The 288,358-nt window shown below is 40.7% G+C and overlaps 8 protein-coding genes and 2 long non-coding RNA genes across 16 annotated transcripts; 6 read left to right on the top strand and 4 right to left on the bottom strand.

The window, feature by feature from the left end:
• The first annotated feature begins 72,222 nt into the window (after positions 1-72,222).
• On the top strand, positions 72,223-102,893 carry LOC125893043 (retinoic acid receptor beta-like). Of its 3 annotated transcripts, XM_049583492.1 has the most exons (9): positions 72,223-72,786; positions 80,326-80,480; positions 82,206-82,347; positions 93,485-93,651; positions 96,908-97,084; positions 98,473-98,677; positions 98,794-98,952; positions 99,082-99,240; positions 99,275-102,893. In XM_049583492.1, the coding sequence occupies exons 1-9, from the start codon at positions 72,621-72,623 to the stop codon at positions 99,355-99,357; spliced, it is 1,413 nt and encodes a 470-aa protein (XP_049439449.1). In that variant the 5' UTR covers positions 72,223-72,620; the 3' UTR covers positions 99,358-102,893. The 3 variants fall into 3 exon arrangements, with proteins under 3 accessions (XP_049439449.1, XP_049439448.1, XP_049439447.1); XM_049583491.1 differs by having other exon boundaries at positions 80,329-80,480; positions 99,082-102,893; XM_049583490.1 differs by having other exon boundaries at positions 99,082-102,893.
• Positions 102,894-109,366: 6,473 nt separating this feature from the next.
• nek10 (NIMA-related kinase 10) lies at positions 109,367-131,406 on the bottom strand. Its single transcript, XM_049583472.1, has 36 exons — positions 131,231-131,406; positions 129,089-129,191; positions 128,923-128,983; positions 128,661-128,797; positions 126,927-127,022; positions 126,762-126,846; positions 126,635-126,676; positions 126,448-126,526; positions 126,288-126,355; positions 125,450-125,529; positions 125,289-125,375; positions 124,818-125,042; positions 122,981-123,120; positions 122,392-122,453; positions 122,186-122,257; positions 122,036-122,100; positions 121,789-121,891; positions 121,506-121,634; positions 119,630-119,767; positions 119,490-119,535; positions 119,276-119,397; positions 118,387-118,489; positions 118,230-118,305; positions 117,520-117,649; positions 117,342-117,412; positions 116,869-117,076; positions 116,624-116,711; positions 116,461-116,535; positions 116,154-116,199; positions 114,441-114,478; positions 114,213-114,313; positions 113,829-113,939; positions 111,656-111,752; positions 111,394-111,437; positions 110,942-110,997; positions 109,367-110,565 (listed from the first exon to the last, which is right to left on the bottom strand). Exons 2-36 carry the CDS (start codon positions 129,157-129,159, stop codon positions 110,529-110,531), a joined length of 3,189 nt encoding a protein of 1,062 aa, XP_049439429.1. The 5' UTR covers positions 129,160-129,191; positions 131,231-131,406; the 3' UTR covers positions 109,367-110,528.
• Positions 131,407-135,172: 3,766 nt separating this feature from the next.
• Positions 135,173-158,714, top strand: septin7b (septin 7b). 2 transcript variants are annotated; one of them, XM_049583495.1, is made up of 13 exons: positions 135,173-135,278; positions 137,010-137,116; positions 139,300-139,400; positions 139,559-139,693; positions 145,590-145,707; positions 147,195-147,287; positions 147,395-147,491; positions 147,673-147,724; positions 147,862-147,990; positions 150,360-150,380; positions 153,812-153,947; positions 155,509-155,651; positions 157,421-158,714. In XM_049583495.1, the coding sequence occupies exons 1-13, from the start codon at positions 135,269-135,271 to the stop codon at positions 157,458-157,460; spliced, it is 1,182 nt and encodes a 393-aa protein (XP_049439452.1). In that variant the 5' UTR covers positions 135,173-135,268; the 3' UTR covers positions 157,461-158,714. The 2 variants fall into 2 exon arrangements, with proteins under 2 accessions (XP_049439452.1, XP_049439453.1); XM_049583496.1 differs by lacking the exon at positions 150,360-150,380.
• A 154-nt stretch (positions 158,715-158,868) lies between these two features.
• Positions 158,869-161,498, bottom strand: LOC125893051 (uncharacterized). Its single transcript, XR_007449831.1, has 5 exons — positions 160,932-161,498; positions 160,548-160,650; positions 160,440-160,463; positions 160,283-160,339; positions 158,869-159,024 (listed from the first exon to the last, which is right to left on the bottom strand). It is a non-coding gene; the product is annotated as an uncharacterized LOC125893051 (long non-coding RNA).
• Positions 161,499-163,226: 1,728 nt separating this feature from the next.
• On the top strand, positions 163,227-180,370 carry si:dkey-256h2.1 (uncharacterized protein LOC337520 homolog). The gene is made up of 12 exons (XM_049583485.1): positions 163,227-163,843; positions 166,494-166,633; positions 168,589-168,764; positions 168,979-169,139; positions 169,439-169,579; positions 170,780-170,901; positions 171,435-171,603; positions 173,324-173,469; positions 176,876-177,000; positions 177,081-177,207; positions 178,009-178,142; positions 180,142-180,370. Exons 1-12 carry the CDS (start codon positions 163,398-163,400, stop codon positions 180,265-180,267), a joined length of 2,013 nt encoding a protein of 670 aa, XP_049439442.1. The 5' UTR covers positions 163,227-163,397; the 3' UTR covers positions 180,268-180,370.
• Positions 180,371-181,015: 645 nt separating this feature from the next.
• Positions 181,016-209,673, bottom strand: col28a1b (collagen, type XXVIII, alpha 1b). 2 transcript variants are annotated; one of them, XM_049583470.1, is made up of 34 exons: positions 209,173-209,673; positions 208,513-208,655; positions 206,577-207,142; positions 204,325-204,345; positions 204,177-204,236; positions 203,994-204,047; positions 203,860-203,904; positions 203,755-203,781; positions 203,607-203,651; positions 203,484-203,528; positions 200,735-200,788; positions 198,320-198,388; positions 197,986-198,054; positions 195,990-196,058; positions 194,816-194,884; positions 194,590-194,658; positions 193,913-193,981; positions 193,531-193,599; positions 192,854-192,925; positions 192,686-192,754; positions 192,519-192,590; positions 191,672-191,740; positions 191,516-191,584; positions 191,297-191,434; positions 191,003-191,071; positions 190,845-190,913; positions 189,843-189,911; positions 189,201-189,281; positions 189,069-189,104; positions 188,261-188,297; positions 187,455-188,009; positions 184,784-184,968; positions 183,998-184,280; positions 181,016-181,693 (listed from the first exon to the last, which is right to left on the bottom strand). In XM_049583470.1, exons 2-34 carry the CDS (start codon positions 208,652-208,654, stop codon positions 181,521-181,523), a joined length of 3,588 nt encoding a protein of 1,195 aa, XP_049439427.1. In that variant the 5' UTR covers position 208,655; positions 209,173-209,673; the 3' UTR covers positions 181,016-181,520. The 2 variants fall into 2 exon arrangements, with proteins under 2 accessions (XP_049439427.1, XP_049439428.1); XM_049583471.1 differs by lacking the exon at positions 191,297-191,434.
• LOC125893052 (uncharacterized) lies at positions 192,741-198,283 on the top strand. The gene is made up of 4 exons (XR_007449832.1): positions 192,741-192,793; positions 194,605-194,715; positions 197,672-197,731; positions 198,247-198,283. It is a non-coding gene; the product is annotated as an uncharacterized LOC125893052 (long non-coding RNA).
• A 425-nt stretch (positions 209,674-210,098) lies between the features above and the next one.
• On the top strand, positions 210,099-233,522 carry mios (missing oocyte, meiosis regulator, homolog (Drosophila)). Its single transcript, XM_049582554.1, has 12 exons — positions 210,099-210,232; positions 212,914-213,780; positions 214,065-214,558; positions 216,537-216,631; positions 216,773-217,027; positions 220,948-221,117; positions 221,758-221,823; positions 221,952-222,110; positions 225,611-225,763; positions 228,690-228,894; positions 229,163-229,292; positions 231,069-233,522. Exons 2-12 carry the CDS (start codon positions 212,962-212,964, stop codon positions 231,157-231,159), a joined length of 2,637 nt encoding a protein of 878 aa, XP_049438511.1. The 5' UTR covers positions 210,099-210,232; positions 212,914-212,961; the 3' UTR covers positions 231,160-233,522.
• A 1,326-nt stretch (positions 233,523-234,848) lies between these two features.
• On the top strand, positions 234,849-263,585 carry LOC125892557 (glucocorticoid-induced transcript 1 protein). 3 transcript variants are annotated; one of them, XM_049582557.1, is made up of 9 exons: positions 234,849-235,010; positions 235,181-235,551; positions 241,003-241,148; positions 250,346-250,435; positions 254,509-254,634; positions 255,601-255,738; positions 258,376-258,562; positions 260,854-260,974; positions 261,303-263,585. In XM_049582557.1, exons 2-9 carry the CDS (start codon positions 235,245-235,247, stop codon positions 261,652-261,654), a joined length of 1,467 nt encoding a protein of 488 aa, XP_049438514.1. In that variant the 5' UTR covers positions 234,849-235,010; positions 235,181-235,244; the 3' UTR covers positions 261,655-263,585. The 3 variants fall into 3 exon arrangements, with proteins under 3 accessions (XP_049438514.1, XP_049438512.1, XP_049438513.1); XM_049582555.1 differs by having other exon boundaries at positions 234,850-235,010; positions 241,000-241,148; positions 261,303-263,581; XM_049582556.1 differs by having other exon boundaries at positions 234,851-235,010; positions 241,000-241,148; positions 254,512-254,634; positions 261,303-263,580.
• A 208-nt stretch (positions 263,586-263,793) lies between these two features.
• Positions 263,794-287,965, bottom strand: ica1 (islet cell autoantigen 1). The gene is made up of 13 exons (XM_049582558.1): positions 287,853-287,965; positions 285,224-285,253; positions 284,957-285,128; positions 284,293-284,365; positions 278,868-278,991; positions 276,673-276,871; positions 274,096-274,221; positions 273,813-273,911; positions 273,609-273,709; positions 273,370-273,416; positions 270,612-270,842; positions 267,173-267,262; positions 263,794-266,933 (listed from the first exon to the last, which is right to left on the bottom strand). The coding sequence occupies exons 2-13, from the start codon at positions 285,238-285,240 to the stop codon at positions 266,812-266,814; spliced, it is 1,401 nt and encodes a 466-aa protein (XP_049438515.1). The 5' UTR covers positions 285,241-285,253; positions 287,853-287,965; the 3' UTR covers positions 263,794-266,811.
• Between the last annotated feature and the right edge of the window lie 393 nt (positions 287,966-288,358).

The following is a 288,358-nucleotide window of genomic DNA, read 5'->3' as shown; positions in this document are numbered from 1 at the left end:
CGATGGTAACATTAGTTATTGCATAAGACCCAATATGCTGACTTTTCTAATAAGATTATCATTTCTTATTCCTACAACGGGGAAGTTTGTGAGGTTACAGCAGCAAGATGTAGTGAATATGTAAACAGTAAAATTAAGACCTCCGCTGCCTTCCTCTCTCTCTCTCGGTATACTCCGTCACAAATAAATATGGTGGCAATAGAATTCAAAGGCCTGAGCCACACTGGCAAAATCAGGTAAATGATCATCCATGATACTGAAAATCTTTTAGACAACACTAAAATACATTTTCTGTAAATTACTCTGGATATTATATTCGTAAGTGCTATATCATTGGCAACTGGACTTGCGTTTCTTGAAGACGTTTCACCTCTCATCCAAGAAGCTTCTTCAGTTCTAAATGACTGGTACGAATTTGTAAGGCTTTAAACCCTGTGTGGGTGTGAACCCCTGCAGAGTCGTAGGGATCAAGTGAGCTCTTAAGCCTGATTTATGGTCCTGCGGCGTACCTACGACGTACCTACGTCGTTGCCGTGACGCCGTCGTGAACCCTTCGAATTTCTCCGTCACTCCATTTCGTTGCGGTGCCAGAGCAGTAGGGGCTGCGTTCCTTTCCTGAATGGTTATTATCGTCTCTAGTTGATTCTTTGTTTAGTCTCTGGCTTTTCCGGTCACAGTGAACAATGGCGACCGAGAGAGAGAGAATCTTGCTGGAGTTGGTGTTGTTGGATGTCGAAAAAAGTATGTTAATACTGCAACATCTACATCGCAACAGAAGATGTTTAAAGATGGTGGGGATGGCGCAATCTGGAAATACGGAGCTGGAAATGTGTTGCTATCAAGCAAACCAATCACAGCCCTCTCAGTCTGCGTCACCTCGACGTGTAGTTACTTTTTTTGGGAGGTGCACGTCAGGCTACCCCGGGGGCTATGGCGAGCCTCCTGCTTAGCCACGTACCCTACGACGTAGGTACGTCGTTGATTTAACGCAGGACCATAAATCAGGCTTTAGTTTCAGAGTCGTTAAGGTCACAATGTGACTCTGCAAGGATTCCCACCCACACAGGGTTTATAGCCTGCAACTTCGTACCAGTCATTTAGAATTTAAGAAGCTTCTTGGATGAGAGGCGAAACATCTTGAAGAAACGCAAGCAAGTCCAGTTGCCTACAATACAGTACTTACAATTGACCTGGATGACTGAGAATCTTCACCAACAAACTCCGGTTATTATTCTCTCCCCAAATCTCACACAGTTCCACTGTTGTCTGACTGCAACAAGTGACATCTCGCGATATTTCATAATTCAGATTAGATCAAGTGAAAGGTAAAGAGACACTTCAGATACTTAAAATAACAATCTGAGGTGTTCTGTGGCAAAAATAACCTGTTGCGCAGGTTCCGGTCGTTCAGTACTGGAACAATTTCAAAAATTGTTGTTCACATCAGCCTCTTTGAACAATTTACATGGAAATGCTTAAGTTATCCTTTAAAACTGCGAGTTAACACAGTTCCTGATTCATAGAAGCTTAAGATTTTCAATAAATAAATAAATAGGCTCTTGGCAGAAATTAATGCCTGTCCCCAGACTGAGGGGGAACCACTGGAGTGTGCCACAACATGTAAAAAAAAAAAAAAAAAAAAAAGTATTATAGCAATGTAAACTAACTACAAAACTCTTAAATTATTAGCCAAAAAAAAAGACACCATATTAATGGTGTGTGGTCTCTCCTACTTTTTACTCCACCAGATGATGAGTATGAAGGTACTCAACACATGCTGACATGGAGTGAAGCCAAAGCCAAATGTGAAGAAAAAAGTTACACTTTGGCCAATATCCCTGGTGACAGAGTAAATACTGCAGTCCACACATATGTGTCAGATGTTGGAGAATCAGCATGGATTGGCCTCCACATGCCGAAAGACTGGTTTTGGTCAGAACCTGGAGAAGGCAGCATGTTCACAAACTGGAATAAAGGACAACCTGACAACCTGAAAGAAACTGACAACTGTGCAGCTGTAGCCTTGACAGATGGCACCTGGACTGATGAGCTGTGCAACGCGACACTTCCTTTCTTCTGCTTCGGAAGTATGAATCACTTTAACATTTCCCTTTCATTAAAGGTCGAGTTAGACGCCAGAAGTGACGTGTGCAGAACTGCTTTATTACACACAGCATGGAACATGTATCAATCCAGCTGAATGTTGAATCAACTTCAGGCCACATCCACACCAATATGTTTTCATTTTAAAATTAAACTGATCTTGGCACGCATGAGTATTTTAGCATTGTTTATATCTATTTCAACACGCCTGAAAATGGACATCACATGTGTGGACACTCACACATTCATGTACACTGGATACGTGTGTGCTGATTTAAAAAGGAAGCAAATTGACCACTCTGTGGTTGAAAATACTATGGAGAAGGTAAAAAGTAAGATATTTCTTAAACCGACAATGAAGTAGAACTGTTACTAAAAAGTAACACATGTTTAAGGTGGTCAAAGCAGCTGAAAATACAGCAATATATCCCACTAACAGCATTATCCATCGCCGAAGGAAGCCATGGTGATGGGAAAAGATTACCCATTGAAGAAGGGTGACATCACAAAAATAGGTAGACCTAGCTATAATGTTTTGACTTGAGTCACTGTAATTGATGAAACCCAGCTGGGTAGCAAACATGGATGTCTGCATCATTTTTAAAAGTCTCCACCTGTTTTGACTAAAAGGCAACCCTTGAGTTTTCAAACGAAAAACGGCATCAGCAGTCTTTGCAAAAGTCTCTGTTTGAGGTGTCCAAAAACACTGTGGTCGTGTGGACACTAGGTGTAAATGCAACAACAGTTATGCATTTTAAAATAAAAACATAAGTGTGGATGTAGTACAAGCTCCAAGGAAGTGCACTGGGCTTTGAAGCCAATTTTCGTAGCGGCCAAACAGTGAAATTACAGCTTCTCAGCCTGAGACTTGACGCCACTGGGCCTAAAAAGACTTTTCCCAAAGACTGTGAAAGAGATATCTGTAATCAGTGGATACATTTTGCGGAATGACTCACTTTACTATTGGGATATGATCCCTATTGGTTCAATAACATTTGGAAAGTCAAGAAGAGTGGCATGATTGAATCATTTTATACTCATTCAAGTTAGCGGAGGGCTTAACAGGAAGTAGCAGCGTCTCTATGGGCCCACTGATGATGAAGTAGCACTGATTACTCAGGTAATTTGTTATGTGGCAGTTCAACCTGGTCTCATTCCAAAGTCGTCGAGCTCCGGCACTTGGGCACTGACTTCCAGTGTCAGACACAGACGAAAAAACCCGTCCTTTGACATCGACATGATTCGTGGCCTGTCACCTTTAGTTTAACAGCGGCCAGCAGCATCAGGGAGAAACACAGTGGCACAAGAACGAAAGTAAAGGCGCCATAAGTCCGAGTAGGGTGGGAGGGAGTAATGGTGGATGGGTGCAACTTACACCGACTTTCACTCAGTGTTTGCGTTCTGTAAGATTATAAAGCCAAACCCTGTTCTTCTTTTCCTAAACCCAATCCCAACTTTTGTTGCTCAAGGAAAAAGTCAATTTGTGGTGTTGTACCAGCATAGTGCCTTTATTTTGAAAGAGACTGTATGTAAACAGTAAATTTCCTGTGAAAACAGAGGTGTATTTTGAAAGAAGAATTGCATGTAACAAGTGGAACCTAACATGGCATCCCAGAACGTCAACAACCAACGCACCCAGGGTACCTTGTACGTCGTATCTGAACAAGGAAAGTCCACGACCAAATGGGCATGCGATGAGGTCGAAGTGAGAATGTGTTGGGCAGTTCAACGTTTTTGCCGCAGAGCAACTTTCATAGGAAAGAACGGGGCCCCATCTCCAGAGCTGTATCCACGTCTCTTTATACATCCATGATTGAGGGTGTAAGTTTGGTGCTAGGTGCCTGTAGCTGTTTCTGCACCTGTCAGTCAGACAGTACAGGCAGTCCCATGTGGGAATATTAAAGGTGGAAACTCTTGGTGGAAATTAATGGGGAAAAATATGTAAAGATTTAGGTTATTTGCTGGGGCTGAGTTTGCTCTGTCACTTTTTACCATATCATTAATCAATAATAATTATTGCAAACCCTTTAATAACAATGAAAATGAGCTTAACTTACTTTCATTGGATAACAGCAAAAATAAAATCTATATAATTTCTGGAAATTTACAGACCCTTTCCAGCTCTAGTCCTGTGAGATCATACATTTAGGATTTTTTTTAGGATAGTGTTTTCTTTTTTTTCTGTTAAAGTAAGGTGGCTCCTGCTGCTCATGCTAACTGGTCCTGAAACAAACTGATACTGCTGCTGGAGGAAACTGGTACTGCAGCTAAAAATGATCACCTGATTATTTTCGAATAATCATTTGGTCTATAAAATGACAGAAAACATTTTCCTGGTATCTTATGACGACCAAACATTTGTAATTTTTGTCAAGGTAGCTGTTTGAAAACACAGATCTCTTGTATGTGTGTATTTTTTTCTGAAACATCTGTTTGTTGTTTGTGATGCTGTGCAGTTTACAAATCACAGAAAACAGTGGTGAAGGTTAAGATCCAGTCCAGCGCAAACATGGAGGATCCAGCCTGCAGTGCCGACCTGCTGCAGCAGGTATGGTGTGTGTGTGTCTGTGTGTATATGTGTGAGCAGCAAAGAAAGAAAACAGATACAACAACTTGAGTGTCATCTCTCTCCTTCAGTTGCGTACAACACTTGCTAATCAGGGAGTGACTGACTTCAAACTGACCTGGAAGAAACTGCCAGTGAAGCAGAAACAACAGAGCAGTGAGACTGAAGGTAAACACACCGATACGTACACCATCACACACACTCACATTCTTGTTCTTCTATCTTTGTGAGGACCCTGTTCACATAATGCATTCCGAGGCCCCTTACCCTAACCTAGACCATCACAACTAAATGCCAACATCTTAACTCTAACCCTTACCCCAAACCCTACCCTCAACCTAATTCTAACCTGAACCCTAAAACCAAGTCTTTACCCTCGAACAGGCCTTTGATAAAGTGAGGGCCAGCCAAAATGTCCTCACTTTACAAAATGTCCTTCCTCTATTGCTGAAGTACGTTTTTGGTTCTTTCTGTGTAGCAAGTATAAACACACACACACACACAAACGCACACACACCCAAATCTTATCTAAACACCAAAAATACTTTTTGTCTTTTGGGCTAGATACGTGTTGACGCTGTGGGAGCAGCTCCCAGAAAGATGCACCACAGCATCGCGCATACAGAGAAGGATGTAGTTCAGTAAGTTCAGTAAGTCACTCAGTAACATTAATATATTAATGTTTGTTCCCTTTTAAGTTCCAGACTGGAATCAGGGAAGCTCAGCCTCATCATGCAGATGTTTTACTTTGTGTGTGCAGTTAGTTTTAACACTGTATCAGTCAGTGTATAGATGCAACTTTTCTGATATCAGCTCTGAATTTAGATGACAGCATGTTTTATACATCATGTGTGATTTAGATGTAATGCTGAGTGATATCCTCCTGAGACCCTGTGTCCTCATATGAGGACATCACATTTTGGGTTTACTTGACCTTACACATTCTACTTAACTCAGACCTGTTGTCCTCGTTCATGGACATTTGTTTTGTGCCATCTAGTGGTAGTAAGAGCACAGGACACTAATCCATGTAAAAACAAGATGGCAACCATCTCTGCCAAGTCAGTCTGACGTAGTGACTTAGAAACAAAATATAAACTCAGAAATATTTATTATGTTCCATTTAATGTCTCCTCTAATACTGAATGTTGTTGTTTTCTGTACTTGCTCTACTCTTATTGTACATCCTCATAATCCCCACATGTAATAATATTCTATTATTAATGTTATATTATTATTAATATATAATATTTTTTCTAAACAGAAGATATTGTACAATATCTGCAGAATCACAGATTATGATCTCTTTTTAGCTATCCTTGATTATTTCTACAAATGTATAAATGGAAACTACACTGGCACTAAACAGTGGCATCTGACACAGTTTAACTGTGTCCTGCAGAATCATCCAGTTTTAACTTAACGTGCAGGATAACTGATGTATTGATAGTGCATTTCTATTTACAAGTTGGTTTAACAGACATTGGTTGTCATGCTGCATGACCCAAAAACAGAAGAAAAACAAATTGCTACCATTTGGATGTTTCATATACAAAAGTTAAGCCAATTTAAGTTAAGTCAATTTGGTTGGATAAAGGTGTTTATTTTTGTTTTCATTGTGTACTGAAATATCAGTCAATGAAGTGCTTTATTTACAAGACCTCTTAGGTTTTCTATATATCTCCTGTGAATTTATTCTATTCTGACTTGTAGTGTTTTTGGTTGTTTATTAAATAAATAAACTGGTTTACTGTGTTCCAGTGGTCATGGTTTCCAACACATTAAAAAGGTAACAGAGAACACTTTTTAACGTTGTGAGTGAAGCAAATTGACAGCAGGGTAATTAACAGTGATAACAGATCATTACTTTGTTCATTTTGATAGGTTAGATTGTGGTCTTTACTGTGCATCAGAGAACTTCAAAGAACTTTTTTTTCAGTACATCCCAGCTGTGTATTACTACAACCCCAATTCAAAAAAAAGGAATTTTAAATCATTGCATTCTGTTGTATATTTGGAATTAGGGTTGTGCTTAAAAGTAACATGACCTGGACCTGGATAAGCAGTATAAAATGGATGGGTGGATTAATCAATTGATAATTATTTATTGATTTAAGTGTAGGATTTTGCTAAAATTAACTTTTGCCCATTGTAATACAGTGAGCTTCCTAGCTACTGCACAGAGCAGCAGTGTTGTTTAAAAAGCGCTGCAGATATCTTATATGTCACACTAAAGGCCGATGCTATCGTGTTATATGTTGGGCTCGTCACGCCTCCTTTGATTCCTTGATGCCGGATAAATAAAATCACAAATTGGAGCGGCATGATGCTGCCATTGTTTGAGTCTGTCTAAAAAATGCAAAGATGGCATGAAGACCGTACTTTGAAGCAGCCCTATAACACAATCTCTGTTTAAAAAGGGCTTCGTTTTTGGATTTGGGAGAGAGCTGTTCATGTTCACTGACATTTTTGGACTGAATTGGACCATAAGAGTAACACGTATTGAATTCTGAAAACGGGCATAGTTCCTCTTTAAGACTTTTGTAAATTAAATGTAAGATTTCTAAATACTTTCTATGGCTCTTTTTTAAAAAGATACGCCCTGCAGATGCCCGGCAATTGCAGTTCAAGGGTTGACACATAAAATCTGTTAAATTAAATTAGATTTCAAAATGACAAAATGCTAATTGTGGTTTGCACACACACACACACACACACACACACACACACACACACACACACACACACACACACACTCTTAATGACCTTAACTTGGTACAACAAAGGCAAATGCAGCACCAGCAGCAGAGACACTGCAGATCCATTTACATTTAATTTTATTATCTTAAACTATCACCAATTATATTTTGGTACACAAATCGATTCATTCAAATGCTCCTTTCCACATTTGTTTTTGTTGACACTAGTGTTCTTCGGAAGAACACTTCTTCCAGTTTTGTGGTTGGAAGTGTTAAGAGGAGACCCTTTCCTGTTTCAAGCCATCAGCAACCACTGGGGCTGAAAAACTGAAGCCAACACCAAAGTGCCAAAAACTGCAGTTCCTTTATTGGCCACTTGAGGCTGGCTTCAAGAGCAAGTCGATCCTCATAGACCCACATGTTAAGATGGCACACTTTACAGCAGAAATAAACATGGTTGCAACCTGGTACTAAAAACGTTTTTGTCTCTGTAGCTAATTTACCCATTCACGACAACTGTACAGGGGTGAAATTGAATATGAACCACAAACCACAATGGCTGTCCATTATTTTTATACAGTCTATGCTTTCAACGTGATGGTGCCTCCGTGCACAAATCCAAAGAAACAGTCTCTCCAGTATGGCCTGCGCAGAGCCCTGACCTCCACCCAATCCAACACCTGTAGGATGAACCTTATGTGTAAAGTGTGTCTTGTTATTATATCACCTTGTGTTTCTTTTCTCAATGTGTGTTATACAAAGCACTTAAAACGCCCTTCATGTTTAAAGGTGCTGTACAAATAAAATTGCCATACTTGCCCCTAAGTTGTCAAAAAAAAAATATAAATCTGTTGATACATCTTTAAAGGAGCAATAAGCAAAATTCATCATTTCTAGATTGAAGGAATTAAAAAATTGCTATGTGAAGAACTAGAGGTGTAATTTCATCTGGAGTATAGCATGACCTCACACAACCTCTCTCTGTGTTGATCTCCAGCCCCTTGAAGAGACTTTTCCCAGTAAAAACCTTCTGAGCAATAAACACTGAAGGAATTCTAACCTGGAGAAGTTTCAGCTAGTTGCAATCCTCACCTGCCAATAAATCTTATTCAATCTTACGAACTGTTCCTTTAACTTCGACAAATAAAACAAAACAAGGAAAAAACTTTTTTCCATCGACAAAGCTACATGAATGGTGTGCTAAGAGTTGGAAATGTATGATGCAATTAACCTTCAAATGAGGACACTGAACCAAGGGTATGTTTTGCATATTAAAATACTGTTAAGCTCTTTAGCAGGTTATAGCCAGCAATGTCGGTCTCTGCATTTTTGGATGGCAAGGAGTTCAGATCTCTCTTTTTAAATTGCACTTTTACAACAATCAACTGCAGGGGAATAATTATCCAACTGTTTGTTTAAGACCAGGAAGCAGGTGAGTTTTAAAATCAGTATTTAAAAGTTGCTTATGCTCTTTCACATTTGTAAATATTGAAACTAAATAGTTATAATCTGAAACATTTTTATTCAGAAAATCTGAAGGACTGTTTTGATGATTTGCAGGTCAAAAGTGCTAAAACATACAATAACTTTTGCGTTATTCAAACAACTTGTTAACATATGAACGTTTCACTTCAAGGACTTTATTTTGATGGGAATCAGGTCCCAGTTACACATCAAAGTGGTGGTGAAAACTTAACTCGAGACTTCATTGGACCTGCAAATCACCAAATCATAAGTACTGAGTAAATATAGTAAAATGATCCCAGGAACACAAAGTACACCACCAGTATATCTTTGTATTTACTTTGTCATGTTTTAAGATGCCTCTTTACACAACCTATAAAAGGTGTTTTCACTTATTGTCTCATTTGACCTTGTCTCCCTCTTTCTCCTGTTAATCTTGCAACATCGGGACTCGTCTTTATCATACCAATTGATTCCTTAAGTTTGGTGACCTCACATGATTTCCAGTAAAAACCAGTGCAGAGGTCCCAGTCAGCCAGAGCAGGGGCATCATTTCAGCAAAAGCTAAGGTATGGCAATATGACATGACGTCACAGAGCTACTGATGATGGAGTTTCAAAAATATGAACTTATATAAAACTTCACTTTGGTCTTTGACCTGTCAGAAGTACATACTATGCTATTGAAAACTGTTTCAAAGGACATGAAGCTGTTTCTCACATTCATAATACCTCATGTCTGCATGTCATGCACGACGTGGTGAGAGCAGTGAAAACATCGGACCTATTTCGGCGCATATTTCAGCACCACGGACAGCGAACGGACGTTTAATTATCATTAGTCATGTGTTTAACTTCACAGAAAATAAAGAAAATAAATTAATTACAACCTCATTTCTAGAAGATAACCAAGGGGTCCGGTGTATGAAACACAGTAAAACAAAGGCCAATTTGGTACAATACTGTATAGGCGAATTTATTGGAGTGTCTCCAGAGAAAATACAAGCTTAACATGCCGACATGAAGAAAGAAACCCCACATACAATCAGACAGGCTTCAAGGCATCATTTAGACAGGCTGTCTACAGCAGCAGAGCAAAATGCTTTCACAACACACAGATAACTCACATAACTCATAACTCGCGGAGGAGCGAAGTGGCGAAGTGGCGAACAATTTGATTCAATAACACTCGTATTCACTAACACTCGTATTCACTGATGAGCATATTATTGACCTATTTAAGTGCAATACAATGAAAACAACCAGCCAGTGCACCTTGGACTATCTAACATATCACATCTGATCACTTGCAACAAATATGAAAGACACTCACAAGTAAGATGACTACAGATGACTCTTTCTTTTTTTTCTCCTCCCGATTCCAAGGTATGGCAGCTGCCATACCTTGCTATACCTAAATGATGCCTATGAGCCAGAGTAAGGAGACACCTGTGTGATCATGCAGAGCTTTCAAAGTTCAGTGTTACATTTTATTATTGACTTATTTTCCTCTTGTTTGCAGTAAAAACAACAGAAATGGATTGTTACGTGACTCTGATTCTCCTCTTCTCTGGTAAGGTCAAGTCAGTTACATAATTGTTCCAATGAATTGTGTGTTTTGGTTAAGGTCAAGCGCATCACGCCACAGTGTTGTAAGCTTGTTGAGTCAGGGAGCACAAAAGTGGTGAAAACTGAGATGTATGCACTGATAAAAGATCAACAGAAGGATTTATTATAATCATTACTGGCCAAAAAAAACATTTATTGTTAGGAGTCATTTTCTTTCCTCATCACAAACAGGACTTGTTTCACTTAGTGAAGACTCGAGGGACTTTGTAGGAGGAGTGGAGTTTTTAAAACAACTAAAAATGCAAATTCTGAAATTGCCTACGTGGATATACGTGTTGTACACAGGAGTCTGTTACAGAGTTGTGAGCAGGAGAAGTGCTTTATAATGGTAACTGGTTGGTTCATTGGAAAGTGACCCAGTAAACCAAATTTAACTGAATGTTTTAATTAAACAGGACTGACGCCATAAGTTGTGACACAGAGTTTCCTCTGATGTAAATACTTTTGAAATTGGTGCTACTGACCAGACATTCACAAGACACAGAAAACCTACAACTAACAGAATGCACTGCACCACACCAATGGGTGGCATAATGCGAGTTTGGCAGTTTTGACAAAGGACACAATATGGCAATATGTGATAACAATCTGGTCTCACTCCAAAGTCATTGAAATCTGGCGTCAGACACTGATGAATGAAGTCGTCCTTTAACGTTGGCACGATACGCAGCAGGTCACCATTATAGTTTAACGGTGACCTGCTGCGTCAGGGGGAAACATGGCAGGCCATTCACCTGCAACCACTGACTTTCACCCAGGAGGTTGGTGTTTGCTTCCCGTATGATTGAAAAGCCAAACCCTGTTCTTTTCTAAACCTAACCATGTGCGTTAGTTGTTGAAGGCAAAAAAACATCAATTTTTGGTGTTGTACCAACGTAGTGCATTTATTTTGAAAGAGACTGTATGTAAACGGTAAATTTCCTGTGAAAACAGAAGTGTATTTTGAAAGAAGACAATGCATGTAACAGGCAGAACATCAACATCAACATTAACATCCAGGGTACCTCCATGACCATACGTCAATATGTGACGAGGTCGGAGTGAGAATGTGTTGCTGTTAACATTGTAGGTGAGAAATGAGCAACCCAGTAACAACATCTTGTTTTATATTTGAGCAGCACTGCCTAGTTTTACGTTTGATCTGAGTTTGATCTGAGTTTGAGAGAGAAAAAGAAAGAGGGGGCAGGTCTTTCTCGATCTGCTTCCATACTCTATATGTCATCATGGATGTATTAAAAGACCTGGATACAGCATCGGAGGCAGAGCCCTGTTCATTCCTATGAAAGTTGCTCAGTGGCGCATGAAGCCAAAAAAGCTTTATTTCCACAGGATGAAATTACTTGCATCCTCCACATTGTGAAGCCCATAGAGTGAGTGCACTAGAGACTGCTAACTTCCAGGTTAGCCCTCCATCAAATTATTTAATCATATAACGATAGATACATTTGTACCAAGCACTATCACAAACACATTTTCATGCTTCAGCGTTAGCGATAGACGTGGCCTCATTCTTGTGAATGCTATATCTCAAGAACGACTAGAGGAGATTTCCTCAAATTTGCCACATACGTCCACTTGGACTTAACGATGAACTAATTAGATATTGGTAGTCAAAGATCAAGGTCACGGTGACTTTGCATCCATCTCATTCTCGTGAACGTGATATCTCAAGAACACCTTGAGAGAATTTCCTCAGATTGGGCACAATCATCTATTTGGACTTAACGATGAGCTGATTAAAATTTGGTGGTTGAAGGTCGAAGGTTAAGGTCACTGTGACCCCACAAAACATATTTTTGGCCATAACTCATCATTAATACATTAATTATGACAAAATTTCACACAAACAGGATAAAATGATGAAGTGATGACATTTTATATCTAAATAGTTGAAGGTCCGCTTCAGTGTGACGTCATAATGTTCTGCAAAAACACTTTTCTGGCCATTACTCAACATCATAACTCAGAAATAGAAGGGGAGACATTTGGTCAGATACTTGACCCCTCGCTAAGCCTCTCCCTAATCACTGTCCAATCCTATGTTAGCAACCGTGTGTAGCAACCAAGAGGTCCGTCAAGCTTTCAGCAGAAGCTAATATGCCGAAGCGGTGTGCATACGGTAGCAAGTCCGACACCTAATACCCAAAAAGTGTCAAAGGTGGTGTTGAATTTTCCTCTTCCCCAAGCCCAAGACCCAAGGAGAGAGATGCCAGATATGGCTAAAACAGTGTGGAAGACCACACGAACAGCTGAATCCAGCAAAGATCAATAAAAACACCTACGTTTGTTCCAAGTTAAGATGCTAACTAATGTTAGCGAACGATAGCTTTGTGTGCTAGCTGCTCTCCCTTTGTCTGCCCAAAGGAGGGAACATAACTCAACATTAACTTAAATTTAAACCATATATTGACTTACCCTGCTGTACAAGAACCTTCTTTCTTCCTGTATTTGTCCTTCACGTGAAGTGTCAACACGTGAGGTGCCTGATGCTTGCATTGTGACTGGTGAGCTTTCCCCTCTATTTTAATGTTCTTGCGATTTATATTCTGCCAGCAGATGATATTGTGAATGTAGCTCTCATATGCACATTGAAAACCTTTCTGTCGGCTTCTCTCTGATATCTCCAAACTGTTTTGCCAGAAATTTGATGTTATTGCCTTTGGAATATCTCTCACTGAAAACTCCTTATTTCTTATGCTAGGAGCGAAAGCTTGACGGACGTGGCAACAGTAACTAAGGGGGGCCGGGCTTAGTGAAGGGTCAATTGGTGACACTAATCTTGGGTATCCACGTTGAAATTGTGCTGATTAAAGATCCTTTGTTTTCACAGACATGGATATAAACTGTGAGTGAAACCTGACTGGCTCACGGAGGCAAATAACTGCAAAGCAGTAATTGTAGCTTAGAATTAGAATTTATTTTTTTAGGTCTTCCCAGTTCGTTTTTTGAAAATTAAAAGCCCAAATTATTTGGTGTCTTAACCCATTTATAACATTGTTTCAGTAATACAGGCCAGCTTTGGCTGTCATCATTCAGGTGGACACTCAACACTGTGTAGCCTAAGGTTAAAGGTCTTCAGGTCATGCAAAATCGGCATTAGTTGATTTGATTTAATGTGACTATTTAAAGGTCTTTGATGGGAATTTGTACATATATTTTCAGATTTTTTTTCCTCTTTCAAACCCTTAATTTTAAAAAAAAATAAAATAAAATCAAGGGATTCACTAAATATGAAACATACCTTTTCTCAACAACCCTCAGGATTCAGCCTCAGCTTCTGCTCCCACTTCCCCCTGCGGGAGTACCACTATGTTGACGTGCCAATGACCTGGGCTGACGCTCAACAATACTGCAGAACAAAACACACCGACCTGGCAACTATTACAAGCATGGATGATATAAACAGGCTACAACCTACTATCTCCTATTCATGGGCGTGGATTGGACTGAGAGATGATCCTATATCCTGGAAGGGAACCATGGGCAATGACACCAACTCCTGGAGATGGTCAGCAACTGGTGAAACGAGCAAAACTGGTTACCAGAACTGGTATACAAACGAACCAACCAATTATCCTGGAAATGAATACTGTGTAGGGATGAATATTTATGGAAGATGGTTTGACGCGAATTGTGATACACAGAGGACTTTTGTTTGTTACACAGGTAAGAAAAGATTTGAGTTAATGGATTTCACTTCCTGCCTGCTTTTGTTCATCGATGAATTTAATGTGAAATGTCACAGTTGCGCGACTGATGATTTGCAGGTGCATCTCAGCTCTTCTCATGAACTTGTCTGTCATTCACTAAGTTTCATTAATGCTTGTTCTATCCAACCCACCGTCCAAAACTCAAAGACTTTCAATTACATATCAACTAGCAAAAGTTGCACTGAATAATAAGCAATTAGCAATCACGAGATAGCTTTTATGGTTAGCTGTCCAGGTATCGCCAGTTGTTGAGAGATAGTCAGTATCTTAAATGTTAATCTTTTTGAGCTCAGCTTCCATCAAAGAATATTTGCTGTTTAGATAGCTTGCAAATGATTTTTTACCTGGCGGCCTTCTGTTGCCCGTGACTGGTATTTTCCCAACAGTCTGTCTGAGGGACAGAGAGTCAACCGTGTATATAGGCAACATTTTATCTACTATGTAGCCAAAAGCCTCATAAGCTCTTGGTCGCTTGTAGCCTGCTGCTGTCCATGATTCAAATCCAGTTTTGGTTGTTTAGCCAGTGTAGGATGGCAGCTATTGTCTGCAACCGCAGAGGACTCACCTTTGGTGGGGTGTATTTCCTGGAGCTGCACATTGCTATGCTGTCATGGCAGGTGCTTCAGGAAGTTTGACGTCATGTTTTTCCCAGTGGAAAGACTCTTGCCTCTGCCTGCACACATTACACCTTTCAATTATGTTCTTGTCATCCTTCTCCCCGATTAAGTCAAAATAATAGGAAAATCTCCACCCGCACAATGTAAACATTTCTTAATAATTTGAATTATTAATTAATTTCACTTCACCCAGCTGTAACTATGAGTAGCTGTGATGCAGCAACAGAAATAATGTATTGTTATACTGATTTCCCCTCTGTCTATTGCAGAAATAAACCAAACTGAGAAAACATATGTGTTCATCTCAGCCCAAAGAACATGGGCTGATGCCCGCGACTACTGCAGAGAACACCACACAGATTTACCTATGATGGAGAGCAATGAAGAAAACAACAAGGTCTATTCCACAATACCAGCCGGGACTCAAGCCTGGATTGGTCTATACCGAGGGCCGTGGACTTGGTCCGACAAGACCCAAAGCTCCTTCAGATCCTGGCGAAGTGGCAGCCCAAATAACATTGGCGGTAGCCAGTTCTGTGTCTGTGAAAATACTAACCATGAATGGGATGACGACCACTGTTTGACAAAGTACCCTTTCATCTGCCATCAAGGTGACTGTTCACTACAACACAAAGACATTATTTGGGGTTTTATCAATCAAAATTAACAGTGTCTCTTTGTTTCATGGCTGCATGTTTTTGTTGTGCTGTTCAGTTCTAAAACTGAAGACCACAGTGAAGCTGACGTTCAAGACTGACGCTGACATAACTGACCCGGCTGCTAACGCCCAGATCCTGCAGCAGGTACTCATTCTCTGTTTTGTTTTGTGTTTTGTTTCTTTGTTTGGTTTAAAGATGTTAGAGGATGAAGAAATTGATGGGAAACTACAGAGTCTACTGGTACAGAAAGATAAAAAAAAAAAAAAGTCTATATATATATTTTGTTTCTCCTCAGCTGGGTGCGATGCTAACAAGTCAGGGATGGACTGACTTCAAGATGGGATGGAAGATGGAGCCCAAAAAACAAGAGAAAGAAAAACTAAACTAACCTCAACGCTTTTTAAAATTATAATATATTTTTATCTGGAAACATTATCAATGATTTGATCATTTTGTTGTGTTGTTAATAAAGTAATCTGTGTATGTAATTTCACGTCAGTGTATGGGACGTGAGAATATAAGAATTAGAGATAAATAGCCTTTTGTTGTGTGCAACATATTAACTTGGTGATATGGTTACCATAAAACGTCAATGAAAAAATAGTCCCCTTTACTAGCCCAGTGTGGCTGGACATTTTGACATATAGATGCCTGTCTCAATGAGAGGCCTGGTCTGGTTGCTACAAAGTTGTTTCTTTTTTTTTTTTCATAGAAGTTCTTTGGATGTATAAAACCTCAAACTATGTGTCCTCGATTGCCCTGTAAGTTATTCATATTCCTTTAGTCCGTAAGATGCCTCAGATCAAAAGAATCAAACGTGATTTTCATAAAAATTAAACAAAGTTATGAATATTGTTTAACAGGATAAAGAGGTGTTGTGTGCGTATGCTGGGTGCCATAATCCTCCGTGCCATAACTCTCTGATGAGCTGTCTGTCGGAGCTAGATCAGAGGAATGATTCGTAATTGATATATCATCTGAAGCCTAATTTTAATACAAGTAATATTCATACTGGTTTACATTAACACTTTGATTGTGTTTCCCATCTTTGCTGAGCAACAGTTTTGTGTGAAAGGATTAAAGGCCTGTCCAAATAATGGCCTGTTGTCTGGGGTATTAATTGAAGTTTTACAGTAACTATGTGAGCAATAGATGGACAAAAGATGTACAAAATGTAGAGCTTAAATGATGAGTGAATTTATCTACAACTACTTTATTAATCTATTATTTATTTTATTCAAAAACAAACATTATGTAGTTTCAGCTTCTTTAATGTTAAGATTAGCTGATTTTCATTGTCAGGTGTGTCAGGAAACTAAAGAATCATTACAAATTTCTGCAAATCAAAAATATGTTACGTTTACATGTTTTTATACATATCATATTATACATACATATACATACATTTCTAAAGTGACATAAGAAGAATATAGGTGATCCCCCTTCATCAAATCTGTCAGATTTTACATCAGCCAGATTTCTTAGATGTTTTTAACGGTGTTAGTCCTGTCATTTTATCTATTGTAAATAGCTCTCTATCCACTGGCTGTGTTTCCTCTTGCCTTAAGCGTGTAGTACACCTACTTCTCAAGAAACCAAGCCTGATTTTTTTTTTTTAAAATGCAGATCCATTTCTAAATAACCAATTTTAGAGAAGACTGTTTATTTCAACTTGACTTCTTGTATTGATACTCATGACATTTCTGACAAATTTCAATCTGGTTTCTGTGCAAATCACAGGGCTGAATCTGCTCTTATTAATAACCTTTTACTAACAGTTGATGCTGGTGATTATTCCATTGTAATTCTTCTGGATTTGAGCTCTGCTTTTGACGCTGTTGATCACTGGATACGATTGGATAGCCTTGAAAAGTGGATTGGCATCAAGGACACTACCCTTAAATGGTTTAAATCATATTTTTCAAACAGGTCTTCATCAGTTGCCATAGGTAATGCCTCCTTCTCAGTGGCCCCTTTGACCTGTGGTGTGCCCCAAGGCTCCATCCTTGGCCCCTTGTTATTCTACATAAACATTCTATCACTTGGACATAAATATTTGGTTCATAAACAAACACAAAATCCAATATAAATCGATTAAGAAACCCTACATGCTGTGTTTTTTCTATGTACCAATAACAGCTGATGTACCAATAACAGCCTAATGAAAAATTAATTCATATGTTTTTTGATTGCTGTGTTGATTTTACTGTGTCTTAATTGATGAGAATTATGTTGTTGCTGGATTGCTCGCTGTGTATTTTGGACCTTGTGCTTAAACAAATTCCTTGTACATGATACTTGGTGAATAAAGTTTCTTAGGGGCTGTCCTGACTTTATTACTGTCATCAACAGCTCTGTTAAAATAGTTTTTTAGTTAGACATGTTTTTAGAGGAGGAAACCACTTATAGTTATCACATCTGTCTGGATCACAGCGGATGATTAATATAACCTTTTTTTTCTTTATTTCTCATGCAGATTACCATCTAATTCACATCTGTTTTTATTACATGAATATAAAGTTATGAAATAAACAACTTTATGATTTACTGATTTTTATTGACGGTTTGAAATGCTTTTCAAATTGCTGTACAAATCAAATGACTATGCTGTGTATGATTAACATACACAATAATACAGTACTCTATATAAACTATAGCTCACTGAAGTTCAATTTTCCATCACCAAGGGACTGCTCAGGGGGCATTACATAATCTGGTATTATCAATCCACTTGACGAGGCCAGCCTCACACACAGGTGCGTCCCCCGTATACATTTGTCTTCTGTCTCCATCACCAGCAGCCATGACTGTTTGTTGTTGTGTGAGTCGACTACACAAGGTAGCCTGAAAAACATCAATGCCCCATTTCTACCAAGCAGTCAGGTTCAGTTTAGTTCAGATCAGTACACATTTTTTGTATCCACTGTGAAAGGTTGTGGATGGTACCAATAGTACCATTCCTTATAGTCCCCATTTTTTGTCACCCCTCTGTTGGGGTACCTATTACACAGCTCAAGTACTAAAAGGTGGAGCTGTGAACACTGCAGTCCATTTATTTGTCAATAGAGAACCGTCACTCATGCCCGCGGGTTAGTTGTAGCTGGTTTTAAAGCTTATATAACCACTATTCATATGGTGACAAGTTTAACATACATTAGTGAACTGTGATTATAAATTAAAGGATGTTTTGCTGCCTCCAGCAGCAGCTGTAGACTGAGAAAAAAAAAATCACTGGGCTGACTGCCGGCAACTTTAAGACAGAACAATTACTTGTAATGTTACCCAGTGCATGAGTTGACGATGTAAATCCATCAGTACACCTTAAATTTCAGTGTGACAACTTTGACCAATATATTTGGTTTTATTGTCTCTCTTGGATGACATACACATTTAGTAATGAGTGGATCTTCAAGTGTTTAAAAATATATGTTAATTTCAACCGGATGATGTGAACTGTGATATTCTGTCAAATTTATGCTCATGTGTTTATGTCCACTTCCTGTTTTATTTTGAAATGTGTTTTCATTGTGTTTCTTTTACTTCCTGAGTTTTCCCTCCTTTGTTAATTACCTCATGTGTTTCACCTGTGTCTTGTTCCACTCACTTGTGTGTAGTTAGTAATCAACCCTTGTATATTTAAAGCCCAGTGTTTCCCCCATTCAGTTGCCAGATTGTCTTTGTTGCCCTAGCATGTTCATACTTGATTTGATTTCTTGGTTTTTGACTCTGCTTGGATTTATGGACTTTGCTTTTTGTGTGATTTTCCCGAATGGACTTTTCTGCCTTTGCGGACTGTCGTCACGTGTTTGACCCCTGACCTCTAAGTAAAGATGTTGATTTGATAAACTGTTCTTGGTGTTTCATGTTTTTTGTACGAGATCATTACAGAACTCCATATTTCCTAATCCTCACTTGGAGAAAAAAGGGGCGGCGCGTCGTTCCTGTGCACTCCGGCAACACTAAACACCTGCTCTTGCCTGAGAAGGACTCAAATCACAGACCCGTTATTTTTAAATATCCCATCGACAAAGACTCTCGCTCCAGCCTGTTGGTGTGCAGCCTCATTCTGTGGACAATAAACAAGGTGCAGACTTTTTACCACCAGTGAAGAGGGAATACAGTGAGAGCTGGATGGAGCTGTGAGTAACAACAACCCCACCTACATTTAATAATCTGCAGTGGAAACACTAAACCGATACACGGTCTAGGTACATGTCTGTAGGGGTTACTTTTGGTTCAAAGTCAAGAATCCTCCCAAGGAAGGATCCTACAGAGGCAAGGCAAGGGACCATCTTAGCTTTTGGTGAACACACACTGGAACAGGCTAACAAGTGTCCCCAGGTGTGTGAAATTAACCCTCAGCAGACTGAGGGGGTTTCAGGGTACTGTGATAATTTTGGTACTCTCTAATGTTGCTGTACAATTTTAAACAAACAAACAAACAGCAGCTGAAAAAAGTTCTAAATTATCAGTATGAACACAGACTCACACACTTTCTGTATGTTAGCACACACTCTGCTACATTAATAAGAACTAGTCCATACCCACTGGTAGCTTTGTCACCTTCTATGCCAATTCACATTGGTCCACAGGGGGAGCCACAGTGATCGGTCGCATTTTAGCCATTTTTAAGCATTTTTCTGTTGTTATAGCGCCACCCAGTTGCCAATTAGAGTTAAATTTCTCCAGTCACCTTGAGGCGTCCTGTTCTACATATCTACCAAGTTTAGTAAAAATCCATATGGCGGTTAGGCCTAGATAAGAAATTAGCTCTCTAGCGCCCCCATTTTGTTTGATGGGGTCAATAATGGAGGGGTCCCCTCAGATTATGTGTGGTCATATGCCTACAAAGTTGCGTGGTGATGGGTGAAACCCTTGAGATGTTATACACCTTTGTGTGATGAGCCACGCCCTCCGCAATATTCATTGCCTTATAGAGCTCAGTTTTAGTAAGTTTTCCAACTTTTGCCAAGAGGGAACTTTAGATATTGGTCCCTAGATTATGTTCACCCAGTTTCATGCAGATCGCTCAAACTTCCTAGGAAGAGATCCATTTGAAGTGTTTTTCAAAAAAATTCAAAATGGTGGAAAATCTATATAAGCGGAAGTTATGGGTTCTTGAGGCAAATGTGTTCCTCATGAGGAGAGGCATCTCTGTGCAAAGTTTCATGCCCCGTTTCATGACATACGGGGCATGAGATATGCCCATTCAAAGTTTGCAATTTCAATTGGTTGCTATAGCACCCCCCTTTGGCCAACTGATGTAATATTGCTTCATTTGCATCCTCCCATGACCCTCTACCACTGTGCCAAATTTCACATGGATTGACCAAGTCAGTGAGGAGAAAAACGTGAAACAGACACACAGACAGAGTTTTCGTTATTATATAGTAAGAAGATAGCGGATCTGCAGGATGTTCCAGTGACTTTTCTGTAGCTGTTCTCACCGTGATTCCCCTGAAAAATATACCAACTGAAGCTGACAGAATTAAAGCAGTTATCATGTGAACAGTGGGGGGAGCAGGGGAGGAGGACACTTAGCACTCCATCTCTGCTGTAAATGATTTATTTAAAACTTTTATGTTCTCTCTAAATCACGTTATTAAAAAAAAAATCTCATTACGTGGCAGTGAGCACATTAGAAAGTGTAAAATATGAGGTTTCTGTCAATATTATTTTCATGCTTGTATGATAAAAGCTCTTGGAGACATTAATCCAAATAAATGACATATTTATCTAAATCCTGCCGAGCTCCGCTGGCGCAGATTTCATTGAAGGGGCCCCGCCTTCACTTCAGCAAATGTGCAAAGCATTGTGGGGATTTTATACCCGCTGGGGATCCACACATGCATCTTTTGAATTTCTCTGAAAGAAGGGCTCAGTCCTCGGTAAAACTCGGAAGGATCCTTGACATTGGAACAGTCATTCGGTGGGGGTCTATGACGTAGCATTCTTGAAATTCGGCCGTTTGAGGACCCTTCCTTGACTTTGAGAAACACCCTCAGTGTGAGTGAGAGGTGTTCAGAGTCCTTATTGCAGTGTGGAGAAAGCTGTGTTTGAAACAGTGAGATTTAGTGGGCAGGGACTTATAGCGCTTCCGAGAGGACATCAGTTGGAAGAGGTAGTGCGCGGGGTGAGAGGGGTCAGACATTTTTGTTGCTCTTTTGATTGTGTGTTTGTGATATAATGATTCAATGATGGCAGGGCAAACACACTGTTATGTTCAGAGGTATGAAAACAAAGGTCATGGTCATTACACATGGATCAGACTGTTTTTAGATAAAGGTTCTAGAAATACCCGATGGCACAGAGCACCAGCCCCTCTCCTACTAGGACATGCTTAGTTAGATAATATCTGACTGTATGTTCATTATTGAGTAACTCTGTCGGTCTCAGTCACGGTATATGATATTTATAATAGTACTACTATTTTTGAGCTGTATCAAATGTTTACTGACTTTAGATATAGTGTGGATACTCGTAATTGTCTTGTTGTCAATGTTCTAGTCTAGTCATTAGTAGTTCTATGGTTGATTTATTTTGTGTATTATAATTTTTCATTTTGTTTTTTGGTCCCTTTGCCTTAGGTGTTTAATTATGTATTTGTTTTACACTATGATGTAATGTTTACTTAGAACATGGCACTCTTAAATACTTGATTCTGATTGGTCAATCAACAAAATTCTGCAGTGTTTATTTCTTGAGGTTTCACCGCTGCTCTGCTGCTCTGTTGCTAGGAACACCATAGCAACAGCCTTAGACTGAGGAGCATCAAAATCAGTTAACGTTAGTCCACACAGCTCTCCCAAGCTGGCCTGGAGAGCAGGGAGATCATGTCGGTCACTGGCCATAAATGTGAGGGCAGCCTTTGCAGCTACTGGGCACCCAGCATCTCCGACCGGGAGAAGTGGAGTAAAATCCTCTCCTCCGCTCCTGTTTGTCTGGTGAACGCCTCTCCTCTGTCAATACACTCTGTCAGCAGTTTAACAATATTGATGCCAGTTGTAACATTTGAATGTTTTAGTAGTAAGCCATGTTATAAGCGGGATAATGTATAGTGAGCAGTTTAAAAGTAACTCCCTTCAGGGGAATGTAACCCCAACACGCAGCTATAAAGAACATTCAAATTATACATTTAGATGTTTATTTTATTGTATTATGTTATGTAAATCTTTGAATGCCAAAACTCAAAATGAGTTTTTGGTCATACTCCCAAGTTGAACATCTCAGCCTCTGTTGCACCTATGTACACCAAACTTTCCAGTTATACACCTATCTATATTCTGAAGATATTTCCGGAAGGATTTGTTAATAAATCATTCCTAGCCTGATTTATGTGACATTTTATTCCCAAAAATATGGCGAAAATCTATTTTTTTTTTTTTTTTATTAGGCTATGGGCAGTATATTTTGATTGTCAAGGTAATAAAAGCAGATATCCTTAAATCCCTCTGTAATTTTTTTTTTCATCTTATATGTTAACAAATTGAAAAGAATTTTGCACCTGGCTTTATCAGATGTTCAGATTTATCTTCCTAAAAGATATGCAAATTAGCATATATTTAATGAGATAATGCATAATTTGCATAATTAAACATTAAAATTTTAAAACTTGTAATACATATTTTTTTTCCATACCATTGTAAGTAATCAACTGAGTAAGTTTCATGATGATAGCTATCATTTTAAAATGTTACCCTATTCACCTGCAGTGTCTCACCTTAACTTGGTAAAACAAAGGCAACTGCAGCTTCACCAGCAGAGACTCTGCAGAGCCATTTACATTTCATTTTACTAAACTAGAGGTCACCTCTGAAAGGTTTGCTTCTTAATCTCCTTCGTTCGTCAGCTGCAAATCGTTGCACGTGATGTTTTGATAGACAAACTGATTCATTCAGATGCCCCTGACCACATATGTTTTGTTGATACAAGTGTTCTTCCAACTTTGTGGTTGGTAAAGACACTTTCCTCTTCCAAGCGAGCGGTGACCTCCAGGACTGAAAAATAAAGCCAGAAACCGCAGTTCTTTTAATGGCCACTTGAGGCTGTCTCCCAAGAGTGAGCCAATCTTCATAGACCCTTATGTTAAGGTGCCCAACTTTACAGCAAAAATAAACACGTTTACAGCCTGGTACATAAGGTTTTGTCTCTAAAGCTAATGTCCCTATTCATGAAAACTCTACAGGGGTGCATTTTAATGTAACAAATGGTAAAGGACACTAACCCTAACCCTAACCCTAACCCTGATGAGCTTAACCTCAACAAACCCAGCAAAATATAGAAATTCCACAGTGGTAATGAAATGGTCTGCCAGGAGTATGATATGTATGATGCAACCAACCTCCAAAGGAGAAATGTGCTTTGCATATTTAAAATACTGCCAAGCACTATAAAATACTCAAGCCAGTGTTTTCCATCTCTACATTTTCGTGGGCAAAGAGTTCAGATCTCAACTTTACAACAACATTCAAAAGCTGGATTTTAAACTTGCGAGTATATTTTTTTTATTTTTCCATTGCACTTTTACAACAATCAACTGCAGGAGAGTACTTATCCAACTGCTTATTTAAGACCAGGAAGCAGGTGAGTTTCAAAATCAGCATTTAAAGGTTGCTCACGTTCATTCGCATTTGTAAAAATTGAAACAAAGTAGTTGTATTACGGAGTTGTTTATTTGTGACCTCGAGACTTATTTGGACCTGCAAATCACCAAATCATGAGTACTGAGTAAATACAGTTAAATGATCCCAGGAACACAAAGTACACCACTGATACATCTTTGTATTTACTTTGTCGTGTTTTAAGATGCCTCTTTACACAACCTATGAAAGGTGTTTTCACATATTGACTCATCTGACCTTTTCTGCCTCTTTCTCCTGGTAATGTTGCAGCTGTGAGGACTTTTCTTTATCATACCAGTTGATTCCTTAAGTTTGGTGACCTCAGGTCCCAGTCAGCCAGAGTAAATGGTTCAGTGTTAAATTTTATTATTGACTTATTTTCCTCTTGTTTGCAGTAAAAACAACAGAAATGGATTGTTACGTGACTCTGATTCTCCTCTTCTCTGGTAAGGTCAAGTCATTTACATAATCACACGCATGAATTGTGTGTTTTGGTCAAGGTCAAGCGCATCACGCCACAGTGTTGTAAGATTGTTGAGTCATGGAGCACGAAAGAGGCCTAAAGGTGAAAACAGAGAGAATAAATTGTCAGGCAGCAGAGATTTATGCACAATACTTTTTTCATATTTTTCTTTCTCTTTGAAACCCTGAGAACTGTTTTCAATTCATTCCAAAATTCACCTAATACTAAATGTGCTTTCCCTCAGGATTCAGCATCAGCTCCTGCTCTCACTTCCCCCTTCGGCAGTACCACTATATTGATTTGACAATGACCTGGAACGACGCTCAGCACTACTGCAGAATGAAATACACCAACCTGGCGACTTTTGAGAGTATGGATGATATAAACAGGCTACAACCCCCTTACACTTATTCATGGGCGTGGATCGGACTGCATGATGACCCAAAATCCTGGAAGGGAACCATGGGCAATGATGCAAACTCCTGGAGATGGTCAGCAACCGGTGAAACGAGCAAAACTGGTTATCAGAACTGGGACAGTAACCAGCCACAAAGTTATAATGGAAATGAAAACTGTGTGGCAATGTTCTCCTCTGGAGAATGGTATGATGCACCCTGTGAAGAAAAATGGAGATTTGTTTGTTACACTGGTAAGATAAGATTTGATGTTACTTCCTGATTACTTTTTTTCAACTGATGAATTTCAAACGAAATGCCACAGCTGCAGGACTGGAGCTTTGCAGGTGCATCTTAGTTCTCCTTGTGAATGTGTCTGGTGCAATTCAAGGCCGTCGTCGTGTTTGTTCCATGAAGCCCAACCTAGAGTTTAGTTTTAAAATCATTTTAAAAAACAATTTAAAAAATGTTTGTTGTTCTGAGAGGGCGTTCATATTATGGTATTTACATGTTGTATGCATGCACTACAAGATAGCCTGATCTAACAAGCACCGAAGACGAGCAGAGATACCCGAAGTGACCACGGTCACTAGACTGCAGTATGCATTTAGTACAACTAATCATCACTTTACAGGACTGCCATGACTCTAGATAGCTAATGTAGCCAACTATCATCTACATTAATTTCAGGCTGGAAAAAAAACTTTTGTGCAAATTTAAAAACATTTCATGATGTAGACATTTTATACATAGTGCAAAAACAATAATTCAAATTAGTCAAATTAATTCAACCTCACCCAGGCCGAAATTATGAGTAGCTGTGATGCAGAAACCTCAATAAATTATTCTTATACTGATTTCCCTTCTGTCTATTGCAGAGATAAACAAACACAAGAAAACCTACACATTTGTTTCAACTGGGAAATCGTGGGCTGATGCCCGCAACTACTGCAGAGAATACCACACAGACTTAGCCATGATCGAGAACAGTGAGGAAAACCATGAGATACGCTCTGCTGCACCATTGGATTATAACCCTTGGATTGGTCTGTACCGAGTGGCGTGGACTTGGTCTGACAAGAGCCAAAGCTCCTTCAGATCCTGGCAAAGTGGCAGCCCAAATAACATCAGACAAGATCACTCTGATGGTGACGAGTTCTGTGCCGTTGAGAATCCTAGCCATGAATGGGATGACCACAGCTGTTGGAAAAAGTACCCTTTCATCTGCCAGCAAGGTGATTTTTCACTGCAGCACAAAGAAAACCAATTTGAGTTTTATCAATCAAAATTGACAGTGTCTCTTTGTTTTGTGGCTGCATGTTTGCTGTGCTGTTCAGTTCTAAAACGGAAGACCACGGTGAGGATGACGTTCAAGACTGATGCTGACATAACTGATCCGGCTGCTAATGCCCAGATCCTGCAGCAGGTACTACTCTTTATCCCTGTTTTTTTTTAAAGCTGTAAAATGACAGATAAAAAAGAAGATGGTAAACTACAGAGTCTACTGGTTCAGAAAAATAAAGAAAACGTCTGGATATTTCTTTTTTTTCTCCTCAGCTCAGTGCAGTGCTTACGGGTCAAGGATGGACTGACTTCAAGCTGCAATGGAAGATTGAGCCCAGAAAACAACAGAAACCTTACTGCATTTTTCATTTTTAATATATTTTTATTTTTAAACCTACTAAATGATATGATTGCTGTGTTGTTAATCAGGTAATTTTGTTTATGTAATTACACATCAGCTTATAGGATGTAGGAATAAAATAATAAGAGATAAATAGCCTTTTGCTACACATTGAAACGGTGATATAACTCGATATAACTATGTGAGCAATAAATGGTAAAAAAATTTGTCCTGATGCACAAAATGTAGAGCTGAAAGGATGGGTTAATTTTTCTGCAACCATTTTGATAAGCTATTAATTTTCTATACAAAAACAAACATTCAGTAGTTTCAACTTCTCAAATGTGAAGATTAGCTAATTTTCTTTGTCCAGTGTGTTGTGAATCTAAACATTTTTGGGGGCTCTGGTCAGACAAAGCAGGACATTTAAATGCATAAGCTTGGATTTAGGGAAATTATTAAGGTTTTTTGTTTATTTACTATTTTCTGACCAAATAATTTATCAAAACAGATAATGTGGAGATAAATCGATGGTGGAACCAATCATTGGTTGCAGTTGTACAAATAGTGCAGCCCAGTCACCAGATAAAAATGATTTGGTAAAATAGCATTGTACATTCCTGCAAACCAAAACGACATTACATTTGCACATTTCATATCAGCGTTTCTAAAGTGATGTAATACATGAGCTGACTTTGTCATCGAGAGGTGGAGGGGATGGTGGACATAGCCAAGACGCCTGCCAAGCTGCAGATCACTGTTAGAGATATATAAATGACAAAACCGGTTGTGATTAAGGGAGTCATTGCTGTGTTTCCAGCAGCTTTTTAGGCACCAAATGTGGGTGTTTTGTTGTTACTCATTGCCGTTTTTCCATTGACTTTTTTGGGAGGAAGGTTGGAGTGGTGGACAGGTCGCAAAGACGCAGACTTACGCTGAGCTTGTAAGTGGTAGCTTAAATTTTAAGTACTTCGGTGATTCCTTTGACACAAGGTGCATGTTACTTTTGACTTGTCAGTTGAGTCATCTGGGAGTTTTTTTGTAACACTGACAGCCCTAGTAAAGTTTTAATGTATTGAATATATATAATAATAGAATGTATCTGACTGGGTTGATGAAAAATGCTATATTCTATGTTTTTGCTTTGCATCTACCAAAAACAGCCTAATGAAAAATGAACTGAACTATTTGTTGATTGCTGTGTTTATTTTATGGCTGTGTCTTGCTTGTTTGCTGTTTGTTTACTCTGTCGTCTTACTACTTTATTGTGCTGTCACCTACACTTAAACAAATTCTTTGTACATGATACTTGGTGAATAAAGTGTCTGACAGACCGGCTTGAGTTAACTACTGTAAGCATCAGCTTTGTTGAATTTGCTTTTGTTGTTAGACATGTTTAAGGTTTTTTTTCAATATAAATAGAGGCTGACAGTCCTGTATTACTGTATTCCTTATTATCTGTAACCAGTGTAGCACGATGGCAATTAGCAATATAGATATCTAGCCAGCAGCTACATGAGTAAAATTTAACAACTCAGTGCTTCGTCAACACTTTTTTGTCACAGCTTGGTTTGGCTAATTTTCTGTAACCACTGTAACGTTATCATAAAAGCATGGTAGAATTAGCAAGCCAGCTAGCTAACTAGCCACCTGCGGTCAAAGTAGTAGTTTTTGACAGAAGAGAAGATTACCTTATTAATTTGTTTGAGGAAGAGCTTGATGATGCATGAGCCTTAAAAGATTATTTAAATGTTACTGACTGTTACGTGTTACAGTGTCATAACCATAAATGGTCAGAATCGGTGCCACCACCGTTATGAAGAGAAAGTGGAAATAAAGCTCTGATTGAAACTAAAGGGAATATTATGTGTTGCAAGCTCAGAACAGGTGCTGCCACATTGTGGCGTTTTACAAACTACTGTTGTCGGCGAAAGTTGGCTCTGATAGTGGCTGATGGCTGCACAGCTACGTACATCACCAAGTGGAGCCAAAGAGGAAGGGGTTGTGTTAACTGATAAGTGGTTCCAGTTCCAGAGAAAGGAGGTCCCTCCTACTGCGTGGCTGTGTTTAAGTGTACCATTTTTCATTCTAACATAATGATTTTTTGGGCTGGACCATAACAACGGGGCCAGAGCTGTTAAGTGAAGCTTGTGGCAAAAATCTGTGACTGAGACTTTGCTTCCTGTTTCAGCCCTTTAGCATTTCATACATGGTGCAGTCATATAGGCCTGCACAAACAGTATTCTGCAAGGTGAAGCCCAAATGTCCAAGTGAAGTAACAATAAGAAAAACCTTTGGGTGGAGGGCAATATTTAAACTGAACCAAAAGTAGAATGTCATATCATGAGTAAAACAGTAATAAATAAAATAATATAAAATATATATATTCTTAATACTTTTGAGCCTGCAAGTACACTTTTATTGTAAATAAATTTTAATCAATAATATATTAACAGAATATTAAGATCTCAGGCCATCTGGATAAATTGAGATATATTACTGTGTGTCATCTGCATATTGGTGGTGATTATTATTGAGCAGACTCCACATATAATCAACATCTACATTTAGGGCTCATTTTTCTGAATTTAACAATTGTACATAATACCCTCAGATCAAAAAGGGATCAAATGTTATATTAGGTACAGAGGTACGTTCAAATAAGGTAGTAAAGTGCAAATACATCAACATAAAATAAAATGATAAGAAAAAGAAAAATAACAATAACAAGAACAAGCTGACCATTATCCCCAAAGTCGCAGGGCTGCCCTCCCATACCCACATCACTTCTCCACTCCTCCCACCTCCCTCCACCCACAGAGACCCATCACTCTTCAGTCATTCCAGTTATAGTACAGTCTGTACTGGGGTTGGTCTGTTGTGTTAGATTTGTAGTTGCAAGGTAAGATATGAGGGGTTTTCAGGTTTTATTAAATTGTTGAAGCCTTTTTTTCAGGGCACATCTTATTCTTTCCAAATGGAGTGTGTTAGTTAAATCCTCTAGCCACATCTTAGAGGTAGGGACAGTTGTGTTCTTCCATATTATGAGAATTAGTTTCTTTGCTATTATGAGGCTATTGGTAGTGTTTGACATTATAATGACTGACAATGTTGCCCAGATGATGACCTATAAAGAAAATAAAATGGGCCAGAAGGCTTCCTTGAGGGACTCCATATTCAATATTCAAGTTACAACAACAACAATTAACAAAAATAAAACAAGTCAAGTACTACAACAAAGAGACCCACACACTTCATTGGTCTGATGGTCACAATCTAATAATTGAACAATTTCTTATGTTAAAATGCCAAAAAATTGCAGGTTCCAGCAATTCAAACGTGCTGCTTTTCTCTGTTTTATATAATTGTAAACTGAATATCTTTGGGTTGGGGTTTTGGCTGTTGGTTGAACAAAACAAAACATTTTGAAGGACTCAACTTGGACTCTGGGGAGTTATAACAGGCATTTAGACTATTTTTGGTGTTTATTGACAAAACAATAAATCTAAAAAAATAATCAGCAGATTTTTGATAATGAAAGTAATTCATTGCAGCCTTATGGAAGACCCTTTTTTACTTGCTCTGTTAGTAAACTTTGGTATGGTATAACGTCATGGTCACATTGTGGTCAGCGCCACACCAGAGAACCTTTACCAAGGTCATGCTTTGCATATGAAAATAGTGACAAGAGCACTCCGTACCTTACATTTCATAGGGGGTTAGCAGATATATATGCTTGGAGGATATTGAAAAGACTTCAGCTCTCAACAATCATTGTGAGTATGCCTTTTATATTTTCAGGAATGTGATGATGTGATTAAATACCACTGCAAACTGTCAGCAAGGCAAGAAATTAATTTCTGATCCAAGATTTCAGTATTTTCTGTCTTTTCCTCATAAGAGGTGGGAAACAGTGAAAGCTGCTAAACCTTTTACAATGAGTCATTTTTTTTGTATTTGCTGCTAAACAAAATTTTTAAAGCAACACTTTTGGGGTTTTGCGACAATTTTTCATAGGTCAGAGTTGAAGACTTTCTTTTTCATATACTCAATAGATATATTTCCCCGAATTTTGGTCACAAATTTGTAAAAATCTGTGTTAGTGAGCACTTCTTCTTTTCCAAGATAATTCATCCACCTGACAGGTGTGGCATTAATGTGCTTCTAAAGTAACTAATATGTAAATCAAATTTTCATTGTATGATCATGTACACAGATACACAGATGAGATGTGTTTTGTGTCCAGCCCAGTCACCAGAGGAAAATTTTGGCATTGTATATTTTGACAAATCACGAGTATGTTACATTTGCACGTTGGAGGGGGTGGCAAGCTGCAGACCACTGTTTGAGACCAAGACACAATATGACTGGCTGAGATTTAGCGAGCAATTGCTGTTTTTCCAGCAGCTTTTTAGGTGCCAAACATGGGTGTTTTGCAGCAACTTGTTGGTGGGGATAGTGCTAAAAAGTATTTGCTTTTCCAGCGGGGACTGTGCTCCCAAAACTGGCTTTACAAAGTAGTAGGCTATAAATATTTTTATGGCGACTGGGTTGCCCTGTCTGAAGAGTGCTAGTCTATTTCAGATGGAATTCTCCACCCCTTCTGCTATCTCCAACACTATTTTGCAAGAGCAACGTCGCCCAAGACAATTGAGATTGGTGTAAAAAATAAATACAAACAACCAATAAGTGCAGAATTATGATGGTTTCAGACAGTGCTTGCACAGTGTTAAAACAAAGTGTGGAGATAGGTCTGGTTATGCAAGACTGATAGAGGATAAGAACATCTAAGCACATTTGTGATCATATCTGTGGCCTTTACTCTAAAGGTTGCAGGCTGTCCGGTTACACTATATCAGTGGTTCCCAACTGGTGGGTCGCGGTCCAAAAGAGGGTCATAGGTCCATTTTGAAAGGACTGCAAGTGACAAGTAAAAGTGGCAAGTAAAAAACACACCTTATTTTTAAGTACAGTGAATTTTTAGCACAGAGCCTTTATTTTGAAGTGCATTTCCTTCTGTGGAGTGAGTAAATAACAAACAGCTACTTAACAGAGACAGCAAACTAGTTTGAGATATGGTCAAATGCAAATATTATGCTGAATGTATTAATCTGTGTTGACCTTGAACTAATGACTCAGGAGAAATCTGGACCCCGTGACAGAACAAGTTGCAGGTCACAGGACTTAAAGACATGTAGATAAAACACTGGCTTGGTTAAAGAAATTAGACTGAGTTTGGTTTAAAAAAAAAAAAAAAGACAGTATTTAGACAATTGTTTCAACTGCATTTAAATTGCTATATTTCACTGTATAGCACTAAATCATACATTGAAATATATTCACAGAAAGGTCATATTAACCCTAAACAAATTTAGTATCGGCTGAGCCCAGACTTCCCGATGTCGTTTGATTGGCAAATCACCAAAGCCATGATTGTTTCCTGTAATGCAAAGTGTACCACCAAATCCTTGTTCTGATTTTGTTAATATTTTCAGATTGCAGTTTTATTTATGCATCTGTTACAGACGTACACAGGGTTTTCGCTTATTTTGCCTAATCAGACCTCCTCTCTGGAGCACAGCTGTTGCTTATTGCCACTTAGATGAGGTTTCCACTCCATTTCAATTCAGCACACACAACGGCACACACCACTTCAGCTAACCTGAATCTGTGTCTCTAAAAATACCCACAGTGCTGTTGAAAATACAGACTACAGAACACATATTTGTCATGGCTTATAGTGGCTGGATTTAACTGTACTGTCAAAGTACGTGAACACTTAAATTAAAAATTACTACAGCATTTCCACAGCCTGCTGCTGTTTGAGTATCAGCTGTTAAAGATTAATATCACACTGCCACCTTAGACACCACCTGCACCCTATTTCAAAGGGTTTCCCTGTGCTTACGGCTAGAATCAAACATGTTTCAGACATCATCTCTTTCTCATACTTGTTCTGTTTCATACGTCAGGATCTGCACCTTTAATATTCTCTGCAACCTCACATAATTCCCAGCATAGCTTTGCCAAGTGTCAACCAAAGCAAAGGTCCTTCCAACCAGAATAACCAACCCAGTCTCACTCTGAAGTCGTTGAAATCAGGCGTCAGACAGTGACGAAAAAAGCCATCCGTTAACGACAGCATGATACTCGGTTGCTATTATTAGTTTATTGGTTGTCAGCGGTGTCAGGGGGAACGCAGCGGGACAAGGACGAAAGTTAAGGTGGTAAAAGTCCAAGTAGGGCAGGCGGGCTTGAGGGGTGGTGGATGGGTCCAACCATCCGAACACCAAATTTCACCCAGGAATGCGGTATTCGTGTCCTGTAAAATTATGAAGCCAAACCCTGTTCTTTTTTCCTAAACCCAACCACATGCATTAGTTGTTGAAGGAAAAAAAGCGTCAATTTGCGGTGTTGTACCAACATAGTGCATTTATTTTGACAGAGACTGTATGTTAATGGTAAATTTCCTGTGAAAAATGGGAGTGCATTTTGAAAGAAGACAATGCATGTAACAGGCAGGACTTGACACAGTGTCCCAGAAAGACCATGACCAAACGTCAATTTGTGACGAGGTCGGAGTGAGAATGTGTCGGAATAACAGAAAGCTCCTGTGTGATTGTGCAGTGTGTGATATATACTGTATGTATGTACAGAATGTTATTATACCTATTGTCTCCTTGTTTGTAGCTGAGTCATAAATGGATCGTATCGTGACTCTGATTCTCCTCCTCTTCGGTAAGATCAGCAGTGTTACATAATTCTACAGATAAGTGCTTGCTTTTAGCCAGTGTGTCATTAACGATAAATATGCCAGTCTAAACACATGCATATCGTCTATCTTTAATCCCCAGGATTTTGCATCCCCTCCTCTTGCGTCCTTCGTAAGTTCCGCTATGTCAACCTGCCCACGAACTGGGACAACGCTCAGGCCTACTGCAGATTGTATTACACAGACCTGGCAACCATCAAAAGCATGGAGGACATAAGCAGGTTGAACAGACCTACTTTGGACACCGAAGTGGCGTGGATTGGACTGAGGGATGACCCACAATCGTGGGCAGGAACCATGGGCAATGACAGCAACTCCTGGAGATGGTCAGCAACTGGTGAAACAAGCAAAACTGGTTATAAAGCCTGGGGTTCTGATGAACCAAATAATTTCTATGCAGAGAACTGTGGGATGATGAACAGTTTTGGAGAATGGATTGATATGTCCTGTGAACGTGTGTACAGCTTTGTTTGTTATACTGGTAAGAATATATCCGATCAGTGGAATCTGATAATTATTTTTTCTATTTTCATTACTCATTTATTAGACCATGAAATAAACCTAAACTAGTGAGAGATTTCCTAAGAGCCAAAGAGGATATATTCAAAATGCTTGTTTTGTCTCAACAACATTTTATTTGGTAGCCCAACTACAAAGACATCAAACAGAGAGAACTGGTTAATCCTCTCTCTTAAGAAGCTTAAACCAAAATATTTAGTGTATGTGCTTTATAAAGAATTAAACAATAATTCTACATCAAAATCTATTAAAAAAAAAAAAGAAAGTGTGTCTTGAATTGTCTGGCAGCAACATTTTATTGTTCATTTCTTGTCAAACTGAACGTAAAGTGAGTTTTAGAAAAGACACAATTGCATACAAGAGTGCGCTCTGGTACCCGAAATGAGTATTTCTGAAAGCGCCATCTGTATCTACATGTATGTGGAGAAAGCTAAATAAAATAAAATTAAATTAAATTAAATTTAAAAAATAAAATTAAATTAAAAAATAAAATAACAGGTGAGACATATACATTACAAAAGAAAATTTTACCGCCTCCAAATGGATACCACTTTGATGTCTTTGAAGTCAATGTTGCACCGGACAAAAAAGGAAAGCCCTCTTGTATTTCACATCATGTTTTTGACAATTCAGTTTCTAGCCCTTATGCTAAGCTAGGCTAACAGGCTGGCTCCAGCTTTATATTAAACAAAAATTATAATGGTTTTTATTTTCTCATCCAACTCTTGGCAAGAAAGCAAAAGACTAAAATCGTACTCTGCTGAAGCTATCCAACATGGTTTCCCAAAACTGTTCTGCCCGAAAATACGCTGGAAAAAATTTATTAGTTAAAAAAAGTTATTTCATTAATTGTCACTTCACTTCTGTCTATTGCAGAAATAAACCAAACCGAGAAAACCTATGTGTTCATTCCAACTTGGAAAACGTGGACTGATGCCCGCGACTACTGCAGATTGTACCACACAGACCTACCTGTGATTGAGAGCAATGAAGAAAACACAAATGTGCAAAACATGATACCGTTCCACGGCACTGCATGGATTGGTCTGTACAGAGTGCCGTGGACTTGGTCTGATAACAGCAACAGCTCATTCAGGAACTGGCAAATAAACGAGCCAAATAACGGGGGTGGTACCCAGCACTGTGCGACTGAGAATGCCCAACATTATTGGGATGACAATCACTGCTGGAGAGAGTTTGCTTTCATCTGCCATGAAGGTGATTGTTCACTTACAGCACAAAGAAATATTGTTTTTTAAGGTGTTCTACCTCACAGTCTCTTTCTTTGGTGATTAGATGTTTATTATCATCCTGGTCAAAACCGGAACTCCGCAGTGGTGAGGATGAAGATTCAGACTGACGCTGACATGAGAGATCTAGCTATTAACACCCAGATCCTCCAACAGGTACAACGCTTTCTCTTTCTCTCTGTGTGTTCAGTCTTTGTAGTGGAAAAATTACACAATATGGCATAAGGCTGTACAGAACCTACAATGTAACAGAAACTGGAGAAAAAGTCTGTATATTTCTTTTATTTCTCTGCAGCTGGGTGCACTGCTAGAGAGTCAGGGACTGACTAACATCAGGGTGCGATGGACGATTCAGCCCAGGAAAGAAGAGAAAGAGAAACCCTCAGAACCTCACTGCATTAAACCTTTTTAATATATTTCTGTCTGCAAACCGCAAAGTCAGACACTTGGAGGGCATATCTGATCAGTAACGCTGTACCTGAAACAAACCTTTTCTTCTAAATGATGATAAAGTGACTTTGTTCTGTTGTTAACAAATGTATCTGTTTAACTAAGTTTCAGTTTATAGCAGATGACAATAGTAATGTGAGATTGTAAGGATTTCTGTTGTGTTTCTATGTGTTCACTTGGGAATATATTTTGTTGTAACCTGCAATGTTTATAGAATTAGACACATTTTTGCTTTAACTTATTATTATGAGTTAAATGTTGATCACCATCTGCATTTATATTGGTTCCCGATAAGCCTCGCTTTCACTATGCAACTCTACCACTGGATACAATCTCCCGTCAAAATGAAGGCTCGTTTACGGCACAAAGGAAGTACGTCAACCATAGAGAGGCAAAGTTCCTACCCTTCTGGTTTGTACGGTAGTCAGTGTTGAGAGAAAAATATTTTTCTTTGTTCTGCCATGAATTACACGATATTATTCATTTTGAGATAATTTTGCAAGTCAAGGAAGTTGCAGTTTGTCATAGTGCAATTTCGATTTCAGGTTCAGGTTCAGGTTACTTTATTGATACCCAAGGGTAAACTAGTTTCGCAGTCGAGCTTCAAAACATCCATCACAGTTTGAACAATCAAAACAAAACATAAAACACAGAATACAAGAAAGAAATTTAAAATCAACAGAAAGTGCTGCAATCCATGAAATACAAGCAAATAATTAAAAACACCAAAAGCAAAATTCCCTACAATACATAGGTTAAAAGAATAAAAACACTTCAATAGAATAAGAATAAAACAATGCGATAAAAATCAATCAATAAATAAAAAATAAGATACATGCTCCAAAGTGACTGACTTGTGCAGTTTTGTGCAAAGATTATACAGCTTGTTTATTTGTGTGAAACTGCGTAGTGGACTACATTTCTCATTTCTCACTAGCTACATTCCATCCACAAACACAATGTTACCCTACCTGGTGTTTTATACAGCAACTCCTGGTCTTGTAATCAGCTGGGAAGCAAAAGAACGTGTGGTGCGGTGGTGAGGAGGGGGTCTGCCCACTGGTCCAACATCCCATTGGTCCAACCATATTAAACCCATTGTTCCAAAGTCCCGTTGTTCTGAAATCATCATGATGCCCTGTGGTTAAGGTCTGGTTAGGTTTAGGCACAAAAACCACTTGGTTAGGGTCAGGAAAAGATCATGGTGTGGGTTAAAATGAAAAAGAAAGTGGCAAGCACATAAGCCGTGAGCCTGCTTCGCCTCAAGCCTTTCCCAGCTGACCCAGAGCTGGTCGCGGCGCACCATCAAGGCAGAAATACGCCCGCCGGGAGCCGTTCAGCACTGCGGAGAGCTCCCCACACAACCCGGACCCCAGAGTTAATAACAGGAGGTTATGGTGTTTCATTCTCTCCTCTCTATGACACTTGTATCTCGACCAGTCGCCTATTTTGTTGCGTTTACTGATCTTCTATGGTACACAAATACAGTATGGCCTAGTATAATCACATATCGGAACAACGGGACGTCGGACTAATGACGTACCCAGTGGAAATCATTGGAGTTGAGCCAGAAGGTGAAGCTTTCGATTTACTGGTCCATCTATATCCCAACCCTCACCTATGGTCATGAGCTCTGAGTAGTGACCAAAAGAATGAGATCACATATACAAGCGGTGGGAATAAGTTTCCTCTGTCAGATGGCTGGGCTCAGCCTTAGAGCTAGCTCGGACATCCGGAGGGAGCTCGGAGTAGAGCCGCTGCTCCTTAGTGTCAAAAAGGGTCAGTTGAGGTGGTTCAGGCATCAGATCAGATCAGGATGCGTCCTGGTCACCTTAGAGGTGTTCAGGCAAGTCCAACTGGTAGGAGGCCCCGGGGCCTAGGAACACCTTAGGGTCCCCCAGGAGGAGCTGGAAAGCATCACTGAGGAGAGGTACATCTGGAGTGCTTTGCTTGGCCTGCTGCCTCTGTGAGCTGGCCCCGGATAAGTGGATGAAAATGGATGGATGCAATATTAATTACTGTATATAGTTTTTCTAAAATAATGTCCTGTGGTGAGTGTAAGTCATACCTTCCGACCCTCTGAAATAAAGCATTTCCTAAATTCACTTGACCAATGCGCTGACTGGAGTAAAGAAGAAGGTAGTGTGGGGAGCGAAAGGTCAAGCGAAAGATTGTGTCACAGTCTGCATCACGTGTTTGTGTGTGTGTCTGTGCAAGCATTCTGTGTCCAAATCTCTTGCATCTATGGTGCCATAATTGGCTAATCGGCTATCTTATCTCTCACCATCACATGATCACTGTTGTGGGTATGAGCTCAGCTGAGTATAAGAATTATTTGTGGGTAAATGAATCAGTCAAAGTATCGAGATGCAATGACATAGAAGTACATTTTACTGCAATTGTATTCCAGTGAGAATAAAAGGTATACTGCAAAACTACTCTCAAAAGTACTTTTTTTTTTTTTTTTTTTTTTTTTAAATTAAGTACATGTAACCATGTGACAGAGTAAATGCAAGAGTAAATGGCAGGCAGTGCAAAACTGAAGTAACTGTTGAAACTGTGGTAGTCACTAGACTCTAGGAAAAACCAAAAGCGATTCAGTTGCCTTTATGACAGCAGCACCAACAATGTTATCACTCAGAAACACTAGGGAGGCAAAAGTTGAAAAGTTGTCTGTTTCCACTTTAACATGAAGAGGAAATGTTTTTTTTTACGTATGTGACAAGTCACAAAATGTCTATACTTGAAGGTTCCCTGTCAGGTCAAACCAAACAAAACATTTAAACAAGCATTTTACTTTCTAATTTGTGATGTAAGCAACACCACAGGCTGACCTGTGCCAGATTCTTCATTTTCATATGAAAATAGGGGCTTTTCAGGAGTTTACCTGCAGAGGTGAGTGTTTCCAGCTTTGGACTATACATGATGTGACCAACCCTGAATATATCACGAGTTCTTGTAATGTGTGTGCACCATGTTGTCTGCTTTGTTGCTTCCAATTCAGCAATTAAGGGGAAAGTTAAGGAAAACTTAGTCAGTAAAAGATATTCTGTTTTTTGATTGACTTACTGTTGTGAACGCATGGCCTAGTTTAGGTTTTAAACACACTATTAGATTAGTGAAAGCATATATTAAATGTTATTTATTTATAAAACAAAGAAAAGGTTCACTCTGATTTCACCATGTGAAGTGTATATCTCATGTGTGTGTGACACATGTAAACACTGCCATATATATATTGGGTTGCTGTCTTTTTGTTTTCCTTTGAAGGTAATGTAAGTACTGTCTTGAATAAAAAAAAAAATCATTCATTTGACACTTTCTTTATGTAATGCAGTAATGTTACTTTAATGTGACTACATTTTTACTGGTAACTGTACTTTACTTGAGCACAGTTTTTTCAAAATAACAGTGCTTTCAATTGAGTAAAGTATTACTCTATTACTTTGTCCATGCCTGCGGGGGGGACACATTGTTATTTCTGTCTCTGTTATTTCTGCTACGTACAACAACCTGCGTCAATTTCATCGACGCTTGTCCCCATTTTTTGTAGCTATTTAACTTTTTTTCATCATTGACGCCAACTATGTGGCATCATTTTTAAAGGCAATGTATGCAAGAATGTGGCCAAAACAGTTACTGCACTCAAATTCAAAATACTGCCGCGAGTCGTGTCCGCCCCCCCTCCCCTACAGATTCGAGGTTGCTGGACAGCAGCACGCTGGAGACTGATTTGTTTGCCCACGGGCAGCTGCCGTGGCAGGGCCGCGTTGCCGCGTCCTTGATCTTCAGTTTTCCAGCGGACCGTTTGAGCAAGTCCGACTTCTCTGCTGCTTACACTGCTGCCGGGATACAGCTGAGGAGGAGCCAGCTGCTAATGCTATGTACCGGGACACTGCTAACGCTGCTGCCGGTATACAGCTGAGGAGGAGCCGGCTGCTAATGCTATATAGTGGGACACTGCTAATGCTGCTTGCCGTGCTGCTGTAGCTCAGTTGTAAGTGTAACTGATGCTGAGACTCTACTGACTGTGTGACTGTGTGACTGGTAGACGGCGGTGGGTGGTGCAACAGGCCAAAACACAAATTCAAAACATAAACATGATTTTCAGACTGCAAAAAAAATTTGTAGATGCAAATATTCTGGCTGTCGGTAAGATCAGTATGTTATATGAACATTATTCCTTAGTCTCTGTGACATATGATTTTACGACTATTTGCTTTAGATTTCTTACATATAGCTCCTTTAAACCTGTCTACAAATCTCTGGGGGGACAGACCTACAACCCATTTGAACTACTGCTTTGATTCGAAGGTCAAACACTTGATTACAAATGAACATTAAATACAGTTGAGGCTTATGGGAATAGATTAACAAACTAGCTCATTTAAATTTTGACCAAATGAAAATCAGAACATAGGAGAAAATAAAATATATAAGCAAACACTGCAATAGTCACTAAACATAAATAAAAACAGAAAAATTATCAATAATGAAAAAATATCAAAAACATGCTAGGCGAGCGGCTACTTCCAGGGCTGAAAAGTGGAGCTAACACGGAAGTGCCAAAACAGCAACTGTAGGAGCGACGGGGGCTTTAACTCATCTGTTTACATTTTATTAAGGCTTAAAGTAATGAATAATTAAGAGTGGGCCACTTTAAGTGGCAGGCTGTCTGCCAATAGTGTGCACGTTATCTTAGTCACATCCAGCCCTCGCTCCTCTACAGTGCCAGCCTCTCACCCAAATATGGTCATTTCTGGCTCCAAAAAAACAAGATGACGACGGCTGAAATGCAAAAACTGAGGCTTTAAATAGGGAGTTCATGTGCACAATGACTGAGTAGTAGTAGATAACCACGATATAGTATGTAAGGACAGAGACCATGTGGTGTTAAAGGCAGATGCAAAAAGGTGTGTTCTGAGTTTACTTTTCAAGGAATCGACTGTGTTGTCTTCACAGATTTGAATGGGAAGGCGGTTCCAGAGGAGAGGGGCTCGGTATGAGAAGGCTCTACCACCTGCTGATGATTTATTAATTTTGGGGATGGATGGGAGACTGGGGGCGGCACGGTGGTGTGGTGGTTAGCACTCTCGCCTCACAGCAAGAGGGTTGCCGGTTCGATCCCGGGCGTGGGAGCCCTTCTGTGCGGAGTTTGCATGTTCTCCCCGTGTCAGCGTGGGTTCTCTCCGGGCACTCCAGCTTCCTCCCACAGTCCAAAGACATGCAGATTGGGGACTAGGTTAATTGATAACTCTAAATTGTCCGTAGGTGTGAATGTGAGCGTGAATGGTTGTCTGTCTCTATGTGTCAGCCCTGTGATAGTCTGGCGACCTGTCCAGGGTGTACCCTGCCTCTCGCCCGATGTCAGCTGGGATAGGCTCCAGCCCCCCCGCGACCCTCGTGAGGATGAAGCGGTTAGAAGATGAATGAAGATAGGAGACTGGCATTATGGGATCGTGGAGGCCTGATTGATAAACGTGGAGTAAGTAGAGATGATAAGTAGGATGGTGCAAGTCCGTGTAATATTTTATAAGTTAAAAGCAGAATCTTGAAGTCTGATCTAGTGTGTACAGGGAGCCAGTGTAATGAAATGAGAACACGGGTGATATGGTCAAATTTTCTCATTCTGGTTAATATCCTGGCAGCAGTATTCTGAACGAGTTGTAGTTTCCTAATGGTTGAATTTGGTAAGCCAGAGAAAAGTGTATTGCAATAATCTAATCGGGATGAGACAAAAGCGTGAACCAGTGTTTCTGCATCAGTCATGGAGAGAATGGGATGAATCTTGACAATATTACGTAGGTGAAAATATGCTGTTTTTGTTATATTATTAATATGGTCTTCAAAGGAGAGATTAGGATCAAATAAAATACCGAGATTTCTAACATGGGGGCTTTGTGAAATGATAGAACCAGCTAAGTTTAAGGTGAGATTGCAGAATTTGTTTCTGATGTGCTTTGGACCTAGGATTAACATTTCAGTTTTTCAGTATTTAAGAAAAGGAAGTTTGATGACATCCATTGTTTGATTTCTTGTGTGCACTGTTCTAGATGTATCAGTTGATGAGAGGTGTCAGGCTTGATGGATATGTAGAGCTGAGTATCATCTGCGTAAAAGTGGGAACCTAATTTCTATTTATTGATTTATGAACCGAGGGGTAGCATGTAAATAGTAAAGAGAATGGGACCAAGCACAGACCCTTGTGGTACACCATAATTGACCTTTTTGCGTTCTGAAGAGCAGTTATTGTGAAAAACAAAGTGAGATCTGTCAGTACGGTAGGATTTGAACCAGGCGAGAGCAGAGTCGGTGAGTCCTATGTAGTTTTCTAGATGGTGATGTAGAATATGGTGATCAAGTGTATCAAACGCTGCGCTGAGGTCTAGTAGCAGCAATACTGAAGCTGAGTCAGAATCGGAGGCGAGTAGTAAATCATTGACCACTTTTGTCAGTGCGGTTTCCATACTATGGAATTTTCTGAAACCGGATTGATGAGGGTTGTATAAATTATTGAAGGAGAGGTGATCAGTGAGTTGTTGGGCTACTGCTTTTTCTAGGATTTTTGAAAGAAAGGGGAGATTTGTAATTGGTCTGTAATTATTGATGACATCAGGGTCCAGGTTATGTTTCTTGAGTAGTGGCTTGATTACGCCTGTTTTAAAAGATGCAGGTACTGTTCCAGTGATAAGAGAGCTATTAATTATACGTAGTAGTAGTGGGCTAAGAATTGGGAAGAGGTCCTTAATGTACTTAGAGGGAATAGGATCCAGTAGGGAGGTAGTGATGCCATGGGGCCCAAAAACACTTTCTCCCATAGGCTTTACTTGTAAATCAGTGAATACATTTTTTGGAGCGTCACAGCCCCGCTGACTCGTTCCACTATCAGCATTTGGAAAGTCTAGAAGAGCTTCAAGATTAAATCTTTTTATCCTCATTCAAGGCAGCAGAGCGCTAAACCAGAAGTTGGTTGTTTCGCCGGCGCAAGTTAGGTGTGCTTGGCTGTGCTTAACGGCCATAAGCCTCTAGTGCACTTGCTCTATGTGCACAATGATGTCTGGGTAAAGCCTTTTGGGCTCCATGTGCCACTCAGCAACTTTCATATGAATGAACGGGGTCCTGCCTTCAATACTGCATCCAGGTCTTTAATACATCCATGGTCTGTGATTGCAACGCTATCACGGTGGCAAAATCTGTCCACACACAGACATGACCTCAGACTTATGAGGTGAAAGATTTTATACATGTGAGTATAAAACAAACAGATCACTTCTCACAGATAGTAAAGGGTATTAGGTATTTTATTATCAGTTCTATTTACAATTTATCACCTCAGAACTGTAGCTATCAGCTATTTTTGTAGATATTTTCAAACTTAATCAAAATTAAAAATATCTTGTATATGTGATTATTTTAAGATGCATTGTTTTCCGTCTCCTGTCCTGGTAAATGATTGTTTGTTTTTTAAGTACTTGTCTGGTTAAGAAACAAGGTGACCTCAATCTGATTGCCCATTTGGATATTTAAATACTGAATGACAAAATGTTGCACAAGACACTTCGCAGAGAGATGAGCAGACACTTCCTTCCAGATAGAGAGATTCCCAGTTTAGATGAATTGCTGCCAACAGTTTAAATACTGGATTTCACACGTGAGTACTTCTTTTATTAGTATTATTTTAATATTATCGTTGTAGTATTATAGATTATTTGGCATTTTATTATCAGTTATAAAATTTACCTTTTTTTTTTTTTTTTTACCTTTAATGCTGTTAAGAATTAACTGCAAAACTATCAACTATCAAATGTTTTATTAATATTAGAAGTCTAAAGCCACTGTCAAGCTCACACAAAATATAACTTATATTGTACAATGTAAATGTTTTAATGCTTTAATGTGTTTTAATTATTTTATCATTTGCTTTGTATTTTCATTCTCTTATTTTTCAGTGAAAACAGAAATGGATTATACAGCACTTTTGGTTTTCATCTTCTGTGGTAAGAGTTTAATGACTTCATGGTGATGGTTTTTGGTTTTCAGATCACTGGCTCCACACAACAAGTGATTAAAGGAGAAGTCCGGTATTTTGCACTTTGAGCTCCATTTCTGGGTTGTTTATGATTAAATAGAGTGGTTAAGACCAAAATAATTTTCGGAGAATTTGGCTTTTCCCTGCCTGGCTTAACAGTGCTGCCTATAGCCATGTGTGAACCTGTCCTAAAACCACCCTAAACGTTCGTTTTCAAAGCCATGAAATGCACCAAGTGGTCAGTGGTGTTCGTTGATGTTCTGACATAAAAATCGTAGCAAACTGTGGTTTCCGTGATGATTTATTTGACAATTTGTGTAATCCATTGGTTTTCTATAGGAAGCCTCATTGTCCGTTGGTAGTAATCCACCACCGGAAACGGAAAGGGGGTTGTTTATGACAAGGTTGTAGTCAATGTAGTCTTTTATCTCAGCTAAAGTGCCGGCTCGACAGTGCTGTGTGCGCTCCCGGAGGAAGAACGAGAATGAATGAAAAAGTTTCGTAATAAGTTTAAACAACTGCACAATGGATTACTCGCTTGTAAACAACCTTCGCAGCACGATGCCTTTGAACACAACGCCAGCCTTCTTCTTCTGCTTCTTTTCTGTGTCCCATTACATTGCAATGGTTTCCTGCCGGTTGGCAACACCCATGTAAAGGAGCATGCTTATGTCAGAACATCAACGAACACCACTGACCACTCGGTGAGTTTCATGGCTTTGAAAAGGCAGCAGTGTTAAGCCAGGCTGGGGAAAGCGAAATTCTCTGAAAGGAGCAATCGTCAGTTTTGGTCTTAACCACTCTATTTCATCATAAACAACCCATAAATGGGGCTCAATGTGCAAAATACTGGACTTCTCCTTTAAGTCCCTTTGAATCATACGGCTAAAAAATATAGGCCTGTAAAAAAAAAAAAAAGGTAATTTACAGAGGGGTATTTGAGTTTGTAGGACCTTAGACCATCATTGTTCATTACTTCATTCAAACGGAAAATTTGTATTAAAGTCCAGGTAAAGTAAAATCATATATTTCTCCTTAAACACATTATACATGTTAGAAAAAATACCTGTTGAAAACATGTAAAAAGATTGGGAGCTGTGTTTCACTCTTTCTGTGTCTCGGAGGGTTTTTTTGAAACCATGATGACTCACTGGAGCCATCCTTAACATAACCTTTCACCTACATAAAACCTATGTTACTACTAACGTGGGCGCATAAGCATCAGCATTGTCTTGTTCACCCTCTGAATGCGAGCAGCAAGTTCGCTCTTTCAGTCTAATAAATACACAAATGAATAATTTTGTTAAATGCCTTATAAACACAAGCAAAAGAGACATCACTTATGTACCTTTCAGTCCTTGGCCTGAATCGGCTACATGGCCCACAACTGTGGGTGTGTGCTTTGTGCTAACGTTAGCTGCTGTTAGCTGCTAAATAGGAGTCTGTTGCCGTGGAGCAGCTCTGATTGGCTCGAGGGGTGTGAACTGGGGTACCATAAGCCCCTTTTATACTGCCTGTTAAGAGCAGGGATATAGTGCCATATGCCGTTTCATTGTTCTGTATATATGGTGCGATAACAGCGCTGAACCGGTGTCTGTATAAACAGGACAGCCTGCAAGACGGGCTCGTGGGTGGCACAGGTGTGACGTTTTGACGACGTGTTGTCCAGCACCTGCTAATGTGTGCTCACTTTATTTCCGATCCAGACGTTCAGAGGGTTTTTTCCGGGAGCTGAGTTATCTGGAGAGGTCTTCCTTTCCAAAACAAACAGACCAGGTGATATAAATCGATAAAAACAGCAAAGAAGCAATTCTGTGTTTCTCTGATGCTGTCTGGCATGTCGGAGACAGGCTGCTAGCCTAGCATCTGCTAATGTGTGCTTCCCATTTTTGTCTGGAAAACGTATGATGCAGACATCCGTAAGGCTTTAACTGGGAGCCAAACTCTCCGCAGATGTCTCTTCCTCTCCAAAACAAACAGACTGGGTGATTTAAACTGGTAAGAACATGCGACAAAGCAGTTTCATGTGAAAAATCTGTGTTTTTCTGATGCGGGGGTCTGCTAACTACTGGGGCCAATGCATAAACATGACTGGCCCTATCAAGAGCCAGTGTTTGGTTTATCCATTCAAAGTTACTGTAGAAACATGGCGGTGCAACATGGCACTCTCTGTAGATGTGACCCACCTAATTCAGACCACAGATTTGCAACAAGACAAAACCGGTTAAGAATACTATGTGAACTCAGCTTGACTAAAGCCAGCTGATGGTGTCACCTGCAACTCAGCTTGTCAATTCACCAGCAGCTTAAGAACGAGGCATGTCACCTCTTTCAACAGCCATCCAAGCCTGACTCCATCTCATTTACATTCTCACAGTTGTTGATACATATGTCGGTCTCCGTCCTCAGTGTGTCGCTGCTGCTGCTTGCTGTATTTGCACGTTACAAACACATAGGTCGTTTTACGTTTTCCCCATTTCATCACTAACATTCAGCTGTAGTAAGTATCTCACTGTCACCATCCTTGTTCATATTGTAAGAGGCTACAAATAAGATGTAGCTACAAAATAAGCCTCAAAAATGTCTCTTTGGAACAGTAGTACAGAGAGTCGTTGCTATGGACACGATACACTGTGCTGTCTACCTGCACTGGTGTAAACGGACAGGTTTTCAGAAAATTGCAAACTGACATATTGCAAGTAGTTGGAAGCAGGGGCGCCACCAGGGATTTTGGGCCCCATGAAAATTATTTTTACTGGGCCCCTCACACAGCGGGCCGGGAGGCCAGCAAAAATTTTTGATGCTATTTTACATAAAACTATGCATTTTGATGGTATTTTTGACTATCATTCCCATATTTGTGAAAAAAGGAGGTCTAATTTATCTCCAAAACTGTAGATTCACAGGTGGTGGCCTTGGATTTGGGGTGAAAAACACATATGAGGCTATATGGTCGTTAATTTATTTAATCTTCTGATTTCCAGAATATGTAAACATTTCTCTGATTGGATTGAGAGCAGTCACCCACTCTGCTGCACACACCGCAAATTTTCTCCTTTGTTCCTACTGCAATTCTTCTATTTCAGTGATAGCTGAATTTTAACAAAACGAAATAGCATATATATATATATATATATATATATATATACAGTACAGGCCAAAAGTTTGGACACACCTTCTCATTCAATGCGTTTTCTTTATTTTCATGACTATTTACATTGTAGATTCTCACTGAAGGCATCAAAACTATGAATGAACACATGTGGAGTTATGTACTTAACAAAAAAAGGTGAAATAACTGAAAACATGTTTTATATTCTAGTTTCTTCAAAATAGCCACCCTTTGCTCTGATTACTGCTTTGCACACTCTTGGCATTCTCTCCATGAGCTTCAAGAGGTAGTCACCTGAAATGGTTTTCCAACAGTCTTGAAGGAGTTCCCAGAGGTGTTTAGCACTTGTTGGCCCCTTTGCCTTCACTCTGCGGTCCAGCTCACCCCAAACCATCTCGACTGGGTTCAGGTCCAGTGACTGTGGAGGCCAGGTCATCTGCCGCAGCACTCCATCACTCTCCTTCTTGGTCAAATAGCCCTTACACAGCCTGGAGGTGTGTTTGGGGTCATTGTCCTGTTGAAAAATAAATGATCGTCCAACTAAACGCAAACCGGATGGGATGGCATGTCGCTGCAGGATGCTGTGGTAGCCATGCTGGTTCAGTGTGCCTTCAATTTTGAATAAATCCCCAACAGTGTCACCAGCAAAACACCCCACGCCATCACACCTCCTCCTCCATGCTTCACAGTGGGAACCAGGCATGTGGAATCCATCCGTTCACCTTTTCTGCGTCTCACAAAGACACGGCGGTTGGAACCAAAGATCTCAAATTTGGACTCATCAGACCAAAGCACAGATTTCCACTGGTCTAATGTCCATCCCTTGTGTTTCTTGGCCCAAACAAATCTCTTCTGCTTGTTGCCTCTCCTTAGCAGTGGTTTCCTAGCAGCTATTTGACCATGAAGGCCTGATTGGCGCAGTCTCCTCTTAACAGTTGTTCTAGAGATGGGTCTGCTGCTAGAACTCTGTGTGGCATTCATCTGGTCTCTGATCTGAGCTGCTGTTAACTTGCGATTTCTGAGGCTGGTGACTCGGATGAACTTATCCTCAGAAGCAGAGGTGACTCTTGGTCTTCCTTTCCTGGCTCGGTCCTCATGTGTGCCAGTTTCGTTGTAGCGCTTGATGGTTTTTGCGACTCCACTTGGGGACACATTTAAAGTTTTTGCAATTTTCCGGACTGACTGACCTTCATTTCTTAAAGTAATGATGGCCACTCGTTTTTCTTTAGTTAGCTGATTGGTTCTTGCCATAATATGAATTTTAACAGTTGTCCAATAGGGCTGTCAGCTGTGTATTAACCTGACTTCTGCACAACACAACTGATGGTCCCAACCCCATTGATAAAGCAAGAAATTCCACTAATTAACCCTGATAAGGCACACCTGTTTCCAAAACAAATAAAGTTATTGTTACCAGTACATTGTAAATAAAATATATTTGTGATTATAGGTTAGTTAATACAGTAACTTAGTGTCATATTATTTTTTGTCAATATTCTAATTTTATTAGGGGCCTCTCTGGGGCCCTCTTAATCATGGGCCCCTAGAATCCTTCTCCTTTTTCCCCCCTTTTTGGCGCCCCAGGTTGGAAGTTTCACCTCGTCTTGTTGCAAATCTTTATGAACTGGAACACAACGCTTCTTATTATCAGGTGATTACACACTAAAGAGGACATGTTTATGATATTATTATATATTATTACATTTATGCCAATATATCCACTTAAATCCTACACACTGGACCTTTAACAAAAAGAAATATATATATATAAAATAAATATAGAAAAAATATATATGATTTGAAGTAAATTTGCATGTATAAACACTGATCTGGTCTGATACTCATTTAATCTGTGTTGCATCATTTTCATATTCTCCCTCTAATATCCCTTTAGAAATATTCTTCCTCTAATATCTTTGCTAAATATTAGACCTTTTCTGTTGTAAACCTAACCCTTGAAATTGTTTTAATTCATTCCAATAATAATAATAATAATTCACTTAATACTAACATGCTCTCTCTCATCAACCCTCAGGATTCAGCATCAGCTCCTGCTCTCATTTCCCCCTGCGGGAGTACCACTATGTCAACGAGCCAATGACCTGGGCTGCTGCTCAGCGCTACTGCAGAATGAAATACACCGACTTGGCCACCATTGAAAGCATGGATGACATAAACAGGCTACAACCCACTTTCTCTTATTCATGGGCGTGGATCGGACTGATAGATGATCCTATATCCTGGAAGGGAACCATGGGCAATGACACCAACTCCTGGAGATGGTCAGCGACTGGTGAAACAAGCAAAACTGGTTACCATAACTGGGATGCAGGCCAACCAGACCATTATCGGGCAAAGGAACTCTGTGGCAGTATGAAAGCCAGTGGAAAATGGTCTGATATTCCCTGTCATACAGCCTATACATTTGTTTGCTACACTGGTAAGAAAAAATAGGAGTTGATGGATTTTACTTTCTGACTGCTTTTGTTCACTGATTGATTTCAAACAAATTGTCACAGTTGCAGGACTGAAGCTTTGCAGGTGCGTCTTAGCTCTCCTTGTGAATGTGTCTGGAGCTGTCTACGGCCGTTTTTGCACCAAGTTTCTTCTATGAAGCCTAAACTAGAATTTAAACTTATAATTATTTTTTCATTGGTTCAGTGGATAAAATAAGTTTCAGAATAAAGTAACAAAAAAAAAAAAAAAAATTAAATAATTACAATTTCTAAGGTGAAATCTTCAAAATGCTTGTTCATTCTGACCCGCAGTCCAAAACCCAAAGATACTTAATTCAATATGAACTAGCAAAAGTTTGAAACAGTTAATCTGTTGGCAAAATTTTTACTGATTGATCTTATGCCAGTCGATTAACTTGACTTTTAGCACCAGTCCAAACCAAAGTTTGATTGACTCTCCGCCCCCGACCCCCTGCTGGTCTGTTTTCACACCTGCAGGAAAACTTGCAGGAAAGCCCAATCAGTCTTCTTTCAGCATTGGCAGTATAAAAACAAAATCGGGGAGTGCAGCAAAATGCCACCTACCTACTTTTGTTTATACAGAATGTGCCTTTTTCAGGGCAATGGGGGGCGTGAGCAAGTAACAAAACGTGTAGCTCAGCGTGTGACGTAAACAGTGATGTGGGAGGGAAGCCGCGGCTGGTCAGTCCTTTGATTATTCTCTCGTAAGTCGGCCTGCTCCTCACCGTTCCTGTCATCTGCCGGTTAATGGCCTCTTCGTTTGTGAGGGCAAGGAGGGCGCGCAATTCCTTGTCCTCTCAGCTGCTCATCTTTACAGTGTCTGTCAGGTTTGCGTTTCCCTCTTGCTACTAGCTGCTCACTAATTCCTGCTATCAGCTGTTTCCTGTTTATCCACCGCCAGTGGCTCGCACGTGTGGCGTCATCAACAGCTCCTCCCACAAATCTTCAACAGCCCCTCCCGTTGTGGAAGGCCGCCTCAGTCCGTTTAAACTAAAAGGGTTCCACCAATATGACTACCCTACGAGGCGGAAAATTGGGCACCTCAGATCAACTCGCCAATCTGGTTCTGTGTGTCTAAACACTCGCAGCTTGCCAGTAAAACGGCCCAACATTCGCCAAAAATCTGGCAGTGTAAAAGGGGCTAATGTCTCCAGTCCACTATCGTCTAAATTACTTTCAGACTGAAACTAAACTTTTGGTGCATATTTAAAAAACTATTCATGATATAGACATTTTACACATAGTGCAAAGACAGTGATTCCAAGTTGTTAAATAATTTCACCTCACCCAGCTGTAACAATGAGCATAGGGTGACCATATTTTGATTTCCAAAAAAGAGGACACTCCGCCGGCCATGACATAGCCTATTTAAATGATACTCACAGTTTACTCAAAGATGCCTTATCATTTTAATATATTTAAAATGTATATGTATGGATAGAAAATTCAGTTATATTACAAAATAATATCTCTCAAAGACAGAAATTCAATTGGCCCCAATAGGGGACACATACACACGCTAGAGTGTGGCGATCCGAGCCCGACGGTACCCGACGGGTCGGGCCGGGTTTGGTCAAAAATGTAGCTGTAAATTGTATTCGGGTTCGGGTCGGATTCGGTCAGCTTTCAGTGAAAATGTAGTGTAAAAATAAATAAAATCCTATTGTCTGTCCTGTTTGGGCACTGTTACTTACATGACAACACCTGAACATAACACACACAGACACACATTGGCTGTTTGTTTCTGCCTCTCTCCTCTCTGGAAGTCTCGGACCTCCAGCCGCCCGCCTCCGCCTTGATTAAACGCTGAAAATGAAATAAAAGAGGAAGACAGGTTTTTCCTATTTTATCTTATTTTGTTTTATTTCTCCCTCTCCTCTCCTCTCGCTGGAAGCGTCGGACCTCCCGCCTCCCGCTCCCGTCTCAAACATGGAGGTCTCCCTCTCCGCTGAGCACGCCCGGCCTGTTAAATAGCCTGTAACCATAACAACTGTGTGACACAAACTCAGTGCTTTGGTCATTAAATAATGTCGGGCTCGGTTCAGGTTCAGACAGAAATATGTGGCTCGTGCCACACTCTAATACACACACACACACACAAACACATGGAAAACTGGACATTATCATCAGTTTATAAAAACCCCCCGGACGCCCCGAACGGGACGTGAAAAGTGGACATGTCCGGGCAAAAGAGGACTAAATGAGCAGCTGTGATGCAGCAACAGAAATAATGTATTGTTATACTGATTTCCCCTCTGTCTATTGCAGAGATAAACCAAACTGAGAAAACGTACGTGTTCATCTCAGCCCGAAGAACATGGGCTGATGCCCGCGACTACTGCAGAGAACACCACACAGATTTACCTATGATGGAGAGCAATGAAGAAAACAACAAGGTCTACTCCACAAAACCAGCCAGGTCTGGAGCCTGGATTGGTCTATACCGAGTGCCGTGGACTTGGTCCGACAAGACCCAAAGCTCCTTCAGATCCTGGCAAAGTGCTGCTCCAAATAACGCTCGTGGTGACGAGTTCTGTGCCATTGAGAATACTAACCATGAATGGGATGATGACTACTGTTGGAAAGAGTACCCTTTCATCTGCCATCAAGGTGACTGTTCACTACAACACAAAGACATTATTTGGGGTTTTATCAGTCAAAATTAACAGCGTCTCTTTGTTTCCTGGCTGCATGTTTTTGTTGTGCTGTTCAGTTCTAAAACTGAAGACCACAGTGAAGTTGACGTTCAAGACTGACGCTGACATAACTGACCCGGCTGCTAACGCCCAGATCCTGCAGCAGGTACTCATTCTCTGTTTTGTTTTGTTTCTTTGTTTGGTTTAAAGATGTTAGAGGATGAAGAAATTGATTGGAAACTACAGAGTCTACTGGTACAGAAAGAAAACGAAAAAGTCTGTGAATATAATTTTTTTATGTCTCCTCAGCTGGGTGCGATGCTAACACGTCAGGGATGGACTGACTTTAAGCTGGGATGGAAGATGGAGCTCAGAAAACAAGAGAAAGAGAACTAAACAAACCTCACCGCATTTTACATTGTTAATATATTTTTATCTGGAAACCAGCTAAATGAAATAATGATTTTGTTGTGTTGTTAATAAAGTAATGTAATTGTAAGTGTATGCAATTACATGTATGCTAACGCAGTATAACAATATAGTGATATGAGGTGAGTCGTTTTTCGTTGTGCTACTCATTGACTAGTTGCTCATATGTTTAACTATGTAAGCAATAATGCCCAAAAAGTCCTAATGCATAAAACTGTCTAGTTGGAATGATGAGTTGATTAATGGGCAACTATTTTAAGATTCAGAAAAAGAGGTTGTGCTTCAACAAGGAGATTCTCAGTGGCGTACTGACCCAAATTCCAATGAGTTTAAGGTAGCACATCTCAAGTCGTAAAGTTGTAACTGGGCTGGCACCCCAGTATATTGCTGAACTTTTCCGCCCATATTCCAGTTCACGACCTCTCAGATCCTCCCAAGGTCGTGCTTTTGCGGCAGCTGCTCCAAAGCTTTGGAATAGCCGTCCACTCTCAATTAAATCCTCCCAACATTGACACTTTCAAGACAAATCTTAAAATGTACACGTTTTCAATGGCCATTGGTTTTCTGTAGTGGTTTTAATATTTTAGTATTTCAATCTTTTCATGTTTGTAATTGCTCTTACCAGTTTTATTCTGTCTTTATTTGTGTACATGTTATATTGCTATATATTTTGTGTCACTCTTTTATTTCGTACAGCACTTTGGTCCACTGTGGTTGTTCTTAAATGTTCTATATAAATAAACTTGATTTGAATGGAAAACTTAAGATTTTTGGTGTTCTATTCAGACAAAGCAGGACATAAACCAGGATTTGAAAATTAATTAATAAATATGTATACATATATATAAAAATATATAACTGACTGACTTTGATAGTACGATTGCTTTATTGAAAGTACAGTAGTACCATAGCCAATAGTGGGATAGTTAGTGAGCTAAAACTGTACATTAGTAGTTGAGGTAGCATGTGGAAAGGCAAATAGTGGATGGGGAAAGGTGCGGCTAGCCCTTGTTGCTGCAGTGGGGGTTGGAATCCATCCTTCGTTCTTTGCTGCATGTCTTCCTTGCTCTATCTCTCTCTCCCATCCAAACATTCAGCCACAGGGGGAGCCACAGCAATCGGTCGCATTTTAGCCATTTTTAAGCATTTTTCTGTTGTTATAGCGTTAAATTTCTCCAGTCACCTTGAGGCGTTCTGTTCTACATATCTACCAAGTTTAGTAAATATCCATTTGGCGATTAGGCCTAGATCATATGCCTACAAAGCTGCATGGTGATGGGTGAAACCCTTGAGATGTTATACACCTTTATGTGATGAGCCACGCCCTCCACAATATTCATTGCCTTATAGAAGCTCAGTTTTATTAAGTTTTCCAACTTTTGCCAAGAGGGGACTTTAGATATTGGTCCCTAGATTATGTTCACCCAGTTTCATGCAGATCGCTCAAACTTCCTAGGAAGAGATCCATTTGAAGTGTTTTTCAAAAAATTCAAAATGGCGGAAAATCTATATAACCGGAAGTTATGGGTTCTTGAGGCAAAGGTGTTCCTCATGAGGAGAGGCATCTCTGTGCAAAGTTTCATGTCTCTACGACATACGGGGCATGAGATATGCCCATTCAAAGTTTGCAATTTCAATCGGTTGCTATAGCGCCCCCCTTTGGCCAATTGATGTAATATTGCTTCATTCACATCCTCCCATGACCCTCTACCACTGTGCACATGGACTGACCAAGTCAGTGAGGAGAAAAACATGGAACAGACACACAGAGTTTTTGTCATTATATAGTAAGTTGATTTTGATAATGACTCTAATTGTTGGTTGCAGTTCTACAAAGACATGACAAACCAAAAATCCCGTAACACTTCAATTAAAAGCCTCGCCCCAATTAAATGCCCAGTGTAGCTACACATTTTGACAAATAAAGGTCTGTCCCAATTAGAGGCCTGGTCTGGTTTCTAAGCAGTTCATTTTATAGATGTTCTTTGAATGTATAAAGCCCGGTTGTTTACCACCCAACTGAGCTAATGTTAGTTAGCTGTTTACATCGCACATACAAATGTTTTGTCAATATGGAGATGCTACACATCGTTAGCTCTGTTCATTTCATTTTCCATCTTTGCTGAGCAACAGTTTTGTGTAAAAGGAATCAAAGGCCTGACCCAAATATAAGTCTGTTGAGTTCATTGATTTAGGCAAATAATAGCCCAACTACTAATTGAAGTTTTATGGTGTGTCACATTTGCACATCTCATATGTATCTACCAACATTTCTATGGTGATGTAGTGTATGAGCTGCCCTGAATAGTGGCAGTGAATGTTTTTTACCCAGACATCACTTTTTTCTCTAAGACCACATTTTGATGACACAATCATGTAATTACAAAGTGAAAACAGTACCAGCTGTCAAGACTGGTTCAAAAAAGGTTTAAAATACTGTATTTTATATATAAACATGCGACACACCAGAATTTACAGATACATTTCTTTATTTAGTTGTTATCTTGTTGTGGTCCTTGCCTCAGCCTTGCACCATTCATTGAATTGACCTATGGCTAAGTCACGCCCCCTCCACTCACTCGGACAAACTATCAACATTCAGTGACCGGCGCTATGGCAGGTGTCACAGTACACGGCATTTCGCAGGCAGTTGATGATTTTTGGGGACATAACGATCAGATGTCATTGAGAAGTAACCAAAAGGGCCTAAACTACGCATTGGAGGGATATATTCATCATTTTATTGTTGAGAAGGTCGATGAAAAGCTTAAATTACAAGCCAAAATTTACAAGTCACAGTGTACGCTTGTGAACTGCATCTCGTTGCCGTCACCATCAAAGACAACAAGTTAAAGTGCCACTGAAGTTAAGGTTTTTGGCTCAGAATATGAGAAAAGGATAACGGCCTTTTTACCATCTTTACCAAGAGTGTCCCTCCGTTAGTTTGGTGCTACAGTATTTACACTGAATCATTCAGCATAACGTTTGCCAACCTTTGTTATCTCTGCCATTACAGATAAGTTAATGAAGCTAAGCTCCAGAAGTTAACGTTAGCTTAACTAGAGCCCTTTGGACAACAGCTAACAATGATGTACCATCACCAAAGTACAAAACTAGAACAAAATAGGCTAATGAACTCCCAGCAAACAAGCTGACATGATGAACAACGCAGCTAGGAGCTAACGTTAGGCTAACTTTAGCTAACGTTAGCTAGAGATGTTAAAGATAACTTTATATTTCTTTCCAGCAAAGTGACAATATGTTGCCTCAAACACGATGTTGACTTACCTTAGAACCTGACCTCAGTAACTTTACATTAAATATGTAACTGTACGTTAAGGATGTAACGCCATTCGTGGGGTACAAATTTGTAGGATATCACAGAACCGTTCTCAGAATACATTGACTGTTTTATAAATGTTGGAAACCATAGTCAAGCTTTATCAAAATATAACATAATCTATATGTGATTGCTTTAATGTGTGTTTCGGAGTAGGAAAAAACTCACCTGTCTTGATAAATCATGGCTAAGTTTTTTTTGTTTTGCTTTGAGTAGGTATGTACTAAGGTGGCCTTTATCAAATTGCTCATTTGGATATTTAAATCCTGCATGGCAAAATGCAGCACAGGAAACTTCTCAGACAGATGAGCAGACATTTCCTTTAAGATGGGAGCGATTCCAAGTTTGGTTGATTTGCTGCCAGCAGTTTGAATACTGGATTTCACATGTGAGTACTTATTTTACTGACATTCTTATATTACTGTCATTATTATAATGACAATAGTAATATAGATTATTGGGCATTTCATTATCAGTTATGAACTTTACCTTCTTTTTTGTTTTTACCTTTAGAACTACCTCAAAACTACTACTGCTACCTGTTAACCATTTCATGAATATTGGAAGTCTAAAACCATTGTCAAGCTCACTTAAAATGTTACTTGAACATACGTAAATGTTTTAAGGTGGATGTTTGCTTAAATGCTGTCCTGATGAATTGTGTTTTTAGTTCTTTTATCATTTATTTTTTATTTTTAAAATTACTTTTCAGTGATATCTGAAATGGATCATACAGTGCTTTTGATTTCCGTCTTCACTGGTAAGATTGAAATAATATCATGGTTTTTGTTTCAAGTTCATTCACAGTAGTTGTGGGACTTTTGAAAATCATTGTTCATCACTTCATTCAGATGGAAAATGTGTATTAGGTAATGCTCCAAGACAAAAGGAAACCATTAACCCTCATTTGATTCTATCTTATTCAATTTTGAAAAACATTTTCTGTCACTTAAAGTTAACCCTTTCAGACTCATCAGGATGTGTTTGGAAGAAATCTGTCACCAAGAATAGCACTACTACATGCACTTAAATCAGAACGACACATTTTTTCTAAGACAGACACATGAATACATTTCTTACTCATCTGCTGGCTATTTTGTTTATTTCAAAGTTTAAAGTTACTTATTTGTCAGGTGGACAATGATTGCAAGAGCAAAACTTAGGTGTTTGTTTGAAGCTGACAAAAGTATAAATCCAAAACTTAAAGGTCCAGTGTGTCAGAGTTACTGGGATTTAGTGGCATCTAGTGGTGAAAATTGCTGACTGCAACCAGCTGAAACTTCTCCCAATTACAATTTCCCTCTGTGTTCATTGTTAAGGAGGTTTTATACTGTGAGCCAAATTATCCACAGAGGTCTCCTCCTCTCCAAAACAAATGAACCTAGTGATTAAAACCAGTAAGGGGACTGAATAAAGTAGTGTCACATTACAAATCAATGTTTCTCCGATGCTGTTCAGCATGTCGCAGACAGGCCACTAACCCAACACCTGCTAATCTGTGCTCACCTTTTTTCTCTGATGTTTGCTCACCTTATTTCTGATCCAGACGTTCGAGAGGTTTGAACCAAATTGTCCGCAGGGGTCTCATCCTCTCCAAAACAAACAACCAGTGATTTAAACTGGTAAACACCTTAAAGGAAGCAGTTTCACGTAACAAATGTTCTTGCAAATCAGCACATTGCACTCAGCACCTGACATTATTCTTGCTGTGAATCTTTGGTTTGAACCAGGGTTAAGGAAACGAAAATGCAACGATTTTTGCCAATATATCCCCCTAAATCCTACACACTAGACCTTAAAAAATGTTTTAACAATAATTTAAAATATATGTGATTTATAGTTAACTGGCTAAAACACTGATCTGGTCTGAAGCTCATTAAATCTGTTTACGTTGGATCATTTTCTGAGTCATTGTCCCTTTAAAATCACCTCTAAAGATTAAAGATTTTCTATTTCAAACCTAATTAAAAAAAAAGCCTCAGGATTTGGCTTCACTTCCTGCTCCCACGCCTCCGCTGCCCTACGTGAGTACCACTATGTCGACCTGAGAATGAAATGGAGTGACGCTCTGGACTACTACAGGCTGAAATACACCGACCTTGCGACCATTGACAGCATGGACGACGCAAACCAGCTAAACAGACCGAGTTCGTACACCTCTTGGGTATGGATCGGACTGACTGATGATCCAAAATCCTGGAAGGGAACCATGGGCAATGATGCAAACTCCTGGAGATGGTCCGCGACTGGCGAAACGAGCAAAACTGGTTATCAAAACTGGAAGCCAGGTCACCCAAATCATTATATGAGTCATCAGACCTGTGTGGTGGTAGAAACTGATGGAAGATGGAATGATTTTGGCTGTGACACCAAATTGTATTTCGTTTGTTACAACGGTAAGAAAATGTGTTTATTGGTTTAAAGCTGCTGTTAAGTTGGTCACACACATACCTGTCTACAAATGACTGTACTGAATCTTTGCAGTTGTAGTAGCTTTACCTTTGCTTCTATTGTAGATACAATTCCTCCAAGCCAGAAAACATTTACTTTAATCAAGACCTCACTGACATGGGAGGATGCCCGGAGTTACTGCAGAACACACCACACAGACCTGGCTATGATCGAGAATGCTCAAGAAAACACAGAGATATTGTCATTAGTCTATAATGTGTGGATTGGCTTGTACCGAGTGCTATGGAGATGGTCCGACAAGAGTAAGAGCTCCTTCAGAAACTGGCAGAGTGGACAGCCAAATAATTATTTAAACCAGTACTGTGCAGGTGAGAACTCAGTCCATAAGTGGGCTGATTTGAACTGTGACGATGAGATTCCCTTCTGGTGCTACAAAGGTGAAAGAATATAAATTTCATTTACTTTTGTTTGGGATTTTTTTGTTTTGTTTTCTGACAATGAATTAATATTTCCATCCTTGGTTTGTGGTGTTTGTTGGGCTGTCTAGCAGTAACACTGAAGATGACGGTGAGAATGAAGATTCAGACGGATGCTGACCTTTCCGATTCAGCTACTAACGCCCAGATCCTGCAGCAGGTAAAGCTTCCGCCTATATTTTCGTATTCTCACTTTTAAAGAAAAATAAATAAATTTGGGCCAACTTCAGACACTAGCCAACTTAGTCATCAGACCTTACAATTATACTTTGGGTATCAGATTTCAGGCATCAAACCTTGTGGCCAGCTGGGTTTTCTACCTGCTACGTAGACTCTGTAATGCCAAGAGATCATGCAATTGACTTTTCACTAAGCCCCACCCCTTCATGATGGTCCGACAAGCTGTCAGAGTAAGCATGGAGCCCACACTGTCACTAACTGCACTCCCTGAAGAAATATTAAATAAATATTTTATCATATTTTTGGAAAAATGAAACAGTGATTCCAGAGAGAAGCAGACAGAGGGGTCTACAGTCTGTGTTTGAAGGATATATCCAGGATGTCAAACTGACTCAGCAGCAACAACAGGTTAAAGACAATAAAGAAAACAATGAATATAAAGGGAAACTTTGCTGATATTGAACCAGCTGTGTGGCATCGCAGTGTGTGCAAATGAACAGTTTTTGGCTTCGCCCCTGTGCTGCTGCCAGCACCTGGACCTCTGCCGCCGGACGGGCAGGGATCTCAGGAGGAAGCCAAACAACATTCATCTGTGCACTCTGTGATGACACACAGCTGGTTAAATATCAGCAAAGTTTCCCTGCTTCCCTTCACTGGTTCCTGTACAGCAGGGTCGGTTTTTGTTTCACTGTTATAATCATTACAAAGTGTTGGGAAGAGGAGGAGCTAAATATGATCATTGGCAACAATTCATAATTATTAATATTAATTATGGATTATTAAAATATTTGATTAATTAAGTAATAATTAATTAATTAATTCATTCATTCATTCATTAATAAATGCATAAGCATAATAATCAAATTAGCTTACAGCGGGGCACCACCGGGAAAACCCAGACCAATGATCAGACGTAAATTCAGTCTCAAGAGTGTTCACTTAGGAAGCTAATTCTAGGGAGATATCAGCAACTATAAGATGAACAGGAAGGAGTGGAGCTCAGGCACTGACTTTGTCAACCAGCTTCATCACAGTATACAATGAAAAACCAAAGCAACCTCTCTTTGCAGTATAACAGGGTTTATTCACACTGATGACATTAATTTACAACCAACATCAACATTGCTCTATAAACCCTATCAACTATAAAACATTACTGAATCAACCAGCAAGCATCAAGAAGGGTGTGTGTGTGTGTGTGTGTGTGTGTGTGTGTGTGTGTGTGGGTGTGTATGAGGGTGTGGGAGAAAGTGGGTGAGTGAGCAAGAATGTGTGAGTGTGTGTGTGTGTGTGTGTGTCTGAGTGAGTGAGTGGGTGTGTGAGAGAGAGAGAGAGGCGTGTGAGCGTAGCAAGATGGCGGCTGTGACGCTGCAAGCTACGTCACGCAATGGCGGCTGGCCAAGAAAGCGCGTGACTCAAAAAAAGGAGGGGAGCCGGTAGAGAGGGAAGTTCAAATTGCTCGGCTCCAAGTGTAGGTTAGTGGAAGAGAGGAAGAGAGAAAGGGAAGCACTCAGAAGTGTGGTCACGCAGGCGGTATTGAGATGCAGTAACCCGTCTGTGTTACGCAGAGACGCGCGCTCAGCTGGTGAGCGGCGTGAATCTGGACATTGAACCAACACAGCCGGCATACTGATCGATCCCGCGTATGGGCGACATAATAGCGGTCCGACGAGGTCGGATCACTACGACATAAGCAGACACAAACGGGCGGGAGAATAACAGACAGCAGCAACACAGGCAATATTTTTACAATATCAATGCAGCCAAAATCGGACGCGGCGGTCCGTATCAACAAGCCCTTACAAAACTTAAAAAGAAAACACACACTAACTACTATCTGCCCAGAGCTAAAGCCTCTTACTGTTGCAGAAGGTGGAGTGATGTGTCGGTCGTTCCTCGTGCGTCCTTTGTTGCGGCAGAGGTGAAGTGGTTAGCGGCTCACAGCAGCTAACGGGTCCTTGGCGAGGGGGCAAGTCTCTGACGAGGCGAGTTAATTCCGGCTGGTAGCGGGGAATCACTCTGGGAAAGAAGGGGGTCCTTGTCCTTCTTCTTGAAGCAGGCAGTCCTTGTTATCTACCAAACTTTGCATCCGCGGGCATCCGGGTGAGAGGGTCAATCCGTGGTCTCGTACCGGGCTACTCTGTGTTCCTCGGCGCACAGAGTGAGGGAGAGGAGAGGAGATCAGCTCGACCAGCGAGGGAAACTGTGAGGCCTAAAACGCGTCTAACTGTGCACAGTAATAACTCTTTCTAAAGCGTTCGCCATGTGGGACGAGTTGCTAAGCTTTAGGAACAATTGTGGGTACTTCTATTGGCTATGAGGATCACAGCCAGAAGCGTTTCCCTCAGGTACGCTTTGTGATGATATACCCCGGCGTGACGTCATCGGTGCGGGGTTGGCCGTGGCGGATTTCACCCAATGGGAGCTGTGTATTTCAAGGGACCTCTGCTGGTCAGCTGGGGTGCTGTGTTGGGGTTTGAATCAGCTGATTCACACAGAGAAAGGGGGTTGACTGATTCCTTTGTTCTTTTGGGCGCCAACATGTGGTCTCAGGCTTTGATTGTTACATGTAGGCCCAAAAGTTTATGGATAAAGTGTAGGCCTTTGTTAGAAATCCTTGTACGGCACAACAAAAGCAAAAGCAGCATGTGTATGCATTCAGTAGGCTTTATCTTCAGTAGCTAGCTAGCTAACCCTACACTTTTCAGGGTTTGATTTTGGTTTTGGAACAGGGAAGAAACGTATATCATTTTCTTGTCTTTTGACCCGTTTTATGGGAGCCTGGGGAAGAAAGCCCCGGTTAACAGAATAAGTCTATTACTACCGTCTAGTACCTGTTATCTCTGAATGGGGTTTTAGGGTTTGTTGAGTCGGCTTGAGTTGAACTCTGCTTCACGGTACATCCCTCTCGTCTCAAGATCAGACATCAGAACTTAGGTATAAGAGCTCAGAGAAAAACTTCAGGCATCAGACTCCAGCATCAGTTCTCTAGATCGATCTTTTGGCATCAAACCTCAAGAGTCAGACTTCTGTAACAAATGTCAGGCATCAGTGCCACGACACAGACACAGTTAAAACAGCAGTTTACTCTCATAACTCTCAAGTAAAGCTGTGTTGCATCAGCAAACACAAACATTTTTGACAATGCTCCTCTAATATTGCTTTTATTCCCTCTCAGCTCGGTGCAGCGATAACAAACAAGACATCAGCGACTGACTTTAACCTCAGCTGGAAGACCCAACCCAGAAAACAAGAAGAGACTGATGTGGCCAGTGGGCGCCCCAATTAATTCATGATGTTTTTCGACAAGTTGCAAAGGCAGAATGGCTGAAACCATGCTTGATGTGGCGAGATGACTTTGTTAACCAAATCTTGTAATCAAATACTCAAAACAATACAGGTTGTAACCTTCACTCACTGTGCTTTATCTGCATACGAGACACAGTGCACAGCCACAATGAGAGATAGTTCTCTTGTGAACTTATATCGCATATTTTAAGAGTAACTAAACACCAGGGTGAAAAGCAACGTTTTGCTACCATCTCTGGTTGAAAGTTTCAAACTTCTTCCTGTTTCAGTTAAACCATTAAAGGGGAACTAGTCTCGCCCACCAGACCTTTCTCAAGAAAAGAAAGGTCTGGCTGGGCCGACTCTCACTTTAAGATTGGAGAAAAAAACACCCCGGCTGCTTATTTCTTTCAACCAATCCCAATCGTGGCGGTGCCACAGCAACAGTGCGCTTGCAAAAATATTGCCGGGGGGAAACAGGTTTTGGTGTAACACGCCCACAAAAATATCACCTACAGGACGCAAACCATGGCAGAAAAATGGCTACATCCCCGCAAGATCAAACACAAAAGTTAGTGAAGAACGCGTTGAAAACGGTTGAAAACTGCTACACAACCAGAGGTGGTAGGGCGGGACTTCAGCGGGTGGCTCGTTCTGCCCAATGAGAGGCTGATCTCTGCAGCAAACTTCCACCCACTCAGACTAAAGGGGAGCTAATTTTTTCCACCTGGGCTCTACTTTCCAATCTACTTTTGTCTAAATGAGTGACAGGATGTTCAGTAGTTGACATTTCTCCAGTAGATAAAAGTAGATCGGAAGATAGGGCCCAGGTTGAAAAAGCATTAGTTCCCCTTTAAAGGTCAGCAAAGATAAGATTTCCAGGGGTGTTAAGTTACTCTTTAAACTCAGATAAGTGATCATAGTATATGCTAAATGAAATGCAGGTGTCTTGATATATGAAAGGTAATGCCATTCTTAACCTTTGGCTTGTCTGCTTACATAAATTGAAGAAACCTCATTGTGTATCATTGCTTATTCCTTGTTGTCAAAGTTACCTTTCTGTAGCAATCCGCTGTAAACTTTATTTCTGTGCTCTAAACCTTGTTTTTTGCCTGCAACAGTCAGTCTTTATCAAAACAAAATGGTGTATAATGTGCTGTATACAATTTGTGAAGGATCTTATCAGGTACAAATCAAGGTGACCTTTGTCAGATTCCTCATTTGCACAGTCAAATACGGGCCTGTTTACCTGGTATTAACATTTGTCTCAGGTGATCCACCCACAAGTGGACAGTCTAAGTCTGTCTACTCACACCTGGCGTTGGCCCCTTTTACTCTGCCTGTTTAAGGTGAGAATGTTGCATCATTATACCATCTCGCTGTTCTGTATAAACCCAAATACTGTGACGTTGCGCTAACAACAACCATCACATCTGGGAAGAAAACTGGCAGTAAAATTGGCAAACTTGTTGATTTCTTTTGTAATTTTCAGCCATAACTGTAACGTTTAAAGATATATAGTTAAAAACAGTGGTCTGACTGATCTGACATTTTCTGCTGTGCCTATTTTATGTATGTTGGTGAATCATTCAGGTCATGGTAATCTTACGTTTCACCTCTCATCCAAGAAGTGTCTATTATCTCGGATGAGAGTTGAAACGTCTTCAAGAAATACAAGCAGGTCCAGTTGTCTAGGATATAGCATTTAAGATTAATTTATGTACTTTGTTGTCATCTTTGCTAAACCAAATCTACCAGTACCGAAGCTAAGCAATACACTGCTGTGGACAGGGCCTCTAAAAAAATCAATATATGTGTAAGCGTATGTTATATTTGAATACTGCTCTGCTTTACTGTATGCACTAACCAACCAAGGCTACGTCAACACAGTGTAAAAAGTGTGAGCCCGGGGGACAAGATAGGTATGACGATGTGTTATGTGTGTGCCTCACCACCTGAAGATTTAAAGAGGAGCTGTCAGCAGTTAGCAGCAAACTTTAAGAGGAAGAACAACATTGTAAACTGTTTGCAAATCTATGAAGACGATGAGGTCGGGGAGCAGAGGTCGAGATCAACCGTTAAGAAATCACTGCCTGTGTACGTTATACTGTATGTCACACTAGACACCAGCACTGTTGTTTTATACATCACTCCCACCATGCCTGATTCCAGAACCAGGGGCGGAAATCCACATCCCATTTACTGTTACAACAAGCCCCAGGCCCAGGCTGATAAAATAAACTGTCTGCAACATTTCTCCTGCATTGTTCAAACGCCTACTCAATTACGAGTGCTGCTAAGCTAAAAGCTAATGATTAAGCTCAGAGTTTAGTGATAGTCAGAGAGGACAGGAGAGAAAGAAGAGGGAGAGGACATGACAAGAGCAGGCAGTGGTGGAGCGGCTTGTAGCTAATGGGTACCTGTCTGTAGGCTCTCCACCTGTCAGTGAGACAAACATGAGCGACGTGCAGTCTAACCGCAGTCATTACACGCAACTATTACGCACGGTTGTGGCGGCTCGTAGCTAATGGGTACCTGTCTGTAGGCTCTCCTCCTGTCAGTTAGACAAACATGAGAGACGTGCAGTCTAACCGACGAGGAGCGGTCATTATGCGCGACTATTACGCACGGTTGTGAGGTGCGCAGCGGCAGATCTGACATCACACTGTTTATAAACCAGTTTACCAGTTTAATTGCCGGAAATGTTTAGTTGTTAAGCCATTTCTCATAAGTGTAGATATTCACTCTGCCTGTTGGAGAGATAGAGAGAAGATTAAAGCGTCAAATTGCGGTAAAAGATGCTGTATAAAAGATAGGCTTATTGTCCCCCCCAACTATGAAATGGGATTTTCGCCCCTGCACAATATGCATGTTAATACCAGGAGGAACCAGGGCTCATGTGCCTGCTAAATGCAACAAAGCACTGGATGCCTCTCAGAGAGTCAAGTGACAAAAGTTGTATGTCTATGAATGATTGTTGTATTTGTTTGTGCTTTTATTTATTGAACTGGGAGCTGTAAACTGAATTGCCCACATGGGATAAATAAAGTTTTCTGAAATGAACTGAACTGAACTGAACAGAGAGGACACTTAGACGTATGTCACTGCTAGACAGATGGACTTTTCATAAAACTATATTTCCCAGAATGCTTTTGAACAACCCTAGAAACATCTAAATGCAACATACGCAATAATTTACTGTTAATAAAGCTCCAGCTGGTCTTAAACCACGGCTGTACTCATTCATAACATGTCCTGTATGCACATCATTTGGTTCAGGCTGGATTTTTTTTTTTTTTTTTTTTTTTGCTTTAATGTCTGCTATCTCTGTAAATTACATTTTTAAATTGTTTTTCTTTGTGAGGCCTTGGTCTATCTCCGACAGCCAGAGCCTCACAATGTGCTGTGTCCTATAGAGGCAAATTAAAGATTTGTAAATCAAAGTACCTCACACATCCTCTATGAAAAACACTTAGCACCTTATTCCGCATTACACTGGGAAAATGCACAGTAGTTAGTGAAGAACGGCATTTATCAAGGCTTGTTTTTAAATTATTTGTTTCCAATAATTGCCATAACATCCAAAAAAGTATTTAACAAGCTAATGCTAGTTTGTGAGTAGAAAGCAATTTAGATATTTTCTGTCTTAGGTTACATAGTGTATATTTAATGTTTATGTCTACAGCAAGCATGTGTTAATGAACAATAGGTGTGAGTCTATAGATAACTAATCTCTCCAAGGATGACCTTTGACTGAGATGAAATCAGTTGGTTTATTTATGTTCTATATATTATAAAAACTAATAAAAGATTCATCAGTTTGTGACAAGTGACCTTTTAATCCCCAACAGGTCAGGATTACAGGTTTGGTTGCAGGCCAGAGAAAATAACCGCCATGTCACAGTTTATTGGCCGCACATGTTCCAAATTAAAAAATCATGGCAGCCGTTCATCAATCAGCAAGAGCAGTCTTGATTTTCGGTTGTTTAATAGGCCAGACGCGATCCTTTAGAAAACTTCAAAGAGGAGTCTGACTTACAGAGAGCCCTTTTAAACCTGTTCAGTCTCTGTCATCCCATTGCTGTTTGTGTGACAGTGAAAATAAAGAGATATATTGCGCTAATAAATAACCCCTCAGTGGTTCCAGGCTCCGAGTGAAGGTTTACAACTGGTTGTAAAGAATCAAAAGGAGGGCTGAGGATCTGTTAAGTAGCTGGTCACTCTGCTCCTATTTACCATTTGGTGCGACGCCGTATTTGGACAGAATGCTGGGAAAATGCACAAAATGAGGAGCAGATGAAAGAGACTTTACAGCTTTAACAAATCAAGACGTGGTCTGTGTTTGTGTGTCTGTCAAAAACCTAAATAAAACCAGAGAAACTCTAAAATTAGATTGTTAATGTTTTGGGATGGGGTTATATATTGAGTATGTAATGATATATAGAAATTTAGTATATTTAAACTGAAAATGATCTAATTTGAAGGTGAAACCAGATTTTATTGGTGTAAAGTCTCGTGAAAATACTCAAGAACATTTCTTATTGATGTTGCTGCAGGATCACCAGAGTCAAAAAATAATGTAATCATTAAAATATCTCCACAGCTAGTGAAAGAATTGCTAAGACATTTGGTATTGACATTCACAGTTGTTGGATAAATCCTAGTGACTGATGATCCTCTGACTGTTCGTGTGGCTCCACCAATAGATCAGAGTTTGCTCTTGTCCAGCGTGACATGACAAAACTAATGACAGACCTCCTGTCAACCTTAAAATTACTTTAGCATGTCAGTGCTAAAACATGCTAAACACACTAACACACCAAATGGCAGCATACTATCACACTAAATGTACTTATTTCAACATGTAACAACCCGGTCTCACTCCGAAGTCGTTGAAATCCGGCGCTTGAGCAGTGACTTGTGGCATCAGACATTGACGAACAAAGCTGCCCTTTAACGCTGGCATGATACATGGCCAGTCGCCATTTTAGTTTAACTGCACTCAGTGGCATCAGCGATGGCGGGACAAGAATAAAAGTTAAGGTAGCGAAAGTCCAAGAGAGTGGCTCCAACAGACACCGACTTTCACCCACGAGAGCGGTGTTTGCTTACCATAAGACTATGAAGCCAAACCCTGTTCTTTTTTCCTAACCCTAACCACATGCATTAGTTGTTGGAGGAAAATAAATGACTTTTCACATAGTTGTACTGACATAGTGCTTTTATTTTGAAAGAGACTGTAGGTAAACTGTACATTTCCTGTGAAAACGGAAGTACATTTTGAAAGAAGACAATGCATGTAACAGCGAGAACTTGACACGAGCGTCCCAGAATGTCAACAACCAACACACCCAGGGTACCTTTCATGTTATATCTGGACGTGGAAAGTCCATGACGAAACATCGATATGTGACGATATGTGTGTTGCATGTAACATGCTAATATCGTATGCTAACAAGTATGAAAATGTTACATGTGAGTCAGCATAAAAACATCGAGTAGTTGTGTCATGCATGCTAACTGTAATGCTAATGTTAGCATTCAGCTCAAAGCCAAACTACAACTAAGCTCATTTATAGGTTGGAAGACAATCCCAGGTGTTTTCCATAGAGAAGTTTACCCGACAAAAAGTTAACCAGAAATTAATTTTACCAATCAACCAGTAGGTCGTCATCATTGAAACCTTTCTCTTATAAGATAGATAGATAGATAGATCCTTAATTGTCATTGTGTGTTGTACAACAAAACTTTGTTGGAGCAATCCAGTTAGCAGCATATAAATGTGTACGCATGCACCAACACACACTCACATATGCTATACATTCAAAGAACTTTTAAACTACTTGGCAACCAAACCAGGCTTCTGATTGAGACAGGTATTTATTTGTCAAAATGTGTAGCCACACCGGGACTGGGCATTTAATTTAAACTAAGCTTTTGATTGAAGTTTTACGCTAATTGCTGCATCAACCTACAGAAAAACGTCATCCCTTGTGGCTGATGTTGTTTCATCTCTGGCCACAGGGAGCAGTAAAGAGCAGATAGCGTCTTGGTGCGTCAGAATGGGGTGAAGAAGATGCTAAACTTGAAAACTTACTTGCTTAAGCAGTACAAAGGTGGGATTTATGTTTTGTTTTAACTTTTTCTTAAACAATGTATTTCGGTTTTACAAGAGAGTAGGCTTGGCAGTTTCTGTTTGGCCGATGAACATCTTAGTTTAACGTAACAAAAGTTGTGTGTCAGGGAACAGCCAGACTGAATACAACGATGCCCTCCATATCTGCCACTTGTGCTATCAATCCAAATGGAGTTTAATAGCTCAAGTACTGTTCAGTGATTTGGAAGGACTTTAGGTTTACATTACACCTGCTCAATCATCAGCATGTTAGCAAGCCGACAGCAGCCTTTCTTTAAAGCACTAACGTCTGTCCTAACTCCTGCCACAAAAACGTATGATGAATGGCTGCGTAGATGCACTCCTACCACAGAATGAAAACAAATGCATGAGTGAACGCGATCAAGATGGAGGGCCAGAAAAAAAAAATGTGAGCGATGCAAAATGGGACAGAGGGAAGAGGAGGAAGACGAGGAGCTGGGGGAGGATGGATGAAGGAGGAGAAAAGGAGGACAGGGGAAAACTGAGCCGGGAGGGAGGTCCAGCAGCAGGCTGCAGGAATGTTTCACATGCCTGTCCTCTGGATGACCTCGCCTCCCTGGAGTGTGGGAGATACTGGGAGTAATTAGCCTCCTTTAACATTGGATCTGTGCTGCCTCTGCGCCTCAATGGGGTTAGCAGTGGCATTGAAGGAGATCAAGTGTATTTATATTTTCAAACAAAATAGCTTTAGTTTTCTTCTTTGGCACCAACCGGCCTGTCTCTTTCTAACTGATCATTCTTAGACGATGCATTAAAGTCATTTTTTATGAATTTCTTTTTTACGTTTTTAAGGCAGGGAGCTTGTTTTCAGTCATTTCCAGTTGATGAATGCTGTAAATTAGGTCCATTATTTTAAAGTGGAGCAGATTTCCTTCCCCCCGCCCACCAACCCATCTTGCAGCTGACCTACTTTATCTCCTGCTAGATTTAATTATGGATCCTCCTGGCTGCAAATATTTCTCACTTAAAGTCAAGGATCAAGAATTGAAGTGGACGTGAATGAAGAGAAACAGAGACTAAAAAGTATTGATTTTTGTAAAAGGCCACATGGTTTCAATCACCAAATGCCAATACGGGAACATCAGTGTTAATCTGCTTTACTTTGATGCCCTTTATTTAAAACGGACAAGTGTCCCTTTATGGCAAACCATGAATCCAGAGCTAAAAGCCTGAATGTTCTCCTGCATAATGATACTAATTTTACTGCACTTGTGTGATTTTAGGGGGAGCAGGAAGAGTATTTCACTTGAATTATAATCCACATCCAGTGAATGCAAACATTTGATGTTTTTTGCTTAGTCAACTGCTTCGAAATTTCCACTTCTTATACTCATGAAATCCTTCTGAAAGTCAATGAAGTTTTTAAAATATGCATAATTTCCAAGCTTAAAACAAGGCAGACAGTTTTCATTAGCTTCAGTTAAATGAAAATATCTTGGAGCCACATTGTTTTCAGTTGGCAGTGACAAGAAAATAGTGTCAGATGAGGTGAGAAAATGCATTTTCTAGTTTAATTAAAGCACATGCAGTACACAATATGTGTATTAGTCAAATAATAGTCATTTGAGCATCAGAGATTTGATATAATCAATTAAAGGCTCATAAACTATATAGTTTGTTTGGCAAAAAACCTGGAACCTATCTCCGAAACGTAAAATTATCTGTGCAAAAACTCACTCGAGTATGGTGATAGGATGATTTAATTACAGTAAAGACAAGAAATATTTATTGTTAGGGTTTTCTCAACCTGTAGAGGTGCATGTAATTTTTTATCTTGATCTAAAAGCACAAAAAAATCATCACTGATGTATTCAACATGCACCAGCTGTTATCAATGTAACACTCTGATTTAGAGCATTTCACAGTAATGACTGTTTAGGCTACTTTTACTTCAAAGTGTCAGTACAACATCTTTGGGAAACATAGTTATTCACATTCTAGCCGAGAGCTAGGTGCGAAGATGGATGGTACTACGGTGCCTGTGCTCAAAACAAGTATCTGTAGACCCACAAGGCGATTAGCTTAGTTTAGCATTAACACCAAAAACAAAGGGAAACAGCTGACCTGCTTAGTCCACAAATATGTCTGTCAAACAACTCAAAAGCTCACTAATTAAAACTACAAATCACCATTGTACATTTATGCTTTTGTACGACTCAGATGTTTTAATTTGGGGGTCTTTCAAACTTGCCTGATATCAGGAATTGCCAAACCATTACACTCCTGTTCCGTCTTCAGTCTGACATTGCCTCAACTTTTCTGTGGGAAACCAACATATCTACCTAAAAGAAACATCATTTTAAGTCCACACTGATGCATGCATTCCATGACTTTTCCAGGCCTGGAATATGTGACTGTAAAATTCCATGGCTTTTCCAGGTTTTCCATGGCCATGGGAACCCTGTGCTTTTTAATGTGTAAACATCAGTAATAGTGCAGCTGGTAATGATGGAGCTATTTTCAACTATTTCACTGCCTGATATCTAAATAATAATAATAAAACACCATATTAGCGATGCGTGATATTGGGTTTTTTGCCAATATCTGATATGCCGAATATTTAACAATCTATCTGGCCATAACCAACACCGATCCAAACCTTTTTCCCCACCTAATTTTAGTGATCATCGAGTCTCTTCTGTAGCGGAATTAACATATTAAACACGATGCAAATTACCTTGTTGCGTTACTCGTGTTACTTCAAACACTAGAATATTTTGTGTTGACTCCATATGCGCAAATAACTTTCATCAAACTCACATGAAATTGCCAAATTGATGAATGGACTTCCACCAGTACGTCCTCTGCGTCATATGTCCCTGGAGGATCTCAATGCTGATTGGCTATCACAGCGCAAATTGGTCGCTGACGATCAGATTTTTCAGCTCTTGCACATAAGTGTATGACGCAAATTAGCACTGCTCACTTCATTTGTGCCAATTAATTCCCGTCATTTGTGTCGCGTCCATTGTGACACCCGGCAGGAATTCATGTCAAACCACGTCTTTGTGACCACAACATAATCATGATGGCCCACCAGCAGATGGAGACATAAAACAGAATGCTTTTCAAAGTCGATACTGGCTGATACCGATAACCAGCCCGATCTCACTCCGAAGTCCTCGAAATACGGCACTTGGGCAGTAACTTGCATCGGACACTGATGAAAAAAGCTGTCCGTTATCTTTGGACGAAGACACAGCAAATGAAATTGGATGAAGAAGATGGAAATGGATAGGGCACGCTCTTCGAAAACCAATGTCAAACATCACCAGGCAGGCTCTGACGTGGAATCCTCAGGGGAAGAGAAAGAGAGGTCGGCCAAGAAACACCTGGCGAAGGGATCTGCAGGCAGACACCAAGAAGATGGGATACACCTGGTCACAGATAGAAAAGAAAGCCAGCGATCGGGTACTCTGGAGCTCCCTTGTCAACAGCCTATACCCCAAAAGGGGTGTAAGGCATAAGTAAGTCAGTAAGTTATCGTTGGCATGATGCATGGTCGCTGCAAGGCGCTCAGCAGCGTCGGGGGGAAACACGTTGGGACAAGAATGAAAGTTAAGGAAAGTCCATGACCATGTGTCGATATGTGATGAGGTTGGAGTGAGAATGTGTTGCAGTGGCGTGCTGATATTATCATGCATCCCTAATCATAATGTAATAGCTCATTTTGTAATCATAATGAATCTGTAGCGTAATATTAGCCTAACTAGCAACTAATGATGTCAAATAAATGTAGTATGATATTGTCTTCCAAAATGCAGTGAAGTAAAAGTATCAAGTGGAAATACTCAAATAAAGTTCCTCAAATTATACTTAAGTGCAGAACTTTAATAAATAAATGTACTTATATTCCACCACTGATGAGCTGCTACCAGCATAACACACCCGAAGCTCTAACTGTTGACAGCCCTGTTGCATTGTGGGTAATGTAGGCACCAGGTTCTGACTGGTGGAACTAAAATTATTTCTGCTTCTGCTTCTATAATTTGGATATTTTTGGTAGTTGAACTTTAATGAAGGTAGGTGTCTCTAACTGGAGTCCACCACAGTATTGATACTTTAACTGGTGCGTTCAGGAGCTCTTGTTTCCAGCCGCTCCACTGCCGGTGATGTCAGACAGCGGCTGGGTCATGTGAAGGTCAGCAGCGGAGGAGGTTCACCGGGAGTTCACTCGCATACATTAGGTAACACCATCGCTCGCTCTGACATAACTAGTATGAAGCAGGTTGAGTTGAGACATTCGTCAATAAAGCAGAGATAAGAGGAAGAAGTCCTGCAACTAACTTTGTTATGCAAAACAGCCTCCAGACCTGGTCGTGTTTAACCGCTGTCCCGCTGCTGCAACATGCGCACAGTTCCTGACCGTCTGCGGGAAATATAGGTCTGTTCCCCGGCGCACACGCCCCTCTGAGTGCAACACACACACGTTTTACTGCTGAAACACCGTTTGCATCCAACTCCAAACACACAGGAGGAAACCCGCCCTGCTGCTGCTGCACATGCGGTGAACGTTTCCACACGGACTTCACTGAAACCACATTATGTTTGACTATCTGGAATTTCAAGCTTTCGGTCCGGGAGAGATCGTGGACTTTTACACTTCCACATCCAGCCCCGCGTGCACGCTGCAGGAGCAGGACGAGGATCTGGCTGCCTTCTTCCCCGAGCTGATCGAGGCGGACTGGCAGCAGCACCGGTGCTCCCAGTGTAGGTGGAAAATTGTGTTTTTATTAAGGTTTTAATCAGGGATGTTGTGGTGAATATATGGCACCCACAAAGAAAATATTAGGTTATTATCAAAACAGAAATCAGTCATGTTAAATCAAGTTTATTTTATTTATGTGGCCCAAAATCTGAAACCACAAATTTGCTTCAAGTGTCTTTGAATCTGTGCTTGGACAGCCTCCATCCTTAAATATGTTAAACAAAAATGATTTAACAATATTAAGCCATGCATCTGCTCATGTTTAAATGAATTTTAAAGTGATATATGTGACTGTAGTTTGGTGTTTACATGTAAGGACAGGGGTTATAATATAAGATAACATAAGATTTATTTATCCTGTGCGAATATAAAACACCCAAAATATTCTGAGGTTAACATTTCAAAGCATAATAGTGCACTGATTGGTAGGTGGATATTGATACGCAAATAAATCGACTGCTGTTATCTGTGCTGTCGTGACTTTGTCTTGTTGAATCAATAAGTCAATCAAACCTTATTTGTTGAGCACCTTTCAAACAGGCTGTTGCAATTCAAAGTATCTTATAGATAGATGACTGACAAGCTGGTAATAAGACTGAAAAAAAGAAAAGAAAAATAATCTTAAAAAATAAAATAAATTTGAAAATTCTAATAATAAAAACAATAATAATAATCATAGCAATAATAATTTGATTTAATTATTAAATTATTTTTTTTTAAAAATCAGCTGGACAACAGGAATAAAAGCATTTTCAAGCATGAATACTAAAATAATTAAAAGCTATGTACTTTTTCCTTTTAAAAATTTTCAGCTGACATATATGCTGCTGCAGGACCATAAAGTGCTTTAAAACAAGTCAAATAATATTAAATTTAATGCAAAAACTGACAGGACACAGAAGTAAGGACTTTAAAACAGGTGTAATCATCCTCATTTCCTCAGTTTTCCTCCCATCATGTGTTTAACACTTCACTTTTATCCCCTTATTTAACTTTAATGAGCAGTGTTTGCATATTTAATTAGCAGAAATAATGTGGTTGTAAGCAGATATAGAAATGCATTTGTCAACAACTTTAAGTATTCATGTGGGCACCCATAAGTGGAGGCCGGTCTGTAAACACATAATGAGTGACAATGTAGTAAAAACAGTTGTAATCATAAATGTTTTTATAGGAGACGCTGACAAATACTGAACATTAATACACTTAAAAATGTCTTCATGGCAAAGAGGGAAGGTGAGAGTAAATGAAGCTTTCCATGATGAGTTTCTTCTGGCAGAAGCTTTCCTTCGAGCAGAGAAGGGGGCATGGAGAGCAGCAGCAGCAGCAGTAAACAGGGTACTGTATTAGAGCACAGAGCCGCTCATGACAGTGTGGTGGTCTGTGTTTGGGACGGGGGCCGGTCAGTTTGGGGTCACAGCGGGTTCACCGGACGGTCACCAGCTCAGGAGGTCAGAAGAGAGGCAGACTGTTGCCAGTGGTGGAGGAAGTGCTCGGATCCTTTAAGTAAAAGTACAACACGTGTAGAAAACAAAACATAACATTACAAGTGAAAGTCCTGCACTGAAAATTCTACGTTCAGAAGTACAAGTACAAAACGAATTGTACTTGTTCTGCAGGAAAATGGCCGCTGTGACTGATATATTATTGTATGTGGCATTAGAAGTTATTATGTGTATTCATTTATTGGGTTTAATCTCTAATTCTTTGATGAAATATTGGCTCATTTCCCCTCTTTGTGCCTCGTAAACTGAGACTGAAGCTGCTTTTACATCGCAAAACACAACCAGGGATACATTAAACAAACTGTTAAGGCTGGGTTACAATAATCGATTCATCCCATTCAAATCGATCTTCATTTCAATGACCTGATATCAATACATAAAATCCGAGATTAATCTTTTGATATATGTTCTTTCCAACAGAGGTGTGAAGCCTAAACCCCGTTAATCTTGCTGGGACTAAACAGGCCTCTTTTATCAGTAACTGTTAGCTTACTGTTTTAATGTTTTGGCTGCAGCAGCCCTCACTCAGCACTGTGATGTCAGGAATTTTTAGATTTGTTTCCAGTGAGATATTAAGTTTATTTTGTGACTTTGCTGTTTTAATACAGAAACATTTAGTTATACAATATTCAGTTTTATTCCTGTTCTGAATTTATTCTCCTGTTTTTTATAATTCCTCATAAAATGTACAGTATTCATTCTCTGAGAATCTCTTTCACATTCGAGCAAATGTTGGTATTGTAACTTTAATATCTCCAATTAAATCAATCTTGAATCGAATCGAATCAGGAAATCAGTGGTGATACGCAGCGCTACAAACTATATTTGTAATTTTAACGGATTGAACAATAAAATTGTTGTTATAATTGCTAGTGTTGTTGTTTAATATATATATTTGTAGTTAGTTTTCATCGCTTAATTTCGGTTAATTTTTGTGTTCTCTATAACACTGGGAATTTTTAACAGTTTTTAGGTGGAGGCCTCGAATAAGCCCGCTCTGTTTACCGCTTCTCCCTGCGCTGTATGCTTTTTGTTATTTTGTGTATTTTGATCGTGCAAAAATTAAAACAATAAAAGTAGAATAATAAGAAATGCAGGAGGGGGACACAAGTACATATATATGTAACAACTGGTATAAGATAAATAGATAAATAACCTAGAGCTGCAACAGTTTTTCAATGAAATCGATTTGTGGATTGAAAGAAAATAAATCTAACATTTTTGACAATCAATTTTGGTCATCTTTCAAGTAAAAATGCCCCAAATTTGCTCGTTCCAGCTTCCCAAACATAAAACTTTGAAGCTTTTCTTTCTCAAATATGAAAATAAATGAAATGTCTGTGGGTTTTAGATTTTACACATCACCGTGGGGTCTGGGAAGTTAGGATTCGGTACAGTTGCTCTGGTGTAAAGAATAGAGAATTATAAGAAGTATGAATAAGAGTATGTAATAAAAGTGCGTAAATATAAAGCAATAAATAAAAGACAATAGAAATTTAATGTGCATTAAAACAAACGTAAAAATGAAATGTGTTTAACACAAGTGCTTAACATTAAAATTATTTATATTTATTTTTTGACATTTTATAGAGTAAACAAACATGAGTAATTGAAAGAAAAATTTACTTAGTTGCTCGGGCTGAAACAGAAAATGCTTTTATTGAATTTTGATTTATGGGTGTTGTATTTAGTGTAATGTCAGTACAATCACATATACCATTTAGCTGCATGTAGCATTTATGAACAAGCTTATGCATAACTTCATAAGCAGGTTGACATTTTTGTGATTTTACTCAACAGCATTGTTAAAAATGTTTCAGAGTGTTTGACTCACACAACGCATCGTCGCGTACGTCAAATAACACCTCCTATATTGGGATGGGGGGGCAACCTCTTTCTCCCTTCCCCCGACCAAATCACTCTCACCGCCCCACCACACACACTCTCTGTCCCCTCTCCCTCCCTCTCATCAGTCAGCTGGGCTTGTGGCATGCTCCTGCATTGTTTTGCGTTGGGAGAGCGCTCGGGCTGATGGGGGTGTCCTCGACTGACCCGCTGATTCCAGGTTCAATCAGAGGCCACGGGTTCAAGGGGATGTAGATGAGCAATTTTTCTCATTTTGTCCCTCTTTTCAAAAACGGCTTTCTTTCGTTTTCTGTCAGCGCTGGAGCAGCGGAGGTGATCAGAGAGCCGGCGGGGAGGCCGAGCGAGCCCCACGGACCGAGGAGCAATTCTCCTCTGAGAACTGGTTTTAAAGTGGGAGGGTGGACTGTTGTGATTGATGGAGTGAAATGATACATTCAGCTGGAAAAAATGCAGGTTTAAGATGAGATAGAAAGGGCGCAGCTGTGTGTATCATGCAGAGGTAGAATTCTGCAATGAATACATTTCCAAAGAAAATGAAATGACTCAACTCGGCCGGACTGTGATGTTACCAGGAAGTCCATGACTGATGAGTTCAGCTTTTTCTACACAGAGCGCCCACTCCCCCTTTGATGAGACAGTTAGGGTAGTTTTGGTTCTTATTTCTTGAAAGACAAGTGCAGATATGTAACTCCACATATTTATTTGGGCAAACATTACGAGAAGGGCTGGGAGGCTCTTCTCTGCTGCTGCTGCCTCATGACAAAGGGTGATATTATCAGTGTGGATTTACGTGTAAGTGAGAAGAGAGCAGTAATGTGTTCTGAGATCATTACTTGACTTTACTCTGAAATCTCATCGCAGCGTGTGAGGATGACTCAGCCGGAAAATATAATATGTTTACCCCAGTTTTTTTCCATTTGATTGTGTCCATATATTCACATTATCTTCCTATAAAAATTTGTGTAATCTTGGCACAGATCTTGCAGGAGTGTCCAACTCATTTTAGTTCCACATACTGCCCAATTTGATTTCAAGTAGATCAGTTAAACCATTTCATAATAACCTATAAATAGCAACCCCTTGAAATTCTTCCCCTTTTTTAGTGTAAAGATTCTGAGAACATTCATCCATTTACAAAACAGATGAAGATCAGTCCGTGATTTCCTCAGAAAAATGCATGAAAAGTCAACACTGTCTCGGTTTTTCCCCCAATCAGTCTACTACTCATTTCATTACATGTGCATTTTTCATAATTTTCCTCTTCCACTGAGGTTAAAAATTCTAAAGAAGCAAGTTAAGTCATTCCCTGCCTTATAAACCATTTACAGTCTGAGGTTTTGTCAGTGCCTCAGCAGCAGGGTCCCACCCATTTTGTTTTAAGATAAATAGACAAAATTTTTCTCAGTGTTTAATATCTTTAAATATGACCACAGTCAGTATTCATTGTTATTTCAGAGAGCTGTATTCTGGTCGGGGTGAAAAAGCCTGAAGCCTGAGGCTCCTGAAACCTGGCACCTCTTAGCCTTCATAAGTGCGTCAATATCAGGTGTGCAGAGTCATCTAGAGGGCCAGATTGGACCCTTTGGTGAGCCACTTCTGGCCTCCGTGCCGTATGTTTGACACCCATGCTGTAGATGTAAGACTGAAATTCTAAAGCTTCACTCGCAGCTCCTAGTGGCTGTAATCCAAAATACAAAAGTGTTCACCGATCATTTATCGATGCTTTTGACCAAACATAGTTTGGATTAATAATCTGCTGATTTATTTGTTCTTATTTTAATCAGTTATCTATAAATATTATTATAATCTGTTAAAATGGACAAAGGAAGCGCTGCTTGGCTCTGATGACCTGGAAGTCTCAAATTAGCACAGATAATCATGGGGAGAAAAACAAGGCGCTCTGTCGTCAGGTGAAATATTCTCATATATTTATTCTTCAAACTCAAAGAAGAACATTTTTCTGTGGTTGAGATCATTTTTAATAATTGATTCTTATGATTTGCCTTCACTTTGTTAGATTTTTCCTCAATAAGTTCAAATACAATAAAGATATTCTTAGAGCCTTATCTGTATTTTAGCAAAATGTCAAGTTTCTCCTGAAGCATACAGGAAATGCCTTTGGGACATAAAACCATAAATCTGCCCACTAAAGTTCACTGCAGACATTTTAACAGTTTTTTGGTGGAGCTTCAAATAAGCCCGCTCAGTTTGCCGCTTCTTCCTGCGCTGTAAACTTTTTGTCATTTTGTGTGGGGTTTTTGTGCAAAAATTTAAAACAGTAAAAAGAAGAATATTAAGAAATGCCAGAGGGGGACAAAAATACATATATAATAACAATTGACATAAGATAAATTGATAAATAACTTCGCAGCAGTTTGTCAATTAAATCGATTTGTGGATTGAAAGAAAATAAATCAGACTTTTTTGATAATAGAATAATAATTTTGGTCATCTGTCAAGCAAAAATGCCCCAAAGTTGCTCGTTCCAGCTTCCTAAACACAAGAGTTTGGAGCTTTTCTTTGTCATATATGACAATAAATTAAATATGAGTGGGTTTTAGATTGTTAATGGGACAAAACAAGTCACTTAGGGCTCTGGGAAGTTATCAGTTGAATGTTTCAGTATTTTCTTTTTTTTTTTTTTTAATTTTATGGAATAAAGGAACATAAAACGGTAAATGTGCTCAGCAAAGTTAAATGCGATCTGTTTATCAGATATCATGAGTGAAAATTGACATTTTGGCCTGTCAGAAAATTCATGAAATGTTCAGCAGCAGGTGATCTGAGGGAAGATGAGGATGGTGGGGCATAATCATCCTTGTTGGCAAAATACCCAAAATGCATCCCCCTCATCAACTTTCCATTCCTCTCCATATACCTGGCTCCAGACCCAGAGGCTGTCCTGTCCAGACCCACACTTCTAACAGATAAATTATTGAGGATTAATGAACACTAAACCACCTCAAAAGGAAAAAAACACCAGGCAGAAAAAAAACTACTAAATAAAATAAGTAAGGACTGACTTATACTAATACTTAGACGTATACTCTAAACTGTACAGCAGGACAGAGGAACTGGTGTTCAGGATGACGAGGGTTCATCCTCTGGGGAGCGAGCATGTGCTCAGTAAATTTCATGACAATGTGATTTTAGATTTTTCATATTTCTGCTGCACAAATAAGACCTTTGAGCTGATGTTGGTGTACAAAAATGTGTCACTAAACCATAAGGATTGATCTACTGGAGATGACGAATGTCTTGAGAGGTTCTGAGGCCTCAGTCGGGTCGCAGCTGGTTGGTGAGTCCTCAGATGCGTTGCTGTCATGGAGTAAGGCAGCTGCAGCCCAAAATATTTCTATGCACTGCTTCTCAGATGCTTCAGTGTTGTGATTATCCAATCAGCTCACTAATGTCCTCCATTTTTGTTTATTAGCCTTGTTTCCTGTCAGTAAGGCATGCAGTAGGTCAAGAAATTTTAGAGCTCTCCCTGGTGGACCAGAATCAGACTACTACTACAGATGTAAATTTTGAATTTCAGCTAGATTTTTTTCAACTTAAAATGCAAGTTCAAATTTCAAAAACAAAGTGACAGCTGTATAATAATCAATTGTTTATAAAATAGAACAAAATGAAATAAAATTAATTCCTGTTAAAATCTCCAACAGCCCAGGAAAGTTTGTTGATATGGTGCACTTATTGATGTAAATTTTGAATTTGAATAAGATTTTCTTTCCACGTAAAATGCAAGTTCAATTTTTTTTTTAAAGTGACAGCTCTATAATAACTGATTGTCTGTAAAATAAAATAAATTGAAATGAAATGAAATAAAAAATAAAAATAAAATAAAATAAAATGAATGAAATAAAACAAAATTAAATTAAATTAAAATTAAAATTAAAAAAAATGAAATAAAATAAATCATAAAATATTTTAAAATCTCCAGCAGCCCAAGAAGACGTCTTCAGATAGCTCATTTTATTTTACCAACACAAGACACAAGAGCAAAGATAAATATTGCTGTAATGAAGAAGTGCTTTATCAGATTTCTTTAACAAGCAAAACCCCAAATTTTACACTAATAAGTGACAGCATGTTATATTCTCCCTGCTGTGCTTGTTTATGAATCTTGTGTGTTGTCATCTTGTGTGTTGTCATCTTGTGTGTTTGCAGCAGTTGGGAGCCAGAGCTCCAGCTCCAGCTCAGACGACCTGTTCGCCAGCCCTGCCTCCCCGCCGCCGCCTCCTCGCACTTACAAACCCTGCTTTGTGTGTCAAGACAAGTCCTCAGGCTACCATTATGGCATCAGCGCCTGTGAGGGCTGCAAGGTACCGTGTCCTCTTTACAGCGTGCTCTTGGTTAAAGTGGTCGGCATAAAAACCGTCTTGTAAATGTGTGTCACGCTCCACAAAAAGGAATGAAAGCATGAAATCTTTAAATTTCAGTTCACAAGAAAATAAACATCTTATTTATGTATAATTTTTGAGCATGTTTGATTGTGTTGTGTCAGATTAGTCAGTTATCGGTTGCTGTGTATGCTCAGAGAAAACACCAACATCACCACAGGTCCTGAACTTTGTCCTGATGAATCAACGTGTGTGAGCAGCGTGGTGTTCGATCCATATCACAGTGACTTCCTCCTACACAACATAAACACGCAACATAAACACACTGTTGTAAATAATCTGATTTGAGTTGTTCCAGGACAATGTGTATTTTTTTTGTTGGTGGATGTTTCTACCCCACAGTTTATTTCCTGTTTTATGCAAAGTAAATTAAAGTTTCTAGACTCAGCTACAGTATAAGTAAATATCCACTTGGGGCCTGTGCACCACGTCAATTCACGCCCACTAAAAGTGCTTGTTTTTGGCACTGACAGGCTCAGATTATTACTGTCTGACAACATCATGGAAAGGATCCATACAGAGATGAACATTCATGTTTAAAAGGAGGATCCTTTTCTTCAACCAGAAACAGCCTCAAAATCGCCATCGACAAACACACCAGACTCCATTAAATGAACAGTAATGTTAGAGTGCATAGTGTCAGCACATTTTCACATCCAACTGGGTGAATTAAGGGATTATTTCAACAAAACCACAGTTGTGATTGTTGCAACAGTGAAAAGACAAACCAAGAAGGCTTTTGAGACTTTCATTTTGTTTCTGTCAACTTTAAATGAAGTGTGTTTCACACAGAGAAAAACGCTGTTTATTTAAATTGAGTCTGGCGATACCAATTTAGGGACTGCTTCTGTTTAACCCTTTGAAACATGAGCAAATTGGCATAATTTATTTCAAAAACATGGGAAGAAGGCAATAAGCAATGACAGAAGAAATGACCCAAAATATCTGCAAAAAATTAGTAAAAAGAGAAAATTAAAAACAAAAAAAATAAATAAAATAAATAAATAAATTAAAGAAAGTTAAAAACAAGGAAATGACCTGGAGAAAAGTGCTTAAAAATTAGAATAATTCTGTAAAATAATTTTAAATATGTAATAATAATAATTATAGATATAACTTTTCCCTAGTTTTTTTTTTTTTTATAAATAACTTTCTCGATCTATTAAAAAATGTTTTCAATTTGTGGAACATTTCCGACAGAGTTGCTCACTTCCTTTTTCCCATGTTTTTGAACCCTGTTTGCTCCGGGTTCAAAGGTCTAAATACTTGTGAAAGGCATCTGAAAGCAGCACGAGAAATTCTCACTCTTTAGCAAAAAGGTCTATCTCTGTAGGGATTCCATAATTTTGTCGGACATGTATAACAACAATCTGAGCCTGTCAGTGACAAAAACAAATACTTTTAGTGGACGTACATTGACGCCGCACAATTGCCAATTAATGCCAGTTTCGCCACTTCAAATTTCTCGCTCAATACTGCATCAGTTCAAAAAGCTGTTGTCTGCTTTTGTCACTTGGACTCAAACAATGCTAAAATAGGTCTCAGGTTGAAAAAACACAGATGTTTCCCTTTAAGGCAGGTTTATTTTCATCCTCTGGTCGCTTAAAAATTCATGTCTTCTCTTTTTATCTCTCGTTGCCTCTGCAGGGCTTCTTCCGCCGCAGCGTGCAGAAAAACATGGTGTACACCTGCCACCGAGACCGAAACTGCATCATCAACAAGATCACCAGGAACCGCTGTCAGTACTGTCGACTCCAGAAGTGCTTCGCAGCGGGAATGTCCAAGGAGTGTAAGTGTCTGACCCACTTTGATTCAGCAGGAGGCCCCATGAGACTTCTCCTCCTCCTCCTCCTCCTTCGCTCCCTCTAATGCAGAATGCTGAGAAAACATTAAGAGGACATGGTGACACCTTCAAGGACAGAGGGGATGGTGGATAGGGGACAATTGATTGTGGATGTCATTGATGAGAGAGTGAAGGATGAAAGAGGTGACTGAGAGGTCAGTGACACCAAATGAATCATCAAATGTGTTTTATAGAAGCAGGTACATGTTGGGGAAGTGATTCATGAAAGCACAGTGCAGAAAATGAATTAGACGAGAGAACCCACTGCGGTGATGGTGTGAATACGTACGGCTTTAATGCGGTTTTACACATTGCATCGTATTTTTACACTTCAGGCCTGTTTTGTCTTCTTTAATCAGCTCCATAGGCTGTGTAGACATGGTGCTCACAAGCAGGAGAATTTTCTCAAACCAAAAACGAGCTCTTAATCCTTAAATTTGAGTGAGAAATTCAAACTCGCCACATTTGTAAATGCACGGTTTTCTCTGGACACGTCTGTCAAAGTGACAGATATCAGCTAATATCTGTTTTCAAAAGGTGTGTGTTGTCTTTATTCATTTTTCTTTAACTTCATAAAGGCATATTTTTTACAGCTTCAAGGGGAAGTTAACCTAAATTTTCAGATATCCAGCCAGGGCGTAATCCCTCCGTTAACTTTTCACCTCCTTCTTTTGCAGTTTGAGCTTGATTTACTCTCTAAAATCTCCCTAAACAGAAAAACTCTGTGTTGATAAGGATGTTGAAACATCGTTTATCTGAACCACCGTCAAACATTATTATTACCATGTGCACACACGATAATTAAAGGGGCAAAAAGCGAAATCGTTTCACCACTAGGTTTGCTGTTGTGCACTGCCTGTAGACCAAAACAAAGTGTGTCATGAGCCACTCCTCCCTCTACCTCTGCTCTCAACCCCCCACTCGCCTCGTCTAGCAGTTAGCGATGTCTCGGTCCCTGCTGTGTTTAGCTATCCCCTGCCTACTTCAGTGATGATGGTACCTGTAATAAATGTAATATATTTGCTGAGATGGAGGCGAGGCTCAGTGACTAGAAGAGCTGGTAGAAGAGCTCCATAGCTGGAGGAAACACCAGGATGGGTTAATGTCCGCCAGGCGGGCTGCCTGCTAGGCTAAAACATCGCTCTCACTCACGGAGAAGAGTAGGAACGTTAGCGTTAGCTCCCGGTGTTAGCACTAGCCGGGTTGGCTAGAGCCCGCCAGGCTGCCCACCTGGCTTGCGGGCTGATCAAGCTCCGGACATTAACCCATCCCGGTGTTTCCTCCGCAGCCTCCACTTCACCCAGCTTCACTCAGCTACCCGATAAACCTGCAGCTTCTTCCCACTTTAAACTGAAGCAATGTTTTAGTCTAGTGGGCAGCCTGTGAGCCAGCTGCCCACTAGGCTAAAACATCGCTCTCACTCACGGAGAAGAGGAGGAACGTTAGCGTTAGCTCCTGGTGTTAGCACTAGCCAAGTCGGCTGCCACCGGCTACTGGAGTAACTTACACCTATGGAGCGCTTCTATCAGCTCTTCTAGTCACTGAGCCTCGCCTCCATCTCAGCAAATATATTACAAAAATGTAGCCTCGCGGGGACGCTACATCTTACAATGCTAATTGAAAATGTTAGCTGGGCTGCCGGGCTAACTTACTCACTTAACACAACCGTAACGCCTGACCCACTGCTGGGACCGAGCCGCTAATAACTCAAGCTCCAGACATTAACCCATCCTGGTGTTTCCTCCACAGCCTCCAATTCACCCAGCTTCACTCAGCTGCCCGATAAACCTGCTGCTTCTTCCCACATTAACCTGAAGAACAAACCAGGGCTCGGTGCTCTGGTTTCGGTGGGGGATTCACATGAACGTACATGAACGTGCAGCCGGACCGGCTTGTAAACAGTGGGCTGCAGATCAGCACAAAGAGAGGGTGTGTGAGGTCATGCTATACTCCATATGAAATTACACCTCTAGTTCTTCACATAGCATTTTTTTAATTCCTTCAATCTAGAAATGATGAATTTCGCTTATTGCTCCTTTAAATATTAGAGCAGCAGTGAGTTTCCTTGTGAACATCAGTCAAACTAAGGCAGCAAATGATACTGTTTTTTAGTAGAAGTGAAACTTCATCAAATTAAATGTGATTGTAAGCAGGAAAAGTGCTGGTTTAGGCAGAAATCTGGAAAAGGGAACAAAAAAGTCGTCTGGTCCATGTCTGTCCTAAGCCCCTCCCACCAGACAACCATTGGCATATGCACCTGCTTCCTACAGTAACCCAGTGTTTCCTATACACTGATTTATCTTATCTTATTTCACTGTAGAGTTGTGTGCTGCGCAGTCAGTCAGCCCTTTCTTGCCCCACTCTCACTCTGTGTATCAGACCACAAATGAGACAAGAATTAGCTAACGTTAGCCACCCCACGGTCCCTCCACCTTCCTCCTCACCGAGGTGGACTGTGTCCCCAGGAGAAGAGTGGGCTGCAGCACCCGAAACGGACCTTTGATCGGCAGCTACACAGCTTAAATTCAGCAGCAGCAGAAAGTTTGCTGATGCAGCTGGATTTGCGTTGCTGTAAACGCTGACTGGGGTTTGTCTCTGGAGCGCTCCCCTCGTGGCAAGGTGGTCTGTAGCGGCAGGAAGTGGGACTGAGTTTCGAGGCTCTAGCTAATGTAGTCAACATAAATATCACTAAAATTACTCATGGATACGTTTTGTTTCATTTATTGCCAGACTCTCCTTTTGGGTTGCTTTGCAGTATAGGCAGTAGGCATTTTTTGTATTTGGGAGCTGTTTAAATGTGTAATTTGTGGTAGATTTTATTTTGTTGAACTATTAATGTTGTATACAGAATCTGAATCTCTGAATATTCGAAGGCAAACTGTAGAACTATATCACTTATTTTGTTGCAATTCTGTTTTCTTAAATTGATGATTATTTCATTTTATTTTATTCGAGAATATCGTTATCGCAAAAATACCCTGAAATATTGTGATATTATTTTATATTGCCCACCCCTAGTAGGAAGTTGTTGCCAATGCTGGAATAGCAGTTTTCTCGACAGGATTTTCCGCCATTGAATCAGGCTTTCACTGAAGAGACATGCACATGCATTTGCAGAACAGCCAATAGGAGCGCCCTCTGTCTGAACTGAGCTGTGATTGGCCAGATTCTCCCATCACAGCTTATATTTTTAAAAGTCTCAAAACAGAGCCAAGAGGGGGTGCTGGAGTCTAGTTTTCTCTTGGACCACTTGTATTACAATGAGCTCAAAGTTAATGATGGGAAAATAAAACTTCCTACCCCAGCTTTAATAATACAGTTACAGGAATACTCTGACGTTTTGGGAGTTATGCCCTTTTGCTATCATTTTCATATTGAGACAACATGATCGATATCTTTTTTGTGTCTGTACGTCCAGTGGCTGGGTCTCAGCAGTTAGCATTGCGGCTTAGCTTAGTGAATACAACTGAAGTCTATAGGAGGTCAGTAGCCTACTCGTAAAAGTGAACAAATAAACGTTACAGAAACCCTGAAGCTGGCATTTCTACATGTGCATTTAAAACAAACATGTTTAAACATTTATTCAAAAAACGAGTCCTTTTTAGTCGTTTTAGAAGAAGTTTAATACACGGAACTATAGTGGGTTTACATCCTGCGTGGAGGGATACACCAGTGAGCAACAGCTGCAGCTGGCTCTGGGACAGGTACGCTAGGTCGCTTGGTAAAAGCAAACAAAGAGACAACACGGACGATTATAAAGCGATATTACTCATCTAGGAACATGAAAAAATCTTTCAATCACGCCAGGATTAGTGATTGCTGCAAAGTTTTCACTCCTTGTGATGCACTCTCTGCGGCGGTTTTCCTCCTGATGATGATGATGTATCTCTAGCGTCCCCAACGATGGTAGCACCGAATCCCATTCTGTGCAGCAAAATGGTTCCACCTCCGTAGGCATAGGTTGGCAAACCCCGCAGCTACACCACCAATCCTCCCCTGACCTCCGTCTCCCCTCGGCCCCTTGCTGTTCCACTGCCTCGGAGGATTCAGCCTCTCTTCTCACCCACTCAGCATCTAACACCTGGAGTTCCTCATCTGTGTACTCCGGCTCAAACAGGTATGGCTCTGGATCTGTGTCCACTACAAGAAACTCTTCAAAATCACGTTCAAAGTCGTCCATTGCAGCTACTATAGTCCGGAGATATCGCTAGGCTAAATAAACAACTGAGCTTTGTTCACAGGCTACATCTGTGCCTGTGCCTGCTCACCGGTGTATCCCTCTGCGGATCACAGCGCAGGACGTAAACACACTGTAGTTCCGTGTATCAAACTTTTTCTAAAATGACTAAAAAGGACTCTCGTTTTTTGAATTAATGTTTAAACATGTTTATTTTAAATGCACGTGCAGAAATACCAGCTTCAGGGTTTCTGTAATGTTTATTTGTTCACTTTTACGAGTAGGCTACTGACCCCTTATAGACATCAATTGTATTCACTAAGCTAAGCCGCAATGCTAACTGCTGAGACCCAGCCACTGGATGTACAGACACAAAAAAGATATCGATCATGTTGTCTCAATATGAAAATGATAGAGAAGGACATAACTCCCAAATCGTCTGAGTATTCTTTTAACATTGAGTTTAACATTTTTTGTATGATTAGTGTTAATATGCAAAGCACCATAGTGTATTATTCGCTAGACCTTCCTCCGAACTTCTGAAACCAAACTCTGACCTGTCAAAAGAGATATCTAAAGATAATGAGAAATAGCATCTAGTGGGAATCAGTGCTCACTAGGGTTGCCACCTCGGATTTGTGAAAAAAAGGGACACTCGACCAAATGTTTGAGGCGGAGGGCTCGGCCATTATTACCAGTTCAGACTGACCAATGAACATGAAATTCAGACATAGGAGACCAGATTTGCCATCATTTCACATCCTTCTATGTGCCTGTATTTTATATTAATTTTTATATCAATGAAAAAAACAAATCCGTGTGACTAAATTCTTACATTTTTACATGTATCTCAGCATAGCAAGTTGGAAGTTGACATATTCTGCCATATATGAAGACGGGAGACTCTCTGGAATCTGGCAATATAAGAACCATGATGCTGGGACATTCTGTCACTTCACAGTTGTCCAAAACATGTGGTTTGTGCCAGGCGGACATGATTGCCAATATTTTTTCATTGTTGCAAGAAATTCTATTGACTCATTCACAAGTCAAAAATGTGTTTTATCTGAAAGAAACCAAGTGCAATGATGTTCTCCAAGATAATATTTGCCACTTTGATTGCAGTAAACAAAAATTTGGGCATTGGGGGGGGGCACGTGTCCCCCTCAATGTATATGGTGACTACGGCCCTGTCAGCATGTATAATTAGGCTGCAGTTGTCTGGGTGAGCAAAGGTGAAGTGGCTGGTTTTGTCATACAAAGTTTGACGAGTGTCAACTGGACAATATGGAGATATTTGCATCTTGAAAGCCGGACTACAAATGTGGATAGACAGGGAGAAACACACACAAGCCTAAGACGTGGTGAGATACGATATTCCTCACTATATGAAGTGACTGATAACAAGATCTGTATAATGGATTGTAAATTCATCAGGATTTTATTTTGTAGACAATTAATCTGGATTTATAGCATGATGGGATGACAGCACAATGATGTGTGTGGTATCAGTGGAAAGCTCTGCTCCTGTACTTTCATGTGATATGCGTGGTTTCTGTGCGACCCTGCATTCGCGAGTAATCCATCCAAGAGTAATATTTGTGCAAAGCTGTATGAAAGCTCTGTTATACATCATTTTAGTGTAACTTTATCATTTTTTTCGCTGTGAAAACACTGGAAAGCTACGATTCTGCTGTTTCACGTGATATGATAGAAAAACCATAGAGAAAAACAGGTGTGAATTTGGACACACTATGCGTCGTTCTGGATGGACTCCTTGGCCTGCTGCTGCTGCATTTTCCCCAAAAAACGGGACAAATTGTGTCCCGGGAGAGATTTTTTTTTTCCTGGGACAGCTGATGAAAAAAGAGAACAATTCTGGGAAAAACGGGACGGGTGGCAACTCTAGTGCTCACATTTGCAAGCTATGCTAACTAGCTTCCATTTTTCAAGTGGAAAACAAAGCAGGATGAGTCCTCCCAGATGTCTAATGTTCATTAAGGGACAGACGGCTCCAATCACTAATGGGTTTTTTGAAGGGGGATATTGACAGCGCGTCTCCTAGCAACACACAGATGTCAGTCAATGGGAAATGCCCACTAAGAGGATTTACTCTGTAAACATCCTGCTTAAAAAAAGATATTCCACAGAAACCTCACTGTGGACAGTTTTAAGGAGGCTGCTTTGTAGATTTGCTGTTAAAAGTGTGAAATTATTCAGTGTAAGTGAGTTTCTGAGAAGATGTGCTGCTGTTGAGCTGTTAAAATATGACATTTTGACTTGAGCCTGTCACCCTGACTATATATTTGGGTGGCAGCAGAGCCCTTACAACCTCATTAAATCAAACCTAAACTATCTGCATGTTCAGATGGTAAAGGGAGAATGTATTCTTCTTATGAGCTGAATAAAATAAACTTACATAAAACTGATTTTATCGAGAAGTTTGCAGTAAACTGAAGCTCCAGAAACAAAGTCACCGACCTAGATAAGAGAATGTGTGTTATGTGGACAGCGATAGGGTAGCAGTGAAGGATCCTCCCATCCACATGTTTTCATTGTTGCTGCTCCACACTCAGACACACACATTACATAAATACATCACATGTAGCAGACAGATGGATGCTATGTAACCGCTCGCTGGGCCGCTTCAGTCAGTCGGTGTGTAATATGATCTCACTCGGAGTGTTTACACAATAATGGCTGAATGTAGGGCATCCAGAGAGGAGGAGGGGAAGGAGGAGGAGGAGGAGGAGGAGGAGGGGAGGCTAGAGTAAGGCAGAGACGGAGGTGTTGCATAATCCTGAGCTCTGACATGTGTGTAGCTGCCTGAGCCAAGTCAGTGGGACGCACTGAAACGTGTTGACACCGTTACCGAAGTGATTATGAAACACTAACCTGGTTAGGGTGCGTTAGCCGGCTTCACGTGCTCCCTGAGAAACAGTTCATCTACACATCCTCACTGCCAACTTGTTTCACTGGAAAATATTTTCTACTAACGAAAGAGTTCCTCTGAGAACAGCTCACCGTTCTTTTTATAGGCGTTAACAACCACAACTGAAATTCCATTCACCTGCTCTGCATGACATGGCCAGAAATATGTGGAAACCTCCGTTCACATAGTTTTGGTCTGGTCTCCCTGGCAGCTAAGGTGTGTACTGTGACACAGTTTTCTCTTTAATAATAATAATAATAATAATAATACACTTTATTTATACAGCGCTTTTACAGCTCTCAAAGACACTTTACATTTAAAACCAAAGAAAAGAAGTACATACATGGCTGCAGATTTAATTTGGGGCAACATTTAGCACTATGAAGCTCTTAAAGGGACAGTTCACCCAAAATCAAAATGAATCTTTTCCTCTTCTGTGGTGTTATTTATCAGTCTGGATAGTTTTGGTGTGAGATGCAGAGTTTTGGAGATATTGGCCGTACAGATGTCTGCCTCACCTCCAGTATAAAGGATTAACAAAGCGTCACAAAATACATTTGAAAAACTTATATTATTATTATTATTATTATTATTTATGATTTAATTCACTTATTTTCTTTCTTCTGAACTACACCCACCAACTGTATCACCGTGCACCGTGCTTGTGACATCATGAGATGTAACCATTAATGTCTCCTCAGTTAACCTGTAACGTCAATTACAAGAAGAAGAAGATATACTTTATTAATCTCTGAGGGGAAATTCAGTTTTTTCACACTGTTGTCATACACACACAGGACCAAAATACACACACGTGCACAAACAGGATCTATACACATGCAGTAAATGGAGGGCTGCCTTGGTCAGGTCTCAGAGGAGTTGGGAGTTTGGTGCCTTACTCAAGGGCACCAGTGCTCAGGAGGCGATCTGGCACCTCTGCAGCTACCAGTCCACGCTCCATAATTGGTCCGGACGGGGACTTGAGCCAGCAACCCTCTAGTTCCCAACCCAAGTCCCTATGGACTGAGCCGCTGCCGCCCTAATTAGCTTAGTTGGGCTGGATGAGCTAGCAGTAGATGCATTCTGCCTTCTGTGTGTTGCAACGTATCCTCACCCAACAGTTTTATGATATCTAATGACATGCAAAATGACATACTTAATGTAAAGTTACAGAGGTTAGATTTGGTCAAGTAAAGTTACTTTGCTTAGGTTTAGGAAAAGGAAATATGGTGAAAACATACCTTAAAATGACTCAAAGTTTACTTGGTTTACACAATCCAGAACACTGTTTTTTGGGGTGTAAGTCCTGTGTTTTGTGACCCATCTACCACCCCAACCTGTCTCCTTAAAGTCTAGTTCACATTACATGATTTTCACCACGATTTTGACGTTGCAGAGGATCTCGAGAGCCACCTTGGGTCGGAGGTGAGTTGGCAGATAGTCTGCCACGACGAGTCCATCCGATATCCGCCGCTACTTTTGGGCTTGTTTCCATAGCCCTGGTTGCTTGTTTCTCTCCCAGGATCTGGCAACACTGACAAGCCGGCAAGCAACCACAACAATGGTGGCATCCACAGTATCACAGGGAGCGCACTGTGTTTGGACCCAGGCCCTGGAGGCAGATCTGATTCAACACTGGGAAGAATATCCATGCCTTTACGATGTGTCGTCTCCAAGTTAAAAAATGTAGTTTGGTGACGTCACCGCGTTATCTGGGGCTCTGTTGGCGAAGGCCCGGTGGAGAAATCTTGTGGTGTGCACACACAGGTTGTAACCTGGGGAGACTCCCAATGACAGAAACACACGTCGCCAGGTATGAACACTCAAAAGATTACGATAGTCTCCCTGACGCAAAATCAGGGTGAAAATCGTGTAATGTGAACTAGCCTTAAAGGAAATGGCCACTTAAGAATGAAAATACAGACAGTACTTACTGACCCTCATGCCGAGAAGAAGTCCAGTGTAGTTTTTTAATCCACAAAACTCGTTCGGGGTATCGGAGGATAACAGCTAGGGCAGGCTAACTGACCACAGTGAGAAATGATGCTATAAAGGTGGAGTAAATCACGTCTTTTCAAGTCAATTTTGCATGCCACGGCTTCAGGGCACTTGGATTATGACGGACGAGCCGTTTTGATGTTTTTGAAATGCATTAGCAGAGATTTATTACATTTTAAAAATGTGGGTTCCATGCACTTCAAGTGTAGCTGTTATTCCAGCTAGCTGTTATCCTCCGATACCCCGGACGAGTTTTGTGGATTAAAAAACTACACTGGACTTCTTGTCGGCATGAGGGTCATTAAGTACTGTCTGTATTTTCATTCTAAAGTGGCCATTTCCTTCAAGGCTCGCTGATACTCCCTTTACGTACTAAAATAAATCCATCAGTTTGAAACGTTGTAAACGTCACTACCCTCACACTTCCAAGTGTCATTTATGTTGGCATAGATACAGCCAATAGATGACACTAGAGGGTGGAGTCAAACGTTTCACACAACAAACAAGGCGACGGTGGAGGTGATTGTAATAATGTACCTTTTATTGGAGGCAGTGTTTTAGACGGCGTTGGTCTGTGAGGCCATTAAACACATCGCAGCTTGTGGACGGAGAATGTTTTCACTATATTACTGATTCGTTCCAATTTGCCTTTTTTGAATGTCTTCATCTTCTCCAGTGTCTCTTGCTTAAACTACGCTCCACTGCCCCCAAAGATCTTCAGTGGTACTGCTCTATTTTGTCCATACCTGAAAGCTTTCAGAAAATGTGCACAAATACGGACAAAATTAACACAAAGTTCGGATGGAAGGCTCTGTCCGTGTCCATCTCCATCTACATATCTAACATTGAGCTTAAATGAGCCCTTACAGGAAGCACTTCCTGAGTGGGTAATACACAAATTACTGGCTCATGATTATGTGGGATATTTACGAATTTTGTCACATTCATTTTTATAGGTATGCATGAGAACAGCCTGCATGGCGTGTATTTCAGCAGAAAAAAATAGTTCCTACATGAAACTGCTCACAACAAGGTCTGTGGTTTATCTTGAGTATCTGGGTCATGGTTTCTGGAAAGAGACATTGCTGTGGAGTTTTTCAAATGTGTTTTTTGGCGCTTTGAGCACCACAAGATGAGCGCCGTCTAGTTCCATTATATTGGAGAGAAGGCCGACATCGCTACGGCCGTAATCTCCAACACTCATAAACAGCACTATAGGTAAGAGGAAAATAGGTATTTTTGATTTGGGGGTGAACTGTCCCTTTAAATATGACTCACGGTTTTAAAAGTTGAACTCACATTTGAAGTCTTCCCACTTTTTATGAAAGGAAATATAAACTGTGATGATAATGTAGCTGTAGTGGCTGAAACCATTTTCCGGACATTTCTGAAGGAACAAAGATCCAAGCCTCTGGGTGTGTGCTGCTTCATTTGGCTGGTTGGTGGTTGATTGACATCTGAGAGCTGCTGTTGCTAGGAGACGAACTGTTAATTTCCGTGGTGCATCACTGACTGTAAAATGTTGGTACAAGACGTTCCCCCTTTTTAAAAAAGCTTAGAGTTATTTATGTACCGTTTGCTATTTAAGTAATCAGTCCTTTAAACATTTGGCCACTGGAAATGTCACTTGTCAAAACAAGAACAAGAACATAATGTGTACACACAGTTTATGTACGGTATATACACACACACACTGGACACACAGTTGAGTTGCTTCTACAGATCTTGTCATTGTTGCAGAGGATTTTTGTGCAGCTCCCTGTTTGCTATCACTTCCAATAATGTCTGTCTGTTCTGAATTGTGTGGACAAAAAAGTATCTTGTCATGGAAGGGCTCGTGACCTAAATTAAAAAAGAAAAGCATCAAAATGGCAACACAATTCATGATTTTAAATCCACTACCATCATATTAACTGTTTGAATCCCTTTTACTCATTTCCTAAACATGCTCTAACCTTGGTCCTCCTTTTCCTCAGCGGTGAGAAACGACAGAAACACCAGGAAGGGGAAGAAGGAGGCCGTGAAGATGACCATCATGGAGACGTACGAGCTGACGGCGGAGCTCGGCCTGATAGTGGAGAAGATCTGCATGGCTCACAGAGAGACCTTCCCCTCTCTGTGCCAGCTGGGAAAATACACCACAGTGAGTCACCGCATGCGAATAATATTCCTCTACGGAGAGAAAATAATCTGCAGAGAGGAGAAGATCAAAGCTGTCCTCTCTGTCCACTGCTTCATTTGATTTAGATATGGAATATTTGAGGAATAGCATTAAATTCAAACAGATATTTATGTCGTGGCTGCTAATAGAAGATAAAACGCTAACAGGAAATATATATGGAATTGGTTAAAGTGTCCCAAAACTTGCCACATGTCTTATGTGTTAAACATTCCTGTGCAAGGTGAGTTATTATCCACAAAAGCAGACTTTTCCACAAACTGGCACTGTGGAAGCAAAACAAGTTTTGAGCTGCAGAGCTTTTTCTCATGAGTCTGAAGCCTGAGGGAAAATGTAGGAATGTTGACTGTGATCTGTAACAAGGAGAGATTTAAGATATCCGGGGGCAGTGGCATTAAAGCACCACGCATAATTATTATTTACTGTTTGAAATCATAAATCTGTAAACACTGACATTCAACAGAGAAAGAACAGCCAGGATGATAAATCAGTTTATGTGGGATAATGTCATCGTTTAATTTTAGTATTTTTTGTTGTTATTCAGATTGGAAACAGTTTATGTACTCAGCAGATCTATATTCAAATATCAGCAAGTTGACATACTGTAGAGATTATTTGGAGGAAGTTAGTAAAGAAGAGTATTCAAGAACATTTTGTCCTGTGAGTCTGTAATTTCTGAATAATTCCCTCAAGGTTTCCAGGACAGAACAGTGTAATTTGGTAGGAACTGTGGGTAAAATAAAGACTAACTGTTTGTATTTTAGTTAGGATTTAATCAGTTGAGATTTTAAGCAGTTGATTTCCAGAGGAATTTCATTGAAACAGAGACACCACAGACTGTATCAGGGTGCTTTCACACCTGCCCTGTTTGGTTCGGTTCAATTGAACTCAAGTTCATTTGCCCCCTCAGTGCGGTTCGTTTGGGCAGGTGTGAGCACAGCATTCAGACTCAGGTGTGCACCAAAACAACCAGACTGAGACCTTCTTGAAGAGGTGGTTACTCTTTAAGAGTAAGACTGGCTTGAGGCGGAGCAGGCTCACAGCTTATGCGTTTGTCACTTTCTTTTTCATTTTAACCCACACCATGATCTTTTCCTGACCCTAACCAAGTGGTTTTTGTGCCTAAACCTAACCAGACCTTAACCACAGGGCATCATGATGATTTCGGAACGGACTTCGGAACAATGAGTTTAATATGGTCGGAACAATGGGCTGTTGGACCAATGGGCAGTTCCCATTGGTTTGTGGTGAGAACGTGTTCCGACCTTGATCTGAACCAACTGCAGTCACATGACACATTGTTTGGGTTAAACATGAGCATGTTACAGTCCTGGAGGATTATTAATGTCCACCTCCTCCTGTACTGCCTTAATATGCACATTCAGCACATCCAATGCATCAAAACATTGTTTTCTAGTTGGAGCCGCGCCTCGTTTTCAAACTGTATGGTTTGACTAAAATGAACAATGACAGCAATATAGTCCACGATGAGCAGCGCTAAAATCAACCTGCATAGTTGTCCCTCCATTGTGACATTAGAAAGTGTCACATTTATCTTGCAAGTGTACTCTTCTTCAACGTTTGCTTTACTTCCTGGATTTTTCCCACACGGAAATTCTGACCAATCAAGAGCAGCTTTCTCACACAAGGCATTTGATCTGGTCCTCTTGTAAATGCTGCCGTGAGAACACAAACCAACTCTAGGCAATTATACAGTAGTCCCTGATTCAGACCGAAGGAGACAACTCTAGGTCTGACAGCACCATTAAATAATGGACATATCCACTCTGACATCCCCCACTGGTTTGTGGGCTCCTGCTCGACATTTCGGCTGGCTATTCTGGTTTGGAGCTGTGGAGGAGCGACAGGTGGATCTGACTCACACCTTAGCGACGCCTCACAGACAGCCTGTCAGTTATAGAGGCCGTGCCTTTAATTATTCATAACTTTAAGCCTTAATAAAATGTAAATAGGTGAGTTATATAAAAATTCAGCCCCTGTTTAGTTGTCATGAACGAGAAAATCAGGCATAAAAGTCAGGCATATTAACATGGGGCTCTATAGGGACTAACTGGCTTCTGCAGTCAGCCTCAAGTGACCATTTGAGGAACTGCAGCTTTTGACGCTTCAGCCCTGGCTTCAATGTTTCAGGCCTGTAGGTCGCTGCTTGATTAGAACTAGAAATATGCAAATGAAACACGCAGTCCATTTTTAGTTGCTTAACAGTCAAATTGAGTTTCTCCATATTTACTAAACCTAAACCTAAATCTGTAAACCCAGGGGAAACACCATTCCTGCTTAGAAGGAAAGAATCTGGGAGGAGGGAATGGAAATCTTCACCAAAACTGTAGCAACTGAGGTGGTGGGCACCGATGTAAATTCATACAAACAAGGGCGGGAGAAACATGTTCTTGTCAGCGGTAAACACGTGTGAAGAACATGCACGGAAATGTTCATGCAAACTGCAGCACACAAACAGGAGTAACTTCCTTCATAACAAAACTAAAAACTCCCTGGTGTTACACAAGATGGTAATCTTACTGGTATAATGGATCTGGGTGTGTCCTTTCCGTAACTGCATGAATGGTTTTTACATCATTTTGAAGTCATCAGAGGTGAGTAACGCCTGGAGGTGTGAGTGAAATCAGGAAGTACAGAAGGAACAATGTATGTTGTTTGCTTTTTTAAAGGCGTCCTGGTTTTAGATTAATCAGAACTCTTAAAGACCCGAAGTCTTAACGTGACTAAATTAAATCCCTGAAAAAGGATATCTTAGATAATTTGTGTAGAGGCAATAATTTGTTCTGTTCTATTGATGCTACACTTTTATTTTTAAAGTTCCTTATTTTAATCAGTTTAGAGGTCACAGTGGAAACATTTGTGCATTTTGACGCCATCAGCCGGCTTCAGTCAAGCTCAGACGTCAAGTTCACACCGCTGCAACTTCTAAAACGGTTTCTCATCGTGAATCTTTTGGTCTGAACTGGGCTTAAAAGTGAGCAAAAAAATTATAAATTAAAAAAGCACTGGTTTTTGATTCCGCTCTGAAAGTTACAATGTTGCCTTGGAAATTATATTATATTTACTGATGAGGAAGGTGTGCTGTCACGCCGATATCATCGTGTTTTAAATGTCTAGTTGGCCAATTAGGTTGCCTGGTCAGATCCACCTGTTGTAAACCTTATTCTGATGCTGATTTTGATTCTGATCCTCCGTCCAGAACTCCAGCTCAGACCACAGGATCCAGCTGGACCTCGGGCTGTGGGACAAGTTCAGCGAGCTCGCCACCAAGTGCATCATCAAGGTGGTGGAGTTCGCCAAGCGAGTGCCTGGTTTCACCGGCCTGACCATCGCAGACCAGATCACTCTGCTCAAAACTGCCTGCCTGGACATCCTGGTACGTCTCTGTGTGTCCTAAGATTACTGTAGCACAAATGTTGTGGTGAAAGAGTCAGCTTTACATTTATTCATTTTACCTGAACCCGCATAAGATTCTCTAAACTCTGCACACACACACATACGCAGCTCCTACTGTGATTCACACCTTGTGTGGATCGTGACTGGTGCCGTCGGCCCACATTCATGCCAAAGACAAACTGACAGGCCGGCTGACAGACAGACAGCAGCCCTCGGGCAGAGTGTGACGCTTGTTTTATCCCCCTTCATCCTCCCTCTGCTTCCTCTGTCGCTCACTGCCAAGCCTGTCTGTCAGCGTCACCATCAGGGCCGGATCACTGACTGTGACGCTCTCTGATAGCACCAGGGGAGTGCCGTGTGTCCTCAGAAGCTCCGTTGAGTTTTCACACGTTTTTTTTCCCAGATGTGGCGCTGTGTGACTTTTGCTTGCCAGGTTCTTCTTGTTTGGTCTTCGTATTTGTCACTCTCTCCCCGACACTGTGCACCAGGGTGAACTTAGAATATGTTACAGTGCAGTAAAAACACAACGGTCCAGTGGGCCGTGCATGCTGTCCTAACTTGTGTTTATAATTCTTAATCAACAGAGCACAACATTAATGAAAGTGTGACTGAGCCAGAGTTAACATGGATGTTTAAATGGCTCTGCATGACATATGAAAAGTCTCAAATATGATCTCAAGTTTAAAGTGTAGTCTTCAGATGTTAACTTGCCCATATTGTACATGAACTAGGTGAAAAAGTTGCAGTTTCTCAGCGCTGTGCTGGGTTTAAAAATTAAAGAAACAATCCCACACAACCCCAAAGCTCACTGTCTTGCTTTGCTTTGACAGTACGCTGTATGTGCACTGCAGGTGTAGCCAGTAGAAAGTTACACTCCATGGCCCGTAGTGAACAGTCCGGATCCAGTGACGTCTTCAGTGTGGCCAAAATAAAAAATAAGTTGACAAGCTAGCTTACAACGATTGATGTTTATCAGTTGATGCAAAGAGGCATGACAGCGTGCCTGCACAAGCTCGGAGGATGACGTACGACCTGCAGCTTCTACTTAAGTCCTTGTTTTATACATTTTGTGCATAAAATTAAGTCTAAAATTACCTTTAAAAAATCATCCAACAGTGTGGCTAATCACCATTGTCAGGAAATAACTCGTAGGTCAGTAGAGCTATCTAACTAAGGGGCTTTAATTTACCTTCAGTTCTGGCAAGTGCACAAATACAAACATGACACCCAGCTTGAAATAATTTTCAAAGCCGTCCTGCAGCTGCTCCTGTCCCATATGACAACACTACGTGCCACAGTTTCATGATGCATCATGGCCCGATTATCTTTTATCTATCTTCCTCTTCCTCATTCTGTTCTTGAATCCAGATCCTGAGGATTTGCACTCGTTACACTCCTGACAAGGACACTATGACTTTCTCTGACGGGTTGACCCTGACCCGCACTCAGATCCACAATGCAGGATTTGGACCGCTGACAGATCAGGTCTTCACATTTGCCGGCCAGCTGCTTCCGCTGCAGATGGACGACACAGAGAGCGGCCTGCTCAGCGCCATCTGTCTTGTCTCTGGAGGTACTGAAGCTCAGAAAAAAATACAAACTTTGGGGAAAATGTGATACATGTAAGGTATTAACTATTCCTTTAGCATGCTAAATATTCACCTCTGTGTTTCCTGTCTGTCTGAACAGACCGGCAGGACCTGGAGGAGCCGTCTAAGGTGGAGGTGCTGCAGGAGCCGCTGCTGGAGGCGCTGAAGATTTACTCCCGTAAACGGCGGCCCAGCATGCCCCTCATGTTCCCCAAAGCCCTCATGAAGATCACTGACCTGCGCAGCATCAGCGCCAAAGGTCAGAAAGCAACACCCTGCTAAAGTTCTTCGTTTATTTTAACCAAATAACTTCTGTAACTTTAAGATCTGTGATTGGAGGTAGTCGTCCTGCTGTTGCACATTATCTAATACATGTATATTTCCACAGGAGCTGAGCGGGTGGTGACCCTGAAGATGGAGATCCCGGGCTCCATGCCCCCTCTGATCGAGGAGATGCTGGAGGATCTGCAGAACCTGGAGAAACACTCAGAAGAGAGAAGAGCGGAGGCAAACACCAGCCAGCACACACACACACCATCTCCTCACAGTACATGAACTCCTCTGACTTCTTAACTCTGAAGTCGCTCAAAGAACAGTGGCTCCCGTCTTCTCTCCCAGAGAAAATGCAAACGACATAAACCACAGATGCAGTCCAGAGGGTTAATACTGTCTTACCTCAGTTTCACAGATTGGCTGGCAGAGACGCTGCTGTGTTGGAAGAAGAGATTCATCTGTTACAGTAATGACTACGCTGATGAACGAAGAGCTAAATTCTGCTTCAGGGGGAGAAAGAAAATGGATTTGGTCATGTTTTAATTTGTGTCACAGTTTCATTTTTTAATCCCTGCTGGCAGACACCTCATATCCACAGACACAGGTTTCTACTGTATTTATATTTGCATGAGATATCACATGGATTCATTTTTACCTCATTAAATAACAATGCTTTTAGCTCTAGCGTAGCAAACATAGTAAACATGTGGACTTACAGTGTCCTCTGCAATACATAGATTCCCATATGTGTAATATGAAAGCTCTGGGCTAATTGAAGATAACTGGAGAAACAAAGCAAATCTCTCTGCTTCATAACCGGCGTTGACAAACTGACAACTGAGAAATTGCAGAGAACAGAAAAATGCTTAGCTTTGAAGAAAAGTGAACAAACCACAGTCAGTGAACCGAACCAAACAATTCAGATCAAATCAGCAAAGTGATTTGTGATCCCCGCCACAAGTAGAGTCGCTCAGCAGTAGTTTTCTATAAAATTTGATACACTGCTCTATGGGATTGTTTGCAGAAAGCAGTGTCCATGCAGCCCCTTCTCATTCCCAGAACGTCAAATATTGCCACCTTGTCACGCTCCTCGCATATCATCTCAACGCCAAAGGCACCTTGTTGCGTCTTTATGGGACACACCGGGTTTTCAACTAACTCCACTGTAAACCCATATGTGGAAAAAGTTGATACTTAAAGAAAGTGATGTAGTTCAAAGAGCAAGAAAGTCCGTGTAGAGTGGGAGGGAGTGGAGGTGGATGGGTCAAACAAAACCGGACTTTCATCCAGGAGACCACAGTTTGTGTCCTGTGGGGATGTCATTTTAACACAACATTACGTAACTTACGTACCTTCGCCCCATGTGAAACCAGAAGCCAGTGTTGTTTTTACATATCGTGACACAATTTACGTACACAAGTTGCTGACTTCTGTAACGTGATATATATTTACATTACATTACATAAAAGACGTACTTATTTTAACCTTAAACATGATCTGTTATGTTGTCTGAATCTAACCTTGGCTGGTTCACAACATGTTACAGTGTGTTCTAGCTCTGAGTCACATGACGCCAAGGGTTGTGACAAAGTGCCTGTATTTGACGTCTGAGAATGAGAACAGGTTGGTATGTGCCATGCACACAGGTTTTTTTTTTTTATTCCACCTACGCATGTTTTTTGAGAGCACTGTATAATGCATTAAATTCACACTTACACTGTAATGAAATGGCAGAGGGTAAATACTGAGCACTGTATAGTAAATTGGGAGTGATTTCGGACACAGCAAGGGAGCACTTTTTGCTTAGCGACCACACAGTGACTCCAGGAAGTCGTAGCGCCCAGTCAAGAAATAGTCCCCCGTAAAACCTCAAATTACTGTTTTAACACTTCGTTTTGTACGAGGTTTTGTACAAAGAGCAAATAAGACATTGCATGTTTATCAGTGAGCTCTAGAGTTACTGATTGGTAGATTTTGTTACCTTCAGACAGAACCATGCTAGCTGCTTCCCTCTGTTTCCAGTCTTTATGCTAACCGCTGCTGTCTCCAGCTCAGAGACATGAGGGTGGTATCCATCCACTCAGCCAACTCTCAGCAAGACTGCAAAGAAGAGTATTTCTAAAAATGTGTAACTATTCTTTTAAGGGGTTATTGCACAGTGGGTGTCGGAGTCAAACTTTTTAAAGGAACAGTGTGTGAGGTTTAGGGGGATTTAGTGGCATCAAGCAGTGAGATGTTGGTGAAGATTCTCAATCATCCAGGTCATGGTAGCTCTGAGTACTACAGTGTATTGTAGGGCAGTTGAACTTGGTTGAGTTTCTTGATGATGTTTCACCTCTCATCCAGGAGTCTTGCTCAGTTCAGAACTGAAGAAGGTTCTTGGATGGGAGGTCAAACATCTTCAAGAACCTCAAACAAGCCCAATTGCCTATAATATATTGCTTACAACAAGCAGTGAAGAATGCAGATTGCATCCAAGTGTTTATTGTTCTGGACGTTTTTATTGTGAGCCGAATCATCTGCAGAGGTCTCTTCCTCTCCAGAACAAACAGACCAGGTGATTAAAACCAGTAGAAACACCTAATACAGCAGTTTCACTTTACAAATCAGTGTTTCTTCAATGCTGTTTGGCATGTTGGAGACAGGCTGCACGCCCAGCACCTGCAAATGTGTGCTCATCTTTTTTCCTCTGATGACTTAAGATCCAGAAGTTCAGGAGGTTTTTATCATGAGCCGAATGATCGGCAGAGGTCTCTGTCTTCCCAAAACAAAGGGACCCGGCGATTTAAACTGGTAAAAACACTGAATAAAGCAGTTCCACGTTAAAAAAAAAAAAAATCCACGTCCGATGCTGTCCTTGCGGAGGGCTGCTAACTACGGTACCCAACATGAAAATGCAAATAGCCCTATCTAAAGCCAGTGTTCGGTTTGTCTGTTCTGGGCTACTGCAGAAACATGGCGGTGCAAAATGGCGATCTCCGTAGACGAGGACCTGCTTCCTGTGTAGATATTAACGGCTCTTTTTAGGGTAACAAAAACACGATTCTTATTTCCAGGTGATCATACACTACAGAAAGCATACTTATTATATTACATTTCTGTCAATATCTCCCCCTAAATCCTACACACTGGACCTTTAATAAAAAAAAACAAAATCCATATCAGGTGTATGTCATACATCATTCACAAGACTAATACTAAAACAGGTCTGGCACCATTTCGCTGGAGATCTGCGTGACTATTTTGTAGTATTAAATATAAGGACACTGTAAGTAAGCTAATACACAACTTTATTCTTTCACACATATCCTAAATGCAGAGTTTTATTCGCAGATGACGTATGTGTTGCATTTTACATATTGTTTCAGAGTTACAGAGTTTCAGAATTAACAATAAAAAGATTTCTTTTATATATTTTACTTTGACAAGTTCTGTATAAAGGTATTTTCTACAAACATTTGTTTTTTCTTTAACACAATAAGCCAGTTTTTGAAATGCATCAGTGTTTGATATATCGCAGATAGCTGTACATTGAGATTGCCTAAATAAAACACTGTGTACTGTAGAGATATTACTAATAAAGAAAAGAAACAGCAGGTCTAACGGGTGGGAAAACAAAAAGCTACATATATATAGTGACACTGTCTCATTGTTGGCAAAGCAAATGGGTATAAAATGTAAAATGAGAAACTTAAATGACATTTGTGCCTCAGTAAATGTACATTCCATGACGCAGAGGATGGTGTTTAAGTGTATAAAATATTTACTGGAAGCGGCAGAACAAGCAGCCTGTGTACTGTACCAACTCATGTGCCTACTCTCAATGTGCCAACATCTTATGTTTTCTTTGTGGTGAATTTTACATATTTTGCAAATTACCTGGAGCCGATCACATTTCATATGTTTATGTCGGTCTATTAAAGTCTTGTGTACCAGTTATTATGTTGTTTGATGTTTCTGCTGCAGCTGCTGTTTTTTTGTTTTGTTTTTTTTTTGTCGTTCTCTAAAGAACAAGGACAGCATGTACTGTACCGCAACGCAGCGGTACAGTAGCCTCTATCTTTTATGTTGTGGAGCAGCGAGGTTGTTTAAGGACAGCTCGCCTGCTCTCTAAAGCAAGGCTTGTACCGCCCCCTGTGGTCCCTGTACAGAAACTGCACTGCAGCACAGCTCACAGTCAGAATTGCATCCACTGTTCAGTGGTGAATGAGTGCCAGATTTATAGAATGAGAAGGCAGGTTTATTTATGAAGCACATTTCAGCAGCAAGAAAATTCAAAGTGCTCTACATGAAGCATGAAAAGCATCAAGACAAGGCGTAAAAGAAACACGTTAGAAAAGGACATGTAAAGAATAGAAAATAGAAAATTTAAATATACTAACACAGGTGTAAAATAGAAGAGTAGAAGTTGGAGTGTAGTGTAAGAAATTAATTAATATTTGATTTAATGTGTCAGCAGCAAACAGAAGAGTCTTCAGCCTTGATTTAAAAGAACTGAGAGCTGGGGCAGCAGCAGCTCACCTCATGGAGCACATGTCCCATTTACGAGGGCTGTGTCCTTGCTGCAGTGGCCTCGGGTTAGAGTCTGTCCTGTAGCCTTTTACTGCATGTCGTCCCCTCTTTTCCCCCTTTCACACTCAACCTGTCCTGTCTAATAAAAGCCACAAAGGAGTTCCAGATACATGGAGAATACAAACTAAACGTTAAATGCACCTTCTCCATGTTTTGTCTTGACTCTGGGGACACAGAGCAGACCTGTCCCAGAAGATCTGACACCAAGAAGCTCTTGTTAATACTGCTAATACGGCTTTTCACATAATTTATAATGCACTTTGCTGAGATCTAAATAGTCACCAGTATGGACAAGTCGTTTCTGTCAGTAAACATCAAACTAGATGTGCAGTGTCTGCTCCCAAACAGTGGTGGAAGAAGTACTCAGATTATTTACTTAAGTAAAAGTAACAGTACCACATTGTAGAAATACTCTGTTACAAGTAAAAGTCCTGCATACACATTAGGAACAACATCAAAAAGTAGAGGTATTAAAATAGACTTAAAGGAATACTTCACTGACAAAATGACCCGCTGTAAATGAGTCATGCCTTGTTACCTTTGTAATCAAGAAGGAAACTTTGTTTTTTTTGTATGCCTACATAGAAAATGGTGAACATATTTATCGTTTAACAACAGCAAAACTATATCAAAACATGTCTCATTTATCTAGTCATATGCTCAGTACTTCCCAAACACATTTATTTTGCTAAAAAAAACACCTTAGTTTTGGAGTTTGGCTCTGAAGAGAGCAAAGGTAAGTTTCCCTTTCAGTTCAGTTTTAAACAGTGATGTTTTAGTGAAAATTGATGTTTTGATATAGATTAGCTGTTTTAAATGTGGTCCCCAATCAATCAATAAATCAATATGTTTGCCATTTACAGGAGGCATGCAAGATAAAGATAGATATTTTCTTCACAATTCCAAGGCAACACTGCATGACTCATTTACAGTTGGTCATTTTGTGGGTGAAGTATTCCACCCACAAAATGTATTATCAATGCACTAATATGTGCATCACTTTAATGTTGCAGCTGGTAAAAGCTCATTTTAACTATTTTATATACCTGCAAAGCAGTAATCAGAGCAAAGGGTGGCTATTTTGAAGAAACTAGAATATAAAACATGTTTTCAGTTATTTCACCTTTTTTTGTTAAGTACATAACTCCACATGTGTTCATTCATAGTTTTGATGCCTTCAGTGAGAATCTACAATGTAAATAGTCATGAAAATAAAGAAAACGCATTGAATGAGAAGGTGTGTCCAAACTTTTGGCCTGTACTGTATATATTCACCTGCAAATATGAATCGTATTTTTGCTACCTTAAAATGAGCTGCTTATTAAACTGGTGAAAACACCAAATAAAGGAGTTTCATGTTAAAAAAATCAGTATTTTTCTGATGTGGCTCGTCACGGAGGGGCTGCTCACTACAGTGGCTGACACTAAATGCAAATGGTCCTATGTAGAGCAAGTGTTTTGGCAGTGCAACATGGCAGCATGGACAAGGACCCGCTCCCTAGTTAAAAGGCTGGTAATTGGCCGACCTCACTTGAGGCTTATGGGTCTTGTAGTCAGTGATGTTCCGAAGGGCCACAGCAACTTTTTACCCCTTATTGGCACCACAGACTCTTATACATGTGCAGGAAGGATAAACAAATGAGTTCTATGTTGGCTTAAGGAGAAAAACTTTTTTTTTTTTTTTAATCAATTTAGGTTTTTTAGAAGTGTTTTTATAAACTGTAAGATCTTAATAGACATTTCTGTCAGTGTTGATTAGTTTTTCACTCCTAGTCACACATTCAGTATATTGTTTTGCCCTCTCTTTCTGAAAAGCACCTAGAAAAAAACCTCAGATAAACACGTGGAAAATGTTTATTTTCTGTGATATCGTTATCTACTTTCCATTCCGACTAAGTCAGGCTTCATGATATGGCCCCAGCTAATTATTTCAGTGCGTTGAAACTTAGATAACTCAATGACACTCAAGCACCTACAGTGATTATGACTGTAGGGGAAAAAAATCTCAGCGTTACCTTTCAAATAGGCCCGTGCATGTACATGTACTAAAATGGAACAAGAGCAGCTTTCAGTTTACTTTGGGTATGCCTTGGATAGGTGTTTTAGGTGATTTTTACAGGATGTGTGAGGGCTGTATTCACACAGTGTCCTAATCCTAAGAGTTGCGCTTCATGACGACATTCTAAGAAAAATCCTTAGGACTGTGACGTTTTCTCAATTTCCCCTCAAGTTAAGACTAGGTCCTTGTAAAGATAAAAGTTATTCACAGAGCATCTAGACCTTAAAAGAGCTCCTAAGGTGAAAACTGTTAGGAGCGGGGAGGAGCATTTTTAACAGGCTTAAGAGTTTCTTAATCAGAAGAGAAAATGGTGGAAACACAGAGAGGTCAGACAAATATTCTCCTAACGCTGGATGACAGTGACAAAATGAAATGTTACAAATTAGATTGTGCATGGGATAATATTCGTAGTTGATCTCATTAGGGATGAGCACGCATTTCCCACCCAACACAGTAACGCTATAACGTCTTGAGTCTGTCTCAACCTTCCATCAGCAGAGTGATCACACTAACAATGACAACACTTTCAGTCTTATATTTTGATGCAGTTCATTTCATCTCCACTGGGTGTCCACACCTTGCAGGCTCACAAAAGGGCGTGTCCATGACAACTAATTACATCTATTAAAAGAATGCATCACACCTAGCAACAGGGTCAACCACACCCCTTCAGTAAGATAAAAGTTCCTGTCCCTTCCTTGCCCAGAGTTGCTCTAAGAACATCCCTAAATCACTCCTAAGCTAGGACTCGTTACTAAACATTTTAGGCTAGACTGAGAGTGTTCTCAGGATGTTTGTGAATACAGCCACAGGTCCATTTGTTTTGGAGACGAAGAAGCCTCTGTGGATAATTAATCTCTTGGTTAAAAACCACCTGAGCAATAAACACTAAAGAAATTCTACCCAGGAGAAGTTTCAGCAGGTTGCAATCTTCAATCCTCACCACTAGATGTCACTAAACCCCTCTAAATGTTACACACTGAAATCCACCCCAGTGGAATAAAAGATTAAAGTAGCAGAAAAGTTGAGTACCCTAAAATTGGGCTTAAATACAAAACCAAAGTAAATGTACTTAGTTACTTTCCACCACTGCTCCCAATAAGCAAAAATTACAGGACAAATGTGAACACATATGCAGCTTCTCAGTGATAAATATGCCAAGATATGAAATTAAATTATCACTACGGCCTCCTCAGGAATCTTTATTTTTGCCCAAATTCCCTTTCCATCTCTCATGCCAGCCACTTCATAAGCCCCTGTATCTCTCTTCAGCTTAATTGTCATTCTCCACCTGTCCACCAGATGCCCTCTGACTTTGCTCCTCCACGTCACCTGACTCCCACCTCTTCCTGCTCACCTGTGTCTACTTCCTAATCACCCTGTCAGATACCAGCCCCCTTTTCTCCAGTCAGTTGTCATTTTGTTTTGTGCTCTGGTTTTCAGCCACCTGAGCCTGTAAACTTAAAGAACTATAAACCTGGATTCTCAGCTACTTTTTTGTTTAGCTACGCTGCCAGATAAAGCATTTGTCTTTGCACTGAATAAATCATTGAACTGGACCTGGATTTTTCTGCATTTGGACTCTTTGCCTGGTAAGTAAGTACATTTTTTACATTCCATTTTTGCCTTCTACTTCTACTCCACTGAACCTAAGGTGGGAGTATTGTACTACTACTATTGTTTCTACTCCACTACATTTATCTTCAGCTTTTAGCTGCAGTTACTTATTAGATTAAGATATTACATAAGAAACATACTATGTGCTTATAAAATACAATGCAGTGTTTAAAATAAACCAGTGGCTCCCGACCACTTTGGCTCGTATAACCTTACAAACTAATAAATTAAAATAATAAACTTTATTTATATAGCACCTTTCAAAACACAGTTACAAAGTGTTGTACAATAAAACTGAACACATTTAAAACACAAGGAGAATAAAACAAATAACATGTCATAAGGAAGGCCAACACTAAGATAACTAGTCCATACCCATTGAGTGCACAGTTGCCCACGTACAGTTTCACATGGTGTGTGTTATATATAGGTCATAGGAAATTGCAGATTAAATAGTCGACTGAACCCATTAAGAAGAGCAATGTATTCAGACAGAGTTTTTGTGAATTTGATAGTACGACTGCAGCCACAGCGATCTGTTGCATTTTAGCCATTTTTCTGTTGTTATAACAAAAAAATAGATTTCTCCAGTCACCTTGAGGCGTCCTGTTCTACATATCTACCAAGTTTAGTAAAAATCCATATGGCGGTTAGGCCTAGATAAGAAATGAGCTCTCTAGCGCCCCCATTTTGTTTGATGGGGTCAATAATGGAGGGGTCCCCTCAGATTATGTGTGGTTATATGCCTACAAAGTTGCGTGGTGATGGGTGAAACCCTTGAGATGTTATACACCTTTATGTGATGAGCCACGCCCTCCGCAATATTCATTGCCTTATAGAAGCTCAGTTTTAGGAAGTTTTCCAACTTTTGCCAAGAGGGAACTTTAGATATTGGTCCCTAGATTATGTTCACCCAGTTTCATGCAGATCGCTCAAACTTCCTAGGAAGAGATCCATTTGAAGTGTTTTTCAAAAAATTCAAAATGGCGGAAAATCTATATAAGTGGAAGTTATGGGTTCTTGAGGCAAATGTGTTCCTCATGAGGAGAGGCATCTCTGTGCAAAGTTTCATGTCTCTACGACATACGGGGCATGAGATATGCCCATTCAAAGTTTGACATTTCAATCGGTTGCTGTAGCGCCCCCCTTTGGCCAATTGATGTAATATTGCTTCATTCACATCTTCCCATGACCCTCTACCACTGTGCCAAATTTCATATGGATTGACCAAGTCAGTGAGGAGAAAAACGTGGAACAGACACACACACAGACACAGAGAGAGTTTTCCTCAATATATTTAAGATAAGATAAGTGGCCATTAAAATCAGTAAGATAGCACTAAAATAGACAGACAGCTCAGATAAAGTCAGGATGTGCTTTCCAATAGAAGTACGTTTTTAAGAGGGACTTAAACAAAGCCAGTGACTCAGACAGCCTGATATCCTCGGGCAGGTTGTTCCAGAGCCTCGGGGCCCTGGTTGCAAAAGCCTTTGGTCTGCAGCCTGGACCCAGGAACAAGCTGAAGACTAACAGGTCTGAAATGTAACCTGGAGCCATGAAGAGCCTTTAGAGTAGTCAATAATGTTTTAAAGTCAATCCTAAAGCAAACAGGGAGCCAATGGAGAGAGGCTAACCCTAGTGTGACGTGGTCGTGCTTCTTGGTTTTGGTTAAAAGTCTTGTGGCTGAGTGTTGAACAATCTGAAGTCGATGGAAGGTTTTTTGATTCAGACAGATACGAGATTAGAGAAAAGTCCAATAAATGAAAACATACTTGTGTTTTGGAAGTCGTTTCTCTCCTGGTAATCATCACATGACCCCTCAGATTTATCTTGTGACCCTTTGGAGGGGCCCGACTCTGAGGTTGGGAACCACCGGAGGGACATTTTCATGCAGGGTGAGTTTTTTTTTTGGCACTGTACTGCAAGTGTATTTTGCTGTTAGTATTAAGATTATTTTTTCCCCAATTTTTTATTTTAACAACAATAAACAAAGACATACACATACACACATCCAGTATGTGTCCAGAGATATTTATATGGATGATATATTCTGGATACTCTCCCTCTGGACAGTGACTTTTTCTCAATTGCAAGTATTTAAAGAGCTGAAAATGGAGTATTTTAGATTATTAAGTAAGTAAATGATGTGAATATTTTCCCCACTGCTCAGTAAACCTGCACATTTTCTCCAGCTCACTCACTTTCCTCACTGCTCAGCAAAGAAGATCCAAATGATTAAACTTTATATTAACATGATGAATGATCACAACTGGACACTGTCTGCATTAAATAGAGTTTATTTTAAATGATCTATTCCTTATACAGATTATACTGACAAATCCCTTTTGGGTCAAAGTGCATTAGAAAGCGTCCCTCCAGCTGCGCTCCACTCCTCAAAATGACAACGAAAACATTCAGTGAATTACAGACAGACAGTATATGTCAGATGTTAATCTTATTGAAAATGATAACAGCGTTATCTGAGTGCATGTTAATAAAGTTAAAAGTCTAACTGTCCGCCAACGCTGCAGTCACATGTTGTGATATGTTTGGAAATTGATGGTGAACCGAGGTGAAGGTTTGGTTTCTTATCAGATCTTTGTCTCTGCAGCTTTTGGCTCGCAGCCAATAGAAACACATCTTGTGATGTGCAGTCCTGCAGCGAGGAGTTAAAACAGTCAAACCGCAGAGTCTGGTCCTGAGAATTTAAAAGTGCTCGACTCAAATAAACCTGAAAAAACAAAACAGGAAGCTTCAGACAGGCAGATAAAAAGCTCTGGAAAGTGTCAGAGGTTCAGTCGGTTACAGGACAGTTCACTTTGGTACGAGTGACAGAAATAAATATAAATCTGCTTCCAGCTTCATCACAAGCACGAACAGGACAGTATAAATATGTTAAATTATCTTTGGAGATTTACATAGTCACATCAAATTTGGACAAATAATCAATGCCTGAGAACCACAGAGGTGTTTGGTGTAGAGCTGCAACGATCGATATCTTTGGATTTTGCTTTACAGCTCAAACAAGATTTGATATGTTAGGCTTTTAGAAATTGTTGACATTTTTCACTGCTTTCTGCCATTTTATAAACCAAACTATTAATTGTTCTTATTCAGAAAATGATGACGATAATTAGTAGTTGCAGCCCTGGAGTGGTTTCAGCCTTGGTAATATTTTACAGCAGCCTTATCAAGTCACATGTTGACTTTTTTATGAGCTCAGGTTGCTTCAGATGTTTCCATGCTGGAATAAATTTTTGGTCTTTTGTTTTCCGGCTGCTTCTGTGACATCTGAGGATGAATATGGACGATGGTCACTTGTTTTCATGGCCGTTTCTTTTCTCTGTGATCCTAGAAATTAACACAAAACACATAAAAGATTATAATTATCTGAACCATAGCAGCTCGTTTTCAGTTTAGTTAATACAAGATTTTTTTTTTTTTTTTTGTTATTTAAGTTTTCTATTTCAAGGACATCAACACAAAAAAATACAAACAAAAACACATCTAGTAAACGGACCCTGAACTCAGTTTTTCAAGAGTAACAACAGTGACAAACATACTCAAACAAACTCATTACTGCCATTAAAAAACACTCACATTATGACAGTCATGACTCATTTTAGAAAAAGTTATAACAGATCAGTTTTCACAGCTTTTAATTATGAGTAATGACCGAAGTTTTAGGCGTCTGTCTGCTGTTTGTCAGAGTGGTATAAAATGTCACCTGCTGTGTGTTGCCTCATAGTAGCTGTTCTCCTCCAGCAGCTCCTCTATGATCCCCTGAAAATACACATTTGCACAGGAAATCACTTCACCGCTGGCAGACAGACGTCCGATATGACTGTAAAGCGGAAATTTAAGATTTTTGTTTCAAAATGAGACACTAGATCCAGCAGGAGAAAACAAAGGCGACACCTGCTCTTACAGAAATATACACAGCCTGGTCGCCAGAAGGAAATGCTGGCTTTTTGCATGTTTCATATGTGTAATATCAACGCTTCTAAAGTTGTTGGAATATATCAGATGACTCTGTCTTCATCAGCTGGAGGTGGAGGGGATGGTGGATGGCGTGTCACCAGTGAGACACCTGCCAAGCTGCAGAGCACTGCTACAGACAAACAAACTACAAAACTAGTTGTTTTTTAGGAAGTCAGGAAACACACAAGAGAAACGGACCTGCATCTGCTGATAGGTGACTCCATCTTTGAGATTCCCATCACCTGTCAGAAGCAAAGAGAAAATCAATTCATTAATTCATCCAGCTGTGAATGTGAAGCATTTGTGGCCAGAAGGAACAAAAATGTACCACATTACATCAGTAATTTCCTTTTGAGTTTGTGTAAGAGGAGATCTGCCAAAGTCTCTGCAGTATTTTGTGTCTGATGTCTTTCACTGGAGGTACAGTATCAGGTGAAGCTGTACGAATGGTAACTCTTACCTGTGCTGTCAGGCTCCTCTGTGAAATGGTGGACCAGGGGCCACCAGTCAGAACTAGCCGAGTCTAACTCCATCAGGTCTGGAGAGGCCTGGAGCAGCTGCAGGGAAACAGGAAGGACACTCTCATTTTGCTTGAGGTGGTTGCAACACCCCCATTATCCCCCAGTATCTCAAAATAATGTGACAGAATTGGCATCTTATATTTAATCTCACCATTAATACAGCCAAAGAGGAAAACAATTTAATTGTTAGATTATGAACCTCATTTTAAACATTATTACCTTTGGTTCTTAGTTCACTGAAAGAAAAATAACACAGTTAACCAAAGGAAACCACAACCTTGCACAATTTGCATTTACATTTTCTTTAGGTACTTCCATCCTGTTTGCATTTTATTTATTAAGATATTCACCCTTTACTGGACTGTCATATTTTACCTTCTGTGCTGTTTATATTTTATACTTTCCACTATTCTTCATTTAGTGCAGTCTGTACTGTTTACTATTAGGCACCTTAACCATTCGAAACCTGGAGCAAGATCACTTTTCTTGTGCTGCTTTCAACTTGGTAAGAAATTAATATATTTAGAAAAATATTTTTTTGAAAATAGGGGGAAAAGGAAAAAAGCAAAGGAAAAAGGAAAAATATTATTAATTATTATTAAATTATGTTACAGAATTACTATAATTTTTAAGCACTTTTTCCAGGTCATTTCCTTGTTTGTTTGTTTGTTTTTGACTTCGTTTTTTTTTTAAAACAAATTTTCTTGTTTTTAATTTTCTTTTTTGGCGTCATTTCTTCTTTCGTTGCTCACTGCCTTCTTCCCATGTTTTTGAAAGAAATCAAGCCAGTTTGCTGTCAGGTTTCAAAGGGTTAAACAAAACAAAAATCTGTATAAGTACATAGTATATTTGTCTTGATTTGCTTTCATGTCACTGGTAGCAAAGTATTCATTACTTTTGCCCTGCTCTTACACTTTGATTTGATCACCTTACATTACAATACCTGCACTGTCAATCATAAATTTGCACTACTATCATAAGCATATCTGCTGTAGTAACAACTCTCTGTAGTCGTCCTGCTGTGTGGTTTCATTCTCATGTTTCTATTCTTTTTACCTATTTTCTGTATTGTTATGTCAATCTGTGTTTCTGTATGTATTGTGTTGCGTAAAAAGCTACTTAATTTCCCTCAGGATTAATAGAGTATCTATGTATCTGTAGTTCCTGTACATTTTCAAGCTTTTCTTTTTCTTATGTGACATTATACAACAGTTAGTTCCGGCCCTGCAACCTGATTGGTCGAGAGACAGTAAAACCGTGACGATATTGGAGTACAACATCACGGTTATTTCACTGTGTATGTATCACTCCGCCTCACAGCTGATTGCAATCAACAATCAAATCAAAACTGACGGTTAGTGTCAGTGAGGTCAGCAGTTGCGTTGTAGGCTAATTAATTCATCCACTGTCAAACAGCCAAAAATATGGATTTATTTCCTAAAATAAGTTTTGAATTGAACTGTGAATGGTCATCAGAGGAAGATGAGGGAGAGGAGAAGCTGAATCCATCTGAGCACACATCCAGGTTTGTCAGTGTTTCATCAGCGGAGCTCAGTGACTTGGAGAAAAGCAACATACTGTCAGATCAGAAGGCAGAGTCGGCTGTGCCTGTGAAGCGACAGTCCACCATGCAGTCACCAGAGACATATTTCACCGGCTGCACAATTAATGGAAACATGCAGATAAATGTGTATAAAGAGTAAGTGCCTGGCGCACCATGTCTGTGTTACATAGCAACGATGACAGCGGAGTCCTGAGGGAACTATTTTTGTTGGCAGAAGACAAATAAAATGCTTAAATTATCTATTTTGTCCTCATTTTTCAACATTTCTTAATCAGCCTTGCTTATTTAACTGTTGAGCTGTTGTATAAAAGCAATATCACACTCGAGCTTGTGATGTTATACTGTGATATCGTCACAGCTGTGATTCGGTCGTAGGCATGAGGCCGCAGGCCTGGTTTAATCTTTGCAGTAGCAAAATCATCCTACTTAAATTCGGTCGTAAGACAATCACAGCCGTGACGATATCACAGTACAACATCACTCCCTCTCGTGTGATATTGCTTAAATATAATTTTGGGTTTTGAGAACTGTAAGTCGATTGTACAAACCTTACTGAGCTCCACTTTCAGGTTGTATGGATCACTCCCAAAGTGGAATAAAGACTTTTTAAATCTTTCAATGATCCGTCGTTTGATGTTGTGGTGTGGAGCAGGTGGAAGCTGGTGATGGAAAGAGTACAATCAGTGTCATCAGTTACAAATCAGTCCTCATTCAGCTTTATGTGAAGATGGTCGAGGTTGATGGTCGTATGGTTTTAAGTTTTTAATGGATTTGTAACAATGAATGAGCCAAACAGACATGAATGATTCTTTACACATGATTGAACCTTTTAAAATGTTATAAAAGCAGAACTTCTACATTTGAACTAATGAGATGTGTGTGCAGTGTTAAACTGAACCTTGAAAATCTATAAAACAGTTGTATTGATGTACCTGAGTGATGTAAATAATTTTGTGCAGCTGCACCAGGAGCCTCTGAATGGGATCATCAATCTGCCGAACCTTCTTCTGGGAGACGCAAATCCCCGCTGACACTGAGGTGAGAGCAAACACCAAATACACACACTCAGTGAGGCTAAATAAACTCGACACACACATTTATAAGATCGTTTTAGAAACGTCTGCTCTTCGGGTTGTTTTGTGTTCAGGCTGAAAAGGTACCTGGTCGTGGTTTAATCTTTGCAGCAGCAAAATCCCCTCTGAGGAGAGAGGAAGATTGAAAAGGCAGGTTATTAAACTGTGTCGGATGTGAACAAACTGTTTTTGGCTGGGTGTTTATGCATCAACAAACATCAGCTTTACAGATAACTGCTTCTCTTACAGTATTAAATGATTACTGTGCCTCATATACACATTATATACAATATACACGTCACACTGACCACACAGAAGTCAGTTATGTGCAGACACCAGAAGAAAATGTTGGCATTGTTTCTGCAAACCACGGATTAGTTGCATTTGTATGTTTCACACATGTCACATCACTCAACCCTGACCTTCCCCATCCCCCGTGGGTCTTTCTCTAAGTTCTACTATACATGTATAAAGTTTCTCAGAGTGAAAATGAAGACAAAATACGAATACAAATTCATATTTCTAAGTTGAGCGCCTCCTTCTCTAACCTTAAGCATGATGTAACCTGCCCCCTTCATCGGGGCAACAGTCTATCGATTGCGTGTGCTCTAACAAAGTATAATAAATTAAAGAAACATGTCCTGTAGCTAATCCAGATAGTTCCCTCATTAGGTTCATTATTGGATGAACAAGCTGGCTGTCACTCAAGATATTTGCAGCCTGTGTAGCAGAGCGTAATCGTAGATATAGAAGAAAGGAGATGGATGACAATTTGTATTTTCCTTCAGATCCTGAAAGCTTCTTAAATCAATGTCATTTATAATGTCTCCTAAGCAATATCATCGTCTCTAAAGTGACAAAGTATATGCGCTGATTTTGCCATCAGGAGGTGGAGGAGATGGCGGATGGTGTGACACCTAGGTGAGGCGGCTGCCAAGCTGCAGACCACTGTTCCAGAGCTACAAACAACAAAATCGGTTGTTTACTAGTGGTTCATCATTGTGTCTTCCAAAGACTTTTTAGCCACGAATGTGGATGTTTTTAGCAATGCGTTGCAGTGTTTCCAGCAGGGAAAGTGCCACATAAAGCAGATGTTTTTTACTAGGACATCGCTGCATTTCCAGCCAGGGTTATGCCACTGAAAGCGGGTGTTTTAAGCCAAAATATGATCCTTTCCTAATTAGAATCAAAAGGTCTTTGTGCCTAAACCTAACCACACATTAACCACAGCGTTGTTGAAAATTAAAGCCTCAATGAATCCACACTCTAAAGAAGCATCCATTGATTTGACTTTAAACAAATTAGGGTAACAATTTGAATGCGTCTTTTTAAGTAGTTCCAGTTCCAGCATTGTCTTTATAGTGTTTTATAATCTGACAAGTTAGTTTTGTACAACCTACATGATTTGCTTTGATCTCTAAAAGCTTGATTAAGTTGAACCCACTTATTATTTATCCAAAAGTTAAAATATATATAGTGGTCAAATTATTTTGTGTAAGATATTAACTAACTTATTTCTTTAAATTCCATCCTACTAAAAATGGTAATCTTTTTTTTTTTTTTTGACCAACTTCTAAGAATAGGTTTTAATCTGACTAAAACACTTTAATATTACAAATGTATTTTTTTATGCTGAATAATTTCTTTATGTCAAGTCTTATGCACTTCCTCCATGAATGATTGTATATAGTGCACTACATGCATGTAACATGCAAATGTAGTGTGTCTGCGGTTTGCAGAAACCTACAATGCAAATATTTATTCTGGTGATTTGGTTAAAATGTGAGATTTGTCACTTACCCAGACTGAATTTGGTCCAGTGTAACACAGGCGCTGGGCTTAAATCCTTTTAACAAAACAAAACAAGCCAAAAGATCAAATCAAACAGTGAATCAGTCTGAAAAAAATTAAACAATAGCAGCTTCTAGCTTCAAAAGACAAGCCTTGTTACTGCAAGACTGCAGGTCCACGTCCCAGACTGCCTGCTCTTGTTTGCAACAAACAGGTTGTTTTATTTATCATAGAAAACCAGCATCTTGTTGTGTGAACATCCACTTAATATATACAAAAAAAGCCTTTGAATCCTATTGAATATAGCAGAACTAACCGTAGTGTTTTCCTGTAGAGGCAGTGATGTCAACTTTGGCATTGCATGGCTCAGCATCACCATCTGATGCATCATCTAAAAGCACACATAATTACATATTTACATGTTGTTTTTTATTAATCTTTCCCAGTCTGTTTAACTTAACAGTGTGAAACTGAGTCACCTTGACTGATGAGCTGTTCGCTGTGGTTTGAGCTGCAGGCTGCAGAAGAGCGTGGAGTCGGACACTCAGTATTCATGAAGGGTTTTTCCTGCAAAAAGTGCAGCATGTGTTTTAAAGATCCTGCAGGAAATACTAAAAATATTTTCAACTTTTATATCAAATCACAAATTTGCGAGTAATTATTAAATAAATCTAATCTCAATAGTCCTGAAAGACGCCCTTTTGATTTTAGAAGTCCTGTTTACCTGAGACAGGTTTGAGCGACAGCAGTCCATCCTGCATTTGTGCCTCTCCAGGAAGTACTTCTGCGCTCGCTTCCTGTCTCTCTCTGCTCTCCTTTCCAGTGCATTCTGGGAAGTGTAGAGGCCGTCCATCAGCCTCATCATGAGGTCAGAGATCCTGGTGCTGACGGCCACAATGTCCGGCCGTTGGTCTGCATCTGGACTCAAACACCTGACAGGATGTTCCATAACAGAACAGAGTACTGTGTGAATACACTGAGTGACTCAAATATGAAATTACTTTTAATCTATAGCAATAAAGACACAAAAGTAATACAATGGCAATTTAACATGGAGATCTATTGACTCGCTTTTGGAGGCAGCCTCAAGTGGTCATTAGAGGAACTGCAGTTTTTGGCACTTAGGCGTTGGCTTCTTTTTTCAGCTCTGAAGGTTGCCACTTTATCAATATCCATATTTCAAAATTAAAGTCTCACCATCTGATCATGTCTATGACTCTGTCTGAGTAAGCTCCTTCTTCAATCGGCTCGTACGCGGCCTCGACAATCTACCGGAACAGAATAAGAAGCAAAGAACAATCAGACGACAGAGAGGAAAGCATTTTAAATGTGTGTGTGTGTGTGTGTGTGTGTGTGTGTGTGTGTTATATATAACCTTGCTGGCCAGCGACAGCATGTTACTGCTGTAGAACGGAGGCTGTAAAGTGGCCACCTGGTAGAGGATGCAGCCCAAAGCCCAGACGTCAGCTTTCTCTCCATACGGCTCGTTTTTCACCACCTCTGGACTGACACACACACACACACACACACACACACATACACATTTGCATGTGTTACCTTATAAGCAACCTTTACAACGCATTCCCAAATACCAAACCTTACTTTACCTAAACTTGATCTTAACCAATCCTAAAAATAGATTTTTATCAAAGTTGGAGGCCAGAAAATGTATTCACTCTTGTGGTCTACAACTGAAATTGATCCTTACAAGCATATAAGACCACACACACACACACACACACATATTTGCAGAGCTGTTGTCAAGACCATTAACACACCTGAGCTGCAGTATATTTGCAGTTTCTCTAAGTTGCGTCTCTAACAGGCCGTAAAAACATCAGCTCTGCCACGCTTCTGTAAAGGGAGGTTTCACCCAAAACACATTTTCTCACCTTCTTCTGATGTTATCTCACCATGCAGACAGTTTTATTTGCAGAGATGTCTGCCCCCCTTCATGATGAAAAAAGTTACCTCTCAAAACAATCATTGCTAATCTGGTTGATCCACAGACTTTAAACACGAGCAGATGTTAAAACCGACCGTTTAATCTAAAAGCAGCTGGATGCTCAGAATGAATTTCCTCACCAGGAGTAAAGGATGGTGCCGACCACTGACGTCAGCTTGCTGTTCTCCTGTTTCTGCTTTGCAAGGCCAAAGTCGGCTTCAGGCAGAAGAAACACGCAGGTTAAACTTTTATAATGAGAGAAGACGTGGAGGAGAGTGATAGACTGCTGACACTCACTGATGGTGACTTTGTCCTTTTCCCCCAGCATGATGTTATTAGGTGTGAGGTCGCGGTGGACTATTCTCTTCTCCTTGTGCAGGTACCTCAGAGCCAGACACATCTGAGGAGACAAATTTATCAATCAGTAAATAAGCTATTAAAAGGACTTTTGGAGATGCAGAGATATTTCCATTCAGACAAAACATCTCTCTTTTGCCAGTGGAAATTATTTACATTCATATTTCAGGCTTTTATCCAAAAGCTGTTGGCAACGAGCACAGAAATAGACCAGGCTGAAATTCCTCAGCTGCTGGAGAATCAAAAATCTTTTATAATGCGAAGAATGTGCTGGAAACAGTCTTTTACTGCAGAGGTCCCTGACTATATCTGTCTGATGAACCCCCACATTCCTGTCTGATGAGCTCAAATACCCCTTCATCAGCACAAATGTCCCTGATACATACATTTGAATGAATATTAAACTAGATTTTATTTAAAGGTGCAGTCAGCTGCTCATGCTATGTACCGGGACACTGCTAACGCTGCTGCCGGGATACAGCTGAGGAGGAGCCGGCTGCTAATGCTATGTACCGGGACACTGCTAATGCTGCTTGCCGTGCTGCTGTAGCTCAGTCGTAACTGTAACTGATGCTGAGACTCTACAAACTGTGTGACTGGTAGATGGCGGTGGGTGGCGCAACAGGCCAAAACACAAATTCAAAACACAAACATGATTTGCGGGCCGTAAAAAATTTTTTTAGATGAAAATATTCTGGCTGTACTATTGTTGTCGGTGAGATCAGGATGTTATATGAACATTATTCCTTAGTCTCTGTGACATATTAGGAGGATTTTACGACTGTTTGCTTTATATTTCTTACATATAGCTCCTTTAAAGAGTTGTTACCTGTATGAATATATTCCAAATCCTGTCTTCTGTGAACTTCTGCTGCTTCTCCTTCAGTGAGTTGAAATGCTCCACCAGCGGCACGCCCTCGATCAGCTCCATCACGATGTACAGCTTGTCACCTAAAACAAACGGTATGATTATTTAATTTCTGGCGTGTTCCCTTCTTACAATAGCTGGGGGCTTAAAGGGGGCAGAAAGAAATCATCCTCACCTTCCAAAAATGTCTTGTAATATTTTACAACGTTTGGGTGCGTCATCTAGAGAAGAAGAGCCAAGAATAAACAACGTAACATGGCAGTATTTGTTCAGATAGTTATTACACTCTGAATGATGAAAAGTGAAACTTCGTGCCTGTTCTTTGATGATGGTGAGCTCAGAGATGATTTTCTCCACGTTACTGTCTCTGGACTTCTTGTCTTTGCCAAACACCGGGTTGTGGAGGTTCACTTCCTTCAGAGCCAGGAGGTTCTGGCCGCTCTGCTTTCGGACCTGTCATTGGGTATATATATTGGAAACAGTGACTCATGATGTGAATAGAGATGTTCTGATACCTTTTTTCCTTCCCGATACCAATTCCATTACCTGAACTTGTCTATCAGCCAGTACAGAGTTTGAATCTGATACCATTGCGTTAAAAAATAGATAACAGCTGTATACTACTGGGGTTCAAACCCCAGGGTGGGGGAGCCCCTCTGTGCAGAGTTTGCATGTTCTCCGTGTCAGCGTGGGTTTTCTCAGGGTGCTCCAGCTTCCTCCCACAGTCCAAAGACATGCAGGTTCATCGATGACCCCCTATTGGCCATGGGTCTGAATGTGAACATGAATGGTTGTCTGTCTCTATGTGTCAGCCCTGTGATAGTCTGGTGACCTTCCAGGGTGTACCCTGCCTCTCGCCCAATGTCAGCTGGGATAGGTTGCATAAAATTCGTGTCCACCCTGCCCCCCCGAGTCACTTGTTGGTGTATGCCCACTATACACTACCAATTTGCCGACATTTCCATCTGCTCTGCCCCACTGGTCACTTTGTGGACACAGCTTGATTGGCTGTCTTGATGCAAGCACCATTTAAATGTTTCGAAATGTCACGCCCTCTCGTCACACCGCCAGCATGCTTTGTGCAGAGAATCAGTCCCTTCCAATTCATAATGAATGGGAGCAAATATCTGGTCGGGTAAAGTGGGCATGCACTGTAAAGCCCTGATCACACAGGAAGTGTTTCACTGGTGGCAAAATGTGAGGCACACCACGCTTCCTTTTTTTAAATTGAATTCCAGAAGTAAAAAAACAAACACTTGCTGCACCTTTTTACAACTCCATTACGTTCTTATCCTAACCTTCCCATGTTGTGTACCATCTACCATTTTTTTTCTCAGTAATTAATAGCTAGTTCCTGCCATGTTGAGGCAGAGGGTACTTGCTGTAGCTCTGGTTGAGGGTGAGAGGCTGTCAGCAGATAAACAGAGATCTGTGTGGGTACATGAGACCCTAAAAAAGAGGGTGGATCATGGGGAGTACCACCAGTTGGTCCAGGAGCTTCACCTCGATGATGGCCGTTACCAGGCATATTTTAGGATGACTTGGGGGCAGTTTGACAACCTGCTGTCTATCATCAGGCCGTATAGCTCTGGGTATCCAGCAACCACTACCACCAGTTTCTCCTCCACTGTTTACCAACTGTAAACTTGTTGTTGTGACCACCACACAAGGACTGCCTCTCAACTCATCCGATTGAACAATGGGAAAAACGATGACGAAAAAGGAGATGATGTGGGGCGTTTTTCAGCTCTAAGTTTAAGTTTTTTCAGCTTGTGGAGTTCAGAGCACTTAAGCAAAAATGCCAGGCACCTAGAGCGCAGAAATGTGAGGTGCGTAGTGACACAAAAACCACGAGCAAAAAGCTTCATTCTCATTTAAAACAATTACAAAAAGCTGCCTCCAGCTGCTAAAATGCTTTCTGCGTGATCCGGGCCTATAGCAGTATTTGTCCGAGGTTGCACGGCGCAACTTGCTGCTGTTTTTGAGCAGCAAAATAGAAGAATTGATTCCCAGGGAAACTTTTTATCTGGGTGTGAAACTACTTTAAAGTTTATTAATAAATTATGTGGGATCAGATCAGTGATAGACTTGTGTATTCGCTGATACCCGACCAGGCAGTTCAGTCAGTATCAGAGGCATTTCCGATACTGGTCTAGATGTCAATCACCTGACACTGTTCTGATGTTCGTACCTTAAAGACACTTCCAAACGCCCCAGTGCCCAGATGGTCCAGTATGGAGTAACCGTTGATGACTTTAAGTGGGGGTCGGTTCTGGTCCACAGTCTCGATGCTCTCTCTCAGACTGTCCAGTTCCTCTTCCTGCATTACAAAACACACATCACTCCATCCATTCCTAAGGAATCCTTCTTGTCAGTCTACATTTCGTTCCATAACACAGTAATATTTCTTTTTATTTTACTGCCAAAAAGCAGCTGAATAAACAGCTGAATCCATTTAGAAGCTGTTCTCTTACAGTGTAGAGTGAAACTTTGGTCTGCAGTCCCTCGTAGGCCGCGAGGTCCCGAACATAATGTCCAACATCAATAAACAACTCAAAGAGGTCGGTGGGAAAGAGTCTGAAATGGATAAGAGATTACGTAACAGCAGTGGAGAATAATTCGAAGAGATTTTTTTCCAACAGTAGCCAGATTTAAAAGATTTATGCATGACATGAACTTAAGCTTGTGTACAGAATGTTTCCTTTCTAAAATAAATATCACCTCTTAAATAGATGCCTGTTTCTTTCCATGCTGAAGAGAAACCGGAGGGTTCTAAACGCATAGCACTGCAGATATGCAAAGAAATGTGTTACTTTCAGGTCGTTACATTTACATTATAGTGTAATTGATTACATGCATGAAGTCATATACCTGTAAAGATGTGACCTTTGGTCCAGAGTTTTGTGGTAAAATCAGTTTGGCTATTACATAGACCCCATTTTCCTGAGAAAAGTATGACGGCATTAATTGAAATGGTGTTTTAAAGTATTTAAAATGTAGTAATTTGATGTAATTGTTGGCTTATTCATTCCCATCCTCTTGACCGCCCTGCTCGTCATGTGAGGAAGTTTCCTTACCTGCACAATGTGGTGAGCAGATGTGTCATCCAGGCTAAGCTCAGTCAGAACTGTACAGCAGGCTGGAAAATGGATTAAAGGAGATATGACTTAATTTAAGAACTCATACACGCAATCTTATAGTCTCAGACAGTCCAGTGAACAGCTGTGGACATTAATAACTCTCTCCCCAAACCAAAGGAAGAACAAAGTCTGGAAACACTGACGCCTTCAGACTGTAAAGGTCAAAGTTTCTCTGCCGTCTCCTATTAGGACAGATGTAACAAAATGTTTATGTTTTTGACCCAGATTAGTTTTATTATACAGTTTCTTTTTACAGAGACAGAAAATTTACAGCTATTTCCTCCCAAATCAGAGATACAGTAAGCCAAGTCTCAGTGGTCTGGATTCTCACTTCAGGAAAAAGCTGTTTACATTCTGAGCGCTGATAAGACTCCATTGCCAGGAAGAATTTGCTGTGCACGCTGGCCTTTTTCACCATCTCGCATAGTTCACAAAATTACACTGGGTGGTTTCTAGCTCTAAACAAACAGTAAAGAAAAATGCAGTACTTTCTGTGCAGTATGTGGTGAGTTGTACAGTCCCTGACCTGACTGCAGGGCCATAGTGTTGTCCACCTCCTCCTGCGGGCTGAGCTCCTCTCTCATGTGCTCTCTCTGGATGCGGCCGGCTGCGTTGGCGCTGGAGAGCGTCTCGATGGATGAGCGGTCAGAGACATACTGCCTGTTGCTGGAGAAGATATTTTGTATGTCACCACACTGTATGATATGAATACACACATCCCGACCACATGCAAGCAAGACCATATCATATATCTGCATCCATATCAAACACTGTGATCCTGATCACGTGGATCTTTCTGCCGTACTAGCATCCTGCTAACCATTGTACAAGCGTTGGATATAAACTGGACAACTGACATGCTGCACCAGTTTCCAATGTGATAGCACTAACTGTGATATCATTTGCTTTGCCAAAACCTGGCTAAATCCTGGATAGCACCGTTGAATCAGGTGACTCTTTTTCTATCTGCCAATCTGACAGAGCAGAGGACTCTAGCAAGGAGTGTGCTTTATGGTGAATGAGGATTGGTGTGACAGTGGGAATGTGAGGTGCTGTCCGGTTCCTGCTCACCCTGAACCACAGGGGGAATAAACACACTGGATCCCTGCTATGCAGCATTCAGTGGCGGCTGCAAAGTGGTGCTTGGGAGGAGCGTCTTCGCAACCATCCTGTTTAGGTCAAGATTGTCAAGGAAGTGTATTTTCCAGGACACATCAATGAATTCACTGAGTCTGTGGTGGATTTAATTTGTGAAACAACAGAAGTGCTCAAAACTACAGTAAAATCGTACCACAACACAAACCATGGATTACCAGAACAATCTGGAAACATGGACAATTATTAAGTGTAAGAAAAGACCAACAAGGACTAAATTACAGCACACAAGTTGGAGGAGCTGACAAAATCACATTTCACTGAAGTTTTACCTTGTAACACTTCATGTGACAAATAAATGACTGATTAACTGATTTATAAAGGCACTTCTTTGTCCTTTTTTTTTACCTGAAAATGAAGCTTTTTAACTAAAATGTCATACATACTTGTCATACTTGTTACTGTTGTAATTGCATCCTTTATCACTGGCTGTTTAACTATGGAAGGTAAATCTGCAAGTGTTGATGGCCAGAAATCACAGAACCCAGTCGTCAACATCCTGCAGATGCATCATGGTAAATTTAATGGTACGGGGTGGTAGAAATCTGAAGTTTTTCCCCTTACAAGTCCTCTGAGCTACTGCAAAAATTTAGTGCTGCACTTCCATAAAGTTAGAGGACTCATATGAGACAGATTTTAAAAGAAGAATGGTCAAAATTGAAACGCAGAGGCTCCAAAATCACCAGATCCCTAAATTCCCTTGATGCACAACAGCATATTTTTTTTAGATCTTCCCTGCCTGCCTCTGTTCAAAATCCATGCCCCAGTCTGTAATGCAGGCTTTCTGCTTAAATTTGAAGACTAAGCTAAGATTACTTTTGAATCTAATAATAGATGCTATCAGATTTCATTGCGGGAAATGTGCGATCCAAAGTTTTTGGAGCTTGACTCATACTAGAGACTAAAAGTCAGCATATCTTGGCCTTTGTTGGTCTGATTTTGAGCATTCCTCTGTTAATTCATCTCTGTGAGTCTCCAAACTTTATGGAGGTACAAAACTAAATTCCTGAGTGAGTGAAACCACAAATCACTTCAGTGTGGACAGAAAATTATCTGCTGTAGTTCTGACCACTGTTTTATCAGGAAAAAAGAAGCACAGATGGGTGACAAGAGTAAATGTTTTTGTTGAAACACATTGTGAGGCAGTGAATAAAGATACTGTGATAATATAAACATTAAATATGCTATTATTGCTCAGTCTCACAGACCTGTTCAGCAGCCGGAGAAGTTGCTGCACCCCGCCCCAGCTCCTGATCTCCATCCTGGTGTCGGGATCCTCGCAGAGCTGGACCAGGACCCAGGCGACGCTCCACAGCAGCTTCAGGTGCTGGCCGTACAGCAGGCTGAGCAGCACTGGCAGACCCTCCAGCTCCCGGACCTGGTCCCTCACCCGCCTCACCGGGGACAGGAGCCTCAGCAGCTCCGCACTCATCCTGGGGGAAACATCAGGGTCAGTCCAGCCTCTTTTGTTTCCATGTTTTATGTTGTTTATTTAAATTCAGTCCCTGCAGCTTCAACAGCAATGTCTCTATTTACTCTCAGTTAAGACAACACGAGAAGAGATAAGCTATTTTTTTTGTATTTTATCAGCTCTGATGAACAAAGGAAGGTTCCCCTAGTTTAAGCACAACATTTCATCTGATAGTGATGAACACATCAACAAAGAAGTGATTTCTAACCTCTTTGACAGCAGGTCGTACTCCTGCAGGATTACAAGCAGGTTCTCCACTATGGGTAACTCTCCAATCTCCTCCTTGCATTCTGGGCTGCAGAAATAAAACGACTTGAGGCAGATGAAATCATAAATGTATTTAATGCATTAAATGAAGTATCTGTTTACCTGTCAGCCAAAGTGGTGAGTGCCAGCAGGGCTCCCAGCAGCACGCTGCTATCTGTCGTGGAGAGGAGCTTCACCAGGGTCTAGAGATGGTTTAGTTCATTAGAGACTTAAATCTTTTTCCATAAAGTACATAAAATGTAGTAGAATTTGAGATGATAAAGAGCAGAGACACTCACTGACTGTCATGCTACAAGAACAGCATGACTTAATATGGTCATACATCTCACAACGAGAGTGTGTTAGATTGGCGATCACTCTGCATGAGGGTTCATTTGACAGCTTGGTGTAAATATTTGCAAATATTTGCACGCTGGAAGCAGCACTGTTCACTACCACTATCAAAACCAAGTACTGGACAGGGAACGCAACTATACAGACAATTTTGTTATTCTTAGTTTAACCATAGAGCTTAAAATGTAAAGTTTTACATGTGGTTGACACGACAAGAGAAGCTCTGGTAGGAACATCTAAAATCCTTTGCCATTTAGATTATTTAATATCTTGTAGGCAAATGTCACATGTCAGCGCACTGGTGGTCACAAATATGAGAGGTCATGGTGTGTCTAAAATGGAAAAGGTTTGACCTCTGAGGAGCAGGAACCATTGAGGAGGTATTTATGCAATGCAATATAATAAATAAACAGTGAAAATGAAATAATATTCTCGATTTGAAATTAAAAAAAATCTATATTATGATGTAAGCAAAATAAAATCAAAAATATATTTTACGTCCCTGTTGTGGGTCTAAACTTCCTCCTACAACAATAAGTTTATCTCAGACGTGAATATGATTCGAAAACAAACAGCCCATAATCACAGATAACTTTATCTCACTCACCCTATGAGCGCCGCTCTCGATGACCCAGACCTTTTGATCTCCAACAGCAGACAGCTTCTGAAACATGTCTGCAGAGCAATCAGCAGAGGGAGCGCTGATGAGGACGCACACAAGACTCACATTATCAGTGTCGTCTTCACACTACCTTCAGATTACTCACAGGTCATTGTGACCAGCTTCTGCACAGCGAGCGCCTGTTCGCCACAAGATATGTACATGGCAGTGACATGCTCCATATACTGGAAGACAAAGAGAGCAGCAGTGAGGATGGCATGAGATATGTGTGAGGATAAATCACAAAACACAGCTTGTTTAGGCGTGTGAGAAAAATCTTAGAGAGCATTTACCCTGGCGAGTGAATTTATGCCTTGGATCTGGTGGAGGATTTTCTAAAAGAAAGCAGTTGAGAGACATTTTTATTGTATTCATACAACACATAATAAACACTAGAAATGTAAATTTTTCAAGCTGTACCTGATGGTGGGGATCTCTCATCAATAATCGTAGGCAGATCAGAACTCTGACAACCGACTCAGGCTGTGCAGAGTCGATCCATTCACTACAGAAGGAGTAAATATTGTCAGTAAACCTTGTGCGAGACATGAGAAGAAATTCAGGAGCATTTAAAAGATATTTTACCTGCAGAGTCGGTTCTTAACCAAAGACACAAGGATGTCAGAGAAGAGTTTGTGCAGTGGGTGGCTGCTGAAACATCTTTGGTCTCTGTAGGTGATGCTGAAAAATTAACATTTAAGTAAATCCAAAACGGTAGCTATACACTGTTTTTGATTTTTAAAAGACAAGTTAGTTAATTCAGTCATTCATTTTTCTGTAACCGCTTCTCCTGTTAGGGCAGATGTTTTCATGTGCTCCAGCGAGGGGGTCCACATTTTTCCTTAGTCATTAGTTCAAGGTCCACACAGTTTAATATATTCAGTGTCATACTTGAATTTGGACATGTTGCTGAGCTAGTTTGCTGTCTCTGTTAGGTAGCTGTTCGTCATTTACTCACTTTAAAGCAGCATCAGGCACTTCAAAATAAAAGTTCTGCGCCAGAAATCCATTGTACTTCAAAATAAAGTGTGTTTTTTACAACCTTGACACATTCACAAGTCACTTGCGCTCCATACAGAGTGGAGTTCGGGGTCGCGGGGGGGCTGGAGCCTATCCCAGCTGACACTGGTTGAGAGGCAGTGTACGACCTGGACAGGTCACCAGACTATCACAGGGCTGACACATAGAGACAGTCAACCATTCACACTCATATTCACACCTACAGACAATTTAGAGTCACCAGTTAACCTGCATGTCTTTGGACTGTGGGAGGAAGCTGGAGCACCTGGAGGAACGCACGCTGACACAGGGAGAACATGCAAACTCTGCACAGAAGGGCTCCCCCACCTCAGGTTCGAACCAGGAACCCTCTTGCTGTGCACACTGCACTACTGTGCATCTTATGGTAAACAAATGTTTATCCTCCATAACCATTAAGCAGTGGTGCATCTTTCTATAGGCCTTTTTGGTTGAGGGTGGGGGCTCTATATTAGGTCTGGTACTGCTGTTGGGTGTGACAGAGTCCTCCGAACAACTTGAAAATGCGTAAAGATCCATAATTTATCTCAAACAACTTGTACCATACAACACAGGTTGCATCATGGAAATCAGTATTTTCCAGGGCTGGAAATCAGACCGAAATGTGTCAAGATTTCTGAATCAACCAAAGAAAGCTGGCTTCCAGAGTCTGTCCAGATTCATAATTGTGTTCGCTTATTCTCTGACCACATAGTTCCTGATTTAAATCAAGGGGCCTCTAAAGAAGGAAAGGTCATGGCAACGGTGACAGCGTTCGAGGAGCACGCCCGTTTACGCCTCACTCGGTTTAGCTGCCGGGGAGCCTCACGTGTTTCCGTTACTGCACTGTCGAGAAGCCAGACTTTGGTGTCAGTTCTATTGCAGTCGATAGAGCAGCATGGCAGATCACACTTAAATCCATCATATCTTTATGTCACACCTTAAACTGATAAATCCCTCCACCAGATTAGAAAACACACATTACGTGATGCTCACTGACTTTTTTTTTTTTTTTTAAATCTAATGTAATGTGTGTTTTTTAATCTGATGGAAGATTTTTTCAGTCAAAAGTGAAACAACAAAGATATGATGGGTTAAAGTGTGCTCTGCAGTGCCCACCCTACTGCCTCCAACAGAGGTGATACCAATGTCTGGCTCCTTGAATGCTGTCTCTGACGTCATGACCTTTCCTTCTTTAAAGGTTCCTTAATTATAATCATCTTATTCCATGTGTGTTTTGTTAGCCTAATAATTTAAGCTTCGGATAATATGAAACTTAAAGACAGAAAATTGAATAAAAACCTGAATTTTTCCAGTTCAGAGGCTTCACTGGTGATGTCGCTCTCACTCCTCTGTCTGTTCGTGTCTCTCAGAGGCTGCAGGCCTTGAGATCTGCTGACTCCGCTGCTGCGTGCTTTACTGTGACTCAACGCTGCCACCTGCAACACAGGGAGTCTCACACTACAACATATACACAGACCTGGAGAAATATGAGCTGCTTTGTAATTGTTATCAAAATGTCTAGACACACCGCCGCAGCGTGGCGTCATTTGTTGTTGTTCACCTCTTGTCTGGGAATGCTTCTGGCAAGCAGGGACTGAAGCCTCCTGAGATCATGAGATGGCCTAGAGAACAGGATTCGTCAGGTGATTTTGTCATATTAGGAAAATAGATTTTAATTTGTGTAACAGAGCAGTAAATGGCCGTGAGGAGGAGATGGCCTGGCTTACTTGCTCTGGATTCCTCTGGATTTCAGGGGCAGTTTTTCTCCTTGTCTCACTTTTTTAACCGGATTGGACATTTTCAGCTTCCCCCATGAGTGGCCTGGCTCAACTTCAGACAGTTTAAGTACAAAGTGACATTTAGACAGTGGTGGAAAGCAGCTAAGTACATTTCTTTAAACAAGTATGTTTATTGGATTTTTAAAACACTTGGCATATTACATAAAAAACAATAACAAAAAACAAGTAAGGTATGAAACACAACATTCACAATAAGGCAACGTCTTAATATCAACTGCCCATATCTTATCAAAAGGATGTTTACCCTTAATTTGAAAAGCAGGTTTATCAAGGGCAGCAGAGTGTGACGGGTGTGTGTGTCATTTTCTTATCTGTCTTGCTTAGTTTACAGTTTACGGGAAAAATTCCAAGGATTCCAACACAGTTTGGGGCATACAGACAAGTGAACTCCTATGACATGAAAGGATGTCCAAAACCTGTATCCAGAAAGCCTGGATATGGAATGAAATAGCGTGCCCTTTATTCCACATTTATTACAGATATCAGGGATATTGGGATTGAATTTATTTAACATGGTTGGAGTTACAGATATTGTCATTATCCACTTATATTGGAGTAATAAAAAATGGGTGTTTATGGATTGTGTTTGAGCTTTAAGCAGATCGTCGGCCGGTGCTCGACCGAGATTTCGCTATTTAAGTCAATTCTGAGGAGATCTGGGAGCCGTCCAAACTCAGTACATTTACTGTAATACACTTCCTTCGTACAGTTTTAAGGTGTTTGTATTTTACTTCAGTATTTCCATTTTATGCTACTTCCTTCTTTAATTGTGCTACATTTTGGAGGCATTTCATAACTTGAGTAACGAGTTACTTTGCAGATTTACATTATTAGTACTGTACACAAATCAACTTATAAATAATGATATATTATTAAAGGTTTCGCTACATAAAGTAGGCTAAATAAAGTAAGTACAATTAGCTCCATCTTTACCAGCTGCAACATGTACACATTAATCCATCCCTAATTGTAATGAAGTCATATATTATGTACAGTATATTATTCTGAAATGGGCCATTCTGCATAAGAGTACTTTTACTTTTGGTACTTTAAGTATGCCTTGATGCTGATACTTTTGTACTTATCAGTTTGAATTCAGGACTTTAACTATCATGATTTTTGTGTCCTTGTCAGAAATAAGAAAAACAAAAACACTTTTCTTATTTTTTTTTTATTTTGTCCAACTTACTTTACACCAAAAGGAACATACAAAAAATAAATCTATCTGTCATTATTTTTTATGTATATGAATATAAAAAGTGGCCTTTTATGTGTGGTTTTTGCTATATTTCTTCTGTCCCTGAGACAGATTTTGGGCATTCAACCCTGCTTAATTTTGGATTTATTATCGATCGAAATACTCATTTTAATGACATGTAATCATGTGTTGTGAGATGTATTAGTATTTTAGGTATTTTTTAGATTAAAAAACACCTGCCTCTTGGGGTTACTGTCATATATGTCCACCACACTGTACAAAATATAAATTCTTTTTTTTTTCTTGGTGACCACAGCAATAGTTATGCGACAGCTGAGCACATGACTGGAGGAAAGTTTGCTCCATGGAGGGAATTAAAATAAGAATAATAATATGTTTATTAGCTCTAATTCCCAGACAGCTCTTATTACCTCTGAGTGTACAAATAATTAGAAAAACAACCTTTAATTATGTGTATTTTGTATAAAATTTAGTGCTAACGCTAAAACTGACATTAGCAAGCCAACATATCATGAGATTATTTTTTATGTGACAATGTAATTTCCATCACTTAGTTTATTGTGATGGAAAGACAAAACCAGTGTTGTGTTACTGAAAATACTGTATTAATGCATTTCTCTAAAAATGTGTTACATTATTTATAAGTTTCCAAGTTGCAGAATGACTTTTTAACACTACTGAAGTAAAAGATCTGAAAACTTCTCCCTTGCTTTTAGAAATTCAGAAATCCTACAGAATAAACACAGCTAGCTTCTGTGATAACAGGGCTGATTATGTTTGTCTAAAGGAGACGGCTGAGCTGAGCTGACCTTGTTTGTCAGTTTGATAAAGACAAGTCAAAGGTCTCTTACCCTTCCTCCAGCATCGCAAACCAGCATCAACAGTTGATTTTGAGCCGCTAAATACGTGTTTTGTTTCATTAAATATCCTTGTTCGGGGATATAGGCGACAGAGTTGTTATTCCTGTGACAGTAGACGCCCCTTACGTTAGCAAATAACACAAAACAATGTTAAGTTTCACCGCGTTTTTAACCAATCCAGATGAGCAGTATTAGAGAGTCGTGGTTGCCATGGATACAACAGACGCCATCCGCATTCCGTCACCAGGGTATTTTGACACAGGAATGTCGTTTGACAAGTTGACGCACAGAATCACATATATTATAAATTTTAAATATTAATGTCACTGATATTAATAATGTAATATATGATATGCGATAATGGCGACGAAGTTATGGACTCCTGAACTGACCTAGAGACTGTTCTTTACTTTTTAGAGGAGAGGGGGATGGCTGGGGTGTGACTTCATTTTATTTATTTATTTATTTATTTATTTATTTATCATTATTATTATTATTATTATTTTATTTTATTTATTTATTTATTTATTTATTTATTTATTTATTTATTTATTCTGGCCCTACCCCCACCATAAATTAGTTATTAGATCACTTGTCGTGCATGCTGGTTAGTCAGTGCAAATAGTTTATTTTTGTACAAATTCTAAACGAGATGTAGAATAAAGTTATTTTAATTAAATATCACTATTGTAAGCTCTATTTTTTTTCTGACAGAAGCATTCCTTGCACATGATATGTCCAAGGACATCAGGAAATTTGAAAATCCAATGACAATTTCTGTTTTGACAGTTTCTAGCTTGATAAACGGTGTAATTTTGGCTTTTTTTTTTTTTTTTTTTTTTAAAGAAAACACGCATCTGCAGGTAAAATAAATACCAATTACAACCATTTTAATATGTATTACCCTCCCCTCCCCAAAATAAAAAACATAAGTCCCTCACCAGTGTTTAGAAAATGATTTGACTTTTTTTCACCCAATTTCTAAGAAATTAAGAGTATTAAAAAAAACAATAAAAGCAAATACTGCAAAACTCCAGAGACATAGAAGTGAAAAGAATTACAATAACAATATGAAAAAACCCACATGTTTAATATATCTAAATAAAAGTGGAAGAGCTGTGCAGTTTTTAGAGGTGGTAGTTGTGAGCAGAAGGACGTAAAATATTGTCCAAGGAACGTGCAAAGTTCAGAGTGTGAGGTAAGAATGTGCTACGTGGAAAAATAAGCCCCCACCATTATAATTATTTAATTACTGAGTATTGGTACACATTGACAGAAAATTAAATTAACAATAAAAGCAAGTAGTATTACAAAAATCCAGGAAAAAAAATACAATAAAAATATGAAAAAAATACTCTAAAAATATTTACAGTTTGTCTGAATAAAAATGAAAGAGTTGTTCAGTTTGTAGAAGTGGTAGTTATGTGGAGAAAGGTGCAAAATTTGTCCAAAGAACATGCAAAAGTTCAGTGTATTAAGTAAGAAGTAAGTAAGAATGAGCCACGTGGAAAAATCAGCCCCCGTCCTTATTTAATCACAATTTAATTAAACTGCACGATAATGGTTACAGAGTGCGAGATGTAATTAGTTTCACATCTTCAAAAAAAAATGTTCCACATAAGAAAACGGCTATTTGCTCATTATCGCGAGAACGCATCAACACTCAAAGAAATTACAAGCCATCGCGAGACCTGAGTGTTCCTCCCTTTGTGATTCACGTAGGATTTACGTCAGCCTTTCTGCGTAGGGCGGTTGATCACGGGATGCGCTGCGTGCCTCATAGTGCGTAGCTCGGGCAGAGGCAGTGAGAAGGGGAATGTCGGCTTGTGAATGATCGGTTTTGAGGCGGCAGGGAGCGTCAACGTTATGGGTGAGACTACTGTAGTCAGATACTGTAAAGATTTATTCACAAACCAGCGCTGTAAAGTCCAACTGTGATAATTTGTGTTGGATTGGATTCGCTTTCTTTTAATAATTTGTCCGCGCCGCTATTTAGCTTCTGCAGTTGTCTGAGCAACCAACGCCCAGTCGTCCGCCTCCACTTGGATGGGTTGCTAACTAGCTAGCTAGTTGTTAGCCCGAGCTTCGCTAGCAGCCTGCATAACCTAACGGGAGAGTCATTTCCTGTCTTTAGCTCTTTAGCAAAGTATTCCGGTAAACGTTTCTGTGTGTGTTAAGAGCTCACACTATCAGCAACGTTAACACACACGTTATAATTGTGTTTTGAAAGCTTGTCTACCGTTATAATTACTAGCAATTAGACTAACTGGCTAACTGTCGTTTGTTGGATTAATCAGCTCACGTCAATGCTAACTACTGCATTGAGGTGTTGTGGCTTTGTATTTGACTTTTACACGTTTGTTGACGTGAGGTAACGTTAAATAGCCCCGCATTATGCTGAATACAGTCACTGTAGCTCGCATCAAATGTGCCCGTTTCACAATGCTACTTCAAACAGGGAGCACCACCACTCTGTGTCGTCTGTGTGCCCTAGATGGGGGCTGCATTAGTGTGCGTGATCAATAATTTGATTAAACTGCCATGATTGGAGCATCTAGGTTAGGCAAACAAAGCCAAAGCTGGAAGATGTGTCAGGGTTAGGCATAAGGAGGGCACGGCTGCCATCTAATCTGGATTACAGTGGATCTACTACCTCAGAGTTCATGTTTGACTCTTTTTAAGTTCACTGGCTTCAGACTGTGACCTCCAAGCCAATACTGTAACTGGTGTTTCTCTCAAACTGACACAACAAACTCTTAAAATATGCACAAGCAAACTGTAGCTCAGTCCTCCACCTGTCACCACTTCCTTTAGCAGGCTTGTCAGACATTGCCGGAAAAGGAAACAGACAGCTGTCACTTTAAAATGACAGATCTCTCAAATTCCTCTCAGCTTTTTACTTTTCAAAAAGCAGCTGTTATAAAAGACGTCTGTTGGCGGTTTGTCAGTTAACCTATTTGTAAAATCCAGTACATAATGATTCACAAAGTGATGCAGTGGGATGCTGCTGAGATTAAATTGCACATCCTGTAGGCAAATGAGCACATGAAGTCACAGCGTCACGCAGAAGACATGAGGGGCTGCTGTTGGCTGGCAGGAGATGCTCCAGAGTAAGAGGCAGAAATCCTCTCCTAGCCACGGGCGCAAAGAAAAAGCTGCAGCAGTGAATGGGCCTTGCTTTATGGTGCCATTGACATTAAAGGAGCAAGTGGAGTGGAATATGTACCACACTGGCCAACTGTCTGTGTTGTTACAGTAGCCCAGATCATGAATCATTTTGCCTCAGGCTTCTCAGCTTGGGAAACTGATTCTGGAGACAGAATGGTTCGTTTGTCAGATGGCCTGAGATTGATTCCCTGTTGCCTTTTTTGTTTTTGTGCTCTCTCCCTTTGCTTTCCCACCCTGGAAACGCTGGCTTTTCCTGCTGATTGGGATGGCATTACATGGATCTACACAAAACAGCTGTAAGTATTTAAATTATCTCTATACTTGACATGATTGGACCTTAGTTTTTCCAGCCATTACGTTCATACGGACAATCAGCATCCAGCTCTGCCTCATCTAATTTTACGCAAGATCTCAAAATATTCCAGTATACCAACTTTATTTAAATGGTGGCAAATTGGATTTGAATATTTCACTCATTGTAAGTTTAAAAAAAATGAAAACAGGAACAGGCAGACGTAGAGTAAGTATGTGAAGTTGTCAAACAGTGTTAAAAAATGTTGATTTTTTTTTTTTTTTTTACTTTCAGTCCACTGGAGGGGAACATTAGGGTTCAGTGGGAGTATATTTCAGTTTTGACAGCATGGGGTTAGGGCGATAAAAAACATTTTAAAGCCTTGCAGTTAAAGCACAAGATAAAGTGCAAGATTAGATTTCTTTATAGATTTAATGTGTGTATTTTTTATTTTTTTTTTTTTTACTGTGTTGCAGCAGCAAAAGAATCTGGAAGGATATGTTGGCTTTGCAAGCCTCCCCAACCAAGTGTACAGGAAATCTGTCAAGAGGGGCTTTGAGTTCACCCTGATGGTCGTGGGTAAGAACACACGCTTCTCAGCCCTCTGTTTGCTCTTGTTTTACATGAATCATTTCATTGTATTTCTTGCGGTTGGCATCTTAAAACCCTTCGCTGTGGTTTGTTTTTGGGAGAGAGACAGAGGGATTGTGTGTGCGCGCAGTCATATTTATACACGAGGGACATGCCCCCAGCTTTGTAGTGTTAATTGCTGAGTCAGAGAGGAGGGGGGCGTTGCGTTGCTGTTGTTCGAATTAATCTTGATGTCAGGTCCTTGACACTGTCTCCCTGAACAGAAACATTTGGTATGGATTTATCTTGAGCTCCACGCAGCGAATCAAAAATGGACACATTCTTGTAAAATGCCTGGATGTGGTGGTTGACACCGAGCCAAGATCCTCCTCGGCTGATCAGACCCTGTTTGGAGGGAAAATGTTTCCTCGGGTCAAAACCATTTCCTGTGGTGGGACCGACAGAATTTGTACCCAGCATGCCTCTAAGAATAGCGCATCTCCCATTGCGCTCCACAACACTCTGTCTCTTCAGGCTTTTTGCTTATGGTGCTGCTGATACATTCTAGTTACATGTTAGAGTGCAGTCTTTTTATTGCTATTATTAGGTATTACATTAGAACACCCTCATGACCAGGCACTTGGATCCTGCTTGCTTCTATTCTCTGCGGTGTCCACTGTAAAAGCTGCTGGATTGTGACCAAGTGCTCCTCCTGGGCTTGTGAATGCTTTAATGTGTTTGCAACAAATGGCTTCATTTTGGGAATAATTTCAGAAGAGATAAAAATGGCGTTACATCTAGCAGCAAGGGAAGTAGCTGAGGTTTCTGGGCTGGTAGTTTAAAGCTTGCCATTGTTTTATGGTATCACCCTCTTACATGGACACACACACACACAATATTCAGCTTTTCTTGGCTCTGATGAGCTGTGAGCCCACATGTCCCCGTCGTGCAACGCAGTGCGTCACCAGTGTGGTGTGAAAGAGGAAAAGAGGATGAAAGAAAGAGGAAGGGAAGGAGAGAGGGGACTGGTATTAGCAGCAGTGACTGGCACGTCGTCTGCCCACGCCTCATGAAACGCATGACCCAACAACCTGTTCAGTTCACAGATTGAGGGGCAGCTCATTTCACAGGCCTGTCATCACTTCATATTGCAGTAAATTTAACAAGCTCATACCCACACAGTTATGTGCCATGCATAAACCGCACGACAAACAAATGCTTCGGTACGAGCTCCATACATTACCCTTTGACTGTAGCTCTGGTGTAAATGGTGGCTCGTTAAATATTGACTCGTGGCCATCAGCCAAGGCGGGCAGTGTCAGTGGTCGTTTCCACTAATGATTCTTTTCATTGGGAGCTTGGAAACTGGGCACACAATGGCTAACCAAGCTTGAGAAGCCTCCCAGACCGCACAGCCAGTCGGCTGCACATAACAAGAGCCATTGTCTGTGTGTTTCCTTAGCCTTTTAACTGCAGACCCAAATGGATAAATGTCTTAGGCAAATGTCAGTCTCATCCCCGGACAGACACATGGCCTTTGATTGTCTTTAGGATGTCAACAGTGATCTTTGTGTGGATATAATACATAGGGTTGAGCTTTTGTTCTGTAAATTGTCAATATTTGTCTTCCAAGTAATACACTGCTTTACAGTCAGGCCAACTTTCTATCTGTAACCTGAAGAACAGAGTTCACAGTTATCCAAAAATACTGATTTGTTTTCCTTTTTTGCTTTAATCCAGGTGAGTCAGGGTTGGGCAAATCCACGTTGATCAACTCTCTGTTCCTAACAGACCTGTATTCAGCAGAGTATCCTGGACCTTCACACAGAATCAAAAAGACTGTACAGGTACATTTTGACAAACAGATCTGATCTTTGAGCTGAGATTTTAAACCTAGAGTCTATTTTTTATGTTTTTGGATCTAAGTGACTCATGGGAACAACGGTTTTTAAAACTGGTCCAATATTGAGAGAGAGTGCTGCAGCTGGCAGCGATGAAACAGGCTATAGTGAAACCAACTGGGGGCAGGTGCATCACGTCAATTTACGTCCATTAAAAATGCTTGTTTTTGCCACTAACAAGCTCAGATTGTTATTATAGGTGTCTTACAACAATACGGAAAGGAACCCACAGAGAAATGAAACGTTTTTCCTTACCTTGCACTTATTTGGATCTGATTTGTGTCAGAGTCTTGCTCAAAGAGAAGTCTTGTTCTTTACACTGTGGAAATCATAACAGACTAAAATGTAACCACTTGCGTTAGGTGCGCCCCATCAATTTATGTCCACTAAAAGTACTTGTTTTTGCCACTGACAGGCTCAGATTGTTATTAAGAGTGTCTTATTACACTACAGAAAAGACCCTACAGAGAAATGAAACATTTTTCCATCCCTTTTGCTTGTTCCGGTCCATTTTGTGTCCGAGTCTCGCTAAAAGAGAAGTCTTGTTGCAGGTAGAAAATGGTGGAAATGCCAGTGAGATTTGGAGATAGTAGTACTGGCAACAGTTTGTTGTGTTGGAGTACAGAAATCAAAAAGATTTTCAGTGTCATGGCTGAATGTTTAGCTGATTTCAACCTTGTAACAAAGTTTGCCAGATTTCAGAACAAGACCTCTGTTGAGCAAGACACAGATCAGATCCAAACAAGTGAAAGGTATCTCAAAATGTTTCATTTCTCTGTAGGGTCCTTTCCGTAATGTTGTAAGACGCCCATAATAACAATCTGAGCTTGTTAGTGGCAAAAACAAGCACTTGAATTGGTGCATCTGACCCCAGTTGGTTCCATTGTAGCCTGTTTTGCCACTGCCAATTGCGACTGTCTCTCCCAGTACTGGACCAATGTTAAAATGTGTTGTTCCCAGGAGTCACAGGTATAAAACATGGAAAAAAATAGGGCCCAGGTTGAAATAACCTGAGCTCTCCTTTAAAAAGAACACACCTGCTATGTTCTGTGTGCTGGAATGAAAAAGAAACCAATCACAATTTTGATATAGCATTAAGTAAACCGAATATCAAAGCTGAAAATGTCCGTGGCTGGTAAGATTCTCTAACCCACCTACAGCTTTGGCACCATCACTGTGATGTTTTATGTAAAACTGTGGCCAGGACTCAACAGACAGCACCAACAAATACAGATTGTTTGCTGTCTCATAGCACATCTGTGTTAGTGACAGAACTTCTTACTTCCTACCTTAATCATCAGTTTTTTCCACTGTGTTCTCAACTGTGTAGCTCCCAGTTAGATTAGTCTTCTTTGATAAATACAGTAACATTAAACTTCTTGGCCTGGTAGTTAACAGTTACAGCAGTGGCAGGACCATTAACAGACATAACAAATTATAATGAAAACATACATGAAGCTCTGTTGATAAAACATTGTGATTAACGGTATTACAGTGCCAGAGGACCTGCTCTGTTAAGAGCATAAAGAATGATCTCTTCCTTTCTCACCATACGTCACGCAAAATAGTGACTCTGAAGCTTTAACATTCCCAAAAATCATCTGAGAATCGTAGGAAGTGATTGTTCTTTTAGATTTATTTTTATAAGACTGTCTTGAATTAGATTCAGCTCTGTTAACAGTCGGTTTGATTTGTAAAAATACTTTTTAACACTGTGATGAGGTTTGATTGAATCTTTAAGAGGTGCAGTAAAACCTTTAAGAGTCTGACTTGTTAAAACCAATATGACAAACTGTCAGCTCCTGCCATGAATGCCTACATCGTCCCTAATTACACAACGATGTCCTGAATCTTGAGTGCCTCAAGTGCTGCACTTTATCTGTCTGGCTCCTGACTGACAGCGTTGCTATCTCCAGATGCTTTTTCTGGCTTCTCAGCATAGTTAGCTAATAGCACAGTGTGACACGGCGTGTTGCCACATGCTGCTTGCTTCAAGTGTTTTCTATGTGAAATATATGATCTGGGATGTTATTAGGTTACAGTGATAATGATTTCAAAACACTTGAACAATTAAATTATGAAAGGCAGATGTAAACACAATGTTAACTTCATTGTTTCTCCTGTGCCAGGTGGAGCAATCCAAAGTTTTAATAAAGGAAGGCGGTGTCCAGCTGCTGCTCACAATAGTCGACACTCCAGGGTTCGGAGATGCGGTCGACAACAGCAACTGGTAAGGATCACCACAGCTTGAGCTCAGCACAGATAATATCCTTCATGTATAATCCTTAACATTTCATAGCTTCTCTCCACCATCCCTTACTAAAGGGGTTCTTCTGGGTCTCTGTGGGGATTTGTTTCTTAACGGAAACTGTCATTTGTATTATGCAGCTGGCAGCCAATCATCGACCACATAGACAGCAAGTTTGAGGACTACCTGAACTCAGAATCCCGGGTGAACAGACGGCAGATGCCCGACAGCCGGATCCACTGCTGTCTGTATTTTATCGCCCCCTCGGGACATGGGTGAGTCTGGGAGACAAACTCATAAGACAGCCAATGCCTTTCTTTGTCTCTGCATGACAAGTGAGGAAGGAACGGTGTTGCCAACTCTTTTCCAACATAAGTAGCCAGCACTAGCTCCAAAAGATGCTAAAAGTCACCAGATGACATCATATGCTTATTTGCATATTGGTGACATCATCGCACATTAATAGAAGCATTAACACTGATTTTGATTCAGTAGAAAAATGCTCAGTAAAACATTGAATGGTCTGAGATCTGTGGTACTTATACTGTAGTGCTCCACTTTCTCCTGCATCCAATTCTGAAAGCGAGAGCATCAACGTAACCATAGAAACTCACTACAACTGAACTCCCATGGGGAGAGGTGCCTCCTCTTCACGCCTACTGCATGGCGCAAGAGGAGAGAGGGGGAGAGCCTGTCGACTGCAATTAAGCAGCATGCTTGGGAATGAGTAACATTTTAATATATTTCTATCTTTTTCTCTGATGGTCTCAATAAGTTACTAAATGTGTCGCGAGTCACTTTTTAGAATTAAAGTCGCTGAGACTAGGGCTGCCCTCTGAAAGTCAGAGATTTAAATCATTAGTCGGAGACCCCGCAGTCGACTGAGATTGTTTTAAGTCAGAGTGCAGGGTACTTCTGGAGATGTTATAGTCTCCAGATTTTGCGGGCCGTCTGGAAAACGTGAGGTCGGGTGCTGGGTGCTACTGTTGTGCCTTTTTTGTCCCAGCTTTCAAGAGCTTGCTGGCAAGTTGTGTCTGAGGTTGCTAAGCAACCTCAACAAGCATGGTACCATAGCCCGCTTACCTAAAATCCTGAGTGCAGAGCTCATCATCTTCCAGGAGCTGTTTATAAGTGTGTTGGCCAATCGTCTGTGGGACAGATGTAAAGCTCTGGGTAGCCCTGCACTAACATGATCAACTTCTCCATATTTATCACAGACTAAGATTCATGGGAGCAGGGAAAGATCTGTCGCCTGTGATTGGTTGAGGGTCAAGGATGAAGCCTTTTGTACATGGGGCGCCTGCTCTATCCACTAAGCCACCGATGCCCCGGAAGTGGTGACTTTATTGCTCAAAGCAACTTAATACGATACAGTCTCTGGCTTTTGTTTGATTTCTAGTGTCGGCAAAAAAACGCTGTTGCACATTTCCAATCCCTCGTTAGTGCAGTTTACTAAATTACGTGAATGTCACTGTCGCACTGAACGCCTCACTGAACCCTATTCAAACTTTAAAACTTTTCATGGGAAAAAAACCCTGAACAGTCATAATTATGAGTCGAGTACAGGTCTGGCTACGACGCTCTGAAAAGTCGCTAAACCTTGCGAGAAAGTCACCACGTTGGCAACACTGGGAAGGAAAAGGACTGGAGAAAGGAAAACGTTGGAAGGGAAGGGGGAACAGTGAGAGGAAATGAGTAAAAAAAAAAAATAGTCTAAGGAGGGAAATGAGAGGTCAAGAGTGCCCCAAAGGCCAGAGAATAAGATTTGTGCCTGGAGGTGACGTTTGCTGGGTCAGATTCTTGTGCAGTCTGGACAATCCAATAAAGCTACTCCTCTTCCTCCTTTAACATTTAGCAGCTCCCCACTGGTTTCAGAGCAGCTCAGTGGCCGAAAGCATGAATCTTCTGTCACGCCGGGTAGCTTGTGAGTGTGTGCAGTAAATGTGTCATACTCTATCTCCTACAACTGCTCCCCCTAGGCCATTTCTGTAAATGATAATGTGAGACTGCGTGTTGTGCAGAATAAGGGCTAAAACTTGTAAAAGGGTAAAAAGGGGGGGCACCAGCAATAGAGATGAAGATGCTGGCAAAATGCCCAGCTGATGATACTGATCACTGAATGTTTCATAAAGAGAGGGCTGTGTGGAATTTTAACTGTGATGTTTGTTTCTCACAAGCCAGCAGATCTTGTACGATTAGCTCAGATGTTTTTTTTTTTTTTTCACAAATTCACGTGTCTTGTGTGATGCACACTTCGGTCAAAAAGCAGAAAGTGTGGGAGCAGTGAAATTGAGAAACTTCAGAGGTTATTTCCTGCCCTGAATAAAAGCTGGTTTCAGTCAATACCTCATTTAAATGCACGTATGAGTTTAAAACCAAAGCTTGCCCCAAGTCAAGGCTCATGACCTTTTTAGAATACAGAAGGAGCTCATGCTGTTCGCCATCGTAGGGCAGGATAGTGATGTGTTTGTGTCTGCTGTGTGGGGCCACCGTATTTGTGTATGCAAATGTCCAGTGTATGCATGCTCACATGTCCTTAAAGCTGTTGATCGTGACTTACTGTAAACAACGAAGAAGCCTCTGTCCTCCTCTCCTCGATTTTTTTTTTCCTCCTTCCTCAGTCTGTCCGTCCTCTGTGAGACATTGTGTTTGTACAAGCCTGTCCTCTGTACCCACACAAGCAGTACTTTAGCCTTGAGGATGGGCAGCGTATGTTCTCTCTCTCACACACACACACACACACACACACACACACACACACACACACACACAGAGCATCCCCTCACAACACCAGCTGACTGCTCTCACACAGCAGCACAATGACCTCCAACACTGAGAGACAATCTGAACATTGAACTCCCGGCTGAACTATGGTGACTGGTTTTCTTGAAGGTTGGAGGACGGTGACTCATTGAGGAAAAAATCCCCCACATTAGTCTACGTTAAATCATTAAACGTGTCATTCCCTAAAACCGTGGTTGAACTCAAGTATGAGACTTGTTTCCAGACATTGTGAATATCAGAAAGTAGAGTTCAAATAAATAGTTGATTAATCAAATAGTTGACAGAAAGATAAAATGCGGCTATTTTGGTAAGCGAGTAAATTTGCTACAATGTCTGAGGTTTCAGCTCCTAGATGTGAGGATATGATGCTTATCATCTTCATCACAGTTCACCAAATACCTTTTTGCTTTTGGACTTATGATCCGGCAAGAGAGACATTTGTAGACGTCACTTTGGGCTCCGCAGATATTTTCTTTTTCACTTTTTTTTTACTTTAAGACCAACAATAAATCAAATAAGTAAGCAGCAGATTAAATGATAATGAAAATAATCCTTAGTTTCAACCTAATCAGGAAGTGAGTTTATTTGTGTGTAAAATCACAATGTCGTAATTACAGAAAAAAGAGGATGTACAATAAATAAGAACAAAAATACATGATTAAAAAACATGTCTTATTTATAGAATCGTGAATAAGAAAAAAATGTGGATACTGATCCTTAAAAATTTTAACTTTTGATTTTCCAGATTCTGTATGTACACAAGGTCTGGGCCATATGTAGAAAATCAAATATGATATTTTTCTTCAAATACCTCAACACTCATATTGCGATGATGTCATAAGATTGACAAGTGGTGTTTTCAGAAATTATTTACACAGTTAGATTTGTTGATAAATACTCATCAGTAATTTGGATGTGATGTTTAAATGGGTAAAGGCAAATAATAGAACAGCGAGAACAGTCTAGTGAAGTTCAGAAAATTACATCACCTTAAACACAGTCTTTCAAACTAGGAAAAGACAGCACCTACAGTCTCGTAACATGATATCGATATACTGCTCAGCCCTGATATCTGCTTTTTAAATAGCTGATCCACAGACAAATCAGGGTTTCTGTGGATCCTTAAAAGTCTTAAAGGCACTGAATTAATTGATCTAAAAATAAGGCCTAATTGGTATTAAAATGTCTTAAATCAATTTTTCAAAAGCCTTAAAATGTTAATACATTGGAGGTAGGATTGTAGAATCGGTTTTCTTGTGAGGTTGTGTTGTAAAAATGTCAAAATAATTGCTTACACCTTTTTTTTTTTTTTTTTTCTTCAAATAAATCATTTACTGAATGTCACCACATCAGGATAGCGGAACCAGCGACACTCATGTTTTGTTTCTAGGTGTAATGCTCAGAGCAGAGGATCCACTGTCTGCAAGCTAGCTGTCGCTGTACCCTGTACGACATGAGCAAGTATAGATTCAATGAGAACTGGCTATTTAGTCAATATATTGTGACATGACTGAAACCAGTAAAGGCAGTGCATTCGAGGCTCTGTATTTTATGCACAAAAAAATTTTCAAACTTGGCATGAAGGGAATCAGGGCAAGAAAACTCGCTAACAAATGCCAGGTACTTCCTGATTCTGATCTTCCCTCGTCTTTGCCATGGTATCAAAAAATTTCATATAAACATTTTTTAATAATAAGTAATTTCCCCTCGGGGATCAATAAAGTATTTCTGATTCTGATTTTTTTTGTCTTAACTTAATTCCAAATGGCATTAAAATGTCTTAAATCTAACTTGCTATTTAACTATGTTGATAATCGATTTATCATTATTATATCGTAAGCTAAAATGCCAAACATCACAGAGTTCCATCTTATCATTTGTGAAGATGTTCTCCTTTTCTCTTCTTTGTGTCATTGTAAACTGAATGTCTTTAGGTTTTGAAAAGTTGTTCAGACAATGAAGACATTTGAGGATGTCACATTAGGTGTCTGGTGTATTGTGATCGGCATTGTGAATGACTGATTTATCAATAATCGTTTTTAAATAATTGTAAGTTGCAGCCCAAATATTTTAATGAAATGCAGTATTTTCTTCTGTTCAGTATTTTGTAATTTTACATATAACTTGCTTGTTGTCTCCACCATGTATGATCATTTTGGCTTGTTTTTTTGTTCTCTCAAAATATGTTGCCCTATTTGTGTAAGACATTTTGGGGAATGTCCTCGTCTGAGGTTGAAATTGTTTCCTCCTCAGGAAAGAGATTGGTCTGACACATGTTTAGCGTAGCCTGAAGGGTGCTGAATCACACTGAAGTTGAAGTTTGGCTTTTCTGCGTTGTAGCTTGACAGCAGCATGTTTTTCCAGTCAGTTTGTGTCAGCGTTTGTGAAAACTCTGCCCTTGCAGAGCTGGTTTTATTCCAATTTATACACACTTTAATGTCTTCTTTTGACTGGTATTGCTCATATAATACAGCTACCTTTTTAAAACATTTAAAAATGAACAGTCAGTTAACATTTCTGTCAGTGTTATGGTGTTTTTTGATTTGCACCACCTCAGATGAAACACTGATGTGTATGTGACCGCTCCATGGACCAGCTATCATTATTTGCTGTTTGGTTTATGATAAAGGTTTATGATACCCATTGTGAATGCAACAGCATGACTTATGTCACCTGCTAATGATGTTAGTGGGGTCTTCAGTGCATTTTTTAATCTGATAAATAAATAAAGAATGCGAGAGAGAACAGTTGCTTCCAGCTGTTGCATTCAGGTTTTCTTGAGAGTGTCAGCGCAGCACTGAGCTGTAAACTGACCTGCATTTCTGTTGGCGACGTGACAAACATCCCACTCTTAAAACAAGCATCATATTCTGCTTCAGGGCAGATCCTGACTCAGAGGGATATTTCCACTCTGCCCTCAAAGAAGAATCAAATGAAAATTAAGTTATGTTTTATAACAAAATACAAAGTGAAATGCAAAACTATAACTCAATAACTCAGTCACGTCAGATGGTATTTTTTCAGTTCAGAAACGGCCAAGAATAGCGACGTTTTCTCACGACTAGAAGGTCATTTTCTTAGACATTACAAACATCATTCATGCGTCACAGATGCTTGTCTATATTTGGGTATAGCTCCCTTTATTCTTGTGCTGTCTTGAGCTAAACAAGAAGCAGTGATGAAATGTAAATTCAGAAGCCAGTCAACCCCAAAATATCCCATTTAATTCTTTAATAACAGAGGAGCAAAAACAGTTTGATTATTTGCTGGGCAGGCTGGAAAATTGAAGATATCATACCAAGTTAAACAGTGATTCAAACTGATTTGACTCTGATCGCTGTGTCCAGTTTGAACTGCACGTAACGCTGTATCTTTATCTCCACGCAGACTGAAGCCTTTGGACATCGAGTTCATGAAACGGTTGCATGAGAAAGTCAATGTCATCCCGCTGATCGCCAAAGCAGACACCCTCACCCCAGAGGAATGCCAACAGTTCAAGAAACAGGTCAGTGGTTTCCACAGCTGCACACCACTGCAGAAAAAGTATCCGAGAGCATTTCTTTTACTGTAGTCATCGGTATGATGGCGAAAATGTGCATCATGAGGCCAAATAAAGCAAGCGCTCTGTGGTACAGCAATGTCCTGCACTGTGTGGAAGGTTAGCTGTAAATTATACAGAGAAAGAAAGAAAGATTCATAAGTATTTCCTTTTTCCATTTTGCAATGTGCTTTGTGTGATAGTTTATTTGACAGTGTGCAAAATGACAGGTGTGACCATGAAAGACAAGCAACATTTCTAAATAGCGGAGTAAAGAGAGCATGTGACCACAATTGTGTCAGACAAATTCACATTATTATGCTGTATCAACTGAAATCATTACATACTGCAGCCTTTATAATATGTTATTATCAGATGATTTGATATCAAACAGTCCACACAGTGTTACTTCCTGTTTTTGGCTAATGTTCTTTCTCAAACAGAGAATGGGGTTGTGGTTAATACTCTGACATAATGGGTCAACGTTACCATGGCTACCAGATGGCTGTTCTGGCATACTTGAACTATGAGGATGAGGATTTTTCTGCATCTCTTTCACCTGAGAACAACTCCCCAATGAGACGACAGCCATCATATACACTTGAGCCAATGCCTTGCATTTTGGGAAATGTTGCTGGTGCCTCTGCAGCTTGTTAACCTGCAGAGCCAGCGCGGCACCCACTGCCCTAGCTTGGGATATGTGCTGCCTGCACACATGTCATCAGCTGGGAGATAGGCGAGCGGCAAGTTTGCCAAATTTCACAAGCTGTCTTTGCTTTTTTCAGTCATATACAAGTCAAATAGCTGTCACAAAAGTACCTTTTGCTATTTCAGTTTGAATAGGTATCGTTTGTTGGCTTAGTGGGTGTGCTTTGGGCTACTGGGTTAGCTCGATGAACAAGAGTGTTGCTGAGCAGCAGCTCTAAACTCAATCTTTGACTCAGTGGGTGTGTGCTCATGAAAGAGTTAACTCAGGGTAACAGCTCATTGTGGGTTTGTGCTCATGACGATGAATAGCTAGCTCACAGTGTTGTTAATCGGTTTGCCGCTTAGACACACTACAGTCATATGTCATCTTCCTGTTTAAGCAACAACCTTCTCTTTTTTAACTTTGAGAACAAGTTGCGTTATTTGTCAAAAATATTTGGGGCGTTGGTGGCTTAGTGAATAGAGCAGGCGCCCCATGTACAAGGCTGTTGCCGCAGCGGCCCGGGTTCGACTCCAGCCTGTGGCCCTTTGCTGCATGTCCTTCCCTGTCTCTCGCCCCCCTTCACGCTTAAGCTGTCCTATCAATTAAAGGCTGAAAGGCCCAAAAAATATCTTAAAAAAATAAATAAATATTTGACAGTGTGGCTCATCAACATTGTCAGGAAACAACAACGAATTCTGAAATATCATAAAAATCTCAAAATATACGACAGTTGGGATTTAAAGATCTTTTCTTTTATTGCTAGATCATGCGGGAAATCCAGGAGCATAAAATCAAGATCTACGAGTTCCCTGAGACGGATGATGAAGAAGAGAACAGGCTGGTGAAGAAGATAAAGGTACTAAATGTCACACGGCACATCAGATTACATAAGTGTACTAGTTTACAAGCCCAAATACTCAAATAGTTGTATTAATAATGCCAAATATTGTTTTTTTTTCCCAGGACAAGTTGCCACTGGCTGTAGTAGGAAGTAACACCATCATCGAGGTGAACAGCAAGAGGGTCAGAGGGAGACAATACCCCTGGGGGGTTGCAGAAGGTACGGATGTTTAAATGCTTCAGGACAGGACAGCGTTCCTGAAAACAGGAGCTGAACATTATTCATGCTCCCATGTCGACCTTCATAATCGAGTGCAAGATGTGACTTGGTGTCTGATGTACAAACCAGTTCAAAGTATTTTGTTATAATTATCTGACTGACATCTTATTTTTTCTTCTAGTTGAAAACAGTGACCACTGCGACTTCACCATCCTCAGGGACATGCTCATCAGGTACTGAAACAACAGAGGCTCCATAAAGAACATTGAAATGGTGTATTATGTTCGATCTCATTGCAGCTGGAAGAGCAGTTGAAATATTACTCAGAGAGCATCTTAAATATTTTGAATTCTCTGCCGTCCCTCCCCAGAACTCACATGCAGGACTTGAAGGACGTGACAAACAACGTCCACTATGAAAACTACCGCAGCAGGAAGCTGGCTGCCGTCACCTACAACGGAGTGGACAACAACAGGGCTAAAGGTCAACTGTCCACAAAGTAAGTCCTGCAGGAAGCACAGTAGAGACAGCAGCTGCAGTGAAGATTCACTTCTGAAAAATGTCGCTTAGATCATGTAGAGCAGAACAGGAGCTCTGAGTTGTTGGTCACCTGCTTCAGTCTTTAGTCTATCTAGCCAATTTACAAGCCTATTAAAGTCTGGGTGATTTATGTGTCACCGACCAAATGCTGATAAATATTTGCTGCATCTACTAGGAGTTTTGACAAAACCAGTGATCAGGAAACCTGCAGCTGTACTGTAGACACTATTTAGGATGTCATTCCTGTATGTTGAATGAAATTTATTTATACATATGCAGATGTTGAAGAGAGAGTTGAAATTCCATTCCCAGTATTATGTTGATACAGTAACTTCTGCTGGCTTTAAACTGGCCTATAGTGACACAGGGTATCTGCAGGTTTACTTCTTTAAAAAAATACTTTGAATTTGATTCACAAAAGACTTCCTTAAAATACTTTCTTGTGCCTACCCCAGGCAGTAATGTTAGATATTATTACATATTTTGCTATCTGTTGGCTGTTGGGAGGCGTTACATACTTGTAATGTTTCGGCAGTGGATTGTGCTGCAGGAGGCTGCTGAATAATTTTTTGTGGTGTTTCAGTCATCACCATCAGACATGCAGCAAAAACTGTCACCACTGCTAGCATTGTCTCATGATGGGCAAGTGGCAGTTTTAGCAAATTAACTTAAAGTAGTTAGTCATATTTATTCCATCCGTCTTATGCTGCATATCCAGATCCAGATCACATTAATTTGATTATTTATACCATTGAGAATTATTGTTTTATAGAATGCTGCAGGGATGATGTGTTTTTGTAGGCCAACACTGAAGTTAGTGTCGCCCTGGTTCTCTCCTCAAAACACCTATGGGATTGTTCCATTGGAATTTGACTTATTGCAGAAAGAAAACTCTTGGGCACATGTTTATGATATTTACATGTTGTGTTCAGTAGGGTAATCTTCACAAAGGTGGTGAAACATCTTAAAGAAACTCAAGCAAGTCCAGTTGCCTACAGTGTAGCACTTAAAAAAAACACTTGTTGGGCGTCAGTAGCGTAGTGGATAGTGCCGGCGCCCCATGTACAGAGGCGTTGCCTCGCTGCAGCGGTAGCAGGTTCAAGTCCGGCCTGCGACCCTTTGCTGCGTGTCAGTCCCCATTCTCTCTCTTTGTCTCCCCATTTCACACATTGTCCTGTCAATTAAAGGCAAAAAGCCCAGAAAAATAATCTTAAAAAAAACAACAACAAAAAAACACTTATTGAAGCCTAAATGCAAACGGAAGTAAAAAGCTAACGTCACGGTCACATGACTTCAGCGTCACCACCACAACGATAATGCAAAGCCATGTTAAGCATCATGATGCTCTGTAGTCTCATGTAGCCACCTATTAACAGCCGTTTTTAAGACTTATAAAGGCTTTCTAATTTACAAGTGGGGAATTTACCGACTTATTTTATGTCGTAGAACAAAAGTTGAAAGTCTCTTAAGGCATCTCACCAAAAACCCGTTTAAAAAAAAACATTAACTTTGAGATGAGGGAACCACGAGTGCTAAAATGCTAACTCCTTTCTAGCTTTTTGGACTCATTTCCTGCAGCACAAAAAATTGACATAATAATAGATAAGTCAAGGCAAAATCATCCCTACTGGTTTTCCATCATATTTAATTGCAATCAATTGTATTTGGTATTAAAGAGAGGATTATAAAAGATATAACATTTAACGTGGTGAACCTGCAGAAACCCTGGTAAAGCAACATGATGACATGATGAGTTGTGTTCTCATTGTTTACCTCTATCCTTATTTATGCATTTAGGTATTTGGGTTGCAGGTAACTGGAACAGTCAAAGTTGGGGGAGTTCATTCATCACCCATTCGTTCTCTGTTTGTGGTGTTTGACAAACACTCAGTGATTCTGCTTTTGTCGTAGCCTCTCACTGTGCTACTGTGCATAAAATCATGCCACTGATTTTCATACGTTTTCATCCAAAGCGCCACGCTGCTCTCTCATTCATGTAGACACAAGCAAATGTCTAACTCACTAAGCTGAAGTTCTGATCAGAGGCCTCACACCGCTGATGCTAACACACAGCTCAACATTTGGCCAACTCTGCTAATGTATTTGACACCCAGCTCACAAAGCACACATTGTTGTTTTTTCCAAGCTTTCTTTTTTTTTTTCCATTTGCAGTGAAAACATTGCTGAAATCACAGAAAGAGACTGTAGTTTTATTTTAGCGCATGACCTCATTATTGCATGCTGTGTGTGTTTTTGTGTGTGTGTCTGCGTGTGTGCGTGTGTGTGTGTGTGTGTGTGTGTTTGGTTGTATGTGTTTTTGTTTTTTAGACTTGACACAGTTGAAGGAATGTAAGTGGTCATTTTTTTCACTTATTTTTAAGACCCTTGTGTACGTCTGAACTCCTCCTCTACTCTCCCCCCGTTGGCTGCATTCGGGTGTTTTCTTTCCTCCCTGTTGACTCAGGTCTGCCCCCCCCCCCCCCCCCCCTTCCCCCTGTCAGTAGACATTTCCAGGGACAGCCGGAGAAAAACTGTGAATTGCCACATTTATGAATGTCGTTTGACAGTTATGAATGTGATGCCTTCAATTTTTTTTTCCAACAACAAAGCCTTTAATTCTTTCCACTGGTGTTTTCATTGCTGCCTCCACCTGCTGCTGCTGTTAGCCCTGCTTGGAGTAATAACAGAGACCTGGACATGAGGTGTATGGGGCGGTTAAGAACAATTATGAGATGCATGACATAGCCCAAGAAGAAAGTCATGCATATAATCTGTAATCATGAGATAAACAAAACTATCTAGTTTATCATCGATTCTAAATTGTCTATATATCAGGATACAGAATCTGCACAGCAGGTAAATTTGTGTTAAAGCCCCTGAACTCTTGGTATCAGATCTCTGAAGTTTTTCTCTGTAATCCTAAATGTTCAGGACTTAATATAAGATCAAAGTTAATGTATGAAGGAAAAACATCCTTAGTTATTATGTATTAAGACTTTAAAGCTTTGTTTTTGGTGCAAGACACTGTGGCGCGGGCCTCCGTAGACGGTGCATGAGCCACTAGCATTCACATGTGCGTTTATGCTCAACGCATTGTTGGTTGCAGTATGCATAGAAATGTCAACATGTGTTACCAGAAGAACGTTACTGAAAAATGTAGGCTGCCTGGCAATAGTAGTTAACATCAACTTACTGTCAAACATTGTATTAGTGTACTGTAATTATTACTGTCGCTTACCTCCAAGTCGAAATTATTTTGAACCGATTTGTTTCCCGTTGGATTGCCACTCTTTCCGTCAGGTGTTTTTTTTCCGCATGTTCCTGTATGCCCCGCGGGAAAAGGTCTTTTCTTTCCCCAGTGTCGTGAATATTTCCATAGAAGAATTTAAGGCCATTTGGCTGTCCCTGTGGTCAGTGAAGAGTCGTAGTCTGTATAGGTGAACCTGCTCGGCTAGTCTTCCCTCAAAGATGTTCCTTTTAAAATGACAGCGCAGTGCACACAGTGGGTGCCGAGTTAGAAAAATTCAGAGGTGCATGACCAAGCGTCTTCAGGCTCAACGCGAAAGGGGTCATTAGATAATTTTCTAGCACTTGAAGCTCACACCTGGGACACTACAATGAGTAGAAACCACGCATAAAGACTCAGTTATGCTTTCCGTACAGACAGTTGCACAGACTTGAGCTGAAGCGGCATCATGACAAGGAACATTTTGATCTTTTATACTCTGTGCAGTTTGTCCTCATGTCAACCCATAGTCTCACAAACTGTAGGGGACAGTGTCTCGAAAATGTACGTCTGCAGCATGGTTATCCATGCCTAGTCAGAAAATGTCTGATGTGTATGAAAAGGTGAAAATCCACTGCATGGACCCCTGCGAAGAGCTGAGTCTGATGGTATGACATCACTTTGCCTGTGTGGACACACACAACTCGTGGATCGTCAAGCATAAATCATGCATAATACTCTGATAGTCATGATATGACTCTGCTTTTTACCAGCTTAGATTCACATGCTTCACACCAGAGAGAGAAATTATAAATACAGAAAAGTTTTAACTGTTTTGTGCCTCATTATAAGAGGTGATTGACAGAATAGGCTTTCAGGTCTTTTAAAGCAACACCTAGCATCTATAAGTTAGCACAAGTTCAGATTTAAAGTGGTTTGTTTTCTTTCTGCAACTGTTACTGCGAAAAGTCCTGAACTCCTGACCTTACGTCATAACTGCAAAGAGATGTACAGTAGGGATAGACCGATATAGATTTTTTAGGGCCGATGCCGATACCAATTTTTTCCATCACCCTTAGCCGATGACCGATTATGGACTGCCGATTTTCTTGAGCCGACATTTGGGGCCGATACTGCTTTTGCTCCCTCAATTTACATCCAAAAAAAATGACACAATGATAACAAATATTATGGTCTCAATAAGAAACATTTATTGAACAGTAAAAAAATACTAAAACAAGATGGAAAGTTGAGGTAGAACAGGTAGAATATTATTATTATTATTATTATACATTCAAATTAAAAAAAAAGAGTTCAGTGCTCTTAAATCTTCCAGTAATGTCTTTATAAAATAAACAAATATTTAAGCTGAAGCATAAATAAAACAACAACTACTGTACACGGTAGGATTCAACAGCTTTGTTCAACTTAACCACATACTTTCAAATGAAAAAAAGTGCCAGGGAAAAATAAATCCGCGAACCCACGTGCGTATCGGCCGATGCCGATACAAGTAAAAAACTCAAATATCGGCCCGATATATCGGCCGGCCGATGTATCGGTCTACCCTTAATGTACAGTAGTTATTCCAAAACCTTTGAAGCATCACTACAAAACCACTCTGAGACTTCAGTGCCAGATGATGGAGAAATATGCTAAAAATACTCCCAGGCAAACACAGTTTATATTGGTATTTATTTTTGTTTTAAATAGTATATTACAGCGTTAAGATTGTTTCATTTTCACCTCAGTCTCATTTAGTTTTTACCTCTTTTATAATGTGATTTAAATAAAACCAAAATAAGGACCAATCAAGCTTTACTCTTGTTGCCACTCCTCATAATCACAGTAACCTCTCCATATGTTTCATGTCAAGTCTCTGTACACTAACACTGCAATGAAAAATCCTGATGAGCTTTACTAACATGTAACCCACCACCTGCACTAACAGTCAGCACTCACAGGTGCGTTGCATTAGTCTCTGGGTCCTTCCTCTACCTCTCAGAAAAGCCTGATGGTTGGTTTCCTGTTCCTGTCACAGCCTTGTTGGATCCCGTCATTCCCGAAACTCTACCTCTCGCTCTGTTTCCCCTCCTGCTCCCCAACATGTACTTCTCTGGGAAATGATGGTTAATGTTGTTACAATTTGAGATTTGTGTGGAGTCTTTCATATTTTACTTTTTACCTGTTGTGTGAAAGTAAAACATGCTCCTCCTACTCCTCTCCCTTTATTACCTTAGTCAGTTTTCTAATCTGCATGCAAATACATTTAAGAAGACAAGGAAATGCTAAAGTAAGATATCAGAACAAATCAGAGTCTAGTTGAATACACTAAATTAAGTTCATGAAATTCAGCTTTAACAGTCGTACTGTTGTCTGACTGAAGTTCTGATCGTGACAGCTCGAATAATTACTGTTCACAATGGATCAGCAGACTGATGAGGACACCGACGCCTGTGATGCTCCGTAGCCGGTCTAAATCTGTGTGTGTGTGTGTGTGTGTGTGTGTGTGTGTGTTTGCGTGTGTGTGTGCGTTCCTTCTCTACTTGTGCAGGAGTCCCCTGGCCCAGATGGAGGAGGAAAGGCGAGAGCATGTGACTAAGATGAAGAAGATGGAGATGGAGATGGAGCAGGTGTTTGAGATGAAAGTCAAGGAAAAAGTGCAGAAGCTCAAAGACTCTGAAGCAGAGGTAACACACACACACACACACACACACACACACACACACACACACACACACACACTGCACGCTTAACAGTGCAGTTCATGTCCTTATGAAGTTACTCATCTGTCTGAGCTCCTTCCTTCCTCTTGTGCTGACGTGTGTCAGCGGTTAGAAGTGTGAGTGAGCTTGTACGAGAGTGAGCTGTTGATTTGTGTAAATGGATGTTCTGTTTTTTACTTCCCTCTTTTGTACTCGTGTTTTGTTCATTTGTCTCTGAAATCAAGTCGTTAGATTTGGAAGAGCAGTTCACGTGTGTAACATGCTGACTGTAGCACTGTATTAAACGTGTTGATGGAACCAGTGGCATATTTTTTAAATTATTTCCACATGTGTAGATCATTACAACAAGATAAAAAAGCTCTACAGCTCAGACATCACAGAACTTATTTAAATCAGGGGAACAAGAAAGTCAAATATGATTTAAACACTTCTGTCTGCATTCTGTGGAATTAAAAATGAGTTAACATCTGCTGGCTGACACCTTTGAAACTTTGAATACTGATTAGTCATGACTTCCACTGTTGATCTGAGAGGTTCCTCGTATAACAATGCTGCATGTGGTGTGTAAAAGCAGTGCTGATTTTACTGATGTGCAGTCCAATTATAGATACCGCAATAACTCAGTTTGGTGTTTGTGTATAGGTTACAAACACTCTGCATGCTAATCTGACACAGCAAATAAAAAGGTCAAGTTTAAAGGCTGTACCTTTTAAATTTTCAATTCAATTTTATTTGTAACGCCCAATATCACAAATCACAATTTGCCTCAGAGGCTTTACAGCGTACGACATCTCTCTGTCCTTTGGACCCTCAGAGCGGACAAGGAAAAACTCTAAGGTTTTGTTTAAGTGACAGTTTAACAGTTTAATTTTCTGTGAAGCATGAAAATATTACAGTACAGCAAGACTCTTGTTTCTCTCTGATGCAGCTACAGTATCATCTGTTTAAAGGCTTGTTTATTTGAATTCACCCTCACTAAAGAAGGTGTTGTATTGTAGGCTTGGGCAGTGTCTTATTTTTTTTATACGTTCATACCTTCTGAAATTTCACAGAGGTAAATTGTAGATGACAGTATTTGTGTATGGTGCTTTGGCTTGATCGAAATAATCCCGTAATCCTGAGTTAAATAGGAAAACACGCTGTTCTTCCCCGCGATCTTTCCTTGCCATTGCTGGTCAACTGGTTTTAATCCTGTAACGTTATCCTGAGTCGCCGTGTCTGTCAGCTCAGCTGCCTGTTCAACAAGTAGAGAGAGACCTCCGGTGGCGTGTGATGTCTGTATTTTTGATGGTACTGAAAATCATAGTGTTTGGATTTATATATATATATATATATATATATATATATATATATATATATATATATATATATATATATATATATATATATATATATATATATAAAAGCTCAGTAGTTCATGTTTTGCAGTCTGTGCTCAGTTAGTCTTTTTTTACCACATGTGAGAAGTTGCTTTTTCGGTACAAAGCACTGACATCCTCCTCTGTTCTGTTCTGTCTCTCTGTAGCTTCAGCGGCGTCACGAGCAGATGAAGAAGAACCTGGAGGCTCAGCACAAGGAGCTGGAGGAGAAGAGACGCGTGTTTGAGGAGGAGAGAGCAAACTGGGAGGCCCAGCAGCGCCTGGAGCAGCAGAAACTGGAGGCCTCCAGGTACAGCTGAAACAAACTGGCACACCTCTCATGGTTCAAAACATTTAAGATCCTTTATCCTGCACAAATTCAGGCACTGTTAGATTGACTTGGACACGAAGATTCAGTGGAGGGTGAATGGTGGGCAGTAATGGATTAGTGCCACCTTGTGGTTGTCAGACTCTTCTGTGGTTTTCACACATTATTAATGTAGATATTACCCGTAGAGATGTCTGCCCTCTCTCCAATGTAATGGAACTAGATGGCACTCAGCTTGTGGTGCTCAAAGTGGCAATATATTATTATTATTATTATATATAATATATATTATATATAAACTTAACAGCAGTGTCTCTTTCCAGCCCTTGTTGTGAGCAGTTTCATGTTGGTACTATTTTCTTTGTACCAAACTACACCTGCCAACCGTATCACGGCGCAGAAAGAAACGTGCAACCACTTGTGGACAAGACTCATGCTTGTGACAGCAAGATGTAAACATTAAAGCTGCAGTAGGTAGAAAGCCTGAAAAATTTTTGAGTCTCATCTCAGTTAGGTTTCGTTCGTCTACTGCCCTGAGCTCCTCCTGCCAGATGAGCACGCAAGTATTTTATCCTACTTGGTTCTTTTTCTCCCTCTCTGGGAGCCTCGGCTCTCCCTCGCCGCGCAGCAGCCCGCCCCGCACATACCCCCGAGGCTCGGGCTCTCCCTCTCCGCGGAGAGCCCTCGGCTCCACTCCCACAGCCGACCCTTGTGTCCTCCATCCGGCCCCGGCCCCACCTCACTCTTCCCCTCCCTCCCGGGCTCCTGGGAACCGAGTTCTCTCTTCCTTTTTGGGGGTTTAGCCGTGTAGGCAGTTGTAGCCAATGCTGGAATAGCTATTTTACCTGGTGCACTGTTCGCCATTGCCGCTCGCTCTCCCCTTCTGCCGGCGGCACGGGAACGCGCATATGCAGTAGAACAGCCAATGAACGCAGTGGTCTGAGCTGACCTTTGATTGGTTGATGCACATCGACACAATACTGATTCTTTAGAGGCTGAACACAGAGCCACGGTGAGGTGCAGAAACCTATTGTTTGTCTCAGACCACTTGATTTATATTAGGCTCAGAGCATATTATAAAATTTTTACTCAGTTATACCGAAACGATGTTGCCTACTGGAGCTGTAACGTTAGCTAGCTCAGTGGTGCTAGGTGAGCTAGCAGTAGATGTTCTGCGTAGTGATACATTTGTCAGGTGTAGATCAGTAGAAAGAAAATAGTTCCTACATGAATCTGCTCACAGCAAGGTCTGTGGATTATCTTCAGTAAACAGCTCATGAGTTCTGCAAAGAGACATTGATGTTGAGTTTTTCAAGTGTATTTTTGGTGCATTGAGCACCACAAACTGAATGCCATCTAGTTCCATTATACTGGAGAGAAGACAGACATCTCTACGGCTGATATCTCCAACACTCTGCAACTCACACCAAAACATAATGAATAGATAAATAACACTAGAGGTAAGAGGAAAAATAGGGATCTTTGATTTTTGGGTGAGCTGTCCTTTTAATAATATTGTCTGTTCTAATTTCATTTCTGCATTGGAAATATGATTAATGTAAAACTGTTGACTTGTTGAATACTTATTGTCCCCCAGTCAGTGCTGTGAATGTTAATATCTTATTTCCTTATTTCCATAAAGTGATGTATGTATTTGCTATGACTAGATCTGAAAGTATAAGAGCTGAAATGTTGTTTGATATATAGTTACTGATTATACTGTCTATGTGTGTGTCTCTTCTTTCCTGCAGGACTCTGGAGAAAAACAAAAAGAAAGGCAAGATCTTTTAAAAGACAGTCGGCAGGACCACCCCAACTCGAGTTATTTTTGTTTGCCAACGTTGCCGGTCAGGATGCCAGTGTGTGGCACTGACATCACCCACATCCTCCTCCTCCTCCTCTTCTCCCTCTCTCTCTTTCTCTCCCTTCCTCCCCCCTCTTCCCACCGCTCCTTATCTCCTGTCCCTGCTCTGTCTGCCAGCACAGCTGTGCTCCTGCTCCCAGCCACCACAGGGGGTAGTATGGGTATGTGAGGAGGTGGAGGGGGTCTGAATGTACGGTCAGAGCCGCCACCACAGAGCCCCCTCGCTGCCTCGGGACTCATCATTAAAGGATTGAAAAAATAACCCAGAAAGGCCAAACCCATATTATTATTTTAATTATTATTATTATTATTGATGTTATAATTATTATTATTATTATTATTATTATTGTTGTTGTTATAACTGAATCCTGTCCCCGCCCCCGACCTGCTGCTCTCTTTTTTTCCACCCCAAGGTTGCTTTGAAATGAATGATGTGTACAGTTTTACGGAGAGCACAGACAAAAAAAAAAATAACCATGAGTCATGTCTGACTGTTGTACAATCAAGTTCTGGTGAATTTTACTTGTTTACAGGAGTTATGAAAGTAACAGTATATGAACATTAACCCGATCTTCCTTTGTGTATTAAAGTAACAAGAGGACAAGGCATTAACTAATCCTTTTTTCTTTTGTTTTGAGTGTATCCGGTAAACCTTTAACCCTCCTCCTCATCAGTGCGACAGAAACGAAACGGTGTCAACAGAAAAACCTTGAAACCAAGACAAACAATAAAATGCACCTTGGGCCTTTTTTATAGATTAAAAAAAATGGCTAAAGCTTCTTTTTTTTCTGAAATGTAACGCTTTCTTTTTTCCTCTGTGTTTAGCTATTTCCACTAGCCTTGGACCACCATTTATAATGTCATAAGTGTTATATTTCACTTTAGTTTATTTTTATATATACCGAGCCAGCTGAAGTAATAACTTCTTTTGTATGTTTAGAAAATCCTCAGAGACTTGAGAGCGGCGTCCACTGTTTTAACAAGAAACACACTTTCACATAGGACAGTGATCCATTGACGCTTTAAAAGAAAAACAATACTTCAATCAGTCTGCGGTAACGATCTGTGGGAAATGAAGAGTCAACACCGCAATTTGCTTTGGCTATGTACTCCATCTCTGTATTTTTAATTTTATTTTTCATTTGTATTGTACAAAGTCACTTAATAAACCTGTGATGATATTGAGGAGTGAGACGGGTTTGTTATGGAAACTGGTGTGGACACTTTTATTTTTACATAACACTGTTTTTACATTCAAATATCACTGTTGGGTTTGCTTCAGTGATGCATTTTCCATCATTTAACATTTAACACTAGATGGCGCTGTTGGTCTGAAGCTTCTCAGCGTTGGCAGCTGTGTCACAATCCACTGTTGTATGTCACATTTTTAATGAAACAATGACTGACTAAACAAAATATAGTTTTTGTTCTGAAATGAAACAAAGAAAACAAATGTAGATCTTCAAATCATCTGTGCAGCTCACTGGGCTCCTGCAGGGATGACATCAGCTGTTACCAGGTGGATTTTTCACTGAAATTGCCCACAAGTATTTTTAAAGGTCCAGTGTGAAGGATTTAGGTGGATGTATTGGCAGAAATGTAATATAATAAGTGTCTTCTTCAGTGTGTAATCACCTGAAAATAAGAATTGTGTTTTCACTACTTAAAGGGATAGTGCACCCAAAAATGAAAATTCAGCCATTATCTACTCACCCATATGCCGAGGGAGGCTCAGGTGAAGTTTTAGAGTCCTCACAACACTTGCGGAGATCCCAGGGGAGAGGAGGTAGCAACACAGCTCCACCTAATGGAGGCTTACGGCGCCCCAGATTCAAATGTCCAAAAACAAATAATTGAAACCACAAAATATCTCCATACTGCTCGTCCGTAGTGATGCAAATGTCCTGAAGCCCTGACATAAAAAGTTGTTTGGAAAAACGTCATTTGAACTCTGTTTTTAGCCTCACTTTAGCCGTAGCTCTGACTGACTCTCTGGGCACCGCGTTCACATGTGCGCGCTTGCATCACTACGGACGAGCAGTATGGAGATATTTTGTGGTTTCAATTATGGGTTCTTTTTTGGGTGCACTATCCCTTTAAGAATGAGCCGTTTACATCTACGTAGGGAATGGGTCCCTGTCTATGGTGATGACCATATTGCACCACCATGTTTCTACAGTAGCCCAGAATGGACAAACTAAACACTGGCTTTAGATCGGGACATTAGTGTTTTCGCGTCAGCCGTAATTAGAAGCCCCATTGCATCAAGAGTGTCAGAAAACTGCAGATTTTTTAATACTAAACTGCTTTATTCAGTGTTTTTACCAGTTTAAATTTTCTGGTTGTTTTGGAGAGGAAGATGCAGATAATTCTGCTCCTGGTAAGAACCTCCTCAACATCTGGATCTTAAGGTAGAGAAAAAAGATGCACGCACATAAGGAGGTGCTAGGTTAGCAACCTGTCTCCAATGAACCAAACAGTGTAAGAGAAACACAGATTTGTAACGTGAAACTGCTTTAGTCAGTGTTTTACTGGTCTAAATCGCAGGTCCGTTCATTTCGGAGGGGAGGAGTCTTCTGTGAATAATTCGGCTCCCAGTAAAAAACACTTGAACAATGAATACCAGAGAAATCCTAACCAGGGGAGGAGTTTCATCTGGTTGCAATATGCAATCCTCACCCCTAGATGCCACCAAATCCTCTAAATCTTACACACTGATCCTTTAATATGACAGCTGAAGGTGCCATACCTTGATCCTCAAAGCTTCTTTTACCCATCAGACCCACGAAGGTTTGGAATTTATGTCCTGTGAAACAAAAAGCTACACGTCACTTTATCTTAAAAAAAAAAGAATAAAAAGAAAAATGGAATTGATATCTGATGTTGAAAACAAGCAAAAGAATTACGTTTACGTGCTGTCTGCGTTTTTGCTGTTGGGAGGAAAGAAATAAAATCAGACATGGAGGCAGCAGTCATAAACATAAGTACAGTAAACACTCTCTGTAATGCCCTACCGTGATCTCTCTTCCCCATGAGTCCGAGATACTGGCGCGGTCCTGGCTTTCTGGTCAGTCTCACTAACATATCTTGAACCACTCCTGAGTTTGGCCATTTGTCCTAGTGTGTGTGTGTGTGTGTGTGTGTGTGTGTGTGTGTGTGTGTGTGTGTGTGTGTGTGTGACAGAAAAATGTATAGGCAGAGAATAAATATTGCAAATGTATTACTGCATAATAAATATTCACAATGTCCAGCGGCAGATATGTCAAATAAATCATATTACCTACAAATAATATCTTAAATTGTTTTGCGTTTCAGTGAAGACTTATCCATGCCCAAATCTTTAAGGAAACGCTGGTGTGAATATAAATATTTGATTCTAATAAGTGTGAACATCTTACCTCTCCGACTCTGTCCCTCCAGTTGTCAACATCCATTTCTTGACAGTAAACATTTGTCAGAAGCAGCACAACCAATACAACTTTAACCAGCTCCATCATCCAAAACTGTGCGTAATTTCACCCAAATGTGTCAGCGTAAAAATTGTAAACGATAAACCCCTTTAGCCTGGATTAAAGGTAATGATATATATTTGTGTGCAGGAAGTCTACACCTCTCTGAGATAGAGAAAACCCGCGTTTATTCCCTGACGTTGCGCCATTACGCCACGGGGGTCCATTAACGCTCACGTTGCGCACAAGGGCTTTTACGCACAGCTGGAGTGGATGATGTGGGGCGATACTCGTATCCAGCAATTATTCTTTGAGTCACAGGGCTTCAGTTTGACGTGTCTTATAATTAGTTTGTATTTTATGCGCTGGGTCCATTGAGAGATACTGGACCTGAGGTCCAGACTTGACCTACATAGTGTTAACTGTTCAGCTCAAGAAAATCTGACGTCTGGCCCTAAAAATATTGTCAGATTTAAGTGACAGTGGTGCACTTTGCTTTTTAAACTCAGGTTTTTAACTTTGTTCTTTGTTTCTGCTTATTTATTTATTTATTTTTCTTTAAATCTAACTTAAATTCTGTTTTTATTATTGTTTTGTGTGAAGGGAGACTGGTGATTAAGAAGTGAATTGCATGGTGTGCTGTGTTTTTACTGTGTGGGCCTATATGACAATGAACTTCTTGAATCTTGAATGCTAGTTATCTCAGACCAATAAAAGGATTCTTTCATGGAAGGCACATTTGTAGAAACAGCACAATAATATGTATGGTGACTGGCTGTGAATAAGAGCCCAAGATGGAAACCTTATTTGTCCCATTTTACCTGCTGTCCCAAATTATCTGACTATTATATCATGCCTTATTGGAGTATTTTTCTGATGCATATTACAGCATAAAGAACATTTTAATATAGCCGGACAAAAAAGGAGAAAGCTGCTCTGTACATTGCTGGAAGTTAATGTAATTTAATGTCAATGATCTCATCACTCAGATTCCTTTATATTGATGTGTTTTGTGCTGCATCTAGGTCTATTTTCATTTTTCAATACTGCTGGACAGCTACAAACTCCTTGGAATGACAAACTCCTCCATCTTTAAATGTGACAAAAAAAGACTTTTATTTCCAAGACAACTGAAAACAAAAAGTGTCACCTAAGGATGCTTTGGTGCAGTTTTATGGAGCAGCAGTGAAGAGACGGCTGTTTTTACCCGTTAGTTTTATGCTTTTATGATTGTTTTATGTGTGCGGATATCACCTATCTGTTTTGTATTGTGTTTAATGTACTATGTGCTTTATGAGTGGGTGGCTTTACTATTTTTGTCTTTCTCTGTTTTTGTTTACCTGAGCTCACTCAGACAAATTCACCAGATTAGTCGTGTTGATTTGGCGATAAAGTCTCAAATCACACAGTGACACTTTTTATTTCTCTGCGTGGCGTCAGTAAAGTTTATCTTATGTTTTTTTATGTGAGTGAATCTGTAAAGTTACAAATGACTGACTTTTAGACCGCTTGAATACATTTATTTAAAAATATAATATAGTGGATTAAATGCATTAATTAACATCAAAGGAAAGTAAATGTGCTTAGTAACTTCAAAAAAATAAATAAATAAATAAGTAAATAAATAAAAGCCCAAAAATTGCAGTGAGGCTACTAATTATGGTGAAATAAATAAATAATAAATTAAAATTATATAGCAAAATATTATATTATATACATAAAATGAAAATTTAAAACTCAGAACTTATTAATTGGCAAAAAACTATTAGATTATTTAGACATTTTAGTTTTACTCCATTTGTTTAGCAGACACTGAAGGTTTTTGTTTCATCATGTTTCTTTTGCTCCCTATATTTTATTTATTTGTTGTGCACTTGAATTTATTTTTACACAATTTTTATATTATGAAATAATACTTTCTACAACTTCTTTATGAAAATCTGTAACTATATAGTCAATGTATTAAAACTTTAAGGAAAATAAAGATCTTGTTACCAGTCTAAATTATCCTTTCAATGAGCCTACAGTCTAATTAGATACGATCCTTAATAATATAAATGAAGTATAATAATTTCTCGTCACTTCTTTACGCAGTATATAAAGTAATGACTTTAAAGGACAGTGTAGTTTGTTTTAGTTTTTAATTAATCCGGATTAAATTGGCAGCCAATGAAAACTCACTTTTAAGTGAACCTCTCGGTTGTGCTTTTTAAGGCGTTTGTCCCACTGGGGCCGCCGTAGACAGCAGCACGGTCCGCCTCCAACTCAAAAGTCTGTTGATGAATTTAGGAAGCAGGTCGAAACAAGTCTGACAGAGTTCAACAGCAGGCAGAGCTTTAACACTCAGAAACATTTTGTGAGAGAGATGCTCGGCTGCTTGTGGTGAGTTCACGGTCACTCGCCGTGAGCAGAAACATGGTTGTGTTGCGTTCAGAGTCCTCAGTATTGTGGCTCCTTGTTATTGCTGTGACAGCTCATGTCAGTGGAGCTGCAGGGAAACCGAAACTGCTCGACTATGGGGCGAGCTGTGAGTCTGAGGACAGCGCCATCAGCCTGAGGTCCAGTAAAACCTCCTCAGCGCTAGAACCGGAGCCAGGAGACCCTGCAAACGCGTTCACTGTCCTGACTCTGGACGGGGAGTTCTCCTACCAGCCCGGTGCTCTGCGGGGACCCCTCATCATTCACGCCTTCTCCAACAAGTCCGGGTTCCTGGAGTGTCTGTGGAGCTCGGAGTCGTCCCTGAGCAGCCTGGTGGAGGAGCTGCCCAACAGCACCCAGGTCCTGTTTCTGTCCCTGGATGACTCCGCGTTCAGTGATGCTCTCTGGATGAAGGAGCAGGTGCAGCGGGTCGCCATGCACAGGTGACCGGAGAGGAGCCGCTGCTCCTGGGCACAGTGTTAGAGTCAGCCCGGTGGTTACACTCAACATGTGGTTTAACACTGCAGGGATCATTTACTTATGTAAAAGTATCAATACAAAAATGTTAAATAATTAATTACAAATAAAAGATCTGCCTTCAAATCAATGCAGTGATTATAAACTTTAATTTTAATAATAATAGTAATAAACTTTACTTACAGCACCCTTCATACAAGAAATGCAGCTCAAAGTGTTGAAAATGTCAATGAGAATGCACAAAGTGGACATAAACAAGGCAATATTTATATAAAAGGACATTTAAAACAGTTTAAAACATGGAATAATTGATTAATAAAACCATAGAGTTGTAAAACTATAAATCATAAAAATACGTGGCATCCCTGACATCTATAGGTAGTGTTTTCCACAGCTTTGGGGTGTAATTGACATTGAATAATCAATTAATCCACTAGTTGTCCACTATTAAATTAATAATCAAATTAATTTGTGAATTGATTAATTAATTAATTTTTTAAAACCTTTAATGTCCAAATTGAGAAAAAAAAAGCAGTGGATTTTTTTCAGAATCAGAACCAGAAAGATTTTATTGATCCCCGAGGTGAAACTATGATTCATTACAGTCGCTCCAATGTAAAGAACAGAGAATCATAAGAATAACAGTGTGACATAGAAGTATGTTTTTTTTTTAAATCAGGAATATTTTTTATTGAATTTTGACAGGATTACACAAGGCATGATCACATCAAGTATCAAACTTAAGCATGAAACCCAGTCACAATCCTCTCCATTCCACTAACCCCCGATAACAGCTGGAATAACGTCGACAGGACGGACCTCCATCTCATGGACAGTACAGAAAATTACAGATGAGCTGAGAGTCAGGTTTAATATTAAAAGACAGGGGGAGAGAAGTCTGTGTAAATGGAAGGTTCACAATAATGGGCTTCAGGAGTATTTAATAAAATAAATTAGAAATAAAAATGTGCATTATGCTACAACGTGTAACACTAGTACTTAAGATATTAAGAATAAAATATGTTCACTGTGCTGAGTCTGTAAGAGTGTAAAAATATACAAATATGCGCACTGTGCCACATTTACTTTTTATAACAGACCTCATAGTTTTTTTTAAATACAGGCCTCTACCAAACTGTTGAGAAGTCACTTTATGATAATTGTAAAACAGAAAAAAAAACACAAAAATTACAAAACATACCCTCCTGAGACCCTGTGTCCTCATATCAGGTCATCAAATTTTGGGTTTACTTGACCTTATACTTTATTCTACTTAACTTAAGGTCCTGACACACCAAGCCGACGGTCGGCCGTCGACCAAAGTCGGGCCGTCGGTGAGAGTCTGTCAGCCAAGTTTTTGCGGTGTGTCCCACACCATCCGCTTTTCGGCCGATTGAGCATGTTGAATCGGCGACGGAGCTTGTCGGTGAGAGATCACTCTGATTGGCTGTTCAGGTTTTATTTCCTCGCCCCTGTAGTGAGTGAATCTGCCTGTAGTGAAACCGGGGCTAACCGGTGCTTCCTCCTCAGGCTCCACTTCACTCCGCTGTCCGACAGATCCTTCTTCTTCTTCCCACTTTAACCTGAATAACAAACTGGAGCTAGCTGGGAGCAGTTAGCGGAGCGTTAGCCGCAGCATGACCGGAGGGAAGCACAGCCAGTTAGCCTCCACTAGTCTCTGAGCTAGCCCCGGCTCTCCGTTTGGATCCAACCGGAGCACCGAGCCCTGGTTTGTTATTCAGGTTAAAGTGGGAAGAAGCAGCGGGTTTATCGGGCAGCTGAGTGAAGTGGAGCCTGCGGAGGAAACACCGGGACCGTCTGGATGTAATAGTGCGTGGAGGTGCTGCGGTGCTCGGCTGCTCAGATAGGAAACACCTCGGCTGACAGGATGTACCATTCTCAAAAAGGAAAAAACGATCCGCACACCGATAGAGCTCCCATTAATCCATTTAATTTTCTGTCAAGTAGTCTGAGGAAGAGCCTGCGCTGCTCTAAACGTCACTTGACAGAATTTTTTTTCATTTTTGATACGTTAGAAGTTTATGATCCAGCACCCTTTCAGTATTTATTTGGGATGTGCGTGTTATTATCTTTTTTCTAGGATGTGCCACTCTCTCACTCCGCTCTCTCTGTCTCACGCATACGCAGAACGTACGTGCCACTTGGCCGTCGGATGTAGTCCGTGTAGTGTGTTCAAATGCAACTGACACAGGGCGACTTGAGGCGACGTAGACGACGCAACAGTTGGCTTTCGTCGCCGCTAGTTCTTCAATGTCGGTTTGGTGTGTCCGCACCTTTAGACCTGCTGTCCTCATTCACTTTTTTGTGCCATCTAGTGGCAGTAAGAGCACAATACACTAATCCATGCAAAAACAAGATGGCAGCCATCTCTGCCAAGTCAGTCTGCAGCCGGTCCCGACACAAAAGTGGACAAGATCCAAAACCTGATCACATTGTAAATGTAGTAAACGTAGTCATTGTGCAGAACGACCCATTCCAGAATTATATGTATTGTATTATTGGATAATAAACAGAAGTGAATTAATTAAGCACAACCCAGAAATATTGGTTTACTACTTTGACCAATCACATTAAAGCTCCTTAATGTTTCTGCAGGAATAAGGAGGTTCTGTCCAGGCTGCACTTCTCTCCAGTGCCGGTCTTCGCTCTGGGTAACTGGATACCCAACGTGCTTTACTACTGGCGCTGCTGGGCACGCAACTGTGTCTACGCCCAGGCTGTTTTCAAATCCGAGGGTAAGATTGCCGTCTCTTCACAGACCTAATGAGTCCCATTCTCTGGCTGATGTTTGGGATTATTGAGAGAAGGACTGTCTTTTATAAGTAGAGTTTGGACCAACAAAAACAAATGGTAGAAATAATATTTTATTTTCATTTATCATTTAAGCTGCCAAACTTCTGTGACTGCTGTGTACGTTTGTCTTTTTGCCGGTTTTTGTCAGTTGTTTGGTTGTCGGTTCGTTTGTACGTACATCCCATTCTTGTGAATGTGATATCTCAAGAACACCTTGAGGAAATTTCTTAGAAATTAGCGCAAATGTCCACTTGGAATCAACTATGAACTGATTATAATTTGGTGGTCAAAAGTCAAAGCTCACTGTGACCTTGCATCCATCTCATCCTGTTGTCTGTCTCACTCTTGGGACGCGATATCTCAAGACGGCCTTGAGGGAGTTTCCTCAAATTTGGCACAAACGTCCACTTGGACTCAAGAATGACCCGATTAGTATTTGGTGGTCAAAGGTCAAGGTCACTGTGACCTCACTGTTTTTAGCCATAACTCGAGAAGTCATATACTAATTAAGATAAAATTTCACACAAATGTCTTACAGGATAAAATAATGAAGTGATGACATTTTATATCCAAAAGGTCAAAGGTCAACTTCACTGTGACATCATAAAGTTTTCTTGCCATTACTCAACGTCATATCTCAGGAACAGAAGGAGAAACATTTGGTCAGATACTGAATATATAAGTATAGTAAGTGTCCATGTTATAAGAGACATGGATGTAAACTGTAAGTGCAACTGGAATGGTTAAAGTTTTAATTAATTTAATTAGTTTATTGTGAATTTCTATATTATTTCATAGATTCTTAACTTGAAGTAGTGTTTTATTTTCCCTATTTATCTTGTTGTGTTTATTGTGGTCATTTATGCACCAAGGTAATTCCATGTATGTGATTCTGAATCTGCTGTAGGTATGAGTTTACTTTGAAACTGTCATTAATATTTAACTTAAGTCAAATCAGTTTATTTGTTCAGCACAGTTTAAAAACAACCACCAGCTGACCAAAGTGCTTTACACAGTGAAAAAGAAAAAGTACAGAAACTAACAAATGATAGAAAGACAATGACGAAAACAGATACTGAGATACCTGAAACACAGAAAGCCAGAAAAAACAAGTGGGTTTCAGCCTGGATGTAAACATTCAGTGGTCGGGGATGATCAGACATGTAAAAGGGAGGCAGTTTCACAACTTTGGCCCAACCACAGGAAAAGCACAGTCACCTTTTTGCCCTGAACAATGAACTGGGACAGAAAGCAGCAGCTGATCAGAGGACCTCAGTGTTAGCACAGTGGTTCCCAACTGGTTTCATCATAGGGTCCAAATTTCTCCTTAGTCATTAGTACAAGGTCCATGCAGTTTAATACATTCAGCGCCATAAATGTGTTTGGCTGTGTCATGGAGTGAGTTTGCTGTCTCTGTCAATTATCTGTCCGTTAGTCCCTCAAAATACTTCAAAATAAAAGATCTGTGCCAAAAATTCACTGTACTTCAAAATATAAAGTTTGTTTTTACAAACTTGACACATTTGTGAGTCACTTCTGGTCCATTCAGAACGGGCCCATGACCCACTTTTGGACCACGACCCACCAGTTGGGAACCACTGTTATAGTAGGACAGTAGAGAGGTGAAAGATCACTGAGATATGCTGGAGTAACATCTTGTAGTCAGCCCTAAATGTCACCAGTGATCAGTGCAGTGACCTTAAAATTGGACTCATATTTAATATCGGACAATTTTTTTTAGGACCGTTTTTTACACCACAAATTTTTCATACCATTTCAGGGTATAAAGTTGCCTCAGCTTCATTCAGTGAATTATGAACATATTGTTTCCCAACATTGTATTTTACCCTGTGTATTGGACGTAGGTTGATGGTTGTGTATTTTTCTGTCCTCACAGGGTGGAACATGCCCGTGATCGTCAAGAGACTGGATGCCAGGTATGACTGGCTCATGAAGCGCTGGGATACAAAGTCGTATCAGCTGACTGATGCAGGTGATGGGTGTCAGCCTTCCCCCTCGGTGGCGGGTGCTGTGGCCTGGGTGTCTGAGGGAAACTGCTCTTTCTTTACTAAGGTCTGTTAACGTTAACGGGCTTCCAGCTAACACTGTTACTTCTTTTACAATCTGGTAAACCATTGTGTCTCACTGATAATGAACATGATCATTAGTTGCAATTTTACTGCTTTTTCTTCTTTGTAGCCGGTCAGTTGTCACTCCATAGTCTTGTTTTTAAACACACAGGAAGTATTGACTTTCATCTGATACGATATTTTGTTCTTCCTTCCAGGTGGAGAGCATGGCCAAATCCAACGCCTCCGGTGTCCTTGTCTACGCTCTGCCTGGTAATCCGATCCAGGACATGAACTGTGTTGAGGATGAATGTGACACAACGCTGGACATCCCTGCTGCCATGGTGCACATGGAGGGTTCGGTCGCTCAGGCGCTCGAGTAAGACTGACTGACCTGGAGGATTAAAAGCCTCCTGACTTTGATGATTAACATCCGTGTACATAGATTAACTGAACACTTTGAAGGTTAAAGGAAAGATTCTGGAAAGTCTGTTTGCCTAATCGCATGTTGACTTGGTCTGGTCACAACTTTAAAGGATGTTTCTGAAATTCATCAGTCCATGTCTCTAAACTACAGAGAATCTGATTGTAAAAATGCATCAGGTGTAAAATATGATGACGTCTTTTTTCATGCTGCTCGTCACATTTTGGTTTGAGTCTTCTGAATTTGTATCGTAGGTTTGGACAGCTGGTGTATGTCTCCTTCCAGAACACCCCATCCCCGAACTTCTTCATCAGTATCGACCATCAGGGGGCGCTGGCTGAGATGGGCTGGTCTCTGTACCCTTCGTTCAGCTTCGTCAACTGGCAGGCACAGTGGTAAGGACGCAGATGAACGTCTGAAGGGTTGAAGAGAGTCTGCAGAAGAGATATATCATAGATTTGCAACCTAAAATGAATGTGAGCCAGGGGTGTACATTTAGGGAGCAATGGCCCCTTTCCTACTTCCTGCCCACCTACTTCCTGCCCCCTTGCTCAGACCACATGCATCTTCCAACTTGGCCTCCATTTTGAACTCTACTGCACACCCGAGGCTCTCTGACTGTAGTCAAAAATCCTTTATTAATACATGGATAAACCAACACTTTTCGATGAGAGAGTCTTTATCAGGGTGCCTCAGATGCATTTTTGGACTGCCTGCCTGTACCAAGGACTTTTACACTAAGTGGGCTGATCAGTCGTTCTTTTTTTATTTTAACCCCATCCTTGAAGAGCACCTGACTTTTTACAACTAACTACACAGAGCCTTAACCCAGTGCAGCGCTCCATTTGAACCATTTGGATGGTGAAACGTAACAGACATAAACATGCCAAGTGTTTCCATTCTAAACAAGGCTACTTGTTGAGTTTTGGTGAGGATGGTTGAGCTTGTAAAACCGCAGATGGACACAATTCGACTTGCACCCCCGTCTTAAAAACTAGCACTTGGAAGCATTTTGGCATCTTGAAGTTGAAGGGAAAAGGAACTTGGACAGGAGTCACACTGTTTGCAAGTAATTTCATCTGTTCATTTTAAGTATGGATCATTACAAATATGCTGTGTTTTAAAAGTAGCAAGTTGTCAGACAGTAAGATAAAAAAAAAAGTTGTATAGAAATCGATAATTTTGATGGATCGAGAATCGTTTTGTAGCACTCACAACAGACCGTGACGTACCTGTAGTTTCCCACCCCTTCTAAAAACTTCTTCTGTGGTAGTTCCAGCTGCAGTAACTGTCTCCTGGAGCACATTTTGCCATGATGACACACACACAGACTCACAAGGTGAAAACAATACCAGCTGTCACCACGTTGCAACCGGCAAAAACGCTATGAACAAAAATCAGAAAATATTTTCAGGACTGCGATGCAAATTTTACTTTAAGTCTCTTGAAAGAATCCCTAATTTGACAGATCTAACACTAAATGTATCTCTCTTTTTTTAAAATTTGAAACATGATATTTGAATTTGATGTGTATAGTTTGCTTGTGTGAAAAATATGTTTTTGCATGTACCCCTGACTTTATTGTCTGTCTCCAGGTTCGATTTCTACGCCGACCTGCAGACCAAACTTCAAAGTCCTGCAAAGGTTGTTCCTGTTTTTGACAAAGTCCAAATGCAGGGGGAGACGGGAGCGGTGGCCACGGTCGACCTGCCTTTAGGTAACCTCATCAGCAGTATGTGTGAGATCGGCAGGTTTAAATGTGCTTAGTGGTCATTTCGTACCAAAGGTGACAGATATTCTGTGATTATTATTATTGTTTTAATGTCCTAATGGAAAAGTCCTGTTATATGACACTTAAACTCTCCTCTGACACCCAGACTAGTGGTGTTATTGTTCACGTTTGTAGCTTTAAGACAAGCTGACTGTGTTCAATAACAGGGAAACTATGAATGTGCAACAAAAGTTTTCACAGACAGTTCCTGTGTGGCTGAGTTATGAGAGGACTGTCAAACAGATTTAGGTCTGACCTCGGTGATATAATCCATTATTATGGAACACTTCTGTCCAAAGCATCCATTAGTGTCGGCTCAAAACTGCTAACCTGTTCAGAAAACACAACATTAGCATGCAGAGGTAAGAGGAATTTAGCATTAGAGCATCAGTGTGAACTCTTAACGCAGCATGAGAGGAACTCGAGCTTTGTTGAAAATGATAATGATAAAAACATTTGCACATTTTGTCTCTCCTCAGCCCTGTCGAGCTTTGACACCCTGGAGCTCGACGCAGCGTTGTCGTGTCCTGGCAAGAGAGACTCGTCCTGCGCTCACTGGGATCACACAGTGCAGCTGTTCATCTGCTGCGATCCTCTCGGTCCGTACTGCGACACGGAGCTGGGCAGATGGATCACTGCCTTCCGCAGGTACGACGTTGATGAAAAACACAAGATGATCATAGTAATTACTATTTATATTAATAATCCACAGTTTTTGTGGAATAAATACATCTATATGTGCCGTCTGTGGATCTTTTAAGATTGTGAAAAATATAAATTTAAGGCTTTAAAGAGTATTTGAATTAAAAAGAAATTAAGATAATTACTTGAAGGAACATCCTTTACTTTTTTATTTCTTAATATTTCTTTTTTCCCTTACTGTTTTTTCTGTTTCCAGATATTGCATTATAATGTGCAATTTGTGGAGCCGAACTGCTACAAGCATTATATATACTCTATTTTATTTCATTTTAGCCCTTACCTCTGCCTCTCTGGCTGTGTATAGTTTTGTTATAGCCCCCTTTTCATAGACATCCTTTGACAGAAATAGAATATGAGTCAATCCAAATGAATATTACGGCTGAGAGGCTTTATTTGTTTTGTTTTGTTTTTTGCAACAGTCTTTCTTTGTGTGTGTAGGTGTGGGGTTTTTTATTCTTTTTTTTGTTTTTTGTTTTTTGTTTTTACATTTTTTACATTCATTTGTTTTGTTTTTTGTTGGTTTTCTTTCTCTATGAGTTATATGAATAATAAGTCTGTTTTATGCTTTCTATTGACAATAAACTGAGCACAACAGATATTAAAAGAACATTTTAGATTTCTGTGAAGTGGGGTTTCATCAGGTGCTTATCCACGGTCAGTGTACGTTAGATATCGGTCAGCATGCTCTCAGTTTGGATGTTGGCAGCAGCAAAACTTATTTTAGCAACCCATTAAAAGTCCCACCGAAAAAAGAAAATCAATATCTGTTTAAGTGTACACCATGTTTGGAATGTTTTTACCACTTAACCTTGCTGTCAGACAGTGATTTGAAACGGGGAACTAAACTGAAACTGAAACTTATCTATGCTCCCTTCAAAGCCACCAAATCCCAATGACAAAAACAGTAATTTTACATTGCAGAACACGGGAGTTGCTGGTCTACCACTGCCAGGATCGATTAGTTTGCTTGTCTTATTGTGTGACTTTGGTGTTCTAAAGGTCCACTGTGTAAGATATGGGGGGATTTAGTGGCGTCTAGCAGTGAGGATAGCGGATTACAACCAGCTGAAACTTCTCCTGGTTAGAATTAGGAGATTTTTATTGGGAGCTGAATTCACAGAGGTCTGTTCCTCTCCAGAACAAATGGACCAGCTGATAAAAAAACGGCAAATACAGTTTCTCACTAAAAATCTGTCATTCTCCTACTCTGTTCAGCTCACTGGAGACGTATCATTAGTCCAGCACCTGCTAATGTGCGCTCACCTTTTTTCACTGGTACCTTAAAATCCAGACGTTGAAGAGGTTTTCAGTCGGAGCCGAATTACCCACAGAGGTCTCTTCCTCTCCAAAACAAACAGACCAGGTGATTTAAACCGGTAAAAACACTGAATAAAGCAGTTTAACATTAAAAAATCTGTGGTTTTCTGACACTCTTGTCACGAGAGAAATGTTTGGGCACATTTTGTATTGAAAACTAACACGACAGGAACAAAATGCACATCAAAATATTCTTATTAATATGTTATGGTGAATATTGATTTTAACTGTGTTACCCGGCTGTTTTCCAGGCAAAATTAAAAAGGACCTAAATGTGTTTTCCTGTGACAATCCTTGTGTTTTATCTGATATGTGTGACATGATTGTACTGTATGTGTTATATTGGCAGAGGCACTGGGCGCTGGCTGACGGACGTGTCCCCTCTGATCCCCCTGCTGGACAGCAACAAATGCACCCTCACCATGAAGACAGTGCCGTGGGCGATGCCGTGGTTCGTCTCCCTCAACCTGAGATTCAGTGTCAGCAATCGCACAGGTATAAACTGTCATAACACGTAACACACATTTGAAAACGGTTGTGGGTGCTCTGAGCAGGCAGTACAGCTTTAGGTGACAGAGATAGAGACATGTCGTTGTTCTGAAAACAATGGGAAATTAGTTATTGTAGTTTGACCCACTGATTTGGCTCGCTCGTTAACACAGTCAGCAGTCGTAGCAGCAGCGTTGAAACCGATCATGGAGGCAATTAAGGTACTTTAAAACACTTAGACCTGATTGCCACAAATGATACATATTTGAAGAGTCAGTGTGACTCACACATCCCAAGGATATCATTATCTCCGATGTGCATTGCGAACGTCCATAAATCCACTCAGAATAGAAAAAAGACCATAATCCAGAACTCACCTGGGAATCTTTACATTTTTGGCTGCGAGGTGTTGGTGTTTCCCCACTCTCAAAATGAATAGTGGTGCAGGGGTGACATTTCTTTGAAGGCCAGTCAATGGACCTTTTTCACAGCAGACATTTTGACTTGTGTCAGTAGAAAAAGCACAGGTGAAATTGATAACATTAAGGATGGCTGAGTTCCATTCAGTGTCCCAGTAAGCTAGTAACATTTAGCCAAAATGGACAATACCAGGGTCTCCCCTAAGTGGAACGCAGCTGTCATTAGTGTCATTGAACACACCTGTGTTGCTCCTACTCTGACGTGTCAAAATGTCTGCCGTGAAAAAGGAAGGTCTATAAGTTAACATCACCCTGGTTCCCTCAACAAAAAGCCAGTGGGATTTTTATGTTGTAGATTGTGTTATTGCAGAAAATAAGCTCTGTGCCAAACTAAAATGTATGATACTTACACGTAACCACCTTTTTTAGGTGAGACAAATGAACCAGAAATGCCTAAATGCCAACACATTTCTAGGTTTTAGGACTCATTCCTGCAGCACTATATAGGCTCTGACAGAGCCGTAGATACTGACAATCTTTTATTACTGTAGTCCTCATTTTCTGTCTCCAGTTTAGCATGATAGCATGGACGATTTAGTAAGTTAGCAAGCCAACTAGCTAGCTGCTACATAATAATAATGATAAAATGTATTTGATATAGCACCTTTCACAGAAATCAAATGCAGTCAATAAAAAAAGCAACAAAAATAAAGTAAAACACAGAGCAAACACAGGCTACTGAGGACCCAAATAGAAACATACCAGGGAACAAGCACTAGACAATTTTGGCCATTTTGGAAAAGGTGGGTCTTCAGTTGTTGTTTTTTTTAAATTTCGTAAACCTAAAGGAAGAGAATTCCATAGTGTTGGAGCCACAACTTCAAAGGCACGATCACCTTTTGATTTGAGTCTGGAGGTGGAGAATGCCAGTAGGTCCTGTTCTGAAGACCTAAGACACCTACTGACAATATATGGATGAAGGAGATCACTGATGTGTTCAGGTGCCTGACCGTGGAGGGCTTTATATGTGAGAATGAGAATCATAAAATGAATCCTGAACCTGATGGGAAGCCAGTGTGAAGAAACTAAAATGGGAGTGATGTGAGTTGACCTGTCGGACCTGGTTAACAGCCTCATAGCAGCGTTCTGCATTATTTGAAGACAGTTCAGAGAGGATTTGTTTAGACAAGTGAAAAGAGAATTACAGTAGTTCAGTCGGGAGGACAAAAGGCAGGGATAATCATCTCTAGCTCAGGTCAAAACACCATAGACCTGAGCTTTGCAATATTTCTTAGCTAAATAAAACAAGTTCGGGTCAATGATTTAACATGATGGTCAAAATGCATGCTCAAAAATAACACCAAGATTCTTAGACTTTGACCATATAGCTGCCAAAAGGGACCCAATACCTTTGAAGCTATACTATCTGAAGCAATTGTCAGAACCTCCACCTCACCTGTGTTTAATTGTAGGTAGCTGTTTGACATCCAAACCTTGACGGCAATCAAACAGTTGTGAAGAACAGCAAGTTTGGCAGTGCTAATACGCTTAAATGAGACATACAGTAGAATGTCGTCAGCATAACAATGATATGATATACCTTTGAACTGGCTAATAAATTGACCATGTGGAAGCATGTATATAGCAAATAATATAGGATCTAAGACAGAGCCCTGTGGTACACCACAGGAAAGAGCAGCAGTGTCTGACCTGAAAGGACCAAGAGACACAGAGGAACTTCTTTCTGAATGGTAGGAGCGAAATCAGTAAAGGGAACTCCCAGTGATACCCACCCACTGTCTGTGCCTTTCAGCCATGATACTGTGACCCACAATATCAAAAGCTGCACCTTCATGAGTAAGATTTACAACGCAGTGCTTCATCACAGCATTGGAAAGCACATCCTACAAATCCCTGTTTCTTTCAACGTACAGTATGTATCAGTATTTCAAGTAGAGAATTATATACACAATGATAGAACATTTTATCCATACACTCTCAGCAGGTAGTATCATTTCACAAAGTTCATGGTTTGAATTATTACAGTAAAGTATCACAGAAATGTTAATACAGCAGTAATGCCTCAGAGTGTGCCACACAGCTCTGTTTTTAAACTAGTATAAACTGAGCTGCATGAACAAAACTACATATAATATCTCATCAGCCACTGCCATATTTAACACTGTACAATATATCAAATATCTAACACCCTTTGTGCATAATTTTAGCAGCTACAACATGGACTTAAAACAGTGGGCATGACAGTAAAACTCACACACCAAATTCACAGCTCAGAGAAAATGTCATGCTCAGATCTGAACTCTCCCACTGTGAGAATGGAGAGCCGGAATAATGTGATCCCAGAACATTTTCTGTCCATGGCACAGAGCGGGAATCTCTCCGCAGGAAGGAACAGGCTGTCTGTGAATACTTACTGGAAGATGTCTGGATAAAAAAGACACACATTAAAGATGACGCTTTTAGTCCCAGAAAATTACTCTGACTCAGCTTCCTTAAAATATAAAAAAAATACGGAATATATGATTATGACACAGAGGATGGTCGGGGAATAAACGGTGTCATAAAAAGGTAAAAGAAGTGCCACATCACATTCTCCCAAAACCAAGGTTGATGTGTTTAGATTTCTTCTTTCATCTGAGCCACAATTTTAAGTCAAATATCAGAAAACATAAAGGATACCAATATTTTTCGTAATAAATAACCAAAACAATGAACAAGAACAAGTACATTTATTGTACTTACAGCTTGTCCTATTACTACATACATTTACTCCAGTATTTAAGTACCATTTCCTAGGTACTTTACTTGAGTATTTCCTTTCCTTCTGATGAAGGGCTGGTGCCGGAAACCTCACATGTGGTGATACAATTATAATTGCCAAAAGGAGCATTTTCTAGTGTGAGGATCAGTTTCTGTATTTAAGTAATAAGTATGTTAACATTTTCATTAGCTAATAGCCTTCTGTGTTGCAGATAATGGTGCAGAGAAGCTCCGCCCCTTCAGAGTGATGCCACTGTACAGCGGGGGAACCTTTGACAGAAACTACAACAAGAGGTTCCATCCAATCAAAGTCTCCATCCCGGTGTCGACCAAAAAGGTAACAGATCTGACGCTGATCATAATTAACCATTTAAAGAGCTTCCTGTCTCATCTTAGCGGCTGTGTGTTTGTTCTCAGGTGGAGCTGTACACTGTCATCACGGCCCACGGCTACGATGAAAACAAATGCGGAGAGTTTTGTGTCACTTCTCACCACTTCCTGATCAATGATGTTTTTAACAACACACTGACATTCGATTCAGCAGGTGAGAAATGTTTGAAGAATATTTTCTGATTTGGTTACTGACAAAACAATCTTACCTCAAGGTTCATTTTTGTAGCTGTTGTGGAGCTTTCAATCATATCACACTATCTTCATCAGCAGGAGTTTGCTCGCTTGTAATGGAATTTTAGATGGTTAAATTTTACTTTTTAAGGAGTTGTCGTCTAGGTGGCTTATGAAGGAGAAGTGTTCAGAAAAATAGAAATTTAAACATTAATACAACTGAAAGTTTTAGAAACTGACGTTGAGCCAAGATAGTTTTATCAAAGATTAAGACTGAACTTTGAAAGTCAGTATTGAGGTCATTAGATTTAATTTAAAGTCTTGCAAGTAGGTTTTGAAATGTTAACATCGCACATTGATCAGGAACCTCATGTCCACTACCTTCACATACATTGGCAGTAAATTTGCGAGACAGTAAAATTGGTAGTAGAACCTCAGGTTAAATAATGAAATGTGTTAATAAATGTATTTCACACATCTTGATGCCCTCTCCTTTCTTCATTTTCAATTGTTGACATCTTCAAATGCCTTATTTTGTCCGACTAACAATCAAAAGCCCAAAAGATATTCTGTTTATGATGATATAAAACAAAATTTTTCAAGAAATCCTCACATTTGAGAAGCTGTAATAAATGTTTGGCATTTTTGCTTGGCGTTTAAGTTCTTGTAATTTAATCTCATCTCGATCAGCTAATTGATAATGGACACTGAGCTATAGGGTCATTTCTTGCACTGATTGTTGTGTTTTCATCTTTTTGCCGTCATGGTGGGGAATCATCAGGAACACCTCTGGGCTGCACTCTGACGGTGAAAGAGGGCGCCGTACCAAATGAACACGGCACGTGGCTGTACGGGCGTGGAGGCTGGTGTGATGGACTACAGGTTGACCCCTGGAGGACGGATATCACCAAACAGGTACAACCCTACAACTCTAAACTTTACCATTTGCTATTTGTTCTCTTATTGAGCTCAAAAAAATTTAATTTTTCTACACAGAAGCTGCTGTTTAAAGCTCTACCAATCAATAATTTTATATTTACAATGTATTAAATGCGTAATGTAAACAGAAGCGACTGCTCTAGCTGGTAAACATAGTGGAGCATTTATCAGATGTTTTTCTTAGGAGTTGGTGGAGACCAAACCAGAGCTGAAAGAAGAGTGAATACTGAGCTCACAGTCCTCAGTTAGACGGAGACACAACTTAAAATGAATGTTAATGTTGCTTTATAAGGTGTTATTATGCCAGTTTTGTGTTTACATCTTCTGTTTGAGACAGAACCGTTTAAATGCCAGTAAGCCTCTCTCCCTCCAGTAGATTTACAAGAACCTGACATCAAAATCAAGGTCACACTGCAGCAAAACATTTGAGTGAGGATTAAAATCAAGGAGCACCTAATTATTCTGAAGTGACCATAAAGGCTCCTGATATAATCGTGTAAACTCTTGACTTGTTTCCTGCCTTCAGTGCTCTCTTGTACTCAGCAGTCATATGAAGAAGAGTCCTGGGATCAGATTTACTCCAAGATTTAATTGTGAAAATGTAAATTTTGCGATTTTTAGTGTTTACGTGTTTACTTTTACTTTAGAAATTACTATATTTTGTACCAAAGTTATTATCTTCGCCAGGTGTAAGCCTGGAGGGATTGTGCATTATTTGGTTGTGCGTGTGTGAGAGTGTGTATCTCTCTGTCTGCAGCTAATCTCACAAACTACTGGACCAATCAGCCTAATATTTTGTGTGCACAAGTATGACTGTATCCTTAAGGACCTCTTGTGGTTGTGTTTACTCACAAGTGTTGAAAAACCTGTTTTATCGCCATCACTGCCTGCTGACTCCTCACTTCATAAGGGGCCATTAGGGGCCGCAAGTTTTCCGGAAATTGTCTCGACTGAAAATAACGACCTTTACTGTCTGTTGCAGGCCACATGTTGGCTGTCGTCCTGGCTCAGAAACCGACATCCATAGAAAAGTTCATTCAGTCTCTCAAAGTTCAGTCTCATTTTGAACCGGAGCATCCACAGATTAATTCCATACCCGATATGTTATGATTCACCAACGTTATGCACAATAAAAGATGAATAAATCCCCATTTTTGTTATTTGTGCTGCCATTTTGACCGTAAGGGAACCATGTTGGACAACTCCATCAGGTGCAGCTGCAACCTGATTTTGTTCCATGTGCCACACAGTGTCATTCCAGACTGGGAGTATTTCAGAAACATTTTGCCTGCCTGATTTAGTAGACTTGCAGATTTTTTTTTTTTTTTTTTTTGTGCCTTTATTTGATAGGACTACATGCAGTAAAGGGCTGTAGACTGGAATTGAACCTACAACCTTTGTACATGGGACAGCCACTCTGACCACTGAGCTACTGGGTGATATTTGATATTTGTGCCTCTACAAATGGTAGTAGTAGTAGTAAAGAGTAGTAAGTGGGGCAATGGAGTTAAATAGCTTCTTTTTTAATATTGTTTTTTGTTATTTCCTATTTTGTTGTGCTGTAGCCAACAGACAAAGTTAATACTGTTTAAAATCCAGTTATGAATGACATGGATCAAAGATGTTTTGCTACATTCATCCTCATAATTATACTGTATTTATGAGGATGAATGTATTTCGCATATTGTGCCTGTTTGCAGGAGAAATTGATCTGCTCTGTGCAACATGCAGCAACTCTGTTAAAAAAAGACAAGGCTTGTATTTTAGTTTCTGCGCTGTGCTGCTGGAATTATAAAAACTGTCTTGAATGGCTGTGATCAGCTCCGGCAGCCCCCTGGTGGGGATCTGGACTCCACTGTTAATTATTATTTGCTTGATGAAGATATGTGTGAAATTGAAACGTTGCATCTGTATTTATTCACTGAGTTTTATTACAGTGTGTGGATCCTTTCTCTCTGTTTCTGTCCTCTTTCAGCTGAACATGAGCGAGTTTGAATCCAACACGGTCGTCTACTTCGGCCTGTTCAACGGGACAGATCCTAATCCATCCAAGGAGCCTGGATACATCATCATGTCGTCTTTCTTTGTCTTTTACAAATGACGCCGCTCTGTAAAACTCTACATTGTGAATGGTGATGTGAACTTCCGAATGTGTCGTGTGTGTGTGTACAATCAACGTCAGAGATTAAATTTCTATTTTCCTACTGCTTTCACTGACTGTTTCCATCACTCTTGCTCCTGTTTCATTAACTTGCACAGACAGGAGGTAACCTTTAGGCTTGATGAATGATAAAACCAGCGCTGACAGAGAATATAACTCTCCACACTCGCCCAGCACGATCGGCCATTTGCATTTTATCTCGAGACGTTACCTTGAAGTCAAGCCTTTCAGCTAAATAGGCACTCCATGTGCTTTTTTTATGCCTCAAGCGGAAGATGCTTTGTTCTGAGAGCATCGGCTTCTCCTCGCTAATTACATGTAATCATGTCCAACTTGAAACTTTGAGGTGAGAAAAGTGTTTCTCAGTGAGTCATCTGCCTTTGCGTCTTACTATTGTTCTCTTTTATTAGACGTTTGTGTAGCGAGGATGGGCCAACTGCAGCTGTGGAAAATTATCAGGGGGTTAAAGTGCTGCTGCAAAAGTAGCAAAATTACCAGCTATTTATTATACTCATTGTGTCTTTGGAGGAAAAACCTACTATTTTTTCAGGTGCATGGACAAATTCAACCAGCATTATTTTTATTGTGTGTGAAAAAGCTGAACACGTGGACGTCATGCATTATCGTACATTGCTGTAGCAGATGCTTTGTTCCAAACATACTTAAAATAACAGCATCCAACCTCCAGTGCATGAAATTATGAGTTTATTTGCTTTGGGGTTTTTTCTTAAATGACATTTCACAGTATTTAAAACAAAAACATAAAAAACTTAAGACATTAAGTAAAAAAATTCATCATTGCGTCATAAAAAGGGGTTATTTTTCTGAATAGAAAGGTTAGTGGTTACAAAGGTTGTTTTATTTTTAACAGAAGTGTTCCACAGTGTGTCAGTAACATCACAGGCATTGTTTTCTCTGCATTAGCTTAACTTGGTTTACACAATTAATACACAACTCCCTCTGGCCAACAAAAAAAAACACATTTAATAGTACTTAGCCTACTGAACGATTTAAACTTTAAACTCAATTTTAGGCTAATTTGCTTTAATGATGCCTCTTTTTTCTTCCCTATCCATGTCAAAAGTAGCTACAAGTAAAATACTAAGGCACTGAAGTTGAAGTGAACGTCACGGCGAAGTCACGTGGCGTCACAGCAGAATGTTTTATTGATGACTACAGGTACACGTGCAGGTTTAGACCTTGACGCAGGTTTTTCTGCAGCTCCTCTCACTGTCAAACTGGTTGCTGTTTCCCAGACAGCCTCCGAACCAAAACTGAGCGCAGGAATTAGCCGTGGCGTCATAGTACCACTTCACCACGTAGTCCCGGCACGGTCCTGGATCCAGCACTTGGCCGCAGCGCTCCGCTGGAGGCAACAGAAAAACACAAAGAAGTGTCAAATTTAACAAGACTTTCACAATTTCATTTGGTTCGGTTCACTTTCACACTGCACTTTTTAAAGCGGACTAAACCGCATGGACAACGTCACGCAGTTTCAACAGCTGCTCATTTGTGGGCGGTATTGCCCACAACGACTACCGACCAGGAAGAAAAAAAGCACGAGGAAGAAGAAAGCCCGGCTCATCGATTGGCCCGGACTGGAAACGGAAATCCATCCCCTTCAGCCGGCTTGGTCACCACAAAACACCAAACACCAATGAGCTCTACGTCACTTCCTCTCTTTGGTTTGCTGGATAGTCCATTGGCATTTCCCACTGTAAGCGAACCGCACCAGGGTTCACTTGCAAGTGAACCGAGACATCCAGTTTTCAAACGGACCAGGGTTTGCTCATTTGGTCCACACCAGAGTTTGAATGAGTGTTCACACCACTCCAAACGAACCAAACTATCCGTGGAAGCGGACCAGGGTTCGTTTAACACGGACCAAATGGCACCAGTGTGAATGTGTCCTAAGAGTTTAAAGCCACGCTAGCAGCTCTGAAAGGCTGTACTGTCACGCAGTGGTGCTTTAAATAGGAACATATCCAATTTCCCAGGGTTCTGTGTTCCCCAGCTCAATATTCTGCCAATGTGACACTTTAAGGGGATCTTTCAAAGGGTGGTATTTCCCTGGGTAAATATTTTGAAATGGCCCATCTACAGCTTAACATTACTGTGGCCTGCTGATGTTTCACTCTGTGAAGCCCATGCCCTCAAATTTGCAGGGAAGATTGTTTTCTTGTCTTTGTAACAGAGGCTAAACAGATTGTTACCATTCAAATTGCATTTCAAACGCCCATATTCTTCATTCTTGTGCAATTTGAACTGGGAAGCTAGCCCTTATCAGTCTCTGACAATGCTAGTCTACATCAAGAGACATACAATACCAGAACACAACAGCCATCATCTGTTTCGAGCTGATTGGCTGTAGCCAGTGGATGTCTGGGCCGAGACTTCCTCTTCCGTGCGCCAGTCATTTTGGCTAATCTCAATAAACAGATATGTGCGTATGAATTCAGATAAATTAAAAAAAAATGCTTGTTTAAAGCTAACTTGTTATCAGATGATAGCTGAAGGATCCACCCCTCGTTTTCAACCAGCTCCAGCCTCTCATCCAAATATGGTCACTTCCAGCTGCTGCTGGTTGTAAAAGACCAAGATGGCGACAACCAAAATGCCCAACTTGAGGCTTCAAAACTGTAAGCCACAAACCAGTCGATGACATTACAGTGGGTTTACACTTGCTCCATATGGACTATTTACTTGCCGATTGATCACTACTACTCAGACTACAAATGGAAACCAGAGCACCCTGATACCAAAATCTTGTCCTGTCACCTACAGATTCTTCATACATATGCAGATGTTTATAGAGTTAAGAGACATAGGCCCTGGGAACATAGGGACTACCCCTTTAATGCTAACACCAGCATGCTAACATGCTAATGTTGACCATGTATGATGTAAACCTTCTAAGTTCAGCATGTGAGCGTGCTGACATTTGATAATTAGCACTAAAGACAAAGTACAACTGAGGCTGATGGGAATGTCGTTAGATTTGCAGGTATTTTTTGGTCATAAACCAAAGTATTGGAAAAGGTGGAGGGATTGCCAAAGTTGCTACACTTCATCCTGAGATAACTATGAAATCAAATTTCATTGCAATCTATCCACAAATTTGAATCTCATAGCAGCCCTGAAGACAAAGTCAGAGGACCACCAAGTCAGAAGGATTCATCCTCTGGGGATCATGAATGTCGGCACAAAATGTTGTGCCAATCGATCACGTAGTTGTTGAGATATTTCAGTCTGGATTATTACTTTCGTTTAAATTTGGACATTCGTATACCTGTTAAAAATGTCAGCATACAAAGCTTATAATGTTTGAAAGGATTTCATTGTGTGACAAACTTTAGCTGTCCACAATTTCCTGTAAATTTATTGCACTCGGTTTGATTTAAAGGAGCAGTCTGATATTTGGGGTAAGACACATGCTAACCTAACTGGCTTCTAGCTGTAGCTTCACATTTAGCTATAGCAAATTTGTGTACAGTGGTCTTAGTATTCTTCAAACTTTCTGTAAGACAGCAAATAAATGCTTAAAAAATACTGAGTCTATAGCCAGTAAGTTCATCTAAAATTTTGTTGAATGCTTTGACTTCATTGTCTCAACATTTCCACTGAATATGGAATAGGCATATCTCCATCCTACAGTCATATCCGCTGTTACCTGCGTAAGTGTCAGATGGCAGCAGTGGGGGAGTCGGAGGCGGCAGTGTTTTCTTCTCAGGCGGGGCCTTCAGAGTGGGACCAGCTGGCCCGATGGCTCCCGTCATCACCACATGGTGGTTGGGGTCCTTCATGTCAAACTGTGGGAGGAACTCTGTGACGGGTCTGAAGGGTTCCCTGTCGAAGAACGGAAATCTCTGAATCTCTGAGGAGCTTCTGTCGTCCATCTTGGGTCTCGGCAGAGTGATGGGTTCTCTGCCGGGTTGTGATGCCGGAGGGCCAGGCTGTAACAGAGGAGGGAGTGTTTTGATCTGCTGTACCTTTATTTATCCAGGTAAGACAGTACAAAGCTCATGTTACTTCAGCGGCTCTGTTTGCTTTGTCCGAATTTTATGTCAGTTCATTTAATAGTACCACAAATGTCAGCTTCATGGTGGCGCTAAAGGAGAAGTCAGAGAAATGCCGAAGTCAGCAGGATTTATCCTCTTGGGATGGTGAATTTCTGTACCAATTTTTGTGCCAGAGGAAAAGATAAAGGATCACCAAAGCCAGAGGAAGTCATCCTCTGATGGGTACCATCAATGTCTGTACAAAATTTATTGGCATTCCATCCAATAGTTATTGAGATATTTCAGTCTGGACCAAAGCGGTGGACCAACGAGTAAAAATACAAAAGGTTTTGGATGATTTCACCTGGTTGCTTCTGGATATTGCACGTATATTAAGCACTAAACACAAGCCTATGGTGACAAAAGGAGGTAGAAAAATGAGTGAGTTGTGTTCTCACCACTATCTGAACCCTCCTGTAGTCTCCAGTGAAAGTGGGGGTGTCGGTATCCGTCCTGTACGGAGGTTCTCGAACGTTACCAGAGACCTCTGGGATTCCTGGAGGAAGTCTGGAGCTCGGGACGGAGCTGAACAAATGTCTCTCTCCGTCCTCACAGATATGGCTCAGCAGTTTTCTCTCCAGAGCTGCAAGACAAGGAGACGAATACGGTAAATGTACAGCTTTATATATATATATACTCTACTGTATAGTTTCATCTCTTTTCTGAATACCAGTGCATGTATACAGACTCCCTGTAGTAGCTTCCAAGTCAACAACAGATTAGATTTGAGCAGTTTGAGTTGTCTTGCTCAAGAGCACCACAGTAGTATTTGTTGTAGTAAACTGATTTTCCCAGACCCACATCTATGCCAAGGGTTTTCCCTCCATTATGCTCAGAATGTGTGAGGACCAAACATTATTCTATCCAGGCTGTTGCTCTTTGTTGCCACCAAGTGTCAGCAAGAGAAATTGTTTGAAATTTTCTACTTTATGCGTAAATTATTTTCTGAACACCTAAATCTTGACTTCCAAGTGAAGACAGAGAAAGTTTGTTGTTTTAAGTGACAGTTTACACATCATTTATGAGTCCTGATTTCTCCTTCAGTGTTGTTTAGGACATTTTGGGTTTCAGTTCAAATCTCAAATTGCCATCTTTGTGCACACTGACAACTTCCTGCCAGCAGTCACATTTAAAACATGACATGAATTTACAGGCACATAAAGTGAAACTGTGGAATCACAGTTTGTTTGTCTTTCAGTATTTTACATTAAAATCAAATTTTAAAGGGTTGGTTTGTCAAATTTAAGAAAACAAATATCTTGCAATGCAGACAGTTTGGGTTTCTCCACCTTAAATGAATGAAGGTGAATGGTATGTTACTTTTTGTGTTCACAGCATTGAAAAATTACTTTTTAAAGAATTTAAAGTATCATTGTTTCCATTGTCCCTGAATAATAATAACAATAATAATAATAATAATAATACTGCTGATAAAAACACACTGTGGTCTGTTTTCAGTGGAGCTACTTTCTGCTGAAAAAATAGACCTTACTCTTTAAATTATCCAGAAAATCAGTGACCAGAAAGAGATGTTACTGTTCAATTAGGGATGTCAGTTTCAGTTAATTTTGTTTTCCATAGCCTGACACCCATTGATCTGTAACTAACCAGTTAATTTTTAAGAAAAATGTATTTTATTTCAGCCCGGTGCTCCATTGTCCACATGAGCTTTAGTGCAGCATTTAGTGCTACATATTTAGAGATGGTGAAATTGGACAACATTGCTGCTGAAACATTGTGGCCACTGTACCATCTTCCCCCAGGTGGCTCCAGTGAGCAAGTGGCTTCATTTTGAGCCACAAAACCCCTTAGCATTGTTAACTGTGTTAGCACCACTAGCCAGGCTGACACTTGCTTAACTGCAGCGACCTGGGGGAAGACTAAAGGGTAGGCACAATGTTTCCACAGCAACACTGTTGGGTCAGGACGGTGTTACAAGTGGTGAATATGGAATGTATGGTGCTACTAAAGCCTCATTTCCACCGAGCAGTACGGTACGGTTCAGTTCAGTTTAGTGCGGTATGTTTTTTTTTCTGTTTCCACTGTGAAAAGTTGTAGATGGTACCAATGGAACTGTTCCATACTGTCCCCATTTCTGGTGCCCCCTCTGTTGAGTTGAGCTGCAGGCCGCGCCCCTCTCTGCCTGAGTGCATCAGGTTTGGGTGTGTCTCCCAGCCTGAAGGCAGCAGACTGAGTGCACCAGGTGGAGATGATTTGGTGATCAGGGGAGTTGGAAGGCACTCACTCACAGGATAGTGAGAGGAATCAGTGTGAAAGAAATGTTTGGAGAGACTGGACTTGGAAAAGGAGACTGCAGGAGAAAGCTTGTTTCAAACAAAGAAGTAGGAGCCGGTGAGCTTGAATTTATGTCATGTGTTTGTAACTTTCATTGTGAACTGTGGACAGCTGTAGACTTGAGCATTTGGAAAATCCGATGTGATTAAATTTAGGTTAAAATGTGGTGAATTAAAAGATCATGTGATTAAAATGCAAGTTAAACTGTATTATGTTTAATAATCATGTGGGTTAAAAGTACAGTTAAGAAATGGTGTGTATTTTAAAAAAGTGTTCAAGCTAAAAGTAATTTAATAAATGTGATTTATGTGTATTAAAAAGAGTTAAAAAACTGCTAAAGATTGGTTAAATCATTATTGAACAGTGCTTTAGATTGTACTTAATTTATTTTTGGGTGCTTAAATGTTGGTATTTTCTACTTATTTTCAAAATTAATCTCTAGTAGGTTTAAATTCATTTCTAGTAGGTTAAAATTTAAGTATTTAAGTTTAGGTTATGTTGGTTGGTTATGGTTTCTTGGGTTACATTTTCTTAAAGCTCTTTTTGTCTTTGTATTTAAGGTTTTTCACCTGTTATTGGCCTTGTCAACTTTCAAAAATAAAAGAAAGAAAAGAAAGAAAGCTGAATCTTGGTCATTGAGTGAATCCCTGTCCAAACTTCTGAAGCAAGTTGCCTTTTCAAGTGGGGGAATCTGCAGTTCAAACCTCACAAGAGTGAGGGTCACACAGATCTGATACTAAAAGGTGGAACTGTGACTGGCTCATCATGGCTCACCTGGAAGTGTTTTGAAATCATCGATCAGGTACACATGGTCGCTGTCAGGGTCAGACGCCATGAGATTGAGCTCCTTCTTGAACTCCTCAAACAGAGGATCGCTCTCATTCACCACCCCAATCACAATCGTCTCGATGTTACTCCCCTGAGCTTCGGACACAGCCCTCTCCAGACTGACTGTGTCTCTCTTATCAGCCTGCCCATCCGTGATGATGATGGCCACTTTCCTTACACCTGGCCGTGCCGCCTTGAACACCTGGTTGGCCTGCTGGATGGCACTGCCCGTGAACGTCCCCTCGCCCAAGTAGGTCATGGAGCGCACCGCAGACTTGATCTCATCACGAGTGGCTTCCTGCCTGAGGCTGGCCACCACCATGTTGATGTGGCTGTAGAGGACCACACCCACCCGCGTGATGTCCCGGCTGACCGAGGCTCGGTCGATCAGGGCGTTTACAAAGTCTTTGATCACGTTGAAGTTGTCAGGGCCAACACTCTCAGAGCTGTCAATCACAAAGACCAGCTCCAAGGGGGTTTGGCGGCAGGTCACTCCACAACCTAACAAACAAAGTCAAGTTAACATTGTTAATCTAGTTATAGAAGTTATCTCATGACACTCTTCACACAGACCAGGTCCATATATTGAGTTGTAGACCAGGGGATTTCAAAGAAAACAAATCTGGACCCTGTGGTTGGACCAGTTGGAAACCACTGGTGTAAGCTCCTAAAAGTGAAAGTATTGTGGGCTGCACTTTGAGATACTATGTTGTAACATATGGACAGAAAGGATCGAGTTTCTGGTTACTTACTGCATATGGATCTCACTATTTTGATGATTTCTTCCCTCTGTGAAAGACAAAGAGTGTAATGCTTTAAATACAAACTGATTTGTCACTGAGTTATGGTAAAGAAATGCTGATTATGTCTTTCAGCTTTAATTTAAGGGTGTTTAAAACTAAATCAGTTGGCACAGTCTTGGACTTCCATGCAGGTTACTCCAGTTTATAGCAGGACACAGCCTCTAGTGTACCCAAAATGAATGTGAACACCCTCAAAATCCTATCCATCTATTGTCTGCTCCTGATCCAGGGCCGGAAGAGGGGCAGCAGTGAGGTAGTCCAGACATCCGAAGGTGTTCCCAAGACAAATGAGATATTTAATCCCTCGAGTGTGTTCTAGGTTTACCCCAGAATCTTAAAAATACTCAAAGGAAGGTGCCAGAAGGCATCCTGATCAGACGACCAGACCAACTCAAGTGGCCCCTTTTAACATGAAGGAGCAGCTCTACTCTGAGCTCCCTCCAGATCTCTGAGCTCCTTACCCTTTCTCTAAGGCTGAGCCCAGCAACCCTGCAGCATCCTACCCTCAAACACCCTTAAACCTAGACATCAGATTAGAATGATCAGAATGAAGACTATTTAGGGGGAAAATACTTTCTTTCTCTTTAAAGTTCGGTTTAAAAAGGACAACTCTTACACTGTTCATCTAAAATGGATGAGAACACCTTCAAATTAAAGCTAAAAGACAGCACTTATGGGCCTAAATGATGAAACACGTTCCAGTATTGTTGACTGCACTGCATGGTTTTCAGTGTCATGAGTGATGCACTTTACTTACTGTAAGTCCAGGGTCTCCCTTTTGTCCTACTCTACCCTGTGATGTGAGAGAGATTAGCATTTGTTAGCTGTTTACATGTTGTGAGATTTCCTTAGGAGCATTTAAATCACTTTAAAAAACTAAATCCAGTACCAAAGGTCCGGTGGGTCCAGTCTCTCCAGGTTCTCCTCTGTCTCCCTTTTTGCCTTTTTCACCTCTGAACCCTCGCTCCCCCTGCAGGAGGAAAGACATAGTCATCTTGAATCAGACAGTGAGGCTGGGATAGAAAGAGGTCTCCTATTCCCCTCTAACACAACTTTAGGTAAATAATTGATTAATATAAGTACGTTTTATTAGGGGTGGGAATCATGATACAATATTATCGTGATATGCTGAGTATAGTGATAAGATATATTGCCATTTACTACCCATTTCAACTGTAAATTATGTCCCTAAAGGAAAAGACAAAGTTTTCAGCCCGTTAATCTCACTTCAGCCATTTTTCTGCAGCAGCAGAATTCAGAATCCAGGAGAATATTCTAGTAGGCTGCCTAAAGTTTAACTGGTATTTGTAATATTAGTAGTTTATATGATTAATAAATCAATATTTGTCACTGTGTGACGATATGATGTTGCCACACAAAGATATCACGATACTGTGCAGTATTGTTTTTTTCCCCCACTTAGTTAACTGATTTTGTTTTAATCTTTTCACGTTTTCATTTTTGCCAGTTTAACACTCCATATTTCATATTTACTATGTTCATAATACAAGCTCTAACATTATATCATTACCTTGTCTCCTTGTAGACCTTGTCCAGGAGGACCTCTGGGGCCGGGGATCCCCTGAAATCCAGTCTCCCCCTGGAAACACAGAGCACAGACCATGTCAAAGAGAATTTAAACAAAAACATGATGGAGCTAATAGAAAGTTTCTTTCTTTTTTTTTTAGCACATGAACCTCGGATTCTAGACTAAATGGTTTTCTACTCACATTACCCCAATACTAAAATCCCTTCAAGTTTTGGATCCAGTTCAAAATTCTCATTCTTACTCACAGAGTATTGCACCATCAGGCTCCTTCTTATGTAGCTGAACTTCTTCACCTGTATTCTTCAGCTCGCTCTCTTTGATCAAATACGCTAAATTTGTTGTCTGTACCTCGCACTCGCCTCAAGACACGAGGTGATCGAGCTTTAGCGGCCGTAGCACCTAAATTTTGGAATGCTCTGCCTGCTCCCTTACGATCTACTGACTCCGTGGTTTCTTTTAAAAGCCAGCTAAAGACAAACCTGTTCAGACAGGTGTTTGGGTAACTTTTACAAATTTCCTGTATTGTCGTTGTCGTGTGATTTCTTCTTTTTTTCTTGTGTGTGCAAATACTTTTGCTAATTGTGCACTTTTAACTACGTGGCCCACGTAGTCGCTTTGTCTCTATGATTCTTTCTTGTTGTATATTGCCCTTGTGAAGCACTTTAGGACCTATGTCTACGAAAAGCACCATATGCATAAATTTTACTTGCTTCCTTACTTTTATCATTTCATAGTCAATCTAGCCACATTTGTCTTCATGCTGATTCAATTTCATCATTATATTGAGTCTTTAGCCTAAAACATTGCTCACCAGTCACTTAAAGGGAAGAAATACTTTTACTCCTTAAATAAATTGACCAGTGACTCTGCAGTGAGTCCAGTCAGGTGACCATATCCATTCATAAACTGTCTAATAAAGCAGATTGTGGGTTTTAGTTATTGGTCAAACTTTTAGAGTCTGACGCTGACAGCTGACAGTGTTACCTTTTGTCCTTGGATGCCCTCTCCAGGTAACCCCAATGGACCAGGTGGTCCTATTTGACCAGCTGAACCCTACAGAAAACACACCAACATTAATTTAAAGGCAATACATTTATAATTTAAATCATATACAAGCCAATGTTTTGAACAGCACAGATTACCTTAGCACCAATTATGCCAATTCCTGGTGGCCCAGCAGGTCCAGGAGGTCCAGGCAAACCTCTGTCTCCCTGAACAGGAAACATTTATAGATATTTATCAGTAATCACAGAAATCTGATCACAGATACAAAGAAAGTCAAGAAAAAAAAGAAAGTACATTGCAGTTATAAACACGAGGATGAAAACACACAAATAATATATAAAGCAAGAATCAGCACAGCGAGAAATAACAGTGTTGTGGTTTCATTGGTGACACTGTCCTGATTTTATGTTTTTCCACAGGTGAACTTTTACCTTTGGTCCAGGTAAACCAATGCCATCTGATCCAGTCTCTCCCGTCAGACCAGGAGGCCCTGGAAGTCCTGGAGGGCCGGGATAACCGTCACCTTTAAGTCCAGGTGCCCCACCAGGTCCTGGTGACCCTCTGTCCCCCTACAAACCCAAACATGCCACCTTTATATCAGTACTTTAAACGTGAGGCTCAGTGAAGAGTAAACATGAAGCTGGACTCACCTTTGGTCCAGGTAAACCTATCCCCTGCTCTCCCATAGCTCCAGGTGGACCTCGCTGGCCTGGTTCTCCCTGACAAAAAACAGAAGAAGATCAGTAAACCAACTGTTGTTGACAGTTACAGCACCTGTTTGTTTGCACCATGTGGACTTGCTGTACCTTGGCACCAGTGATACCCCTCCCTGGTAGTCCAGGTACACCTGGCGGCCCAATGATTCCTGGTTCACCCTGAAAAACCAAACACTCATCAGGAAAAGGTGGGACTGAAACACTTCCTGTGTCTGTCCTTTCAAATTAAATTTCCACATGGTCCAGTCATATAGGTTTTGGTTTATTTGACAAGACACAGCTCCTAAAAGAGTTTCACGTTTGTTTGTTTTTTGTGTGTTTGTTTGTTTTTTCTGCTACTAAGTGACCAATGCAATCTTGCCGACTAATTACCATTCTGGTTGTCTAACGTTTGGTTGACTATTAAGGGACAGCCCTGTCCTGCATTACCTATTTCTCACATTTTTAGTGACCGTTTAGCTGTAAAATGAGAATGTTTGCTCCGGCCGGTGGGCAGTGCTTGGTTTTCCCCTGACCATATCCAACATGGACGGTCAGATCACAAACTTTCTCATTTACAATGCAGTTGCAGAATCTTGATTCATACTTGATCAGCGCTGCATAGTTTGACAGTTTGAGCACAGTTCATGAGCTGTGACTGACAGCTATGTTTGAGACTCCTCGGCTCTGATTGGTTGTTTTCGCTCAGCTGTACATTCTTGCAAATGCCATTAGAGGCAGAGACAGTCTGGATACAGTGACAGTCTCATAAAATATGACAAAAAACTATTTTTATAAAAGTTACCAGCTGCAGCTTTAATACCTACTTTGGAGAGAGATTTCTCAAAAGTGTTTGAATATGTACTTTGTCATTTCCCACCACTATTTCTATCAGATGTGACAACATTTTCTTTGAATGACATTTTCATATAAAATGCTTCTGGTTGTGTTTACTTACCTTCGACCCCATCGGCCCCACAGGACCAACTGCGCCAGGTGATCCTCTGGTTCCCCTGTCCCCTCTGTCTCCCTGCCAAAATAACACCAAACTGTTGCTCTTACTCATCCAAACAAGTTGAGCTCTCACATGATCACTTCAGAGATGACGTGTAAAATGTCTGTTACCTTTGCTCCAGGTATGCCCTTACCAGGAGCACCGTCAGGTCCCCTGGGCCCCGGTAATCCAAGGTCACCCTGTCATTATATTGAAGCAGTCAAAGAAGCAGCAGACTGGTAAGAAATATTTATATATTATATATATATGAAAATGAGCAAACAGGTTTATGATGTTACCTTTTGTCCCTGAGCTCCATCCTCTCCCGGCTCACCTGGTATACCTGGTAACCCCTCCGAGCCTGGGTCACCCTGAGAGAGGAAAGTAATGTGCGACTTAAAGTTTGAGATTTTTATTAGGCAGATGATCTTACGCTAATCACCTTAAAAATCCCAGTTCAACATTTTGGGAAATACTCTTATCCGCTCACTTGCTGAGAGACGAAAAGATAAATACTAAAGTACTAACTGTGTGCTCTGACATCAGTTGAGTATATGTCAATGAACTCAGCCTACATGGATCTTGCCTGAGTTCTCCAACTTGAAACTTTGACTTGAAAGAGCATTGAATTGCATTTTTGTGGTCAAAGGTCTTTCTTTTTAGTACAGTGGATTGCAGCATAAATCATTGATTAGGTTAGCTTAACATAAAGACTGGAAGTGGAGGGGAAAAGCTAGCCAGGCTCTCTGCAAAGGTAATAAAATGCTTGCACATACCAGCACCTCTAAAAACCACTCGCACATTTTACTGTGTCTGTTTGATCCATAGAAAACCAAATGACCGGTGTTTATGCTAAGCTAAGATAGCTGGCCCCTTCTGTAGCTTCATATTTGACATACAGACATGAGGGTGGTATCATTCTTCTCGTTTCTATTTCCTGTAGAGTGAGAAGTGTCATAGTGGTGAGAGGACTTACTTTGGGTCCGGGCTCTCCAACACCTCTCTCACCTGTCAGGCCAGGCTCACCTGGGAGGCCCTGATTCCCCTGAGAACAACATTCACACAGTCAAAGGGATATTTAGTAAAATCTGGGACACAGAAAATGCCATAAAAGAATTGAATGTGAAATTAATGTGTCTCAGATTACAGACCATCCACCAATATCATCCACCTCCCAGACATTTGACTGACAAGTCAGCTGTGTTTCACAGGCGGATTTGTGTGATTAAATATGCAAAACAATTTAGATGCAATCAGATGGAGAATCAGCTCACTGTCAGTCACAATTAGTATCTAATTTTCTGTTCCTGAGACAAACATCCTGTTAGTTAAAGGACATTGTTGCCCTCCTGTCTCACCTTTGGTCCTGTTATTCCAATACCTTGAGCTCCTCTGGGGCCTGTAGGTCCAACTGGGCCTTGATCACCCTGCGAAACAGAAGATTAAGTTAAAAACGAATCAAACAGTGATGAGACCTCTCTAAAGCTGACAAGACAAATGTAGTGAGGTAGTGGTGAAGGAGTATTAAGAAACACAGAATAAAACACTCAAGTAATGTACAAGTACTGAAGTGCAGTAGTTGAGTAAATGTACTTGGTTACATTCAACCATAGCTGGCAAAAACTGAAACAAAAGAAATATAATTTTCTTGCAGTGCGGCAGTGCAGTTGTTAGCATTGTTGCCTCAAAGCAAGAGGGTTCCTGGTTCGAATCCGGGGTGGGGGAGCCCTTCTGTACTCCGGCTTCCTCCCACAGTCCAAAGACATGCAGGTTAATTGGTGACTCTAAAGTGAGTGTGAATGGTTGTCTGTCTCTATGTGTCAGCCCTGTGATAGTCTGGTGACCTGTCCAGGGTGTACCCCGCCTCTCGCCCAATGTCACCTGGGATAGGCTCCACCCCCCTGCGACCCCTAACAGGATAAGCGGTTACAGAAACTGAACGAACAGTTTTCTCGCCCTCAGTTTGAGCGTAGGATATCCATCATTAACAACAGGCAGCACCTTGAAGTCTGACATACATTAATGCAGCTTTTACCTTCTCTCCTTGAAGTCCCACACCAGGAGCACCAAGTGGACCTGGTAACCCAGGCGGCCCGTTACTTCCCTGGGGAACAAGATATACAGTAATCAAAGGGCCAGCTCTGCATCAGATGAGATGTGGGTGAGTACTTGAAGCAAAGTAAATGTTGCAGTATCAGCAGATGGTTTCCCCAGGTTGAGTAAACATCTAAAAATATGTATAAATTTTGAGTCTAGTTTACCTTATCACCTTTGATCCCAACACCAGCAAGTCCACGATTGCCCCTTGGACCCTCGTATCCTCGATCGCCCTAAAACAAAAGGTCGAAAATGTGACATACCGTAGACATCGTCGTGCATAAGCTTCACACATGTACACACATGTGGAGGCCAATAATGTAAATTCCTGAGTAAATACACAATGTTTTGAAGCAACCAGTGGAACATTTTCTGTTTCTGATTTCAGTGAGGCAGTCTGTTCTGTTCTCCACCTGCAGAGAACATCATGATCTGCACAAAGGTTACACACTGGTGTCGACTCTATAAGGAAGCAGCTTCATTATCTCCACTGTCAACACCCAGACAGCTTCTCTGTCTATTCCAATCCTTCTGTTTTACGTAAATATTTATTTAATATTCATTTTAACAGGGACACAGAGTACATAACATGGACCTATGCCACATACCGCAGCATTTACAGCCTGGGCTCGTTGGCAGCTCGTCTTGGCTTTTATGTAGATACATAAAGCTTAATAGGAACACACACACTACAACACACTTACAAGAGAACAATAAAAATTCAAGTAACATTGTAATAAAAGTCTCATAAAAACATAATGAAAAAAGTAATTTGAAGGCAATTGCAGGACACAAAAATGGTGTTATAAAAATAAGCACTGAATATAACCTTTTACAGCTGCTTATTACACAGCTTTGTTAATTATTTTTTTCTGATTGGTCCATTACAGCATTCTACGCTCAGATATTGTTGCTATGTACCCAGTTCTGATCATGGACATTTAACCGAAGCATTAAAGTCATTTTTAAATCAATAAAATCATTTGCAGGTCGTCAAATACCAGTGCTTTGGGTTGGTAGCAGTGGCGTAAGGTAGTTACAGTGGGCTCCAGTGCATGTTATTATGACAGGCGCTATTGTGAACACATCGTCTCGTCACATGATCAGAAACTTGACGCTGGATAACATCAACACACATATTACACAACAATCATCATTGCATATTTGTGTAACAGAAAATTACCTAAGAAAAAGTCGTTGTTTTTTTGTGAGTTTATATCATCATGGTGTCGTGTGTGTAATGTATATTATTTCCCTAAATATCTTTTAAAAAGGGAAAAAATAATAATAATTGAGAACCTTTCCTTCAGCCGACACATGGTTTAAAACTTGACCCACCTTCGGCCCTGGTAGCCCCTCTCCAGGTGGTCCGGGGTTCCCTAGTGCTCCAGCAGGTCCTGGGGGACCCTGAAACAAACAAACAACTTTTAATAATAATAATAATAATAATAATATTCTACATATATTAAGGCTTCAGCACATGCCAACATAAGACATACATGTGGGTCGATATGAGATAGAATAAAGGTGCACTGTTGAGAAACGCTGCGTGTGTTGTGCTCCAGGTGGCAGCAGTGCTTTGAAAACTGTTCAGATCTTAAATTCTTAGGAATCCTGGAGCCAGGACGTGAGTATAAAGCACAAGACCATGCTCATGTTTGACAGCTTGGCCGGTGTGTAATGTGTAATAACAGTAATAACAAAGGAAACCAGATGGAAAAACTATCCTGCATATGTGATTTAACTTTCTCTGGATGTCTCACCGCTCTTTAGGAAAAAGTTTCTATTCATATCTTTAATCTTCCCCTCATGCAAGGATCTCCATTTCAGCAAGCTGTGTGTGGCTTTCAGTGACGTATTGGACTAACAACAATAACTCAAGTACTGTATGTAAAACAGCTTTGAGGTACTTAAGTATTACCATGTCATGCCATACTCTTTACTTATACACCTCCTACATTTCAAAGGGAAATACTGAACCATTACATTTGTCTTAAAATTATAGTTACAAGTTACATTGAATTATGATTTTGCAAACAATTAATATCATCAACTCGTGTGTGTGTAACAGTGTCACAGGGCAGCAGGTTGAGCAAAGCACCAAAGACGTCCCTCACCCCAGCGACACTTTCCATCTCCTCCTGGGGGACCCCAAGGTGTTCCCAGGCCAGATGAGATATGTAATCCCTCCAGTGTGTTCTGGGTCTGCCCCGGGGCCTCCTACCAGTGGGATGTGCTGTTAGTGGAACACCTCTAACAGGAGGCGCCCAGGAGGATCCTGATCAGGTGGCTGAACCACCTCAGCTGACCCCTTTCGACTTGAAGGAGCAGCGACTCTACTCCGAGCTCCTTCCAGATGTCCGAGCTCCTTACCCTATCTCTAAGGCTGAGCCCAGACACCTCACAGAGGAAATTCATTTCTGCCGCTTGTACCTGCAATCACATTCTTACAGTCACTACCCAGAGCTCACGACCATAGGTGAGGGTTGGGACGTAGATGGACCAGTAAATTAAAAGCTTTGCCTTCCGGCTCAGCTCCCTCTTCACCATGATGGAGCGGCGCAGCGCCTGCATCACTGCGGAGGCCGCACCAAACCGCCGATCCATCTCACGCTTCATTCTACCCTCACTCGCAAACAAGACCCCTTAAACAAGATGATAATTAAGTCCCAATGTCTTCAAAGGAGTACTTCCTGATTAACAGTGTCCTAGCTTGTTACCGTTGCTAAAATTGGTCAAATTTGTCGCCATATCAAACTACAAACATTATTGATTATTATTTGAACAAGTTTCAACCATAAAATGTGATCAGGTTTTGGACCTTGTCCACTTTTGTGTCGGGATCGGCTGCAGACTGACTTGGCAGAGATGGTTGCCATCTTGTTTTTAAATGGATTAGTGTATTGTGCTCTTACTGCCACTAGATGGCACAAAAAAGTGTCCATGAACGAGGACAACAGGTCTGAGTTAAGTAGAATGAATTATAAGGTCAAGTAAACCCAAAATGTCAATGTCCACAGATGAGGACACAGGGTCTCAAGAGGATATAACACTTTTAAAAGGGCTGCTCTGCCCATCAAGTAAGTTTTGGTACTTTGAATACATTTTGCTGATAATACTTTGTTATTATACTATAACTTTGATTTAAAGACTTGTAACATGGTGTTTTTATCGAATGCTACTTTTTCTTTCAGAAAAAGATATGAGTACTTCCACCGTTTGTAGCTTTACATTTATTGTTTTAGTAGTTTTAATTATTAGAGTGGACTTTGAAGGAATCAACTACATGCAAGATCTCGCTGCAGTTACACCAGTACATGTTTCATATACTCACCGGTAGACCTGGTTCTCCGATCCCAACAGGGCCTGGGGGACCTGATCTTCCCTGAATGCCTTTTTCACCCTGTAAACATCAAACAGCATCACTCAACAACTTTCAGCTCTTACAGCAATTTACAGTAATTCATTAAACAGAACGGTACTATTTATTCTATCTGTTGCAGTTAGTGGGAGCTTGTAAGTTTCTCTCTATCAGTGAAAAGAATGTTTGAATGTTTCATATGGAGAGAATGACCACCCAACCTTTCTTTTTCAGGCAAAACAATGATTTGAGGAAGATTTTATCACTACAGCAGATTTTTTTCCAGTAATGTTGATATAAGAGTTACCTTGGCTCCTGGGAATCCAATACCGATGTCCCCCGGTGGTCCAGAAGTACCGCTGGGCCCTCTGTCCCCCTGTGGCAATTAAACAAGTTCACATGTTTGCATGTCATGTGATGGCAGCTTAACACTGTAAATAGATATGAAATAACTTTTTTTTTTAAAGTAACCTAATGCATCTCATCATCCTCACTTTTTGTGTATTTGAAATAATATGTTGTTATTTGAAATGAAACAAAATAAGTCTTCATTCCTGCAGGTAGCCACATGATGGGTGCGTTCTGAATGGCATACTTTTTCTTTTTACTTTTAGTAAGCTGCCTTTAAATAGTATGTTCTGTTTCTTGCAGTATGCACACAAACTTTCGCATAACATTACGCCCTGAACTTTGACCCTCTTGCTTTTATATCTGTTACCTTGGAGATAAAATAAACGCCACTCACCGAGTTCACCAGATGTAGTAGAACATCCTGGTATTTTTTGCATACTGAATTTGGCATACTGTGTATTAGGACATACTAAATCTTTTTCTGGCGTACTATACAGTGCGGTAATGTGGGTACTGGAATGCACAGATAGACTGAATCATAGTGATGTCACATTAACAACAACAATCACTTGCGGGTAGACGTCTAGTAATTTGCTAGCGTATTTGATAAACTAAATCTACTGTCAAAACATATTTTAGACACCTTAAAAACTCAATAGCAGTTTAAGTGTTCCCTTTATTTGGAATATTTTCACCTCTTTACCTGACACACTTAACAGTCAAGGCCACAGTAGACCAGCAACTCCTGCGTTATGTGAAGTAAAATTACTTTTTTGTCAGAGGAGTCTGGTGGCTTTGATATAACGGCCTCATTTCCCTATTGGTAAGGGCTGTCTGACGGCAAGGTAAAGTGGTGATAATATTCTAAATATAGCATACACTTAAACTGAAACTGATTTTTTGGGAAGATGAGCCTTTTATCAGGAGGCATGGTTTGCTCAGAGCCGTTTCATGTCATGTACATTACGTGTTAGGGAAGTCAGTGCAGCCATTTATATTTACATTTGCATCCTGAGATATTTTACATGCAACATCATCTGCAACAAGAACCTCAACCTCACTTTTCTTCTGTTGTTAATGGGATTTTAACTGCAGTACATTTTCCATGGAGCTTTTAAAATGCTTACTAAATAAACCTGAATAAAATGAATGGCGTTTGTGGCATTTACAGTAAAATCTTAGTGATATCTGGTGGAAAATACTGTTATACTCGTCTCTTCATTAGTTCCAACAGTCTTGATCCAACCTCCTATGGCATTTAGAAAGTAAAGACCAGTCCTTTGTCCCGTCTGTAAAACTTGCTGTTGATAAATGTCTGGACTTTTCCTGGATGTGCGATAAATCACATTGCATTTCATCTGTATAAAGACATCTTTGTTAAGAAGCTGCGGAACAGCTCTATGGTGATGGAGGCATCAGCATCTTATTAGCCATGGGCACACATTTTAAAGGTCGTTTTTATCTGATGATACAAATGTTGTGTGGGAAAGTGTCTGGGGAACGCTGAACTGGTCCACTATTCTGAGGACAAATGACCCCAAATTTCTAAATGATCTTAAATAACTACATTCTTTGGTTGACTAAATAATTATGCTGTTACGGACAGAATGCTCTGTAGCTTTGGGGTGTTTATAGACTGTTTGGATTTATTGTATTTCCTAAAAAAGCTCTTTAAACCTTAAAAGAATAGTTCAACATTTTGGGAGATATTCTTACGTGGATGGATAAACCACCAATAAATGTGGGTAGGTTTGAATTTGTGGGTTTTATAGATGTTGCCAGGTGTTTTTAAGAAGCAGCCTACTCTCAACAAGAAAGTGAATAATTTTTTTTCTCCAGAATTTTCCTTTAGTATCTATCAGGTTGGTGGCACGATGATGCAGTGGTTAGCACTGTCACTGTAGCAAGGGTTCCTGGTTCAAACCCCAGAGTTTGCATGTTCTCCCTGTGTCAGCGTGGGTTTCCTCCAGGTGCTCCAGCTTCCTCCCACAGTCCAAAGACATGCAGATTGGGGACTAGGTTAATTGATAACTCTAAATTGTCCGTAGGTGTGAATGTGAGTGTGAATGGTTGTCTGTCTCTATGTGTCAGCCCTGCGATAGTCTGGCGACCTGTCCAGGGTGACATTTTCTAAAATGTGAACACAGCAGAGAGCAGAGCAGAGCTGCAGAGCTGCTGCCCGACTCCCCATTAAGAGAGACGCTGTGCATATTTACACACGAGAAGCAAATCCTAGTACAAGTTGTGTTATATATGTGTGAAACCATTTCATTTCAAGGTGCCCATGACTTTAATCCAGCCAGTCGACTCTGTGCAGAAAAGACAGAAAACAGAGAATTTAAATGCATCTTGAGTTTTTGGAGAAACTTACTTTAGGTCCTGCTGGGCCCTCAGGTCCCATGTCACCTGGTAGTCCTATTGCACCCTGCAAAACAAATTTAAAATCTTATATAATCCCTCAATCCAACATATATTTGCTTTAAAATATGCAGGTTTTTTTTATCCTAACAACTGGGGTGATTTTCTTCATTTTGCAACAAAAATTTTGAATCCAGTGGCACAAAATGATCATGTATGAATTAAAAATGAAGCCCTTGTGTTGTATGACCGATCTGCAGGTCAGCCCATCCAACCAACCACCAATGAAATCACTAAAATCAACATTCACTGCTTTCATGTCCTTCGACTCTCAGGCCAAGCTCACAAAATAACAAGGTTATACTGACACTGTGCCAGTAGCACAGAGGAGGAAGAGTGGTGCTGGGCGGCCAGGTCCCTGCACTAATCCCACCACACAAAGTCTGTTCCTGCAAAAGAATAATATCCTGCAAGCCTGGATTCACTGCTTTGGATAGCCACATTAGTATCAGGATTACCCATAAGCCAATATTCACATTCCATTAGTGCAGAGATGAATAAGAGACAAATTCCACTTCCATTTTTCATATTGGAGAGTGAACGGACAGTCTGATGTCTGTGTATCAATATGAACAGCAGGCAGGCAGTAAACTGTTCAGGAACGCAAATTATAACAATGAAAAGTATTCAGAATTGAAAAACTGGCGTGGACTAGAATGACAAATAAAAATATTTGATGAATCTGATGATAAAAATGATGAGAAATGAAAAATTAAGTAAGAGTCTACAGCCATGCTCGCAGCTCTCTGAGGCTGTATTTAGACACAATGGTGTTTCAAGCTAAATGCTAACATCATCATGCTATCATGCTCACTGTAACAGCGCTAACATACTGATGACTAACGTTGTTCAGCAGGTGTAATGTTCACCATCTTTCACTCTCTGAGTTTATAGCATGCTGGTGTAAGAGGAGATTTATTTTCATGAGGATGTACCCTTTACGTTAAATTTGGAACTATTTAATATCGCACACCCAGTGAAGACAATTGGAGGCTAACATTGCTGTCTTTATGAGGCTGTAAAGATAATGGTATCTTCTAACACTAGACAACATAACACATCCACTGGTATAAACTATATCATGCTAGCCTCTTAAGAAGGGGGCTAAATAATGCTCAAAACTGAGACTCAGGGTGCTTTTAGACCTAGAGTTGTCTTGCTTTGGTCTGAATCAGGAACTAATTTTGTTGCATAGTTGCCTAGAGTTGGTTCATGTTCTCACGGCAGCATTTACAAGTGGACCAGATCAAATGCCTTGCGTGAGAAAGCTGCTCTTGATTGGTCAGAATTTCCATGTGGGAAAAATCCAGGAAGTAAAGCAAACGCTGAAGAAGAGTACACTTGCAAGATAAATGTGACACTTTCTAATGTCACAATGGAGGGACAACTACGCAGGTTGATTTTAGCGCTGCTCATCGTGGACTATATTGCTGTCATTGTTCATTTTAGTCAAACCATACAGTTTGAAAACGAGGCACGGCTCCAACTAGAAAACAATGTTTTGATGCATTGGATGTGCTGAATGTGCATATTAAGGCAGTACAGGAGGAGGTGGACATTAATAATCCTCCAGGACTGTAACATGCTCATGTTTAACCCAAACAATGTGTCATGTGACTGCAGTTGGTTCGGATCCAGGTCGGAACACGTTCTCACCACAGAACCGCACCAGAGTTCGTTTGTAACCGGACTGAGACCTAGATTATTTTTTCGTAGCCTGGAAATCCAGACCCAAATCTAGAAAGATTTAGGGTCTGGCCATGGGTAATGAAAATGGCCCAACTCGAGGGGCGGCACCAAGCATGCATTTGTAAATATCACTGCATGCAATTGGATAACGCTACGACCAATCAGAACAATACACGGGGTGACGTATACGCGTAGCTACCAGCAGAGCTAACTGGTAGATTAGACTCTTGCCGTATCCGGTCGGCAAAACAGCAAAAACGTCCTTCTTGCAAAGGAAAGACTCGAGCGCCGTCTTCTGTTCCTCTTTTAGAGAAAAAGCCAAGTCTAACTCGTTCATTGTAGCGGCCAAAGCCATTTCAAACAACTGGTGTTCATCCATAGCCATCTTGCAATGTTTACTGACTGATTCCGGACTTCATCGTCGCAGCGCTGTCGTCATCTGTTTAGCTCGCCTCCGGCCCGCTTATATCAGATACACCGATGTGACTGGTGCAGCTCGGTTTCATGGGCATAGGTAATGAGCATCATTACTGATTGCCAGAGTGACTCGTTGAGCAAATTCAAATTGTGCTCTCGCGAGAACTCTGGATTTCCAGGGTAATTTTTTCAGGCTTTTTGCTTTTAATTGACAGGAGAGAGTGAAATGGGGGAGTGAGAGAGAGTGGGGGATTACATGCAGCAAATGGTTGCGAGCTGGGGTCGAACCCGCGACCGCTGCAGCGAGGCATCGCCTCTGTATATGGGGCATCGGCACTATCCACTACGCTACTGACGCCCCGTTTTGGTGCACACCTGAGTCTGATTGCTGTGTTCACACCTGCCCAAACGAACCGCACTGAGGGGGCAAACGAACTTGAGTTTGATTGAACCGAACCAAACAGGGCAGGTGTGAAAGCACCCTGAGTCACAGGGCTGATACACAAAATATTTTTCACCTTTGTTAACACTTTTAGATAGGGCATTTGGCCATGGTGGAGGTCTGCAAGAGCCATTCTACTCAATAGTGAGTTTACCTGTTCTCCTTTCAGTCCTCGCTGGCCTGGAGGTCCCTCAGGTCCCTGCAAAATGACACTTCTGTCATTACGAGGACAAAGTCTGTGGTATTAATTGAAATAGTGGTTTTATAATGTTCATACAGTGTCACCCTTTTCCCCTGGAGCGCCACAGTCTCCTCTCTCCCCCTAGAAGACCAAACACAAGTTTAGACTGTTCCCTTTTATTCTTAGGACATCATTATACTTGATGAGAATTAAACAACTGTCACTGAAGATAAATGTCACCCACCTTGCTGCCCTTATAGCCTGGGCGACCCTGTAAAAGGTGAAACAGTTTTAAAATCTGCATTTCATCTGAGGCATGTTACTTAGTATTTAAGAGATTATTTTTTACCTCTGGACCATCACTTCCAGGTCGACCGTTCAACCCAGGCTCCCCCTTGTAAAACAAAAAAAAAAAGACAAACTTGAAGTGAGCTGCATGAAATCAGACATTAAAATATTTTGCGTCTTTGTGTGATGACTTACCCTCGCTCCTTTAAGACCTGGTGGCCCTCTGAAGCCTTGGTCCCCTTTTCGACCCTGGGATTAGTAAAGTAAAGTCTTGGTTAGATGCCAAAAGCCAAGATGATGCTATGTATGTTTGTGATGAAGAAAAACAAAAGGAGAAACTGATTTTTGTAAAGGTTATAGTTTTTGTTCATAACTCACTGGACTTCCTTGTGGGCCCCTCTCTCCTCTTTCACACAAACACACTTGAGCCTGTGGACACTAACAGAGAGAAATATACAAAGTCAGTGCTATCATTTAAACTTATTGATTAGAGAAGTAAAATGCTGGATTGTATTTACAGACTTACCCCTTCAAATGCGACTGCACCCTGGATGCGAAACATGAGACAAAAAATGTCAGTGGCAGTTCATTAACTCACAGAAAAGATCAGTCTATTAGTTTTGGGGAAACCTTGGTGTATTCATGTTTGATGCTGTCTGTCCTCAACACTATTCTGTATCTGTCTCCTAGGCTAAAATTGTGAATGAATAATATCACACATTTCTGGAAAGCAGAACAAGCCGCTCTCTCAGACAGGTCCTGACCTACTGCAAATGCATTTGACATTTCTGTGTGTGTGGAAAATGCAAAGCAGACGGGAAAGCCCCGTCATGCAGACACAACTGTGTCACTGAGATGTGAACCCACTGTGAGGACAGCAAGTGCAGATAAAGAGAAGTGTATAAACCCCTCTGCATGCTGCTGTCATTCTGATCGGCTGCAGGGTGTGTGCAGTGCATCATTAGTGCTACGCAACCACGTGGAAGGCAAAGAAGAAAGCATGGTTCAATCCAAGCAAACACATTTTTGCACCTTTGGCCAAACAGTTTGAAGAGAATACGTGGAATCAGTTGGTGTAACAGCGGGGTTTGGTTGTGGTTAAAGGCTTCAGACTCTTGGGCATCAATGGTGAGTGGTTGGGAATCACTGAAGTCTACCACAGTGGTGTTGGCTGGTGATTTCTTGAGTTATGTGTCTAGATAAGTTCAAGGTTACTGTTAAACCTCATGAAAGGCCTGTGTTTCTTGTTTTGTGGTGAAAACTACAAATAATAAAGGCATTGTTGGTGACTGGTACCCGAATGCTTTGCCATCCTTTCCTCTGTAGTGTGGTCCGGACTGCTTGAAGTTAAATATCAGTTAATGACAAGCCAAGCTAAAATTAATGTTAATAAGCTAGCGTGTTCCCAGATATGGTTCAGAGCTGGTACGCTGACACTGAGAGATGTTACACTGCTCACAACAAGGTCTGTAGATTATCTTGAGTAACTGGGTCATGATTTCTGGAAAGAGATATTGCCAATGAGTTTTTCAAATGCATTTTTTTGGCGCTTTGAGCACCACAAGCTGAGGGCCGTCTGTTCAATTATAATGGAGAGAAGGCAGACATCAGCCTGGCCTCAATCCCAGGGCGTCAAAATACGCCACTTGGTCATTACAGTGACACCGGGAGCACCCTTTAGTGTCAGTTTGAGATGCTTCAGGCTTTCAACCAACTCCAATGTAAACCCATCTGGGTCATTATTGGACAGTCAGAGCAAGAGTCCGTTTTTTTTTTCGTCCCAAATTGTCGCACGTCCAAAAAATAAATACGACTTCACATTGTGTCAATCACATTTGCACACCGAGTCCAAAACTTTTGTCTGTCATTAAAATCTTGTCACAAAATCATTTCATATCTCAGATAGCTACTTTCAACAGGTCAGATAATGATATTCAGGTGGATGATGAGGAGGAGGAGGAGGAGGATGTGGACCACACACAGAAGATGGAGGACAGCTCCACCCCTTCATGCAGCTGCTGTGCCAAATGGTGACAGCCAGATATGTAACTCCAGTAGAGAGAGGCAAAAGTAAATGTGTCTTTTCATTTTGTCACCTATTGTGAATTTTCACAATGAAGAGAGAAATAAAATGCATCGGAATCAATGTGCAAGGTTTCTGTGTGTAACAATTTTTTTCAGCTGATGGATTAAAAAAACGCATCCAAAATAAACAGACTCAGTGTGCCAGATATAACAGATATAGGCTAGTTTAAAAGTGGGGCAGTCCACTTAGAGTGGGTGGGAGTTCGGAATGGAGGTGGATTGGTCCAACAAACACAGGACTTTGACCCAGGAGATCAGTGTTTCTGTCCCGTCTGAAACTAGAAGTCAACATTGAGTTATTTTGTCACATCAGTCGGTAGCCATTTGAGTCGTTACTTATCTACCACAATCTTTTCCTAACCCTAACCAGGTAGTTTTGTTGACTCAACTCAACCACGGGCCCCTTGTTAGTAACAGAAATCGACTCACATGACGTACCACTGACTCCTTCTGTGTCCAGATATAATGCAAAAGGTTGACCCCGGCATCATTAAGATAACACTGAGGGGTTTTTTTGCCCATGGGTCAAAATATGACGAGTAGAGATGAGATCAGGTTGCTACGGCAAATCTCCAACACTCTTTGTTGGAGTGTTGCTTTTGGGTTTTTGTCAAGACATCCTGTCCCTGTTGTTTCTCATGACAGCACAGGTGCCATCTTAACTAAGGTCATCATACTTGCTGCCACACTCACCATCTCTTTGAGCATCTTCTCCTCCAGCTGAGGATCAAGAAGACTTTGGACAAACTGCTGAGCAGGTGTGCTGGCGATGGCCCGGAGCTTGGCGTTATTCTGACTCTGCTGCCCAATGTCTGATAAACCGACAGCGAAGAACTTTATGCCGTGACCTTTGGCCTCGGCTGCAGCTGAAATCACATCAGGGTTACGGGGATGGTCGACCCCATCAGTCATCAGCACTGCAACCCTGACGCTGTCCGCCGGCGTCTCCTGCACCAACAGCTGCGAGGCATTGGTGATGGCGTAAGTGGTGTAGGTGCCGTGGCCAATGTAGTTCATGGTGCTGACTTGACTGTGAAATAAATCCAGGTCTTTCCAAGTTGAGAATCGGTGCTCCACAGAGACGGAGCTGCTGTACTGAAGTGCGGCCATTCGCATCTTCAGGGTCCAGCCAGCGACCTGCAGCATTGAGAGGCGGGTGCTGAAGCTCAGCACGAAGGCTTTCTGCTTCTCAAACAGGAATATTTTTGCACTCTCCGAGCTGTCCAGGATGAACGCCACCTCCAGTGAACACGTCATACCTGAGGGAGAAGGACACCAACAAAACCTCCAGTGAATGTTAAGATTCACAATGTTATAGAGGAAAATAAGAGATCTGGAGAGGGTTGCAACTGCTTAGCTCTTATCAGGGGCTTAAATATAGACAGTGCAGGCGGTGCGGTTGTACTGGGGCCTGTGAGGTGGGGGGCCCACAGAGTCGGCCCTCTACCAATGTGCTGGGTGGATAATGGTCCCTTGTGAGTGACTGCCACCTTATAAATATGCCTATGTTCTCATTAAATTAAAACCAGTGCCATTTGCTATATATGCCCTTGAAAAAAGGCAAACACATCGCCATCATGTTTATTTTGCAAACCCCAAATTGTCGTACGTCCAAAAATAAATACAACCTCACCTTGTGTCAGTCACGTTTGCACACTGAGTCTGGAACTTTCGTCCATCACTGAAATTTTTGGAACAGGTTCGATTTTCTGTCAGAGCCTTTAGAGATGTTTGACCAAGAATCAGTGAAAAAAATGTGGCGGCGGGACACAGACAGAGGAATGGGGCGGAATCATTTCATAACTCAGATAGCTACTTTCAACAGGTCAGATAGTAATATTCAGGGGGGTGATGATGAAGAGGAGGAGGATGTGGGCCGCTCCGCCCCTTCATGCACCTATGGTGCCAAATGAAAGACAGGGAGGGAGTGGTGACAGCCAGATAGGTAACTCCAGTTGAGAGAGGCAAAGGAGGAAAATTTTTAAAAGCGTAACATTTTTTTTTCTTCAGATGATAGATTAAAAAACTCATCCAGGGAGGTGGGAGTGGAGGTGGATTGGTCCAACAAACACAGGACTTTCACCCATGAGATTGGTGTTTCTGTCCCGTCTGAAACTAGACGTCAACGTTGAGTTATTTTGTCACAATAGTCGTTAGTCATGTGAGTCGATACTTATCTATCACAATCTTTTACTAACCCTAACCAGGTAGTTTTGTTGACTCAGTGCCAGGTGGTGGCCTGGGTCAGTGTCCTGCCCAAGCAGCTGGAGATCGAACCACCAAATCTGTGATCGGTGGACAGCCTGCTCTATCTCCTGAACCACAGCCGCTCTGCAAAGGTCCCACTGAGCTCTGGATTTGTTGGTTTGTGGATTCAACTAATAGAAAGCTCAAAAGGACTTCAGATTTGGATTTGAACTGGGATTTTAAACCCATGGCCAGTTCTTGTATGTGATGTTAAAGTCTAAGTTATCTGTATTTTTCCTTACATATGCCACCCAACCATTCTATAAGCGCTGAACATTGTGATTGGAGCTGTCCTGTGGGTGTAACCTGTCTGTTACACCCACAGGACTCTCAGTGACAGACCTTCACCACCAACATGTGGATACCTCCAATATAAAATTACCATTTTCTCCATCGTCACGCAGCCTGTAGTTGTTCCGGCGCCCTGTCTTCCTTCTCTGGCCTGTGGCCTCGTGTACAAGAGCCAACAGCAGAAGGCAGAGCCCCACTCCTCTCCGCAGGTTTCCCCTCAGCAACACTTCCATCCTTGCAGTGAAAACAGTTGACAAGACAAAGTAATGAAGTGTGTAAACTTACAGTGAATGCAACACAAAATATTCAGCCAGCGTTATAAAATTCACCTGTTTATTTATTACAATCATGCATCCTATTAGCCACACCCAAACAGAGAGCTGTGAAGTTTCTCACAGTTATGATAACAGCTTGATGTGTTCAAATTCCTAATACTGATAAAGTGTACATACATAGATACATACATACATAGATAAAATATACACATATGTAAAGCCAGAATCATTTGTGCAAATATTCACTGATCTAAACAAATATTCAAATGTTGCAACTTTTAAATAATCTGCAATAAAACTGAGTAAACGTACATTACATAAGCATCTCTACATACAACCCATGACTTATATGAATCCAATGACTTGTCCAAACTGTACACACATTAAAGCTGTCACTCAAACTGTAACACAACACAACAAGTAAACAAATAAAGATTGAATTGGGCATCAAATAAGAATAATTCTTAATGTTTTACCTAGAATTTCATTTAGTTGCAGTCAGTGCTTGTAGTCCAATCAGCTGTGGCTCTTTGGGTGGCATTTCGCCTCGGAATCAAGTCCTGCAAACCGGGCTGAGACAGACTGAGGACCATCAGATGAGCTGGTGTGCTGTGTGTGTAGCCGGGGGCTCTGGGGCCGCTCCAACATTTCAGCGCTCAGAGCCTGAACCACTGACCGAAAGGACTTTATGTTTGCCCGACTTTGTGGCTGTTCACTGACAAAACAAGTCCCTGCAGGAATGTTAAGGGACTATTAGAATAATAGAGAGACTACAATTCAATTTCTCACTTTAAAACGGTGCCAACATAGCTATTTGTTAAAGTAAAGTATCCAGCAGCAGCACAAACACACCACTGTATAAGAAAATTAAAGGAAAATTGTGATGTTTTTCATCAAGGCAGGTCTTAATCTCATGGACAGACAACCTGTGTCACTTTTCACTTTAACTGGGGGGGTTAAGACAGTTTTTGTTTTGTGTTTTGGGCTGTTGCGCATGGAGATTGTTTGGATGCTGTGCGTAAAAGCCCCTAATGAGATTATTTTACTTTCCACTGTCGCCCACTGATGTGAAAACCAGATGTAGCATGATTCCTAAGTACAGAACAGACACCCTATTAAGTTTATGTGTGGTATAAGTGGTAGTAGTTGTGGCCTAAGTCACTTGAAAGTGCAAGTACAGATTCGTGTGCGCTGATTACTGTCCAGGAAAATGTTTAGGCTGCTAATGATCCGCTAAGTCTTTATCGTTTATGCAAAATATTCCAAAAATCTGTGGTCATTTCAATGGGATCTGAATTCAGTCCGTTGCTTTCCTCTCCATGTATCCCCCCATACTTTGGTTACGGCACCCTCTGCTGGTAAACTGCGCGCGTAACCGCGCATAACCGGAACTTTGAGTCGCTGACACTCCCAACAACACGGACATGTTTTGGTGTAACACACAACATTCAGCGGGGCTCGGAGTGCCCCTGACCCTGCTCGACATGTGCATGCCAAGCCGTAATTTACCTGCTCATTTAAACCCTCTGCGTGTTTGTAAGTAACACCGTTAACGTTGAAAAGTATTTAGTGTTTTCGACTGCTAGCTAAATCCGCGCGAGCTTACCGGTCACGTTTTAGCTCGTCCTTCACTCGTTAGCATTAGCTTAGACGAGCTAGCATGTCAACAAACTTCTGGATTTAGTTTTAACTCCTGTTACACTCTGTCAAATAGCAGATTACCTACATCTTTTACTTCGCATGGCTTTCTTATCTTAAACAAAGACTTTGCTAGCTAGCTAGTTAGCACCAAGTTGCTAACTTTTTAGCTTTGGAAACCAGTGCCGCTCAGATTTACATCAACAGTTAAGCTAATTTACATGTTAACGTTACTTTAACGTGTTTAGGGGATTTCTCCTGCTGTGGACTGGCCAACATTTCAGTAAGATGAGGTGTTTTGTCGTTATTGTTCATGTATGTTGCTAATTTCAGTGTTGTAAAAAGAATTCAGATCCTTCTACTGAAGTATAAGTACCATTATTACCAAACTGTGAAAGTGCTCTACTACAAGTAAACGTCCTGCATTCAAAACCTTACTGGAGTAAAAGTATCTAAGTATTACCAGCAGAATTTGCTCAAAGCATAAAAAGCAAAAGCAATGATTTTGCAGTAAAGTGTTACCTGTTAGTGTTTTATTATTATATATCATGTTTTTGGATTAACAGTAGTATTATCATATTGTGAAAACGTCTAGCTACAAAGAAAAGTCCTGCATTTAAAACCTTACTCGAGTAAAGGCATGTAAACATGTCAGCATCATTTAATTAAAGTACCAAAAGTAAAAGTACTAATGGTGCATCAGTGTTTTACTATATGATGTTTTTAGATTAATATTGCTGCTGCATTTATGTGTATGTTGCACGTTACTACTGTAGATGTTAAAGGTTGTGCTCATTTCAAGTCCTGTATATTCTGTTGGGTAGTTTTATTTATAGTATGGTATCATATTCTTTAAGATCATCATATGTTTGTAGCGTGGCTGTCCCGTGAGAACCAGGCATCTCTAAGAAGTCAGCTTTTCATGGTGTCAAAAACACAGCCCTGTTTTCAGCCCTGTGATGATTAGGAATACACAATAATATAGGCATGTCATCGTTATCAGATGGTATTGGTTTTAAAATTAATGTTACGTTATGTCATTTTATTTGAATGAAGTAGCTTTAAGTTAACATTAGCTATCATAATGTGAACTTGCTGACTTACCATGAAATGAGTCAACAATCCATACGGCTACTGCAGCTAATACTATCAATCAATCAATCAATCAATTTTATTTATAAAGCCCAATATCACAAATCACAATTTGCCTCACAGGACTTTACAACATACGACATCCCTCTGTCCTGAGGACCCTCGCAGCAGATAAGGAAAAGCTCCCTTTAACAGGGGAAAAAAATGGTAGAAACCTCAGGAAGAGCAACTGAGGAGGGATCTGTCCGTCTCTTCCAGGACGGACAGATGTGCAATAGATGTCGTACAGAACAGATCAACATGATAAATTAACAGTAATCCGTATGACACAATGAGACAAAGAGAGACAGAGACGGAGACAGAGAGAGATGCAGGACAGACGGTAGCTTACAACAACATTAATGAAAGTAATAATATTATAATTATGATTCTGGCTACTGTGGTACAATATGTTGAAAGTATATATTGTTATATATACATATGTGCCCATAATCATATGCGTATAATAACAGTAGAAGTATGACTAATGATAACAGCAGCAGCAGCAGGGGGCATCTGGCAGGACCACGGCAGCAGCACAACCACACACATCACACTATCCAGGCAATTTGTGGCAAATTAAATGTGGGGTAGCCCAGCATTGTAACCCATATTTTAAAACAGTCATTCAAAAACCGTCTTTATGAGTGTGTTGAATGTTGTAACATTATAATGTTACTGTATGCTTTAGCTTGGAGGCTGGCATGAACCACTTGTCATAACAACACATTGTAGCAAGCTGGATCAATATTGAAATATATCAATAAATAAGGGATTCTTTATAATATCTGCACGTCATTGATATTGGCCAATGTCAGCTTTAAAATGGCCAACATGCTTTTCTTACTTTGCACAATAAATGAATATTACATACATTGGAAAGTATTGTATTACATGTCTCAATCTGCTGGTAGGCCATCAAGATAAGAGCATGCATCTGCAGAAGAGACTTGATGATCATTAAAATTGGGTCTATAGTACATATATTGATATCTGTATCAGTTATCTGCAAATGAGTTTTCATACATTGGCATATCGGATAACGGCAAAAAAAAATCCATTACGGTGCCTCCCTATTGATGATACATTTTCAGCTGATCCAAGAGGGTTTTAAAAATGTTTTCTTAACTTAAGAAGAAGGAGAATTTCCTTAACACATACAGAATCCATCAGTTTATCACAAACATTCAACATCAACACATTTGGTTTTTACCGGTCAGGAAGGGTATCTAAAAGTAAATAAAGCTGTCAGACAAATGAAGTGCAGTAAAAAGTACAATATTTCCCCCTGAGATGTAGAGGAGTAGAAGTATAAATTTGTACAACACAGAACTACTCAAGTAAAGTAAGAGTACCTCGAATCTATACCTGAGTACAGTTCTTGACGACATGTACTTAGTTACATTTGACCACTGGATAATTTCTGTGTCAATCTGTCTGATCTCCAGGTCTCAAAAGGCAGATTCCCTTGAGATCCTTCTAGCTGCTTCTGAACCATGAGTGGCTCCAAGCCAGACATTCTGTGGTCTCCCCACCACCCGGACCGCTATGTCATCTGTGACTCTGAGCTGGGACTTTACCGCATTGGACCTGTGGGCAGCTCAGAAACCAAGCCTGGCACTCTCCCGCTCTCTGAAGAAACTGCTGCTACTTTACTCGCCATTAACTCTGATACTCCTTACATGAAATGTGTGGCCTGGTACCCAAAGCATGAGCCTGAGTGTTTACTCGCTGTGGGACAAGCTAACGGCAGAGTGGTGCTCACCAGCCTTGGTCAGAGCCACAACTCCACATGTAAAGAGCTGGTGGGGAAAGAGTTTGTGCCCAAGCACGCCCGTCAATGCAATACTTTAGCCTGGAACCCGGTGGACAGCAACTTGCTGGCTGCTGGGTTGGACAAGCACAGGGCGGACTTCTCTGTCCTCATATGGGACATTAGCAGTAAGTTTTCCCCAGAGGCCAGTGTAGCCTCTGAGAAGATTCGTCTGTCATCTGTGGATTTGGACTCTAGCACAGTGGTGACAAAACCATTGTATGAGTTAGGCCAGAACGATGCCTGCTTGTCCCTCTGTTGGCTGCTTCGTGACCCAAAGCTGCTGTTGGCTGGCATGCACCGGAACCTCGCGATATTTGACCTGAGGAACACAAGCCAGAAAACGTTTGTCAACACTAAGGCCATCCAGGGGGTGACAGTCGACCCGCACTTCCATGACCGTGTGGCCTCTTTCTTTGAGGGCCAGGTGGCCATCTGGGACCTGAGGAAGTTTGAGAAGCCTGTGCTCACGCTCACTGAGCAGCCGAAGCCACTCACTAAGGTATGATGTAGTGTGTTTTTGAAGAGAGGAAAATGTTTAAAGGGACATTTTGGATCTTTTGAAGTGGGGTTGTATGAGGTAGTTGTCCATAGTCAGTGTAACATACAGTAGATGCACGCCCCCAGTTAGGAGAGCAGGCAGGGATACTCCCACAAAAGCCAAGCAATGTACTGCTACCTACTGATAGCCACTGTAAGTAATATACTGACTATGATTAAGTAAAAGTACATTTATAGGCAGAAAGTTGGCAGCTAATAATGCGATGCTTTCCTTTCTTATTTCAGGTGGCTTGGTGTCCAACCCGTAATGGCCTGCTGGCCACACTGACACGTGACAGCAACATCATCCGCCTCTACGACATGCAACACACTCCCACACCCATCGGTGACGAGACAGAGCCCACCATCATTGAGCGCAGCGTGCAGCCCTGTGAAAGCCAAATCGGCAGCTTTGCCTGGCATCCGTCCTCCCAGAACCGCATGGTGGTTGTATCGGCAGCTAACCGGGTCATGACTGACTTCACTGTGTTCGAACGCATCTCGCTGGCCTGGAGCTCCACCACCTCGCTCATGTGGGCGTGTGGCAGACACCTGTACGACTGCGTGGAGGACGGGGCTGAAGGAGTGGAGAGCATGATTGAGAAAGACATCGCCACTAAGATGAGGCAAAGGGCTCAGTCCAGGTACGGCCACGATACCGTCCAGGTGTGGAGGAACCACCTGCTGGCTGGAGGGAACGATCCCCAGCTGAAGTCTTTGTGGTGTGATCTGTTTTATATCCTTTATACAATGAAGTGGTGGACATATCCGCTCAGGGGGGACGTGACAAAGTTTTCATATTTATGTTGGTATAACGGTCATTATGAAACTACTCACTGTTTAACTTGCTCCTGAAACCTGACACCTCTTATTTTTACAGTCTGTGCTCTTAGGCGGAATTCATACTTCTGCGTTGAGCCTGCGCTGTAGCCTGACGTGCACCTCCCCAGAAATGTAACTACATGTCGCAGCAATGCAGACCTCATATTTATTTTTGTAAGCTGAAACCATTTCCCTCAGTGGAAACAAAGCTTTTATTTACTTTAATTTCACAGATAAGAAACAATAAATTGTGTAGATAATAAAGCCTCCACAAAAATAGCATTTTAAGTCTTGTCTTGTGTGTGATTAATACTTCTGGATTTATCCTGGCTTAATATAAGCAGAGGAAATCTCCGCTCATCGCTAGGCTAATTTATACAATGTAGAATGCCATAGGCCTGTGCTAATAAAGTTAGCATGTTCTGACAGCCCACGGAGTATCACATCCAAAAACTCCGCCCACTGGCGAGGCGACAGTATAAAAAAGGCAGTGAAAAGAGCACAGTGAGGCAGCCACAGTCACAGTTCCCTTTCACCAAATGTCACAAATGTAATTAAACATTAGATGCTGTGCATTTTTAAATCATTAAATTATCAACATATATTTTAAGTGCAAGGAATAAAACAATTAACTTACAGCAATACTATAAAGATGAACTTTAACAACATCAACCTATAAATACTGAGAGTATCCTGTCTAGATAAATGAACCATGTTAATTATTGTTATTTTACATATGAACTTTAAATGATTGCATACTAATCGGTAGATAGGTAGCCAAACATCAATAAACTGCATTTAGGCTCCTACATAAGAAATATGTACATAAGATATAACCACAGATAATATAACCAATAAAAATGCGGAGAAATTGGATCTATGACTGTGTTAAAGGTAAAAACAAAAATAATGTATATACGAATTTTAAAAAGAATAATGTCTATAGAGATTTATTAATACAGGCAAATCAAAAGATCATCATAAAAGTCACCTTCTAATATTTTGCTGTGAGTAAACCATGTTTCAAATTATGCTGATGGTGCACAAATTGTATAAAAATGAGACAACCCTGATGACAATCGGTGGTGGTGAAAACATTCTTGTTTTCTCTGCCAAGGACATGGGGATTTGTTGTAAATTTTGTTTTATAAAGATCTAAAACAGCCATGTGATTTAATTTAGAAGGCTGAAAACCACAGTTAGACTTCATTCTAATCAATGGCTGTATGTAACACACCTGTGCACAGGTGGTAGAGGCTCCACCTCTTGGGAGTTGTAGTGTTTAATAATGAGTGCAGTACAAATGGAGGCCATATGTTAGAAAATCCAAAAAAAACATTTAAAAACAAAAGTAGAATAAAAGCCCATGAACCAACTGTGAATCTTGAACCCCAAATCTGTAAGAAATGAAGGATAAAAACACTTTGGATTACAACATAACACTCATATTAAAATCCTCATTTAGGCCTGTAGGCTGAAGTCCATCAGAGGTGTTACTCCAAAAAAGCTCTCTCGCCATACCTCCCCCTTCTTGGCAGTTCTATGTGTCCAATGCCCTGGAGTAACTGAGAGGATAAAGGATGTGAAAATTGACTTAATTGTGACATGTGAAACCAGTTTGGACTCAATGATATTTCCAGCGCCTTGCCAAGACTAAGCCGGGTGGAGCGGTGGAGCAGTGGTTGGCCTGCGTTATGTAGACTGTAAATAGTTAAAATGTCTGATGAATTTCTCAGATTCAGCAGCAGTTTAACTGCTATGGTGCAATTTTAGTTTAAGTACTTATGTTCTGTGATAATTGTGGTTCTTGGGCGCCTCTCTCTGTTCTGTTTCCTGCTGTTACTATGTTGTTACAACTGCAGTATCAGTTACATTTCCTATGTAACTATCACATATGAAGCAGTGTGCAGAAGATATGGAGCTGAAACTGCAGGGGAACAAACAGTCGGTGGTCTACTCTGGTATCAAGAATATTGTAAAGACAAGCTCAGGTGAGTCTGAACTACTTGACAATTACATATGATAAAATGCTCTGCGTGAGGAAGAGTCAGACCTTGGTTAATAGTTTTTGTAAACATTATCAATTGTTAAAATGATTGAATGTTCTGTGTATGTCCTCCTGGTTTCCTCAGGCACAACGGAGAGCCGCAGGTGTTGGAGCGGTTCAGACCGTCAGACTGATGTCCCGCGGTACCACAGCGAGGAGCGCTGCCTCGCCCTGCGGCTCTGCGGCTGGATCAGCCGCGGTCCCGACATCGACGTGGAGATATTCCTGCGATCACTGGAGCAGGAGCGTGAGTGGGAGCGGGCGGCTGCCGTGGCTCTGTTCAACCTGGACATCCGCCGGGCCATCCAGATCCTCAACAAGGGAGCGACGGCTGAGAAGGGTGAGTGCTGCAGTGCTGTGGAGGGTGATGGGGGAATAGGGGGATAGGAAGCAGGTGTGTCTTTGAAGCCAAGTGTTGAGTAGAAGGAAGAATGTTTCGGACCAAACACACTAAAATGTAGTCATTTTAGACTAACATAAATTTGTATTAAAGCTGGCTTTCTGCAGCTCTCACCTCTATGTCCTAAACCCCTCCCACAAGACAGTGGAGAGCATATGCACACACTTCATACACTAACCCAGTGTTCCCATACATTAATTTATTTAAACATATTTCATTGTAAAGTTGCCTGCAGGGCATGCGTCAGCCCCACGGTCTCTCTCTGTTTATTAGACCACAAAAAAGAGTAGAATTAGCTACCCAGCCACCCACCCTGCTGTTGACTGCTTAGCTGTGAGGAGAGCGGGCAGCAACTTTGGAGTCACGGACCTTTAACTGGCGGCCGTTGGAGCTCGAATTTGGTCAGTGCAGTGCCCCCAGCGCCTGGTGTCACAGCGGGCTGGTGTCCTGTGGCAGCACATGGTCTAACCTGTGTTAAGGCAGCAACAGAAAGTTTGCTGATCTGGTGGGGACTCAGGGCTGGGGTTTGCGCTGGCTGGATTCAAGTTGCTGCAGCCACTGGCTGGGGATTTGTCTCTGTAGCGGCCGCTTGATCTCTGCGCAGTGAGGTGGTTTGTAGCGACGGAAGTGAGGCGGAGGACACACTGTGATTTGAGGCTCTAGCTAACATTAGGTACATAAATGTGAACTTCGGGCCGCAGCTATGGGCCCTTGGCTCCAGTTAGCAGAAGGCTAAACTATTCGCAATATTTTCTATGAAATGCTTCGCTGATATCGACACATGTTTTATTTTGGTTATTGTCAGACTCTCTTTTAGACTCTTTTTGATAAGTCTGTCTTTATTTCTTGGGGTCGCACTGCAGGGTAGGCAGTTGTTTCCAATGCTGGAATAGCAACTTTCTCTGCAGGATTTTTGGCCATTAAATCAGGCTTTCACCGAAGGGACGTGCATGCTTACCTTCTCTCTCAAATAACCTGTGATTGGCCACAGTCTCCTGTACAAGGCTAGGTTTTCTAAAGCCTTAAAACAGAGCCAAGAGGAGGTACAGACATCTAGTTTTCTCTGAATTACAATATGCTTAAATTTTCAAATGGGATTTTTGCCCAATGACTTTATAATAAAACTTCCTACCCCAGCTTTAATGACTTTCTGTCCTTCAGCAAGTGATATATACAAAACATGGGGAAATAGTGAAAAATACGTATGACAATATGATAGAGCATAAAATGACATCATCAAATGTCTTATTTCTTTCTGACCAACTGTACAAAACCAAAAAATATTTAATTCACTTTCATGTAAGACCAAGAAACGCAACAGATAAAAACTGCTCAGAAATGTGTTAAATATATCATTGTTCTCTCCTGATAAACAGTTTATGTCTAAGTGTGCTACATGCCCTTTTCCCTCACAGCTTTTTAACAAATGCAGTTAAGGTCCAAAGGAATTTCAGAAATGTAACAGCAGGAGAACCTTGTTTTTCACACAACACTCGTCCTGTATCAGCTGCAGAGCTTTTCACACTGAGGTTTAATGAAAACGAGGAGGGAAGGCTGTTGTTTACACACGTCTTGGCTGAGAAAAATTCCACCAATGTAGGTCAAACGTTTTTCTGCTGTGTGTTCTAATGAGTGTTTCCTGAACATGACCGATGGGGTGATTGATTAGATAAGGCGTGTCGGCAGAAACGTTTCAACAGTTACAGGGGTTTTTTTTTCTCAAACAGCAGCTCTGAATTAATGTACTGATTCTCATCTGCAGCATGCTTACACAAGCACATATTTTTTGTCATCATTTAGACTTGTTCCCAGCCTGTTTGTTTTCTTTAAATATGTAGTGAGGTAATAATCTGCTGGCCAGCTGAAAACCGCATTCCTTACTTTTGCAGAGAAAACCATTGAAAGTTATTTAGTTTATTTTTGTTAAAATTTACAATTAAATTTAACTGTAAGTGATTTTTTTTATGTTAAAAGAGTCTTTTGACATTTTGGGAATAAATATTTAGATAAATATTGTAGATGAAAAGATCAAAATCACTCTCATATCCATCCATGAAATAAGAAATTACAGCCACAATGAGCCAAGCCTGGCTCTTCCCAAATGTAAAAAATCCACCTACCAGCACCTCTAAAGGTCGCTCATTACCATGTTATATTTTGTTTTGTTTTTTAAGCTGTTCAAAAAGCAGATGTGTAAAACACATTTTGTTCTAACATGGTAATGAGAGAGCTCTAGATGTGCTGGTAAGGGATTTTTGTTTGACCTTTGGACAGAACCATACTTGCTGTTTCCCCCCTTTTTTCCCAGACTTTATGCTAAGCTAAGCTAACTGGCTGCTGGCTGCAGCTTCTTACTTAACATACAGACATGAGAATGGTATTGATCTTTTCTTTGAACTCTCAGGGAGTTTTTTTTCCCAAAATTAAACTACAAACGTTAATTTATTGATGTTGAATCAGTGATAAAGTGTGGTTGAATATTCACTTTGGCCTTTAAACTCTTTATGTTGAACAGCACACGACCATCAGTGCCAACAGGCTGTCTGTATGTCTGAAAACTAATTTGGTGCTTTTTATGTTTTTATTTAGTTTTGTTATGAATGCTACTCCATGATGAAGGTCGCAGCATGACCAAAGAGTGATGAGTTGGCTTTAATTGTGTGCTAACCATAAAACAAAGGACTTTTAAAGGTGGGAATAGACAATTTTTTACTTTAACTTATATTTGTTAGTAAATGTTGATTGCACAATGTAATGACCATAGAATAATGACAGCATCTGCATTTAGTGTATCTTATCTTATCTCTCTTATCTTAATATCTGCCTATTTAGCGGTGCTTTTTATATAATCCAACACGGAACAGGACTTTTTTAGCTGAACGTTACAAGCAACTTTCATCAACTGTGAACACACTGAAATAGTGACAGCTATGGCTACACGTTAGAGATGCGCGGATGGCGTTTGAGCGCATCCGAATCCTCATGCACTCATCAGTCATCTACCCACCCAACTTAATTATCTTCTAAAATTTAGAGACCTGCAACGGCACCCAACCCGCGCCAGACATTAAGTTATTGTATTTACATTTAAATTATGTCCAGCCGTTCGTGCTCATTCGCTTTTCAGATAGGCGCATTTTCTTGACCTAAACAATTAAAAGATTGGTTGTCACATTTCTAATGTAAAAATTACTCTAGCCTAATATTGTTTGCTCTGTTCCAATAATAAAACTCTTTGAAGTAAGTCAAGTCCTCTTGTGCCCTGCTTTACGGAGTGTGCGGTCCACCCGAAATTAATTACAATGTTAATTTTTATTGGCCCACCCACCCGCGGATTGATTTGCATCTCCACTACACTTATATTCTGTCTATCTGGGGTTAGGTCATGGTTACCATTGTTACCAGTTTAACATTCACAACCTGTAACAACCCACTAGTTGTTCTGGTCGTTACTGGTTGTGAACATTAAAGCATTGAAAACTGAAGCATTCTCTGGCACAAGAATTTCCTTTGGGATAAATAAAGTTCTCCTGAATTCACATGAATTAAATTGAATTGAGTCACATTACCTACCTACATTGTTGCCATGGTAGCTTGTCAGTGGATGGCACCCACTTGTCACTGAACCTGCCCTCACATATGCATCAATTTCCAAAGACAGTGGTGCTAACAGTAATACCACTTGGAAACGCTAGGGGGCATTAAAGTTGTCTCTTTCTACTTAAAAGTAATCTGTTTCTTGGAGCTTACTTTTCACTGCAACACAAAGCTGTCTAACTTTGAATGATTGTCTCAGAAGCTCCATCAAAACATTAGTAAATACTTTGCACACAGTGAATAAACTTTCTTCTTTTTCAAAGGTGACCTGAACCTGAACGTGGTTGCCATGGCTCTGTCGGGCTACACCGACGAAAAGTCGTCCCTGTGGAGGGAGATGTGCAGCTCTCTGAGGCTGCAGCTGAAGAACCCCTACCTTTGCGTCATGTTTGCCTTTCTCACCAGTGAGCCTGGAGCCTACGATGGCGTGCTGGTATTGAATCTCTTACTATCATGGAATTTCATAGCTCCATTGCAAACGCAGGAAAAGTAAGTGAAAAGAAACATGTTTAAATTGGCGCTCTTCTCTCACTGAACAGTAGCTGTTTTGTTTCCATTTCATGAAAACCTTTACATAGTCTTAACACGGTGATGAATAGGTAGTTAAAACTCCCGTGGTCTTTATTGGAAAAATCCTCAGGTGCACAGGAAGAGATGTGTTTCAAGTCATAAAACACCTCACAGAAAATGAACTCGCAGCCAAGACAGAGTGCATGTCTTTGCTTTTTCCTCCCTCCGTTGCATCAGATTTTGGCCGCCAGCTGCTGTCACATATATTTATCTCCTCAGACCTTTTCCTGGCCACGAGTGACGACTCCACGCTGAGTCAGTCACTCTGACGAGCTTGGCTTTTAGAGTTGATTAGGTGTGAAAGAATTTCCTGCAGAACTGTGACACAGATCAGAGATTTTAACATTACAAGCTAGAGTTTTCTGTGCCAATATAGAATCACATATATTATGTATTGAATGTAAGCAGCTCATTGCAAAATGAAGTCTTTTCTCCCCAAATTATGATCCATAATGTGTATTTAAAATGACAGGAGAAGATGAAATTCTTTGTCTGTATTTCAGTATGAGAGCAGTGTTGCTGTGCGGGACCGAGTAGCCTTTGCCTGTATGTTTCTCAGCGACGCACAGGTAACACAATACCAAGCCCATCTTTCAAACCCATACAGTAGTTATGCATAATGTCACATCCTGTAACACCATTTTGTAATGATTTCTGATTCGATAAACTTGAATGTCTCGGGGGTGTTTGGCTGCAGCTGCCTCGATACATCGACAAACTAACCAATGAGATGAAGGACGTAGGCAACCTGGAGGGCATCCTGCTGACGGGTTTGACTAAAGATGGCGTAGACCTTATGGAGAGCTACGTGGACCGCACTGGAGATGTCCAGACTGCCAGCTTCTGCATGCTGAAGGTACACAAACACAGACAAATAATGCAAAGTCTGTCTTCTTTTGAGCTGGGCACACATTCCCACACAGTATGATGTCGTTTGCATCAAAGCTTTTGCATGTTTTATTGTCCTAAATCTACTGCAGGTAAAATTAATACACGGCACATGTAAATGTTTATGGTATCATCCAGTAGTGATGAATGCCCTCATGTGAAGAGAGGCTTGTGTGTCTCATTCTGTGCTGAGTTATTTCAGTCTTTTAGAGCATGGTGAAGTCTAATGGACCGTCTATAGTCAGATAAATAAGATAATTCACTTAATATCAGTGAAACAAGGACCCCACAACAACAAGAAGACACTTAAATTCAATTTTTTAAATTTATAAAGGTCTCCTGCAAAAGCCGCCTCAGTTTATCACCTCTCTTCTCAATTTTAAAACCACTGCTCACCAGACCAGATCTCAGGCCTGTTTGACTCTAGTTACTCCCCTCGGGTAAATACTGGGACTTGGGACACCTTCCACTATGTTACACCTAGAAACAGAATGAATTACAGAGGATTTAAAACTTGAATGTATCATCCCTCTGGTTGAATTTTAACTAAGTCTATTCAGTGATGTCTGTGCTGTAGTTTGTCTGGTTAGGTATTTGTCCTGTTGTTTTGTCTGGCGCAGGTTTTTTTTCTTCTTTTACTCAGGTCTCTCTTTCTCTTACAAAAGAGATCTCAGTGAGGCTACCTGATTTTAAAAAGGGTTGTATAAAAACACAGTTTTGATTCCACAGCTTTTGCCTATTTTACCAAAACAGACACGACCATGAATAGGTGGTAGTTGAACAGCAATGATGTGCTATAACATCATTGGCACCAGTAACAACAACAATACTTTCCTTTGACCATAACTGAAGCAGGCCTCTGTTTATTGTCATCAATTAAAGGTATAATATGAAACATTTCCACATTAAACACGAGTTATGTACTTAGATTATCCCGAATGTTTTCAGCAATGTTCAAGGTTTTGGTGCATTTCATTTAGTCACCTGTCATGGTGTCATATTCCCTTTACCCTCTGTAGTTGCTCTAACTTTTGGGGAAACACAGAAAACACCAGATGATCAACACTGGCAGTCATACAGTATCAAAGAATTTAACGCAGTAGCAGACATTCTGCATTTCTTTTCTGCCACAGAATATTTATCTCATTAATTGCATGCCATTTTGCAACACAGTAATCCAGCAGAGATCTAATTTATTGTAGGGATGCAGTATCTAATAAGCTGATCCATTTTTTTCCCCCACCCAAATTTAGTGATCATGAGTGTATACATTCTCAGAACTCATCGGCTGTATTCGGCGTCTGACTTCCAGCAGACGGCGATACAGCCTCTGGGGGCAGGCCCCCGATTTTGTGGCATTCCGGTTTGATTTGGGCGGAGGAGGCGAATTTCCGTTTCCAACTTCCGTTTATATATAAGTAAATATGCTGAACCATTGCGATGGATTCAGAGTTTGCAGTGACGCCAATTATGTTCCGCCTCGTTAGTTCAGCGCACAGAGCGTTTAACCTGGCAACAACTGCAGCCGGCTCAAACGTGATTGGTCAATATCAAGCAGACTACAAACAGCCTACAACCGGAAACCAGGGCTCTTCCGCTCTTCTTCCGGAGGTAAGATCTCCGGGGTTTGCCTACAGACTCTACATTCACTGAATGTAGAGTCTGTATATAGAGACTAGAGTGTATGTAATATATATTTATTGTGCAAAAAAGAAAAAGAAAAAGCATGTTGACCCATTCTGATTCCAATGACGTCCCAATATTATAATAATGATAATAATGACAATAATAATAATAATAATGATAATAATAATAATAATGATACATCAGATTTAAAAAATGAAAAATGACTGGTGGAAACTAGGGAAATGCCAGTTTGAACAGACTTGACTTGTTGAGTGGGAGGGAGTTCCAAAGGGTTGGGGCAGCAGCGGCGAAGGCTCGGTCCACCAAGGTTCGGTGCTTGGTTCTAGTGATTGAGGTCAGGAGGTTGGAGTCAGTAGAGCAAAGTCAGCGGGTGGGGGAATGGCAGAGGAGGAGGTCCCTAATTTATTGATATATTTCAATACTGATCCAGCTTACTACGATGTGGTACTATGACAAGTGACTCATGCCAGCCTCCAAGCTAAAGCATGCAGTAACATAATGTTACAACGTTCAACATGCTCATAAAGTCGGTTTTGTAAGCCAGGTGTTACCATATTGGGCTACGCCATTTTTATTTTGCCACAAAACATTAGCTGCAGTAGCTGTATGGGTAGTTGACTCATTTCATGGTAAATTGACTAACAATAGCTAATTTTAACTTGCGGCTATTTCCTTAGAATAAAATGACATAACATGAATAAAACTTACATACATTTCCACCTCTGTGAACAAGATTTCCTCCTGAGTCACTCAAATAGATTTTTATTAGCAGTAGTGGTTGTTTAACAATGAAGAGAACAACTCCCCTGATCTTGCGCTACTTCGCGACGACGTCATACATCATCTTTTGTTACTGTTTTTATTAAGAGACCCCTGGGTGCAGAAATTGGATGCTCTTTGTTTAAACCGGTCTCTTTGTGCAACACAACTTTTTTTTCAAATTAGATTCAGTTTCCTGGCCTCGGATGCAATATTTAAACTATCAAATAAATCATTTTTATTTTTATATTAATAAAAAAGTGTACTCTGGCTCCCCTTTGAATAGTGATAGAAAAAACTGGCCCATAGTTGAATGTAACTGCCAACGCCTAGACCATTTAATGTGGTTCACTGCAAGAGGCGAAAACAATGCCATCTGAAATTGTGTTGTGCCATGCAAACTGCAGACTGGGCTCCTATGGTTGAAAGTGCAGAGCAGCCCCAACGAGCTACAGTAAGTGACCCCGAAATAACAGGTTTAATCAGTAACCTAAATGAACTAAATATAAAACTGCAACAAAGAAAGAAGGAACTGTCGGTTTGTTCGCACCCTTGGAGAAATCGAGGCACATGCTAAAACTTGCCTCTTCATTTTTAAAAGGTCACAGCTGTTATTATTAACACAGTTGCCACCTCCAATAACAACATGAAACAAGCCTCATTGGAATTGTTTGCGCTCATGCACTTGTTTCTATAAAGAAAACTAAAGAAATTCAAGTGGAACAGGTCTGTAACGTATTTAACATGCTGTAGAACAGCTCGCTTTTGTTTTGATTTATTTTATTCCTGTTCTAACCTGCTCCTGTGTGGAGTACTGCAGTGTACAAGGCATCCACCACCTATGCAGTCAGTGCATATAGCTCACATACATACACACAAACATGTACACATTCCATCAGAGGGATGGGTGCAGGAAGAGGCAGGAAGGGTGAAACTTCTAGAAGCTGTATTATGCAATTACACATTTGACTGTTTGTTTTGTGACCTCCTTCTCCAAGCTATGCATAAACTGAAGTGATAATGTGAAGTAAGGTTAAGAGAATACTCCCAATCTCTTAACAGGGTTCCCCAGGTGAGGTGCTGAAAGACCCTCGAGTCCAGTGCTGGATTGAAAACTACCGCAACCTGTTGGACGCGTGGAGATTCTGGCACAAACGGGCTGAGTTTGACATCCACAGAGGCAAGCTGGACCCCAGCTCCAAACCACTGGCCCAGGTAACAAACACCAGGGGGTGATTTTATAGTAACTGCAGTGCTGAAATAAAATCGACTCACAACAAATTACAATAGTTTTTGAGCCATTCATCAATGGAAAATGACAAATGTTTGTTGGCTTCTCAAATGTGAGATTTTGCAGATTTTTAAATTAGGAATTTCTCAAAGGCAGGTCCATCTGCGCTCATTTATAGGCGCCTTTCAGAAAACTCAAAGACACCTTACAAGACACAGTTAAAAAATAAGCAGCAATAATACTGTTATATACAATAAAAGTTCATAAAATGACCAGACAAAAATCATAATTATAAATATTAGGTACAAAATCATCATCAGTGCAGGTCCCAATATGTGTGGCACCATTAATAATAATAATAATGATGATAATAATAATAACTTAGACTTATATAGCGCCTTTCAAGAGACCCAAGGACGCTTTACAACAACAAAAATAACAATCTAGCAACCAAAAGCCAGGGTGAACAGGTGTCTTTTCAGTGCAGATTTAAAAATGTCCAGTGTTGGTGCCTGGCGAATCTCCATGGGGAGAGAGTTCCAGAGGGTTGGGGCTGCCACACTGAAGGCTCTATCCCCAAGTGTTTGCCTAAATCAGACCGAATATGCCAGCATGAAAAAGTGTGCGTTCAAAGGTGTGTGTTGAAGGAGGAAAGGGAGTCAATATTGCGAATGTGGTGGGGGAGAGAGTTCCAGAGGCGGGAGCAGAACGGCTGAAGGCTCTAGAAGCCATGGTAGTCAAGTGGGCAGATGGTGATGGGAGCTGGATTGCAGACAAGGATCTAAGAGTACAGGAGGGTGTGTAGGTATGAAGGAGTTCAGACAGGTATGAACGGGCTTGATTATGAAGATCAGAAGCAGAATCTTGAAATCGATGCGATATTTAAAGGGATAGTGCACCTAAAAATGAAAATTCAGCCATTATCTACTCACCCATATGCCGAGGGAGGCTCAGGTGAAGTTTTAGAGTCCTCACAACAGTTGCGGAGATCCAGGGGGAGAGGGGGTAGCAACAAAACTCCACCTAATGGAGGCTTATGGCGCCCCAGATTCAAACGTCCAAAAACACATAATTGAAACCACAAAATATCTCCATACTGCTCGTCCGTAGTGATCCAAGTGTCCTGAAGCCCTGACATAAAAAGTTGTTTGGAAAAACGTCATTTGAACTCTGTTTTTAGCCTCATTGTAGCCTGTAGCACTCCATTAGGTAGAGTTGTGTTGCTACCTCCTCTCCCCTCGGATCTCCACAAGTGTTGTGAGGACTCTAAAACTTCACTTAAGCCTCCATCGGCATATGGGTGAGTAGATAATGGCTGAATTTTAATTTTTGGGTGCACTATCCCTTTAACAGGAAGCCAGTGAAGCTGCTGGAGAACAGATATAATCTATGGAGGGGGTTCTGGTAATGATACAGGCGGCTGAACTCTGGACCAAGTGCAGTAAATGAAGACAATTGAGAGGGAGACCAAAGAGGACAGATTTGCAATACTCAGTATGGTATATCTGTGGCTGGAGCAGCTGTGTGACCTGCCCACCATACCAACGTGCCAGTCCACCATCATCCCCCTTTGCACCTTGGTCCGGAAACAGAAGCCCTGAAATGGAAATGCCAAGTTAGCATTTAGCTAGCTATGTTGGAAGGTTTGCTTTGTACCTGTGGTGGGCGTAGTTTGTTGGGTTGTGTCTTGTAGGCTCTGAACGGAATGTGGCTGCAGCAATACATGATGACTCTTCAATTACAGGTTTTTCAAATGGAAACGCCCACTCAGTCGTTAGCACTAAGCAGTGATGTAAGTCAGAGCACGCAAATTATAATAATTATAATGAACTGAAAGGGTTAGTTTGGTGTTTTGGAAGTAGGGTTGTATGAGATGCTTATCCATATTCAGCGTATTATTCTTACCACTTTACCTCGTTGTCAGACGGCTCTTTCTGACATGGAACTGAAGCCATTATATCCCTCTCTTCGAAGCCACCAGGCCACTCTGACAACACAGTGATTTTTACCTTGCAAAATATGGGAGTTGCAGGTATACTGCTGCCTCAATTGGTTGGTCTGTTTGTGTCGTTGTGTGACTTTTGGATCTGAACTAACTTTTAATGTTTGGATTTGAATACATAAAACTACTGGGAACATATACACTGTGATTAAAAACCTTTAAAATAAAAAGAGGGGCCTGGCCTTTAAGATGTCTCCTTTGGCTCTCAAAAATTGCCCTGAGCATGATCCACTACATCCTGTCATTTCTCAGAGTAAACAATTAATCTAACTTAATGATAAGTAGATTAATTATTAATGAAATCATCGTAAGCTGCAGCCATAAATACTTGCATTTGATCATATCGGTCATTGTAGAGTATCAGTAAGGTTAAAGCAGTAAACAGTATCTTGACATATGACTCTACTGTGATAGGGCGCTGACAGACTCAAAGCAGCCTGTCTTGTTTGTTTACTGTCTTCGATATAACCTCCCTCATAACAAAATAGGAGGCTTGTACTGATTATTGCAACACAGGTAGTCGGTGCCAAGCTTGTAACACCCATAGCTCTGCTCTCCAATTCTTGTCATAAAACCTGTGCTCAAGTTAGAAATCTTTGTTGCTTTCTGTTCCAGATAGTACACATGTTGCAGAGGCCCTTTGATAAAGCCTTGTGCTAAAAATGTTTTTTATGTGTGAGTATGAGTAGTGTGAGTGCTGCGAGCAAACCTCGGCACGTCCTAACTGCACCACTGACATTCCAGTATCCACAGTTACGCATATTGGGATTATTGCAGTATTATCTAATGCTTATCTCTCTTCCCTCAAAGTGAAAATCAAACAGCTGGCGAGCATGTGCTTGTTGGTTTTTAGCTTCATGTTCGCTGGTCCTTATCAACCGACCTTTGTGTTTGTTCCTGTGTGACAGGTGTTTGTGAGTTGCAACTTCTGTGGGAAGTCTATCTCCTACAGCTGCTCGGCGATGCCTCACCAGGGCCGCGGATTCAGCCAGTACGGTGTCAGCGGCTCACCCACCAAGTCTAAAGTCACCAGTTGCCCCGGCTGCAGGAAACCTCTGCCACGTTGTGCCCTCTGCCTCATGAACATGGGCACACCTGTTTCTAACTGCCCAGGTAAAGTGGGCTGTGAGGAGTGTGGAGACAGGTGATCAGCAACAGGCAGGCATCTTGGAGCAGCTTAAGTGTTTATTATACCTAACTGAGCATTTGCAGCAGATTGACTGTGTGGACTTTGATCAGCATTCAGAGGTAGATGCACCTGGACGCTCAGCAGCCAATCCAGTTTCCTTATTGCTGTGATGTCACTCACACCAATGTTGATGTACATAGTCAAATTTTATAGATTGCTAATATTGACTTGTTGATAAATCTTCTCTGGCAGGAACGGGGAAGTCAGATGAGAAGGTGGACTTGACAAGGGAGAACAAACTGGCTCAGTTCAACAACTGGTTCACCTGGTGTCACAACTGTCGACACGGCGGCCACGCTGGCCACATGCTCAGCTGGTTCAGGTGGGATTCTCACTGGATGCTGCACATGTGTGGGGGCTGTTTTAAGACATATGTGACCGTGCTGCTGTGATCTGTGCACCTCCTGTTCATGGGGTTTTCAAATATGAACAAAAAGAAAAAAGAATTTTTACATAACCAATCAAACGCAAATATCCAATATCTGCTGATACACACCGCAACAGTAATTCCTGATGTTACCAGTCCTGTTTTAAATCCAAAGGAGACACGTGTGGTGCCCAAAATGCTTCCTACTCTGTGGTTATTGTGGAAGGCAAAGTGATTCTACTGATTTATATAAAGTTAAAACTGCTCTTAATTACCTGTCTCTTAATGTCAGTGTAAATGTAAAGGTGTAACGTTCATGTTGTTCATGTTCATGTTGGGATCCTGCTACAGGAGGATGACTGTGTTTTCCAGTATAGACCGTTTCAAACTTCACAACATAAACAATCTAAATTGGTCCCTTTGTATTTCCTGTTGGAATGTTTATTAACGCAGGAGCTGACAGGAAGTAAACACGGACCAAAGCTGTTGGTCAGGAGGCCATCATGATATCCTCTTTGGCTATGTTCAGACTACAGGCAAATCAGATTAGTTTCTGACATCAGATCTTTAAGGGGCAGTGTTCACCAGAGCATTTTGCTGAGGCCAGTGTATTTTTTTTTAAGGCTTTGCAATGGAAGCGCCACGTATTATTATTGTTATAGCATGTGTGTGCCCAATTTGTGTCTCTTGGTCTGTATGTATATATTATACTTTTACTAAGGTAACCTTGGGTGTTTTGAAAGGCGCCTTTTAAATAGAATATATTATTGTTATTATTGTTATTATTACAGCATGAATACACAGCGCTCTTATTGCAAAGCCTTAAAAAAATATAATAGCCTAAGAAAAAAATGGTTTGATGGACACGGCCCCTAAGACAGACTGTCAGCACTGTTATTTGCAAGGGTCACATCAGATTTGTGTGTCCAGACATCACCAACCTATCTGCATGTGTTGCTGTGGTAATGACGTAGACATCAGTAAACTATGTAGCTATGCTGGTGACCGCGCCCCCTGATGTGAAGGCATGAGAAATAGCAATCGCAGTTATTTATCTCAATTTATTTTGCCGTCTGTCCCCAACCTGTTGTTCTCCATGTTATCTTCCATAGCAATCTGCTAGCAGTAGCATGCATTCTGCTCAGCACTCCATCTCTCTGGAATTGACATCATCGTTGTGGCACAAAATCCTATTTGAGTGGCCAGAAATGTAGAAAATGTGGTTTGTATTTGATCAGATTTCATGTGGTTTTTGTGGTCCAGACTTTCCAAAATCAGTCTTGAAACAAATTTGGGAATGCCAAAAAACGGATTTGGGTTGGCAGTCTGAACAAGGCCTTTGAGAGCAAAGCTCACCCTCTTGATTCCCCTAAACAGTAGCTGATCTAATACTGATAAAAGTAATGTCAAGTAGAAATAATGTGCCTGTGGAAAAACCCTCTTTGCTTTATTTTATTTTCATGTGACTAAAGCAAAAGTGTAGAATAAAGTGTATAACTGAAAATACTGAAATTCAGTAATAAATCGGCAATAAAATGAATTTTATTTGATTTTTTTATGATTTTTGTTTCAAAATTGAAAATTCAATGAAGGGAAGGTTCACTGACCTGCTGTGCCTGTCTGTGTTCATGTGGCCATGATGTACAAACTTCTGCATTATCTACACTTTACACTTTTTTTCTCCTCGTCTACACATTGTTTTGTTAATTGACCTTCATGTGTGTGTTACAGAGACCACACAGAGTGCCCAGTGTCTGCCTGCACGTGTAAATGCATGCAGCTGGACACCACAGGGAACCTGGTGCCTTCAGACAGCAGCTAAACAGGAGACGCTTGTTGGAAAAGTGAAGCCAAACACCAGCCCACAGCCAACCAGTGCAGGTTCACTGCTGCACCCACCACACCGACACCTGGGCAAGGGATGAAGGGTGCCAGCAGTGTCCTGCTCTGAGGTGGCTGCTCGGATAGAAAGACGTACTGTTAAGTTATAGTCTAGTGAATGTAAAGTTGTAACAGAGCCGTATATGAAGAAGGGAGGCAGTGTGTGTGTGTGTTACTGATTTGACTAACTGAATCGATGATAGAAAGGGAGCGAATGCAAACTCACTGCTCTGCTAATGTAAATCCCACTCAGGAGAAATATAAGAGGCTCTGCTGTAATCGGCCTCTTCCAATCTAACCTGAATCAGGCTGATATTGTGATCTATTAAAAAAAAAAAAAAAAGAATCATATGTCCACTCACATCAGGTTGCAAAGATGTGATCGCAGGTGCCAAAATGTCGGAGCTCTATTTTGTGGCTTGTGTTTTAATACGCTATTTAACGTCTGTGTTTGTCTTACGAAAGGATCTTCACATACCTCATGAAAGCATTGCTCGGGGTGAAGGACGGTACCCCGGGTGACGGGAGCGGAGTGGCGCGCACAATAACAACACTCCCTTGCTCTCTTCATGTTCCTCTGTGCCACTCTTCATCTGGCATTGTGCGGGAGGGCTTCTAGTGCGATGGGGTGGCTTCGGGGGAGAGGATGAGGAATTGGAGAAGGTAGGGGGTGACGGGTGATGAGGAGGAAGGGTGGGAGGGTGCGTCTGTATTCACCAGCCCACTCCAGGCCTGTGGTCCATGAAAGAAGCTCGCCAGAAAACAGCAGCTGCTCGGCACTCTGACAAGACCCTCCAGATTGTTCCCCTCATAAAGAACCTCAGCTGCCGGAACACTATTGACTCAAAGAGAGGGCGAGAGAACAGACAGCCTGAGCCCTGCGCCCCCCCTCCTACACCCTGCGACATACACAGACTTGCCCTCTCTTTCTTTCTCCCTCTCTGTGGTGCCCAAATTGCACCCAAAAAACTATGCATACCACACATCAATCCAAGGATGGGCGCCGTCTGTGGTGGGACGGCTGTGTGTAAGCCGCATTGTAAATGGGTTTTCTCTCTTTCTCTGCCACCCTCCCCGCTCTGTCACTAACCTAGGGAGGCATTGTAAGTGAGAGGCGGCCTGCACCAGAGCTGGCTAAATCACTTAGTCATGGAGTAGGGAGGAGGAGGTGAGGAGGAGGGGGGCACAGGAGCTACTGTATGCCGCTTTCACCAGGATCTCGTCCCGGTGTGGGAGGTTTTATAGGTCTGCATGCCCTTTTGTGAACTGTTTTGGAGTGGAGCTGACAAATTGGCGAGCCGTGTAGCGTCCCGAAAAACAGGGTGGCTGGAATTTCATCCTTTCAGTGTTTCTTGTGTTTGCCTTTTAAATAAATTCCGACTGACAAATTGGAGGGCTGCTGAATGGGGGTGTTTTCCATAAGTTTACATGGTTTATTTTTACATTATCATGTTTCATAGACACAGATGGCGTGGGTTTGCTATCATGTGCATTCTTTATCTTTGCTTGAAAGCATTGAGTCACACATTATTCTCCCATGGGAACTCCCACAGAAACACAGACCGTCAGAGCAGGCAGAGATGAACACCAGAGAAAAACGATAGATTTTGGACCTCAGTGAGTAATACAATCTTCTTACTAGATTTAAAGTTGTTCTTGGCCTCACAAACAATAGTTGACACAACAGTCTCACCACAAGGTCCATTTAATATGTGTTCTGGTGCTTTCACTCACATCACAGTCTCCCTCAGCAGATGGAGTTTGTTCCGTTGTCAATTTCCCCCCTTTTTAAGTTGAGACGGAAATTCACTCTTGACCTTGGAAAGCAGCCGTTAAGCAACAGTCTCACCACTATTGGAATTATCTTTGTTGGCCAAGATTGTTTAAGCACACAAATAGAGCCTGGAACGAATGTACAGGAACATATTTATATACATATATATATATGTACATCGAGCTCAAACAAGGCTAAATGTACATAAGCAAATGCTAACGTACAACTATGATAAGTACAGGCAAGTAAGCATGAAAAAAAGATAGACGCAGTAGCTTACAGTGCATTTTTTTGTACAGGCCAAACTGTTACTGTAAATCGTATAGACTATGCCAGAGTAAAAACTGTACGGAGAATGTAAGTCACTGTAGTCCATTGGTAGTAGCATCTACATTTCCATGTGCTGAGGAAGATTGTGTAATGACGATTGAAAGCTCCAGGACTGCCACAAATGGACATCCTCAACTGTAATATTTATTCAGCCATCTATTTATATACTGTAATCTACACTGTATACAGTATATAGGTAAATTTCCCAAGCAATACTTTGGTTTTTGGGTCGTTCCTGTTATGCAGCAACATTTTGGCCTCATAACTTTTGGAGAATAAAAAGTTTTCTTCATGTTTTTTGCATCATATAAGAACAGTGACATGTTAAATTGTGAGGAAATCACATTGGCCAAGCTCAGGCACTCAAATAATCCCCATGGGTGGACCTAACAGGGTGGAATTTTTTTTAGCTAAATTAGCATTAGCTCTTTTATAAATATATCAAATATGCTTTGACAGTTTTTGATCACACTAACTTCATTTACAATTTAGCATAACAGGATTGAACTTTAGGAGTTTGACAGAGAGATTAACATCATGAAATATTGATACTCCTTTGAGTTCCCTCTTAAAAAAGAGTCTTTGTGCAAATGATGGAATTGTAGTCTTTTTTATTAAATTCATTATTTTAATTAACGAACAGGGTGGAAAAGTGTCCCAGGGACCCACATTAAATGATGAAACTTGTAAATTTAAAAAAAAAAAAAAAAAAATCCACATAATTAGGGAGAGTTTTTTTTAAACAAGATATATTTTTATTTTTTATTCAATTAAGAGGACAAAAAGACAACCCATCCTACCCATCAACCCAGGAACAAGCAGAGAAAGCCAGACCAGTCAATGAAATCTAATAGACAAGACAGAAAAATAGCTAAATTTAAAAAAAATATATGTAAAAATTGACGACATATTAACTTGTATGACATAAGTAGGGGTGTATAGCATGTTTTGTTACAATTTTTCAGCTTCCATATTTGCCACAAAAGTTAAAAATGGTTGCCAAGTGGCAGAGACGCGTGCAGTTGATCCTTTAATAAAACAAGATTGTCTCCAATTGTAAATGATACATAACATCCTTCGTTCAATGTCCATATGTTGGAGGTGAAGAGTTAATCAGGGAGAGTTTAACATGGCTTATGAAATAATTAAATTACTTGGCACTGGGGAGATGTAGCAAAAAAAAAACCTCAACAAAGCTCTAAAAAGGGACTTTTACTGTGCATTATATTATGTTTATGTGATTAAAAAGACAACTGACGATTAAAGCCATTTGTTAAAAAAATGAATATAAAAATATGAAATATTTGGGAGTAATTGATGGTGACAGACATCTTGCTGCACAACAGAATTAATCCTTATATAAGAATATTTCTACATCTTAATTTTCAGACTTTATCCACAGTAGTAAGACATCTCTGACCTGATTGGACGATCATAGACAAGCTGTGACCAATCAGCGACGTTACTGTAAAACGCCACTGTCCAATCACAAGCTGAGAAGGCATGAGCACGGCCCGCCCACGGGCAGCAGCCAGTAGTCTTGCCGAAACAACTGTCATTTATGATGGGGAAGACAGAGCGAGAGCTGGAAAACGCCAAATAAACCTTTCAAGAAGTATCAAAAACAACTTTTAAAGTTACTTGTGTTGTGTTTAAAGCTCACGTCGGCATGTGTTAGTAACTTACAGGTAAGTTATAACCATATAATGCGTGTTTTCGCTCGAGCGCTGGAGTTGAAATTTTAAAAAAAGGAAGCTAACGTTTTTTTTTTTCTTTTGCTAACAAGCTAATGTTTATCTTACCGTTTCCCCCTCACCACCACCACCACCACCTCCACCACCAACACTTTCTTCTCTAGAGAGGCAGCAACTTTGGCACCACGTCTTTCTCACCGCGATAGGAATTACAGCCAGTTTCGGAGGATGTCAGCCCCCAGCAACTCGCTCCAGCAGCCGAGGGTGAGACGCAGCAATGCGGGCTCCCCCGGCTCGTTCAACAACAGCAGCTGCCGTTTGCACCCCATCCGTGCCACCGTGCCCTACCAGCTCCTGCGTGGGGGTCAGAGCAGCCCGACGCGGTCTCAGACCCTCTACGGTGGAGCCACGAACAGCCGAGGCTCGAGTCCCCCCTCCAGCCCGTCACTCAGCTCAGGAAGTGCAAATGCTAAGCAAAGACTGTCCCCCGAAAACAAGGACTCCTCCTGTGCCCCAGACTCTCCAGTCTCCAGAGGTAAAAACGCTTTTCTTGAACTGTTTTGCCTCACACAGGCCAAGAAATGCCATGTCACCACGTGTTGTTGCCCACTGATAACTGGTCATGGTAACTTTTCCTTCTACACCAACTACTACACAGTTATACAATTAAATTATGATACTTTAATTGAGCAAAATTGGTCAAATATCACATTTGAGGCAACGACCTTTAACTCTGAAGCGAGTTGGCACTTGATTTGCACAAGGTTGATGCATTACCTATGTAGCCTATCATCCACTTACACAATTAGGCACTCATAAAGAGAATAGAGTGCACTACTGGCTCTCTTTATTTCCTATGGACTTTTGACAGGAGAGAAGGGGGAGGAGAGAATTGGCAGAAAGACATGCTTTCAGTTGTAAAAGGGGCCACGTCAGTCCCAGTAGACACAGTGCTGAGTGAATAGTCAGGTGTTGCTTATTCTGACCTCTCTCCGTACACGCAGCATGGAGTACTCATGGCACATTCAGACCATATGCTGAGTCTCTCCATGTTGCCTTGCATATGGATCACAGAGGCTCGTGCTATGTCGTTTTGTGTCACGCTCAGCTGCTCCTTAGAACTGATATGAAGACTAACTAAAGGAGGGCAGGCAGCCCTAAATCCGCATTTTCCAGTGTTTCACTAAATCTCATTTATGTGACAGCCTTTCCTGCCAAATATCCACACTGTGGCTGGTTTTACAGAGCTGTAGCAGTATCTTTTTTGTAGGCCAGAACTACATTTTTAGCTAGAAAACTACTGCATTTTTTGTTTGGTAAACCCTGTGTTTTATGTACAAAACACACACATAACTACACACTATTTGGCAAGGCACATGGTGATATGGAAGTGTGTGAATAAAGCTTGGTTTTCCAGTATGTGAAGACAAAAAGAGACTCCTTCTAGTTCTGTTAAGCTCAGTGGGTATTTCTGACTCTGCATCAGTTCCCATGAAAAGCACCAGGTATTCTCACCACAAGAGTGTTCTATACTTAATGTGATTAGGTCACAAAGCGCAACACAGCAACCACATTACACTAAATGGATCAATGCTACCTTAATTTGTCACGTTTGATAGCTTCTCTCTCTTACCTTTTAACCAAAATGGCAGCCCTGCTGTCTCAGTGCAGCATGGTAGTTATTGTGGAGTTGTGTGTGGAATCTTATGTTTGTGACATGCTTCACATTCCTCAGTTCTTTGAATGAGATGACCTCCAACCCTGACCAGTGTACCATGCAAGGCAGGAAACGAAGTCTCTTCCATAACAACAGCATAGGCAGACTTACCAGGCACAACGAATTTCACCCGTGTTTGGCTAGCGGTTGGTGTTGATTTCCCACCCCAGTGGCATGCCACGCATACCTCAGGTCTCTGAGAGAGTCGACCTCTAACCCAGGCCAGTGTCCCATGCTCGTGATGATGATGGAGACTTGACCCTCCTTCATTACTGTGACCTCACAGTCCAAACACGCATGAGAGGCCTCAGATGACGACTATGACCATGTCATTGTGGGTTAGTAGCAGTCAAAAAAAATGCAAACTTGATTTAGTCATCTTCATCTTTCATCACAGCAGCCCAGCTTGATGTGAGTGAAGCGGGAGGCTTTGCACTTTGTAATTTATCATTCATTGAGGTACTTTGCACCCACTCGCAGATATAATGCTCGCCATTTAGTGGGAAAATTCAGTCCAAAGTGCCCTGCAGTGCCATCAGTGTTAGTGCCAGGCGGTGTCACACTGGTAATGGACTGCACTGGTGTTCAAACAGTTCACATCATAGCCTAATGATGAAGGACAGACTGAAGTGTATTATATTCCACATCGTGACCTTTTAGGTTCACCAGCATGACATCATTCTCTTACCACACTGTCCCAACAATGATAGTCTAGCTCTCTGTCAAAGTGCCAGCTGTGCTGAAACGGCCCTGCTTCATTGTCAACCATTCAAACTGCAGAGTAGGAACAAATGTGAAAATGAGCGTGTTGTCCCAATCAGTCAGCTCTGTTGGAACTGTGCTCTGTTTTTTTTTTTTTTTTTTTTAGTTTTATGAGCTGGCACGAAACTGACTGTGTAGCATCTGGTTGGACCTTGATGTTGAGTTTGCTTACTCTTCACTTCTCAGCTATAAAAGTAGGAATTGTTAGCACTGTTAGCATACACTCCTCATAAATCGAGATACACTGAAAGTAGTCCAAGCTAGCTTGTTGTGGGAGGTACCCACCGGACTCATTGACTGATGCTAATGATGCTAACAAGCCATTTCCTGACCAGCTGAGGGACAGATGCTGAAACTCATAACTTTAAAAACATCACTGCCAACATGGACATAATTCATAATGTATGAGAGACAGTCACTGCTCTCATCACTGCTCACAATTAACACACTTTTTTAGCTTTAGCAGCTCATGCAGAACATTTATGAAACATGAGCTGCTGGGTTGCCCAGTGGTTAAAAAGATTCCTCCATGATGATGTGTAATGTTTTTTTATTTATATAACGTAATACATAAATGCACAGTATCAAAAGTATTTACAGAATCAATAATCATGCCTCGTCTATCAGTAGTTTATATAATACAGTGAATAATATAACAAATATAATCACATTTTGGCAATTTTTTAGTAGTATAAGTAATTTCAGTAGTATCACTTTAATGGACACTGGCCATTGTTGGGATTCTTATCACCCCTTCTTAGTGATACTTCGCCAACAGTGTGGTTAGTATGTGGAAATGAACTAAGTTTAACGTTCCTCATCTTACCAGTACCCAGATCTCCCTGCTCCCCTCTTGGGAAACACGTCATCTACTTTCTCAGGCTGTTGCTCGCCACCACAGACACAAAGAGTATAGCGGTGGATCAAGAGACAAACCTGCCCCTCTCAAAACCAAACGACAATCAAACTAAGCAGTGCTGATCGAATATAAACCAAGATTATGTTACTGCACTGCCTATTTCTTGCCTCAGATATTTTCAGAAACATATTTTAGTGCCCTGTTATGCTGCAATAGCGATAGTTTGTAAACAGGAAATGGGCACCATACTGTTTCCTGCATAGTAATAAAACAAAGGCTGAAAAAAAAAAAGATCAAACTGTAAACTGATCAAATATAAACCAAGATTATGTCACTGCGTTGCCTATTTCTCGCCTCAGCTGTTCTCAGAAACATGTTTCAGCTATTATTTAACTGTAATACGAGATTGTTTGTTAACAGCTGGCCGCCATTACGTTACATCATCTACCAGCAGGTGCGTTGTTCCGGTTTGGCGCTGTGCACTCTGGTAGTTGTAGGTTTTCTAACTCTTGAGCACAAGCAAATGGCTCAAGTCATGTAGCACCAGTTGCAAAAGTATCTGCGTCTTTATACTGCATACACAGCTTAGTTTTATGACAAGACCATCTTTCTAACATTGACCAAGCTTGCACAGTCTTGAATGGGTAATTCCATGTTTCATTATTCAGTAATTTGAGCAGCTACAATAAAGTTAATTTGAACTGTATGAGGTATGTTCCATATTTCCATAGGCTCTACATGTGTCTATTAAAGTGACACATAAGCCCTGGCAGGTTTAGCTTTAGCAAAGACTAAAATTCTCGTATAATTTCATTGAGAATTTTTCAGATATCAGAAGTGATTGACTGTGATCACAAGATGAAGTTAAATCATTGTGATTTTCCTCTCAACAAATAGTCTTGTATTCTTGTGAAAACCTACAGGAAACCATTCTGCTATGCTTTACTGTTCTGGACCACATGTTTGTTTTCACATTTGCCTCTGCTCTACAGTTAATAAACCACCCATTTCTTGACTTGACCCATTTATCCCCTGGAAATGCTGAGACTTTTTCACAGCTTACTGAATGCCCGGTGAAGGAAAGTTCTCATTAAAATTCAACCTGAAAATATTCCTTTTAATATCACATCCACCACTCACTTATCCCTGGAATCAGCAGATGGACTGCTTTGATGTCTTGGCTTCTTTCACACTGTTTCTTTTTTCTCATCAGGAGATTATTCTAGTCTGGCAAGTGGGGAGACGATGGAAAATAACCACAATCCCGGTTCTGAGAGCACTGGCTTGGCCTATATCAATATTGATGGAAATTTAGCCTGCTTCCTTTGTCTACAATGCTTCAGGGAATTTTACTGTAGCCCAGTAAGCTTACTTAGGCAATACCTTTGGGTGGGTAGGCCTGTGTATTCTATGAACAAAGAACAACAATGAACGGCTATGTAGTTCTGCTAGGAGAGGGGTGCCTCATGTAGATAGTTCAGTCTGTGTGCTGGTTTGTCTGTCCATGTTGGAAAGGCCTCTGCTGAAGCCTGCTCAGACGAGGACTGGAGTAAATGTTTCCTGATCATCATGTTATTCCTTTATTCTGCCTTTGATACGGAAATGACGGAGCTTTTATTTGCTTTCAGTAATCACACAGAATGTAATTGAGGCTTATAAATTTAATCCAGCTCTCACTGCAGTCTCATGCTATTCTTAAGCTAATGTCTTTGTGTTTGCATGTTTTGTTTTTCTCCTTTTTTTATTTTATTTTATTTTTTTTTAACTGCGTGTCACTGCAGGAATGTTGAGTGAATGCAGGCAGTATTGATGTGCATTGTGGTGTGGTTGTTTATGAGTTCTTATGTGGGTGGTGTGTGCTTAACTGTTCTGGCTCACAGCAGACTGCTCTCATAACATCAGATACTCCTGCTCAGCCATTTACATTTGCTTCAGGCCTCGGCTCTCATGCCTGTTGTTTGCCCTGCACTAATACGTATTAGATTAGAAAAAATGTCCACACTTTGAAAACAAGAACAGATTGTGAGGCTAGGTCTCATCTCAATAAAACACTGTTAATTACAGTATCAGTGGCAAAGGTGAAATGCTGATTATAATATGTTGTTTTTGGTGATATTCTAACTTCTTTTAGCCAGTGACCTGAGTAACAAGTCACTTTGTGATTGACTGAAATATATTTCTGTTCTTGTAATGTGAAGATCTTCCCACAGTCCTGTTTGTGCTCACACTACAACAGATTTGAAGAAACTAGGTCAAGGAAACGAACTTATTTTGACAGTAAGACTTTGGTTATGCAATTGCTTTTCGTTTCAGAATGTTTTACATGATTATTTGCCAAAAATTTAAACCATTATGGTTGGGTGTCACTCACTATGTGGCCCCCAGTCCTTTACTATACATTTGCACGGAGAGATTAATCACACAGTGACACTTTAGTACTTTATGCTGAGTTCTGTTGTGTCGTAATGACACAGTCAGGAAAGTTGGCACATCAACTCAAAGATGCCTCAGGGTGTTGAGGAATATTGCTCACTTGGTGCTGACGCCTGCATGGGTGTGTGTGTGTGTGTGTGTGTGTGTGTGTGTGTGTGTGTGTGTGTGTGTGTGTGTCTGATGCTATTTCTTTATTCTTTCTCAATTCATAGCAGAAAGGTCCAAGTTACAGGTTCGGAGTTCTAGTGCCATCCGGCGGACATCTTCCCTGGACGCCATCACGGGGCCATACCTCACCGGCCAGTGGCCTCGGGACTCCCACGGACCCTACCCTTCCTGTATGAAAGACAAAGCCACACAGGTACATCCCACTCAGAAAAAACACCTTTTGGCTATGTGCCTGAATTGGTGGGCCATATGATATTATTCACGTGTTGCAAAGAAGGTTGAGCTGCTGGTTCAGGAAGTGTCTTACCCCTGTTGCAAAATAGTTATAAACGACATCTTAATGTTACTTAACATAGAAACGTGGGACTCCTCCAGATGATCTGATTATACTGTTGGTTTATGATATGATTTCAGTGAGAAACCAGACACTGTAGACAGGCTACCATACCCATGAGCCTCCTTTGCCTTTGCTATGTTGAAAAAGTTGGGCTGCTTGATTATGGTGAAGATCCTAATCACAATTATTTTGGTCATATATTAGATCATGATTGTTTAACACAAATCCTCATTGACTTTGGAAACATCCCGCATTTATTTAACTTTAAGAAAAGAAACATGTCTTTTGGACTGTGGCTTTTTTTTAACTTAAACTATAATTTAACTGAAGGCGGCTCATTGGCCATAATTCTTACTATAACAGTTAAGGCACTCACATACTCGTTTGTGCAGAGCAGGCACAATGGACTGGCTATAACGCACATGTGAAGGCACATTGTAGCTGAGCTCAAGCACTTGACCATGTGTTTTATTTCAGTGTTAATTCTGGCGTACAGTGTATGCAAGTGTGGTCGTATAGTCAATCATATAGTCATTGACTTATTTGGGTGATGCTGTAGTAAATGAAATGTTAGCAGCCATCCTGAGAGCTCCAATGTGTGTTGTAATGCAAGCTCCGTCGGAGTGGGTTGTTTTTAAAAATTAAGTCACTTGAAGGCCTGAAAAGGCGCTAAATCTAGCAAGAAAGTTGGCAAGTTGGCAACACTGAGTGCACTGTTGCAAAGGAAAAGGCCACACTGGATTTACAACACAAGACAAAACAAGAGCGTCATTGCAACACAGAATGCAGCACAGTCATGGTTTTATCTCGATTGTCTTGTTTCCGTAATCTTTGGAAACGCAAATCACAAGGACGTAGGAGGCGCAAATAGGTACGGTAGAATTCTCAAAATGCTTGGAACTTGGAACACAATACTGCACCACAGCTGAAGTAATCCAAATATACTGGTTAAGGTACACACCAAATGACCACGGGGCCCACTGACCCAAGAAAAAATAAAACTTAGATGAAGGAAAGAGGTAAAATGTGTGCTTAACTGGCACAGACCCCAATAAAAATCACATCACCGTCATTTCAGTGAAAATGAAATGCACAAATTACCATTCTCGCTGATATCGGGACTCATTTCACAATCCCAATATGTGTCAAAATAATCACAGCATGATTTTTTTGCATATTGAGCACTACAAAGGCCACAGATGTCGTCGCCTTGTAACCAAATTGATCTTGAGACCAGATGCATCATGATCTGTCTGATTCAGCTCAGCAGGTGACTGTAATTGATTGATCCTCACATTGTACATTTGATTTGGGGGGATAAATCATTGCAGCATCAGGGAAAATAAAGTGTGGAAGTGAAGTTTGGAAAAGCAGAGTCAAATTGTTTGATCAGTTATTTTCAGGAGGGGATATGTGAGGAAAAAGCTCACTGTACAAGAGACACCAGACTAAAGTTTGTTTAATAATCATGAAGAGTTTTACCCAATATGGTTTGCATTGAGTTACTGTATTCTTGTCATAGCAAAGATACCTCAAGATGTTATAATACGGCCACATGGCCCACGCTTTGGCTCGAGTGCCCGGTAAATCCCCAAAAACCACGCTCACGTTTCATTTCTGCCAGAAAATGATGGTAGTTGGGACTTCCAAATAATTGTTGGTTTCTCTCATTGTGGCTGGTGAAGCAGACAAATTTATAAGTCGTGGCCAAATATTTTGTTATAGTAATCTGGTGGCTGGTGGTGGAGTCTGCTGCCAGTACAGGCCTAAAAGCCTTCACTGTCAATATTCTGAAATTCCCTTGCAGCACTGCATTTTTAATACATTATAACACATCATACGAGCTATGCATGGGTTTCACATTGAGCCTCACCACAGTATTCCTGGATAGCAGCCCACTCATGATCAGCCACTTATCGTGCCATGTCACTGATGGCTGAATGCAGTTTTTCTCTAAGAGCTTTTTTTGGTGGGGGGGTGTTGGTTTGGGGTGGGTTTGTGTTATGAAAGAATATTGACTATGCATGATCATAACAAGGGTTGCTCCCTCTTTGCTAACAGAAGCCTTTCATGTGTCTGAATGAAGACCCGCCAAGCCTAATTTACATGGGCTTCATCCCTTTAACCCCTCATTTGCCTGGCATTTCTTTGTGTGTAGGTTGAGGAAGTGGTGAGAGAGCCTACAAGATCTCTTGAAGTAGCTGAATGCAGAGTAAATACCTCTTATTACAGGGTTCCTGTGCAGCCCTGGAAAGACTAAACAAGTACGGAAAATCAATTTGGTAATTATCAGGTCCTGAAAACTGGGCATGTATACACAGTGTTCTTGTAGACCTACTGTTTTTTTGGCACTCTGTGATATTTGTTGTGCTGTATAGTGACATGCCCTCGACCATATTTCCCAGCAGTTATCAGCAAAGATCTGATTGAAGGCTGACCAAAATGAAAACCAAGTTTAGGAGATTTATGTGTGTCAAAGCTGTGGAGACTTGAGATGGAAAACATTTGGTGATGTTGTAATAATGTGGGAGAGTATGACACACTTGACAACCCTTGAACGATTAAATGCACAAACTCCCCCAAGGATAGTGAGAGACCACTTCCTGTTAAAAAGCTATGCCTGGGCCCAGCTCTTTCTTTAAGACAACAACAGCAGAGAGCAGCAGACAAAAGGTCCCTGGCCTCTTTTGTTGTGCATTACACAAGTTCAAGACAGCCTCTCCTTTGAGCTGTTATGTAGCCTTGCATGGAGGTGAAGTTGTTTGCACCTGTCCCCCAGGCTATGGCTGAGTCGAGGAGAAATCCCACTGCTTACCACCTGGCCCTCGTGGCTGCACGGCCCGCCTGCCTTTTGTGTGGGAGTTGAGGAGCAGAGGGCCCATACATATGCTAATCACTGTTCCGGGATAGGTCTGTGTGCCCTGGGCCCCGTGGTTACAGAACACAGAGAATGTCTGTATGAAGATTAGGGCCCTGACACACCAAGCCGACCTCAAAGAACTAGAACCGACAAAGGCAGACTGATCAAACAGTTTGCAACGCCTCACGTCTTCTGTTAAAAGTTGCACTTGAACACAGCACAAAGACAACGGCCGATGACCAGGTGACCACTGACAGGCATGTATGTTCTGCGCCTGTGTGAGAGGAAATAACTAATTAGCAGTCTGAGTTTGTGATCTGGAAAAACATAAAAGACAAACAGACTAGCCTGCTGATTTTCACGCCACTGTTAATCTGCTTAAAAGTTCTCATATAGGACTGAAATATTGGAATGTGTCTGAAACATTCAAAAATTGTATTGAAATCTTATCCCTTATTACACAAAGCTTGCGCCGCTACTAAATCCCTTTATTATGCTGCCTTTGCTTTTTTACTCAGAATCAAACAACTGCGGCATAATGCCGGCCCAGTGTGTGATTTTCAGATAGCATGCTGGCGTTCCAGAAGCATGCTATCACGTGTGACAGGCGTGACATGTCACACATGCTACACCCACCAGTGTGACAGATAACATACACGTAGACATCACTTTCTGAAGAATACCGTCCTGCCAGCCACCCTTTTTACACAGAAACTAATTTGTTACTACCTCCACTACCGGCTTAAAGGCGAGACTACTTCGTTTCCCCGTTCCGCAATCGTACCTTTTTCTAAAGAACAGCGAAGAGGAATAACAGTGCAACATATCCTTCTTGAACAGGAAGTGTAAAAGTGACTTTTGTTTTGCAGAGTGCTGCTAATGAAAACAACCGTGCCCAACACAACTTGTCAGCAAATGCTTAAAGAAGCTCTATGTGACATTCTGAGATGGCAGCAAACAACTATTTGTTATGTGAAGATATAGTGAAGTAATGGGGTCCTGAGCAAAGAATGAAGCCATGCTCCCTTTGTATGTGTTGTAATTCGAGCTTCTCTGTTCTTTGTTGTGGTCGCCAGTCTGGCCATGCGTACATGTTCATGCATGTGAGTCCCTGTGTGTATTCCACTGGCTAGCTAATTGCCTCTGCACTGTTCTGCACTCATAGTTACCGCTGATTACCCTGTACTGACCCACGGTGGCAAACGGCATTGTTTCGGAAGCCCTACGATTCCCCCTCATGTTAACAACACAAGCTCTGTCAGCACTGCTACCATCATTAGCACTGTTAGCTGCTGGCTCAGCCACCTCCATGTTGAGAGCCATGTGCAGACAATCCTGGCTCATATGGTCTAAATGTCAGGTATAGCTCCTTTAATGTTGCCTGCTGTTGCCAGGTATCCATCTTTTGGCTTGGTGTGTCATGGTACGTGTCAACAGGGGTGTTTTTGGACACTAGGGGTTGCGCCGCTTCCAAAGATTGTACATTTGATGGGTGTGCCACTAGGTGCATGGGCTGTCAACTCCTGGATTTCAAACCAGACTGACGTGGTGGCTTGTTTGGAAGCTATCTCTTGAAATTAAGAAAATATTTCACCGAAATGTAAATCTGACAACATTTGAGGTAAGAAATAAGCCACACAGTTGCTGAATCTGTCTTCATTTTAGATCGACAATAAGTTTTTCTGGGGTATCACAGGCTAGACGCCCCAAATTTGGAAAAAGTAGCCTAGATTTAACTTTATGCAAAAGAGGAGTAGATGCTCCATCTCTTTAAATGCAGTGCTGCCAAAATGGATAGACCATCAATGAATCAATGAACAAGAAGACATGTGTTAGGATGTTACATACTTTGACATGTTTTGGCGGAAACTTCTGCCTTCCTCAGAAGTGTTACTTGGCGGTGGTTGTGACGGGCTGATCTGTCAATCAGCTGATTTTAAGGAGGCGATAGAGACACGTCGCAACCACCACCAAGTGACCCTTCTGAGGAAGGCAGAAGTTTCCGCCAAAACATGTCAAGGTATGTAACATCCTAACACCTGTCTGAGAAAAAAGAACAACTAAAGTCATATTTAGAAACTGAAGACATAATGAACACCATCGAACCATCAATGAACAGTATGGAAATGATTAGTCAGGATGTTAAGATGGACACACACATTGAATCCTACTTTAGTGCTGTATTACATGGCATCTGCCATCACTGTACCCCATTTCTGCTTCATAAGAACGGATTGTAATCTGATGTGTATGTTGTTGATTATTGGTTTATGTGGAAATGGATGAATAAAGCAGAAGCTATCTACAAAAAATGCATTCTTAGAGACATTTATCCATTTTCTGTAATGCTCAGTGAGTTTTAGACCTGAACAATACAACAGATGCACAAAGCCAACTCACCAAATCAGAATGCATGTTTTCCTCATCTCTAAATCCCATCAAATGATAGCAGTGGCACTCTCCGCTCGCATGTCTCAGCATGCAATCTAAACAAACCAGCACAAATTCCACTGCACCTCTATTGAAGCCCAGTCATTATTTCCTGCTTTGGAACAGAGCTGGATTCTTGAGGATGTTGCCTGCATGTAACCCTTTGGGTGGGAATCATAATGGGAAGTAAGCTGCAGGCAGAGTTTTATCTGCACAGCAGTACACTATCAGGGACAACACCTGGCACACAAGTCTACAAAGCACACAACTCAGGCCGGAAGTTCAAGAGCTAGCATGATAAAAGAGCCTCTGAGGTAAATAAAGGTGGGTGTTCTTGTTAACAGCCATTTTTTGGGAGGGGGGGAGTGTCAATCATGAAAGATAGCCTGCAGTATTTTTAACTGTCTTCGGATACTATATATACCTGAGGGAAAACTGGGAGTTAAACTGCAAACTGAGATATCGGCCATAAAGAAAAAGCAACTCCTACTTTGACATCTCTAAAGTTATTAGCTTTCTTTAGATTTAAAACGGGAGAATACTTAATACATCTATTTCAAAACAGGTGCGTTTGAGAGGGCCGAGTAGGACACAATTTGCAGACAAACTCTTGCACTCTAACTTGCAGAAGACAAACAGTTATTGCAACTTTCGGTGACTAGACTTTCAAAAGGTCTAGGTACTGAAACGTTGCAAGACATGTATTCCTCTTTAAGTTAGTGTGGGGGAGTTTGTCTGCAATTTTAGCACAGCTGAATGTAAAAAGTCCCTTTTTGTGTCTGAAACATTGAGTGTTTGAAAATGTATTTTAAACCCACAAGCCAATGTTTGTTTAAATGTCGACTAAAATGAAAAACAACTGCGGTACTAGCTGTAGGCATAATTCTCACCTCAGTTGTCCTGAACTGTTGACCTTTTTTTGTGTACTTGTGAACTTCCTGTCATCGCTTTTAACACTAAGCACACATTCTTTGCCATACGTCAAATTAAAAACGTTAAATTTGATTTAAGGCTCATAAAAATGAGAATGAAGCAAATGGAAGAAAAACTTGTAACTCAAAATATGCCCAATAACACCATGACAGAATGACAATGAACCCCGAACATGATCCCCCCTTTTTTTTCTATTCTCAAAATGATTGTGCTTTTCATTTTTAACCAGTATTACGTAACCCTGTGAAAACCTACACATATCACTTACTGCCAAACAAAGCGTTTCAGATTTCATTGAGTTGCAAGTAGTGAGTAGCATTCCCTATTTGACGTCACAGAACATCTGTGAGAATTTAGTTTTTCCTCAATGGCTAAATCCACAGCTCCATAAAGCCTGTGTGCCCTTTTACAGCAATCTGCATTTTGTATGAACAGATTAAGCTTCAGCATCAAGTCTCTCAATGTCTGGCAGAGGCATCAAACAGCACAAGCCAATCCATAGGCCATGCACAAAATGTTAATGCTAAGGGCTAGCTACACATCTGCCATCCAACGTGGCCAAGCACAGTGGTCCCTTTTATGAGAGCACAAGCACCCATTTAATTCGCTGTCCTTTTCTGGGGAAGCCAGTGCCAGCAATCCAACGCAAACGGCTGCACGGGTGTTCCTCATTATTCACAGTGTGATATTCCATATCATAGGCAAGGCTTGTGCAGTAGTTGGAGAGCCATAGAGGTTTTTCTGTCTGTGTGGGGTCAGGCACAAGGCAGTGTGAAGACACTGACATTTAAGATGTTTCGTACCACTGTGCTGCTGACCATAAAACGTCAGATGTTTGAGGATTTGTTGGAGGACCAGAGGCACTGTTGATATGCATAATCAGGAGGAAGTATGTGGTTTCAGACGACTATGAAACATCCTCAGTCTGTTTCTCTTTTTGCATATATTTACATAACTTAACCGTTTCCTTGTTTATGCAGTAGAGGTCTAAAAGACATGTTTAGTGAGACAGAGCTGCCTCTATGCTCTCTGGCAGGGGATGCTTTGTATATCAAATGTTTTTTTACTGGTTTACTAATGATAGAAATGTAAGCCTGGCATAAGCCTGGCATTGTGCTCTATATTGATTCTGCCAAATCAGTGTGGTGTAAATAGGCTAAATAGTTAGAGATGAAAGATGGAAACTCCCAGGTGGGAAACTAGCACCAGCTGCTAGTAAAGTCCTTGTAAATGTCACCTCTGGCTGACAAGGCAGGTAACACTATATTATTTGGTAGCCCTGTAATTATTTTCTCGAGCTATGTTTGGCTTGTTAAATGGCTGGTGGATTTTGGAATGTACAAGCCGGTTTAGCCGCATCACAGATGTATTTATCTTAACCTGGCTCACTAATGGAAGCAATCAAACATGCTATGAGTTTTGTTTTTCCTGTTGAATGTAGTTCTTTCCTCGGGGATGGTATTTCATGACTGTTTTTCTCGTTTTCATTGATTCCAGATTTGCAGCTTTACTTTTGAGCACACGGCACTCATTACTGCCTTCACCCACATCTCTTTCAAGTGCTTGTCCAAACATTTTACTTTTAAGGTATTTTGTTGATGCTCACATCTGGAGTGAATTCACAGTGAGGTGGCAGGTCGGCTATTCAGTGTCTTTATCAAGGACATTTCATGAAGAAGTCTTTAAGTGTTGTGGATCCTACTTCTCATGCACAATCTTTTATTTACTCAAAATGTATGTACATTTAAGTATATGTTGCCAAAAATGTGTTTGTATTCATATATCATTTTGAATAACTGTATTTTTAAAGGAATAGTTCACCTGCAAAATGGCCATTTGTATCAGTTCGTTATGTTGTGTTACTTCGAATTCGTGAAGAAAACTTTGCTTTTCTCACATGCCTCCATGAAAAACAGTGAACACGTGGATTCATTGATTGGTAACCACGTGTAAACCCAGCACAAACTTACAAACTCTCACACGTGTGCTGCATATTCCAAGTCTCATTTATCCAGTGGTATGCTCAGTACTTCCCAGACAGATTCATTTTCACCAAAACATTACTATTTAAAACTAAACTGATTGTGAAACTTTTTTATGCTCTCTTCAAAGAGAAGTTTGTTTTTTTTTAGTGAGAATGCATGTGTTTGGAAACAACAGGATAAATGAGACTTGGATTATACTGTGCAAGTTGTGTGACAGTTTGTAAACAGATGTTTGGATACAGTTTAGCTGTTTTAAATGTGGTTCTCAGTCAATTAATAAATCCATTTGTTAGCCATTTTCCATGGAGGCAGGCGAGAAAACCTTCACGAATTTGAGATGAAATGGCATGACTGACTGGTATACACATGGTCATGTTGTGTGGGAAGTATTCCTTCAATGTGCAATTAAGATATGTAAAAAATAGATAAAGGGCATTTAATAGGACAGGTGACTGTTGTTATGCATGTATGCACCAAGACTGAACAGACTGCATCTGTGACATCTCATTGATCTGATCTCTGTAAACATTAGGCCAACCTGCCACGTAAACAAATCTCAGAAACTGCAGGTTAGCTAATCTTAGGCTTTAAGGATGATGTACTGTATTCTTTTTAGATATCTTTGCAGCCACATACAATGGTAACTTGTGTTTATGCTCTTGTGCAGGAGTACATCATATTTATCTTTGTCTGCCTCAGCAACATAAGATATGCTATTTGGTGGCCACGGTGCTGTACAGTACATTCGGAGCACATATCAATAGCATGAGCTGTGTGTGTTTGAGGAAATGATATAGAGTTTTGTAGCATGTGGTTATGTGTCAGCATGTATTTCTGTGTTTCAGACTCCAGGTCTCTGGATTGATGAGGGAGCAGAACAGGGAAGTCCTCACCAGCGGTCAGCTTCCTGGGGCAGCGCAGACCACCTCAAAGAGGTAGATTCACCTGTCTTAACTTTGGTTCAGCCAAGTCCACAAACACCACAGACAGTGGATTAACACACTGGAGTCGTGTCATCAGTCCATCTGACACTAAACTAGGCCAGACTGGCTGAAAGCATTCACACATCCAGTTCAAAGAGCATGTTTTTGTCATTTTTGAGGTTCATTCCATTTATTCGAAATGTGTTTTATTTGTCAGGGTCTGAGGTCAGCCTAAATATTATGCTCCTTAAGGTTGGTTTCCACTCTTGTCTATCTGCTGGGTTTGGTGGCCAACCAGCTGACCACATGGAGCTATTAGTTCTCCAACTCTCCAGACCACAGTCTAAATTTAACCTCCTTCTCCCCTCTGTTTCCCACTCAACAGCACCCTCGCATCTTATTATGGCCTGTTGTTTTTGAGAGACGGTTCGGGAGCTCCTCAGGGGTGATACAGCCATATTGTTCCTTCTTTAGCTCGCACTCAGTGAACTTATTTAGGGTAACTACTAGTGTTCTTAAAAGCCTTACAGATGCGCATGCAACACAATAGACATTCATATTTTCCTGTTTAAAGCACAAGATCTGACATCTGTGTATCATCAATATTTAGTTCCAACATAATAATCACACACAGATGTCTTGGGTTTTTGTTAGTGTTGAGAAGAAAAAAAACCTCACCATTCAGAACTTTTTTACAAACTCACAAGTACACTGTCAAGAATCTATTGCACCAGATGTAACGATCAGCACGCAGAACTAAATTCTATAAATTGCTTTCATGACCAAAATGCTAAAGATGGTGTATAACGCTCAGCCTCTTAAAACACAGGTATGGTAGGTCAATATGTTAACAAGTTTCGTGAGTTTCAGGCAGATGGGTCATCAGTCGACAAAGCGTTTTGAGTAAGTTTTTCATAACTCACAGAAACATTGTGCAATAGTCCACCTTCCACCTTCTCTTCCCCTCACTCTGTCTCTCACACAGCACGCAGCTTTATAATCGCCGCTGCTGTGCTTAGATTTTCAGTTATTTGGTTTTTGATCAGAAAAATCTGTTGGAGTCTGTCATATTTTACTCTCTCCAGGCATAATGTCTGGTAAAAATACTTCCATCTGACAATTTGTAGGCCTAACACCATGTCCTAACAGCGAGTGAGTGTCTCTCTGTCCACACTGATTCCGCTAAATATGCACTCCTGTAACATCATGTAAACAAAGCACTGTACCTATCTGTTGACCGTTCATATAAACAAACCACAGAGGATGTCAGCTGGAAAATAACTAAACTAAACTAAACTAAACTAGAGATGGTCATTACCAGAAACTTTGAGCTCTGGTTTGTAGGTTTATGAGATTAGCTCTGATAATGAGCGAGGTTAAAGACCCTGACTCAGATACCCCTGCACATTACTACTAGCAAGGCTACAATTACACTTGTCTTATAATGCCACTGACTGTATATAAAGATGGGTGATATGTCCCTAAAAAAATTTCAGGGTATTTTTGCAGTATGATGTCAGTGTGTCAACAAGTTGAAATATTGCAAATATCACAATATGAATTTTTCTCATCATATTAAAAGTAATTCCGGTATTATTGCGAACAATATGATATGGCACACCCCCGAGAGGCATGACAGCTCCCCGAAAGTAAAGCCAAAACATCTCGGTCATCCCCTGGTGGCTGGCTTCAGTGGCTCACGATCAGTGGCGCTACATGCAGTTAGGTTGGACGTGTGTTTGGGCAGGAACTGAATCTACTTCCTGAGCGCTACTGCGCAGACTCTGGCTCCTAATGACGTCACCAGTGCGAGATGGCAGCACCTATGTCTTGGATATTTTGGCTTCATTTTTGTACGCTGGGAGGTGGAGAATGTGGGAAGTGAAGACATGTTACCCATCTTTATATACAGTCTGTGCTTGGTGCATTAAGTGACAGATCTGGATGGTTAATAATTTGATTTTACTCACATTACTATTAAATTGTTAAGACGAAAATACATTTTTTTAGGCATTTATTGTGAATAGAACAGGACATTGCGTGGATATAAATTCCGATCGTCACACAGCAGTTTAGCAGTACCAAAAGTTGAAAAGAGGAGACAGGAAGAGACACATTTAAGACACAACCACGAGAGACACACAAAACCTACTTCCTCGGCCATGGACTCACAGTTTGATCTCATGAAATCTGATTGTGTGAATCAGATTTCAAACATCATATTCAAGTTTTAACGTAGTCATACACTATAACTAGTTTTTGACTTTGAGACCCTTCCAGGGCCTTGGCCTGTGCGATCAATAGCATAGCACAGCCAGGAAACCTCTCTTTATCATCCTCTGAGATTACATCGGGATTGCCTGGACTTGTCATTATCGACTGCTGTGGTCACTCGATGAATGTAGTGAACTGTATTCTAGCTCTCTAACCTCTGCGATTACATGTGTGGGAGGACATCTATGAAAAGAGCAAGTCTCTTTGTTGACTGTGTTGCCAGGATTACAAGATCAGCACTGAAGACCACACCTTTGTCTGCATAGTACAACTGCGTCTGTTAGGCTCACAAAGGGTATCCTGTTTTTAGGCTGATACTGGGCCAGATGCAGAAACACCCATTGACCTAACTTGTTTCATCATCGGACGTACATGACTGAGGATATGCACTATTCTAGCTTGCAGCAATACTCAAGTCAAGTCAATCCTTTGTGTACAGTAGCACATATATTTGTGTATTAGTGTTTTAAGCCACATAAGAGAAAACAGCCTCCCAGCCATCCTTAAAATGATAAGAAAATAATAATTTGACAAAAAGCGCAATATCCGCATTAATGTAGGTTTTCATTGGCTATGTTTACATGCACACTAATATTCTATTATTCTGAATATGACAGTATTATGAATTTGATGCTGGTTATGTAAACAGCTTATCTTGTTTAAATATTCTAAAATAGGTCTTTTTCCAAATAAAGCGTTTTCTGTTTAAGACATGGGATATGTCGATAGTATTTGGGTTTTTATAGCATTATTTGCACATGTATACAGCGCATTCGGATGCTTCTCAACTGGAGTTTTCACGGCAGTTTGCAACACCTCTTGTCTGTTTACAGTTGGCTCTGTGCAGTGTCATGGATATGTTGTACAAAAAAACAACTTGCCAACAGTTTGCAGGGCTGGGGTGGAAATGTATGCCCAAAAGAAAAGCCCACATTTCTGGTTGGAAGGAGAAACACACCTACTTTTGAAAGTTATGATTGGGTATGCGCAAATATCGCAACACTGCCCTTTTTAAGAGGGTTGTTGAAGGAATGAAAAAGGGAGGCTGTGTTTGCAAGGTCGAAAAAGTCGCCATCAGTAGGAAACTAATAGGAATATTGTCTTTGGGAATAAGGGCAAAAATTGGACTATTTTGTGCATGTAAACATAATCATTGTTCTCGCAGCTGCTGCAAAAAGGAAGAACAGTAAAGTTGACTGTAAAAACAAGTGTCGCACACTCTGGCTCCATGTGCATTTCTTTTATTTTGATGATGTTCTGGCTGTTGGGCCTTTTTCAAAATCAACAAACATATTTTGAAGAAGGCCCAACAGCCGAAACATCATCAAAATAAAATAAAAGAAGTGCATATGGAGCCACAGTGTGCGACACTTGTTTTCTACAATCAAGTCTATTGCCAGTGATTAGCACCTCCATTATAATTCTTTTATATTTTAAATAAAGTAGAGCTGCAACGATTGGGCAATGATTTTGACCAAGCATTTTATTCACTTTTGTAGGCAAAAATGCAAAACGTTTAATAGTTCCACCTCCCCAAATGTGAGAATTTGCAGCTTTTTTCTTGACATTGTAGTAAATTGATGATTTTGGGGTTTAGAACTGTTGGTCTAATAAAACAAGATATTTAGAGTTCTATAAACCAAATATTTAAATGATTTTGAACAGAATGACCCCTCATGGGAGCGAATATGCTTATCTTCTGGCTTCATTCATTTCACTGATGGGAAAAGTTAAAATTCGCACGATGATAGAAATACTGCCCTCAGGATTGTGATCTGTCATTTGCTGAAGTGATGTTACTTTTCTTCCAGCAGATTGCTAAACTGAGACTGCAGCTGCAGCGCAGCAAACAGGTCAGCCGGCAGAGCAAAGACAGGGAGCAGAGCTCACTGCAGCTGCAGCAACAGGCGCAGCATGGCACTGCATGCCAACCGCAGGTGAGTTATTCATGTCAGTATTCATGCCTTGCCAAACTGAGTCACTGGTGTGCTCTGTTCAGGTGAAAAAAACATTAACTAACACTGACTTTGGTGATGCAAGATTTTACCCTGACAGCAGGGACATGATAAGGTAGCTTAGCAGCCGAGCAAAAAACATACAAATGAAAGAGACGGTGAGCAAACCGTATCACAGCTGTTTGAGATAAGAGGACTGAATATGAATAAAGTGGGGTTCAGCAGAGTGGGTTTCTGTATTACTCATTTAATGGCATCAAATTAGAAATCAGGGTTTCACTTTTTCATTTGCTGCATTAGTTTAACGGTCATTAAGCTGTAGGTTGTCAGCATGCATTAATTATGTAGTCACTATTTGAGGAGTAAGAGTAGTATGGACGTGACTGTATACTGTAGTAATAGTTCCTTTAGTCTTGTGTAGAGGCCATATTTGATCATAATCTAAGTTCATGATGACGTATGTCACGCTGCATGTGACCGAGGAAGTCTAGTTAATGAGTCCATACTGACCAGTTGTGTCAGAAGAGGATAAGAGAGAGGGAATGTGTCCGGGCATGTTCTGTCCTCTCCTTGTTTGCAGTTCATTCATTAACAGATGCCCAGCAACAGAACACATCGACCACTGTGGGAAAATGAACATAAACAGTGATATGCTATGCCACATACACACATGTGGGAGATCACAATCATGGCTGTGTTTTTGTTCCCCATGACATTTAATCCCACTTTAGAGACATGTATTTAAACCGAACGCCTCCACCCATTAAATATCTCATGAAACTGGATCAACGACAATTCAATACCGCAGGCAGATTGTGGTGTCACAGAGTTAAAGACATATGCAGCATTATGTATTTATTGCACAATTGCACAGGTTGCACAAATGCATTATCGAATTATTTTGATGTATACATTTCTTTTCACTTAGTTTTTATGTCATCTTTCCAGTTCAAGGGAACTTCATCAGCCCTGTCAACAATCCCTGTGCCAAAATCCCTCATATGCAGAGTGCCGAGCAGTGTGGAGGGCATCAGCCATGAGCTGGAAAATGTGTTTATCAGAGAGGACTGGGAGCAAGGGATACAGGTAGGGATGTGTACACACCAGCAATGGGTCAAGCAGTCTTTTAAAAAAAAAAAAAAATCAGAGTGCGTTTTGAACTGCAAGTTTCTAAGATTACTCACCTGACACTACGTCATGTCACGTCGTACAGACTGTAATTAACAGCAGCCAAGTGGAAAAAAAGTTGCTTACAGCAGCTTCCTAGTTGTAATTGTGACTGGAATTTCTGACACTTTAAATATCTCAGAGTTGGTGCACAACCGTCAACAAAATGGCTGCAAAGTGTGTTAATTAATTAATCATAAAGTATCTGTACATGTCGGCTACACAGTTTCTTACATGTATTAAGTTATCTGGTTTACTGGTCCATCTGCCTGCCTGTCCATCCTATTGTGAAAGCGATATCTCAAGAACGCCTCAAGAGTTGTTGTCTTTTTTGTTTTTGTTGTTTCAAATTTGGCACAAATGTCCACTTTGACGATGATGAACTGATTAGATTTTGGTGGTCAAAGGTCTAGGTCACCATGACGTTGTGTTCATCTCATTCTTGGGAATGGGATATTTTATGAACACCTTGAGGGAATTTCTTCAAATTTGGCACAAACGCCTACTTTGATTCAGTGAAGAACTGATTAGAATTTGCTGGTTGTAGGTCAAAGGTCAAGGTCACTGTGATCTTGTCGGTCTCAGTCTTGTGAATGTGATATGTTAAGAACACTTTAAGGGAATTTCTTCAAATTTGACACAATTATTCACTTAGACTCACCAGTGAACTAATTACATTTTGGTGGTCAAGGTCAATGTGACCTTGCAGTCATCTCATTTTCGTGAATGCAATATCTCAAGAATACTATAAGGGAATTTTTCCAAAATTGACTCAAACGGCCATTTGGACTAAAGAATAACCTGATTAGAATTTGGTGGTGGAAGGTCAAAAGTCAAGGTCAGTGTGACCTCATAAAACATGTTTTTGACCATTATTCAAGGTAAGACTGATTATGACAAATTCACACAAATATCTAACAGGATATGATGATAAGTGATGACATTTTATATTCACAAGGTCAAAGGTCAGCTTCACTGTGACATCATAATGTTCTGCATAAAACACTCCTGGCCATTACTCAGCGTCATATCTCAGGAACAGAAGGGGAGACATTTGGTCAGATACTGAATTGGTGACACTGATCTTGAAACTGTGCTGATTGTGTAGATCTTTTGTGTTGCTGGGAGGAAGATTTGTGTGAAGCATCCATGTTTTCACAGACATGAATGTGATCTGTAGGAAAAACTTGACTGGAGCGAGGAGATGTACAACCTTGGGGTGGTCAATCTAGTTTTTTCTTATGTTGCAGGAGGTTGTGATATGAAATATAATGAACACAAGAATCATTCTAGTCATCATCACTGACTGTCTTCCATCCTTTGTTCAAGGGCTTCTTGAGGAAAACAAAATTTCAGTTGCTTGTCTCCTTGTATCTAGACTGCAGGCGCTTCAGACGCAACAGATACCCTCACATTTTAATCTATGCAGCTGTCTGCACCGGCTCTGTGCAGCTTTGCGTCATAGCTGAGTCTCACAGGCTTAAACGTGACCTGAAACGTTTATTTAAGCCTCAGCTCTATTTTTTTTCCTAATACACATGTAAGCATGGGGTTAATGCCCAGTAGAAAAGCTATCTAGATAAAGTTTTGCAACCTGGCTGGAGCGGTATACCACCAAACTGCAGGGACATGATGCTTTTTCATCACAGTAAGAACCGACCATACCATCACAGCCCTAACTACTCTCATTAGTGCACCCACTGTCCTGCAGGTGTCAGATAACACAATGCTACTTGACGCAGATGTAACATTAGGCAACAATCATAAATATATTTCACATCTGTGAAAGATGTGTTTACATCAGTAATGTTTGTCAATAAACGAGTGAAACAGGCCCATAAGTTCAATTTAAAATACTTTAGAGGCTATTTTTAACATTTATTAAATGCATGCAAACACAGTTTAATAAAGTCACAGCATTGCACACCATACAGTCAGAGAGTAAGACGCATATATTCTTACTCATACTGAATTAAATCGCTTAGAGGTGAGGACACCCTTAAATCTTGACTGACGTGGGGTAGTGAACCTTGGCAGGTCTGTAAAACTCCCCTCTTAGAACATCATACACACACACACACACACACACACACACACACACACACACACACCAACATACGTATAACTACAGATTTACAGTCTGCTGTGCACCCAGCCCTTTTTTCTCCTGCTCTTCTATTTGAATCAGTTGTGCCAAAGCAGAAAACTGTTCATCTACTGTCAAATATTACCATCTGGTGTGGTGTTTGCTTCTCCAGTTGCCCTTTTAACAGACAGGCAAACACACCAGAGGCCTTTCAGTTTCATTCATTCTTAGACTTAGGATATTTCAGCTGATGCTCTTAACCCTGAGTGACATCGTCCAGCGAGGTGCGCAGGAGCGTTTCATCAGTTCACGTGGGTTTTTCAAGGACATGTTGCCTGTTACGGGTGATTGACTGTGACCTTTGAGTTATGATTCTCTCTGAACATTAAGCACCACTACTCTGACAGTTTAGGATTCACGCACGTTAACGCATGACCTCTCACCACCTCTTCTGCACTCCGACCTCACAGGCCATGGATGCGGTAGATGGCCGCCGCGCCCCTTTCCCTCCTCATCACTACAGCAGCAGTGACACACGTGACACAGACACACAGGCCCCTTCAAGTGGTGACTCCAGCCCCTCGCCCCGCCCCTGCAGCTCCGACCACGTCCACTCTCCTGATGGAAGCCCGTGCTCTGCAGAGGACATCGACAAAGGTGTGTCTCTTGTTTGTTTGTTTGTAGCTTCAGAGAGGAGCTCTACATGTCAGGGGGCAAAAGTTGTATGAAGCCCAAAATTTACTCAATGTGATGCCACTTGAGTCAGGGTTTAGGAATAAGAGATCTTATCAGACCTCTGTAGCCCGCTCTTTATCTCTGTGTGAGGCTACATTAAGATTTGTTAGTAGATGCGCGGAAACCTTTATGCTTAGCACGTTGTTCGCTGCAATATGCTCCATAATGCCAGGGAGCATACAAACAAAATATTCTGTGCATGAGCAAAAAGTCAACAAATGTTACCAGGAGAACAAGATGGGAAAAGTAGGCTGCCTAGCAACAGTAGTAAACACCAGCATTTTGCCTAACATTGCATTTGTGTACTATGATTATTACTGTTGCTTACCTCCAAGTCATAATTATTTTATACCACAGGTTGCCACTATTTCCATGAGACTGTTTTCTAGCTTTTACTGACATCTCTCGTGTTCTTCCACACCCTGCTGCAAACAGCCTCTTCTCTCCCCAGTGTGGCAGCTCTCTCCAAGAAATTAAGGCAGTTTGACTGTCCCTGCAGTCCCTCAATGAAGAGTTGTAGAAATGTCTGTACAGGCAAAGCTCCTCTGCCAGTGTTCATGTTGAACTGAAAAGCACAGTGGGTACCCCATCACAAAAATTCAGACGTGCACAACTAAGCGCAGAGAGAACTTTCAGGGCCTTCACGCTTTATGTGAAAGAGGTAATTAGGTCATTTTCTGGCATGCAAACCTCGTGCCGGGGACGCTACAGCAAGTAAAGACCATGCTTTAACACACCTGGATCGCTAACCAAGGTGTTGGTGGTTGAGTTGCATTGTGGGTAAACAGGGCACCAGGTTTTAACGAAGAAGAAGAATGCGTGCATGAATTTGAGCTTTTCTTTCTGTCCAACATGAGTCTGAGAAAATTACAGGACAGCGAAGGAGCATTCTTTTTAAGACGTAAAAATATAAGTAAAGTAGGGCTGGGCGATATGGATAAAAATGTATGTTTCTGTATTTTCAGGCTGACTGACGATACATGATATATATCGCGGTATTTTCTATAAAATGGGCTACATGTTCAGTTGCAAGTCAAAGCCAAATCTGATATGTTACAAGCACTTTTATAAAAACAGACTGTGATCAAAATAAAATGCAAAGACAGGGGTTTTATTTCCTGTTTGAAAATGTACAGTTGCACAACATGTAAATAAAAAATTATATGAAATAGATAGCAGGGCTTTACGTTAACATTTTGCATATAGCACTGGAGCTACAGGCCACAAAACTAGACGAGTGTCATGTGTGACATGTCACCAGCATCCAGGCACTGTCTCAGTGTCACACAACAGACTACAACTACCAAGATGAACTGTGATGTGTGATCATCCACCTCACACACAAGCTAACAAACAAACAAACACTCACCTGACACAATGAAGCAGCTCTGTCTCCCACACATGCAGCGCAGTGCTGGATTACAAATGTGCTACTGCGGTCATTTCATTCATGTCACAGACTGATTTAGTGTAGCACGTGCAACATATAGACCGATTTACAGACATAACAGACAGATTAAACAGAGGAGCCGCACTGTGTCTCTCTGAGGAGCTGTGCGGTGTGTGAAAGAGGAGAGAGGCACACTGGTACGCGTTACGTAACTCAACTTGACCCTATAATGATATAAACGGTGTTGTCTAAATCTATATTCTTGCTTGAAAATATATCGATATGTTGTACATTGTCGTTACATCCCCCCTGAAGCAAAGAAGTTTTATTGATTTTATTGCTATGCAGCGCTGTGACTTGACCTTATTTTAGTTTTAGTCATTTGCTTCTTGCATGCATCTTTGCTTGAATTACTAAGATTTTCTTTGGCGTTCAAAACACTGACAAGGAGACATGAACAACAATTTGAACACTAAAATCTTGCCCAGAGTTCTGAACCTCAACCTCACCACTCCATTTAGATACTAAAAGCTTGTTTCAAATTCTTGCAGACAATCTCCAGTTTTAGATAAGCAGCATCTTATTCAGTCAGAGCTCTTGTATTGCAGCTTGTGTTTAACATCTGAGAAGTTTGGCTTCTTTTGTTTAATGACGAATAAAGGGTTTATATTCCACGAAGCAAGGTATTGATTTAGTATCAGTACAGAATCTCGTATTGAAGTGACACACAGCCCCACTGTAAGCAGATTGCAGCTCCTAAGAATCAGTTACCATCAGGTTTGTTTCCTCCTTCTATGTAATATTCTTTACTGTGTGTTTCCAGACAGTGTGTGCAGTTCTCCTCTCCCCAAGTTTGCCACATCTCCCAAACCTAACAACAGCTACATGTTCAAGCGGGAACCTCCAGAGGGCTGTGAGAAGGTCAAAGTGTTTGAGGAGATGGTGTAAGTATTTTTTCTTGTTTTTCACTTTACAATCTGTGTTTCTAAACGCACCCTCATATTTGACACTTCTGTGCTTCTGTGTGCAGTGTGAGCACAGAGTGTGCTGATCATTAAAAGGAAAACAATGCAGTTTACTGTACTATTTCATGGACTGTGAGATCCTGTTAGACAATACTACAGTGAAGCTAACAACCTGATTTGCATTGTGGGTGGTAGAGATGAGGGCAACACGGCTGTGTAGGATAAACAGCTTGCATTTAATCAGAGTAGTTATATAAACAGAAAATAAAACAAAGTTGAGCTCAGTACTTTTTCCTGTCGTCCTCAGGTCTGGCAAATCAAAAGGCTTCCCTCTCTTCTCGTGCCCTGACAAAAACAAGGTGAACTTCATTCCCAGGGGCTCGGCCTTCTGCCCCGTCAAACTCCTCTGCTCCTCCCTCTTCTCCCCCGTCTCTCCCTCATCCTGCTCCTCCGCCAACCTCGGTCTCCATGGCAACGACAGCCCAGGGCCTCAGGTGACCCCGACTCTGCCCACTGCACCACTACCTACCTTTCCGGCCTCCGCTGACTGGAGCACCGACACAAGCACAGGCATGAAAACAGACAATAGCACAGACAGCCAGAGCCCCGACACAGACGTGGGGAAAGATGGCTCAGGACAAGTTCTCCTCACCAGCTAGTTCTCAGGTATTCATAACCAAACCACCTACAGCTGAAACATTACAGCTGCTCAGGTGGTGTGGTTTTAAAACAAAAAAAAGGCAAAACAAAAACAAACAAAAAAATATTCGCACTCCGTTAATCCTAACGTTAGCCAGCAGGGACTGCCCGAGGTCTAGACATGACAAACAAAAGTACGATAATGGTACCGGCGTCCTGCCGTACACGCCTGATGGTTTGGTCAGAAATGTGCTGACCTTGGGCACAGCCTCCTGTCACCCATCACTAACCTAGCCTTCTCCTCCGTACCCTGACAACACCCCTAACAAAAATAGCTTTGCTTTCTTTTGCAAAAAAAAAAAAAAAAAAAAGGTAGAAATGACTGCTCACATGATTGTGTCACGAGGTGCCGGCAGTTTATCGAGATGAAATTAAAAAGGAAAAATCTCTCACAAGAGACAGCTATGAGAAACACATTCTACTCATGTTATCTAACCAGCTTATTAGCTGTTCAGTGTTCAGCGAGCTAACATCTTAAGTACATACACGTAAGCTTTTTGACAGGATGGAAATGCTCGGTTTATGTATTTAGCATATCAGGATGTCTCACAGTCAGAATACATCGCCCCACATTAACCACAATGTTTGCACTTGTTAAGACATGGCTCAGAATGATACAGGCCATGGCCTATTTTTTTATTTGTTTATTTTAAAGTATTTGTAGCACAATGTCTTTGTGAAACCAGCAGTTTGCTTGATGCTCCACCCAACAGGCCGACAAGCCAAGACCTAGATCTGCATTCTAGTCTGATCCCTATTAAAACTCGGTTAGCTCAACACAAAAAATGCAAAATATCAGCTGTTTTTCAGCGATCAAATAACCAATCACAAAGCACACAACTCCCCCATTGCCTTGTTTTATTGCCCCACACTACACAGAACAATAACTCAGGTCATGTGGAATGTACTTGCTTGGACTATGTTGCCTTTCCCCAGTGTTTATGACTTTCTTCTACAGAAAGACATTCCAGTCTTTTGCAGAAATGTTTTATTTTTTCCCCCTGGAGAGGGAGATTATAACGGACTGAATCAACCGATTGGTGTCACAGCTTGTGACAAGTGACTTTTGCGTTAACCTCTTCAGGTTAGAGTTTCAGGTGCTATGACACATTCCAGAGATCGCTGTTGCTTTAGTCAACCGTGACTACTCGTGTAAGCCGAACTAGCTACATAAGCTACACCCTCACAAATTGACAGATATGTCGTTTGTTTCTCCCCTTTGTTAAATATGTACCAAAGCAAACTGCAGAATGATGACAGGCCTGTCATGTATTTGGGACGCAGGAGGCACTGTTTTTGTGCCAGAAGCAGAATGTTTATGTGCATTTGGTTTATAAACACTTCAGCTACATACAAACACTGGTTCAGAGTGTTTCAAACACAGGCGATAATCGTTGGACCAAGCCTAAGCACTTACTTGGAAGTGAGATGATAATCACTATTTTTTATTTTAGACCAACTTGTAAGTTAAAACAATCAGAACTTGAGTGTGCAATTGATTTTTTTGTTTGAAGTAACGCTACACTAACAGTTTTTGTGTAACACAGTTTGGCTCAATATAGAGATCCAACCAGATGTGCCCTAACGTTACCTGCACAAGTTTAACACCAGAACATATTTAAAAAACAAAAAACAAAAAAACTTGACTGATGTAGACCAGGTAAACTTTGAACTAGTAAATGTTTCATTCCAAAACTTTGGTCTATCAAGCCACTTACTTGCACAGAATCACAAGTATGAACAATATGCAACACATTCCACACAAATTAAGTTGAGATACTCTCTTCTGCTTGCAGCTCCAAGAGTTTCAATCATACTAATTCTGATTTTATTCACAAGCTCATTGTGCAGTGCAGTTAAGAAATGGTTGCCATGTTTGGCAATGGTGATTCAGTTCTCGTGTGTATTACGCATTTTTATGTAGATCTTGTGTGTGTTTTTTCAATAAAGAAAACAAAAAAAGTCTCTTTTTGGATTGGTATGTATGTTGTTTTTCAAAGGCCGTAGACAGACAGACACATAGAGGAGTAATATCAGTATTCACAAGCATGACATTTATGTACAAACAGGAGTCAAGGTAAGGCAGTCAATGTATTTGGTTATGATTTTAAATGTCACATGGCTTCAACATCAAAAATGACACAAGGCTACGTTACAACAAAATAAATTCACGAATCCAATAATCATGATGAGGTTCTATATTGTTGATTTGTGATTAGATTAAGGCATTTACTCTGATATATATATATATATTTAATTTATGCAGCATTGTAGTTAAAATCAGTTTATGATTGTACTTCCAGGTAGTTTGGCTCCGAAAACAATCCAGTGAAAACTGCGTATAGTGCCCATGAACGCCAATAATTGAACAAAATAAATATGTGTCCAAATGATGAAAAATAAATTAATATGAATACAGTTTTCATTCAGTCACTTTTACTGGATAACATAAAATCAAGGCATGCAACATGCAGTAATGAATGACTGATATGTGTATTTTTATGTAATGACAAGTTGTGGGATATATTCAAAGGGGAATCACAAATACAGCATTTGGCAAACAAATTTAAAAGCATAACCTCTTTACTTTTGTTCACCTCTTCAAATAGCTGTCAATAATTCTGATCACTTAACCGGCTTGGAGTTTTCAGTAGATCAATGGCAGAAAAATACATTTTATTTTTGGGTATTTCTCTGTAACTTTACTTCATGTTCCAATATTTTCGTAAACACACAAACTATTGCACTGTGATCTTTGTCATGTTTCTCTCTGCTGTTGTGCAGCTCTGCCTGTTCGCAGCCTTCAGTAATGAGAATCAGAAACAAAGCATGGATGCTACTAGAGACTACAGTTTTCCAAGGCAGCTAATGTCGAAGGCTTGTTGTTCCAAACTCATACTGAGGTATCCACGCTAAACATCACTAAGTGTTTAACCCAAGTGAAGGAGCCAACAGGCTGAGTAAGGTCGTCTTGTAAAGGACGAGAGCTGGTAGTTGTTAGTGGGACTCTTTACAGCAGCGCTATACTGTCACCATGAGAAAGAACAATCAGATCCATTTCTTGTAATAACAGGAACATTTCTCTTGGTATAGTGATATCTCTCTCATTATAATAACCTACTGTAATGATATTAAATGTTATTATTTAAACGTACGAGCCCTTTTCGTTCAACTTTTTTTTTGTTATAATGACATTTCAGAGTTTTTTGCAGTAACAAACGTGTTATTTGAAAGTATAATAAGGGACCGCCACAGTTATATATTTTGCTATAACAAGAAAAAGATCCTGCCATCGATTATTTTATTATGATAATTAACCTATTTGTGTCTGCAAATGAAATTCTGAAGTGTGTCCTGAAGTGTCTCTGTATCTCAGAGACGACAAGGAGCACAATCAAGTAGTTGATATCTATGAACTACGAACGAATCTGTTGATATCAAGGATACATATGCACACGTACTTTTTTCTCAGTGATCCTGATTTTGACTATTGATAAAAGCGCAAGTTTTTTATTTGATCCAGAAAATTCTACATTGTACCGTTTTCTTTCCGCAATGTGTGTCTGTACCAAATTTTTAAGACTTTACACCAATCACGACAAATATTTTTCCTTATCATACTAAATATAGTCTTTGGGCATAAGTCGGTTAACTGTTATCTCTATCAGATGAAGATGAAGCCCATTCTAATTCATTTTACATCACATTATTTTATTTATTTATATTATTATAGTCAAAATCCTAAAGATATTCAGTTTACGATCATATATGAAAAAGAAATCAGCATATCCTCTAAAATATTTGGCTTTTTTGCTTGAAAATATTGAAATAACGGATCGATTATCACAATATTTGACAACACTTAATGATTAATAAATATTAAATTGATGGTAAATTAAACTTAAATTATTTAACCTTTAACAAACAACAAAATGATAATTAGTAATGCTGTCATTTTTTGTTTTTTTAACAGTTTATTGTTGCACACATAACATTTTATATATTGTATTAACAGGTTTTTTTAATGGTTAATAATTGGTTTGAATAAAGCAGTTTCACGTTACAAATCTGTGTTTCTCAGATGCTATTTGGCATGTTGGAGACGGGCCTCTAGCCTAGATCTCAGTCCTCAAATTTTTTCACCGATGAGTTAAGATCCACAGATTCAGGTGGTTTTTACTGGGAGCTAAATTTTCCCCAGAGGTCTCTTCCTCTCCAAAACAAACGAACCAGGGGTCTCATTTATAAAACAGTGCATAGGCTCTAACTAGAAATTAACGAACGGACAAAAGCCAAAAATGACGTGCGCCAAAAAAATATTTGACAGTTTCTACAATCAGGCTTTCACCTCACCATCTGCGTCGGCAATTTCCCGTCTCCAAAATATTTGTAAGCACGGGTCAAAGTTTCTCCCATCAAGTCTGCTTTTACAGATCACAACTTTTACGTGGGAAATGGCGTACGCTTATTTTAGGCCTCATTTTGTGCGTACGCAGTGTTTATAAATGAGACCCCAGGTGATTTAAACCGGTAAAAACACTGAGTAAAGCAGCTTCGTGTTTTTAAAAAATGTGTTTTTCCGATGCTGCTCATCACAGAGGGGCTGCTGACTACGGTGGGAGATGCGAAAACGTGAATGTCCCTATCTAGAGCCAGTGTTAGGTTAGTGTGTCCATTCTGGGCCACTGTAGAAACATGGTGGTGCAACACAGTGATCTCCGTAGACAAGGATCCACTCTCTATGTAGATATAAACGGCTCATTCTAAGCTAACGAAAACACAACAAGGAGATTATACACGAAAGAAAACATACTTATTGTATTATAATCTATTTCTGCCAACATATCCTTCTAAATCCTACACACTGGACCTTTAACTTAGGTTTGATTAACTGTCAATTAACCATTTTTTAATGATGGTTATTATAAAGAGTTGCTGGTTGTTTGTCCTTTGACTTATTGATTAGGTGACTAATTGTTTCAGCTCTATATCTACTGTAACTGAAGTCTTGTGTGTGCGGTCGATCTGATTGTTCTCTAATCACGCTGGCAGCTACAGTCTGCTGTTCCCACCAACAAAGGTACCCATTTCAGATAAACCATGACGCTGAGGAAGAACTATGCGTTGTGAAGTTCGTGCTCTGTGTCGCTTCTGCCGACTGCATCAGGATTGGAGAGGGGGTCCAAGTCAGCGAACAGGTTGAACCACGCTGAGAGGTCTTTGGACGTCCCTGGATTCTCTGTGAAGTGAGTTAAGAAGGGTAAAAAATGTCATTCAGAAACACTGCTGAAAATATTAACACCTCAATTTGTCCTGTGAAAGTCTGCATCTGGCTGATATCCAAAATTATGAATGGAAACAACCCACAAACTCTTTTTAGTACCCATAAACACAGGTCTCAGTTGGACACGTCTCTCTGAATCAGTCATTTTTCTTTCAAGTCTTTTCATCTGTTTTACTCATTTGGCCTGGTCCTACCTTTCAGTGCTGGCTTAGAAGGGTTCTGATTGGCTCCAGATGAGTGCTCCGTTGCCTGGGCGACGGGCGCTGGAATGATCCCGGCCCAATCTGAAAATGGAGACGCAGATTTTTAGATTAATCAACAGGGGACGCTTAACGTGCCAAAGCATGATCCAACAAATAAATCACTGCACTCTTCTCACACACTGCTGATGTGGAAAAATATTGTGTAACAGACACACAAACAGCAACAATCAAAACATTTATCACGGCATAATCTCATCTGACGTTATTAGTGGGTTATTAGAAACAGGCCAGAGGTTGCAGTTACAACTCTGAGTTCTTGTTTCAGGCAAATTTATTTGGCTTTTATCTTCTTGTGTATCCAGAAAATACAGTATGTGGCAACACGGACTGCCACCGGGCAGGACACAGGAATGTGCTGTTGATATTGTATGTTGTAACAAACAATCTGTGCTCCAAATACAAACAAATGAGTCCAACAGGCTCAAGAGAGCAACAGCCTTTTGGATCCTTTGGATATTTGTAGTGCTTTATGGTGTTTCCGCTCCATCATCCTCTTCTAGTGTTACCTTTGTGGCACTTTGCTATTTCCTGAAAGTCCTGATGTTGAAGCAGAAATTTTTAATGAGTAAAACTTGTTGCAGTTTAAATGCTTTGAGTGTGACTGCAGCGTCAGGCGCTATAGGATGCATCTAAAAATTCTTCACTCATGAGTATTTGGGGGCTTTCCTCCTTGAAAGTTTTTTTATAGCTCTGTTCTTGAGTCATTTTACTTTCGATCTGGGTGTTCAGGCTATTTGGGTCACGATGAGTCACGTCCTTTGATTCTCTGAACTGGATTCTTTCCAGGACTTGGCTGTTTTGGCCTCCAGTCTTTAGGTTAAATTGAGGTCTTGAGCTTTGGGCCTCGTCCCATTTCTTATTTTACCCCTACCCTCCCTTTTTCTCAAGTGCCCCTTTAACCCATTGCAACAGAGTTACAAGGGTTAGTGCTTTAAATCCTCCCCTACGAAATGGGACAACCCTTCCTGACATGTCAGCAGTATCTTCATTGATAGTGTTTACTCAAATTGGGTTGTCTCAATGACATGAAAAACATGTATCCCTCATCCTTACCACCTTACCCTTCTATCCCAAGAAGAATCGAGACACCCTTCCCCTAAATGTGGCAATAAACAGTGGTGAGGGCAAAATGGAGGGGGCAAGAGATGTATTGGGACTGATCCTTGGTTGTGATGCTTCTTGCAGGAGTGACTTCTTTGGCTACGGAATCTAAAAGATGCTTCACCTTCCCCCAGACTAGTTTCATGAACAGCTCTTGAAAGTGCAGCGCTCTTTCCATTTTAATATATAGTGGTTTATTAACACAGGGTACCCACAGTCATTGAACTCCTGGAAAAGTTATGAAGTTAGACAAACTGTTTTCCAGGCCTTGAAATGGTTTGGAAGTAACAGAATGTCTTGGAAAAGTTTTGAATATACATTCTTAAAAGTCCCCAGACATGTTTTAATGTTACGTGTAATGGGTTCCTTTTATAACTGATTTAAAATCTAGTAAATCTAGTGCTGCGCTGCTGTTGAATCGTCACTAGTATCCAGTAATACACATCGACCAGACCGACACCGTATCATCAGCATGCTGAAAGGTGTTGTGTAGTCTGTTAACCAAGACTTTAAACTGAGATTTGAGGCACATAAGAGACTGAATATTCGCCATCACCGTGGTAAATGGTTGAACGATGCTAGTGACAGACACTGCGTAAGGAATAATGTTCACTAAGTGGGTCACAGTACCCTGACAGAGTGATGCAGGACCCCAACGGTAGTGTTATACTTTTATAAAGGTATCGTGAAGGCTCAGGTTCGTCTGAGGTCGCAGAACAATTATTAGACATGTTCTTCAAACAAACATTTGTTTAACAAGAAAGTAACTGCATACAAAATCGTCAAAATTAGAACCCAAACACATTGACATTTACGGATCTTCGGTTTTCAACCCCCGAAAAGAGGCATGGCCTCGACATTTTGTGAAGTGCCAGTATGTGCCCGCCTGGTCTATGGGCATATACAGCTAGTTGATGTTGGGAATATCTGACGAGCAAATAGCAACTTTCCCCAAAACGCCTGCTCATTTAATTTTTTACATTTTATTTTATGCCTGTGTTAAACTAATTAGATAAAGGCATGGAAATGGGGTAAAATATTCTAGAAAAGTTATGGAAAAATGTGAAAATTTAGTGGTAAAAATGTTTGGGAACCCGGTTAACTGCAAAATAAATTTGAGTGTAGGTACAAGAAAAGATTTGAGAGCACAGAGGTAGATTTCTAAGTGTTAAATTAGTTTTAAGAACACACCTGATGTTTGCTTTCCTTGCATGCCGTCAGATTTTTACACTTGCAAGTCAGTCCTTGCCCATGTGCGCTCCTACCTCACAGACTGACTTTAAAATTCTTCTATACTTTTACCAAGCTCTATGCATTCACAAGTCGTGATTGAATTTTTTTGACAGTTCTGGGACTCCATATAGTGATTGTTTCTGCCCTCTGGTCCTGTAATTTAGCCTTCAAGCTTTAATATCAATTAAACTGAAGCAGGTTGAATTAGTTTTGACAGCTTTTTAAAAAAGGCAGAAATCGATCAGGCTCAAGTTTGCTTCGTTGACCAGCTGGACTGTCGGCCTCCCTTTCAAAACTCATCGCCATCTTGCCTGCCTTGGATCCCAGAGACCATATGCTTCCTTCAGACTTGCTCTCATGTACTTAAGCTGAAAAAACTTAAAACTTTCTTCTTTTTCTTGCACTTTCCTTATCGACACTCACTGTGACTCTGGACTGCGCATGAATTACAGTCTACGAAACCGCTTCCTGATTAACTGAACTCTGAGAAGTGTCAGACCTGGTCTACGCTGAAATGTCAGCTTCATAATTTCACCGAGGAATTACACACATACTGTAGATGTCTTTATAGCTTTTCAGTGGGTCTGCTCACAGCCCTCCGAGCTGGAAACAGACAAAACCAAATCAACAAAACCAGACGAGGTGCTAGCAGCCAGTGCCCAGGCCCAGATGAAATGGAAAAGTAGTTGGCAATTACCTACGGGTAAGCAAATCTAATTGCTGTGTTATTATAGCCTCCTTGTATTACACTGACAGACATGGGCTTGATAAATCATTTAAATCCACTTTTCTCCCTGTGTGGAAATATTTAGCTACATTTAGTATTTGTTAACGCACTCATTCCTGGAAAAACAATGTCACTTACTTAGTTTTCAGGCATATTTTAATCACCTAAGTACTTAATTAAATTAGAGTAATAGTGGTTGATTTAGAGGCTTTGGTTGAAGAGGATGGTGGAAACGTCTCTTTGGACCCTCTTACTCCTTCTGCTGGCTCACACATGCACTAATGCACACACAGACTTGTATGTTCTGACCTGAGAGGGAAGACTGCGGATTATTCAAGCTCTGGTCCAACAGCTGAGATGGGAGAAAGAAGGAGTTTTCCTTTTGCTGGGCCTCTGCCGGTCTCCCTGACGCCGCGCCTGCTCCCTCCTCGGTGTCTCCGAACACTTCCGTCCACTCTCGAGAGAAGTCGCCCTCGTCCACAGACATGCTGCCCAGGATCTCATTCAGTAAGGCCATGCTGTCCTTCTCTGCCTCTGACTCTGGACAGGAGGAGATGATTTTCATTCCCTTGAGTGGTCAGGCAGACTTAAATACTAATGCATAAGTATATAAAATTTATGAATGAATGAATGAGTTAAAAGCATAATAAAAAAACAAACAAGACTAAGATAACAGTGTCCGAAAAGTAGTAGGTAGAAGTAATGCTTATTTATTCTGTAACTTAAACCCCTTTCTTACATTTCTTCTTTCAACTCATATTTTATTTCAACAAATTCCCAAATTTATTTACAACTAATTTATAAATATCCCCAGTCTATTATCTACCCAATTAAATAAATAAGCAATAAACCCAGTTTATTTACAGTCCAAGTACCGCCCACTATTACAAAATAAATATGCACTTCTCTAGCTCAACCTTTCCTCATCTATATATCTGCCAACAGTATCTTTTTTTGTGTAGTTTTTTTAATTGATTTATATTTGTGACTCTTCTAACACGTTTTTTTTTTTTTTTAAATCATAAATCTTAAATTATAACCCATCTCCCTGTCACAAAACATTTTTTGAAATGTTGCCTGGAAGTGAATTATTTCTCACTTTAAACATGATTATTGCCGTTTTAAATTTGACCAGATCTAAAAATTTCATCATTATTTTTCAAAACTCACTGGCTCCATCTTCTCAAATATTAAAGGGACACTCACCCACAAAATGATCATTTGAATATCAATCGCTCACCCTGTGTTAACTTAAATTCATAAAGACAACCTTGTGTTTCACACATGCCTCCACCATGAACGAAAAATTAAAAACATTCTTGATGAACTGACCCTCACTAAGTCCCGCCCTCCTTGGTTCCTGTGTCCACGTTGGACAAACTTGAGGAAAAAAGAAACATGGCGGCGGCGGTTCTGTTTAGCTGGGTCCTGCAGTAGAGTGTTAGTGTTTTGGACATCAGGTAATAAGGCTTCGAGAAGCAGACAGCAGGGTGAAATTACACAAATTGAGGCTACTGGTCTCATCAGAAAAGGGAGAAGTAGAGACAGAGGATGATAAGACTAGTACTGCCAAGTACGTGTCTCCTTTCCTCTTCCGGGGATATTTATTCAGGAAAATTCAGTCAGATGACAAAATGAACGAATAATAAGAATGTTGCATTATTTGCAATTTTGTCTTGCACAGCCATGTTCAGGTACTGAAATGAACAATTTTGACCAGTTCTAGACTTGAACAGTGACCTCTAACCCTTAGAGTTACAAAATGTTGCACTGTTTTCAGTTTTGTTTCTGGACAACAATGGTCAGGCAGTAAAATAAACCGTTTTATACTTCATTACGCACTTGTGAATACCAAACAAAAGCTGGGGTCTCAGGAGGATATACATGTAAGCATGCCTATATATACACATGGCTGCAAATACATACACACACACACAATCAGTCTATCAACCTTCAGGAAAGGCCGTCTGTAAAAGCAAGTTTTGAGACAAGATTCAAAGACGTGAACAGAGTCAGCTGATGTGATGCTCAATGGGAAGCTGTTCAGAGACGAGGAGCAAGAACTGAAAAGGCTCCATCACCTTTAGTTTTTAACCCGGACTATAAAGTAGTTAGAAAACCCAGACTAGCAGACCTGAGGGGCCTGTTGGGACGGTACGGTGTGGGAAGCCCAGTTATGTGGTCTGCTGCCAGATCATTGAGATGTGTGTCCACGAAGACTGTGGCAGTCCCCTAGCCACATCTTCATAACTTGGTTTTCTCTTCAGCTGAGATGAGCCTAGCACATGGCATATCGAAGTGTAACAGGAAAAGGGAAACTTGACAGAGGTTCTGCCACGTTTGGAGCTCGTTTAACTGTTTTTGGAGCCCGGTGCAAAAAGGGGCGGGACTTAGAAAGTGTCAACCGACGTCATTGGGGGCTGTGTTTAACAAACGCAAAACTATATCAAAGCATCCATTTACAAACTCTCACACAGCTCAGTGTAACACAGCAGTATAATCCAAGACATATTTATCCTGTTGTGTGCATCGTACTTCCAAAACACTAAACCTCACCATATAAAACACCTCTTATTCATTAACAGTCTCACACACAGATGTGTAGCACACTCACACATGCCCAAGCACACTTTTCATATGCCTAAGTGTTTGTAAATGGATGTTTTGTAGTAGTTTTGCTGTTAAACGAGGCCAATTCATCAACAATTTTCTCTGGTTTTGGACTCTTTATTCGCCCCGGGGACATGAGAAAAACAAAGTTGCCTTCACAAACTCATGGGGTCACACGCGGTGAGTATTTGATAATCAAATGATCATTCTGTAGAGGTATTCCCTTAATATTTCCTTGTTTTCTTCTATGATAGTAAACTGAAGCATTTTGGATTTTGGACTGTTGGATATACAAAACAAGCAAGTTTAAGACGTCACACTGGAAACATTTCAGTATGTTTGTACATTTTATAGATTGTCAATTTAGAAAATCTGATTATTATGAAAATGAATCATTTTTTCTCTATAGTGTAACATCATGAAAAACATATTGTAGTCACACAATGGTGTGTTTTACCTTCTGTGGTCTTATCGCTGGTGTTGTCATTCACTAGAGAGATGAGTCTGTAAATATGACGGACAGAAGATCAGTTTAAATCATTTGATGCAAACATAAAGCAACAGGTGTGTAAATATTGTGTGTTTATCTTCAGTTCTGACCGGTTCAGTGCTTATAAACATTTTCTCAGTTTTCACCGTTGGCATGCACGTGTTTGGTCTACCTGCATGAGTAAAGATGAAGACGAGATAACTCACTGGTCCTCTGAGGTCTCGGCTTTCTTCCCGTCGTCTGCCTCTGCTTTACTTTTCTTCTTCCCCTTCTTCTTAGCCAGCTTGTCCATGGGGCCTTGTAAGGTCTGAAAGAATAGCCGAGTCACTGATTATAGTTATTGGCAGATTCTTGAGACGCTGGCTGTGTCAGAGTTTAAATGTAACGTGCAGTTCAAGATGCTCTCTGACCTTAAGTGTGGAGAACTCGTAATGCTGACAGCCCTTGAAGCTCTCGTGTATGGCCGCCATGGTGTGGGATGTCTTCTCCCAGAAGTGCAATAGTGTTGTCTGAAAGAGAGTCAGACTAAATGATTTGTCTCCTTTGTCTCCTCGAGTGGTCTGACAGTTAAATCTCTTTGTTCCCTTCATGTTTGTCTTCCTTCCTGACTTCAACCACATGTGGTGGAGCCATTGAAACCTCCCAGTTCGGGGTCAGTGGAGTGCATGCAAACAGCTGGGATTTGTGGCGTACCTGGTATGTGGTTAAAACGTGAGAGAGGAGGTTGCAGCGACTGGCTCCCAGCAGGTCGACTTTCTGGCAGACATCATTCTTCAGTTTGTCAAAGCTTGTTTTGGTTGTGCGCACCTGGGCCTGAACCTGAGATATATAAAGGATAAGAAAATGTCCCAACTGAAGATAAGCACCCCGTGTTTTGTATCACACAGCTCTGAACAGTGAAAAGAACAAACTCGAGTTCATGTTTGTGCAAGTGTAAGCATAAAAGAGCACACGGGGTCCCTGAGTTCTACAATGTCGTTTGAACCAATGGGCCGACATTTGATGGTGCGCTCTGCCCTCTAGTGGGGTTATTGTGTGCCGTCTGTGTGGCCTTGGTACGGCAACAAATCAAGGATGAAACAATCAGATACTCTGTTAGTTGATGTTTAATAATAATAAAATTGTACAATACAAAGACCTACAATTAAGACAAGATATAATGAAAAGCTAAAAACAAGAACAGAAAAAACAAAATCAGAAATAGCAGCTGTCACAACCAGATTTGGTTGTGACAGCTGCTATTTCTGATTTTGCATGTAGTTTTTATTTTGTTATATTTGTTAATCTCATACTTATTACTCGTAACCATTCATTTCTATTGGGGACCAGTCCCTTACAAACTACTCTTTCAAAACTATGCGCAGGAGTTTCCTAGACTCATACAGAGGTAATCTCTCTGTCATCACTTATGACCCACAAGAAGTGTGTGGCGGTGTATTCTGCCACAGAAATTCTGCCCTCTGCCTGTAATTTCTTATTTTCTCTTATCTTCTGTGTTCGGGATGTTTGTGGGCGTGTACCGCAATAGCACTCAGGTGAGGTCAAGGCTGTATAAAAAGATAGCGACCAGGTGCCAGACTGCATCCGAGAGAAACAATGCAGGGAAAAAAACGTAGATATAGCGAGGTGGAATGCCAAACGAGTCAGTCTGAGGTTGGCTTTTACTTTTACTTTTGCCAGAGAGAGTGTACAGTAGCCGCAGTCCTGCACAGTGTACCTTTAACTAGAGCTGTACTCGACCGAATTTTGTCAGTCAAATTGCATTTGGCTTTTCAGTTTGAATATTTCCACACAGCGGGGTTAGTTGTAACACGGTGTTGCAATTAAACCACCTGCAGCACATTTTCTCTATTTTTGCACCTAAAACTTACGTATGTTCACTGCTAACTAAGGTCCTTAATTCTGAAGTCCTAAAGTCTCCAAAATATAATTAAACAGTTTTAATAACATTTAGCCAAAACTAAAATGTGTTAGGCTGTGCACTGGTCTCCACTATATCTATATCAAATACTTTATTGAGCTGCGTCTGAATCGCATGCTTTTTCTTTTAACTTTCAGTATGTACTGCAGCTGTCCGTGCATGCAGTATGCACTCAGTCAGAACATACTAGTTATTATCATAGTTATGTCCTTTTATTGTTGGTTATCTCTGTGATTATGTTGTTCACTTATAGAATTTCTGTTCCTTTTATTTCTGTCAATTCAGCTGGTCACCAGTCACTTGAGCGCGCTGTCATCCGTCTCTGCAGCTTCTGACAGCTGTTAATTAGCTGTCAAGCTGTCATCTGTTTGCAGCTCAGTCGATGTGACGTATCATCCGCCGCTCAGGGGATTGTGGGGCAGAATAGCCAGAAAAGCATGCTGGCAAAATGCAACCAGGTGTGCAGGAGGACATCCTGGTATGTTTGGCATACTGCATTTGACATACTATATACTGGGGCATACTGAATCTTTCATTGGCGTACTAAATAGTATGATCGCGCAGAAAATCTTGCTTTGGACTGACAGCCAAAAGGTTACAATTTTAGGACACCACCACAAAAGCTGACTGTATGTATCATAGTTCTTTTTACATTTCAGTCTTAATGGAGAGCACATAGGATCATTATACATTGAAAAAATGGGGTAACATTGAGTCTGGGAACAATCTTGTATTTGGGTCTCTGGGATTATCTAGAACATGTCATTTTAAAATGTTTTACCACTTCTCATCATCATTTTGGTGGGACCCAAAACCCTCTCCACAAGATGTTTTGCCACTGATCGTAGAGATGTTCACAAACATTTTATCAGGAATGTAACTCTCAACTTTCCCTCTTATAGATGAAGCTTTCAGTTGTGTCTTTTGAACTGATTCATGTACAAACCACTCTTACCTATATTGATACGGATCGGATGTGACTTCTGAATGTCTCTGGGTACGAAACAAGACATATAAAGACATCTCCTTCAGATTCTGACTGTTTTCTGACATTTTTTAGACCAAATGTTTAATTGAAAAAATAATTAGCAGATTAATTAATGATAAAAAACTGTTTCAGTGCTGCAGCAGATGGCTTGTTGGAGCAGGAATAATGTTTTACCTTTCTCCCACACACTGCGTTGGCAGGTCTCTGATATTATTTTCTCTTTTTATGTCACTCTGGACGGCAAAAAAACCTTGATATTAACAGTGGGTTGCAAGCTGTAAGCAACAGCCAACAATTTAACAAGAGCACAACTGATTTTCAAACTGATGCAATATATGATGTGAACATGTGACGCACAAACCTTGCGGAATTTCTCCATCTGTTTATGAGTGTCTGGATCCAGCTCCTGAGATACGTCCTTCATCCAAAGCAGCGCTCCGCGGTACTCAGTCCTGGACTGCTCCATTCGATTCACCGTCAGCCACGTGTCTGAGATCGCTCTGTAGCGGAACGTTTCAACCTCCTGGTACAAACGGCACAGAGGGTTCCTCAGAGCCAGTCTGTAGGACGTAGTTTTAAATCAAGTATTAAAGTGCTGCATGTAACAAGTTTGACATTATCATTATCACATTAGTTTTAGACATTAGATGGTCATAAAAGGTCTTGACATTAAAACCTCTTCTGACCTTTATAGTGCATAATTCAGTCTGCTGAATAATTTAAAGTCACAAGGGAGGGGCTCCTCCAACCCCAGCAGGGAAAAACTGAAGTGTCTTGCAAACACTAAAGAGTCAATCAAAGGCTGCTGGAGAAATCAGTTCAACCAAGTTATGTGTATCCCTCTAAATCAGGGGTAGGCAACCTGCGCCTCTTTGGCCCTTCTCCAATGGCTCCCTGTGGCTTTGACCAAAAATTAGGCCACATGAAAATGAATCACGGTTATTTTTTCATTGTTTTAGGACTAAAATGATTCTTACATTATCCAGTAGTATAAATGTGTAAGCTATTGGACTACAACAAATTTCTGTACAACATTTCGTAAACTAAAATGTGAGTCATTGCGACGTCTACGGCCTGACGCCTTTTCTCTGAACTTTGCCGAACATCGAGAGCAATATATCGGTGAATATTCTCAGTCATCCAGGTCATGGTAATCTTAGCTGCTATATCGTAGGCAACTGGACTTGCTTGCGTTTCTTGAAGACGTTTCGCCTCTCATCCAAGAGGCTTCTTCAGTTCTAAATGACTGAATGAGAGGTGAAAGGTCTTCAAGAAACTCAAGCAAGTCCAGTTGCCGTCATTTAAACTCTGTTTTTAGCCTCATTGTAGCCTGTAGCTCTAACTGTCTCTCTGTGGATCGTGCTCATGTGTGCGTGCTTGCGCGCGAAAGCACGTGAACACACATGAAGGCGGTGCCCGTGCCTCGCGCAAGCGCACACACGTCAGCTCAGTGTAGCCTACAGAGAGGCAGTCAGAGCTACAGGCTACAATGAGGCTAAAAACAGAGTTTAAATGCTGTTTTCCCAAACAACGTTTTATGTCGGTGCTTCAGGACACTTGGATCACTACGGACGAGCAGTATGGAGATATTTTGTGGTTTCAATTATGTGTTCTTGGATGTTTTAATCTGGGTCGCTGTCAGCCATTAGGTGTGCAGTTGTGCTGTTACCTCCTCTCCCCTCGGATCTCCATGAATGATGTGAGGACTCTAAAACTTCACCAGAGCCTCCCTCGGGATATGGGTGAGTAGATAATGGCTGAATTTTCATTTTTGGGTGCACTATCCCTTTAAAGTCATTCAGCCCTTCATCACACTCACCTTTTTCCTACATATAATATATCATACCTCCTTCTTTAATATCTATTTTATATTGCTTTAAAAACATCAACAAATTTCTCCTTCAGAAAACTGGATTTATTTAGGTTTCTCACCAAAAACTGCATTTTCCAAGATTTCATTTGAACACATCACCAGAACGTTATAATTTACCTTACTCACTGTCACTGAACAGAGCTTGAACCCCTCATGATGTAACTCAAGGCAACCTCCATCACCTGATATTTCTGGTCACCTGCTGCTAACAGCTAACGTAACTCGCTCGTTAACTCGACTTGTTCATAATGAAGCATTATCAGGGAAATGACTCTTTAATAATGGCTGCCAGTCCTCTCTATGATAATCACATTTGTTTGCCATATCTTAATACCAGTGTTCTCAGGGTATCACAGTTACTGTAATGTGATATAATGTTATGTAACACTTGACTTGCCTCGTTATTGTAGTCGGCAGATTGTGACACAGATTCAGAAAATAATATATTAATAGAAGTTATGTAATAGAATGAGCGTAACGTCTGCACTTTAATTTTCAAATCTAGATAGAGAAAATTTCCTCACATAACTCTTTGAATATATTTGGAGTATTTCTTTTTGGGGGATTTGAGGTGATAACCTTGACATGAAACTATTTTCTGGTGCAGCTGTAACTTACATGTGGACTATCTGCATGCAAGGATGTGACAAATACACACTGATGGTTTTTCGTACGTTGCTTACCTCTGTTGGGAGGAGAAGCAGAGTGCTTTCCCGGTGGCCTGCATGATCTTTCCAGCCCTGGTTTTATCCTGCGAGCCCTGGGAGCGCAGGAAACGACCCAGCTCGTTCTCCTCCTGGGAAAGAACTGCATAGTAGAGGTGTCGTCTTTAATTTCATGACAAGCATTAATATTCACTTTTGTATCTTCATCTCAAAAAGCCCTGTGAATAAATGCATAATGAATATAGGAATAAATGTATCTTGTATTTACGGTTTCTCCTCTGAGAACTGCCATCTTTTTTGGGGTTTGTGTGACCCAGGGAGCTGTGTTGTCAGGGGCAACAGCTCCAGGTAGGGTCTCGCACAGTAAGCTGTTCCCTAGAGAGAAGGGCCTGACTAAAAACCATGTTCTGGACAGCTGCAATCAGGTGGCCGGGCCTGTCCGGCCCAACCTGAGGAAGTAACATGAAGCTGCAGCCATTAGGGTCAGCCTTACACACGGCCAGGAGTTGTGGTTTACTGGGACCACAGTAAAATGTCTCCTCACTGGTGGAGGAGGGAGCCAGAACGATTTCCTTTCTCATTGTTAAACTGAGGCGAAGCAGCCACAGCAGGACCACCAAACCATGTTCCTGGTCTGTGTAGCTTTCTGGACATAGCTTTAACGTTAGCTAGTCGGCCACCAGGAGTGCAGCTAGTTTCTGTGTGTGAATTTATGACTGAGAGGAAGAGATAGAGCGTACATTTTATGTGGAAACTTTCCTCAAAATCCAGCATATTACATCTTTGCTCTAGGGTCAGCTTCGGGTCTGCTCATGCTGGAGCTTTAATTTCAGCTTTGGGAGACACTGCATTACCCAAACAGCAGAGGAGAGTGAGACCCATGATGCAATGCATGTTGCATTCATCTGGTGCAGGGGTCATATTTTTTTAGATTTTTTTTAGCACTTGTTGCCTTTATTTGATTGGAGAGTGGGGGAGGGGGACAGAGAGGGGGAATGACATGCAGCAAAGGGCTGTGGTTGGAATTAAACCTACGGCTGCTGTGGCAAGGACACAGCCTTTGTACATGCGCGCCTGCTCTACCTGGTGAGCTAGTGTGTGCCCCAGTTCTGCCCTTATCTTCCACCTGGCACAAAGTGGCACAGAATTCAACACAAAGCAGCTATCATTGGTAGTTTCAGACCGACACAGCTGTCATTTGCACACCCAGCGCCCACGTTGTGTAAGTATCAACTGTGCTTGCACCCATCTGTGCACCCATGGGTGTGTAGGCCTTATAATGAGGTGTGGTTAGGTGCATTGTCGGTGCACTGCTATTCTGAGGCAGCAAAAACTAGCTGCGCCAGTGACCAACAAAAACCTGGTCTGAAGTCTGAATGGTGCAGTTTTTCCTGCTATTGGTTTCTGTATCCTGGGAGATACAGACATTTGGCAGGCTGTAGGGGGGAGGGGCATTAAGTATCTGCACTAAATATCATGAGAAAGTTTTAAGGGGGGATGGATCAAGTACCCAGGTCATGTGACTTTATGGCAGCATTCAAAACTAAATTGATAAATTTATGTCACACTCCAAAATGGCTGCCTACGTGGAAAGAGACACTGGCCATGAGGTAAGTGTTGTTATTTTTCTTGTTAGTTATGTTTTGAGGGGATTTGTTTTTGAAAATATTGTTCTTTAAGGATAATTTTATGTATTCTGGTTGAAAAATAATGAATTACATTTACACAACTTTGATAAACAGGCATTGAATGTCTGTATCCTGGGGGATACGTTGTCCAGATAGGGGTATATAAACAAGCATAATCACTCTCAGATATACTTATGTTTTGAAGCCTATACTCTACAGATAATCAATAATATAAAGGTGTTAAATGTTGATTACACTTCATTTTACTCTTAAATTTGTATTACTGGTTAATTCACCAGTGTACATATGTTTTCAGGGAATTTCTACCAGTACTTTCTATGATACAAGAGAGAGAGAGGTGGCATCTGTTGTGTTGCCACCTGATGGTTCATCTGATTCAGACGAAGATGAGGGAACCAGTGAAGATGAGGAAGATGAATTGGGCCTCAGAAGTTTGGGTACCATTCGAAAGAACCGCTTGATGGGTTGTACATTGGAAGAAGATCGAGACCTCCTACGAAGAGATAGAGGCAGCTTTGACTTTCGTGTAGACAACGATGCAAAGCTTGCTGTGGTCAAATGGGCAGACAACAAAACTGTCACCTTGGTGAGCTCCTGTGCTTCTGTCAACCCTGTTGGCCAAGTGAGACGCCACTCCAAACAGGAAAAGAAGAAGATCAGTGTGCCATGCCCGAAGATTGTATCTGAGTACAACACTCACATCATTGCCTGAAGGACTTTAGGCTGGATGTTGCCAAAGGACTCATCTACCCTGAAAAGCAAAAAAGGGGTCGCCCCTCCAAAGGAAACGAAGACAACACACCACCAAGAGTAATCAAACAGCCAAAAGATCCCAGGCCTGTGGATGATATGAGATATGACGGGACTGACCATTTCCCTATCGTGTCAGTGAAAGGCCGATGCAGGATGTGCCAGGATGGACAGACCTCCATCGTGTGTCAGAAGTGCAAAGTGAGGCTTTGCATTGTCACTGGCCAAAACACTTGCAACTGCTTCCACAGCTTCCACTGCCAGGAGGCTATTTCTAGTGTAGGAGCTCCACAGAGGAGGTGTTTGCATAAGAACAGGAATAAGACGTTTTGTGTAATGTTAGTAGCTCGTTGTTTATTCAAAGCTAGATTTGTTTCCAATGACTTGTGTTCAGTTTTCCCCCACTTTTTTTAAACTTTGTTTACAAGACATGAAAAAAAGTAACTAATTAATTGCTTATAATATCTTTTAAAAGTTTACAAATGAAATATTTGAAAAATTTGAAATTGTTAAATTTATACCCTAAACAGACAATGTATCCTGGGAGATACAAACTGTAAAATGAAAAATAAAGGTCATATTTTGAAAAGAAAAAAAAATCATGAAATTGTGTTATTTTAGCCTAGAAACATTAGAAAATAGCAATTAATTATTTTTCCAAAAATTTTATATGTGCTTCCCATTTAAGGGTTAGGACGCATTGTTAGATAGGAAGATGGGCCTACATTGTCGGGTTCACAACGTGCATACACTCTGCTTGTTACACACACAGGGATGCATGGATAGGTTGCAGGCATCTGTTTGCTGCTGCTCCGCAAAAGACTTCCCATAAAGAGACGCTGTGCACATTTACACATGAGGAGCAGAATCACTTCATTGTGTTACTCTCAGCAGAAAACGGCTCGCTTATCCAGTTTGCTGAATCTGCAGTGTAAATAGCAGTGCGCCAGGTACACGCACACCTGGCTTTTAAAGGGAATGGGAGATGACACTTCAGTGGTTTTAATCCATGTTACGCCTAGAACACACCTATGAGTAATTAATTACGGGGCTAAATACAATCTATTTCCCCTTGCACCTTACCTTGCTCCCACACACTGTGCTGTTTAACTAGCAAAAGCTGATTTGGACATGCCCCAAATGCACTGCACCATGCACTTTAGACCATGCACTATGGATCATTTAAATGGGGCCCTGGGTGTCTTAAATATGGTGTGAGATCCATTTTACTTTATTTGTATTATACTTAAAGTATAAAAGTGATTTTTCTGGAAAGTTTTAAAGAATATTGGGATAATACTGTTTAACTTTTTATTTTTGGCTGTAATGATTGTAGTGTAAAAGTTGGACACCGGCACATCCCTAACTTGCCAGTATCCATTCTTAAGCTCTTTAATCAAATTCCCAGACAGAGGCTGGAGTATCCTTTCCCAGAATTGCCCGTGATGAGAGGCACTGGGTGGGTATGAGGAAAGTTCTTGTGAATCCCTGGCAAAGCATCACTGTGTCCTCCCTGGAGAATGAGAGGATCTCTGCACTTGCTTGGCACAGATAGAAACTCTGACTGTTGGTTGCAGCTGTGTGGTTCGGAGTAGCTTGCCGTCTTGGAGTCTCCGGGTGGTGTCTTGGAAAGAGCGCCACCTGAGGACTCCATAGTTGTGCTGCTGCACACTCACATTTGTAATGGAAGGTGGTAATTTGGAGGATATACCTGTTGATCTAAACCCGAGTGCTGTCTTCTTATAAGATATCTGTACTCATGCACCATCCTTAAAGGCCTCGACATCAACACATATGATAGTTTACAAGTGCAGCTGGTACCAGAACACCTTTGGTTAAAGATCAGTGATCGGCTTTGTAGCTGTATCGTCTGTTCTGGTAAAGAGAGCGGCAGAGATCATCACCTGGTGATGAGTTGGATCAGGTAGCGAGGGAAGCTGCCAGACAGACCCAGAAATCGTTGTCGAGATATGAGACTGTGTATGGTCTTAGATTTTGGATATCGTTGTATCATGATTTGGCATGAATGGTGTTTTTTCCCTCGTTTTAAAGGCTGAATTACAGTAAAGTGAAAAAAAATGATCAACTTAGAAGACTTTTTAGTTGTTTTAATGCGTGCCTTAACCCACTTAGTCGTTATATCCACATTATTGGTTAATATTGATCAAAAATCTCATTCTGAGAAAAAAACACAACAGTCATCCCTACAACTTTTTTGCATAAGAGAGGTTATTCAGTCAGAAATATTGTTTTGTTCGATTTTGGCTCCCAGTCCAAGTCCCAGTCCCATTAACGAAATGCTTTTGAGGAGATTTGAAAATACTGCGTATCAAGATGTAGCCTTAAAATATTATGAAATAATTTTCATTGCATATCACCCAGCCCTGACTCAACCTGAACTGAGTTCTTTCACGGGGTGTCTTTGTTAACGCTTAAGGACAACGCAATGAGCTCAGACATCAAGAAGGGGCTCAGAGCTGCTGCTCATTTAAAAAGACTCAGAGGTGGTTCAGTGCTCCTCCTTGTGAAGGTAGCTGGGGCTTTTCAAACAGGATCTTATCTGGCATGGCTATGTCTTAAGATCCTCTGAAGAAGCTTGATGGGAGACAGTTAAGGAGACCAAAGTCTGGATCTTGATTAGTCTGCTGCCACCATGAAAAACGAGTGAAAAACTGACAACACCGACTCCTGTGTGCGTAAGGTGAGAGAGGAGAGGGAGAGACGCTGTGCTGCTGCCAGAGGAGCCGCTGAATGAGTTCCCTCTGAGCGGTAAGTCACTAAAAGAGTCTGAGAAGTCCGGGGCTGTTCATAAAACATTCAGGACGCCACCGTTTATTCCACACTACTGAAGCTGCTCCTCTTTTTGGAACCACTGCAGAGTCTGTAATAATTTTGCTTTCAGTCACGCTTGTTGTTGCCGTGGGTAACAGTATGATGTCAATATGTCAACAAGCCTAAAATTATACCGGTATTATCGTGAACGAGATGATAGGGCACACCCCTAGTTGATACTTAACGAGTTTATATTTCCACTCTATACTTACAGCAGATCCTCCTCTGGTACTGCTCAATGACCTTCAGCAGCTCCATGCATGTTCTCTGGATGGAGTGGAAGACCTGCAGTGCAGAGGAGAATCGGCATAAACAAAAAATGCCTGATCATTGTGGAAGTTGTTCTCAGTATGTGTACACTGGGTGAGTTATTTTTTTAAGAAGACAAATAACAGCTAACCAGTGAAGTCCATCATACATTATTGATTTCAAGAAGTTACAGCTGCACGGTGGATGTGATGCAACACTGAAGCCTTTATGAGGTAAAAATAAAAGTGTAAAAATGTCACATCAGAGCTTTAAAGCATGAGTTCTGTACATATCCAGTTCATCACGGTGCTTATCGAGGACCTGGCCTGAATTAACGCTGGATATTCCAGCGTTTATGAAGTATCGATTTCAGCCATTAAATTCATTTCACTCCCGAAATGGAGGCATAGATGATGGGGGTTGGAGAGGCAGCCTAATGTACGCTTTAAGCCTCAAGCAAATACTTGGCATCGTGTGAATCAAAAAGCCATTTTAGTCACTGCAGAGTCCGCCTGAGGGAGAGTATCTCCACTGTTTCTTAATGTTTCTGTGATGCGACTGCGGCCTGACTTTCTTTTTTTTTAACATGCAGTAAAACTCCAACACTTTCATATTCCTGCTCCTCACCTCCAGCTTGCCGTCCAGATCTGCGTCTGACGCCACAACATGTTCGTCCTCTTTCTTCCCCGTGACCTTGATGAGCGTCTGTTTGGTTTTCCAGTACTTCTGCTGGAACTTGTTCACCACAGATGAGTCTTGGCTTTGGATGAAGCGGTCAAGATAGTCTTGGGAGTAGCCACTGCAACGACACAGAGGTTAGACCGGTGTTATGACTCATGCTTTCCTAATATCACCTGTATAAACTCACTGATTGGTGCAAACAAAGTTACTCACAAGTTTCCTCCCTCCATTTTTTGAGAATACCTGTAGACAAACAAGAACAACTTAGATGCCTGCTGTAGTCGACAACAGAAGGAGTGAGGAGTATGTAGTGGAGCCTGGTGGCCATTTTAACACTTAAGGTTTTTTAGCAAACAGTTGTCAGCAGAACTGCAGCTACACATCTTCTCTGTGATATGCAGTACAGAATATGGACATGGTGAAAAACATTTTCATCAAAGCTGAAGTGTTTCAAACCGAGCCTGTCAGCTGTAACATTGCAAATAGTTAACTTAGTGTACAGCCTATTAATTTAAAATTTATCAGAATCATTTTCATTCATTCATTCATTTTCTGTAACCCCTTATTCTGTTGTGGGTCCCGATCATGGGCAGCTGGAGCCTATTCCAGCTGACATTGGGCGAGAGGCGGGGTACACCCTGGACAGGTCGTCAGACTATCACAGGGCTGACACATTGAGACAGACAACCATTCACACTCACATTCACACCTACGGACAATTTAGAGTCACCATTAACTGGGGGGTAAACCGGAGTACCCAGAGAAAACCCACGATGACGCGGGGAGAGCATACAAACTCTGCACAGAAGGTATCCCCAGCCCTGAGGTTCGAACTCCCCCACCCCAAATCGATTCATGAAACGGTCCCAACACACCAAAACAGCTTGACTCTGTCGTGTAAATCCATCACTAAATGTCGTGTAACATTAGCCATGTTCCCATCAGCCTGTTTAGATGCACATCTAGAAGTGTTGCATCGGAAAATTATGATGGAAACGCCAAAATTCGAATTAAAATCCCCTGATTCGCACAAACTAAAATACGCTCGCTTTAACCGGGTTTTGGTTGATTCGAAAAAATGTTGATTCGCAAAACGGGGGATGGAAACAGTTATGTTCGAATTAAGTCTGATGTAGTGCACCTCTCTCCATGGTGATATCCACACTCCAGGTCGGGAAGGCGGTAATACATTTACAAGCTGGTTGCCAACTGCCAGAAAATGTAGAAGAAGAAGAATGCGAGACTTGTTTTGTTTCCGGTTCTGCGGAAAACTCACACCAGTTTGTAGTTTTCACCAAAGTCCGTACATTTAATGGAAACACGCAGGATTCGTATTTCTTTTAATGCGCATTTCCCAATGATTCGAATCACTTTTGAATGGAAACATAGCTAGTAGCTTTGTGATGCTAACAGTTAGCCCTGTCACTGTGTGTGTGACTCTGTCCTCTCAGGGGCAGAGCTCACACTCCCCCAGCAGTAGTCTTACGATAACGGCTCCCCCATTTTGGTTTCAAACCAGGAACCCTCTTGCTGTGAGATGACAATGCTAACCACTGCACCACCACGCCGTCAGTATTTATTAGTATCATTTTAACTAAACTACATGTAGCGGTAAAATAAAGTTTACTTGTTTAGGAAAGTAAAAGCATCAGCAAAACACTTTTCTCTGCTGCTCCTCTGATCAGTGAGGTTTGATTTGAGCTTGTTCTCTCTTGATTTGTATCTTAACATCTTACCCCTCTCACCCAATATCAGCTGGGATAAGCTCCACCCCCGCGACCCCAAACAGGATATACGGTTACAGAAAATGAATGAAGATGAATGTAAAATTGGGGCAGCTGTGGCTCAGAGGTAGAGCAGGTCGTCCGCCAATCGGAAGATAAGCAGTTCGAATTGTGGCTCCTCCAGCCTGCATACTTACCAAGATACTGAACCCCAAATTCTACCGATGGCTGTTCCACCAGTGTGTGAATGGGTGAATGTGACTCGTAGTGTAAATCCCATTTTGAGTGGTCAGATGACTAGAAAGGCGCTGTACAAGTGCAGGTCCATTTAACATCCATTACATATATACTACTACAGGTAAGAGGAAAAATATGTATATTTGATTTCAGTGTGAACTGTCCCTTTAACCTCATACTGTATTAATATTTTCTATTAATAATCTAAATATGTGAATTAACTAAAACTGTCATAATAAATGTTGTTGAGTAGATGATTACAGCAGCAGTAAAATACTTATAAGTTGCATTTAAGTAGCTACAGATCCTGAGTAAATAAGTCTGAGTCACCTATTGTTTAAGGTGGACTGTAACTGATAACTACCTGTGTTTCTATAAGTCATAATAAGGTGTGACTCAGGTCTCCTTTATGTTTCCTTCCTTCCCAGCTGCCTTCAAACATTAACCAGAGAACATTTCAGCACCAGAATAGATTCTTCAGCTCTTGAGGGAAGACTTAAAACATAATCAGCAGTTGTTTTCCGGAAGTGCATCACCTGCTGTCCATCAGGGATGACATGAATAATTAATTTATACGCAGCTCGCGCGTCACGACTTATTTTAATGTGATGCTGGGTTATGATGCGATGCCATTAACGCCTCATACGCACCTTCATGTCAAAGACGAAATGTATTATGGTGAAAAGCACTTATAGCGCATATAGATGTATTATGAATGTGACTGTAACACATCCGCGCCGCACCAGAGCAAACACACCGCCTGACTCACTGCACGGTGCGGAAACCAAGCATCGCCCCTGAGTTTAAATCCCGCACCGAGCAACCAACACCACAATAACCAGTGAACATCAGAGTAAAAGCTCAGCATGCTGCTCACCTACCTGATGACATGTATATAAATAAAGCTGGTTATATTCCTCCCATCGCTGCTCGCACTGCAGCTCTGCCTGTAGGCCCTGCTGCACTCTGTGATGTGTACACACAGCTGCTCATTCACTCCAGCACGCAACGCTGCTGACGTCATCCAGGGTGCGCTCTCCTGATGCCGCGCGCAGCACGTTCAGACGTTTGTCTCGTGCAAACAGATGTTACTAATGTATGAGCACTAATTGTCTCGTGCATAGTGCGGCGTTTGTTTACCACTGTGCAAACCGGTTTAATGTTTGTACAGCAGGAAACAATAATGAAAAACAGACATTAGTAATATTATATAATAAATAATAAACTATATTGGCACAGATCTTTTAACAACAAAACTACAGAGTGCTTCACATGGTACAACCATGAGTAAAACATCCAAGACTATAATGAGGTAAATAGTTCCAGTAAATGGAAATAATAAGAAATAGAAAATTAAACACCAAGTAAGTGTTTTAATTTTTATTAT

The sequence above is a fragment of the Epinephelus fuscoguttatus genome, linkage group LG8 (genome assembly GCF_011397635.1).
Source record: "Epinephelus fuscoguttatus linkage group LG8, E.fuscoguttatus.final_Chr_v1".
Lineage (NCBI taxonomy): Eukaryota > Metazoa > Chordata > Actinopteri > Perciformes > Serranidae > Epinephelus > Epinephelus fuscoguttatus.
The sequence above is the reverse complement of the archived record's forward strand: the minus strand, read 5'-3'. Positions and strand labels throughout refer to the sequence as shown.

Coding starts and splice junctions, on each gene's coding strand:
- nek10 (XM_049583472.1), bottom strand. CDS start 129,159: ATGTCCAATCCGGTTAAAAAAGTGAGACAAGGAGAAAAACTGCCCCTG. Junction 119,768..121,505: donor CGTTTGGAAGTGTCTTTAAG/GTACGAACATCA, acceptor ACCCAATGACAG/GTCCGAAAGCAGAGCGGCCA. Junction 111,753..113,828: donor TGAAAGTGGAGCTCAGTAAG/GTTTGTACAATC, acceptor GTTTCCCTGCAG/CTGCTCCAGGCCTCTCCAGA.
- si:dkey-256h2.1 (XM_049583485.1), top strand. CDS start 163,398: ATGGTTGTGTTGCGTTCAGAGTCCTCAGTATTGTGGCTCCTTGTTATT. Junction 173,470..176,875: donor CAGTGTCAGCAATCGCACAG/GTATAAACTGTC, acceptor TCTGTGTTGCAG/ATAATGGTGCAGAGAAGCTC. Junction 177,001..177,080: donor TCCCGGTGTCGACCAAAAAG/GTAACAGATCTG, acceptor GTTTGTTCTCAG/GTGGAGCTGTACACTGTCAT.
- col28a1b (XM_049583470.1), bottom strand. CDS start 208,654: ATGGAAGTGTTGCTGAGGGGAAACCTGCGGAGAGGAGTGGGGCTCTGC. Junction 203,652..203,754: donor CAGGCTATAAGGGCAGCAAG/GTGGGTGACATT, acceptor TTGGTCTTCTAG/GGGGAGAGAGGAGACTGTGG. Junction 189,282..189,842: donor AAGGTCTACAAGGAGACAAG/GTAATGATATAA, acceptor TTCCTCCTGCAG/GGGGAGCGAGGGTTCAGAGG.
- septin7b (XM_049583495.1), top strand. Junction 137,117..139,299: donor GAATCAAAAAGACTGTACAG/GTACATTTTGAC, acceptor CTCCTGTGCCAG/GTGGAGCAATCCAAAGTTTT. Junction 155,652..157,420: donor CAGAAACTGGAGGCCTCCAG/GTACAGCTGAAA, acceptor TCTTTCCTGCAG/GACTCTGGAGAAAAACAAAA.
- LOC125892557 (XM_049582555.1), top strand. CDS start 235,245: ATGTCAGCCCCCAGCAACTCGCTCCAGCAGCCGAGGGTGAGACGCAGC. Junction 235,552..240,999: donor AGACTCTCCAGTCTCCAGAG/GTAAAAACGCTT, acceptor CTCAATTCATAG/CAGAAAGGTCCAAGTTACAG. Junction 258,563..260,853: donor TGCAGAGGACATCGACAAAG/GTGTGTCTCTTG, acceptor GTGTGTTTCCAG/ACAGTGTGTGCAGTTCTCCT.
- ica1 (XM_049582558.1), bottom strand. Junction 274,222..276,672: donor AGATGGAGAAATTCCGCAAG/GTTTGTGCGTCA, acceptor TATATATCTCAG/GTTCAGGCCCAGGTGCGCAC. Junction 267,263..270,611: donor TCCGCAGTCTTCCCTCTCAG/GTCAGAACATAC, acceptor CTCCATTTTCAG/ATTGGGCCGGGATCATTCCA.
- LOC125893043 (XM_049583492.1), top strand. CDS start 72,621: ATGTTTGACTATCTGGAATTTCAAGCTTTCGGTCCGGGAGAGATCGTG. Junction 82,348..93,484: donor AGCGGGAATGTCCAAGGAGT/GTAAGTGTCTGA, acceptor CCTTTTCCTCAG/CGGTGAGAAACGACAGAAAC. Junction 99,241..99,274: donor ACACACACCATCTCCTCACA/GTACATGAACTC, acceptor TTAACTCTGAAG/TCGCTCAAAGAACAGTGGCT.
- mios (XM_049582554.1), top strand. CDS start 212,962: ATGAGTGGCTCCAAGCCAGACATTCTGTGGTCTCCCCACCACCCGGAC. Junction 216,632..216,772: donor TATTGTAAAGACAAGCTCAG/GTGAGTCTGAAC, acceptor TGGTTTCCTCAG/GCACAACGGAGAGCCGCAGG. Junction 221,118..221,757: donor GAGCCTACGATGGCGTGCTG/GTATTGAATCTC, acceptor TCTGTATTTCAG/TATGAGAGCAGTGTTGCTGT.